General features: G+C 35.9%; 15 protein-coding genes, 1 long non-coding RNA gene and 2 pseudogenes across 29 annotated transcripts; 8 read left to right on the forward strand and 10 right to left on the reverse strand.

The window, feature by feature from the left end:
• Positions 1-6,079: 6,079 nt before the first annotated feature.
• On the reverse strand, positions 6,080-9,174 carry LOC125665219 (uncharacterized). The gene is made up of 3 exons (XR_008799397.1): positions 8,382-9,174; positions 7,382-8,241; positions 6,080-6,496 (listed from the first exon to the last, which is right to left on the reverse strand). It is a non-coding gene; the product is annotated as an uncharacterized LOC125665219 (long non-coding RNA).
• Positions 9,175-10,040: 866 nt separating this feature from the next.
• LOC130051120 (uncharacterized) lies at positions 10,041-11,998 on the reverse strand. Its single transcript, XM_056152482.1, has 4 exons — positions 11,963-11,998; positions 11,432-11,647; positions 11,294-11,358; positions 10,041-10,945 (listed from the first exon to the last, which is right to left on the reverse strand). The coding sequence occupies exons 1-4, from the start codon at positions 11,996-11,998 to the stop codon at positions 10,921-10,923; spliced, it is 342 nt and encodes a 113-aa protein (XP_056008457.1). The 3' UTR covers positions 10,041-10,920.
• Positions 11,999-23,296: 11,298 nt separating this feature from the next.
• Positions 23,297-70,461, forward strand: LOC125665215 (uncharacterized). 3 transcript variants are annotated; one of them, XM_048897845.2, is made up of 19 exons: positions 23,370-23,636; positions 24,029-24,121; positions 26,381-26,479; positions 26,761-26,859; positions 29,527-29,625; positions 29,863-29,961; positions 30,434-30,522; positions 33,243-33,579; positions 33,673-33,864; positions 34,375-34,590; positions 34,664-34,728; positions 55,453-55,576; positions 55,728-55,862; positions 56,648-56,942; positions 61,195-61,266; positions 67,539-67,610; positions 68,279-68,347; positions 68,661-68,868; positions 69,870-70,461. In XM_048897845.2, exons 2-19 carry the CDS (start codon positions 24,050-24,052, stop codon positions 69,988-69,990), a joined length of 2,463 nt encoding a protein of 820 aa, XP_048753802.2. In that variant the 5' UTR covers positions 23,370-23,636; positions 24,029-24,049; the 3' UTR covers positions 69,991-70,461. The 3 variants fall into 3 exon arrangements, with proteins under 3 accessions (XP_048753801.2, XP_048753802.2, XP_048753803.2); XM_048897846.2 differs by lacking the exon at positions 67,539-67,610; XM_048897844.2 differs by lacking the exons at positions 55,453-55,576; positions 55,728-55,862; positions 56,648-56,942; ... (3 more) ...; positions 68,661-68,868; positions 69,870-70,461 and adding exons at positions 35,664-35,928; positions 36,353-36,503; positions 36,723-36,965; positions 41,153-41,233; positions 41,378-45,048 and having other exon boundaries at positions 23,297-23,636.
• A 10,606-nt stretch (positions 70,462-81,067) lies between these two features.
• Positions 81,068-105,154, forward strand: LOC125665213 (uncharacterized). 7 transcript variants are annotated; one of them, XM_056152139.1, is made up of 13 exons: positions 81,387-81,523; positions 87,719-87,808; positions 87,963-88,367; positions 92,255-92,403; positions 95,229-95,484; positions 96,200-96,339; positions 98,699-98,933; positions 99,069-99,218; positions 100,741-100,762; positions 100,906-100,961; positions 101,750-101,783; positions 102,028-102,177; positions 102,897-105,154. In XM_056152139.1, exons 2-13 carry the CDS (start codon positions 87,763-87,765, stop codon positions 102,967-102,969), a joined length of 1,716 nt encoding a protein of 571 aa, XP_056008114.1. In that variant the 5' UTR covers positions 81,387-81,523; positions 87,719-87,762; the 3' UTR covers positions 102,970-105,154. The 7 variants fall into 7 exon arrangements, with proteins under 7 accessions (XP_056008116.1, XP_056008114.1, XP_056008118.1 ...); XM_056152140.1 differs by lacking the exon at positions 81,387-81,523 and adding an exon at positions 81,711-81,804; XM_048897840.2 differs by lacking the exon at positions 81,387-81,523 and adding an exon at positions 85,496-85,624.
• Positions 105,153-111,708, reverse strand: LOC125661037 (uncharacterized). The gene is made up of 6 exons (XM_056152483.1): positions 111,697-111,708; positions 109,275-109,349; positions 108,770-108,889; positions 107,807-107,935; positions 106,857-106,946; positions 105,153-105,243 (listed from the first exon to the last, which is right to left on the reverse strand). The coding sequence occupies exons 1-6, from the start codon at positions 111,706-111,708 to the stop codon at positions 105,163-105,165; spliced, it is 507 nt and encodes a 168-aa protein (XP_056008458.1). The 3' UTR covers positions 105,153-105,162.
• A 368-nt stretch (positions 111,709-112,076) lies between these two features.
• LOC125655481 (uncharacterized) lies at positions 112,077-124,760 on the forward strand (annotated as a pseudogene).
• A 122-nt stretch (positions 124,761-124,882) lies between these two features.
• On the forward strand, positions 124,883-131,211 carry LOC125665210 (uncharacterized). The gene is made up of 2 exons (XM_048897833.2): positions 124,883-125,079; positions 129,190-131,211. The coding sequence occupies exons 1-2, from the start codon at positions 125,076-125,078 to the stop codon at positions 131,142-131,144; spliced, it is 1,959 nt and encodes a 652-aa protein (XP_048753790.2). The 5' UTR covers positions 124,883-125,075; the 3' UTR covers positions 131,145-131,211.
• Positions 131,212-131,268: 57 nt separating this feature from the next.
• LOC130051015 (uncharacterized) lies at positions 131,269-132,999 on the forward strand. Its single transcript, XM_056152145.1, has one exon. The coding sequence runs from the start codon at positions 131,269-131,271 to the stop codon at positions 132,940-132,942; it is 1,674 nt and encodes a 557-aa protein (XP_056008120.1). The 3' UTR covers positions 132,943-132,999.
• Positions 133,000-138,543: 5,544 nt separating this feature from the next.
• Positions 138,544-170,372, reverse strand: LOC125665209 (putative sodium-coupled neutral amino acid transporter 11). Of its 6 annotated transcripts, none has more exons than XM_048897830.2 (15): positions 170,249-170,372; positions 160,311-160,453; positions 151,269-151,319; positions 149,463-149,601; positions 146,769-146,843; positions 146,344-146,402; positions 146,013-146,088; positions 145,870-145,938; positions 144,304-144,413; positions 143,369-143,448; positions 142,308-142,378; positions 141,708-141,869; positions 141,385-141,497; positions 140,771-140,908; positions 138,544-140,559 (listed from the first exon to the last, which is right to left on the reverse strand). In XM_048897830.2, exons 2-15 carry the CDS (start codon positions 160,377-160,379, stop codon positions 140,245-140,247), a joined length of 1,527 nt encoding a protein of 508 aa, XP_048753787.1. In that variant the 5' UTR covers positions 160,380-160,453; positions 170,249-170,372; the 3' UTR covers positions 138,544-140,244. The 6 variants fall into 6 exon arrangements, with proteins under 6 accessions (XP_048753787.1, XP_048753788.1, XP_048753786.1 ...); XM_048897831.2 differs by lacking the exon at positions 170,249-170,372 and adding an exon at positions 161,346-161,429; XM_048897829.2 differs by lacking the exon at positions 170,249-170,372 and adding an exon at positions 161,301-161,424.
• Positions 170,373-173,991: 3,619 nt separating this feature from the next.
• On the reverse strand, positions 173,992-181,293 carry LOC130051121 (uncharacterized). The gene is made up of 6 exons (XM_056152485.1): positions 181,234-181,293; positions 180,738-180,976; positions 180,162-180,189; positions 179,106-179,227; positions 178,586-178,785; positions 173,992-177,144 (listed from the first exon to the last, which is right to left on the reverse strand). The coding sequence occupies exons 1-6, from the start codon at positions 181,291-181,293 to the stop codon at positions 176,300-176,302; spliced, it is 1,494 nt and encodes a 497-aa protein (XP_056008460.1). The 3' UTR covers positions 173,992-176,299.
• On the forward strand, positions 173,997-176,403 carry LOC125676899 (ATP-dependent DNA helicase RecQ-like). Its single transcript, XM_048914770.2, has 2 exons — positions 173,997-174,433; positions 174,867-176,403. Exons 1-2 carry the CDS (start codon positions 173,997-173,999, stop codon positions 175,459-175,461), a joined length of 1,032 nt encoding a protein of 343 aa, XP_048770727.2. The 3' UTR covers positions 175,462-176,403.
• On the reverse strand, positions 181,234-182,723 carry LOC130051016 (uncharacterized). Its single transcript, XM_056152148.1, has 2 exons — positions 182,082-182,723; positions 181,234-181,678 (listed from the first exon to the last, which is right to left on the reverse strand). The coding sequence occupies exons 1-2, from the start codon at positions 182,574-182,576 to the stop codon at positions 181,463-181,465; spliced, it is 711 nt and encodes a 236-aa protein (XP_056008123.1). The 5' UTR covers positions 182,577-182,723; the 3' UTR covers positions 181,234-181,462.
• An 8,507-nt stretch (positions 182,724-191,230) lies between these two features.
• LOC125677645 (uncharacterized) lies at positions 191,231-196,058 on the forward strand (annotated as a pseudogene).
• Positions 196,059-210,879: 14,821 nt separating this feature from the next.
• Positions 210,880-213,723, reverse strand: LOC125666466 (uncharacterized). The gene is made up of 3 exons (XM_048899621.2): positions 213,621-213,723; positions 212,539-212,694; positions 210,880-211,074 (listed from the first exon to the last, which is right to left on the reverse strand). Exons 1-3 carry the CDS (start codon positions 213,679-213,681, stop codon positions 210,926-210,928), a joined length of 366 nt encoding a protein of 121 aa, XP_048755578.2. The 5' UTR covers positions 213,682-213,723; the 3' UTR covers positions 210,880-210,925.
• A 26,713-nt stretch (positions 213,724-240,436) lies between these two features.
• Positions 240,437-241,228, forward strand: LOC130051122 (uncharacterized). Its single transcript, XM_056152486.1, has one exon. The coding sequence runs from the start codon at positions 240,437-240,439 to the stop codon at positions 241,226-241,228; it is 792 nt and encodes a 263-aa protein (XP_056008461.1).
• Positions 241,229-244,779: 3,551 nt separating this feature from the next.
• Positions 244,780-245,160, reverse strand: LOC125664245 (uncharacterized protein F54H12.2-like). The gene has a single exon (XM_048896930.2). It carries the CDS (start codon positions 245,158-245,160, stop codon positions 244,780-244,782), a length of 381 nt encoding a protein of 126 aa, XP_048752887.2.
• A 7,539-nt stretch (positions 245,161-252,699) lies between these two features.
• LOC125664263 (uncharacterized) lies at positions 252,700-255,249 on the reverse strand. The gene has a single exon (XM_048896952.2). The coding sequence runs from the start codon at positions 255,247-255,249 to the stop codon at positions 252,700-252,702; it is 2,550 nt and encodes an 849-aa protein (XP_048752909.2).
• A 1,899-nt stretch (positions 255,250-257,148) lies between these two features.
• On the reverse strand, positions 257,149-258,865 carry LOC125666419 (uncharacterized protein KIAA1958-like). Its single transcript, XM_048899585.2, has 4 exons — positions 258,743-258,865; positions 257,952-258,619; positions 257,572-257,765; positions 257,149-257,435 (listed from the first exon to the last, which is right to left on the reverse strand). The coding sequence occupies exons 1-4, from the start codon at positions 258,863-258,865 to the stop codon at positions 257,149-257,151; spliced, it is 1,272 nt and encodes a 423-aa protein (XP_048755542.2).
• Between the last annotated feature and the right edge of the window lie 29,493 nt (positions 258,866-288,358).

The raw sequence follows: 288,358 nt of genomic DNA on the forward strand, positions 1-288,358 counted from the left end.
TGTTTACTTCGATACAGGACCTCAATTTTAAGGTTTCACCCAAAAGACCTGCTACTCTAAGTGTCAAGTGTTTGGTAAAGGAGCAGTTACTATCTACTTTTAAGTGTAATGGGGTTCTCACCCACTACATCCTGGTCACGTGGTTTTCTTTGGTAAACAGGCATATATTTCTATCAACTTTAAAAACATTCCCTATAAGAAAAAATCCCTGAAACATTAAAAATGTTTGCTAAATTAAGTGATCCGAAGTCAGTCTATAATTATCTGTATCTTGTTTGGTGAAATCTCTATCAGAGAAAGGAAATTGAAATCTCTATCAGAGAAAGAAAGATAAAATCTCTATCAAAGAAAAAAAATATCTCTATCAGAGAAAGAAAGAAAAAATCTCTATCAAAGAAAGAAAGATAAAATCTCTATCAGAGAAAGAAAGATAAAATCTCTATCAGAGAGAAAAAGATAAAATTAATATCAGGGAAAGGAAGGTGAAATCTCTATCAGAGAAATGTAGATAAAATCTATATCAAAGAAAAGACGATAAAATCTCTATCAGAGAAAGAAAGATACAATCGCTATCAGAAAAATGTAGATGAAATCTATATCAAAGAAAGGAAGGTGAAATCTCTATCAGAGAAAGAAAGATAAAATTGCTATCAGAGAATGTAAGGTGAAATCTCTATCAGAGAAATGTAGATAAAATCTCTATCAAAGAAAAGAAGATCTGTATGAGAGAAAGAAAGATAAAATCGCTATCAGAAAAATGTAGATGAAATCTCTATCAGAGAAAGAAAGATGAAATCTCTATCAGAGAAATGTAGATGAAATCGCTATCAAAGAAAAGAAGTTGAAATCTCTATCATAGAAAGAAAGATAAAATCACTATCAGAAAAATGTAGATGAAATCTCTATCAAAGAAAAGAAGATAAAATCTCTATCAGAGAAAGAAAGATAAAATCGCTATCAGAGAAATATAGATGAAATCTCTATCAAAGAAAAGAAGATAAAATCTCTATCAGAGAAAGAAATATAAAATCTTTATCAGAGAAATGTAGATGAAATCTCTATCAGAGAAATGTAGATGAAATCTCTATCCAAAAAAAAAAGATAAAGTCTCTATCAGAGAAAGAAAGATAAAATCTTTATCAGAGAAATGTAGATGATATCTTTATCGAAAAAAGGAAGGTGAAATCTCTATCAGAGAAAGAATGAAAAATTCTCTATCAGAGAAAGGATATAGAGGTTATCTATATTGCGTGTTATGATATTTGGTTTATGCAACGAGTTGATATGGAGTATTTATTTACGAGACTTGGCATATCAACCATATGAACGAGTTAGATAAACCAAAATATCAAAATACGCAATTATAGATGTTCTTTTTCATCTCACACGTTTTCTTTCGCTTTGAGATGATGGTAGAAACAGCTGATTGAATTTGTTTTGAATCCGTGGCTCAGGCGTCGTACTTCCTTACGCGGGAAAAAACAGTGCACTTATAATCGATTCATGTATTCAGGACATTTTTATAAAAGAAACTATGCATAAAAATTGTTTTAGAAGAGATTATAGTTTATAATTAATAATGGTTTTTCCACTCCAACAAAATAACAGAATAATAAAAGACACTTACCACCATCACCGATTAAGAAAATGAAGTTTGGGTAAAAAATTATGAGGCACTCATAGTGCACGAGTCTAACCAACCATACCAGCCCAACCTCGAACGATTGAGGAAAATGAAGTGGGGGACTATTGAGGCAGTCAAAGTAAAAGGCTCTTTTAACCACCACCCCTTCCCCCTTCCACGAATTAGGATTTTGGACATCGGACGAAACATCTTGGTTTGTTTGGGGTTGTTTGTTTTGTTTTATTGTTGTTGTCGTTCATCTTTTTCATCATCAATTTGATCTGGCTCAATGGATTTATGGTAACTATAGACATACTGTTGTACATCGAAATTTCAAATGTATTCGATAAGATATAGTATTCATAAATCCGTAAAGTTCGTGTTGAAGTTTTATTTTGATATGATACAGTGTTAGTATACTATTTGTACAAGGAATAAGTGGGAATTGCAAAAGGCAAGAGTATAAACATTTTATTTTTTGATTAGTAGTATAAGTATCACTATCTATTCGGTCACACTAAAAACCATATATAATTTATATCTGTATTCATATACTGATTTAGGTACATGTATCAATAAGAACAAAGCTGCTTAGTTCTGGGTTTATTCTTCTAATGAACCTAATGGTGCTAAAAAAAAATAAACCCACATTTGCATTCAATCTATATGTACTTTGAAATGAATTCATTTCTGCTATGACGGAAAGCATGTTTCAAAATTTTCGGGGACGAATTTTACATACTATCAACAGGGGACTATATACATTCGAGCTCCTTTGTTGTGGTCATTATTCTACGATATACCTTCATACGTAAAAATGATTTTGAGTAAATTGATCCACGTATATTCAATATTCTTTCAACTTGAATTGAACTTGTGTTAATGTTATATCAGGCACATATGCGGGGGTTTGGGCTGGGCAAAGGACCTGATCTGCCCTCCCCCACTTTTTTGACAATTTACTTTTTCCCGTTATTCTAACAGGGGATGCTTACTCCTCCTAGGCACCTGATCCCACCTCTGGTGTGTCCAGGGGTCCGTGTTTGCCCAACTATCTATTTTGTATTGCTTGTAGGAGTTATGAGATTGATCACTGTTCGTTATCTTCACCTTGCATACAAAGTCAGTATTTTCCAAATGCAAAAATACAAACAAATTTCTTCTATTTCTAATGATGAATTCAATTATAAGCATCACCTTCTGTAAGTTTGCAACGTACTGTGAATCACAAATTTTAAAATAGCTGGAAATTTGTAATGTTTGTAAGCGTACACTTATATCAGTGATTTTCTTTTCTTCTATAAAATGATATTGTACATCGAAGTAGGAAAGTCTCTCTCTCTCTCTCTCTCTCTCTCTCTCTCTCTCTCTCTCATCAGTTCAATCAATAAATATGTACATGCAAAATGACCTTAAATAATTATGTGATTCCCAAAGAGATAAGGAATCTCGAAAGTTGTACTGTATTTTCATTTATAGATTTTCTTTTATGTATGTTTTGGTGTAATCAACTGTTTATTTTGGATTGTGAATGCAATACCCCTATTTTCACCCAGATGTGTATTTCCGATCATAATTCCCTTATTCATATATCTATTTGCATGTGATCATCGATAAATTTTGAATTTTGCACACAATATATCAAACCAGATGCTCAGTGTATATGTACGTGCATGATCCAGTTCCTGATTTCTATAAACAGCAAAACCCCATACCAGTCAAGCATTCAATAAAGGAAAATATTCGTCTCTGATATCTTCCCTAATTGAAGATATCCTCATTGACACAGGTATGTCGCAGTCTCTATAATGGAATGACAACGTGTTGTAAAGTTATGTCGAGATACAAATGGAGTTTAACTTTTTGTTTCGTGAATTTATCAGAATAAAGAGACTCTAACATTTTCTGTAAGTGCACATCTCCGGTACCTGTTAAATAGGCATGCACCTGTAATTTGAAAGAATTGATATCAATAATAAATATGTTATGCTCTTCGCTTTTTCCATTCTATCAGTATGTAATTGGCGAATTATTTTTCTGTATTTATATAATAAGAAACTGAATACTTGCATGTATGCAAGAAAAGCTCTTTTCGCATTTTTGACTAAATCATCCCAATCTTCAAAATGTTTCACTAGTATACAATAAATATTTTGTAATTTAAAGCAAAACATGACGCTTTAACACTTGATTTTATTTATTCCCTATACATTATAATAGATGTGCACTGGTCGAGTCCACCTAGACAAATCACTCCGGTGTGACATACACGTTTGGTGTATATACGGGTAATATAAATATGGCTACATGAGAGAAATATGGCGGATAATATGAGAAATGTCTACGCAGCTATGTTAAGGCTTCCTGGAGTTGGAAAGGTGTTCAAAACAAAACATTGGATTGCGAGGTCAGTTTATGGTTTTCACTTGTAATTTATGTACTTAAGTACAGTCAATTTATATAGAAGGTTCTATATTAACATATAATAATGATTAATAATAATGATTGGTTTATATAGCGCCTTTTCCAGCCTAGGCTGCTCAAAGCGCTTTACAATAATCAATGTACATTATTACCCCGGCAGACTTTATATCAATCTAGAACTATGTTTACTAATTATTTCTTATTGAAAGTGGTAGGATTCTATCAGTAATTCTGATATATTATGGGTGTTTTACCGTCATTATCGCGAGTTAGACCAATATTTAAATCCTGGGGTAGAGTGCTATTTTCCATTTTCTATTAAGGTACATCCGTGATCTATTTGTAACAGTCATGCAATGACGTCATACGGAAGCACATGTTTGTTATTTCGTTATGATACAAAATGTTCTCATGTAAAGAACCAAAATATTTTCAAGAGTTGGTATAACATACACGCGCTGTAAGCAAACCATATATCGAACACAAATTATAATTTAGATATCACATCTACAAGTATCGCTCGCAATGTACCGTAAATATATACCTCTACCAGCAGAAAGATACTATTGTCAATATGAATATCATCACTGTCATGATCGTGTGCAGGATTGGACAAAACAAGATGGCAGACGGCATTTCCAAACAAAGGTAGGCTCTTAAAACTCTTCATTTCACCGACTTATTAGACGACGAATTTATGAATTTAAAACACTGCCTGGCCAGGGAGGCATCATTAAGTTGATTGGTTGTTGGAATTCTTACTCATGTACACGTACAACTGTAAATTTATTGATCGAAGTTGACGATGTTGCATCGATAGAATACGAAGCGGGCGAAGATGTTTCTAATCATGTTTTCATGCATTTTAAGAAAGATACTTGCGGTAAAATAGACTCTGCACATATCTTTTGATGAAAACTTGAACCAGTGTATGCGATTTGTCCCTTAAATTGCCTTGGTTAGATAGATATCTTGACTTGAACATTTGCTAATGTGCAGGATTGGACTATGGTCGTTTCCACGATAAACGTGCCGGATTGGACCTCGATTTTGGTTCAGGATTGGACCCTTTCTTAAATACATGCATTTTTTTTCTTACAGATCCAGTCAGGAGTGGACTTCCTTAAGCTTAAAAGTTGCAAGTGAATGAAGTGTGTTCTATTTTATGTCTTCTACTAAAACCATGGTTTTGACAAACCTAAAAGAGCACGTGGAGCAAGGAACTATCAGTAAGCCGGAAGAGCCAGCTCGAAAATCTTTAAGTGTTTGAGAATTTCACCGCGCACATAGAAGCATAGAAGGAGCCTTGTTCTCGAAGATCAACATGTTGAAAAGTCTTCATTTTGCAGATGCAAATACATTTATATTGTATATACACATGTAGACCATGTTCGATTCCCAATCACTTAACATTTGTGATATCTGCATGGAATTATTAAAACTGAGCATGGTTTGACGTATGATAATCTCTTCAGGCATGATGGTTTACATTTCACAAAGCTGTTCAATGACAATAAAGACTATAAGATGTTGAGATGTTCATGTTTTCAATACTTAATCATCTGTCCACATGCACTTGTGCCTTTCATATGTATGCTTCTGCTGGAACCAGTTTTGATTGTTAAAGCGGGATTTATTATCTTTTGAAAAATTTCCCTATCATTTTAATTCTAATAATCTTGAGTGCATATGTCGTGCAAGATATCGAGGCCAACTCACTTACAAGGATAATTACTTACGTAAAAGTGTTTGTTGGAATGTAGTAAATATCAGTGTTTTTGTATTTAAAAACCTTTCGTTTCTTGTAATTACATTGAATTCAACCTTAGAGTGCATATACTGATGAAAGAAAATAAAAAGGATATTTTCTCAGAAATTCGCAATATCACTCCTGTAGCTGAAATATGAACCTAAATGAAAAGCAGTTTTGTCCATGATGTTTTTTCTTCTTCAATATTTGCTGTTCAGATGAGAGGTTACTCTTTAATACAAATTTTTCACTAGCTGTTATCAGTTCAATACAAACGGAACAACATTGAAATATATTTAATAACAAGTAAAAATTAAGAACACTTCTGGTTCAATGAAATAACAAATCAACATGTGTAAAATGCAATGTAAAAGATTAGTAGTATCCCTGTAAAACAAAGCATAATGCCGTAAAAATAATCGTTTCATAATGCACATAAACGGATATATAAAACGGCTGCCATGGTATATGTATGCACTTCGTGTATTCAGAAAACAATGTAATTTTTTTTACTTCATGTTTCTTTTATAATGTGCAAAAGCCTGTGTTGCACTGGTCACAAACGAAGACAATTTCTCTGATTGATGTTTCCTTTTTACATGCCTACGAAATTCAGAATTGGTCTTGAATTCCTCACCACAAATTTCGCACATTCGAAGTGTACCCATCTCATGGAATGAAGTTCTAGGGCTTGATACCTGAAACAAAGGAGAAAATCTATATAACAGAGTTTGGAATTAGGGAATATGTAAGCGGGTTAATTGAATTCAGGAAACGTCGAATTTATATTGTTACAGAGGATTATAAAATGATGATAATTTCTCACGTGTTTTATAGGTCAAAATGGCCTTATATATCCTGGATACGAACAGTCAACGTTACATCTGGTCGAAAGCAAAGATTGGTGATTCATGTATATATCTGCTATAGTGGTTTAATTTGAAGGAGATAGCGAATGAATATTTTACAGTAGCAATTGTCGTCGTTGGGAACTTAAACGACGATGTAATTTGATAACAGTAAAAAAAATAAATTCAAAATACACCATGGTCGTGTTGGAAATGTCTGAGAATCTAATAAGCTACATTAATCAAACTAAAATATGATAAAGTGAAGTCGAGATTCGAAAATATAAAGGATTTTGAAAATAAAGATAAAAAGAGGGTCCAATCCTGAACCAAAATCGAGGTCCAATCCGGCACGTTTATCGTGGAAACGACCATAGTCCAATCCTGCACATTAGCAAATGTTCAAGTCAAGATATCTATCTAACCAAGGCAATTTAAGGGACAAATCGCATACACTGGTTCAAGTTTTCATCAAAAGATATGTGCAGAGTCTATTTTACCGCAAGTATCTTTCTTAAAATGCATGAAAACATGATTAGAAACATCTTCGCCCGCTTCGAATTCTATCGATGCAACATCGTCAACTTCGATCAATAAATTTACAGTTGTACGTGTACATGAGTAAGAATTCCAACAACCAATCAACTTAATGATGCCTCCCTGGCCAGGCAGTGTTTTAAATTCATAAATTCGTCGTCTAATAAGTCGGTGAAATGAAGAGTTTTAAGAGCCTACCTTTGTTTGGAAATGCCGTCTGCCATCTTGTTTTGTCCAATCCTGCACACGATCATGACAGTGATCATTAAAAGTAATAAGTGTAAATAACAGATGCATGGATATGCTGAAATATAATACTAATTCATTTGCATCCACACTCCTTGCTATTCAAACTTTCATTTTGTAGAGGATTCGCATTGTATTATTCTAACTTATGGATTTTTTACTATTCTTCATCGCTGGCAATCACTTCAACATTGGAATTTACGTCACTTGTGTCCATGACCGGTGTTTCAGAAGGATATTTTTCATGTTCAGTGCCGTCGTCATCCTTTGCATCATCAGGGATATAAAATCTCTCATTTGTTACCACAGCCTTGGGTACCATGTAATATTCTTTCCATCCTCTGGTGGGAATCAGATGCACAAGATCCTGACGATCAATGGCCTCTTGCACTCTTCTAATGTTGTTTTTCTGGGAGAAATGTGGGCGTTTACCGCGATATCGTCTGAGCATCCACACAGCGCCAAATGCCATACTCATGTACTTTTCAATATCTTCGTTCGGTAGACCTAGGTTCTTCCCAAAAATTCGTGCTTCCTCATCACTCAGCTGACGTGCAATGTTTGCGAGATTGATCTTCTTCATCATTCAGCTGACGTGTAATGTTTGCGAGATTGATCTTCTTCATCACTCAGCTGACGTGCAATGTTTGCGAGATTGATCTTCTTCATCACTCAGCTGACGTGCAATGTTTGCGAGATTGATCTTCTTCATCATTCAGCTGACGTGCAATGTTTGCGAGATTGATCTTCTTCATCACTCAGCTGACGTGCAATGTTTGCAAGATTGATCATATCCATTCCTGGCACAACACCTTTAGAACAAAACTGCGTGTCGACATTGAAATATAGATTTACATACAACATAACACTAAACTTCAAAGGAAAGCATATATAACAAAACAATTTTATACACAATGACACCAAACTGATATATAAACATAAAGATACACACTTGGGTTTTCTGATTCTGTTTTCTCGATGAATGCTTCTTATTCCTTCTCATCTTGAAGACTTTGCAGTTGAATATCAGTGGTTATAATATTAGAATAAAGAATAATAAAATGATAATTTGAAAGATATGAAATTATGGTTTAAAGAATCGGCACATATATTGTGGTGTATATAACATACATCATCTTTTTTTAGTTGAACATTAGATATTATTATTCTTAAGAATAATACAATCAATTTCAATGGTCGACGGCTGGTCACATGAAGGATGACAATCCGTGATGTATCCCTTATGTGCAGGACGACCGTTTTAGAAGAGAAATTCTAATGGCACAAGCGCGAAAGCTCTATAAAAACGATTGGAAATATGCAGGATTGTTAATCATTAACTTCACCATCAACATTAACGGTCACAAATAACAATTGAGATGAAAAATATTTCCATTCTAATGCAATTTTGCATTTAACTTGATTTTTACGTTTTTATTTGGAAATACAATACGAAATTTTTACGTTTGACTTGATGTTTTTGCGTCATTATACCGTGATGTCAGAATTGAAACCTTTCTCTTGTTCAACTTTCTCAAACCTCAATGATTTGCTTTTATTAACATATACCTATTCAATGTATGACATTGAGTGGAATACAAAATAGTGTATGTAGTTGTGGGTAACATTGATTTTACCCCTCGGAAACCGTTGAAAATTTATCACAATTTTCTACAGAGAAAGTTGTTGCAAATTTGTTGATGTTTTAAATAAAAAAGATGCAAGGTACAAGTCAAAAATGTGTGATAGCTTTTTTAACGTACATATTCTTCTGGATAATAAAACTATTATGGACTGTGTAGCAGGAAGACATCACACATTATGAGGTATGAGTAGGGTTATCACTCTCAGGCACATAGGCGCCCTTGGTTGATGACCCTACCGATTTAAGACCTAATATGTGATGTTTCACTGCTAAACAGTCCATAATTGTGTATCAACAAAATCCTTTAATGTATGCATTAGAAATACAATCATCCATAATCTGTGAAATATTCTGTGATCAAATACCTATTTACCGACATCTGTTTAAGATTAAAGTGCAATATATACTTTTAGTCATCATAAACAGTGATGGACATGGACTGTATTAGACGAGAGTAACGGAGAGTTTAGATATTTTACGAGGGCGAAAATAACTTTATCAAAAACTCACTTTTATTGAATGGATATCGTACAATGTATTGATATTTACGTACTAGATCTATATAAAAGTTATCAATAATGTTCAATTAAAGGGAAAGGCAACCCAAAAGATTTTTACATGATAAATGATAGGATTAATCATATGATAAAGATTTGTCATACAATTCTGTTGATATATGGCCTAGATATGCTTCAGTATTAATTTGAAAACGTCCAAAATTGAAATTCCCGTGATCTATAAAGGCTGCCATGATGTGCAACTCTTTTGTATTCAAGACCACAAAAATCAATAATTTTGACGTCCCACCGTCTGTTCCGGTTTTGATGACACTCTAAGATCATCCACAGGTGCTTGGGTTCAGCTCCCCCTCCGAATAAGCTACATGAGTTGATTTAATTATTTTTCCTTGAAAATATCTCTAATGCATATCAAAAACGTCTTGCATACCTATAAAGTCCAAAATAAGGCCTTTAAAAAATACCCTCACTGGTTATTATATTAAATTTATAATAACCAGTGGCCTAGGATATTTTTTTTTAAAGGACTCGTATACAAAAATAACCGTACAGTAAATTTGGATATATTAGATATGGATTAATACTGTTGTTCTAATTACATTCGTTCATTTATAGCTGATGATGGTCCAAAATTGTATTTTTAATGTTTCTACTTCATCTAAAATAATTATGTAACAATTTCCTTTGTTTGTGCTTAAACGGCTTTCGTTCAGATATATCGATACATATCGAATAGCAATACAGGACACTGTATCTGTAAGAACGGGCATTATCAAAATATAACGTTGTTCAAATTTACGTAAATTTACGTAATATTACTTTGCTTGCAAAAAAATCACCTGAAACAGACCCAGTTGCACAAAGGACCGTTAACTTTAAAAGACAGTTAACTTCCTATTAGGTCTTACATTCATATAGTGTTAAGGATGAATGCTACACCAGGGTAATTTGATGTGGATGAAAACTGGAGGATATGTACGACTAAAGTTTGAAATTTAAGACTTAACCTTACTTCATTTACTCAAAAATGCAGTTTTTGGTAGAAAGCAATCTGACAGAATTTAAAACTCCTATCAGATTCTAACCCGCGATGTTCAGTTCAGTAGTCCACGTACATTGTATTAACCCACTGAGCTACTTAGCTAGCCAATCCGAAAGAAAAAGATAAAATTGCCGATATCTACACTGTATATTCTTATTCATGGTTTAAAAGTAAGTCAGTAATATTATGATACTGTAGAGTATACCCTTAATTAGACGTTAACTGTCAGTTAAACTTTACTCATCTTCGTTCAACTGTAGCCAGATCGATTTCTTCTTCTTAATTATCAGGAAGCCGCATGCGAATCCGATCTATAGAAAACGAATTTAGTCATAGAATGATAATATCACTTACTTTGTCTGACGACAATCAAACTAGCTAATTTCAATACGACTAAATATATAATTTATCATTGGCTCAAAATGATGGCATTAAAAAAAACTTTCAGGAAAGCATCAATTAATCAAGGAGAGTTTCACAAGTTACACTAAACAAAATGCTTGTATTTAGGGTGATGAGGATAATGATGAAGATGTTGAATTTGATGGTGGTAATAGTGGTGGTGGTGGTAACATAACTAATGTGAAATTTATTATCACTGTGTTCATTTAGTGCTTGCATGTACCAACTTATAGTGTGATATAACTGAAATATCTTACATGGAGAAGTGTTTTATCTTGAATACGGCAGCTTTTCCTTTGGAATCTTTTTCCGCATGTATAATCTGTAAAACAAAAATCACAAGAAACATTGATGTAAGATGTCCAATCTCATTTGTTTGAATTTAGACAACAAACCTCCCAGTCATCGGGGTCATCTGGATCTTCCTCTGAAGTAGCTAGCACACACATCTCCGCCTCCTTATCATCCCCTTTATTGTGAATTGGTAGCTTCATCACGATCTCTTCTTTTGGCTGTTGTCCATCGCTCATCGACATGTCAATCACATTTGTCATCAAAAGAGGTCCGGATTCGTCGTCCTCATCCTCGTTTACATCTTTGGTGTCCTTTACCTATTAAAGATAGATAGATATCACGATAAAAAATATGGCATGGTTGTATGTTTATTTCTTGGAAAGGTAGATTTCTTCTGCAATCTATGAATTATCCTTGTGCTATATGCTTTACAAAAAATGTGGCATTATATCTAAATTAAAGTAGACAGAAATAGCGATGGACACCAAATAACAGTAAACATTAGAGACAAATAATGCAAAATTATATTTCACTTAATTTCTTTAAAGATGTTTAAAAACGTTTTTGCCTTTCTTTGCAATTTTAAAATGAGTCTCTTCATCATACATAATATTTTCGACCTACGGGGGTACGTAATGGATTTCCACATCATCGTCGGGAAAATACATCGCTATCTTTATCATAGCCACAAAAAGTGACTATTACTTCAGAAATTTCAAGTTCGCATTTAGAATTTATGACTAACATATACTAGAGACTCTTGATATGATTTTCTCTTCTAAAATACTGACTTTCATTAAGTATCATTTTTCAGGGAAACCTGCTAGTTTTAGAGTTGCTGTTAATTAGCTGTATTCATGTAATCTATCATAAATAAGATTTGAAATATACTTGCGTTTTCTCTACATTAAGAAGTTTTAGCAAGAAACATGAAAGTTAGATTGTAAATGAAACGCCTTACATTCAGTTCAACCTCTCCCGCTGTTGTGAACGTTCCCTTAGGAATGTCTATTTCAGCATCCGGTTCTGATGTCGGTTGGATCTTGACTTCCTCTTCAGATATTGCAAACGTTTCCTATTTGAAGACACTTAAGATGACGAATTGAGTGGAACCTTTGGTATTCATTTTTATCGTTTTCAAGACTTATGTTGCCTGATTACCAAAAAGAAAGAAAATTACATAATTTTTATTTTCGTCCTGGTAAAGAAATAGAAACTACCGCTTTTAAAGGTGATACGATGCTTACATTTTCATCGTCGTTCTTCACAAAGTTGTCAACTCTCCCGATGTGTCCAAGAGGTGATACAATCTTCAAATGTTCGTTACAGTTAGGTACTCCTTCGACTATCAACGACAGTGTGAGGGTTTTCCTAGTTACTCCCCAAGTTCGAATTTCAAACATATCACTGTAAGGTATCTCCTCCTCTCTTAGAAGTGATTTTAGCTCTGTAAACTCCGATTGCATTTTTCGACAAAAGAGAATGAACGGATTGCGGACATCAATGGCTTTCATTGTCAAGTTTAGCATCGTCAATGGACAATCTTCTTGGGGTTTCACCTGAACCACAGCGAATTTTATCCCCCTTTAATTGGAAAATATATTTTAACTCAATAATCCGATAAGTAAGTGTAAGAAATGTATCTCACATAAAAAAAAAGATATGATGAAACAAGATATGATTATAATCTATCGATTATAAACTCTTCGGAACTAAATATTGACTGTGTCAAAATGGGATTTTTTGAGTATTACTATTTCCCCATACAATAATAACTACCTTGCACAAAATCCATGCCAATCTTGATTTCATTTATAAAGAAACCTAGATTACAAACTCCTGGATTTTAAAAATTGTTCAGCGCAAGAAAGAAGCAGACGCATACGAATCGAACACAAAATGTCACCAAACTTCATACGGGAGACTTTTAAATTATATAGATAACGTTTTAATTTTGCTATTATCACCTCCGTAATTACATAAACACAAAATCGTTATATGCAATACGTGAATGAATCTAAACTCACTCATATCTATATCCAGGTACTAGAGGATTGTGACTGGTTATAACCTCTAAGACCTTTTTTCTTTTTCTCCCATATCCATCACCCAAGTCTAAAAAAAAATTGCCAAAATTGAGACAGTTGGATTTTAAAGATTATTCTTATTAATATGACTTGCAATTAGAGTTCTTTATATGCACTTTGATAAACGGCAATAAACCTATCGATTGATCGAATAAAGAAAACCCAGTACCAGTGCAACAAAAGAACCGCATCCTCATATGTCCATATATCCGTAGAATTACTGTATACGGTCCTTCACCGTACATTCATCATCGAGACAATGCAATTTTCGCTGTTAATTACGAGTAGAGCAGTATATGTATATATATTCAATAAATTCTTTTTTCTTGGTATCGGGGAAGAATAAAGTCAAAACATAAAATCCAATACTCAAACTTTTATCTATTGCACTTTCGCCCTGCGGGCTCGTCAGTAGATTTTTAAACAATGTAAACAAGTTCCATTATGACGTCATCCTCGTGACTTTATGTGGGCAACATTAAACATAATACAGTCATGATTGTGACGTCAGAACATTATACAATGTTAATGTAAGGCACTTTTGAATATACAGAAATATTAACAGTTCAGTCTATAAATTTTAAGCGCCTCTAAATTGAGTAATGTATTTTATGTTTTGACTTTATTCTATCCCGATAAACTTTTAGTTAAAACCTACGAATACAAAAGGATAGTATACAGGAGTACAAATGGAATGATTGATTGTTTCTTGGCTGGAGTGTACCATCAATCTAGTCTAGGACAATCTATTAATGTCAACATAACGGTCATGTTATCTAATTAATTCAATTATGTCGGTTGATATCAGTTTTAATTATTCGGGTTCATAACACCTGTATTTATATTCAAACATATTTCAGTGCATTTTGTGCTCCCTAACGAACATGGCGATTTTTCGTCAGTGTCTGTCAATGTATGAACCTCTATTTACGGAGTGTTCATCTAATGACATACGTACGGGGGCCTACGTGGCCGAGTGGTTAGAGCATAGCGCTCAAAATCTCACGGCCTCTCACCTCTGTTGGCGCGCGTTTGAATCCCGCTCGCGCCGGTAAGTGAGATAGTTTCTCAGTTTACTTTCCGAAGGTCGGTGGTCTCTTCCCAGGTACATTGTATCTGGGTTCTCTCTTCCCACCAATAAAAACTGGGCGCCACTAGATCACTGAAAAATTGTTGAGTGTGGCGGAAACATCATTCAATCAATCTAATGGCACACGTACGTGATCAAACCAGTTTACATGAGCGCCCTCTTCTAACAGCAATTTCACACTGTCCAGTAAACCCTCCTCTCCTGTGCTGCATAGTGTACACATTGGGATCCCACCTTGAAAGATATTAATTGAATGATGTTAAGTTGTTCTTGGCACACTGATTTTGACTGCGGATAACTCCGTTTACCTGATCAAGATATAGGGCTCACGGCGGGTGTGACCGGTCAACAGGGGATGCTTACTCCTCCTAGGCACCTGATCCCACCTCTGGTGTGTCCAGGGGTCCGTGTTTGCCTAACTATCTATTTTGTATTGCTTATAGGAGTTTTGAGATTGATCACTGTTCGTTATCTTCACCTTGCATTCCAACCTTAAAGCCTTACTTTGTAAATATAAAAAAGATAATATGAAATAGTATTAAATGATCAAATGGAAATTATTTCACATGGACGTATATTTTTAGATTATATTGCAAGTTTCATCTATGTAATTGAGCATTGATAATAACATTGATATTTGTCGCTATTTATCGTATACCTTGTCTTTATAGTGTATATCAGGTTTCTCCGAGAGAAGGTTTTTCGCTTCCGAGACTTTTTTCTCTCGAATGGTTCGTTGTAGACGGATTGCAAGAAGCTGAAAATAAGCCCGATATAAATTTCTATTCCACTAAAGTTTAACGGTTTCTATGTTTGGGAAATATAATCAGTTGTATTTTGTAAACACTTCGATAATTTGTTCCGTGATTTCATTGGAATTACTTGGATAGTTGAATTTTTTTTTTAAAAAACCACAATCGAATATTAACATCATAATGTATGGTAATACATGTGTAATTCTAGAATTAAGATTTTGCTTCTTTCAAGGCAGTAATAGACACGACAAAAATGTATTTTGTTGATTCATAAATAATTTCGAAACCGGACGCGGTAGCTCAGTGGTAGAGCATTCGCATCGTGACAGGTGGGTCTTGAGTTCGAATCCCGCTCGTGCCATGGCCGGATCAAACCTTAGACGTAAATTTCAGTAGTCATTGCTCCTTCGCCAAACGTTCAGTAATCAAAAGTGAAAATCACAAATCTTTCGGACATGTCCTTTATAATCGGAGGTCCCGTGCCGCGCCAGACGTTGGCACGTTAAAGATCCCTCATAAAGAGCCCGTAACGCTAAACATAGATCTAACTTCGTGGTACTTCACTTACAGATGATGGCGTCTCAGTATGAGTGAACAATTCTCAAAAGGACGTAAAGACAAACAAGAGCACCGCTAAGCGGAGCATCCCCTCGCGATAGAGAATATTATGAACATAATTTTGCATTATATAGGCATAAATGAAGAATGAGGCCAAATTCTTTTGCAGAGAATCAAGATGGATTAGTTCATGTTTTTTTATATACATATAGCTTTGATGAAAGAAAATATGAAGTATTTATCATGAAGAAAATACTTTCAATTCATAATATCTCCTTTATCCCATCCCAGCCTCTCTCTCTCTCTCTCTCTCTCTCTCTCTCTCTCTCTCTCTCTCAGCGGAAAAGGTATCTTTTTGTATCAAGGAAAGGGTCCAATATATTAATTGGACAACACTAGGTATACCAACTGAACAACAGCTAAGTGCAGATTATCTTGCCTGGGGGGGGGGGGGGGGGGGGGGGGACATAATATGCATACGTGGTTGGGATTGTACTCGGTCTGCCGAAGTCTTACAATGTTAAACAATAATGAATGCAAAATGTACAGATATGCCAGACACTTGTATAGTGTGATAAATTAAAGAAACATCAATGATATTTACAAAAAATGCTTTAACCACTTTTCCTATCAATTTGCCACCTGGCTAGGTTTTTTATTGATTAAATATTATTTAACGTCCCTCTCGAGGATATTTCACTCATATGGAGACGTCACCATTACCGGTGAAGGGCTGTAAAAATCTAGGCCTATGTTTGGCGCTTATGTCCTTTAAGTAGGGAGATATCTTTATCTTGGAACATCTGCTGTGACACGATACCTCGGTTTCTGTGGTCTCATCTGAAGGATCGCCCTGTTTAGTCGCCTCTTACGGCAAGCAAGGTGTACTGATGACCTATTCTAACCCGGATCCCCACGGGATCCTGACTAGGTGGACGCTTGGTCACTTGCCATACCGTGAACGCCTTGGTGACTTGGTACTTAGTTATTCGCCACTTGGTCACTTGTCACACAGTGCATGTCTTGGTCGCTGACTGCTTGTCTCTAGATAAGCACCGTGGTCACTTGTTCAGTATTGAACGCAGACAGTTCAGCACATTTTTCTAATATGCGAGGGTTGTACTACAAAGTCGTATCTATCAGTTTCCTTTCATGTTTTCCAAGGTTTAATTCGTCATGCCACACACTCTTTTGAGGAATTTTATGACTTAACCCAATTGATTTAGGACATTGCTGCTATTTATATAACTAAATCATAACACGTGTTACAGTGTTCAAAAGCCAAGCGGTAGCATATACAACAGAAATTTAGCGTACTCGTGCTCATATTATAGCAAATATTTTCATTTTGTTTTTAAGAGTACCAATCTTTCTTGAATAATCACTTAATCAAGAAATCCGTTAATTATAAATATTTACACTGATATCTGCTATTCATAATTTGAATAAAGCGACGTAACTCGGAACAGCTTCAGACACTTAATTCACACACAGCGTCTCAACATTTGTGCACACTAACTTTCAATAATATGACAACTTACAAACAGAAGTTAGTCCACCAACTGAATTCGTGCACGCTATTAATATCCGGAACTCTGTATTCTTAACTCGTACATAAATTTCAGATTTTTAATGATATAATCACGCGATATTTTAAAAAAATATTTCACCAAGAACAGTATATTGGCAGCATATGACCGCTAAATTTACGAGATTTTCATAATCTGTCTTCTGTTCATGAATTGTATAAATCAAGACTACTTTGATACCAGCTAAACTCCACTGCAAGAAAACATACGTAATTTTCATATATGACGTCATAAATACGTACCAAACACGCAATGGTTGGTAGAAAACATTACATTGTATCGTTTTCTAAAATTGGAACCTTTTACATACAACAACCAATTTCATATTTTGTATATATATTCATTTGTCAAAAATGTGTTCCTAAAATTAAAATGGTGTCGGTTGTCATCTGCAATCACAACGAATTTTTTTTTTTTTTTTTAAATTGAATACGGATCGGTTGGGTATTTTTCAGCGTCACTTACGAAATCTACGTTAGGAACACTGTAATCATAGAAAAGACGTTCGCTAGCAGTGTACGAGACTTATGTTATCTTGTGTGATCCTAATTGTCTAGTCCTTAATATCTAATACTTTGTTTAACATATTTCCACCCTCCTGTGACGTCATAAGATTTCACAAAGTCAATGATTTGATAAGATTTACGCATGGCAAGAACATAAAATTTTTGGAGTCTTTTTCAATAGTGATTGTAAAAAAAATTATTAACCATACAATATTTCAGAACTTATATATGAATAATTAATTATATGTTTGAAAATATTGAATCCAAAGGCAATAACTCTGTTTTCATTGAATCCTTTATCAAGTCCATTATGCGATAGATTTCCTTTATTTTTCACAAACATTTTGAATATTATTTAAAGAAAACGTTTTATGAAATTGTCATGAATACTATTATATCATTTTAACCAATTTTTATAAAATTTTGATAATGCTAGCGCTGTAGATGGAAAATTGCAATTTTCTGACGTTGATAACAGGTACATGTACATATATGTGCCAATTAATAAAAAAAAAAAATAATAATACCGCAACATGTTTATCTTATCATCTTTATTTGTTACTAAGATGCATTATTTGAAAAATTAACAATCAATATAAGATTGAACCTATAATTCTAGAAGGGCGGAATTACCTTAATAGCGAGCGAAGCTCGCGTCGCGAAGCGACGCGACGAGCTCGCTCCAATGATTACACATATGAGTCACGTGATTTGCTCTTCATCAACTGAAAAAAAGATGAGTATTACCCATAATTCTTCCGGAAAAATGTCGCCGTCACTGCGGTATACTTCATTGACAAACCCGTAATTAAGATAATTAGATTGTTTAGAAAGTACCATCAACGTTTTTAAATTTCAGACAAGCTTTCTCGTAGCTTCAAACGTTTTGTTTTTGCTTGGTTTGAGAGAAAAAGAAAAACGTTGCAGCTAATATGACGTCACAATGTAACTGTTTACATCCACCGCGTTATATTTCCCGCGTTAAATGAAGAGGCGGATAAAATGCCTATAAGTCTTGTACAAGAACTAATGGGCTTCGCTCGCCTCATCGGTCACACCGTACAACATATTAGCGAGCGAAGCTCGTGTCGCGAAGCGACGCGACGAGCTAGCTCCAATGATTACGCAATTGAGTCACGTGGTTTGCTCTTCATCAGCTGAAAAATGATGGGGGCTACCCATAATGCTTCCGGGAAAATGCTGCAGTCACTGCGGTATACTTCAATGACAATCCCGTCATCAAAATAATTAGATTGTTTAGAATGTACAATTAACGTTTTTAAATTCCAGACAAGCTTTCTCATAGCTTTAAACGTTTTGTTTTTGCTTGGTTTGAGAGAAGAAAAAAACATTGCAGCTAATATGACGTCACAATTTGTAACTGTTTACACCAAGCGCGTTATATTTCCCGCGTTAAATGAAGAGGCGAATAAAAGTCATGTTGCAAGATGTTAATGGGCTTCGCTCGTCTCAACGGTCACACCGTACAACATATTACATACTTGTAAGTGAAAATGTATACCATGGATAAATGTGAATTATTTGCAAATAACCTAAATATATATAACTTTACGGAACGCACAGTGTATATGTTAGCTATAGACCTCACACAATAGGTAGCTGTGAACTGTAGGCCTACGTGTTCTCAAAATATGTATGATACTTGTTTTAAAAAAAATCACAGTATATGGGAAGTGAAGTAGAAATTCACCGCATGAATTATACGCAGATCTATTACAATTTTATCTGAATGGTGATGCAGAAAATATGCAGATAGGCCTAGATACATCTACATCAAATAGTTTTTAAAACTGTTAATTCTCGATGGTATGCTCAATTTTCTATCGACATGAAAAAAGTACAATAAAATTTTCGTACGTGAATTATGACACATAGACTCTATACTCGTACTTATCCTCTTTTAATGGACGCTTAATTACTGAACATGTTTTCCTATAAAATTAATTCAAGTCTAGCTGCATGGACATATCTTTTTTTTTTTATTTTTTTTTTTTTTACGAATATTTGCAGTTGGTCTACGATATGTTACTGATAGTTTACGAGTTGTTTGCGGATTATTGCGAATGCCTAAGTGGTATTTACGATTTCATTCGCGTCGGGTTACAATCGCTTTACGGATTGTTAGAAGTCATTACGAGCGCTTTACGTATAGACACGATTACTTAACGAGTACATACTTAAACTTTACGATTAATACCACCTTCACACTCACGGGTTTTTCTTATGAGTCCTTACGGATCTCCAACTCGTAGTCAATTGCAAACATTCGTAAATCACTCGTCGGTATCCGTGTCTAAATCGTAACAATCCGTGTATTTTACAGATTGTGGAATACGTAAGGATCCGTAAGAAAAATCCGTGAATGTGAAGGTACCATTACCGAAGGAGAACCAAGATTTAAACAGACACGTAGCATTGCTTTTCAAAGTGGAAAAGGGGGGGGGGGAGGGGACTGGGGAAAATATTTTCTAAAATTCTTAACAAGCTAGTATACGTGTATTTCTTCTTACAAATTCCAAAATCATAAATCTTGGGTATTTTATTGGGGGGGGGGGGGGGGGGGGGCTTCAATGCATGGGTTCGATTCATAGCTTCTGTAGCTGCGACCTTACATTTTACAGTAACTATAAGCAAGTGGGGTGAAGTCACCAAATATATCTTTTTGTCAACACAGTAAAAATAATTTTACTCTGGACTTACCCAACCATTCATTGAATGCGCCAATATGCACCCTCTATGCAAAGTTGCGTAACTCAACAATCAAAATTACTTCCCCCTGCGCTACGCATGAACAGTACAAGAGAGATAACTCTAATAAGATATACAGACCTACAGTTTGCCAAAAATCAGTTTATTTCATAAACTCTAATTTTGCATATGTAAATAACAGAGAATGGATGTTGTTAGAAGAAAAGAAAAAAGTCTAAAACATCAAATCATTTCTCCGCCGTTTAAACTTGGAGCCCATACTTACACATATCTCAACGATTTATCGTAAATCAACGGATTTTGATAACAAATGTAAATAACAATATATCATAGTATTATCCAATTTATAGATTAGTAAATGATTTATCAAAGTTTATTACAATTGAGGCCCATCGAAAATTGATATCTAAATTTCATCGACATGGGACTTATCATTCTTATGACCGAGGTTATGAACTTTTTTTCCGAACTTAGAAAGGCTACAATCGCTGATAACATGTCGATATTTTACATCTGTTTACTTGATATCAATCCATACAGACACGTACATACAGAATCAGGGGTCGGGGTGTCGGGGCTATTTATTTTAGACGATGACCATCATTCATTATGTTGGAATGTACATTCATGTAAATGAGATACATTGGGTGAATGCTCCCCAATACTTTTTACTGTAGTAGTGAATGAAAAGTAAGCTTGTTTTTATTCCTCGCTTTCAAGCTGCCTGTTTAATTCGGGATAAATATGAGTGTCCGACTCAATATGAAATGTGTCCGACTTACGAACGAATTTCGATGTTGAGAGTTTGTCTCAACTGAATGTAATATGATGTAAAATACCGGGGAGATCCGAACAAAAAATAGATAATTTCGAGCTCTTTCGGGCAACACCAAATACCATAGTAATACTCTGCGTACGAAAAGGAAAGAGAAGGGTGTCCGACTCACGATCACTTTACCTAATATTTTGCACACACACAAAGATATATCTTCCAACCTACTGCTAAACTTGACAAGTGATAAATGACTTCGAACTACTTGTATTGCAGATTGAAATTCGCCTGATTTCTCATGGGGAGAAAAATTATCGATTTGAAAATTCCAAAATATCACAGGTTTGAATATCTAAACGAGACATTACGAGCTTTACCCGTCCGCTTTTTCTTTCATCATAAATTATATCATAATGTACATATATTTTCCTGACGTCAATAATGCTTACTCAATGGTGAATTCTATTAATTTCAAAATAATTAGTAAAGAAATATATGCAGTATCATATTTTATATATATTCAATTCAAATCATTTAACGAAACTAACATGTTTCAGTGTTTATAAATCTTTTATCTTAATTTTTGGACATTTTGTTGATTTCTGGGTCTGTTTGAGGTGAAACTAAATTCTTACAAGTCATTTATATTTTTAACCCCCCCCCCCCCAAAAAAAAACAATTGCTGAGATGTCACAGCTCATTTCACATAGGATTTTATTTGTATTTCATGTCAACAAGTTACATGGAATGTCACAAACATGGGGGTTCTCTTCTATGCAAACTCACATCAATATTGGCTCAATTTTATAAACAATGAAGAAGTTATTAGTTCATAGAAGTTTATTCCTTTGTGTAAATATGACACTCTGGTCCCTACCTCTTCTTCTCTTTTACCATCTTTAGATGCCTCATTCTCTTGTGGCAAAGGAACGTCTTCTGAGTTACTCATATTGTGTAATTATATGTCATTCTGAAAAGTTACCAAAAAAGCAATCATTTATTGATAGCTGCACTTCAAAACATGAAAGAAAACAACCCGTACATAAATTACAGGTACATCTTCGCTGATTTGATAAAGAAACAAACTGGACTTTAGTACTTACCTGTATATTTTTCCCGTTCTGTGTTGATAATTGCTACTTCAGTTGATGGTGTCAATTTCTCAAGAATACGATCATTAAATTGTTTATCCCATCTTATCGAATCGGATCGGTGATTTATGACAATAACAATAGAGGTAGAATTAAGATTGATCGATATCAACACTCTACATGGATCTTGGTTACATTTTGTTCCAAACGCAGTCAATTGACTGTGTAAGGGTGTCTAATTACGCATCATTCGAGAAATCCTCAGACACAATGCAATAACAATTGTTTACATGTATAAATGATTAAAGACATTAATTGCGTCTTACAATGTATATATGAGAAGGAGAATCCATACTGATGGAAATAATGATTATAAATAACTTAAGGAGGTATGCTACACCAAAGAAATTTGACGTAGATGAAAAGTAGAGGGTATGTACAACAATATTTTGAAGTTGAAATTTTTGAAATTTACTTTATTTTGTCAACAAATACAGTTTTAGTCGAAGGTAACCTGAAAAAAAAAAATTAAAACCTATGCTGGACTTGAAACTGCGACCTACAGTTTAGCAGTCGGCATGCTAACTTAATGAGCTGTTGGGCTAGGTATTTAAAGTGAAAAGGAAAAGTCAAATATTGCTGATATTGATTTTTTCCTCCATGTTTTTTAAGGAAGTCAGCCATTATGACGATGTAGAGTACCTCCTTAATTGACAAAAATGAAGCATGCATTTATAAATAATGCAATATGAATATGATATAGCCTTTTTTAAAACACCAAAATGTTTACCAGAGTCGATTGGACGAAAAGACCCAATGCAACAGTTGTTAGTCTGAATAATTGCCACCATTATCTGAACTACACCTTGCAGAATTTAAACCCAAAGCAAGTATACACAGCAGGGAATCAATACTTACCCCTATTGGTATTGTTATTAATCACCGATCCGATATATTTTGTTTTCTACAAGGAAGAAAAATTCAGTGCCACGATAAAATTCCCTGTGTAGATCAGCGGTACAACACACTTAAGTACACATCGAGTTGTGGATTTTTTCTCCAGTTACTACTTTACCGAGAAAAGTGTGATATTCAGGGATCATACTGTTGAGAATTTGACATCAACAAGTAAATTATTGTTTTCCTTCATGTTTTAAAGTGGTATATACGACAGTTATAAGTAAATTATTGTTTTCCTTCATGTTTTAAAGTGGTATATTTATTATTATTATTATTATACATTTATATAGCGCTTTATCTAATTATAAAGAAATGATTCTTTTCCTTCATGTTTTATATTAAAAAAAAACCAATTATAAGTAAATGATTCTTTTCCTCCATGTTTTAAAAGTTTTTATATATAACACAGTATTGTTTTTCGTCATGTTTTAAAGTGTTATATTAGATAATTATTAGTAAACGATTCTTTGCCTTAATGTTTTAAGACGGGTATAAATAAACGATTGTTCGTGTCTTTAAGTGCAGCTATAAATAAATGACTGCTTTTGAATACTTTTCAGAATGACATATAATTAGACAATATGAGTAATTCAGAAGACGTTCCTCTGCCACTAGAGAATGAGGCATTTAAAGATGATAAAAGAGAAAAAGAGGTAAGGACAAAAGTGTTTTATTTACACACAGAAATATACTTCCATAAACTAATGGCTTAGCTTCTTCATTGTTTATAAAACTGAGTTGGTATTGACGTGGATTTTTACAGAAAATAAACCCTCTATCTTTGTAACATTTCATGTAACTTGTTGACATAAAAAGCGAATAAAACCCAATATTACAGGTACATGATTATTAGTAGAATGTTCAAGGTGAATTGCCCTGTGAGCAGTTTTGAAAATACATTAATTAAAAGCATTTAGCTTTACCTCGAACAGGACCAGAAATCAACAATATATCACAAAATTAAGTTCAAAGATTTATAAACTCTGAAACATGACAGTTTTATCTATTGATTTAAATTGAATATAGATGAAAATGATACTGAAATAAGCATACATTTCTTCATGAATTGCCTTCCAATTAATAGCATTCGCCATTTTCTTATTATTGTGAATGTTAGAATTGATTGATTGATTGTATCTTGCTTAACGTCTCTCTCGAGAATTTTTCACTCATATGGAGACGTCACCAAGACCGGTGAAGGGCTTCAAATTTAGGCCTTTTGTTCGGCGCTTACGGCCTTCGAGCAGTGAGGGTTCTTTAGCATGCCACACCTACTTTAGTTTTTAAGGCCCGCGAGATTCACACCTGATGTCGAGCGTTTTGGCGATGGAACTGTCACTACCTGTTTTAACGACTTAGGTCTGCCGCTGCCTGGATTCAAACCCCGGCCTTTCACATGCGAGCATATGTGAATTATAATACATGTATATGATATTATAAAAAAGGATTGTCTTGAAAAACGGGTAAAGCCCCTTTCCCGCAAGTTTGTCTCATTTGGGTATTGATAAATGTGGTATTTTGAAATTTTTCAAATCGATAATCCCCACCCCCCTTGATAAGTCATGCGAACATCAATCTGCAATACAGGTAGTTCGAAGTCATTTATCGCTTGCCATGTTTCCAGATATATCTTTGTGTATATACAAATTGTTAATCTTTACGTAATGGTGACACGACGTATAATACTAAAAAAAAATCGCCATATTATATCTCTTGCACAGATAGAACGCTTGCGGAGTGTTTGTTGACGTACCTTTGAAAATATTTCGCTCATACTGAGATGTCATCTATGGTATCCTGATAGGGCCATTTGCAAAAGCGTGGCAGCACGTTAGTCACAACACACCAATAAGCAACCGCCTTCCCGCCGACAAGCAACACACCGTCACTCTAACACAACGTTACACTACTCGCGCTTGTCTGCGCGAAGGGGAGTTGTGTAGAGTCGAGTTAGCGTGAAGACGCGTTGTTTGTCGGCGCAAAGACGCGTTGGTTGTTGTCGTGACAGTGCCAAGGCGCGTTGCTTGGCGTGACGGCGCCAAGGTGCGTTTCTTGTTGGCGTGACAGCGCCAAGGCGCGTTGCTTGTTGGTGTGGCGGGGTGTTGTGACTAACGCGGTCACGCTTTTGCAAATGGCCCTATCCGGATACCATAGTCATCAGCTGTACGTGTCGAAGATGAGTTGTGTAAAGTTGTGTTAGTGTGGCGGCGCATTGCTTGTCAGCGCGGAGTTGAGTTATGTAAAGTTGTGTTAGCGTGACGGCGTGTTGTTTGTCGGCGCGAAGGCGAGTTGTGTAAAGTTATGTTAGTATTACGGTGTGTTGCTTATTGGCGTGACGGGGTGTTGTGACTAACGCGCTGTCACGCTTTTGCAAATGACCTTATCCGGACACATTACAGAACAGGGAAGGATTGTTAACGTGTCAATACCTGCCGCGACATGTGACCTCCGTTTATATGGTGGTATCTGTACGTGATTCTATCTTCTCAATACTGAACGTTTGGCGAAAGAGTAATCACTTCCCATGTACGTCTTAGGTTTGACATGGACATTGCACAAGCGGGGCTCAAATTCACAACCTCCCGGTCACGAAGCGAAATGCTCTACCACTGAGCTACCGCGACCGATTCAGAAAGTATTTATGAATCAACGCAACACATTTTATTTAGCTGTGTCTATTATTGTCTATAAAGAAGCAACATCGTAATTATCGAAATACACATGTATTACCATTTATCATCTTGTTCATATTGGTCTGTGGATTTTTTTTAAATTCGACTATCCACATAGCTCCAACGAAATCAAGTAACGGATTGTGAAGAAAAATTAACAAAATACAACTGCCATATTTCTCCAGGCATATATCGCTAAACTTTAATGGAATATAAATAAATATCGGGCATATTTTTCAGCTTCTTGCAATTCGACTTCAACGAGCAATTCGAGAGAAAAAAGTTTCGGAAGCGAAGAACCTTCTCTCGGAGAAACCTGATATACACTATAAAGACAAGGTATACGATCTATAGAGACAAATGTGAATGTTATTATCAATTTTCAATTACATTCATGAAACTTTCAATATAATCAATAAATATATATTACGTCAATGAAATGTCTTCTGTATCATAAATTGTGCAAATTTAAGTTCATGTAATATACACTCTGTAGGTCCATGTATACACTGTTCAAGTGAATTAGTTTTCATTTTATCATTTGACACGTTTTTAAATTATATCATTCATTTTTACCAATGAAGTTTTTAAGCCTCCTCATTCAATTAATATCTTTCAAGGTGGGGTCTCAATGTTTACACTATGCAGCACAGGAGGGGTTCCTGGACATTGTGAAATTGTTGTTGGAAGAGGGCGCTCATGTAAATTGCTTTGATCACGTACGTATGCATTTAAAAGGACAATATGTATATACATTTTTGCAGACACTAACGAAAAACTCGTCATGCTCTTTAAGGAGCATACAAATGCACTGAACTGTGTTTGAATATAAATACCGGGGTTATGAAACCGAATAATTGAACTAAAGAAATTAATTAAATGGACTTATCTATGAAAGCTATTACCACTAAGGATATACATCTATAATCGATAAACCGGAATGTAAACCATGGATCGGTTATCTAGTTGCATAAGATTGATTATGTTGCATTGAGTGAGTTGTCATAGTGTGGATAAATATCATGTTTTGAGCGGTCTTTAGATTGAATCGACTGCTTACAGAGTATGCTGTGAAGAAACGGACGTTAACCGTTATAATTCAATTAATTAAATACCATGACTGTTATGTTAACATTAATATATTGTACTAGAGTTGATTGATGTTAAACTTGAACCAAGAAAGAATCAACCAATCATTTTGTACAAGCGTATTTCATCCTTTAGTATTCGTCGGTTTCAACCTCTTATCATATAAATCTTACTTAAAACGGTTGACCTCAGACTCGCGAAAATACAGAGATATTACTAAAATACTGGAATACCCGGATGTGGTACGACATAATTATTTTAAAATCTTTGCTTGTTTTGTATACTGTGTAGCAGGAAATTAACTCATGGAGTTAATTTTCGCTATATTCGCTGAAACAAAATTTCCGCGAATTTAACATTCATTGAACTAATCTTTCATACTGATAAAAAATAAATTGAAGGATACTAAGATTTTATTTTCCGCGAATGAAACCGACCGCGATCTGTTGCTAAATGAAAAAAAAAATGCGATTTTTTTCCGACCGCGATATTAACCTGCTATACCGTATAAAGTTTATCACGAGATTAATAGAATCCTTCATTAGTACGAGTGTGAGATAGGGAAATTCCACCGAGGGTCAAGATTTGCAGTCTTGGACGAGGCTTTGCCGAGTCCTAGACACCGAATCTTGTTCCAGAGGTGAGATTTCCCGATCCCACACGAGTAAATAATGAAGAATTATTTTTCTCACATTTTAACTACAGTTTAGTGCATAAACTTAGGAGCTTTCAGAAAATTCTAGATTATCAAAATCCTCATTTGAACTTCGATGTAAAAACTAATTAGATAGGCAGAAAGAACATACCCGAAAATGGTTTACACTGTTGGTGTAAACTAAAAAACCCAAGGTTGTCCACCAGAAAGCTATACTACATTAAAATTTAAAGATAACAATGCGAATATTTTTACTTCACTGTGTAACGTAAATCTTCACCGTGTAACGTAAATCATAGAAAATATATGACGTCACAATCAAATGACGTCGCAGCAGTGTGAGACATATAGAATATCACACTCTAATGTTGATCTCGGACCTGGGATTGGCCCCGAGAGTTGATCTCGGCCCGAGCCCGTAGGGCGAGGGCCGAGATCACTCGAGGGGCAATCCCAGGTCCGAGATCAACATTAGAGTGTGATATTGTTTATATCATATACCTAAAACACAACAAGTTGATAAACATTTTTTTTTAAATTGGGGGGGGGGGGGGGGGGGGTCATTGACCCAAACATAAATACATGGTATACTGTACAACGATATTTGACTATTTCATTCCTTCAGAGAGTTTACTTTAATGGTTACGTTTCCAGTACTATTGACATTGTGAAACATGCTAAAGTCTGGGTTTTGTAGCTTTATTCCATTGCTGATTTTTATTTATTTTTTCGGATTTACCAAACTCGCCCGTTTTCAATATTTCATATAATTTGTAAGAGTTGTAGAACTTTGTTTACGTGGCGTCATCGTATGAACGGGAATGTTTACAGATCTGATGCTGCTATTTCTTTGCTTAAGGAATGTTACCTTATACTGAAGTAAGTTTTTTTTTACCGTTTCCCATCTGTTTAGCATCTATAAGTCGTTGAAATACGTCGGAAGATAATGGTTCTACTTTTCTCGTTTTATTGCCAAGTCCTCGGGATTTTAGATTTCAGAAATCGTTTTAAAACAGTTTTCTACATCAAAATTGCTGTAAATTAACATTTTATCTCCATTAGGACCGGGGATTTCTGAAAATGCTTCAGTATCACCCTCCATAATCCTCCTACTGTTTTCTGTCACCTAGAACGTTGATTGTTTTGAAATGAAGTTAAACGTGTTATTGTTCTAAATAAACAATTGTTACTTGGGTTACCCCCCTTTGCTTAGATACTCGCTACAATTTAGCGCTGTTTTCAAAAACGTTTTTATTTAATTTTTCTGCTTAAATTAAATTTTGTCGTGAAAGAAAGTATTATATATGAAAAAAATTGTGTCTAACATCATTTTTTCATGTAGTTATGTTAGATTTCAAAAGATTAAAGAAGAAATAGCCATTTGAAATTTGAGGGCGAGACAGCCCCTTGACAACGGGCCGAGACAGAGATATCTCGGCCCTTAGGGCGAGACAGCCCTACCTACTTGCAGCTGTCTCACCCTAGCCAAGATAGGTGTATCAGGGCTGATACACTACTAGGTATATGATATAGAAAAATCTCACATGGCTGTCTCACATGGGTAAAGTCGATCTCACACTGGTGATAATGTGAGAAAAGATTCTACTTAGAATTTTCAATATATTTACGCTGTGTGTTGTAGAATGGACGATCGCCTCTACATAACGCGGCCTCAAGAGGTCATCTGGATGTGGTCATCCACCTGGTGGCGAACGGTGCTCAAGTGGCATCCTTAGACTGGGTAAGTAGCCACAACGTTTATCAATCTGATATACATTGTTGTCTTAAGACTGTTTAAAAGTCTTTTTATAGACATTCTACTGAAATATGTATTCGTTGTGGGAAAAAGACATTTTTGGGTTTTTAAAAGAGTTTTACTGTTTTCTTTTCTGTTGTTCTTTTGATCAAGCCTTTACATTGTTGTGAAGGCTCTTTAAAAAACTTTCCAATTAATGTTATGTCTATATACTATTTCAAGGATAATCACACTCCGTTTGAAAAAGCAGTGATTTCACGCTGTGTTGACGTTGTGGAAGTTTTACTGACGTTTGGGGCAGAACCAAATTTACAGGACTGGGTAAATGCATATACTTCTTATTATCATTGTAGTAATCCTGATAATATATATCATTTCACTAAATGTATATTTTGCTTGAAATTTGCACTTAACAAAATATATCTATTGTTTCCTGTATATAACAATGGATTGAGGGCAAGATATTGATGATGACCAATGCTAAAGTGTAGTAGAAACATATAAACATGTATATATATATACATATATATATATATATATATATATATATATATATATATATATATATATATTGTAGTCTCGATGCAGTGTATCGATGATATATGTTTTAAGTGCTGTGTAAGATTGAATACAGTAGTTTTACTGAGATATGAGCTTTCTTTATTTGATCCATCGATCGGTTTATTGTCGTTTATCAAAGTGCATAGAGAGATAATTCTTATGGTAGGTTGTATGTCATTAATAGGAATAATTTCTAAATTCTAATCGTCTCATATTTGGTCAAATTTTTCAGACTTGGGTGATGGATATGAAAGAAAAAGAAAAAAAGATCCTAGAGATTATAACCAGTCATAATCCTCTAGTACCTGGATATAGATATGAGTGAGTTTAAACTCGTTTTGCTTCATTCACGTATTGCATATACCATTTCTGTTTTTCTGCAATTGCGGCGGTGATGAGAGCAGAATGAAATATTATATTTGTAAGTGAGGTAGCTCATTGCACTAAAATTTCATTTACTGTCTCGTTAAAACACCTCTTAAGAAGTAGGATTTCGCCATCGAAAGAGTGATACAAGCTATCAAGTATCTCATATGGATTTTTTGTGATTTATCCCGGAATGATAAAAAGGGTATATACATGAGTCAAAATTTCGCTATGATTTGAGGCATAATATGAATTCCATGGAATCATTTTATTTCGTAGGGGCCAATGTTCGTGGGTAAGTATAATTTTGCTAATTTATGGGGATGTAATTTCGTGGATAAGCAATACGATGTCACTAAGAGAGATAACACTGCTTGGTTTTCAAAAAAAGTGTTCGAGGACACGTAAATTAGTGGTTAAGAGTGACCCACGAAATCCACGAACATTAATCCCCCACGAACAATGACGATTCCACAGTATCTCAGAAAACATACATAAACGATCAGATAGACGTCAGATTTTTTAAATAAAAAATATTTATGAAAATTGAAAAAGTTATTTGCTAATATTTTTTTAAATCTCCCGATAAAATGTTTTAAAAAACATGTCAATTAGAAAAAAGGCATATCAGAGAAATATGTTTTTTTAACAAATGAAATGAAATGGCGAAAATTCAGAAATATAACGATTTTTCAAATTGTACCAAGTACGATCGGAATTATAAAAATGTAGTCATAAAGAACATTGTAATCAGAAAACTACATGTCCTTGATGTAAAATGGTTTAGAAATGAAATGAATTCATAAAGGAAACTAATTTCTTGATGAGCAGAACATACAATTAACAGCAATATGATTATGTTAGTAATTTCTATCAATTTTGATCGGAATCGGTACGTTTTTCTCTCGTTTGAATATAATGATAATGTCTGAAATTTGGTCATTTCGTTTCAATTTCTTTTCATATCATATTTCTTCGATATATCGCTTTTCTAAAGTTTACGTATTTAAAAGATTTTATCCATAGATTTAAAAAGATATTAACAAATAATGTTTTCAATTCTCATAAACAGTTTTTTTTTTCTGAAATAAAAATAGAACGTGTATATCTGAATTTTTTAGGAATGTTTAATCAGATATTTATATCATGCACCAAATCACAGCGAAATTTGGACTCTAGATTCTCTTATTTGCAAACAAAACGCCCTTTTTATCATACCCGGAAAAATCACAAAAAATATAGAATAATTGAGCGCTTGTATCACTTTCGATGGCGAAATCATCCTTCATAAGAGATGTATTAACGAGCCATTAGATACAATATTAGTGTAATGATCTGTCTTAAGTCTTCCAAACGATGTTTTTGATCGATTCTTCTGCTTCTTTCTCGCGCCTAATAATGTCCGAAGCCGTTTTCCGTAACCCGTTGATGTTAGTATTAGATATTCAAGGATATGATACGCAAATGTATCCATTTGTTTTCAGATTGAAGGGGGTAGGTTACATTGGGGGGGGGGGGGGGGGGAGGTCAAATGGGGTTGCGGTTCTAATATGGAAGTCTATGGCAAAATAATTCCAAGATTCAACAGATATAGCTTGATAAATATCATAGATAGTGTCCTGGGGTCTTTCAAAATGAGAACGGACTCCAATGTGCTTGACCTCTGATAATGTACATAAAAACCGGTATAACTTTAAAACCGGGACTAATAGCAAAATGAAATCTTCAGAAATAATAACATTGATTATAATTTGTTCAATATCCCTCCCGAGGAATTTTCTGAAGACGTTATTTCCGGTGAAGGGGTGTACAATTTTGGCTTTTGCTCGGCGCACACGGTCTTTGAGAAGGGAGGGATCTTTATCGCGCGACACCTGCTGTGACTCGGGGCCTAGATTTTTGCGGTCTCATCCGAAGGAACGCCCCATTTTGTCGCCACATACGACAAGCAAGGGGCACTGAGGTCCTATTCTAACCCGGATCCCCGCGGGATGAAATGATAAGACCTACAATCTAGTATCAAGTTCAAATAACTTCGGTGACCTTGACATCTGGTATAATTTAGGACTGGAATTCATGGGAAGATTGGATCTTTAGAAAGGATAAGAGGATACAAAATAATGGATGGTTCAATATACTCCTGTGACCTTGACCTTTAACATAACACATATAGCTTACAATTAAGATCAATAGAGATATCAACTCTTCAGAAAAGATAAAAGAATGCCCTGACCTACAAACTACATGAACTACCAAGGTAAAATGAGTCTAGTGACCTTGACCTTTTACCTTGTACATAAAAATTGATTTAACTTTAACATATGGAGAAATTCTTACCATGTAGGTAATTTGCATGCCGCCATCTCGGACGTGACGCAAGTTTTAGAAAATTTAACAAAGACTTTTATAAATTTTCGACATCAAGGAGTTTGTGATCTCGATTTCTTACAGTAAATTAAGATTGGCATGGATTTTGTGCAATGGAGTTATCGATACAGCGGGAAATAGTAGTACTCAGAAAAAGCCCATTTCTATACAGCCGTTATTTCGTTTGGAAGACCTTATAATCGATAGACTGTAATTATATCTTGTTTCATCATGATTTTGTTATATGAAATGTATTTCATAAACTCACTTATCGAATTATTCGGTTAGAATATATTTTCCAATTAAAGGGGGATAAAATTCGCTGTGGTTCAGGTGAAACCCAACGAAGACTGTCCATTGACGATGCTGAACTTGACAGTGAAAGCCATTGATGTCCGAAATCCGTTCATTCTCTTTTGTCGAAAAATGCAATCGGAGTTTACAGAGCTAAAATCACTTCTTAGAGAGGAGGAGATACCTTACAGTGATATGTTTGAAATTCGAACTTGGGGAGTAACTAGGAAAACTCTCACACTGTCGTTGATAGTCGAAGGAGTACCTAACTGTAACGAACATTTGAAGATTGTATCACCTCTTGGACACATCGGGAGAGTTGACAACTTTGTGAAGAACGACGATGAAAATGTAAGCATCGTATCACCTTTAAAAGCTGTAGTTTTAATTTCTTTTCTCGGACGTAATTACAAATAATATATTTTCTTTCTTTTTTGTAATCAGACAACAGAGGTCTTGATAACGATAAAAATGAATAGCAAAGGTCCCACTCAATTCGCCATCGCAAGTGTCTTCAAAAAGGAAACGTTTGCAATATCTAAAGAGGAAGTCAAGATCCAACCGATGTCAGAACCGGAAGCTGAAATAGACATTCCTAAAGGCACGTTCGCAACTGCGGGAGAGCTTCAGCTGAATGTAAGGCGTTTCTTTCATAGCTAACATTCATTTTCCTAGCTAAAAGGTAATATAAAGAAAACGCATTCATCTTCCAAGCATCGACTACATGAATACAGCTAATTAAGAGCAACTGTAAAAACTAGAAGGTTTCCTTGAGAAATAATAATTAATGAAAGTCGGTATTTCATACGAGAAAATCAAATCAAGAGTTTCTAGTATATGTTAGTCATAAATGTTGAATGCGAATTTGAAATGTTCGAAGTAATGGTCGGCTTTTGTGGTTATGATAAAGATAACGATGTATGTTAATAACGATGATGCGGAAATTCATTACGTAGATCGCAAGGTTTATACATGATAAAAAGCCTCTCGATACAATGCCACCATTTTTCATTTAACATATAGCACTGCTGGACAGTTTTATAACGATAACTCATTAATTGCAGCACAAATCTATGTGTTCAAGAATTTAACATATAATCATGACTTTTAAAAAAAAAAAATATAATATTCATTTTTCTGTAATAGGTAATGGACACTAAAGATGTAAACGAGGATGAGGAGGACGAATCCGGACCTCTTTTGATGACAAATGTGATTGACATGTCGATGAGCGATGGACAACAGCCAAAAGAAGAGATCGTGATGAAGCTACCAATTCACAATAAAGGGGATGATAAGGAGGCGGAGATGTGTGTGTTAGCTACTTCAGAGGAAGATCCAGATGACCCCGATGACTGGGAGGTTCGTTGTCTAAATTCAAACAAATGAGATTGGACATCTTATATCAATATTTCTTGTGATTTTTGATTTACAGATTATACATGCGGAAAAAGATTCCAAAGGAAAAGCTGCGGTATTCAAGATAAAACACTTCTCCATGTAAGATTTTTCAGTTATGTCGCACTTTGAGTTGGTAGACACAGGCACTGGATGATCACAGCAAAAATAACACTTATATTACTTATACTACCACCAGCACTATCACCACAATCAAAATCAATATCATCCTCCTCATCTTTTTCATCATCACCATTATCATCATCATCATCATCAACATCATCACATTCCTAAATACAAGCATCCCCTTTAGTGTAACTTATGAAATTCTCTTTCATTGATTGCCGTATTCGTATAAAGTTATCCTAATGACATTGCCTTGAGCCAATGGTGAATGATAATTTTAGTCTTTTCCAAAACTGATAACTATACAAATTTTCGTCATACGAAATAAGACATATTATCATTTTGTGATGGGGTTTATTTTCCATGGATCGGACTCGCATGTACATTATGTAGAGTCAATGAGAACGTGTACGTTTTGTATACATTATTATACCGATCCGATAATTCTGTTTCAGCTGATTAATTTGGAATCAAAGTCATATTACGAAAATTTGTTCAACGATATATTTTGATAATGCCCGTGCTGACAGATACAGTGCCATGTATTGCTATTCGATATGCATGGATAAATCTGACTATAAGTCGTTTAAGCACAGACAAATGAAATTGTTACATAATTATCTTAATTAAGTAGAAACATCAAAATAAAATTTGGACCATCATCAGCTATAAATGAAAGAATGTTATTTGAAAAATATCTAATACATCCACTTTTATTATCAATACTGTATACGACCAAACTCTAACTTTATTGATATGCAATGCCAAAAAAATGGTTTTCAGTATGGAAAAGTAATTTCATTGAAAAGATATTCACTGCTCCCTGAATTCACAGATTATTGAAAATGATGATTTGCCCCTATCAGTATTACTTTTTGTCACCTTGATAAATACATGTACAAGACTTGCAGTTATGCTGGAGCCAATAAGAAAAAGGTAGTGGAGGACAAACTGGCAGTGATAGTGGCCATTACGCGGTCAATCAACAAAGAAAGAAAGGTACAATTTCGAGTGTTTACAAGACTTGCCCAAGAGCGGGGGAAATTTCAACTTATCGTAGAGTGCTGGACCCCAAAGAAATTGCGAAAGAGCACAACAAAGTGGGAAAATGAAGGCTGTGAAATGGTAGATGGTCCAAAGGGAACTTTCATCATTGATGAAAAACAAACATTTAAGGTACATTTTGGCAGATTTATGATTATTTTACTGCTTCCCCTTGGCGTCCTCATTTCAATAAGTAAGCAAATGGCGTAGTTCTAGCAGTGACTACTTGGAAATACTTATAATGTTTCGTTACTATCCATGACAGGTTAGTTTGCTTAAACATTGAGTCTCGTCCACAGAATGCTTTAGATTTTTAACGAAGCGTCAAGTGGGACTATGTGTTTTAAAATGAAATATACTAACTCCTACTCCTGCAGTTACATAGCAGAATTGTTTTAAATGAAAACCAAGTCAATTGTAGTCGTGATATATTCCCAAACGGGTGTTTATTTTCATTATTCGATTTCAGAAAATTGATGTCATCTTTTGTTCATTAAAAATCATAGACCTTTAAAATATCTACTTAGTATTGATATTAATCCAAATACTCCATCAGTTGTCATTCAAAGGGAATTGCAGGAAGATATCTAGTGAGACGAATGGCAATGATGATGAAGCAGAGGTGGACGCGATGAATGGTGACAACGACAATGACAGAGATGATAACGGCGATGATTCAGTTGTAATGGACTTTGTGGGAAAAAAGGGTAAAAACTTTGTTTTGTTTGTTTTTCACACAAGCATACGTCATCGGTGTACTAGTGGGTCTTTGACTAGCGACCTTATATCAAAGACTATCACCTTATATCAAAGACTAAGAATGTATTGTTCAGTACCTTGTCGATGGATTTCGGAGGATTGGTTTTGTACTCATAATGAAAATCAATTATCTCATTCGTTAAGTAATATGTAGCTTGTTTGAACAGGACACACGTTCACCGTCGTTGACATGGTTGTCTTGAATACCGACAAACCCCAGGGAAAAGTCAAAATTGAGAAGGAGAAAAATACCATAGTCCAAATAAAACAAAAAGTAGCCGACACAGGGTCTTTCTGTACAGGGAAAGGAAAGACAATCGTCGTAGATAAAGTGAAGATTGAGTTCGAGGAACTGACTGAGTTTCTCTTAGGCGTCAAGCTTCCTCCACCACCAAAACCATTGAGAGAACGTAAGGATATTGCTTTTATCTCTCTTGTTTTACTCGACAATTTTTCACTCATACAGAAATATCACCAATTCTTCTATTTAAAACTGTGTTCCTCAGCAGTTTTCCCGTGAGGATCCGGGTTAGAAAATTCCCTCAATATACCTAGCTTGTCGTAAAAGGCGACTATATGGGGCAGTCCTTTGGAAGAGACAGCAACAATCGATAAAGATTTTTCCCTACTCAAATGCCGTAAGCGTTTAGCATAGGCTTTGTAGCCCTTCGCCTGCAATGTTAATATCTCGACATGAGTGAAAAATTCTTGAGAGGAACGTTAAACAAACATAGAATCATTCATTCAATCCTCAGCAGTTCATTTACCAAAAAACAAAAACAAAAAATAGAATTTTTCATGGCATTTCCAGAAGTAAAATATCATAAGATATGTCCTTCGCATAAAATTGACATGTTCAACTGTGTCATTCTACAATTGTGGAAGTTCTTTTCTCACATAATATATTGATATTGGCGGTGATATATACATCATTATACCACGGTTATTACCAAAATCTATGCCGCGGTCATTAATCTGCGATGTACCTTCCTACATAATATCTTTACTTACTAAACAGAGAACTTCGGCCTGGATGTATATCTTGTAACTGTCCATTAACTATACATCAAATTCTTTTAGAATGCAGTTATTTTAAGCCCACACAAAATGAATGGTTTAAGAATGTGCAATCAATGCAAGATTTTTTTTTAAAATATTGAGAATCCCATTATTATGCAATAGTTACAAGAATGTGATTTTTTACAGAAAATCTAAATTTAAATATTTTCATAATACAACTGGTTATATACACGAAATGACCTGTGTTTTCCCTGTTTATGAATTAGTAACTTTTATGCTAGTAGGAGGGAACGTTAAATGGTGCCCCATGTTTAGGATCACAACCCCCTTTGCACGCAAAATATAGTTTCCCTGATTTTCGAAACTGGGTAGGCTCACTGTTGGTGGTTAAGGAAACCTCAACACTTACAACCAAACACATTTCAGTTAGTTACCCACCATAAAACAGCGTAAAACCGTAATCAGTCAAAAGTATGCACTTGCACTTCATATTTTGCTTATACAACATATTTGATAGCTGATAATTCAATTTTATGATTATAAACATCGATATATGTTTAATACATATTTATATATGACTGACAAATATTTGTAATAGAATGTAAATCAGTTGCTTGTATTCTGAGATCAATATACAGTTTTAGACACATATGATATTCCAGTCAATGGGTCAGATGAATATGAGTTACCGTACCTATACTGGGTTCCTAAACTATTTAACAACCCTGACAAAGATGCAATGCTGTATTCTGTAAGTGTTCTATCAAGCCTCTGTCTTTCCTCCTCACGAAAATATCAACAGCTTCGAAAGAGAAATTTCAAACGTATTGTGCGATTGCATATGCCAGAAGTGGTGTACAAAATGTAGATCAAGTTTTAAAACGTTCTAGAGAACATTTAGTGAACTTGAAATCGCAATACTGTTTTCAAATCAACAACTTTAAAACGTATGGATTTCAACATTGTACACGACCATTTTCCCCGATAAATTAAGGAGTATACTTTTTGACATTATAGGCTGTTGCCTATTTAACAAAAATCAAAATGGAAATATTCATATCTAGTGATCAGTCATCCAAAGAATTACGTTGATAAACAACACTACGATTCCACGCACAAATACTTGGGAGTTGAAATAGAAAAATATGTTGGAGCTCCTCATTGACAATATCATCGTAGTTTTTGGTGACCACGTCTTTCAACAGTCTGTTGGAATTCCCATGGGCACGAATTGTGCTTCTGTGTTAGGTGAACTGTTTTTATTTTCTGATGAAGCAGAATTCATTCAAAAACTTCTACGCGAGAAGAAAAAATCTCTTGCTGTGGCCTTCAATTCGATATTTAGCCAGAATAACGACGTATTATCTATTAACAATAATAATTTTCATTCGAATGTCGATTAGATATATCCATATGAACTCGAAATAAAAGACGCAAAAGAAACGTCCACGTCTGCTTATACTTAGCTATTTTATTGAAAGTAGACATTAACGACAAACTAACAACTCCACTTTATGACAAACGTGATGATTTCACCTTCTCCATCGTCAACGTCCTATATTTATGTAGCAATATTCCCTTATCATCTGCATATGTTGTTTATATTTCTCAACTGATTCGATATGCAAGAGCTTGTTCTGCGTATGATCAGGTTTTAAAACGAGACATGCTACTGAGAAACAAGATGATGGTGTAGTGGTTTCAACAGTTCCATAACAATCTAGTTTGCCAATATAACTTACCATTCGGTCAAATGCTGTCTGACTTGTTTCATACCGATTGTTAGATCTCTCTTGGCACACTGATTTTGGCTACGGATTACTCCGTTTACCTGATTAAGATACAGGGCTCACAGCGGATGTGATCGGTCAACAGGGGATGTTTACGCTTCCTAGGCACCTGATCCCACCTCTGGTACATCAAGGGGTCCGTGTGTGCCCAACTTTCTATTTTGTATTGTTATAGGAGATTTGAGATTGATCACTATTGGTTATCTTCACCTTCCATACATATAAAGTTAATCCTCATCCACACATGAGTACACGTAGTTTTCTTGGATTGTGTATGCAAAGCAGTTAATATAATCCGTCAGCATCAAACTAAATACTTTTTAAAAAAAAAATGTAAAACATGATAATGTGAAGATGTTAACAGTGATCTATATCACCGAACGTATTTGTCAACAAATAAAAAAACCATGTAGTTCTAGTCTGTTTAAGAAACTGCATGACATCACAGCGACCTACTGCATAGCTGTATAGGTTAAAGGAGATCTGTCACTACCTGTATCCAAAGGGCATGGACATAATTTGAATGAAAACTTTTTACTGTTTACAATGCTTTACCAAAGTATTTCTAATGGTCAACCAAAATCTGAATACTAGTTCTTGAATTACAAGTGAGTTACAACACTCACAATTCTTTGTTATATAAACAAGGCTCTTGTCATGTTTTTGTTTACATATACGTTGCTTAATAGACAATAGCATGCTTAAAACAAAATGAGATGTGCCAAACACTAGAACTATTTAATTGTGTTCAGAATTAACTTGTAAATTGTAAAAATCTGCTTTAACCGGATATTTTACTGGTATATTTAGCCTATGTAAACAAATACATGACACAAACCTTGTTTATATAACAAAGAATTGTGAGCTCTGTATCTCCCACGTACCTTAACAGCTGACACTCACAGTTTTGTTGACCATTAGAAATACCTTAGTTAAGGATTCTAAACATTAGAAATGAAAAAACAAAATTTGAAAATTTTCAGCTCAAATCTTGTCCATGTACCTTTAAAAACCAGCTTTACATTTCCGTGCCATAATAGAACAGAAATAAAGTTCTTTTTTCGTAAGTGATGTAGTATAATCTCCTTTTCTTGAACAAATATTGTTGGATCACTTTCAGTACGTGTAAGTATGTAAATATAATTACTATATCCATGTAATAAATGCGAGTTTTCGATGATGTCATTTTTCGCCCTCGTAAAATACCTCAACTCCCCGTCCCTCCCGTCTAATACCGTCAATATCCATTGATGTTCAATGTTAGATAAAAGTACATGATGCACTTTATTCTCGAGCATACATTGATAAAAAAAAACATTTTACATTGGAGATTTTCACAGATTGTAGATGAACGTAATTCGAATACATGCAATAAAGAACTTTGTTAATACGTAATGTTCAACTAGTACGGATGGTGCATGCTTGACAGACCACGATATGTATGACCGATTCACTAAACCATCATTTCATATCTTTCAATCCTGTGGGAATCCGGGTTAGAATAGGTCCTCAGTACTCCTTGCTTGTCGTAAGAGGCGATTAAATAGAGTTAGTCCTATGGGTGGCAACGCAAAACCGAAATCCCTTGTCAGAGCTGGTGTGTCACGATAAAGACTCCATTTGCTCAAAGGCCGTAAACACCGAGCATAGGCCTAGATTTTGCATCCCTTCACCGACAATGTTGACATTTCCATATGAATGAAATCTTCCCGATCGTTCACAATATTTAATCAATCAATCATATCTTTCAAATTATCGTTTCATTATTCTTTATTCTAATCCTGTAGCCACTGATATTCAACTGCAAAGTCTTAAGGAGGAGAAGAAATTAGAAGAATTCATCGAGAAAACAGAATTAGAAAATCCAAGTGCGTATATTTATGTTTATAGATAGATTTGGTGTCATTGTGTATACAATTGCTTTTTTATATATGTATGTTTTCCTTTGAAGGTTAGTGTCACGTTGTATGCAAACTTATATATCCATGTTGACACGTATTTTGGTTTTGAAGGTTTTGTGCCAGGAATGGATATGAGAAATCTCTCAAACATTGCACGTCAGCTGAATGATGAAGAAGCAATAATTTTTGGGAAGAACTTGGGTCTGTCGAACGACGATATCGAAAAGTATATGAGTATGACATTTGGCGCTGTGTGGATGTTGAGACAATACCGAGGCAAACGTCCACATTTCTCTCAGAAAAGCCACATTAAAAGAGCACTAGAGGCCATTGATCGTCACGATCTCGTGCATTTGATTATTCCACAAGAGGATGGGCAGAATGTTACAATGATACCCAAGACTGTGGTAACGAATGAGAGATTTGATATCCCTGACAAGGCAAAGGACTACGACGTCACTGAACATGAAAAATATCCCTCTGAAACACCGTTCATGGACACAAATGACGTAAATTCCAATGTTGAGGAGGCGATTGCCAACGACGAAGAATAGACACATAAATATAGAATACATTTATACCATGCTAATCTTCTACAAAATGACAGTTTGAATAACAAAGAGTGTGGGTATTAGTATTATATTTCAACATATCCATGCGACATAAACACCTTTGATTTACCCATTTAATCTTTCATTAACACTTATTATTCTTAAAGATATTCATATTGACGCGAAAATAGTATCTTTCTGTTGATATTTACGGGTACATGTACATTGCGAACGATACTTGTATATGTGATATTTAAATCCTGTTGTAATGCTTTTTTGTTTTTTGTTTTTGTTTTTGGGGTGTTTTTTTTTTTTGGTTTTTTTTGTTTTTTTAACCAAATGTGGTGTTGTTCATAGATTTTATGATTTTAAATTGTTTTTGATATCTGTTTGCTTACAGAGTGAATGGATAAAGGTAGAGTAATGTTTGTTTCTGGCACTACACGTGGTTTTAAATATGCACCCTTTTGCTATTATTAGATTAATTGCACTTCGTTGTATTTGCAGTATTTTCCAGCACATCTGTTTGCATTTCGATACAGAGTTGAGGTTGATCTTTTGAAAATCATTTCATTCAAATGAAAAAAAGTTATTAATTTGATCGATATCGTATATGCAATATATTCATATATTCTGTATAATGACATTAGAACGTAGAAGGAAATAATCATAATCTACGTTTGTATCTTGTGAAAAAATGTTTACTGTATTTAATTTCACCCTTGAAACACATTTCATATACGATATGTTATAAAATTATACTTAAGCTTAAAGATGACGAATTTTCTTCTTTTCTTAAATAGCAATTTCATCTTTCTTTCCCTCATAGTGATTTCACCAAACAACAGATAGTGATAGACTGACAATTAAATGATCAAACAGTTATAATGTTTCAGGGATAAATTCTTACAGGGAATGTGTTAAAAGTTGATACAAATATATGCTTGTTTACCAAAGAAAACCACGTGACCACGAAGTAGTAGGTTTATGGACAAAATAAGGAAATGAAATGGAACACACAGATTAAAACCGTTTCAACGCTCTTTCTGTTTTCAAGGCCCATCATGAAATTGACTTTATAAAACAACTATAAATGAACAAAATCCGTATAATCTTTGTGCCCACAAGTACGACCAAGGAATAACAACCGCTTTAGCGTTCAGTTAATGCAAGGTTGAAATAATTTCTTTACATAAAATTATGACCTTGCGTTCCGAGATTTCCAGTCAAATTTCTGGAGTTCCAGTAAAGGTTTTGTCAAACCCCTATCTTAACGAAAACATTACCAGCTGTGAAGGAGACACTTTAAACCTATTGTGCTACAACATACGCCAGAAGTGATGTGAATCAAATGTGGTTTCTAAAACATTCTAAAAACTTTCTAGGAAATGTTTTTCATATCAGCAACATTAAAACGTATTATTTTCCACACTTTTCACGATCATTTCTCATGATAAATTCAAGACTAGATCTTTTGACATCATAGACAGTTGCCTCTTTAACAAAAATGCAAAAAATGAAATATTCATATTTAGTGATCAGTCATTTAAAACAATACTTTGTTAAACACAATTCTGATTCTGAGCACTACGAACATATCAAATCGACATATGAATGAAAATGATACATACAATTTTTAGGAGATAAAATGTCATCGATAGCAATTTTAGCCTTATCAGAAAGTGTGGACACTAAATGATAAATAAAGAAGTAAATAAATTTATAAAAACAACATTACTATTTCAATAGTGTACACAATACGCTATAATTCAATATCACATGTATGCACGATACCAGCACAATTTTATATATTATAATTATATCGGCTTCTAATTCATGCATAGTTTGTCTTTAAGCTCTGACAGTGCAAATATGATCTAAATATTTCAATTAATTAAGGAATGATATTAGTAAAGCCATTCTTTTTAGTTATCTATAGAAATTTTTCATGGAGATAAGATTTAAAGTAAAGATGGATACGGATTAATCTAATGATATCAACAGAAAAGCTATTAACATTTTTCTTGCAAAATTTATTGGCAAACATATTTTAAAAGATTCGGTACCCCTTTAAGTTAATTTTGGATTTAAAGGTTAATAGTAATAGTTCTGAATAATATATCACTAAATTTATAACCCATAATATTTAATCATCTTTCGCTACTTCATGTTTTTTTCTCACTATTCCTCACATACGTTTTATTGCCTTTCTACACGTGTTTGATGAGAATTTACTAGCGCCCTCTTTGCTGTCTTGTTGAAATGAAAACCGTGTCAAACATAAAACAGTGACAAATTAAGCGATGTAAATGTACTAGTATGCCAAGATATGTGCTATGTTGAGATTGATTTCATAAAATCTGGATTTAGAACTATCCAAATAAAGATTCATAGTATGCCAAACCTAAATTTACATTTGTATTCATTTTATCGATCATAAAACAACACAATTACATGTACTGACATTTTCTCAGTCAATACCAAGTTTTAGTTACCCTCAAATAATGCATTCAGCTCACCCTTTTGACATATTGTACTTGTTGGATATTAAAAACGAGGTATTAACCACAAAAACATGTCACAAATTGTATAAATATACACAAAAGAAGATCGCCGCCCATAGAGAGTATTTGCAATGCAACACTGTATAACTGGTTTTGTTGTGATCAGCACTTTGGTAGATTTTGGTGTTGTTTTTTGTTTTGTTTTCTCTCCCAACAGCATAGATTTTAATTGATATATAGTAAGGCAAATTCAAATGAATAAAAATGTTAGTGATCTATTTTTATTGGGACTTTCGCACTACCATTTCATAGACAGACAAGATGTAAAAATCAAACTTTAAGTGAACATTATTTTGAAATGGATTTATTTCAAATCATCGAAAACTGGAGCAGCTCCAATGTTTACGTCATTTGGCGATTCATCAGAAATTTCCTTCAAAAATGTTATGTAATACCTAATTCTTGGGTTATCGTCACTCGATTCATCGCCATTCATACTATATCAAAGGGTTTCGTCAGAAACGTTTCTCCTACTATTTGTCTATAAATTGGCATACCACCATAATTACATAAAATAAATATAAATCCGTATTAGGGTATTAAATTTCTCGAAGTACGTCCAGAGGCGTGTGATCAGTGAAACTGTTGATTATTGTAATTTGTCACCTTATATCAGATGTTATCCAATGCAGTACATGTAATATTAAAGACTTAAACAACACGCCAATTAAGTCTGCTTTGTTCTTATTGTTTCTCAGCTTTTTTCTTCAAAAGTAAAAAAAAATACGAACAGTGATCAATCTCCTTCTCACAACAAAAAATGTCCACGACAGTTCTCCATAATTGGTTCATGAGAGTATTTAATATTCAAAGATATAGTAGTTCAATGTATCTAACTTGGCATTAATTCCACTTTTGGTAATCATACTTATACTCCAACTGCCCTTTCAAAAGACGAAATTCTTCAAAACCATGCTTCAGTTTTAGACACATTTAATATTCCAGTCAATGGGTCGAATGAATATGAGTTACCGTACCTATACTGGATTCCTAAACTACATAAAAACCCTTACAAACAAAGATACATTGCTGGATCCAGTAAGTGCTCTACCAAGCCCCTATCTTTGCTCCTCACGCAAATGTTAACAGCTGTGAAGGAGAAACTTCAAACTTACTGTGCGACTGCATATGCCAGACGTGGTGTTAATCAAATGTGGATTCTAAAAAAATTCTAAAGAACTTTTAGTAAACTTGAAATCACAGAATTTTTCCCAAATCAATAGCATTAAAACCTGTGACTTTTCAACACTATTCACGACCATTCCTCACGATAAATTAAAGACTAGACTTTTTGACATCATAGACAGTTGCTTCTTCAACAAAAACGGAAAACGGAAATATTCATATCTAGTGATCAGTCATTCAAAAACTTACTTTGTTAAACACCACTCTGATTCCACCCACAAGTACAATGTATTCTGAAGTTGAAATAAAAAATATGCTAGAGTTCCTCATAGACAATATCTTCGTGGTCTTTGGTGATCAGGTCTTCCAACAGTATGTTGGAATTCCCATGGGCACGAATTGTGCTCCTTTGTTAGCTGACCTGTTTTTATATTCATATAAAGCAGAATTTATTCAAAAACTTCTACGTGAGAAGAAAAATCTCTCGCTGTAACCTTCAATTCGACTTTTAGATATATCGATGACGTTTCGTCTATTAACAATGATAGCTTTCATTCCTATGTCGATTTGATATATCCCTGTGAGCTCGAAATAACGGACACCACAGAGTCGTCCACTTCTGCTTCATACTTCGATATTTTATTGAAAATAGACATTAACGACGAACTAACAACTCAACTGTATGACAAACGGGATGATTTCAGCTTCTCCATCGTCAACTTCCCACATTTATGTAGTAATATTCCATAATCACCTGCATATGGTGTTTATATATCTCAACTGATTCGGTATGCAAGAGCTTGTTCTGGGTATAGTCAGTTTTTAAATCGAGGTAAGCTACTGACAAACAAGTTGATGGTACAGGGATTTCAACAATCTCGATTGAAGTCAGCATTTCGCAAATTCTATGGACGTTATAACGATCTAGTTCGTCAATACAACCTCGCATTGGGTCAAATGCTGTCTGACGTGTTTCATACCGATTGTTAAGCCGTTCTTGGCACACTGATTTTGACTGCGGATAACTCCGTTTACCTGATCAGGATATGGGGCTCACGGCGGGTGTGACCGGTCAACCGGGGATGCTTACTCCTCCTAGGCACCTGATCCCAATTCTGGTGTGTCCAGGGTTCCGTGTTTGCCCAACTATCTATTTTGTATTGCTTGTAGGATTTATGAAATTGATCACTGTTCGTTATCTTCACCTTGCATTAAGCGGGAATGTTTTGGTTTTCAGATTTTAAGGGGCCTTTGAAGGGATTTAATGGGGCTGGGTCTAATATAGAACTCTATGGGGAAAATAATTTCAAATCAACATGAAAGGGGAAGATAACGAACAGTGATCAATCTCATAACTCCCACAAGCAATACAAAATAGATAGTTCGGCAAACACGGACCCCTGGACACACCAGAGGTGGGATCAGGTGCCTAGGAGGAGTAAGCATATCTTGTTTACATTTACTCTTTAATCCTGTGATTTTGCCTATAAATGTAAAGACCGAATCACTAAATCTGTTAGGTGTATGAACACTGTCGAACATGTCGTATGAACCTTGTCCCACAAGAACGCTTCAACCAGTGATTTTGGAATAATAATAGTAAGGGTCTTATACTATACAACTTACTTATTAATATTATTATTACCCATTATTAGGGGATGATATGGTATAAGTCCCCTACTATTATTTTTACAGACAAGATTACAGTGCAGTCCCTGTGCTCGGCCACATGTGTGCCGAATGAAAACAAAGCTTTGTTGTGCATTCCCGTCTCATTCGATGCCAGATATGCTGATCTTACCTGTATTATGTGGCTAATATCACCGAACGAACACAAGAAATTAACCCAAGTGTAGAGTTTTTCAACAATTCTTCTTTCAGCAATTATTTGAATTTGTCGAAGTGACAAAATGGCCGACTACATGTAGCACCTATAATGACTATACCTACGCTGTTTACAATTAGATAGATCTGACCTGTTGAAACCCAGTTCAGATTGTAAACTTTGTTAATAAGTTGATTTTTATGATATTTATCAAAACTCAATTCAAAAATTGAACTATTGATTTTTTTCAGCATTGTGCACTCTTTTATGACATCACACTTTGTTTTCTACGAATGTTCCGTTAATCGCTACTTACCCAAAAAATTAGGCGGGGGATTTGAGATTGATAAGAAAAATGCACACATTAAAAACGGTGTTTAGAATGTAAATATAAGCTATGAATTATTATTTTTAAGGTGCGTTATTCAATTTGTATGCACACATCGTTGCAGTTATGAGACTACATCTTTCAAAAAATAATTCATTGCTTAAATCAATAGGATCAAGACTTATGACTTTTCAACACTTTACACGACTGATCCTCCAAACGAATTGAATACTATTTATCTTGACAATATAGACAGCTACTTCTTCAACAACAATGGAACACTGAGATATCAATATCCTGTGATCAGTCATCCAAAATCTACGCACAAGCACTCTGAAGTTGATATCATCTACGTAGTCTATGATGATCAGGTCATCCCACAGTCTGTAGGATTTTCCATGGGCACGAATTGTGCTCCAATATTAGCTGACCTGCTTTTGTAATCTTATCAGACAAAATTTGTTTAAAGTCCTCTATAAAACTCAGAAGAACAACAATTCTTGTTGTGACCTTCAACTCGACATTTAGATACATGTATATCGACGACGTTTAGTCTATCAACAAATACTCATTTTCATTCATATGTCGATCCGAGCTCAAAATAAAAGATACCTCAGAGTGCTTCATATCTGCTTTATGTTTGGATATCCAATTGTACATACATGTTAACGGCAAACTAAATGTATCAACTCAACTTTATGACAAACGGGATTACTTCATCTTCTTCATTGTCAACCTCACACATTTATGTAGCAATTTTCCATTATCACCTGCATATGTAGTGTATGACTCTAAACTTATTCGATACGTAAAAAAAACCATGTTATGTGTGTGATCAGCTTTTAAATTGAGACATTCGACTGACAAGTAAGTAGATGTTAATGTAGTATCTTCAAAGTCAGCATTTCGTAAATTCCTGATTTTTATTATGGATTGCTACGTTTACCTGATCAAGATATAAGGATCAGTGTGGATGTGTCCGGTCAGCAGGGGATTCTTACACCTCCTAGGCACCAAATACTACTTTTGGGATGTCCAGAGGTCCTTGTTTGTTCCATTTTCAATCTTGTACTTTTTGAAAAAATTGAGATTGATCACTGTTCGTTATCTTCACTTTTTCAGTTATCAACATATACAACTTAATAAATATATGTAAATCCTTAGGATGTTTAGCAATGATAAGGTGATTCTGGCATCTACAAATTTACATGAAGGTCAATTAATCCCAGTGACCTTAACCTCTGAACTTTATCAAATAAACTTGTATACCTTTCTGAACTGACAGAAGTATGGGGTCTCCATGATGGGGCTTACAAATGAGTATCAAGGTCAAATGATTCCTTGACCATAAAATGTGTGTATCTACATAATCTGTAATGTTAGACACATATCATCTTCTACGATGATATTTGAATGATGGAGGTTGTAAACTAGTAAAATGTTATAATCACTCCAATACCCAAACCAATAACAGAAGTGGTAACTTCAGAGCAGGGATATATAGAAACACGAGATCTTCAACAACGATGACTAAATGAGTGGTACTACAAACTGATTTACAGAATAACCAGTTACGTGTATTACGAAATAACTTGAATAACTTAAATTGGCTCAGTGTTTGATTTAGGAAACTATTACCTTTAATTAACTATTATCTTTGATTATAAAACAGGTGGGTTACGGGGCTACATTACTATTTGTTGTTTATATTTATACTTTTGAAACAATATAATAAGGTGTGAGAAGTGTGGATTACACGGGACTATTTGTCGTTAGAATCAAGTGCTTTTATTCATACAAGTAAAAGTTTGAAAGTACTCAACTTTGTCTCCAAAGGACAACAGGAAAGGAGTTTTGAAACTAGAGGAATAATTCTTAATTGACAAAAGTACAGGAGTATAGAAACTGTACATGCTATTAAAAACTTCGTTATCCCTCTTAAGGTCATTTTTATGCTTATTCTTTTAAAGGGAAGCCCTGAAAAAATATCTTTCTAATAAAATGTGATCATTTTATTTCTGGTGTGTCCAGGGGTCCGTGTTTGCCCAACTATCTATTTTGTATTGCTTGTAGGAGTTATGAGATTGATCACTGTTCGTTATCTTCACCTTGCATTCACAACAGTGCTATTAAAAAATTATAATGTCTTAGCACTGAGAGTATGGCAGAAATAACAATAAATGTGCCATTTGATAGAATTATCAGAGTTAATTTAGTCTACCTTAGACTTATATCTTATTAGCTGGTGCACATTTAGTACACTGTTGTTTGGCTTTGCAAAAGACATAAATATGTTTATACAAAATATCTATGGTACATAATAGGAGAAAAATGTAATGTTTGCTATAGCATACATGTGTGCGTGTATTTTCTAAGTCCTTAACTTTGACACAAAAACAAATACCATGACACCCATATTTCTGTGTCTCAAAAGAAGGTATTTATTCTATGACTAAATACAAAATATTAGATATCAATCCCTATCAAAAATATGAAAGTTCATCCACGGGTTATATTTTCTAAATTATGCATATATGTAGGTTGCATTTCGAATTTTCATCGCCTTCGCTTTTCAGTGCTTCAATAATTGTCTATAGTGTTTGAATATATGAAAGCGGGTTTGTTTTGGCTACGAAGACTTGATTTATGTCATTTGTCGACCAAGACACCTTTCACATATTTTCCACCATGTTCTGTAAACTTAATTTTCATGATCCGAGATACTTTAGAAATACTTTGGATCAATTTTGCGATTTTAATAAAAGTAACCATCTTCGATGGGACTTTCGTTCATGGTTAAGAGAGCTGTTATCTTTCACTCCAGCTTAACTGACCCAAATCCGTGGGTATGTGTCCATGCTACAAAAACCCCACCCCAGATGAAACTCCTTGATAATCGATAAATTAAATTGTCTTTTTGATGCGTATAGACCTTATACATTAAAACGCATATTTGAGAGTATCACTAACATATTGTTCTTTCTTTCAAAGACAGTAAAAGATAGAGAACAAAATATGAAAGACAAGCGACCCTTGATCTTAACAAAACACAAAATGTCAGAACGTGACGTTGCAACCAACATTTTTAGGTCAACTGAATCACTCAGGTGACCTTTTGCTTCGTCCTTCGTCATCGGTCGTGCATGGTTCGCCGTGCATTAACAATTGAACGTTTTCAACTTCTTGGTAACTGCTCTTCCAATGCTTTTCAAATTTTGTATGAAGCATCTTTAAGACAACGGGGCATATATTGTAAATTCTCCTGCAGGGCCTTAAGGGTGGGGCAAAATGTTTCAAAAAATTCAACTGATTTCAAAAATATTTTTTGTCTACAACCCCACCTCTGTAAGAAAAGCTAATTTCATAATAATGTAGAGCAGGAAATACTTTTATATTATTGATACTAAATAGCACCTAAATAGATATTAATGACAAAATAATGTCTTACGGCGTGACCGTGTTTGAGGGCGAAGCAAAAATATTGGCGTTAGTATCTAGATCCATAACAGGGCAAACATATCTCGAAATATTAGCACCTAACGTGTGAGGACAGAGCTCAATCAAAGTATTCTAACTTGAGACATTTTTGATCCGCCTATTTATTGAAAGCGGAAAACGCTATGCAACTGATGTAAACAGTACATTGTGACGTCATATTCAGTGTTGGTGTTTAGCAAATACACCAACATAGGATACATTGCATTGTACAATCACGTTTTAATCGAGGAGTAATTATATATGATTAAGAAAATAAGATTTACATGCTTTTACGGATTTCATGTAATATCTCAGAACAACGTTAACTTGGGTACACGTGATTTAAAATGGAGAAATACATGTCCACTCGCTAGTATTCGAATCGACGCCATTGGTACCAAAATTGTCAAGTTCCATCAGTATGGTGCAAGGTGAAGATAACGAACAGTGATCAATCTCATAGCTCCTACAAGCAATACAAAATAGATAGATTCTAAACATGGATATATGTGTTACCTATAGGGAGAGCTCTGCTTAATGACCCTTCGGCCGTGAGAGGGCTTCGCCCGCAAATAACTCAAGCTTAAGATAAACGGGATGATTTCAGCTTTTCCATCGTCAACTTCCCATATATATGTAGCAATATTCAATTATCACCTGCATATGGTGTTCATATCACTCAATTTATTCGATACACAAGAGCTTGTTCTGCGAATGATCAGATTTTAAATCGAGGCAGGTTACTGACAAACAAGTTGATGCTGCAGGGTTTCAACAGTCTTGTTTAAAGTCAGCATTTCGCAAATTCTAGGTTGAGCAGGTTGCCCTTTACCAAATGGTAAATTTCATGATCCCAGGGGTAGGGATTTTGGTACCATGGTGGGGCCAAAATGATCATAGAGGTTAAGTGTGTGAATTAAAAATTTGATATGGGGGGGGGGGGTATACCGGAACGTGCGATAAAAGACAATTTCTTCCTTGCAGTATCCTATAGTGCGTTGAATCCCTCCAGTGCTTTATCACAGCGTAGATGTCTAGGTTTGAATGAAGCCTCTCTCCTCATCCTACAGCTGGGACTACCCTTACCTATCATGGAGGATCTTTTAAAGTCACCAAACACGTCATAAAAGTTGAGTTATGGACTCCTACGTGTGTGGAGCGGTTCAAAGCATAACATTAACCGTGTTAGGAAGTGAGTGCTTATCATTTGTAAAGATGAATATGCATGTAATAAAATCATCGATTTTAAAAGAGATGTAAAAGTGATTCATGGTTCTAATCATTTCTTAATTTCAGGTTATTTACCGAATCTTTCAATTTAAACTGTGCTACATTGAACGCATATACCGTATTTGTACTAAATTTATAAAGCACGTTGTCAAATGTATCTAATCACCGCACATCTATCATAAAAGAGTATTAACACTCGTTTCAGATGATTAAAGGATTAAATGTTGAGTACGTATTTTGTTTTCAGAATACAGATTGTCTTCTTCATAGCAAACAGACAGGATCTTGTTGGAACATTTGGCAAAGCATTTGAAGACGATTTACCTTTCAATGCAGATAATACTTTGTAGAATACAACTGATTAATTGAATTAAGATTGTCATTCAAAGAGAACTGCTTCTTTAACATCCTTCATGGAAAGGATGAATTTTCCTAATCATTAATGCTTATTTTATTTGTCAGTTGAACAGATTTGCATGGTGTCAAATTTCAACATACATTATCGACAAATACTTTCTCTGATATGTAAGCCAACTACAAGTGTTTAATGCGACCTTATCCCTTTACTTTAGAGGAGATCAAGTATTCAATCTAACCTATCTTTGTAACAGGCCATTCTCTACTAACAAGTGAAAATGTACCTTAAAAATATCCCTGATGGAAATATACTTAATCTGTAGAAAAATGATTGTCAAAATTCTAACAAAATTTTCTGGAAAATGTTGATTTTCATATTTTGAAATCCGGTTTTAGATTTCCTGTAGAAGATAATGTTTTGGAGGAATGTTTCGGAAATATAAAAAAAACAAAATTATCTAAATTTGTACAAACTCTGTTGAAAACTATTCCTTGAAATATTCTTTCCAAAGGTAGATTTGAAAACAGTGTTGACAACGATAGTTTTGGAATTTATAGATAGTAATTTTTTTTATGAATTACATCCTCAGACTGGTTTTCCCGAAAAATGAAGGAGTGGTGAAGTTGAATGTCTTGGAACATTTTATCAAAGGCATATCACGTGAGAGGGAAAGATAGAGAAAATTTGTTTAAAATGTGCCCGACAAAGAGAAATAAAGAGATTTTCTTATAACTTAATCATTTATACGGATTTGTCAGATAGGCTAGTTTTCATTTACAGTCACATCATCTTGTTATATATATCTTTATTTGATTTGTTAGGTCTTGTATATTCATATATATATATATATATATATATATATATATATATATATATATATATATAATCCAAATAGAAAGAGTTGATATCACACAGTCAAAATAATTCAATAAAAAAAGCAGGAAAATCTACAGTTCCAAAATATATTTAAATCACTAGCGCTTTCTGGATTTTAACATCCATCCGCAGGTGAAAACAAATTTTAAATAATTATTTTAATATTATAATAATAATATAATATAATAATTATTTAAAATTTGTATTCACCTGAGGATGGATGTTAAAATCCAGAAAGCGCTTGTGATTTAAATATATTTTGGAACTGTAGATTTTCCTGCTTTTTTATTGAATTATATATATATATATATGCAAGGTGAAGATAACGAACAGTTATCAATCTCATAACTCTTATAAGCAATACAAAATAGATAGTTGGGCAAACACGGACCCCTGGACACACCAGAGGTGGGCTATATATCGGTGTAGTCTCTCGTTGGACATTAACCACATTGGTGGTCTTCGTGATTAAATGCTTTCACGTAAGTACAAATATTTAATATCACTTTTTAATTGTACGTTCAATTTATTTTAATATCTCCATATGCCTAAAACGTAAACATGACATGAAATTCTGTATAACGCTTTGCATGTGGATTCATCAATAGGAGTTATGAGATTGATCACTGTTTGTTATCTTCACCTTCCATCAATGAAATTACAAATATGAAATTCAATACTTTGCATTTATACCTTTTTATTTACATTCCCAATGTTTTTGTTTTTAATTCTATGGTTGGTCAAGACAACCTATCATTGAGTTAAATGCTGTCTGTCATGTTTCATACCGATTGTTGGACCATTCTTAACACACTAATTTTGACTACAGAGTACGCCGTTTACCTGATTGATATATAGGGATCACGGCGGGTGTGGCCGTTCGACAGGGTATACTTACTCCTCCTAGACACCAGTTAGCACCTCATGTATATCCAGGGACCGTGTTTGTCCATTTCACTATTTCGTATTCCACATCGTCATGAGATTGATCACTGTTCGTTATCTTCACCTTTCATCTTTCACAAATTGTAGTAATATTGATTTCCTAAACAATGCGCTGAAATTGTATACAATGCGTGTATGCATCTTGATAAATATAGTACATGTCTATTTTCACAGGTGGGAATTCCGAGAGGAGTAAAGAAAAATGGAATGAGAATAAATCACATCAATTTCATTTTTCAAAAAATTTGGCACTTCACATTGGCATACTTTTCATGAATAGCTGCAGTATCGCCTCAGTTCGTATCCTCATAAGTCACAACGCTTCGCGATATTTTCCGGCGTCAGTTGTAGCAGTTTTGAATTATATTTCCTCAAGCTTAGATTCCAGTTTGACTTAAAAACGTCAAAGTAAAATTTAATCTGACTTCATTCTAAACTCGATATTGACCTATAATCGTCAACTTTAAAATTTGTCATTCTGTGACGATTGGTTCTATATTATTCAACTTTCATTCATATAGAGACGTCTCATCTCATGACGAATATTGCATACCATCTGCATGAAGCACTCTCCTTCTCATCTGTTCTTCAGTCGTGCTTTGTTAATGTATAATTTGCACGCACACACAATGGAATGCACGCACTTTTCCCATATTCTATTCCTTTCCATTTTATTTCTGAAATTAAGGATTCTTCAGATTATTAAAATTTTCTATTCCTTCTGCAGGATTTTATGCCAAATGTTTTTGATATGCGATATATTCTATATACATGTAAACCATTCAGAATAATTAATGTGTTGTATTCCACTTTTCAATTGCGTTTATCTCCTCATTGATGATATAAAAACAATCCAGTTTAGTTCGTTATCCTGCATTCTATGTAAATCTACGTCATTTCAATGCAGTTACGCAGCAACAAAGAAAATGCTTGCTGAAAAACAACGCCCCAAGGTTGTTGATGCAATACTGCAGACACGGAAAGGAACACGGAAAGTCCGATTCTTTGTCATGACCAAGTGGGAGCATAATGTAAGAAAGTGTTATTGTCATCCTGATATTTCAAAACCTATCATAAGTATTTAACACGTGATTATTTACAGTTGATACAATTAACAATTTTAGTAACATGTCATGTTAGCCAGTGTGGTTATTATTTTTTTTATGTTATTTTAAAATGTAGACTAATTTTGATGTCGTGATTGAGATTTCATCTCAAAAGAAATTAGCAGAAAGACAGAGGCATTGGGAAAGTGAAGGATATGAGGCACCGGAAATCTCAACAGTATATGAAATTAGATACGGAGAAGTGTTTCAGGTAAGAAATTATGATATGCAAATGAAAATAATGACTTTGTCACAACATAGTTCTATACTGTTTCTGAGTATAAAGATCATTTAATTACTAGGCATCTTCAAAATAAACTTCCATTCTGATATTGATATTTTTTGCGTTCTTAAAGGTACATTTATACATGCTCGTACTTCAATTCTTATGGAAAATTTTAACTTAATGGAGTGGTACTCCATGAATAAAATGAAACAAAATTTCTATTAGGTATACATACAAAAAACTCTGGCTGAAGAAATATAACTACAATGATTTGAAAATGCAGCCAGTCTTTTTACATACTGTCTTTCCTAAAGGAGGCAAGTGGTGACCACGTGACAGTCTTATTAGCACATCACATACTATTCTACCATTGGTTATATCTAAGTACCCTTTGGTTTTTTATACATGCCATTCTGATACGTCTTACTCTCATATCTACAGTTGATGAACTCGGATGTCAAAACTTACCGATTTCATTATGTTATTTCCGACCTTAAGAAGACGCGAACATTGATTTGCGTATATTATATGAATAATGACAATCGAAAATGTCCGAGATTAAAATTAGTCAGAAATGAAATAAAAGTGTCTACGTATTCCTTTTATCGTGGGTGAAATTAAATAGATTGCGTTGCACAAGGTATTACATACCGGGTAGCGCCATTATAGATACATTCGTCATGTTCGTTTAGAAGCAAAAACCTAAATTAATTATTCGGACGTATGTAAGTTTAATTTATTCTATTGTCGTCTTATCAATATTTTGACAGATGTGTTTTGAGGGTACTGTTCAAAACGATGATGCAGAGACGTATATACAACTGGAATTTCTTAGGAAGCGAAACAATAACAGCATTATTTCTCGAATTATATCACTGGAAAACAATGCGCAAAATATAGCATTGCAAATAAATAGAGGAACAACCGTGACGCATCATACGGAAGTAGTGATAACAGAGAAAACTCTGGGATGTTGGAAGTCTCACCGGAAGAAGATAGAAAGCGTAGAGAGAACAGAATATAGCCATTTTGCAACGATGGACGTAAATGCGAGGATTCCGACACGTAAGTACAGGATATTCTCCATTTTGTTTTATGTAGTACGTGTAGTATTACATGTAGTATCAAGGAATCTTTCTGAAACCAATATCCCTTCCCATGGTTCTCGTTCATGTTATTTATTTTTTATTTCAAAAACATCGATCGGATGGTGGAATGCGTGGCATGATAAACGTTGCAATATCTGATATTTTCTATTTGCATTGTAATTGTTTTCATTGGTATTGTCTCCGAAGGATTATTTAATTTGATTTGTTACGAAAAATTTCTTTGTTCACTCATATGGAGACGCCACCGGCTGTAAGTGAAGTACCACAAATTTAGAAGTATGCTCAGAGCACTGGGTCGTTGCAGTGGGGGATCTTTAATGTGCTTACTCCTGTTACAACATGGGATATCTACTTTTCCCAAGGTCATATCGGAAAGACCTGTGATTCGCCTGTGTGTGGTGTTTGTGTTTCGGCTGATTCGTTGCGCGGGGCTTGTTCTGCGAGTGGTCAGTTTTTAAAGAAAGCGGGCTACTGACAAACAAATTGATGGTACAGGGGTTTTAAGAGTCTCGATTGAAGTCAATGTTTCGCAAATTCTATAGTTGTTATATCGATCTAGTTTCCCAATACAACCTACCTTTGGGTCAAATGCTGTCTGACGTGTTTCATGCCGATTGTTAGACCGTTCTTGGCACACTGATTTTGATTAGGGATAACTCCGTTTAGCTGATCAGGATATAGGGCTCACGGCGGGTGTGACCGGTACAGGGGGGTGCTTACTCCTCCAAGGCACGTGGTCCCGCCTCTGGTGTATCCAGGGGTCCATGTTTGCCCAACTATCTATTTTCTACTGCTGATAAGAGTTATGAGATTGATCGTTGTTCGTTGTCCTCGCCTTTCTAAATGTTGAGCGTTTGGCAAAGAAGCAATCACTACATGTACTTATCTTTACGTACCAAGTTTAATATCTGTCAAGGATAGCTTTTTTTCAAGATATTGAGCGGTAGTGTCTTCCTATGTCCGAAGTGGATATTGACCCTTGATCTTTTGACCTGAAAATAGGGCTCCTCCTCTACTCATAACCAACCCACATATCAAATATCATTACGATCAAGTGAATGGTTCTCAAAATATTGAGCGGATAACATGTGATATACCGACATACCAATATGTACCAAGCAGTATGTCCCTCCTCTTTTAAGGGGGCATACAAATACAATATGAATGAAATTTTCCTACAATACAAATGGAAAATTATATAATACGAATGAAAAAGATTAAATATTGCAACATTGACACGCCATAGTAATGCTAAAATATAATCTACAATTGCCATATATGTGTGTGAAAATGCATTATCTATTGCTTTTTACAGTTGTAATTAGTAAATTGTTACAAAAAGTACCCAACATTTTTATCGAACGTTTGAAACTAAAAAAATGTGTTATTTCATACTTTCATATTTTCAATCATTACCATGAAGAGAGCCGTATTTACTTGATGATTGTATTTTGGGTGAAAAATTCTTGACGGATTGTCAAATTTGACGGCATAAACATAATCGAACATTCAAAGAACGAAGCAGATTACCGACAAACAAGTTGATGTTACAGGGGTTTCAATAATCTCCTTTAAAGTCAGCATTACGCAAATTCTATCGTCGTTTTAATGATCTAATTTGTCAATACAACTCATCATTAGGTCAAATACTGTCCGACGTGTTTCATACCGATTTTAGGGCGTTCTTGTCACACTGATCTTGACTACGGATAACTCCGTTTACCTGATCAACATGTAGGACTCACAGCGGGTGTGACCGGACGAAAGGGGATGGATGCTTACTCCTCCTAGGCACCTGATCCCACTTCAGGTGTATCCAGTGTTCCGTGTTTGTTCACCTCTTTATTTTGTAATGCTTATGGAAGTTATTAGATTGATTACTGTTCGTTATCTTCACTTTTCATAATGTTCTGTACAAAACAACTGAACTTAAGATTACAAGAAACCGGCATGCCTTATGTAGTTCTTGTTCTAGTGATATGTCGACATGAAGGTGTATCTTTAGGTGGCCATAACTCTGATGGAAGCATATTCTGTATACATGTATCGCATTGTCAACAGCCCTGAATCTTGCTACTACATCACGAACGAAATAATTCTTGCACGGAACGCTGAACTGTTTACACTGAACACTGCCTTGTTGTACGAATTGGTAGCCGTAGCTTGCACGCTTTGTGAACGGTTTCCATTAAAGGGTGGGAAACGCCAGCACGCTCTGATTTTTTTCGGCATTATTCGGCTCTTTGTGGGGATGATTCAAACATGAAATGATTTCAGTACCATGATATTATCTAGAAATTAAAATAGATGGTTGAGAGAAAAATTGCTCCTTTTTGATTAGGAATGAATAAAAACTTTCAGCTTTACTATATGTACTCGTACATGTAATTAGTTTAATGACGTACGAAGGTACCGGTCGCGGTAGGTCAGTGGTAGATCGTTGGCTTCATGATCGGGTGGGCATGAGTTCGGGCCCTCCTGTGCCATGGCTGTGTCGAATGTGTAGGTAGTGATTGCTCCTTCGCCAAACGCTCCGCATTTAAAATTGAGAATAATGGTTCCTTAAAATCAGAGGTCCCGTGTCGCGGCAGGCGTTGACACGATAAAAAACCCTCACTGCTATGAGCGCTAAGCATAGGTCTAACTTTGTGACACTTCACCTACAGCTGGTGACGTCTCGTTATGTGTGAAAAATTATCGATGGGACGGGAAACAAAACACGTCAGAATAAACAAGACTTTAGAGAATGTTTTAAGCTTTGGAAAAAGAAGAAAAGGATGTATAAAAACTAACCAATCCCCAATTGTGGTAAATAAAAACCTTTGAATTTGCATAAAACGTACAAGCCAACAAACTAGTTGGTTTAATTATCATTATTATGCCTCCCTTTCCCAGAAGGGCCGGGGGGGGGGGGGGGCATATTATCATGTTATCATTATCATTATCATAACCGATTCTAGTCATTGCTCCGTTATACAATTTTGATGAAAATATATCTTTAATTGAATAAAGGAAAGTGACTAAACAAGTTTAACAGTAGACGTCAATTCTATGCATTATGAAAAAATAGAAGAAGAAAACAAACTATTGAGTTTATTGATGACGATTTGCACTACTTAGTTGGTTTTACTATCATTATTATTTCTCCCCTTCCCAGAAGGGGGACATATTTATTGTTGTTAGTGTGAATTCTTCTTCTCATACAAAGTTTGTCCGGACCAAAACTTATTTGTCTTTTGGAATGTTGGTATACAATGATAAGATAGTGTGTTGTATACCATTTTTGATTACCTTTGATCTTGACTTTTTATGTCATGGTCAATTAATAGAATTGTTTGGCATTTTTGATCCGGACCATAACTTTTTTTTGTCTTTTGACATAGGTCTTTGATATTTGTTAAGCGGGTATACCATGATAAGACAGTGTGTTGTGTGTCATTTTGGTGACTTTTGACCTTTTACATATAAAGGTCAAATAATAGAATGGTTGGACATTCTTGTTGTCCGGACCATATTTTTTTTGTTGTCTTTTAATATTTGGGATGTTGGTATATCATGATAAGACAATGTGGCATGTGCCTTTTTTTTTTTGCTGATGCTAATCTTTGACCTTGACCTTTATGTAAACGTCAAATAATAGAAATTTTTGAGCTAGTCCTTTGATATGATAAGACAGTGTGTAGCGGAATGACTTGTACGCTTTGTACGATCTGCAAGTTTTAGGAGGGGGTGATCTTGCATGGAACGATTTTGGCATGAAACGGTTTGCACGTAAAAATAATTGATTTGTGCGAACTCTTTGGAGGTGTGGTAGGACGCTTTAGTGACTGTATGCTATTCAATATAATTTTGTTCAAACCATTAAGAATTTAAGATTAGCTTAATCTGTTTTTCAAATTTAACCACAATAAAATATAACCAATAACAAACCATTTCATAGTAAGCATTCTTGGAAATATAATGTCATTAAACTTACATCTGGTGCATCAAAATTGGTACCGTATAAGTTTTACATAAAGGTGTTTTGAGCAGTGCTTTATATCTTTGCATATACATTGTAATTTATGAGGTAACCTTTAAGTTATCATGATATTATGCGATTAATCACTGTTCGTTATCTTGAACTTTTATTGTATAAACATGAACTCAAAGTAAAAATGTGGTTTTCTTATCGTAGTAATTCTTTCAATGTGTCTTTGTTTGGATAGCACCCACCCCTGAGCCAAACATGATAGAAGTTGTGATACCAGAACAAACACAGCCGGCTGAGACTTCTTCAGGTATATGTATTGTATCATCTTGAGTTCAGATTTTGTCAAAGCCTTTCTTCAAAAAGTTAGAAATATCGGGGGAACACAACTATTAAGCATTTGATTTACAAACATTCGATCTACATGTACTGACGTTTTGTACAGAGAGAGGAAAGGAATGTGTATTTTCATCTTTGATAGACGCGAGAGTCGGCATCGGAATTCGACATGTATTCATTAGAAAAGACATGAGACATATTTATCATGCATTATTGGTCCTATTTCAATGAACCGGGTATTTTTGTCGATGAAAAGACGAAATGTAGCAACGGCAATCTCCAGAGAACATGTTCTTTTCTGAAAGTCTAAACACACGTTATATAAAGGAATGTTTGACAGTTAAGGTTTGTTTGAAGACGATTTACCTTTCAGTGCAGATAATACTTTGTAGAATACAACTGATTAATTGAATTACGATTGACATTGAAAGTGAACTACTTCTGTAACATCCTTCATGGTAAGGATGAATTTTCCTAATCATTAATGATGCTTATTTTATTTGTCAGTTGAACTGATTTGCATGTTGTCAAATTTCAACATACATTATCGACAAATACTTTCTCTGATATGTAAGCCAATTACAAGTGTTTAATGCGACCTTATCCCTTTACTTTAGGGGAGATCAAGTATTCAATCTAACCTATCTTTGTAACAAGCCATTCTCTACTAACAAGTGAAAATGTACCTTAAAAACATCCCTGATGGAAATATAATTAATCTGTAGAAAAATGACTGTCAAAATTCTAACAAAATTTTCTGGAAAATGTTGATTTTCATATTTTGAACCCCCAATTATGGTAAAAAAAAAAAAGCCTTTGAATTTGCATAAAACGTACAAGCCAACAAACTAGTTTGTGTAATTACATGTATCATTATGCCTCCCCTTCCCAGAAGGGCCGGGGGGGGGACATATTAACTTGTCTAGTCATTGCTCCGATATACAATTTTGACGAAATATATCTTGAATTGAATAACGGAAAGTGACTAAACAAGTTTAACAGTAGAAGTCAATTCTATGCATTATGAAAAAAATAGAAGAAGAAAAAAACAAACTATTGAGTTTATTGATGACGATTTGCTCTACTTAGTTGGTTTTACTATCATTATTATTTCTCCCCTTCCCAGAATGGGGACATATTTATTGTTGTTAGTGTAAATTCTTCTTCTCATACAAAGTTTGTCCGAGCCAAAACTTATTTGTCTTTTGGAATGTTGGTATACAATGATAAGATAGTGTATTGCATACCATTTTTGATTACCTTTGATCTTGACTTTTTATGTCATGGTCAATCAATAGAATTGTTTGGCATTTTTTGTCCGGACCATAACTTTTTTGTCTTTTGACATAGGTCTTTTATATTTGTTAAGCGGGTATACCATGATAAGACAGTGTGTTGTGTGTCATTTTGGTGACTTTTGACATTTTACATATGAAGGTCAAATAATAGAATGGTTGGACATTCTTGTCCGGACCATATTTTTCTTGGTCTTTTGATATTTGGGATGTTGGTATATCATGATAAGACAATGTGGCATGTGTCTTTTTTTTTTTGCTGATCTTTGACCTTGACCTTTATGTAAAAGTCAAATAATAAAAAATTTTGAGCTAGTCCTTTGATCTAATAAGACAGTGTATAGCGGAATGACTTGTACGCTTTGTACGATCTGCAAGTTTTAGGGGGGGGGGGGCTTGATCTTGCATGGACCGATTCTGGCATGAAACGGTTTGCACGTAAAAGTAAATGATTTGCACGAACCTTTTGGAGGTGTGGTAGGACGCTTTAGGAACTGTATGCTATATTCAATATAATTTTGTTCAAACCATTAAGAATGTAAGATTAGCTTAATCTGTTTTTCAAATTTAACCACAATAAAATATAACCAATAACAAACCATTTCATAGTAAGCATTCTTGGAAATATAATGTCATTAAACTTACATCTGGTGCATCAAAGTTGGTACCGTATAAGTTTTACATAAAGGTGTTTTGAGCAGTGCTCTATATATTTGCATATACATTGTAATTTATGAGGTAACCTTTAAGTTATCATGATATTATGAGATTAATCACTGTTCGTTATCTTCACCTTTTATTGTATCAACATGAACTCAAAGTAAAAATGTGGGTTTTTTTTTATCGTAGCAATTATTTCAATGTGTCTTTGTTTGGATAGCACCCACCCCTGAGCCAAACATGATAGAAGTTGTATTCATTAGAAAAGACATCATGCATTATTGGTCCTATTTCAATGAACCGGGTTTTTTTGTCGATGAAAAGACGAAATGTAGCAACGGCAATCTCCAGAGAACATGTTCTTTTCTGAAAGTCTAAACACACGTTATATAAAGGAATGTTTGACAGTTAAGGTTTGTTTGAAGACGATTTACCTTTCAGTGCAGATAATACTTTGTAGAATACAACTGATTAATTGAATTACGATTGACATTGAAAGTGAACTACTTCTGTAACATCCTTCATGGTAAGGATGAATTTTCCTAATCATTAATGATGCTTATTTTATTTGTCAGTTGAACTGATTTGCATGTTGTCAAATTTCAACATACATTATCGACAAATACTTTCTCTGATATGTAAGCCAATTACAAGTGTTTAATGCGACCTTATCCCTTTACTTTAGGGGAGATCAAGTATTCAATCTAACCTATCTTTGTAACAAGCCATTCTCTACTAACAAGTGAAAATGTACCTTAAAAACATCCCTGATGGAAATATAATTAATCTGTAGAAAAATGACTGTCAAAATTCTAACAAAATTTTCTGGAAAATGTTGATTTTCATATTTTGAACCCCCAATTATGGTAAAAAAAAAGCCTTTGAATTTGCATAAAACGTACAAGCCAACAAACTAGTTTGTGTAATTACATGTATCATTATGCCTCCCCTTCCCAGAAGGGCCGGGGGGGGGGGCATATTAACTTGTCTAGTCATTGCTCCGATATACAATTTTGACGAAATATATCTTGAATTGAATAACGGAAAGTGACTAAACAAGTTTAACAGTAGAAGTCAATTCTATGCATTATGAAAAAAATAGAAGAAGAAAAAAACAAACTATTGAGTTTATTGATGACGATTTGCTCTACTTAGTTGGTTTTACTATCATTATTATTTCTCCCCTTCCCAGAATGGGGACATATTTATTGTTGTTAGTGTAAATTCTTCTTCTCATACAAAGTTTGTCCGAGCCAAAACTTATTTGTCTTTTGGAATGTTGGTATACAATGATAAGATAGTGTATTGCATACCATTTTTGATTACCTTTGATCTTGACTTTTTATGTCATGGTCAATCAATAGAATTGTTTGGCATTTTTTGTCCGGACCATAACTTTTTTGTCTTTTGACATAGGTCTTTTATATTTGTTAAGCGGGTATACCATGATAAGACAGTGTGTTGTGTGTCATTTTGGTGACTTTTGACATTTTACATATGAAGGTCAAATAATAGAATGGTTGGACATTCTTGTCCGGACCATATTTTTCTTGGTCTTTTGATATTTGGGATGTTGGTATATCATGATAAGACAATGTGGCATGTGTCTTTTTTTTTTGCTGATCTTTGACCTTGACCTTTATGTAAAAGTCAAATAATAAAAAATTTTGAGCTAGTCCTTTGATCTAATAAGACAGTGTATAGCGGAATGACTTGTACGCTTTGTACGATCTGCAAGTTTTAGGGGGGGGGGGGCTTGATCTTGCATGGACCGATTCTGGCATGAAACGGTTTGCACGTAAAAGTAAATGATTTGCACGAACCTTTTGGAGGTGTGGTAGGACGCTTTAGGAACTGTATGCTATATTCAATATAATTTTGTTCAAACCATTAAGAATGTAAGATTAGCTTAATCTGTTTTTCAAATTTAACCACAATAAAATATAACCAATAACAAACCATTTCATAGTAAGCATTCTTGGAAATATAATGTCATTAAACTTACATCTGGTGCATCAAAGTTGGTACCGTATAAGTTTTACATAAAGGTGTTTTGAGCAGTGCTCTATATATTTGCATATACATTGTAATTTATGAGGTAACCTTTAAGTTATCATGATATTATGAGATTAATCACTGTTCGTTATCTTCACCTTTTATTGTATCAACATGAACTCAAAGTAAAAATGTGGGGTTTTTTTTTATCGTAGCAATTATTTCAATGTGTCTTTGTTTGGATAGCACCCACCCCTGAGCCAAACATGATAGAAGTTGTATTCATTAGAAAAGACATCATGCATTATTGGTCCTATTTCAATGAACCGGGTTTTTTTGTCGATGAAAAGACGAAATGTAGCAACGGCAATCTCCAGAGAACATGTTCTTTTCTGAAAGTCTAAACACACGTTGTATAAAGGAATGTTTGACAGTTAAGGTTTGTTTGAAGACGATTTACCTTTCAGTGCAGATAATACTTTGTAGAATACAACTGATTAATTGAATTAAGATTGTCATTCAAAGTGAACTACTTCTGCAACATCCTTCATGGAAAGGATGAATTTTCCTAATCATTAATGCTTATTTTATTTGTCAGTTGAACAGATTTGCATGGTGTCAAATTTCAACATACATTATCGGCAAATACTTTCTCTGATATGTAAGCCAATTACAAGTGTTTAATGCGACCTTATCCCTTTACTTTAGGGGAGATCAAGTATTCAATCTAACCTATCTTTGTAACAAGCCATTCTCTACTAACAAGTGAAAATGTACCTTAAAAACATCCCTGATGGAAATATTCTTAATCTGTAGAAAAATGATTGTCAAAATTCTAACAAAATTTTCTGGAAAATGTTGATTTTCATATTTTGAACCCCCAATTATGGTAAAAAAAAAAAGCCTTTGAATTTGCATAAAACGTACAAGCCAACAAACTAGTTGGTTTAATTATCATTATGCCTCCCCTTCCCAGAAGGTCGGGGGGGGGGCATATTAACTTGTCTAGTCATTGCTCCGATATACAATTATACAATTTTGACGAAAATATATCTTTAATTGAATAACGGAAAGTGACTAAACAAGTTTAACAGTAGAAGTCAATTCTATGCATTATGAAAAAATGGAAGAAGAAAAAAACAAACTATTGAGTTTATTGATGACGATTTGCTCTACTTAGTTGGTTTTACTATCATTATTATTTCTCCCCTTCCCAGAAGGGGGACATATTTATTGTTGTTAGTGTAAATTCTTCTTCTCATACAAAGTTTGCCCGAGCCAAAACTTATTTGTCTTTTGGAATGTTGGTATACAATTATAAGATAGTGTGTTGCATTCCATTTTTGATTACCTTTGATCTTGACTTTTTATGTCATGGTCAATTAATAGAATTGTTTGGCATTTTTTGTCCGGACCATAACTTTTTTTGTCTTTTGACATAGGTCTTTGATATTTGTTAAGCGGGTATACCATGATAAGACAGTGTTGTGTGTCATTTTGGTGACTTTTGACATTTTACATATGAAGGCCAAATAATAGAATGGTTGGACATTCTTGTTGTCCGGACCATATTTTTTTTGTCTTTTAATATTTGGGATGTTGGTATATCATGATAAGACAATGTGGGATATGCCTTATTATTATTATTATTATTTTTGCTAATCTTTGACCTTGACCTTTATGTAAAAGTCAAATAATATAATTTTTTTTAGCTATTCCTTTGATATGATAAGACAGTGTATAGCGGAATGACTTGTACGTTTTGTACGATCTGCAAGTTTTAGGGGGGGGTTGATCTTGAATGGAACGATTTGGCATGAAACGGTTTGCACGTAAAAGTAAAAGATTTGCACGAACTTTTTGGAGGTGTGGTAGGACGCTTTAGGGACTGTATGTTATATTCAATATAATTTTGTTCAAACCATTAAGAATTCAAGATTAGCTGAATATGTTTTTCAAATTTAACCACAATAAGATATAACCAATAACAAACCATTTCATAGTTAGCATTCTATGCTAAGAAATATAATGATTATAGAAATATAATGTCATTAAACTTACATCTGGTGCATCAAAGTTGGTACCGTATAAGTTTTACATAAAGGTGTTTTGAGCAGTGCTCTATATATGTACATATACATTGTAATTTATGAGGTAACCTTTAAGTTATCATGATATTATGAGATTAATCACTGTTTGTTATCTTCACCTTTTATTGTATAAACATGAACTCAAAGTAAAAATGTGGTTTTCTTATCGTAGCAATTCTTTCAATGTGTCTTTGTTTGGATAGCACCCACCCCTGAGCCAAACATGATAGTAGTTGTGATACCAGAAGAAACACAGGCGGCTGAGACTTCTTCAGGTATATGTATTGTATCATCTTGAGTTCAGATTTTGTCAAAGCCTTTCTTCAAAAGGTTAGAAATATCGGGGGAACACAACTATTAAGCCTTTGATTTACAAACATTCGATCTACATGTACTGACGTTTTGTACAGAAGGAGGAAAGGAATGTGTATTTTCATCTTTGATAGACGCGAGAGTCGGCATCGGAATTCGACATGTATTCATTAGAAAAGACATGAGACATATTTATCATGCATTATTGGTCCTATTTCAATGAACCGGGTATTTTTGTCGATGAAAAGACGAAATGTAGCAACGGCAATCTCTTCTTTTCTGAAAGTTTAAACACACGTTATATAAAGGAATGTTTGACAGTTAAGGTTTGTTTGACAGTTAATTTTATTTGACACTAAAGTTTGTTTGACAGTTTGGGTTGTTTGACACTTACATTTGTTTGACAGTTAAGATTTATTTGACAGTTAAAGTCTGTTTGACAGTGACGTTTGTTTGACAGTGAAGTTTGTTTGACAGTTCTGGTTGTTTGATACTTAAGTTTGTTTGACAGTTATGTTTGTTTGACAGTTTTGATTGTTTGATACTTAAGTTTGTTTGACAGTTATGTTTGTTTGACAGTTATGTTTGTTTGACAGTTAAGTTTATCTGACAGTCTAGGTATCTTTTATAGATCCAGGGACAGAAGAAGAAGAAGAAAATGAAAAGTTCAAAAAGGTCGCTGCAACCATGAATACGGAATGTAAGACATTTCTACATAATTTTGTAAACATTACTGGACTACAAATCTTCATTCATAAATTTGTTGTTAAGATTTGTTCAAACTGATATCGTGGTGTTTGTAGGGTAGAAAATATCATATGACAAGAAAAAACTCAGATCAGTGAAATTCATTCGAACTCTGTGCAGATGATCAACAAACTGAATGATCTCAACCTTTTAGCACGGTTTGACAAATATAGAAGAATAGACCATGAACCTCACCTCCTAACTAATATCATGTACTTTCAGTACTCATTTGCTTTTATACAACTCTGTTTATTTTATTTTTCCAGTGACATATTCCGTCTTGAATCCGTCCAGTATACAGGCCCTGTGTAGCAGTTTTACCCTGGAAGAAGCGGGTTTATTTGCAGTGCAGATGGGTCTCCCAAACACTATTCACGGGGAGCTGTCTGAAGTGGAAAACCCAGTGAAAGAACTGACATTTCGATTATTTCAGTTCTGGAGGGGATCGAAACACAGCCGAGCCAGAATAAGAAAGTATGTAACTTTCTGTACTTTCAGAATTAGAAAGTAACGTAGCTTTCTGTGTTTTCAGAATTAGAAAGTAACGTGGCTTTTTGTACTTTCAGAATTAGAAAGTAACGTAGCTTTCTGTATTTTCAGAATTAAAAAGTAACGTAGCTTTCTGTACTTCAGAATTAGGAAATAACGTAGCTTTCTGTACTTCAGAATTTGAGAGTAACGTAGCTTTCTGTTCTTTCTGATTAGGAGAGTAACGTAGCTGTCTGTACTTAAGAATTAGAAAGTAACGAGGTTATCTGTACTTTCAGAATAAGAAAGTAACTTAGCTTTCTATACTTCAGAATTAGAGGGTAACGTAGCTTTCTGTGCTTTCAGAATTAGAAAGTAACGTGGTTATCTATACTTTCAGAATTAAAAGTAACGTGGCTTTCTGTACTCTCAGAATAAGAAAGTAACGTATCTTTCTGTGTTTTCTGAATTCGAAAGTAACGTAGCTTTCTGTACTTTCAGAATTAGAAAATAATGTGGATTTCTCTACTTTCAGAATTAGAAAGTAACATAGTTTTCTGTATTTTCAGAATTAGAAAGTAACGTAGCTTTCTGTACCTCAGAATTAGAGAGTATCGCAGTTTTCTGTACTTCAGAATTAGAAAGTAGATTTGTGTGCTTCAGAATTGGAAAGTAATGTAGCTTTCTGTACTTCAGAATTAGAGAGTAACGTAGCTTTCTGTACTTCAGAATTAGAAAGAATGTTATAGTAGCTTTCAACAGACTCTGGATTTAGTCTCAATATAATTTCATTCATTACATTCAACTTAATTTTCAGTAGTGTTTTAGAGTACATATGTGATTTTTAATAAGTTAAACAGGTTCAGCAGTTTCAAACAAATTTTGCCTACATATGTAATTTCAATGTAATTTTTGTACAATGTAGGTTTGGTTTGATTCAATAACTTACGATATTCTACTATAGTTTTTGTTTAAAGTTTTGACATTGAATATATATTTCTTTATAGAATTGAGAGAGGATTACAAGTTATCGACAGAAATGATCTTGCAGAAGTTTTTAGTAAGGCTTTCAAAGAAGATCTTCCATTTCCTACGTACTTGTCAGCTGTTACGAATGGAACAAATTAATGGAATGGAGGCTTTTTTATTACCGACAACTGTTGCAAATTTCAATTTAGCGCCAACTATATTCAGTTAGACAATGTATTAATGACTATTCGCTCTTAGGAAATACACAATATTTGTAAAAGATGTGCATAAATTAGGATCATGATATGTAAAATATGGTTAATACTGAGCGAAGCAAGGCTCTAAAGGTAACGCGTATGTAAAAGAAAAAGGAAAAAATCAGAAAAGGAATAGAGATAATCTCTGCATACGTTCACTGAAAATTTTGTGATCCAAATGGGCGTCGCCATTTTGTTCAGTTCATTAGTCGCTTCTACAGTTATTCGTGTTTTAATTTTGAATGACAAAATGCAACACTAGCGTGTGATTTGTAATTCAAACACTTAGTTTGTTAAAAATGAATGGGATTTTATTATTGTTAAAGTTTTTAGGCATTTATCAAATAAAAAAACAGTAATACGACTAAATAGATGAACGACTTCATGAGTTTCTTTAAATGAAAAATAATATGAGATATATATATACACTTACGTTTTTACCACTTTGAATTATTTGTATAGTTTTATTTTGTTTTGACTCTTATAAATTGCAAACAGGATGTATTGAGAGAGAAAAAGCCGAGGCTAAATGTGACGTCAAAATACACGCTTACGTCGTCTGGCGTTAATGGAATAGGCGGATCCTGTAGTTGACCTCATATGCCCCCTTTAATATTTAGATGTTACTGGGCGTTTAGCGTAAGGGGAATTTCATAAATAAAAATATTTTAAATGAATCATAATCTATCATACTTAACGAAATTATTATTATCACTTGGGACACGCCAACGACCATTTCCATGTTTCGCTCTGTCAAACAGTCACACCGTATATGCATGTAAATATTACAGGTAGTTGTTGAAACATTAGATTATACATATCAATATGTAAAGTATGTTGAACATTGGTAGTCAGATATTTAACCCATGATTGTTTTAGATATTAGCACAGGTCAAGACCAGTAAAAAAAATCAATGTTTAATCTTCATGGTGATATTCTAAAATTGATGTCATAATGCACTCGATCCATGTATGTGCTTTATAGCGAGCGAAACTCGCGACGCGACGAGCTCGCTCCAATGAGTACGCAATTGAGTCACACGATTTTCTCTTCATCAGCCGTAGTCTCGTGCAACCAGACGCTCTGCTTTCTCCGTAAATATCCGACAAGCAGAGAGTCTGGTAAAGACACGTGATAACGTTTTTAACGTCAGAACGAGGCTTGCCAAAATATCAGTATTTAATTTGATTGGTTGATTCAACACATCTCCAAAATAACGACTACTGAGGAAATATGTAATAGATTAAATCTGCCGTTTAAGCTAAAGGATTTACAACTAGAGTGTTCTTAAAAACTTTTTGTAAAAGGAAAGGATATATTTGCTGTTACCCACGGGGAATGGTAAAACCGTTTTATCAAAATTACTTTATGAGGCGAAATTGACAGTACAATTTCCAGCTGAAAAAATACCGTATTTTTTATTGTATATGTAGTAATGATTTTCCAATTAATATCACTAATGAAGGATCAAATAATTAGCATCAAATCCCGGAATTGACTGTTTATGTCAGAGAGAATCAACCCGAAACTAAATAAGCGCTCCCTAGCGGTTACAGCTATTATGGCGTGTCTTTACCAGGCTCTCTGCTCGTCGGAGATATGCGGAGAGAGCTGAGTGTCTGATTGAGATGTAAAATGATGGGACTACCCATAACGCTTCCGGGAAAATGACACAGTCAATGCGGTATACCCGCAAATAAAACAAATAGTTTGGAAAGCTCCATAACTGATTTTCAAATTCCAGACCTTTGAATGTTTTGTTGTTTATAATATCTTGGTTTGAAAGAGAGAGAAAATCGCAACAAATGATGACGTCACAATGCACTGTTAACATCAACCGCCTTAAATGATGCCCAAAGTCGTGTTGCAAGATGTTAAGGGTCTTTGCTCGTCTCAACGGTCACACCATAAAACATATTACATTTGAGCATTTTGTTACAAAAATGTTGTAATTTTAAGCAAATTCTTGTATTTCATGAAGTTTGTGGTAATATATCTCGGATACATCAGTGCAAAATTCCAAATATTTTACCACCTTCATAAACTATCATACATAGACTGTCTTTTATGCAGAAAGTAATTTGTCGAAACATCATTTTGATTTTGGTTATTTCATTGGGCCGATTTTAATCCTTCCTGGGTCTACTCCTTTTAAAGGCACCTAATAAGTCTTAGAGTAGCGATTGCAAGGCATCACATGGTTTGTTCATGTAGTATCTAAAGAGAGACTATATTCAGTTCTGATTCTGGAATACTTCGCCCCTTGATCACCAGTGATGCCAGACTATCATATCTGTAATAGGTACACTATACAAAGATTTAAAAAAAAAAAAACAATTTATTTTGCTACAAATAAATGTATTTCCATCGACTACTTCCGAGATCGTCAGCTAAGAGGAAAACGAGGGAGTCTACTATGTAACGTGAATGTTAAGAGAAATCAAAGTGTGTAATTTCAAAACAGCACTTGTTTTAGTATCTTTTTCTTCTCAATTAGTTTAGTTAATTATTTTCATATCATTATATAACTTTTAAAGTGATGACTTAACAACGATGCTGATTGGATAAAACATTCGTTTAATTTCTTAGTGTAAAAAAAGAATTCCTGCCGGAGTTCATCTGTACTAAGCACGCGGGACTACTTTTCTCTGGAATGCGTCTTCCCCGTTCTAATTTTAGCACTATTTATAGAACGATAATTTCCACACGAGGATTGTAAATTATAGGTATTTGTTTGATTTTTTCATTACTACCAAAATTAACACAACAAAGACATGAATAGAATACAATTAATTTGAAAAAAGAACACACATAGGCCTAATGATGACGTGGCAGAATATTCTACTTGATGACGTAGGACACTGACAGGTAGAAGTAGACAGATTACACGAGTTCCCGGTATGTATCGTCTGCTTTACGAGCTCGATAACATGACGGTGCAATTGGAGACTAAAGATCTGGGAGATCTTAATGAAATCGAACTGTGTTATATAGGGTTCAGACAACGAGAGCGATTTAGATGAAGAGGTGTTTAGCTTTTTACTTCATATTGAAATAGAGCTAAGTCGCATTCCACCGTTCCTACGATACAACCAGTGTTCAACGTCTCCTCGAACGCAATGCAGCATACATGCAGTCACCACTTGTTCTCTTCCTTTATATCTAATTCAGCTTTTAACCATTGCACTTTTAATTTGGCGTATAATATAATTAATTCTGCACAGTAACTCTACCTGACCAGAACACACAGCCAGTTTGTTGTTATTTTCATTGTAAAGTATATTTATTCCTACGCGCCATTTTATAATTGTTAATTCAAGCTTTTTGATGAAAGGAACTATTTGTTTTTTTTTAATTTGAAAACATAATTAAATGATAAGAAATAAAACTTATTATTATTTTTTATGCATGTATCAAACAAACAATTGGACGGAAAACTTTTTCATCCATGCGCTACGCAACCTGCATGGAAAAAAAAGAATAGCAAGTTCCATTTCTTAAGTACACTGTAAAAAATAAAAATGTTGTTGCTTATAATCGCTTGGTTTTGAAAGAAAAACAACATCGCATATGACGTCACAATGTACAGTTTACATCTGCCGCTTTTTTACATACATCCAGAGAGTATGTATTGAATAAATCTCCAAATCAACAGTATTATCAGTCTATGTGGAATAAATTAGATGAAAATCAGCAATTCATTTTTATAGATTTAATACGAGTTAAAACAACTACATGTAAGATGTATACATATCTATATTATCACCTGCAACATTTCTATAAGGAAGGGGTTAACTATAGTGCTCATAGCGCCATACTGAACCTGAAAACAAAAATTGATACTTTGAAAAAACATTCCTACTAACACATACGTAAAAATATATTGCTCATTTATTTCTCAGGGGGTGAAAATATGTTATCTGTGACGAATAATCGCCTTCTAAAAATAGCAAAACTGCTCATGAAAGTAAATGAGCACCTTAATGCAAATTATGCATTGATTAAAGCTTTAACTTTAATTTTAAGTACAATTTGTACAAATACTTCTTTCTGTATCAGTTTTAAACTCCATCTGAAACACGTGTACCATTCATTACGAAAAGTTGATAAAACGGGTTATTATGACAACCGTAGTGTCACTGTTTCCGTGAAAACCCTATCTGATACTTTCACAATGAGTTATGAATACAGTTAAATACAAAATATATAAAAATAAAAATACAGTGAAACTTCTCTAAACCGGCCGGCTCTCGGACCAATAAAGACGGCCGGTTTATAGGGATGGCCGGTTTAGCGAGAATATAGCATTTAGAGACATTTTATCTCAATATTGTCAAAGTAGGTAATGTTCACTTTGTTCTGGTGATCTATGATAAATTATCGGTAGAGATCAAATTAATCCGCTTCTACCTGCAGGTAATTATAAATTATCGCTGAAATCATCTAATTTTAAACTGAATATCTATAACAGGATACTTAAAGAAAACACAGAAATTTATTATTGGAATTCCTCTTACCTATAAACACTGTTTTCATTCATTGTTTATATCATTAACAAATTTGTTTTGACGTTTTTAAAAAGTACAGTAGTAAATATGAAATTGTAATTTGAATATTTCTTAGGAATTTTAAGTCTATGGAAACCAAGAAAATTAATTTATTATTTAATAATTATCATTAACAGTCATGGGTTTGTTCTTTATCAACTACCGCTTATATCCATGCGATAGTATGGTGCCACAATATGGCGTTTGATACGTATTCATTCAATATGTTCCTAACTGTTTTAACACTTTGTACAGAATTTAGAAGGGTCCCTTGGATTAGCCAAGTGTCACTTAATACCCATGATAGCACAAGTAAACAATAGAAATTAAAGAGGCCACTTGTGTTTTTCACACCTCTGGTAGATAATTTCACACCTGGCCTGTTGGTCAGTCAATTTGCACACCTGGCCGATTTTGATCACTCTCTGGCCAAATTTTTCTAGTTTTCAAATAGTGGCCTGTATTATAAGGGTAAATTACACATGTTTGTTAACAAATGTACTTTAAAAAGTGGCCGATGTCCGGTTTTCAGGAGTGGCCGGTTTTGTAAGACTTTCTTTGTAAGGAAATGTTAAGATTTCTACCAGAACTTTAAAAATCGGCCGATATGCAGGGAGAACCGGTTTTCTGAGGGGCCGGTTTGGAGAAGTTTCACTGTATTCATAAATTAATTAATTTTCAATGACCAGTGCAATCACTACCTTCAGTTATCACATTATTTGTCACTTTAGCTGTGCAGTTAAGGTAAGGTTTGCAACAACTAGGAGATAACTCTTGATATACCTCAGTCCACTTCGCGCTTTATAACGTCATAATGAAAAAATGCGTCACGTCATAGTTGTATCGAGGGAAAATGTCATAATATTTACTTGTTATCTACTACCGCTGTCAAGTGGCGTATGTTTAACCCTCTATGACAAAATAATAATAATGTCTCTCAAATGATCATTTATAAATTATTTTTTTGATATTATAAAAGTCTATATTTTTTTATATATATATACATATGTAGTATGCGCTACGGTTAATTTCCATTAAAATTATATTGTGACCATGTAATCCCTGCGAATCTTGCAAGGAAAAGTAAGATTTATTGTTATGCTGTTATATTCGATCATTGTTTGTGAATAGTATCCTCAAAGACAAGGTTCGACATTAACGCAGCTACATGTAGAAATTTTTATGACATTCACAAGCATTTTTAAAAATAAACCTGAGACAATGCTCTCCAATTACATGCACTTCATATTTCAATGCAATGACATCTACTTGCGCTGATAGTGCGATTTATCGCATGAACTTTGAAATGTGGAAAACGGGACTGATATGATCATGTACATGCAAGAATAAAAAGGGGTCTTCTCTAGTACATCTTAAAATAGTCTTAATTTTGTCTGAGGAACATTTGCATAATAACGTCGACATAAAACAGATTTATAAGTGTCATTTTACAAACTTTACGTTAACAATCCCCCCCCCCCCCCCCCGATCCACCACTGACCGGATTTTATATTGTCACGAAGGTTACAATTGTATGTTCAACTATGTAAACAAATATCAAGCAATGAAACAAGGGGAGCGGAATTTTTTTTAAAAGATATAGTATATAAGACAGGTTCGGGCTAATGTAACACGAAATTTATGACAAAGCAGAACCGTGGAAAACCCGCCGGGATATTGAAAACATTGTATTGTATTGAATTTTAAAAAAAAACTCAACATCTTAATTTCTAATAAATGTGATACTACAATACTTGACAAAATAAATATAAGTATCATTTTGGGGCTGGAATTGTATCTTATTCATGAAAATCCCCAATGCACTCTTCAAAAGTAGTACAATTATAAAACAAAGTGACAGATCGCATAAATGAAATAATTCTTTTTAATCTGTTACCATGGAAACAAAGCCCGGTAGGTAGTAATTTGACATGCTTTGTTGAATATTTATGGTCCAAATATTTTGTTTAAAGTAACAAACAATTCTGACGTAGACCTTGTAAAGCTGCTCAATATACATTTATTGTTGTCATGGCAACCAATTTAAATTTCATTCAAGATCTAAAAAGTGCTATTTTTTGTGTTTTAAAATAACATTTTTCTACCAATTAGTATAATCTTATAAATAATACTCTTTTTAAAAATTCTACCAGCTTTTTACCCCATAAATTTGCGTCATGTAGTTTTTATACCACTATTATTCCCTTTTGTACAAAGATCCCAAAAATGTAAAACATCACAAAAATAAGCCCATCTGGTCAAAAAACACCTTTTTCTAAAGTCAATTTTTAAAAGATAAATTCCTACAGAACATATTGTTATGCGAAATTACTTTGTTCGCTACATGTCAAAATGTCGCAAACCTTACCTTAAGTAGACAACAAAAATCATATAGGCGCATGCACGAACAATAACACAATAAATAGCACTGTACTGATAACTGCATTTTAAATTCAAACAACTTCTCTTGCATGGTGTAATGTAGCAATTCTGATGCTGAGCATGTATTTCTTCCTGTGTCTGGAGTCATCCTCTATGTGTACCCCATCACATCCCAGATTGCCGAGGTCAGAGGTCATCAAAAATGGCAGCTGACCTCACCGATAAGAATTTCATAATCACGATTTCAAACGATTGAATTTTCATTTGCATCATTTTACGATAATTATTAAATTTTTCAAGATGGTAGATAATACATTGCATAGCATCAAATGTTTTCTTGATGATTTAATCCATTTACAATGGGTTATTTTTGTTTCTTAAATCTGTAAATGTAATGAATTGAATGTTAAAACAGGTAATCAAAATGTAATGTAAAATAAATGGGGGAAAGGATAGTTGATTGATTATATTCTTTAATATCCCTCTAGAGAATTGTTCACCCACATCGAGACGTCAAATGGGGAAGGGGGGTACAACTTTTACATGAGAGGAAATTAATAATAATTTCAGTAAAATTAAACTTCATTACTGTTAAGCAGATCTACATTTAAAGCAGGTGTTCACATATATTACATTTTGCTAAGGGGAAATTCAAAAGATCAATTGACACGTATTTTCATTGTTTTCTGTTATTTTTTAGGATCAATCTTTAGGGAAAAGTAATGACAAATAAAACCGTCTCTGAAACCCCAAGTCCTGTCCAACGTAGTGCAACAAAAATAAAGAATAAGTACACAAGAGAGTACTAGTATCCTAAATCCCCATCTAAGGAGTCCAGAGCAAAGAAAGCTATTTTTAGGTTCAGTCTGGAAAAAGTATCAATAGTACTGCAAAAAGGTACAAACTCTCTTTCAGTCACCTGCAGAGGTGGGTAAGTGGTAAAGTTTCTGTAGAAAGTAGAAATGGACATACTCCTTTTTTATCAAGTGAAGAAGAAAATGCCATTGCTAATTATGTAAGTGAGATGGCGATCAGAGGGATTGGGTTGGGGCCATCTGATATTCTATACCTGGTTCAGGATTCCTTGAAAAACGACAAACGAAAAAAATCCTTTTCAGGATAGCAGGCCAAGTTATTCTTGTTACTATGAATTCATGGCCAGGCACATGGATAAATCAGAGAAAAGGAAAGAAACACTTCTTGAAGCATCTCGCTCGAAAGTCACCAAAGAAAGTGTAGATGATGGGTTTGAAAAGTACAAAGTATTTCTGTCAGCGAGGAACATGTTGCATAAGCCACACGGACTATATAATGCAGATGAAATTGGTTTCACAATGGGGAGTAAAGCTGGTGTGGTTGTAGGACCAACAAGACAGAGATATAATGATGACATTGCATACTTATCGGGAGGGTCTACAAAGCAACGGATGACTGTGATGTATTGTGCCAGTGCATAAGGAGTTACATGTATGTTACCACCATTTTTCGTATATCCTGACCCCAAACCTACTGTATTTGACCCTTTATTGGGAGCTACAAGAGGTTCAGCCATTTATAATACGCCAAAAGGATGGATGGACTCCACTGCTTTCTCCGCATTCATAGATCATTTCCATGCCAATGTGGACAAGAATGATAGACCAATTCTTCTACTGATTGACAATGTAAGTGCACGTATTAACATGGACATATTTACAAAAGCAAGTAGTAGAGGTATTGAAATTTACCGACTTGTACCTAATGTTAGCCATTTTATGCAATCATTAGACAAGGGCGATTTTGGTCCTTTAAAGAAAGAATGGTACAGTACAGTGCGCAAAAACACCAGAGCAAATCCTGGAAAGCCTATTGACAAAAAAAAACCTTGCCTCAAAGTTGCATGAAACATGTTGCATTTCATAAACCAAGCATTGTAATTGGAGCTTTCAGAGGTTCTGGAATTCATTCTGTGAAAAGATCTGCTATTTCAAATGACAGATTGAAGCCATCCCATACTTTCAATGACATGGAATATGTTTTAGAAAGAGAGGAACATGTAATCCAAGCAGATGAAAAGGAGGGGTTAGCAGCAGGTACTGAGGCGTTTCAGCTATATTGTAATACTATAAGTACACCATCCAGACTAAGGTATGAACGGCGACTTGAAGAAGGATAGGATGTTGAAGGACTATCCCCTGGCTTTACAGTATCCACGACACTGAGAGAAAAAGCCCAGTCTTGCACTCTAGGTGGGACACATAAAACAACCAGTTCACAACTATTAAGCACTACACTGCAGGAATCGGTTCAGAATGTTGAGCAATGTAGTGAGCTACCATCAATGTCAACCTCAGGATTAGATTTGTTAGCTTGTGCAGCTTTACATGCAGATGAAGAACACAAAGATTTAAGCAGTGACTTTCCTTCATCTGATACTGTGACATCTGCTCCAGACAAAGATGGATCAAGTGCATTGTCACCTGCACTAGTAGAAGTAACCAGATTACCTAAAATAACTAAGACTAGTGGAAAACCAAAAGCTAAGAAACTTTTAAGTCCTTGCCATACAGTTCGACATCAGCAGGTGCTATAAGGTAAATGGCTCTACAAAACTAAATGTAGAAAGAAAAAAGCTGAAAAAGAAAAGGCAGCAACGATACGCTATTTAAAGAAGAAAAAAGAGGATAAAGCAAATTCTTCTGTTGCATGTAAGGTAGCTCATCAGATACAATCAAAATCAAGGACCTCATCAAGAATTGCAAAGACCACTAGGAATGTAAAAACAGTTCAATAGAGAAGAGAATATACTTCAGCTGGGAACAACCTGGGTGAAATGTGATCACTATCATAGATGGTTGCACCATGACTGTATTCCATTAGGATGCTCAGTCGAGCAAGATTTAGAATCAAATCGATAAAAAGTAATTCATTGACATTAAATTTTCATATCATTTTCTTATTGAAATTTCGGCACTGCAAAACTTTTATTAACAATTTTTGCCATGAAATGACACAACCATTTATGTGATTCTTTGCATTTATAAAAAAGAATTTAAAATAAACACATATTTTTTGTTATTTCAAAAATGCATTCATGACACTGATAAAGCAGAGCTGTTGATAAAAAAAAACTCTGTCACGTTTTTATTGTTTTGTATTTTTTTTTTTTTTTTGGTTTTGTTTTGTTTTGTTTTTTGTTTTGTTTTGTTTGTTTTTTTAGCCCTGTACAGCTCCGTTTGATTTGATGGCAAAAATCTTTCCTCGAGTGACTAGCTTAAGAGTCTATAATTACATATGTCTCCTACTGGAAGATTTCCAAGAACACTCGTGTTTGACCCCGCAAAGCGACGGCTAAATCCATCCCCTTTTCGGTGAACGTCCATTTATTTAATTCCGCACAAACCTCAAAATGGGACTTAAAATCCACCGATGATGTACCCCCCTCGAATTTATCATGATATGGCTTGCCTTTCTACTGAGGTCAGCCTCTCCGTGGCAGGCCTTATAAATACCGAAATGGCTTTCCAAATTTTCTCTCTAAAGCGATGAACGAGCGATGGAATATACTTTATTTAATTTATAAAACTTACACTGTTTTCTTCGTCTTCTTCCCTCGGCTGAACGCCACCAACACTGACACTGACGACAATGGTGAAGATGTAAAGAGCAGACTGCCCAGTAGGGGCCCTGCTACACTAGGTTTGTTGCGGCGAGGCGACGATGGTGGTCGACCCTCGGATCCCCTGGAAACGGGGACGGGACTTCTTGAAGATCCGGGGATGGTTAGGTCCTCCAGAAAGTGGTGGATGGGTCCATATCCTCTCCTTAGCGTCCATCGCCCACGGATCCCCACAGTATAATCGGGGGAAGGGCTTCTTGAAGGTAGCTTGCTATTCTTCAGCTGTGGACGATTGCTGATGCGCGGTATTTATACCCTTTTATCACGTGACATTAGACATTGACTAATAAAAGAATCCATTTGAGTATACCTCAAAATTCCGGATTCGTTACAAAATCACTCAGGTGTGACAATTACATTTGATATATATACGGGTAGAGTAAATTAGGCTACCTGAGAGAAATATGGCGGATGAGATGCGAAATGTGTCCGTATTTATTAATTCATATCCGCTTTAACTCAACAGAACATTACAAAGTAGTTGTCTGAAACTCCATTTCTAAAAAATAATGGAGCACTACATATATTACAATAGAAGGAGGTCACAGCTGATTTTAACCGGCACTGTTTTCATAAACTATTGTCCCAGACAGACAGATCTGTGTTGACTAAGAGTGCGCAAAAATTGCGTGATTCGTGTTGCTTCATTTATTGTATTTGTGAAGGAAAATTTAATAGAATCTCATTCATAGTGTGCTGGTTTGGAATATTTAAAAAAAAAAACAACGTTAAGATCTCCTACGATATGATTATTCTACTGGATTTTTAAATAGACCACGTAGTTTTTCCAGAATGTTTGTCGGAAATTGGGCGCACGATAAACACAACAAAGAAAACAAAACTACAGGTAGGATGAATTATTTCTATTCATATGCATGCAGTGTTTAGGGGTGCGATTCAACATTTTAGAGTATCAAGGCTAATATGATTTATCCTCTTATCACTTTTTTGTTTCGCTTGACATGTTAGATATACATGTATCCTTTATCAGGTCCAGTCCAAAGACTATTTCTACCTACGTAGCTACTTATAGCTACCTAGGTATTTAAACATACTCCTGGTAGCTATTTTTACCTACTTTTTCCTCTACTTGCATTTCGTGGTCAAATGCAGGAACGGCGCAATATGGTATGTACCAAATTTTTTGATTCACTTACACTGACGATGAATACCACAAAAATATTGGATAAAAAATGATTGCTTTCTAACCTTTCAAACTTGCATCAATAACTACACCCAGTTCCATTTTATAGGAGCTTAGGATCAAAGCTATATGTAAGTGATAAGAAGTCTAGAATGTCTTACAAATCTGTATTAATGTTAAAGTTTACCTTTATGCAATTTTATATTAAAGGCCTTAATTATTTTATTTATATTTTAAAAACAGGTACAAATAGGTAGAACAAGCTACTTTAAGTAGGTTTAAATATCTAGGTAGCTATTAATAGCTATGTAGGTAGAAATAGTCTTTGGACTGGACCTGTTTATCATTCCGATTTTGTACATATATTTTACATCTTTGTTGACGCATTGTTGCAATCTCCTTACATCTCTGGACTCTGGACAGTTCATTAAAACGTGAATATCGATCAATGTTTGTTTGTGGGCATCAGCTATTTAAAATGTCTTCGTTAAGATACAAGAAAAATAATTGTGATGTCGATTTATTTATCTATCTTTCTATATGTATCTATAATTTCAAAACATAGAAGTCTATGTGAATCTGTACTTATGAATATTTAGAATAATGTTTTATCATGGTTTAGAAGTCTAAAGGTGATAAACTGATGATATACTAGTTTTCGAGGTCAATAAGAAAAATTCTTAACCCCCCCCCCCCTTTTTTTAAACGAATTAAAGTGTTAAAGCCGCAATTTTGAGATCAGAGTATGAGAGAGAGAGAGAGAGAGAGAGAGAGAGAGACAGAGCGAGAGATAAATCCGTATTTAGAATGATTTCTTATGATGTTTTAACATAATTTCGAAGTTGTACAGGTCAAACAATGTTCCGATCTATATGTATTTGGATTTGCCAGCGTGGCCAGTACCGTCTTATGACAATAGATATTCATTGCTATGTATAAACGATAAAAAGCTCAGATAGTCTATTGTATAAGATACGTGACTCGTCATTCGCCGCTGCTCTGCTAGTACCTGTCCCGTATCTAGATAATAAAACATTTTTATCTTTTATCCCTTACAGAACCATTTCTATCTTTTATCCCTTACAGACACTGTACAGTGTTTCTGGTCCCCAATGAACTCCAAGTATTGTGTGTTCGCTGTGCGATCAGTGCGCGTCTTCTGCAAAACACGGGCTACAGGCTTAAGATGTTAAGAAAAGTTGTCAGTAATCATGGAGAATTTTTTGGAAAGTGCCAAAAAAAAAAAGTTATTGAAGAATTCCAAAATTTCATGCAGTGTTATTGATAAAATCATTGAAAACGCATGTGTGAGTTACTTAAACTCAAATAACACAAAGTTATTGATCACTTTGTTGTTACCATGGTAACAAGGACAAAGTCCTTGAAAAAAAAAACAATGAAATATACCTCGTTGATGTCCAATAATAAGATGCATATTTTTTTAGTTTAAGGTAAATGAAAAAGGCTTATATAAAATTTAGTTGAAATAAGAAATTTAAATATCTCAGCATAATGGTTGCCATGGCAACCGACATACCTTGCATTGTATACAGTCAAAAATTTAATAAAACAATAACTTTTTTAGCTAACTTTTTTCAGAAACCTAACGCAATCTAGCAAGGTCTTTCATATAGGAAGAAATAACAAGTGTTAGATTAGACCAAAAGCACCATTCTTTTATGTTCAGCTACATTTTCGAAAATCTATCTAATTACTACGCTAATGATCTAATTTAGGTCAAGAACATTTGCCTTCTGGGTGCATCAATTACTTTTTAATGACATGCTAAATTCTATTGAAACTTGTAAATGACCTTATCCTACAATCTCAAAGGCACATACATTAACCAGTGACCTTTATATTTAATCAGTTGACCTAAACTCCATTTGGATTTAATTTACACATGTGTATATCTTTATTTACTAACCAACCTGTGTATTTTTTTTTAAATCACATAATGCTGTGGTTTATATATATATATATATTAGAGAGAGAGAGAGAGAGAGAGAGAGAGAGAGAGAGAGAGAGAGAGTGATGGATGCTTGCAGTGTATTACTATCAATTATAACTTCCATATGATCAGGAAGATGCATTGAATAAAATTGATATAGAATAAAAAAAAAATATATCAGGAAATAGATATAAATATCAGAAAAGTTAAATGAATCACAATATTATATTTTCAAAATTTTACAAATTTATTTTTTCAAACTCATGTGTAGATAAACACAATGCTACTTTATGAATAATACTCTTAAAAAGTATCAACTATGGAAATATGTACATAACAAGGTCAAACAACATAATTAAAATCACCAGGTTTGTTAAGTTTACTATTGGGAGGGGAGGGGGGTCTGCCATTTGATACATACATTCGACATGCAAGAGCTTGTTCTGCGTATAGTCAGTTTTTAAATCGAGGTAAGCTACTGACAAACAAGTTGATGGTACAGGGATTTCAACAGTCTCGATTGAAGTCAGCATTTCGCAAATTCTATGGTCGTTATAACAATCTAGTTCGTCAATACAATCTCGCATTGGGTCAAATGCTGTCTGGCGTGTTTCATACCGATTGTTAAAAGACGTTCTTGGCACACTGATTTTGACTGCGGATAACTCCGTTTACCTGATCAGGATATAGGGCTCACGGCGGGTGTGACCGGTCAACAGGGGATGCTTACTCCTCCTAGGCACCTGATCCCACCTCTGGTGTGTCCAGGGGTCTGTGTTTGCCCAACTATCTATTTTGTATTGTTTATAGGAGTTATGAGATTGATCACTGTTCGTTATCTTCACCTTGCACATGTTAGATGCTAGAATAAGTAGGCCTCAAGTATTTCTATATCGAAATCTCTATGAAGTGTATTGTTTTATTACATTTAAAATATGGATGTGGTCTAAGATATATGAATTACAGGATTTGTACTTGGAAAACGAAACGTGTGTCCTATATTCATAACCTAATGATATAGGAATGGAATATTTGTTAGAGGATATACCAACAAAATACCCCCCCCCTCTCTCTCTCTCTCTCTCCCTTCTCATTAGAACAACAATTCACATCGTTACGTATACAATATTTTGAAATACTAATTGCATTATGATAGAAATTACATTGATCATTTGATAGAAATAAAATTATTTCAGTGAGAATGAAATACTTTGAATACACAAAAGTGCGTCACAATGCATGGTGAGGTGAAAATGTGACGTCACCATTGATATTGATTGAGTGTAGAAAATGATTTAGATATTTCTGTTTGGCGGATCTTTGGGTTTTTCTTAAGAGAAACAAGTGTTCTACAATAGATACACTTTGAATCTTATTTACTGGTGTTTACTATTTAAAATTTACTATCTGTAATTGAGACAGATTGTATGAATTTGGAATGATTACATGGATTCTAACTTCACTATCAACTAACATATGAAATTTAATTTACAGAAAAATAGGCAAATCTCTACATCACCTTTCAAGTTTCCTGTTAAATGAATTCCTAAATGAGCATCCAGAATTGTTGATGATGTCTGCTAAGTGATATTCATTCATTTCTCCCTTTAATTCTAGAGAGTTCGCATCAAGGGGGATAATAATTGTGTAGAATAGTAAGCACTAGTGTAGAGTTTTGAGGGATTTTTTTTTTTTTTTTTTTTTTTTTTTTTTTTTACAAAAATGGTAAATTGTTTGACTGTTTTTATTTACTATATTGGTAGTATGCAAGGTGAAGATAACTGTCTTAAAAACGGCATGTAGAATCAAAGTCAGCCCTGCTGCGTTTCAGAGAAAATAGTGTCTGAAAAGAAGTCAGAAATTCTATTTTTACTTTAATTGATGACTTATTTTTAAGAATAAGCAAGGAAATACACATTTTTTAAATCACAAGTACAATAATCTAAGTGCTTTCTTGAATTTCCATTCACTGTACATTTTTGGAAAATTGTTTTATTAGAAATATTTGTGAAAAGATTAAAAACTCAACATCTAATGATTTAACTGTGGGTACGGTCCATTGCCATAGAAACACGATGCATGGTTTCAGTAATTTTACTATCACCATACACAAAAGTGTGAGAGTTTCGTTTAGATTTGTGAATTTTGCACTTTCCACTTTTTAAAGACAATTCTCAATGGTTACTGACAGCTTCTCTTAACATTTTAACTTTCAACTAAACAAAACCTAATAGGACATGTAATCTGTGATTCCTTACGAATTTCCACTGCCCCCGCCTGTCAGCGCACGATGGCGGCATGTAAAAAAAACCCCATAACCCCTCCTGTCAGCGCACGTAAAGCATCCACAATCCCCGTGGGTCAGTGCACCATGGCGGCACGTAACCCCCCCCCCCCCACCCACCCAACCCCTCCTGTCAGCGCATGTAAAGCATCCACAACTCCCGCACGTCAGCGCACGAATGGCGCACGTCTAAAAAAAAAAAATCAAAACCCCCGCCTGTCAGCTCACGAAGGCCGCGCGTAAAGGTAGATAAGACCACATGTATGTTGCAGGCTCTGCAGGAACATCGCAGACCAAATGCAAACTAGGCTTCAGCATTACGTTATAAATGAAACATATTCTAAAAACCGTTCTTAAGGATGGATTCTTGTCAGCAAGTAGACAAATATGAAGATATGCACCACATGTATTTTCTTCCGTTATGTACTGTGTGGATTATGGAACCATGTTACTCTTTTATTTACAGTTACAGGAAAAATAATTTGATTGTTTATTGACATTTTGACTGAAATATAAGTTACAAGTTACAATTTACACTTATGCTTGACACTCAGAACCGTAGTAGTGGAGGTTCTTGAAAGTACGTGAAATGCCTGTCACACGTACCACAGAGCCTCCGTTTTTAAGCACAGGGACTATGCCCGTTTTGGGCCCAAACATGTGGCTTTAAATGTGGCATGCAAGTAGTTAAAACAATAATCTATTCAAGGAGACCGGTAAATTACGCATATCGCACCTAGTTTCTGATTTTTTAGGCATTTGAAACTAGTGGGTAGTTTTCGATTTAGGTCAGAGTTAGACCCCTTTCTATATTTATGGTATCACAAAGTTGGGGCCCAAAACGGGCTTAGCCCCTGTACTTTTAAGGCCCTTATCCGTAAGACCCTTGATTCTCACCTCTAAATGTTCCCGTCGGGACCCGGGTTAGAATATGTCCTCTGTACCCATTGCTTGTCGTAAGAGACGACTAAATGGGGCGATCCTTCGGATGAGATCGTAAAATCCCAGGTCCCGTGTCACAGCAGGTGTGGCACGATAGAGATCCCTCCCTTCTCAAATGCCGTAAGCGCCGGGCACAGACCTCTATATAAAACACCCCTTCACCGGCAATGATGACGTCTCCATATGAGTAAAATAAATTCTCGAGAGAGGCGTTAAACAGTATACAACCAATCAATCAATCACTTCTAAATGACGAGCGTTTGACGAAGGAGCAATCCCTATCTATGATAACGCCCTTGATTTGAATCGGTCATGACATAAGCGGGGATCAGACTCACAACTTCCCAGTTACAAAGCGAATGCTCTACCATTGAACCACTACGACCTTTTTTCACATTGAGGTTGGGAAAAATGATTGTCATCAAAAACTAAATTATTTTTATTACATTTATTCGAAACTAGACGTTGCATGTTGACTATACCTTATTTGGTTAAAGTTCTTAATCAAAGATATCAAAAACCATACATACATTTACATTGTTATAGAAATAACGATCTCAGTGATCCGACCATTTGTAAAGTGAGTCGCTGTATAAACGAGAGCAATAGGAACAGAGTTGTACTATTCTGTCCTATAAGACACTGATTAAATATTTCTATGCAATAGTTTTGCAACGTAACGAAGTTCACTCGTAATTAAAGTATTATGATTTATTTTCAGTGATACAAACGGGCTTTCGTATGTAAGACTTCCTGGTCTTAAGAATGACTGTTTTGGTTTGGTTTGTTTTATGTTGGTCCCTTTGTAACGGTACGTATTCATTAACTAACATCCTTTAGTAAATCCTGATTTAGTTATGTCATCCAAGTATAACACTATTTCCATGAGAACCGAGATGACCTAGTTTTGTTTTTGGAGATTTTATGTTGTTGTTTTTAACATCTGTTCCTACAATTTATTACAGGACGGTGGTCAATATATGTGTCCCCATCCTCCATCATGGGTGAAAAGAATGTCACCTTCCAGTGCAGTATGTACGATTTTTCCAGTATACGGGATGATGTTGAAGAACATATTAACATTAAAATTCGTCAAAACAAAAGCACAGAATGGGAAGATATCGTAATAGCAAATAAAACGGGATCTTATTGGGCAAGCACGGACACGAAAAAATATGGATACTCGATTTATTTTCAAAGATGTACGGTGGGATCCTCATGGTATTTTTACGTTCGCTGCCATCTTGTTGTTTCGATTACACTGGATAGATGCACACCTGATCCAGATCTTTACAGTGTTTTCCGATGCCAAATCTCCAAAAGCACTTTTACTTCCGTAAGTCCGGAGAGAAATATATTGTTCACAAAAGGTGAGTTTGCTAGAATATGGTGGCGAGTTCGTAATTGTTTTCAAAAATCGATGTTATCAAAGTTAAAGGGATTTGTACAAGTTTTACTCTGACACCAAGAAGTACAAATATCATTAATCTGCTTTTTTGAAAGTCGAAAAAAAATATCGAAGATCTATAACTGCACTCATTGCTTTGTTCTACTTTATTATTGAATAATGACAAACATAAAAGAAGCACTACAGAAAAATCTAGTTTCAATAATGAAAGGTGAAGATAACGAATCTCATAACTACTATAAGCAATACAAAATAGAGAGTTGGGCAAACATGGGCTGCTGGACACACCAGAGGTAGGATCAGGTGCCTAGGAGGAGTAAAGATCCCCTGACGACTGGTCACAGCCACCGTGAGCCCTATATTCTGATCAGGTAAACGGAATTATCCGTACTCAAAACCAGTGTGTCAAGAACGGCTTAACAATCGGTATGAAACACGTCAAGCAGCATTTGACCTAATGGTAGGTTGCATTGACAAACTAGATCGTTATAACGACCATAGAATTTACGAAATACTGACATCAATCGAGACTGTTGAAACTCCAGTAACTTCAACTTGTTTGTCAGTAGCTTGCCTAGATTTAAAATCTGACCATACGCAGATATAAACACCATATGCAGGTGGCAATGGGATATTGCTACATAAATATGTGAAGTTGACTATGGAGAAACTGAAATCGCCCCTTTTCTCATACAGCTGAGTTGTCAGTTTGCAGTTAATGTCTACTTTTAATAAGGTATCTAGCTATGAAACAGAAGTGGACGACTCTCTGTTTCTTTTATTTCGAGCTCACAGGGATATATCGAATCGACATATGAAAGTCATTATTGTTAATAGACAAAACGTCATCGATATATCTACATGTCGAAATGAAGGCCACAGCGAGGAAATTCCCAACAGCACACTAGTCATGAGCTGCTGACGTAATTGTGAAGACCTCTCTTCCAATTTGAATTTTAACGGACCATAGCAACAGAAATGAAACACTTTTATAGAGGTTAATGTAATACTTGATGAAATAAATTATATCATACAACATGAATTATAAAACAGACAATGGGAATAACAATACTATATATATATATATATATATATATATATATATATATATAAACATCATCATACAAATAGTGTTTTTCCAAAGGGGAGTTATATGTAGTTTTAATGATGATGGTGGACGTCGGTGTAAATGTATTGTAAACTTTATCTCATAACGTATTGCTGCTTATATCCTGGTAAACCTATTTTCAACATAACATTTTTAATTGTTGCTATATTCCATGGAAAAAAAAGCTAAATGATCAATGAACGTTTTAGGTTGAATAACCACAAACACGAAAGTTAACAATATCAATTCATCAATAAGTAGGTAAAATAAACATATCTTAAATGTTTATATGCACATATAGCACCAATAAAGAATGTTCATGCTATTACGGTGGTGTTTTTTTTTATAGGGGAAACTAAAATTCTATAGAACTTTAATCATTTCAAAGTTGGTATTCAATTTAAAACGACCTTGTATCATTTTGCAAGAACTATACTTGTGAAGAGAATTTGGACAAAAAGCGTTCCGCATAGCGAGTGGATTAAATGGAACTTACGTCACAATTTGTCTAACCTTTGTGTTGATGATTTTAGATAAACACAAAAGCACAGACTGCTTGGTTTTTAAATTATGTAATAATAATGTTGATCTGATCAAGATATAGGGTTCACGGCATGTGTAACCTATCAACAGGGGTGGTTACTCTTCCTGGACACCTGATCCCACATCTGGTATGTCTATGCTCTTGGTTCTGTATGTACGTTGCAGTGAGACTTGTATCTATTTTTAAACATGCTTTATATTAGTTGCCCTAGAAACATTTACGTTACCAGGAAGAGGCGTTATCTACAGATGTGATATTATCTCTTTCTCCTTGGATTTTTATACTGGTATTCACGTAGTAAAGGTGAATAAACAACTTTAAAATTCTTACTTATGATACGTCTAACACTTTAAGGTTGCTTACTACACCCTAAAATAGTTTCTCAAATTAGTACGAATTGATTTAATCATAAAAGATATGATGATATATGATAAGTATATATACCAAAAAGGCAGATAAATATGCAAATATGGATAAATTCATGATTTTTAAAAAAATTATTTCAATCCATAATAGCAAAAGACTCTGGCGGATTTGAACTCGAGATCTGTGGTTCATGCTTTAACCACTGAGCTACGATGATAGAAAAACAAACCGATCGATACAAATAATTTCACAAACATTTAAATCGCCATCTTGTTACATAGTGTCTTAAAGACTATAAGCTTTAGTGTAGTGAGATACCTTAAACCGTAAACGGTTTTAATACGCCCATCTTTAGACAAAACATATGGTGCTACAGCGATGCCTGTACGTCCGTCTGTCATTCCTTTTCTGTTTTTATTTTCATTTTCTGTCACATAACCAGTTGAAACTTGCTGTGTAGCTTCCTTGTGGGTATTTCTAAATCGTGTTGCAATTTTGATTCTTTCGACTTCTCTTGCAGGATGTCTGTCCCTTTATTTCATATTTATTGTTATATGGAGGGTACATGATGTACCAAATTGGACGCGTTTCCATTAAATATATGAGAAAAATGGTGTGCAAATTTAAGGTAACGAACAGTGATCAATATAATAAATACTATCAAGAATACAAAATTAAGATCAGGGGTAGAACAGACCCCAGGATATACCAAAATTGGGATCAGGTGCCTAGGAGTAAGCATGCCTTGTTGACCGTTCACACCCGCCACAAGCCCAATATCTTGATCGCTAAAGGGGAGTAATCCGTAGCCAAAATATGTGTGTAAAGAACAATCTAACAATTGGTATGAAACACGTCATACAACATTCGACCTAATGGCAAGTTGTACATGTAGTTGCAAATCAGATTATTATCACTGTAATCAGCGAATTGCTGAATGTTAACGAGGCTGTAACATCAACTTATTTGTTAGTAGCCTGCGTCAATTTTGAAAATAAAACTATGCAATCATGCGCAGAACATGTTCTCGCGTATGGAATCAGCTGAAAGACATAGACAACATACGCAGTTTACAATAGAATACTGTTACATAAATATGGGGAGTTTACGATGGAGAAGGTAATTAAAATTCCGCCCGTCATACAATTTAACTTTGTTTAGTCATAACAAGGCGCTGAAGTCTGAATCCAAATGGTCCTACCACTATTTAGCATCGGCTTTGGACAACAGTAAACCAGATGTCTTTAATTTAATATATATCATTAATATTGATTTTATAAATTCTTGTGTTTTCCTTATGAAAATATCTGGGTCTCTACTAAACATGAAGTGATTCATTAATCGAAAAAGTTTTAACTTACCCTTCATGTATAGGCAAATGCTGAACTGATGTTTGCACATTTCACATATACGTGTATCATTTTTATAGAAGACTTTTGATAGGTAATTCTCTATAAAGTCATTATATCGGCCTCTAATACTAACACGGGATCTATGGTTTGCGTTCAGGTGCTTGTGTTCTCCTTCGTCAAATTGCTTTTCGCTAACGTTATACTTGAGAGCATTAAGACGTATCCCTAAATATGACTTCACACATCATCGGGTCTGAAGGCTAATATTTCAAAGACCCTACACTTTGATATAAATTACATGTATGTATCTATATTTCGCATGAAGAAGTTTTCCATACTCATATGAAACGAACTGTTGTAGTTTTTTCTTCTAATTTATATAAATAAAACTTACGTGCATCGCATATTTGTTATTTTTCAATGTGACAATTTCTGTTTTGTAAATGCTTTCTGTCTTTAGGGGAGTTTTAAAATTACAGGTCAACCACCCACTCACATGCATGTCCCGGCAATTCTTCGTGGACAAACTAAATCACAGAACAGAAATGGGGAAGCATTTAGTGTTGGAGATGTTATACAAATACAATGTATTGGGGAAATTGAAAGCATAAATGCCTTACCAAGTCAGGTAATTAAGTTTACTCACATACTGCAAGATTTTATAATTATATTCGTTGAGTTCTAGCATGTTATATAACAATAATGGTAATACATTGAATAACTGCTTTATTTATTTAGCAACAATTTGATTTTAGCTCACCTGAGCTGAAAGCTCAAGTGAGCTTTTCTGATTTCCTGTTCTCCGTGATCTGTCTGTGTGTCCTTTTGTAAACTTTCTACATTTTCGACTTCTTCTCCAGAACCACAGAACCAATTTCAACCAAACTTGACCAAACGCATCCTTGGGTAAAAGGCTTTCAAGTTTGTTAAAATGAAGGGCCATGCTCCCTTCAAAGGGGAGATAATGACAAAAATGCAAAAATAGGATGGGGTCATTAAAAAAATCTTCTTCTCAAGAACCACTAATCCAGAGGAACTGATATTTACATGAAACCTTTCTGATATAGCGGAGATTAAGGTTTGTTAAAAGTATGACCCTGGAAATAGGATGGGGCCATAATAGGGAATCAAAGTTTTACATACAAATATATAGGGAAAATCTTTAAAAATCTTCTCAAGAAACACTGGGCCAGAAAAGCTGAGATTTACATGAAATCTTCCTGCCATAGTGCAGATGCAATTTTGTAAACGTGATGGCCCCTGGGAGTAGGATGGGGCCAGAAAAGTGGATCAAAGTTTTACATACAAATATATAGGAAGAATATCTTTTAAAATCTTCTCGATAACCATTGAGACAAATAAATTTACATGAAAGCTTCCTGACATGGTGCAGATTCAAGTTTGTAAAAATCAGGCGCGTAGCTGCCTATATTCAAGTACGCAACTGGGTACACATCATTTGCGAGAGAAAAAGGGAGAATCTCTGCTGTTTAGATATGTGTGCCTCAAAGATGAATGCATTACACACTCCCGATTTATAGTTTAATCAGCATGATAATATCCATTCAATCAAATTTAAAATCTTATTTGAATCTCAAATTAATTAACATAATGTCTAATGCAAGGTGAAGATAACGAACAGTGATCAATCTCATAACTCCTACAAGCAATAAAAAAATAGATAGTTGGGCAAACACGCAGTACTTAAATGCACATCATATACTCAGTATGCAAATGTAGTAAACGGATTAGGATATATTCAGTATCAGTAAATTTTACCAATTATGTATAGACCAGTCGAAAACAACGAATAAAATCGTAAAATGAATATAAAGTTTTTCCAAGTACACATGGCATAATAAAACTTTAAAAAACAATTGAATTGTGGATTCTTTTGGGTTTGAAAATTGACAAGAAACCTTGTTTCTATGCACAATAATAGGTGATTTTATTGGTAAAACCAAGGAGCTTCCGGGGACTCTGCCCCTGGCCCCGGGTATTGTACTGGATCCTCTTGGGGTCTCAATGCGGCTACCAACCCCTTACCGTACTTGGCGTACACTTCATCTTCTTTCTGGAAAATCTTTTAATATGGGCCAACGTAACTCAGGTGCGCGATGTGGCACACGGGCCTCTTGTTAAGAAAAGAATCGCTAGATTTGTCTCTCGTTAAAACTTCCACTTATAGATTGTGTGCAATGGATCAAAATAATGTCAACGGTATTAAAAAATTTTAGTTTTAGTAAAACATTTCACATTATAGACCATACTATGACATACATGTTGCAAATTTGATACATCAGCAATGGTTGGTTTAAGTTATGGTTGCTGATAGGATGCAACGTGTGTAGAAGGGCTAAACATCCTCTTTTGCTCTAAACATTACAGTAGGAGTACTACATATACAATTATTTGGCTTGAAGTGCCTCGCTAATTTCATTGTGCATCAATCATATGAATTTTCTATGTTGTGAAGTAGTCCTTTTTGTTAATGATGGGATATTGAAAACAAATTTGTTGATTCCGATATTTGTCGGATTGAAATAAAACGTTCACAAGAGAACTCATTTCAAACCCACCAAAGATCAAATATATGCTCCTGCGCATGCGTTCACAACAGAAATGTCAACTCTACGTTACGTGTTTTAGATCTTTAAGTGTCTGATAATCGTATTAAGCTTATTAGCACCGAAAAACAATTTGGAATTCACACAGACAATGCAATCCCATCTACCTCTCTCATCCACTCAATTTGCAAATTCACACCTAGCAAACTCTAAACAAAAAATTGATTATACCAACAACAAAAAAACTTTTACAATGCTTACATATTAAGTGTTGCCTGAGGAATTAAATCATCTTCAAGAGAAAACCATAATGATGAATTCGTCATCTTCACCATTATTTGAATAACTTGGGTGACTCATTGTTTTTTAAAAGTATATCTATAAATACATCTTCACCGGTAATGGTGATGTCTCTATATGAGTGAAAAATTCTCTGGAGGGGTTTTAAACAATAATATACAATCAATCAATCAATACCTCTGGTTATTTAAAAGTTTCTACTCCATGAGCCTTAGTTATATAAAATATTCGTTTGTTTTATTATCTTCTTGGTTTACGATTTTAACCCAGTAATGATCTCAATATTCCTGTGTGTTTTAAAAAAGAAAACACTGAATACTGTACAAATTTTGAATGAATTATAGTTGTCCATTAGATAAGCTTCCTTCGATTATCAACATAGAGTGATATGATTCATTTGTGGGGGGATTTCATGCTATATGGGTTTGAGTTTATTGAATTTATTTAAGAAAAAAATAGTCCTATGCGCTGATCGAAATATTATATTCTTTAAATAAAACATCATTATTGTTATCATTATTATTATAACATCTTCATCATGATTAAGTGGCATTAGTTAATATCTATATGTAAGATGTATTTGAAGGATATACGATGGTGCAAGAAAGACTCGGGGAAATTCAAACCGATGTCATTACAAGATCAACCCCTTACTTCTTTGGTATCAAGGAGCGAAGACGGTTGTGTGCTCACACAAGAATCGAAAATATTTTATCACATTGAGCGCAATGATACAGACCTGGAAATCATGTGCGAGTCTGGTTACAAGACCTACAGGAAAGAGTGTGGGATAGAAGGTGCAAATGCAACGCTTTATATAAACACAGACATGGCTACTGGAGGTAAGTTAGGCAATACATTAAGATACTGTTATTGTTCTGTTACATGATTAATGACATTAAGTGATAATAAATGTCGTTTCCTTAAACTAATTCTTGGTTTAGATATGATAAAATTGGTTATGATAAGTTCACATTTAAATATACTAGTATATACATTTCATTTTATGAATTATTAGAGCATTCCATTGCTATACCAAAGTTTACTTCCTGAACGAAAACATTAAAAAGCTAATTTGCAAATTTTGTCATCTCACTCGTATGGTGCACTGCGCATAATTTTTCGTCACTTTCGGCAGATGACTGTGGATGTAAAGAAAGCATGTAAAGGATTAAACACGATATTATTCAATAGACAATATATCTTGTAATTTTGCATCTTAAAGAAAGTTATTAACTGAAGAAAGTATTGGATGTACATTAGCCGCCATGGAGTTCATCGCTTAGCCATCTTCGACAATCTCCAGAATGCAGGGCATGGTAAACGGCGAAAGTTAAGGAGGTCGAAGAATTGTTTTCAATCACGTATTTAAAAAGCAATTAAACAATGCGTATCGTCAGGTTTGTGCTTTAATAGGCATTACACATTTATTTTAATGTATGGGAGACGATATTATTTGTTTTGGCAGACACAGATATATGTTGGTGTGACCTATATAATTGTTTTAGTGGTGTAACGATTCATTGAAGTTTCATTAATAGTTTGATTTGATAACAGCAAACAAGTGGAAAGATCCCTCCCTTTTCTTATACGGCGACGACGGTTCTATCGATCCACAGAATATTAACATATATGAAACGGGACGAACAATTCATCTCTTGTGCATGGCGTCCATGTTGGAATCCGAACAAAGAGAGGTAATCAAAATGTTTATTGTCTTTTATTCAAATAATGATGTCTTGTATTGTATATGGCTACATTTGGCTGAAGTCAGTCTGATATATTCATATAAAATGAATATGTAAAAAAAATTTCTAAAGAACTTTAGTAAATTTGAAATCGCAAAACGTTTCTCAAATCAACAAAATTAAAAACGTATGACTTTTCAACACTTTACACGACCATTCCTAACGATAAATAAAAGACTACACTTTTTGACATCATAGACAGTTGCTTCTTCAACAAAAATAGAAAACGGAAATATTCATATCTGATGATCAGTCATCTAAAAAAAATATTTTGTCAAACACCACTCTGATACCACGTACAAGTACTCTGAAAATCAAAAACTTCTATGTGAGAAGAAAAAATCTCTTGTTGTGGCCTTCAATTCGAAATTTAGATATATCGACGACGTATTATCTATTAACAATAATAATTTCCGTTCATATGTGTGTATGTCGATTCGATGTAGCCCTGTGAACTCGAAATAAAAGACACCACAGAGTCGTCCACTTCTGCTTCATACTTAGATATTTCATTGAAAGTAGATATTAACAGCAAACTAACAACTCAACTTTATGACAAACGGGATGATTTCACCTTCTCCACCGTCAACTTCCAATATTTATGTAGCAATATTCCATTATCAACTGCACATGGTGGTTATATCTCTCAACTAATTCGATACACAAGAGCTTGTTCTGCGTATAGTCAGTTTTTATACGCCCGCATAAAAATGCAGGATATCATGTTATACCGCTTTCATCCGTCTGTCTGTCCGTCTGTTCCTTTGACTTTGTCTTCACAACTCTTCCTAAACCCATTGGAGAACTTTGACGACGCTTGGTACAGAGAAAAACCATAATGTGGAGCTGTGCATTTTGCAAGGGAAACGCTGTGCAAAGTTTATTAAAGGAGTTGTTGTCTTTGGGCATTATTTTTTTTTATTCAAAATACTTTGTCTTCGCAACACCTCCTAAACCCTTTGGGGATTTTAATGAAACTTGGTACAAAGAAAGCTCATAATGTGGAGATGTGCACAATACAAGGGGAATGCTGCACCACTGTTTTTGAAGGAGTTAGGGCCCTTGGATTTAGATTTATTTTATGCAAGTACCTTGTCTTCACAACTCCTCCTAAACCATTTGGAGGATTATGATGACACATGGCACAAAGAAAGATCACAATGTGGAGCTCTGCATATTGCAAGGGGAAAGCTGTCCAATATTTTTTAAAGGAGTTGTGGCCATTGGACTTAATTTTCTCTATTCAAAATACTTTGTCTTCACAACTTCTCCTAAACCATTTGGGGGATTTTAATGAAACTTGGTACAAAGAACGATCATTATGTGGAGTTGTGAATACTGCAGGAAGTATGCTGTCCAGTGTTTTTTAAAGGAGTTACGCCTCTTGGACTTGTTATTCTTTTCCATTCAAGATTCTCTGTTTTCGTAACACCTCTTAAACCCTTTTGGGGGATTTTGATGAAACTTGGTACAAAGAAAGATCACAATCTCGAGATGCGTATATTACAAGGGGAATGCTACGTCATTATTTTTGAAGGAGTTATAGGGCCGTTGGACTTAGATTTATTTTCATGCAAGTACATTGTCGTCACAACTCCTCTTAAACCCTTTAGGGGATTTCAATGAAACTTAGTACAACGGAAGATCATAATGCCTAAATGTGCATATTACAAGGGGAATGCTGATCCACTATTTTTGAAGGAGTTGCAACCCTTGAACTTAGATTTGTTTAATGCCAAATACATTGTTATTGCAACTCCGACAAAATCCTTGTACGGATAATCCTTTCTTACTTGTTGAAATTCTTAGGCGTATCATGTACCGGTTTAGCGGTGTCCTATTTTCAAATTGAGGCAGACTACTGACAGAGAAATTGATGGTGCAGGGCTTTCTACAGTATCGTTTAAAGTCAGTATTTTGCAAATTCTATGGTCGTTATAACGATTTAGTTTGCCAATGCAACCTACAGTGTATCATCTGATTAAATGCTGTCTGATGTGTTTCATGCCGATTGTTAGGCCGTTCTTGACACACTGATTTTGACTGCGTATGGATCCATTTACCTGATCAAGATATAGGGCTCACGGTCGGTGTGACCGGTCGATAGAGTTTGCTTACTCCTCCTAGACACCTGATCCCACCTCTAGTATATCCAGGGGTCTGTGTTTGCCCAACTTTCTATTTTGTATTGCTTGTGGTAGTTATGAAATTGATCTGTTTGTTATCTTTACCTTTTACGTACATATAAGATTTAACTATATATGCAGGTCTTCATCAGTTATTGTGTTTCTTTTGCTTAATTTGCAAGACGATCAACTGGTGTGTGAAAAAGCAAGAGAGTGCTAATTGGACCAAAATTGCTGTCCAGGAAGATGAAATAAAAGCAATTGCAAATGAAACGAGTGAAATGATTAAATTCAGCAGAATAACATATCACGTGACGGTGTACGACAATGTCGTCCACTTCCTATGTGAACTTTCTACTTCATCCATCTGTGGTTCCGGTTCAAGATTTAAGAGTGTGTTGGCTCATATGAATGGAGGTACATTTCATTTTAGTGTCTTAAAAATTATTTCTGTCAAATATCATGGTAATATGATTGATTGGCAATGGGGATAATTCAGACGGGTGCATAATTAGAAAATAGCTTAACACATTTGTTTACTGTGGCTTTCAGACCAAGTTTCTCAGCAGGCGACATTGGCTGATGAAGTCAGTTGCAGCACTTCCGGTGTTGCTGTTCTGTCGGTGTTGCTGTGTATCATTATGATTGTGGTTGTTGTTCTTGTGATAACAACATGCAGAAGAGGACAACTGATACTGTTTGGTAAGCATGCTATTAGTATGTATCAACATATAATACATATAATACCTAATATTCAACAGTCTCGATTGAAGTCAGTATTTCGCAAATTCTATGGTCGTTATGGCGATCTACTTCGTCAGTACAACCTCGCATTGGGTCGAGTGTTGTCTGACGTGTTTCATACCGATTGTTAAGCCGTTCTTGACACACTGATCTTGACTGCGGATAACTCCGTTTACCTGATCGGGATATAGGGCTCACGGCGGGTGTGACCGGTCAACGGGGGATGCTTGCTCCTACTGGGCACCTGGTCCTACCTCTGGTGTGTCCAGGGATCCGTTTTTGACCAGCTATCTATTTTGTTTTGCTTATAGGAGTTGTGAGATTGATCACTGTTCGTTGTCTTCACTTTTCATTTAAAAAGTGAAGATTAATCATAGTAATTAATTAAGATACTGTTACAAGGAACATGATAAAATGTGAGTTGAACAAAATTATCAACAACACAATGAGTGTGGTCCTTATAGTATGGGGCAATCAAAACAAAGCTTAGCCTGGATTTGTAGGTACATGTAAAACTTATATACGGTACCAATTTTGATGCACCAGATGCGCATTTCGACAAATAATATATCTTCAGTGCTCACATGTATAATGAAATGTGATAGATTTACTTTGCAAGCGAGTTAAGACTTATATATGATATTCATTAATTAGCGATACAGTAGTCATGGTATACATGTATATATATATAAGAACCAAACATATATATATATATATATATATATATATATATATATATATATGTTTGGTTCTTACTGTGGACTGTTGTTCGAATTAAGTCCCACCTCTGTTTTGGAAAAGTGTATGGCTGTGTAATTTCGCAAAAGAATTGTACATGTATCTTGTTTAACGTCCCTCTCGAGAGTTTTCGACTCACAGGGGATGCTTACTCCTCCTAGGCACCTGATCCCACCTCTTGTGTGTCCAGGGGTCCGTGTTTGCCCAACTATCTATTTTGTATTGCTTATAGGAGTTATGAGATTGATCGCTGTTCGTTATCTTCACTTTGTATGGCGACGTCACCGAGACCGGTAAAGGACTTTAAATTTAGGCCTAGGTTGTGATACGGGAAATCCGTTTTTGAGGTCATTTCCGAGGACCCGTGACATTCACACCTGATGCTGAGCGTTTGGCGATGGAACTGTCACTACCTGTTTTAACGACTTACGTCTGTGGCGACCGGGATTCAAACCCCGACCTTCAGCATGCGAGCCGAACTCTCTAACATTACAGAGAAATAATTGATTAATTATTTTTCTAATCGATTCTTCATCAAAAGTGTGTTTTATAGAACCTTTAAAAATATCAGTATGAATATAAGTTATTAAATTTCTGTCGCACTTGCATCTTGTCCTCCACAGTAATCAGATGAGTATGTTGAAAGGATCAATTAGTAATCTCTACAAAACTCAGTGTCTTGTTTATTAAAATCCGAAAAATATTTCATTCTATGTTTACTTTCGTTTTTATTCTCTTTTAGGATTTGTGTTCAAAATAGAAAGGTACGTACTGAATACGAAGTTTCCCAATTTATCTATTAGGTCAATTAACATATGCATGGGATGCTTACTCCTCCTAAGCACATCATCCACGGCTGTTATGTCCAGTGGTTCATTGTTAACAAATGTAGTATTTGTTTTAATAGACACCACGCAGAATTGGCAAAGGACGTCAACAAAATTCCCAGTCTTACAACCAGTTGTAAGTAATTAATTATTCACGTTTATTTTATATTCTAAAATGGGGAACGAACTTCAAAAACAAACATTCCAAATTTCAGATACACAAGTATGCATCAAGTTTGAGTTTAATCACGATTAATTATGTAATACGTTCACCTGAAGTGAATTGTTCTCACTGAAGTTATTTGGAGTTTGTATTTTGAAAACTTTTCACATTTTGTGATTTCTTCCCAAGATCAATTAGGTCATTTTTACCCAGACTTGAAAAATACTTCGGTAACTATGACTTCTCCAACGGAAGTTAAACCGAGTTTGTTTGAATAAAGTGTCATCTTCCTTGTGAGGGTACTTCAGAAAGAGTGGGAATAGGGTTAGTGTTTCAATCTATTTCATATCAAGGCCTATTGAACCAAAAGAAAGAAACAATACATGGAGAAATGTGTTCATGTCTTGGAACAGAATGTAAAGATTCCAGCCAGAGACATGTTTTTACAGGAGTCGTAAATAAATACCCTTAGATAGCATGAGATAAATTCTCCATATCTCCTTTCACATATTCATATATAAAATTCACTATGTATATTTAAATTTTAACAGCCAGTTACAGACCAAGATTGATTTACATTTCAACATAATTAACATATTAATATTAATGGAAATCGATGTCTGCAATTAAAGTCCCAAATACATATTGGTTATGCTCTTAAAGTGCTTGTTTTCAAATGCTGTTTGAATTAGCTAATTTTACTGTTGTATAATTTATATAACATTTCGCATGTATGTAACAATATGTCGTATTCTTTGTAGGTTCAATACCCAAAGGAAAACGACCATATGAACTGTAACGTATTCTAATTCTAGTACATCTTAATTTAAACAAAATTTACTATTCTACATTTTATCAGGGGGTTAAACTTTCTTAGCTAACTTTTACTAGAGTGTGTGTACGTGTATCTATGTGTATGTTGTATGTACGTGTATCTATATAATTTCAGTGAGCCTTGTCATAACTTCCATAAGCTTGTATAATGTAAGCCGTAACAGAACGATACTGTATTTTATAAGGCTTTTTATACATATTTCAGGAACGTTCGTAAAAAATTAGAACCAGAAAGAAAAGTTACAAATGCAGAAAAAACATCTACAACTGATAAGCATGATAGTGTTTACGAAAACGAAGTTTTGAAAAATGAAATAAAAGAAGAAAATGCGACAAAGAGACCTGATTCCGAATTGTAAGTATTACAATCGATTGTTAAATCACTGCCACTTATTTGTAGAAATTATTCTTAACTTTATTGTAAATATAGGGGACTAATAACTATATATCCCTTCATATGTTATCATCGTCCACAATGGAAATTCTTATAACTTCAGTATCAGAAATCGACAGACATAGCTGTTTATGTCGTCTAATGCATTTCCACTTCTCAAATGTTCAAGACAAGACGTGAAAATCAAACAATTATGTGGATACCGCAATATTGAATTCATACAAGCATTTCACTTCTGGTTGTAAAGAAGTTGATTACATATACATGCATGGTTATTATCGCTGACGTCAGTATATCGTATACAGACATTACCGTCCGTGATGAGCTGCAACAGCAATCCACGTAGTACGTTTTGTATAACTCACGCCTCTCACGATTCACATAATATCCACTTAGATTTGATCATACATTTAAAACAATTCCGATTTTTATATTTTTCTCAAAGACGCAATTTTGAAGTTTATTATTGCTCATATAATCATGTTGATAATAGTATATTTTATGTTACTTTACGTGGATATCATAAACATTGAAGAAACATACCCTTATCTACATCACTCTCAAGCCATTGGACATCATATATATTGTTACTTCAAGTCGATGTGGACCTTGATGTGAGAGAGGGTCTGTATCACAAGAACAACTGAATCTAATGTGTCTACATTTTTTTTCTCTTCCAGACAGCAATACGAAGACTTAAGAGTCACGGAGGAACAACAAGAATATGAAGATTTGAACTGTGCAAACGCATAATAGTTGTTGTATAGGATAATTGAGATTGATCACTGTTCGTTATCTTCACTCATCTTATTCTACTTGTGCATAATTATTTCATGCTTCCATTGTTTTTACATAATCAAGTACACACTTATACCATATATTTAGATGTTTTGAGAATATTACGTTCAAAACTTCTTATACGCAAATTGTGCTCAATATTACAATTTTATTCTTTTGAATCATCTTCTTGTGGCAATCTAAACTCATCAAAATCACTCTGTTAAGAATTAGAACATTTCTTTTCGAATGTTTGGAATTTTCCTCCACATGGATTTATAAGAAAGAGGTCATTGCAAAGAAATACGAAGATAAATGTTTAAAAATACCAATCTTCAACCCTTAACAGCTTTGAAATTGTATTTCTCTTTTTTCAAGAGGAAGAAGGGTGTAAATGGGCAAGACATTTGCTGATGACAAACTAATGCATTAGTAAGGTTACATATGTACACCCGGAACTAAAAAAATATTATAACTTGTAGTGCAGGGTGCATCAAGCATATAATAAAAGACATAAATAATGGGTTTGATATTGATTGATTTTTCTTTTCATTTTGGATTGAATCACGACACTAATTTTTGGCAGAGACATATAACACCTATATATCTATGGTAATTCTATAATCACTGCAGGATTCACTATTGTTTCCCAATTATACAGGATATGAGAAAAATACTCGTCTGCTCGCGTCTGGGGCTAGTCAAAATTTGCATTGGATGAGTAACTCTTCCACGGTTTTACTTTTATTTAAAAATATTTGAAAATCATTTTAACAGTGTTCCAATATTGAAAACTATTTTTCCTGTGACATGTGCATATATTACTGATATAAAGGCCTAGAATACCCACCTCAGTCAATATGTCTACATCCCCGGATCAACCATGTTATTAATATAAAGGCCTAGAATTACCAACCTCAGTCAATATGTCTAAATCCCCGGATCAATCATGAATCTTTTTACAAGAATGGTGTTAATTATAAACGTTTGGCTTATCAATGTTGTCAAGAAAATATTTTTTTTAGAAAAATGTTACTCACGTGAACCCGCTACCATTTACTTGCGAAGAAATCTTAAAATTCCATAGAATTATCGGTCAAATTTATATGGTAACTACATGTATATCAATAAGAGAAAGTGAACCAATTGATTGATTGATTGATTGAATATTGTTTAATGTCCCTCTTGAAAATATTTCACTCAAATGGGCACTTATGGCCTTTGAGCAGGGAGGGATTTTTATCGTGCCACACCTGCTGTGACACGGGACCTCGGATTTTACGGTCTCATCGGAAGGAACGCCCCATTTAGTCACCTTCTACAACAAGCAAGGGGTACTGAGGACCTATTCTAACCCGGATCCTCACGGGAAATTGAGTTTGTAAATCAAATACAAAACAAAATCCAAGCTTTACTAATTTGAGTATACGAGTTTAGTTATTAACATATTATTAGCTACAAGTTCCTGTTTACAATGTACATTTGTATCTATCTTTAGCTAAAACACTAGAAATAATACTTCTTTTGCGTGTGATTGTGTTCAACTATCTTGTACACAGGGAAAAGTGGCTCGCATGAAATTCATATGAAATTCGCATGAATATCATGCGAATTCTTCGCATGAAAAGGAGACGAAAAGGACCACGTATGATATTCGCATGAAAAAATCATGTGATTTTCATGTGAAATTCGCATGATTATCATATGAAAAATAATTCGCACGATATTCATGCGAATATTATTGTTACCTACTATTAAGGTTTTTCGCACGATATTCATGCGAATATTATGCGAATATCATTATATTTTCATATGAAATCCATGTAATGTATACATTTCAATGCTAGTACTTGAATTGGACTTTGAATTTTTATAAAAACTTAATGAAAAGTTTCATAAAATTCTGTGTTGCTCAGCAATTTGTTCCTCACAGATATATACAGTTTTGTCTATAATTAAATTTACAACTGATCATCAAGGTTTCACTGTTAATGATATTCATACAGAGATATAATAAGTACAATCTCAAAATCATGCAGCAAATGAATTACATCTAAATTCATTATTTAAAACTCCTTAATTTGAACCCGGATTTTGAGGAAGTACCATTATAAGTATGATTATCCAGGTATTTTTTTGATTAATAAACAACTGGACACTTTCTGTTTCTTAATCTTCTTTATTGCAAGCTTCAACTTTCTTTTTCATTCTCTGTTCAAGGGCAACCCATCTATCTGGTGTCTGTTTCATCTGCAAGAGAAAAGAAAACCAATTGTAAATAATTTAAATGAAATACATGATTGCTCAACTGCAGTTTCAAAATCAATATTTTCTAAATTTATCAAGATGAACTAGAAACTGAACAAGTACATTTATAACTAGAAATAGCAATCTCCGAAAATACCATCTCCACAAATATATCTACAGATGTCAGAATAGTTAAGGTATTCAATGTATAATGAACATATCTCATATCTAATAAATGGATGGTGGAATATTTGTAATCATGGTATCATTTTGAAGGGCTCATCAAATAAAAATAATCCACCATAGGAATTTTCAAAATTTTGTTTACTGTTTGATTTATTTCACCTATAATTTAACATTGAAGTATATGGGAAAAGCTTGTTTTATTACAATATTTTAAAAACAAATTATATTTTCATACTAATCTCTGGTAGAAAGTTACATGCACTTTCTTTTTATGAAAATATGAGATAAAATTAATCATTGACCACACACATTTTTAGAAAATTAGATTTTTCTTATTTTTACAAAGGGCAGACAACTCTTCCAAAAAGTCTTCAGTGCAAAAAGGTCAACTTCTAATCATTTACCAATCATGTGAATTTCATTTTGTTCAACTTTCATCATTTATATAACAATAAACTTTTATATTGATATAAATCCTTCAAAATTGCTCATTATCCTTTCATTATACATGGAATACCTTCATTGAAGAAATTTTCTGTTGAAATGGAAATTCAGAATTTTCCTTCCTTAAACCTTGTTTGAATGACCATTGGATAAGGCCATATCGTATTTAAAGGTTTTCTTACTATGGGTTTTCTAATTTTCAAGCCCTAGAAAAGAAATAACACTTTTTGCTGTCAGACCTAGTTATGTACTTGACCTTGACTTAGGACACTCCCAGATAATAATGGTTCCCTTCTTTGTATCAAGTCTGGGCTTGCAGTGTATGTTTCACTGTTATAAAGTCATGGAGAAGACAAGAAGTGAACAGTTTTACCAATGACCTTATATTGCCTAAATGATGTTCAATGATAATAATTACAAAACCATAGGTCATAAGCAACAATGTACATGCATCTAATGTTTCTCTCATACATAGTTATTGATAAGATTTACATTAAATTTTTCTGTCATGATCTACCTTCAAGTGGTACAAATGTATATAATTATATTTGTTTCCTTGAGCATGCAATTCGTATTTGTTACAAGAAATTTCAAGGCAGGAATTACATAATTTCCTGACAGGCTAAGACTGGCCTTGACTTAATACAAATGACCTTGACACAAGGTCATGACACAATGCCAGGTCATAAGTAATCTTTTTTAAAGCAGGAACTTCTAATGTTTCTCAGAGAGTTATGGACAGTATATGAATTATACGTAAACATTTTCTGTGACTAATAATGAACTTGCCTTAATGACCTTGGTTTAACATTATGACATATCCTCAATACAATATATAGTTGCTGTCTGGGTACACTTGCACAGACATACCGTAAAGTTGCTGCTTTTTGTAACAGTGGATACTAGAGTTGATTCATCCTATAATATGGTTTTGGAGGGAGGTGGGCAGAAACTAATAATTCTGATATTTCTTAAAGATTGCCTACCATTGTGTCAATGTTCCTTCTAAACGCACGCCAGAAGTCTATGGCTGTGGTTGGGTTCTTGAACAACCTGTGCCCATCTGCGAAAGCCCTCTGTAAAACAATGGAAAAAATATATATATCTAAATAACAAAACTGGGCATGATTTTGATATTTCATTTCTGTTCTCTGATTCTTATCATACAATTAAATAACAAGTTCAATATATTCAAACAAGAGGTATTGTGAGCATGACAATGTCAAAACCCTATAATCAATTTTGACCTTGATGTCAAAGATCAAGGTCATATGGAGGTCATGAAGGTACCCGACACATCGTCTCATGGTGATACACTCATGTGTCAAATATGGTATGCCTATGTCAAAGAACAAAGAAGTCATGGGCCTGACATGAATCCATTGTAAAAACCTTTAACTTTGACCTTGAGGTCAAGGTCATATGGAGGTCATGAAGGTAACCGACACATCGTCTCATGGTGATACACTCATGTGTCAAACATGGTATGCCTATGTCAAAGAACAAAGAAGTTATGACCCCGAGACAAATCCATTGTAAAAAAAAAACCTTTAATTTTGACCTTGAGGGTCAAGGTCATATAGAGGTCATGAAGGTACTGGACCTATCGTCTCATGGTGATCCACCTGTGTGCCAAATATGGTATGCCTATGTCAAAGAACAAAGAAGTTATGGCCCGGACACGAATCTGCACAGACAGACAGACAGAGTGATTCCTCTATATCCCCCCCCCGCAACTTCGTTCGGGGGGGGTATAAAGATATCAGAAACAATATACATGGCTTAGTCATTCCAAAGGGAAAGTTGAAAATATTCAAATGTTAAAGGATGCATTATGATGCTTTCATCACACTATGAAGGACAAAAACAAATAGCAATAGGTCAACCGAGTGATTCAAGTCACATCGTATGTAAAAAAAACAATTTCAATCCTTACCAGTGCAAGGGTCACCCTGAAATTAATCTTCACATCCGATTCAGATGGCGACACCCATAAGGCAGAGAAAAGGTACCTTTGAAGATTGTTGATGGGCATCATCTCGACCCGCTTATCTTGAGTCACTAGCTGAAATTTAATGTATACATGAACAACAGGAAAATATCGCAACAATGTTTCATATTATTTAGACTCGAGAAATGAAATGTAGGATGTTACATTAGGCTAGCTTATCTTTACATTCCATCTGCATTTTTTCTTATAAACTGTTGAATACTTTGGCATTCAAAACATTCATGCTCAAGTTGAACAATAACAGCTGTTCCCTTGATTTATCTGTATAAGTGTGGTGTGTATAATTTACATCAAATAAGCGATATTTAATCAATCTATCAAGAAAACAATAAATTAATGAAAATAGAAGTTTTACATTGTAAATTTTGAACGTTCAATGTGTCAAAACACAGACAACTGTGGAAACTGGACAAATTTTTATAACACACTAAAACCTAGGCCATCTTTAAAAAATTATTTGGTTGCCCTATCCCAACCAACTTGCAAAAAATGACCCTACTTAAAACTTTTTTAACCTCAAGGAAACAATAACTTTTTAAATTAATTCCATAATTTTCTCATCCCGTCAACAAAGATTTTAATCCTAGTTATACCTTTAATTTTATTAGATTTTGAAAGTTGAAAATTTGGTCGTGAAATTTTCTAGAATTTTTTTCCACCTACCTATCAACCCAAATTTTTTTTATCGCGAGTTCGGAGAGGGCAAAACACCCCCCCCCCCATTATCTTAAAGATGTCAGACACTTAAGATAATATGTATCACAATTATTTGCCATACTGTACGCTCCTGCAACTTCTAAAATTATTTTGCATTTCACATGTGTTATATATATATATCTATATATATATATATGTCAAAATTTTAATTTTTAGTGTAAAATTCTGTACCTTTTGACGAACCTGGTTCCTCCAGTTGATGAAAGAATGGGAGGCAAATGAGAAACATGTGATGATGACATTTTTGTCTGCCTCCCATCCACACCCCTCCAGAACTGATGTAATTTGTCTCTGAGGATAAAAAGTAAAAGGATTAACATGTACTTGTTTTCTTGATATTGGTGTGGATTAAATTCACTGTTCTAAAAGTACTGCATCTGTTTACAATTTCTATGTACCTGGTAAGTGATATTGTACTATCTGAACTAGAAATTGGGGGGAAAAAAACATGTATACAAAAAAAAATTGTCTCAGTCAGAGGGGCCCATATTAATAAGAAAGTGAAAACTGCAATATCAATATTTAAAACAAATCATTAATTATTTGTAAATAAAACATGATTTTTGCACACAAGCGTCATTGTGATTGCATTTCAGAGGATACTGATACGGAATAAGAAAACCACAGTGTGGTGATCCGCAAAACCGACAGATTGTTATTTATAAAATATGTATACCTTTAAATCCTCGTCATCTTCTCTTATCCATGGGTATGTGAAGAAGAAGCTTTTCAGAAGAGCTGTTAAAGGTTTCTGAATAAAAAAAAAAAACTACATTAGCAACTAATTTAGTAAATTTTCACTAAGTGGAGTCACCCTAAATATACATGTAATTGATCACAATAGTTTTCATTTACAGTATATCAAGGTTTACAAAATGGAACTGTAATACAAAGATAAGTTTTTTTCATAGATTTAAAAGGGATGCTTTTCAACATGTATGTATAATAAAGTATGTTAACATATTTTATTGTAATTTTATTAATTACAAAGGGATTGGGCACAAGTTCTGTTACGCCCTCTCCCTGATACTGGTTATGCTTGTACAAGCTAGCTTTTTTCAAAAACCCAGAAAGGCGAGGTGAAGTGCATGAGAAAACGTTAGGATCACAAATGTTGTAAAATTGCACTTGTACCATTACATATAATGAATCTTGATATTTTTTTCCTCTTCAATTGATACATGTATTATACTACCCTTTACATTAGAACCATCCACTTGAAAACTTTTTTTTCGGTGCACTCTTCATTTCCTTCATTTCTCTCCTCAGGTCTCTAACTTCTTGCCGCAAAGCGCAAATTTCTTCATCTATCAAATAATTGATCTAGCTACATTGTGCATGAAATATGTAAACAGCAGGGGGTTTAAAATGTTAATTACCATAGTACATTAAATTTAAAATGTTCTTTCTCCCTTCCCGGGCCTCTCTTTCTCTCTCACACACATTATTTACATATTATGCATGAAATTAATGTCCATACATAATAATCTCATGGTTGGCTGAGCCGGTCTGTTAATTACTGGAAGTTCTGTTTCTTCTGCTCGAATCTCTACATCTTCAGACTGCGAACCCTATTTTTATAATAAATAAGAATATATATTAAAAATACATTTTCATGTGGGAAGCAATCAGACCTCCTCCCCCAAAACATGCATACACACCACCACCACCACCACCCACTGGGCTCATACAGGCAATATATGATTTCATAAATTGTTCTAGTATGAAAATTACTAGGATATAAATTTCGAAGAAAATTATTTGTTAAAGGAAACATTAAATACTACTAATATATATATATATATATATATATATATATATATATATATATATATGTACACTCAAAGGTCAAAAAGTATTTCTTCACTGTTAATTTTAACTATATAATTCATTACAAACTTCAGATTTTAAAAACATTAATGTTAAAACATTTCTACTGCAGCATTAACTATAAAAATACCTGAAATAACAGATAAATTGACTTTTATCATAAATCTTTGAAGGAATTCTGTGTATCTTGTGAAAATTTCATAATGATAACAGTTCTATAAAAAATTTAAAATAGAAGGTTTGTAATGGATTATATCTAGTAATTAAAAATAAAAGTGAGGAAATACTTTTGACCCTTGAGTTTACAAATAATACATGGTACAGGAAATGTAGGCATATACTTACTCGGAAAAGATCAATTGATTGTTGACTATCCATTTCACCTTCCATTAAAAAGAATTTCTTGTCTGGCCACTGTTTTGACGTTTCTTGCCTCGAAGCAGATGCTATGTGACGGTATATGTGACGTCATACGTCAACATTGAAACCCGAAGGGATAATGTAAACACGGGGACGTTAATAGCACATATTCCTGTTACAATATGATTTTTTACAATTTAAAAAAAAATCAGTTTTAGAAATAGACAACTACCAGTTATATGTGGAACACTTTTTTAAATGCACAGATAATATACGGTTAAAAAAATATGTGTGAGGTCTTTAAAGAGTCTCATGATTTCATAAAAGAACCAATTTCCGCAAATCCCGTTCGGACTATTCCCGGTAAGCGGTAAATTTAGTACGGCCGAAACCCGAAAGCCGAAAGTCCCGGATAACGATTTTTGCATGATTTCTCTCTTAATAGTAGATAGAGTGGCATCAAACTTTTTTTGATAACTGTTTGTGACATATTAAACAAGAATCATATAACATTTTTGAGGAATTTCTTAAAGAAGGTACTGAACCAGAAACCTGAACACGGTCGCAGATCTTTTGATCCGCGTTTTAGCATTATAGACAATATTTCCCGCAATACTTCAACTTACAGACGATCATTGTGTACACACAGGTCACGTGCTACCCACATCTTGATGACGCGACTTCTAATTATAGAATGACAGACGATCTGTCACGATGGATATGCATCTCTAATAAGCGAATCGAAATGAAGAGGCGAGCAGATGATCTAATTTGCAGTCCTTGTAACTTTTCTACAAGACGGAAAAGCCACTTACTAAGACATAATGATACCGAAAAACATGTAAGAAACACCAAGATAGCTTCTATCAGCGAGAGACTGACATTTCCATGTGACAGTACCAACAAACCGTCAGCAGCATCGTCGGCACAGACTCAGGTTAGAGATCCTGCTTGTTTTCAGTACATCAGTTAAAAGTGATGAATATGCACAAAATAAATTTATTCTAAGGAATGTTTTCATAATTTCATTATGACATCAGAAAATCTCATAATTTACCCTAGGCCTAAGGATAGTACCTACTACCTAGTAAGGGTAACCGTAAACGGGATGGTTCGCCCCAAAAGACGTTTCAGTATAACGTATAAAGTAGAAAAAATCTAATCTCAAAATAATATAGTAAAAATCATAAAAAAACGGTGGTGTTAAAATTGACCTAAAGTTGCATTGAACATGTAATTATACTTAAGGATGTATGCTACACCAGAGAAATTTGACGTAGATGAAAAGTGGAGGATACTAGTATATACCAACAATATTTAGAAGTTGGAAATTTTCAAACTTACTTTATTTTGTCAAAAATTCCGGTTCTAGTGGGAGGTAATCTGAAAAAAATTTAAAACCCTGCTGGACTCAAACCTGCAACCTTCAGGTCAGCAGTCAGTATTCTAACCTACTGAGCTACTCGGCGAGGTATTCAAGTGGAAAATGAAAAGTCGAATTTTGCTGATATAGATTTTTTCATCCATATTTTTAAAGGAAGTCAGCCATTATGACAATGTAGAGTACTACCTTAATTTGAATTATGGGACAAATCTGCATTTCAAGATGCTATATTTATAAAATTGACTAATAACTTGACAAATCTAACAATAACTCTGCAATACTTTTTTCTTCAGAAAGTCAATTTTTAATAAATTATTATCCTAGAAAAAAAATGATTTTCACTTATGACCATATACTGTAAATCTGCAACATAAGTCACTATAAATCACATAACATACATCGCAGGAAATATAGTGATGATAACATAAAAATTTAACATTAATTTACTTTACAGTACCGGTACTGCATTTTAAATAAAGGAAAATATCTCTGATTTAAACTGAACACATATTCAAAGGGCTTTATATTTTTAGGTCACCTGAACCAAAGGCTCCCATGCACATGTGCATTCCCAATTTAAGTTAACGCCTTCAATTGTTCATGATTGTTAAATACAAAGTATAATTTTTAATTTTTTAAGCACTATGAAATACTCTTTCAGGATTTTTCCAATACCACTAGCTTTGAAACCAATAATGGGTTCACGGATCAGGAAAGTTCAGATGTTCCCTATGAATCATCTGACACCAGTACACGTGGTATTGAAGATGACAATTTTAATTGGTTTCCATTTTCATCAAAGCTGCAGATGTATCTTTACATCTTATTACATTCAAAAACGCATACGATCGTAAGTTAAAAAATATTCAACATCATGATTCAACCTCAAAATACATATACACCTGTAATTTAACTCTAAGGACAGTCGAAATATTTGTGATAGTCCTTTTTCTTAGTAAAGTAGGTCAAAGAGAAAAAACATATTACCATATGAAGTGAATTTGTATTCATTGTCTTAAGCAATATTTGTAAAATTATAGATCTGACATGGTAGAATAGTACAAAGTTCACTAAAAATTGTCGTGGATCTGTCAAGATATATCGTTCATGTTTATAATAACTTATGAGACACTTGCACACAATATGTGTTCACCTCAAAGAAATATTAAACACATGAATAAGTTCAAATACACATGAATTTATTTCTAGAGTGATGAAACAGCGAAGTTCATTTGGTTTATCATGAAGGAAAGTGGCATAGACATGCCTTCTTTTTCATCAGTGAAGAATTTGACAATAAGTGGTGATATGACACCAGAAAGTATGCTGTCTCACGTAAGTAGTTCAGGGCATTATAATTATTGTAATTCAATGCACAATAACAATTATACACTTTGCTAGTTAGTGATAATTTGTTTACCGGTCAGGCTTCCTTAGGTGACTGTCTTATCTATAAATATTCAAGATTTTAGATTTAATATATGGGCAATTCCATTGAATGAAATAAGATGTAATAAAATGGCTAAGGGAGCTACTCTGTGTTGTAGGAAGAAAGTCCAGATGGAAATCCTTTTTGGATAATAAAGCCATCAGCAGTGTTGAAGATGTCATTGTCACATCCTGAAACTGCTGCAAACCTGTTAAGGTACACATGCACATACAAATAAGCCAAATTCATTTTTTTCTTTTTCTTTTGTGATGCACTTTAAAAGGTTCATGTTCTCGCTATGTGCCACTGATGAGCAAGCATATGTCTTTTCTTTAATTTCCACTATCACCTGAAAAATAGTGCCTTAAGCTGTAAGAGTTCTGCTTTTGCATTGGCATTACTTATAGTTAACATGTACACATTGAAATGTCATTCTCCTTTAAGATATGGTCGAATATCATCTGATGGTCAAACATTGTTGCAAGAGCAGACTGATGGATTTAAATGGGTTCATGACATTCATACCCAGTATGCCAGAAACGAACAGGCACTTTTTTTTCAGGTAAATTTATGCAATGATATTGTAATGAGAAAGTGTATTAATATTTTTTTAACTATTTATGTTTCATATTTTAGCTCACCAGCTTAAATTCAAGAAGCTTTTTGACCATATGTGTTTGTTATTCATCTGTTTGTCTATATGTATAGCTTAGAACCTGTCTTTGAATTTTATACATTTTCAAATGTAGATCGATATTTTACATTCTGTTATTTGTAGTTTTCTAATTTTAGGGGATTTTGTTCACCTAAATGATCCAGACAACCAAGAGATTGGACAAATATCTTCATTCCTTCAAGACATTCAAGTATTAGTTTTGCATACTTAGCACTATTTTATACAATATAGATTTTTTAAAAATATATTAAATGGTTCAATTTTATTATTTTTCAATTATTCACTTAAAAAATGAATTGCAAACTGCTTAAAGCTTTGAATATCCTTCTTTAATACCATTATGATATTAACCACAGTATCTTGAACTTTGCAGTATGACATTACATATGCTAGAGTGAAAATGTTTAGGAAAAGTGCTGCTGAAAACAGGTTTGTATTAAAATAAGTTCAAATACTCCAATGAAATTTGTTAAATTAGATTAGGAGACATGAATAAAAGGGCAGAACTTGTCATTTTAATCTTCATTGAAAAATGACAATATATGTACACTTTATTTGTAGTTTGGTTTGCTTGGAAACAGAAAAGAGATGGAATATCTGTAACTTGTCTCAGATAGATGTCACTAGTTATTCATTCTACAAAACAGTCAATGACAATGTGATACTTCTTACAGAAACTGTAAGCATTTTTTAAAGACACTATTTTCTGATGAATTTTTTTTTATTGTGCTCTTACACTTCTGTTTATGATTTTCAAGAAAACATTTCACAATCCTAATTAAGTGAAAATAAATTACAGGCATTATAACCCAATGTGATGAAAATAATATTTTGATTTGTATACAGTAAAACATGCAGCAAACACGCTTATAATGATTTGATGCTTTCAGTGAAATGATTTTCATTACTCCCCATGACTTTAAAATATATTGTAAACTTAAAGAATATAACGAAGTACACTCTGATAGCAAAGTAATGTCATCCATCCCTGGCACTTAATTATAAGCATGTTTTACTGCATAATCATAGAGAGTCTTAATGGTGAACTTAAATTGTTATTAAGGTCTTCCGACATCATTTGGAAAACATTGATTTTGTTCTGTGTACTAGCTATTGTGCACATTGTTTATTACATTATGAACTGGTTATGAGAATATAAAACATACACTAGTACCTTTTTAATCATTTAGGAAAAAAACAGTATCATTGGTAAAAGAGTCCAAAACAGATCCATTCCTTCATTTCCAATTCCAATTAATTTGTTCATGGATGACACAAGTGCCAACAAATCCAAAAAAATGGAAACCTCTCCACTGTCTCCAACTACAACTTGCTGGACTTCCAAAAAATCTAAAGCAGAATCCACAGTCCATTAAATTTGTAGCAGCTTCTACTGATGTGCCCATTCTTGAAATGGCCCGTGCTGTCATTTCTGACATAAAAGAATCAGAAAGGCAAGTCCTTGTCTAAGTTTAAGAAAATTATTCTCTTTTCAAAACAATTTTAAAATTTGCTTAGATTATAATTAATGCTCAGTAAAGAAGTAGTGCATTTCTAAATATTGAACAAATTCTTTTATTTTAGTTAATAATTGATGATTGAGGTCTTAAAATGTAGCTTATTAAAATATTAGCTTGAACTTCTAATCAACTTCTAGAGGTGTGTCAACATTTGATGCCCAAAAAGGAGAGAAGGTGACTGTTATTCCCTGCATTGCAGTGTGCGTTTGTGATTTTAATATGATGGCAGAAGCCACAAACCACATGGGAGCAAACACCAAAAAATTCTGTCCTAGATGTTATGTAAGTTATGTCCCCTAGCGAATTTTTTTTATCTTAAGTCTACTTTTTAGGTCACCTGAATTCATTCAGGTGACCTATTGCTATCTGGTTTTGTCCGTCGTCGTTCGTCGTGCGTCGTGCGTTAACATTTGAACATTTTCAGCTTCTTCTCTGAAACCCCTGAACCAATTTCAACCAATTTTGGCATATAGCATCTGTGGGTGAAGGGGAACAAAAATTGTGAAATTCGTGGTCCCTGCCCCCCTGGGGCCTGAGGGGTGGGGCAAAAACCATCAAAATGAGTGTAATTTTAAAAAATCTTCTTCTTTACTCCTGGACATCAAGAAGCCAAACTGTGGGCATAATTATAATGAGCATTGAGCCCTCTACCCAAATTGTGAAATTCATGGTCCCTGGGGCAGGGGTTCTTGTGTTAGGGTGGGGCTCTATTGGTCATATAGTGAAAATGCAGAAATTCTTTGAAAATCTTCTCTGTCTCTGGGTATTAAGTAGACAAACTAATAGCATGGTAATGATGAGCAAGGATGCCTCTTTATACCCCCCGCAACAAGTTGTGGGGGGGGGGGGGTATACTGGAATCGAGTTGTCCGTCCGTCCGTCCGTCTGTAGATGCAATGGTTTCCGGGCTCTAAAGCATTATCCTTTCCACCTACCATCACCATATCATATATATGGACTACCCATGGGATGAAGATGTTCCCTATCGATTTAGGGGTCAAAAGGTCAAAGGTCAAGCACACTGGACATCGATCATATAGTGAAAATGCATTTTATTTCTTTGAAAATCTTCTCCTCTGCTGCTGGGTATTAAGTAGACAAACTAATAGTATGATAATGATGATCAAGGATGCTTCCTTCAAAACTGAAATTTATGGCCCCTGGGTCAGGGGTTCTGGTGCAAAGGAGGGGCTGACCACATAGCTATTCAATGTTTCTTCCATCCAAAAGTAAAATTCTTATATTTAAACACAAACCTAATTCAAACATTGGAAGGTTGTTACATGATACTCAGGTGACCTATAAGGCCCCTTTTTAAAGATCAGATCCAGACAATAACCTTGGAATCTTTCATTAGTAGGAATGAAAACTTTGTTTCTTTAACAATTTTCTTTAAGTGGGTATCTTTAAGGGTAATGTTGATGTACTTCCTTAATGTAGATTAAACTGTCCATATATGAATTCTATTAAACTATGATTTTTGATAGTATTAAACTCAATTATATGCTGATAAAGAAACCTGCATTTCAAAAGGAATGGTAAGACAGTCTGAAGATACCAGAAGAATACTAAACCACTTATCCGTTAACAACAACAGAGAGTTGAGACAGGCTCATGGATTAAAACCATCTGAAAATCCATTTTGGGATATTATTGATCCACACAGGTAATTTTTCTTCCTTAATTACCTCGGAGACGCTGTCTCTTGCAGATTGATATGCATGTAATTTGGAGTTGCTTTATGCAGAACATGAATTATAGGAAATGTACTGTCACGATCAATTCTAATTAATGCAATTCTCATGAGTTGTAATATAAAATAATTTTATTTATCACATAACCTGTGTTAATTGCTAACATTACAATGACCAACCCGGGTTGTACAGTTACAAAGGGTTACAATAAATCATGCCTAATTAAATAACTTGTTTGTTATTCTCTGGGTTTTTTATGCTATAGGGATATTCCAGTAGGAATTTTACATTGGTTGTACCTTGGCCTTGGTAAACACATACTGAAAGCATGTATGCTAGAACTCTCTGAACCAAAGCAGGAACAGTTGGATGTATTAATTGAAAGCAGTGATCAGAGTGGGTTTCAAACCAAACTATCAAATGATATTGTTAGATACATTGACAGCAGACAAGGGAAAGACATCAAAACTTATGTAAGAATATAGTAAATATTCTCTTTTTTATGTAGCCTTTAAGGAATAATGCTTGCCAATATTTTGTCATATAAAACATGTATGCCTACTTCTGCTATATTACATGTACACATGTATACATCATCATTGTTTCAGCTTCAAATTGCCCCATTCCATTTTTTGATGACAGGATTGGAGAGGGCTAAAGTGAAATTGCTCTGCCATCTTGCTCAGGTAGGTACCTAAGTACTTTATTCTTAATTTGTTAATGATAAATATAATAATAATAATAATAAAGCCTTTATTTATCCAGGATTACATATTTAGCGATAACGCTGGTTTTCAATATGATCCTGCATGCATATAACATACATACAAACAGATATTAGTAAAATAAACACAGATTAGACATTATTTGTCGAAATGCGCATCTGGTGCATCAAAATTGGTACCGTATAAGTTTTACATTATGACCCCTGGGTCGATGCCTCTGCTGGTGGACTGTTAATCCCCGGGGGTCTCTACTGCCCAGTAGCTAAGTACTTCGTTACTAGCTTGAAAATACGGATGTATATTTAATTGCTGTTATAAAATTTAGAAATTCATTTCAAAATTAAGGATTATCTCCCTCATACATACTCTTATACTTAGACGAATTTGACTCCACTTGTTTTGGCACGCTGTTTTTGGCTATAATAGCACTAAAACTTCATTGTTATTTCGGATTTCAAACATTTCGGTTGAACATCACTGAAGAGACATTATTTATCGAAATGCGCATCTGGTGCATCAAAATGGTACCGTATAAGTTTTACATTAAAAGAAGTAGAATACATATAAACTTAAGAAATAATTATGAATGTAAGATAAATAGAAACAGAATGAAGCTTAAAAAGTTGATCAAAATATCATATGCTGTATAGTATGCAATATCTTATAAAATTGCTTTAACTGAATTGTATACATTTTATGCATGGAGTCTCTTTCTTCAATTTCAGATTAGTAAAATTCTAACATGTTGGGATGAATACACAGAATTTAATCTGGTATGTCTGCAGGAGAAAATTGATGAGTACCTTCAGGGTGTTTTTGATATCTTTCCACACCTTTTGCGAAAAGTAAAGACACATCTTTCTGTTCATATTGTAAGTATAACAAGTTATCAGTATCTTAATTCACTTCCATTTGTCTTATGTACAGTCAAATCTCATTATCTCAAACTCAATGGTGCCAAGAAAAGAACTTCAAATATCAAATGATCTGAGATATTGAGGTTAAAATACATATAGGTATAGTGATTGAGAATCCCAACTCAATTCAACATTTTACCCATGGTATTCGAGATATCCTGTAATTATTTTAAAGTGATGCTCGAAGAAATGTTTTATTATTCTTCAAAAATGTAGTTAGGGGTATTTTAACAAAATACTGTCATTACAAGCAGGGAGTAACTGCATTGTGGTAAATGATGACGTGTAGAGTAACTCCTTCTGATACATTACAAGAGCATTTTGCATATAATGCAAGATCACAATATTAGAAGATTTTACAAAATACTGTAAATGTACTTATTTTAGCTGTAATCATTTTTCAGCCTCTTTTGAACTGTGTTTCATGTCCGGTAGTTCATGTACATGCTGATAAATCTATACATTATATTGTAAAGATTCAAGTGAGCGTTAATTGCTCTTATCAGTTAAAAGGAAGAATGTGCCAAACTTTGAGTGCTCTAATTTTTGTAACTTGAAGTAAGTGATGATTACTTTATCCATAATCACCATACCAATTTACATTTAATGATTGTTTTTTCTTTCTGAAATAATAGATGGATGACATCTACCGACATGGTCCAATGGACTGTTACAAAGAGGATGCCTTCGAAAAACTGCATGGCCGCATAAGAGATCAGCTATTCAACCAGAATCTGCATGCTAGAAGCAGGGACACAGCATATGCCTTTGCTGAAATGGAAGTCCTGCAACATGTTCTAACTGGGGAATATTTTCCCTCTGGAGATACATGGTAAAATACTACTAGTCTTAATAATACACATTTATGAATATTTCATCATTTTGAACTTGTGATGAAAAGTTATATGTAGCCCTGACATTGTCATGAGCTTAAAACTGCAGTTTTAATTATAAATTTTATTCTAAATCCCAGCTAACCTATATATATGATAAGACTTGCAACCATCATTATAAGAAAAAGTGACAAAGTTGATTGATTAAATCTTATGCTGTTAGAATTGTGAAGTTTATGTAAGCTGTTTTTACATAGCCAGAATACTGCCAGTTCATAACATGCATGTATTTGAGTTCTTTCTTTTTATGCCCCCCTTTGAAAAAGAGGGGGCATATTGTTTTGCACCTGTCGGTCGGTCGGTCGGTATGTCGGTCGGTCTGTAGACCATGTGTTGTCCGCTCAATATCTTGAGAACCATTCACTTGATGATAATGATATTTCATATGTGGGTTAGTTATGAGTAGAAGAGGATCCCTATTGTTTTTCAGGTCAAAAGGTCAAAGGTCAAGGGTCAATCTACTCTGGACATAGGAATATAATGTCCGCTCAATATCTTGAGAACCCTTTGTTTGAAAGACATCAAACTTGGCACACTGGTACATCCTAAGGAGTAGATGACCCCTATTGATTTTGAGGTCATATGGTCAAAGGTCAAGGGTCAAACTGGGCATAGGAATATACTGACCATTCAATGTCTAAAGAACCCTTTGCTTGACAGACATCAAACTTGGTACGCCAGTACATCTTCAGAAGAAGATGACCCCCATTGATTTTGAGGTCACATGGTCAAAGGTCAAGGGTCAAACTGGACATAGGAATATACTGTCCGTTAAATATCTCGAGAACCCTTTGCTTGACAGACATCAAACTTGATACACTGGTACATCTTCAGGAGTTGATGACCCCTATTGATTTTGAAGTCACATGGTCAAAGCAAAGGTCAAGGGTCAAACTTGACATGGGAATATAATGTCTGCTCAGTATCTTGAGAACCCTTTTCTTGACAGACATCAAACTTAGTACACTGATACGATTTCAGGAGAAGATGACCACTATTGATTTTGAGGTCACATGTTCAAAGGTCAAGGGTCACACTAGACAGGAATATACTGTCCGTTCAATATTTTGAGAACCCTTCGCTTGACAGACATCAAACTTGGTACACTGGTACATCTTCAGGATTAAATTACCCCTATTGATTTTCAGATCACATGGTCAAAGGTCAAGGGTCAAGCTGGACATTGGAATATACTGTCTGCTCCATATCTTGATAACCCTTTGCTTGACAGACATTAAACTTGGTACACTGGTACATCTTCAGGAGAAGATGACACCTATTGATTTTGAGGTCGCGTGGTCAAAGGTCAAGGGTTAAGCTGTACATGGGAATATACTGTCCGCTCAATATCTTGAGAACCCTTTGCTTGACAGACATCAAACTTAGTACACTGGTACATCTTCAGGAGAAGATGACTACTAATTATTTTAAGGTCACATGGTCAAAAGTCAAGGGTCAAATTGGACATTGGAATATACTGTCCGTTCAATATCTTGAGAACCCTTTGCTTGACAGACATCAAACTTGGTACACTGGTACATCTTCAGGAGTTGATGACCCCTATTGATTTTTAGGTCACATGGTCAATCCACTCTTGACATAGGAAGATATTGTCTGCTCAATATTTTGAATTGATGATACTACTCTCAATTAAATGATGTGTGTGTGTATAACCCTTTTCAATTTTGCACTATGGGGGGCATATGTGTTTTACAAACATCTCTTGTTTTTTAAAAGGTTGCAGGCATCTGATCATGTTCAGAATGCCTCCAGCAGTAAATCGGTGAAGCATTTCCTGGGCATGCCTGTAGCAAATGAACCATCCTTTGCCATCAGTAGGGATCTGAGAAAAGCAGTAGGCAGACAGAAGGGTTCCTTGTTATGGGAGTATGTGGATTCTGATTCTGTAGAATCCCTATCTGTGCTATATCAGAATGAGGTCAACTTCCTTGGGTCAAAAAGGAGCTTATTTAATGCAGTGAAGGCTCATTCAGGGGAGTTAGAATTTTGGGAATTTTGTACTTTTCACAGATAATGACAATGTGGTAAGAAAATTTATTTTGAATTTACTCTCATTCCCTGAGTTTTGAATTGTGTAGACTTTGGATTTGATCATGATTCATTTTGTCATTAAGTTTATATAAAGTATCATCTTCTAATTTTCTGTGCAGGCCATTAAACTAAATTGAAAACGAAAATAAAGTGAAGCTCAATTTTGACTAACAGATTGCTATTGATCTATTGATTTATATATTATACAATTTATATCCATGGATATTTAGGAAAGTTCAGGACATAATGTTCAATGCTCTCCTAGAACGTTGTGTTGAAGAAACACTGTACGTATATATTATAAAAGAAGAATATTTTCATAATTTTCATTGGCTGAAAAGGACATCATATAGTATTCATCCATTTTCATAATCGTGTTGTCCATCCGTCTGTCTCTGTCCATCCGTCTGTACACGCAATGGTTTCTGGGCTCTAAAGCATTATCCTTTCCACCTACCGTCACCATATCATATATATGGACTACCCATGGGATGAAGATGTTCCCTATCGATTTTGGGGTCAAAAGGTCAAAGGTCACGTGCACTGGACATCGAAATAGCAATATGGTTTGGTTTGTCATGCCATTTGTTTTTTACACTCAGAAAAGAGGTAGTTTATACCTATTACCAACACCCTTTGGGAGATTGGGGTAAGCGGGGGGTATTCTTGGTAAGCATTGCTCACAGTATCTCTTGTTTGATATTGACAAGAAAGCACGTACTCAGAATATAATATTGCATGACTCCCGTTTCTATACTGTAATGAGCAAAACATTACATAGTGCAGCGTGACGTCATAATGTATTTACAATTGTGACGTCATGACAGTCAATCAAGTCTGTTACAAGTACAGCTAAATTATTCATTTGAAGTGATCATATAATATAACTATTACGGACTTCAGTGAACGGTCAATATGTGGTAATTAATAATAATGAATTTGTTATTATTATGCTTCAGAATGATATTCAGTTTAGTTGATATATTGCAATGATGAAAATAACTGTTGTTGAATGTTATGAACAATAAAACACTTCTGCACATGTATATTACACTCTTCGAGATATTTTTAATCTTTGATAATTGTTTTAATAAATTACAGGAAAATGTTGCAATGTTTATCCAGGGATGGCTAATTTCAACTGCCTTGGGAGTGCAAGTACAAGTAGCTCAACTGCGCCAATTTGAAAAAATTCAAGATTCCAGATTATTTGGGGAAATGAGTTTTGAGAGGGTGCAATTAACTGATCAGAAGGTTCTCATTCAGTCTTCCAGAATTAAAAGTGTGATCTGCTTAGTGCATGATTGTTTGAGTGAGGGATGTAGAATGAAAGAGGGTGAAGTGAGTGTGCGTGTTGAGCAAGAGATGAGAGAGGTGAAGAAGAAGTTTTGGAAACACAAGAATAATTGTGTGTTTTTTCTGAACAGATTAAGTTTTGCCAACAAGAAAGACAAATATTTTGTTTAAATATTTCCTGTTTTTATGCCCCACCATGTATATGACCAGGACAAATATTTACATCATTCATTAAGAGTGGTTTAGATAAAGAAAACATATGCATATTTGTATTGACATTGAACTATTATGCATAAAGATTGCACAAAGATGAAGTAGTAATTAGACTTATTGTTGTATCAAAATTATTGTGAAATGGTAAAATACATATATGACCATTTTATGTACATTGTATGTGTCTTGAAAAATTCCTGCCAATTTTTAATATAGGTGTGGGAATTAGGTTTTTTTTCTTTCAATTTAATGCAATCTTTTGAAAATAGTAATTTACTTGTGTATATCGTATTGAATTTGAAAAAAACGAATCACTCATAAATTCATATAATATCTTCCTCTTCTTTTTATGAATATTGCATAATATTTATATGAATATCGCACGATTTTCACATGAATAACAGAAAAAATTGGAATTCGCACGATGTTCATGCGAAATTATAGTCGCATGAAAATCGCATGAATTTTGCATGAAAATTTTACGAACACATTCGCATGAAATTCGCATGAAGTATTTTTCGCATGATTTTAACACGATTTTCACATAAATTTCATGTGAAAAGGCAAACGCATGAAAACCATGCGAGCCACTTTTCCCTGTGTAGAGTTTGAGATTGGTACCTGAAACAAAAATAAACATTTTCTCCAAATACGTTCAAAACATAATTTTATTTGATGGATAATGGAAAATAAAAAACAAACTTTGTGAAATCGGTGTGACATGGACAGACCATCCTTTGCGTTGATTACAGAGAGAACTGCCCGCCGGATGCTGTTAATATGCGCTGTGCACGTCACAGATGGCCGTGTGGATCTAAAACAAAGCAGTCTAATTTACTTCATAATCATTCACATACATTTCATTCTGTTGGTAAAGATTATTAAAAATTCCATGCCAATTGTATGTACATGTACAAATGAAAATAAGCTTTATTTTTTAAAGGTGTTGTTTCCTCAAGCGTCTGGGCTGTTCTTAATAGTGATCGTTACTTAATGTATTTAATTATTATAGATATACATGTATTGTCTTCCCTGATGAGAAATGTTTATAAACTTCAATTACTTATTTTACCAGAGAAACGAAAACATATTTGTTCCAATGTTTGAGGAGTGTTTTATTGAAATGCAGGTCTTGCCAAGACGCAAGACTAAAAATTAAATCAGATAATCATCTTTGTGTCGTTCATTTGATCTAGAATCTATTTACGTATGTAAGAACAATAATTTATTTCATCCATGGTATACACATACAGTTCAAGGGCGCGCATTTGTGGTGGAAGTTGTGTCGTGTGAAAAGTGCAGTTTATATAAATGACAATTTAATTGATGACCACGTCACGTCGCGCTGGATTGGTATAGAGGATGGATTCATTATTCCCATCACATCAGGGTTATTGTATATAGATAATGATAGCATTATTACACATGGCGGGACCAAACGTTTGTTTGTCATTCCACGCTTACTGCTGAGGAAATCCAAAAGACGTTATGTGTAAGTAAAAAACAGTTGTTTTTAAATAGTCTATAAACTATCATATGGATTTGATGTTGTAGTGTTGTTTTAACAATAATCTTTCCCGTAGGCCTTATGGAAACATATTGATAATAATTCTACATACAGAAAAATCAATTAATGGAGGACGAAACCGTAATTTGTCATAGGGTAATACGAAAAATATCCCGTCTAATGTTAACTTTATGTTACATGATGGAACTTTCTCCACGTTCCCAGTTTCGAGACGCCTCTGTATTTGTTTTTATGACAAATTTAGACCTATAGTGAGCACATTTCCTACCCTTAATATCTCGTAACCGCTTTTTTCAAAAACTCTAGCTCATCCGCAAGACCAACTGCAATTGTATCGCTCGGGTTCGAAATTACTTTTAAAGAGTAACGGAATAGAACTATAAATATAGGGTACCTAAGTTCGCCGATGAATAAACAATAAACCAAATGGTATGAAATTATACTCTGTATTCTAATATATACATACATAATCAATCTATATTACCATCAAAGTTCATCCCGAAATATCGTATACTTTCAAGATTTGCAGAAATGAAGTAGGAAAAATGTCTATTATTTTTTGGGTCGAGTTTTTGCTGCACCCTGGCACTGTACCACTAAACAGAATGTTAGAGTATTGCAACAAGCTATTGCATAGAATGTGCAGCATTATATATTTTTTCTGTGTCATATTTCTTACCCCAAATCATAAACTGAAGTCTGTAATAGCTCCAAATGACTAAAGATTGTAAAAACGTCTGCACTTTCACTTATCACAGCCATTTTGACCGGTTTCACTAACTACCCAAATTATCATAAATTGTCAAACAGCTGTGTTAATGTGGTTTGAATAAAAAATGGACATAAGAGGTGTGTATCTTTATAAAGACTTGTTATTAGTATAATAAATGTACTATAATAATTATTATTGATAAAACTTGGTATTTAAGTCTTTAAATCGTTATGGGTCCCTTCATCCTTCTGGGGGTAATTAATGGCACCGGTCAATACTACCCGCTGAAAACAGGCGGCACACATAACATTACGGTCCTCAATTCATGGCAAGGATAGAAAATTTAATATATCTGATTGTAATTAAGTGCCAATTAAGATATTTTTTTTCTAAAAATCAAGTGTGATTACTGAAAAATAATGTAACTATATACAATAATTTTATTCACTGATTTTATTACGTACATGTATATTTGCATGCGATAAAGGATCATGATATAATAAAGTATGTCAATGTAAATACCAGTCTTCAATTCTTTAGATCAGGATGTATTTAGCACATTAAAAAATCTTTATCATGAATTTCAATCCTTCTTTTTGACGACTAAAACACAATTGGATATTTCTGAAATTTTATATGCAACCATGTATGTGCATTAGTTATGGTAATCATTTCACACTGTGGACTAAAAAACTATGTACATCAGTTGCCAATGAAGACTGTTGATTAAACCGTCTCGTATCTCTAATGTAGTCCCGTGGGGATCCGGGTTAGAATAGGTCCTCAGTACCCCCTTGCTTGTCGTAAGAGGCGACTAAATGGGGCGGTCCTTCGGATGAGACCGCACAAAACGAGGTCCCGTGTCACAACAGGTGTAGCACGATAAAGATCTCTCCCTGCTCAAAGGTCATAAGGGCAGAGCATAGGCCTAAATTTTGCAGCCCTTCACCGGCAATGGTGACGCCTCCATATGAGTGAAATATTCTCGAGAGGGACGTTAAACAATATAAAATCAATCAATCTCTAATGTAATCTGTCGAAATATGTTGTCAAACTTGTGATCTTTTGAACGGCAATCCACTCATATCGCATATCTGCATTCTAATTACCCAATTAAACACAAAAATAATTACCAGGTACTTCACAACGGGGGTGGTGGTGGTGGTGGTGGTAGTGTATCCCCACTGTTTTCGACATCGTACTTTATCTTTTATTATAACATGCAAAGTTGGTCATTTTTAAGGAGGTACTCTACATCGTCATAATGGCTGACTTTCTTTTAAAACATGGATGGAAATATCAATATCAGCAATATATGTCTATTCATTTCAAAACCCATCGCCTAGCTGAGTAGCTCAGTTGGTAAGCACGTCAACTAAAATAAAAGAGAAAAAAAGCACATCAACTATTGAATTGTAGATAGCAGGTTCGAGTCCAGGGGTTTTAATTTTTTTTATTCAGGTTGCTTTCTACCAAAACTGCAATTTTTGACAAAATAAAGCAAATTTTAGATTTCAAAACATTGTTGTACAAATCCTTCATTTTTCATCCATATCAAATTTCTCTGGTGTAGCATTCCTCTTTAAGTGGAAAGTTCGATCTACAGACTACGTCCCCATTTTAAAGATAGTCGTGCTGAATTGTAGTGGAATTGTAGTTTAACCGACGAATTGAACTAAAGGATCAACCATTGCCTCTTTAATGATTTAATTAGGATTTGTAGTTGAATTGTGTTGGTTGGTATTTTGCATGTCAGGAATTTTTAAGACAATTGCGAAGTCAACTTCTTCTCCAACCCCCCAACCCCTTTGAAAAATGATATTACGTGCCTGTTTACATTTATATCATCAGATGCTTTTCTCGTGCTATTATTTCCAGGTGTCTGATTGCTTCTGTAATTACTAGTATTAAATCATATAACTTTCCTCCTTTTTCCAACCATAAAATTTGACGAAATGTACATTTTAAAATGTGTTCCCCATTAGATCGAGGAAATTAAACCTTGTTTTTATCATAGTTATATAATATCGTGCCAGTTGTTGGGCTGTTCTTTGCACACCACTTGTTCGTTTGCCTGATCAAGATATAAGACTCACGGCGGGTATGACTGGTCGACGGGGGATGTTTACTCCTTCTGGACACCTGATCCCACCTCTGGTATGTCCAGGGGTCTGTGTTTTCCCAACTCTCAATTTTGTATTCCTTATGGGAGTCATGTAATATACTTTCTTGTAAAATACTCGAATCTGATTGGCTGAAACACGGTTGAAATAAGTATATCGCTCTTTAAGAGAATTTAGATTTTAGAAAAATGTCGTTTGAGCGTTTGAAATAGATGCAGATTGCAGTGTGTTACAGTGATATTGTGAGTAAAATCGATTAATTAAAAGAAACGAACGATAACCGGCGGATTGACAGATATATTGGTACAGCGTAACTACATGTAAATGTAACGTGAAACTGTCACAGAAGAGTAAAGTTTTGAACTTGTGTCGGTTGGAACTAATTTTACCATTTTCGACGGAACCCAGCTAAAACAAAATTCGGTTGAATTTTGTGCTTTGTGACGTATATCTAATAAATGTATGATATTCAGTATACTAAGATGAGTGGTGCATGCAGTTTAGGGTAATATTGAAATTATTCACTCCTCGAAAACCATCATCAAGCTCGGATGTGCCTCTGTTGACATTGGTTTCTCGGGGTGAAAATTTTCAATATTACCCTCAACTACATGCACTATTTCTACAATATCGAACAAATGATTTAATTGAATACACACGAGGCTAGACTCATAAGTTATTTAAATTCATTGACAGGTGTGTGGTAGCTTCCATGAATTACAACCAATACTTAAAAAAGCAAGTAATAAGTATCTCTTTACAACAATTACTCAAAAAGTAATGGTGAAAAAAGTAGATCCATAACTTATATGTAGCACTCTCTGTGTTTTCACATCCACGGTCTCTTAAGTTTATAGTATGACTGAAATATCAAGTCCATCCTTGTCATTTCATAATCAGTCTTAAAATCTCTTTTCAAAATTAATTGCAGAGGGTTCACATAATTTTATCAGGATATAGGGCTCACAATGGATGTGACTGGTCGACGGAGAATGCTTACTCCTCCTAGGCACCTGACCCCACCTCGGGTGTGTCCAGGGGTCCGTGTTTGTCCAACTATCCATTTTGTATTGCTTATAGGAGTTATGAGATTGATCATTGTTCGTTATCTTCACCATTCATCATACGTTTTGACGTGTATGATGACGTGTGCAATATGCTGCCTCTTAACAAACACTCTCCAACTTGAATGACTCTAAAACATTTGATTAATTTTTGAATTTTCTCTATTGTTTGCAGATAGAGGCCTACACACAGGTAGTTATCTTTGGTTTATTTTGTCCATCTGTTTAGCAGCATCTTTGAATGAGAGTCAATCGCCGGAAGAATGGACAGAGATCATAAAACAGTATTCCTACATCTGTGGCACTGACCATATCTGTGACAAAACTCTCCTAAACATTACTACTTTGAAAGGCAATACGTCGTGTCCAGACTGTAGCTGCAACAGCTTATGTCGCATATATGGAAACTGCTGCCCCGATACTTCATTTAACACATGTGTGCAAACGTCGTACATATCAGAAAGGAAGGATGATGCAGAGCTGTACTATATGAAAAATGATTGTCCGATACATGCAGATAAGCGACTTATTGATAAGTGCCAAACAACAAATAAAAATGAAAATATTCTAAAAAGAGTCCCGGTCACTTCGAAATCAACCAATATGACATACAGCAATGTCTATTGTGCAAGATGTAACAGCGATTCGGCAATTATTCCTTGGATTATCGAAACAAGCTGCAACATGAGAAACAGTTTTTCCACTGTAGAAGAATTGTGGGAATATATAAAGAACAAGCAATGTTCCCTCCGTTATATACCGTCAAAGGATATTCGCCAAAATTTCAAAGTTCCTACAACATGTGACTGGGACGTAAATCTAGTCAGAGAGTGTAATGTTACCGGGATCGTCCCTTCATTTCATCCTTTCACTGAAAACGCTTGCAAGGCATCATATCAACCGATTGGATTGTTCCAGAATCCATTTTGCTTGTTGTGTAATATTCAAAGTAAAGTATTTGACCCACCAATATCCGGATGCAATTTTACAGGAAGGCTGAACTATATCGAAGAGGGTGTACGGAATGCGTGTTTGAATAACAGCGTGGATATTTTGCGGTACCCTTATAAAAATGAATTCTGCGAAGAATGCAATTTGGTAAGGACAGAGAGCGGTGATATTAAACTGGAAGACGCCCTTTTGTCCATTAATTCATACAACAGACTACAGATGACCTCAGATCATCGCAACACTACAGACTACGTGTATACATCAGCATTTACAGTACGTGCCGTAAATTTCTCATATGATCCTATTGTCAATAGTTTTGTAAATAACATTACAGATAACATGATCAACATTCCCCGGAACATCTACAGCCACATTACCTCTGAAGATTTTGGCTGGTTCATAAAGAGAAAATGGTGCCGTAGAGCACTGATATATTCATATGCAGATTACGATAGATCAAAATATTTTTATAGAGGTCGTCCGTGCTCGTGTTCCTCTACCTGCAATACAACAGACAATTGCTGCAGAGACCCATCAGATGACGCTATTATGAAGCAAGTGAGGAAGTGGGCATGCACACAAACATCTTTTCCTCGATCTCCTACTTCCAATATATACCCTTTCTTTATGATAAGTAAATGCACTGAAAATTACACGAACGAAATGATAAAGAGTTTTTGTGAGTCGGACTACAACGGACATTATCTGAGTCTCATGCCAGTGACAGACAATCGTACTTCAGTGACGTACAAAAACTATTTCTGTTTCCTTTGTGTTACTCCAAATGATATCTATATTCAAGATCAAACCCAAATAGTTCCGTGGACAATTTCAATGGACTGTCCCTATATCGTGAACTTTAGGAATGAGCCTGACTTGCAATCCATCTTCCAAAAGGCTCTATCCAGACGCTGTACGTTGAATTTCTTGCCGAGTCTGTCTGAACCACCAAAGTGTATGCTTCCATTAACAAGCAGTTTGTATTGTTCCCTCTGTGACAATTGGGACACGACCGATGAGCGCTCAAATATTATATATACTGGTTTGAGTAATTACCGTACAATATTTTCCTTGTTCGACAATACAGAAGAGATGGATGCCGAAAAGAAAGAAACTGAAAGCCAACAGTGTCCAGTTGATGAAATATTTGATAACTTCCAGGTAGAAATTATTCTCTAATAGTTTTGTAATTCACTATTCTAATTTGTCTCAGATTAAAAGATTTCCTTTGGTTTTACCTAGAAAAGCAAATACGTAATAATTCATTTAAAATGCATGTTGACAAATCCAGGTCTAATCAAACATGTCATTTTTTTCTTTGCAATATTTTCAGGGAAAATGTCAAAAACTGTCCTGTTATCCTGGAAGAGTACTTCTGAAAGGCAAATGCAATGTTTTTATTTCATTTACTGGATCGAAAATTTACAACATTGCTTTTAAGGCAAATGTTCGCTTAATTGAAGGCCAGATGGAGCTGGACAAAGATCAGTTATTTCAAAATATCATTTCCTTTTTTACGATAGATCTGTTTTATGATCCGGGTTTGAAATTTCACATCCTGCAATACTATTATCAAACTGATGAAGTATGTAGAGAGGTAGTCACATTATCTGAATCGGATTCAATAATGCTCACTGTGTTCATGAAAATAATCATTTGGAATAAGAACTGGGAAAATCCTGTAAATTTAAATGAAGTTGAGGATCGTCTTTATAACGCTAGTTTGAAAAAAGGATCATTTGGAAACTTTTCGTTTGAGTATTTCGATGATGTAAAGGCTTGGTTTCTTCCAATATCAGGAAAGATGTCGCCATCGCGTCAGTTTTGTATCACACGCTTGGAGTCGATTAACCAATATAACAGTAGGCCGGGTGTTGATATTACAAAGTTACTATTTTGTCCTCAAATATCACTATCTCCCCACGAATTTACCCCCTCGAATGATGGAATGCAAATATTTGTAACTTCATTGAATCGAACGTTCTACCACAACGAGTTTTTCCAAGATGAAAACAACACCGTGCGAGTATGTGCTAGTACTTTCTTAGATGCTTACACCTCTCAAAAATCAGGTTCACAGTCTGGGAAACATACTGATCACTTCTCCCTTAAGGTACTAACAATTCTGTCAACAAGTGTCTCTCTTATTTCTTTAGTTATTACATTTTTTGTGTATTGCTTTCTCAAAAAGTTGCGTACCATACCTGGACAAAACTTGATGTGTTTCATAGGTGCGCTCTTTTTTGCGCAACTGTCTTTCCTCCTCAAAGACTTTTTTATGGAAAATAGCAATGCATGTACTGCACTTGGTATTTTGAATTATTACTTCTGGTTATCCATTTTTACGTGTTCCAGTGTGTGCTGTATTCACATGTTTCGTGTGTTTGTATGCGATTCCCGATTTTACGACAATTTTCTTTGTAACAGTACGATCATAGTGTATTCCGTGTACGCGTATATAACTCCATTGTTGCTTGTCTTCATAAGTATCGGATGTCACGTGAGTATTTCGCCTACTCACACGACTGGATTCGGAGGTAGTACTTGTTTTATCGATGATAAAGAGACACAACTTTACAGTTTTATACTTCCTATTTCCCTTCTTTGCTTTGTGAATTTCGTTTTATTTTCGGTAACATTTCATAAAATTCACAGTGCTCCAACAATGGAAAATACCCATTGCCGGAATGATCTTTCCATATATCTGAAACTGTTTCTGTTGACAGGAACAACGTGGGTATTTCAGATTATTGATGGGTTGTTCCCCATTTCCCCCTTCTCGTACTTGGTTACGGTTCTGAACGGATCACAGGGATTTTATATTATGATTTCATTCGTTTTCAATCGACGCGTCAAGTCTATGTTTGAGGATAAAGGTGTGCTGGATAAGTTGCACTTGAAAAAGTTCAAGAAATCGAGAAGCAGTGGGGGGACGCAGTTACATCAAAAAATCACGATGTCAGAAAACGTTTGTTAATGTCAATCAGCAACATGCATTATGATATGTTTCGTAATAAACTATGTACAAAGAGAACTTTTGTTTGTTCACCATACTTCTATTTGATTTTGCTCTTGATTATTTTGTTTCCTGAATATAATGACATTGTTTTCCTCTCGTGTATACAAAAGAAAAGTAACTCTGCCTCACAAATATTGTTCACAAAGCGCTCAGGTTGCAAGACCACATTGAAGAGCGTATGTATAGTTGTTCAAAGTTTCTTCTGGTTTATTTAGGTAGCCATTTTTCAAATAGGAACAACATAAATTATGTTACCGTCACATTTACGGATTTTTCTAACGGATCCTTACGTATTCCACAAATCCGTAAAAGTACACGGATTGTTACGATTTAGACACGGATACCGACGAGTAATTTACGAATGCTTGCGATTGACTACAAATCGGAGATCCATAAAGACTCGTAAGAAAAATTCGTGAGTGTGAAGATGGTATTAATCGTAAAGTTTAAGTTTGACTCGTAACGTAATCGTGTCCATACGTAAAACCCTCGTAATGACTCTGAACAATCCGTAAAGCGATTGTAACCCGACGTGAATGAAATCGTAAATATCACTTAGGCATTCGTAATAATCCGTAAACAACTCGTTAACTATCCGTAACATTTCGTAAAATAACAGCAAAGATTCGTAAAAAAAACACACAACATTTTACAAGTGTTTTACGGACTGTTACGACCAGTTTACGTGTTCTTGCGATCAGTTTACGATACTTACGGATTGTTACAAGTTATTTACGGGTTATCTATGGGAAATGAAATCCATGGACAATCGTGAATTTTTTTTGACATATGAAAAAATTAACCCCTACTTTCACGGATTCTTACGAGTGTGCGAGTTGTGACGAGTTATTAACGGATACCAACGAGTGATTTACGAATGCTTGCAATTGACTGCGAGTCGGAGATCCGTAAGGACTCGTAAGAAAAATCCGTGAGTGTGAAGGTGCTATTACTGGGTGTTTTAAAATGACAATCCTATCAATATTCAATAGCTTTGATGCTGTGTAAACGTCATCACTTAATACTGATGTGGTCAGGTACTAAAGCCTTAATGGCAGTGGGTATTTACTGAAAAAAGTCTTCCATTTGGAAAACGTGGGTGGTATTGTGACCTTGGCTTTACTTTGGAGCAAAGGGGATGCAATGAGAAGACTATTGCAGTTTATCGGTTGCAAGTTCTATTGCTTCCCTCTTGGACTTTTATTGGCACTTTGTACAGCCCAATAGACAATTCATGAACCCATCACCCATACCGTGTTTTTTTTCTACGTATAAAACGTTTTGTTTTTTAGCGCATTTGTGATAACAAATGCTATCAACTTAGATCAGGGTAATCTATTGTATGTGACATAAGCGCTGGACTTTCAGCAAGTATGTTGCATAATCTATAAAATCTGACTTTAACAAAAGGAGGAACCCACCAATTTTTAATCATTATTTTGTGTGTTTACATTTTGCATCATAACAGGGTTTCGGTATGACGTCATCACATGGCTGTTATAAATAGATCACGAATGTACCTTAATAGAACATGAAAAAGTACAAGACTACCACCAGGGTTTAAACATTGATCCTGTAGAAAATAGTTACGGTAAACACCCTAAGTTTATAGAAAGTGCTGCTAAAATCTAACAGCCTTCCTTCAGTAAAATAATTATCAAACATTTCAAAACGTAATTATCTCAGTTTTCTTAAACGATAATTCTAGCAGCAAATGTTGTATACGTTTATTTATTACCTTTCAACTTTTTAAAAGTATGCAGCATAGTGTTATACTTATGTAGTTCTATTTCAGATTACAACTGAGAATAATCGGATCGACATGCTAAATGGAATATATTTCCGTTGAACAAATGTATCAAGGAATGAAATCGATAATACATTCATAATACCGATATATTCTCAGTGTTTCACATATACGACGGTTGTTCGATATGTAATGTGTGTTGTACCACAGCACGATAACACTTTGCACGATTTCGTGGATAATGATACTCTTGTATAGCTCTATTCAATACCATTCCAACGGTATCAATACCAGCCTTCAGCTCCACATAGTTTTAAACTTATAGTCATTTCAATAGAGCCAGTCGTTGACCACTGTTGTAAAAATGGTTGAGAATATTGAAGAAATTAAAGCTTATATAAAAGTTCGCGCACAAAACTCGGTCATTCGGTAATGCAGATTTTTACTAAATTGGGGGAAGTTTATGGATCTGATAAGGAAACCTGGGTTCACTATTTCGAACCAGTAAGAAAAATTAGAAACAAAATATGGCCAACTAAACAAGGTAGAAAACCTGTAGTTGCCAAAAGAACCATAAGCACAAAGAAGGTTCTTTATTGCATATTCTTCTCATGTGATGGTATAGTCGTACAAATTCCGGTGCCGAAGGGCAAAAGTGTTACAGGTCGGTATTACCGAGATGTTGTACTAAATAAGCTCAAGAAATATGATCATAAAGGACACCCTGTGTCAGGATTTTGGAATGTTCGTCTACTTCATGATATTGCTCCATCACATACATGTACATCTGAGCTTGTGAAGCAATTTTTGAAGTCAGAGAAGGCTACCGTCTTGTCATACCTACCATACTATTCAGATTAGCCCCATGCGACTTTTCCTTTTCCAAAATGTAAACAGTTCTTATTTGGTCGTCGTTACAAGTCCCGACAGCCCTTGGATCAGCCATCAGTCAGAGCCTCAGAGGTCTACCTAAATCAGCGTATCGTGACGCATTTCAGAAATGGATTCAGAGATTGAGATTACGTATTTCAAAACGCGGAGAATACTTTGAAGGGATGTAATGTTCATTTCACTATTTGAGTCGAATACTTGTGACATATCGTACAATACACATCACATATCGAACAACCCTCGTATATTCCATGGTGTATTTATCTAATGCTCCATATTTTATCGCTATTTACATGACATAGTCAATAAAGTATTCATATATCTCATCATCACTCGATGCAGTTACAACGTCATTAGTTTACTTTCATCTGTTTTGAGTTTTCAACAGTCTCGTTTAAAGTCAGCATTTTACAAATGCTATAGTCGTTATAACGATCTAATCACAAATACAACTTGTCATTAGGTCGAATGCTGGCTGACGTGTTTCATACCAGTTGTTAGGTAGTTGTTTACCTATTAATTGCTCCGTATACGTGATGAAGATACAGGGCTCAAGGCGGGTGTGACCAGTCAACAGATGATGCTTAATCCTCCTAAACACATGATCCCACCTCTGGTGTGTGCAGGAGGCATTGTTAGTTTTGTATCCTTTATGCGTTTATGATTATCACTATCATTCTCACGAAGAGTAGGAAAAGAGACGACGTCGCCATTTTAACTGAGGCACATGTCCTTATCAAGATTCTGTCCTACCAGCTCAGGTGTTGATCTTGCTTACTGTATTGTTTTTTTTTTTTTACTTCCCTATGTATGCTTGGGCTTAAATAAGACAAGGGAACCCCTATTTGGAACCATGTACGAGCTTAATTTTTATCTGATACAACTGGGTATAATATAGATGCATTTTATAGCTATTTATCTTGATATGGGTACAGGTTAAGCTTTTGTTGATTCCACTACTGACCGAATACACAGTTTGATTGTTGGTGCGGCCCTCCACAGTTGGAGTATCAGTGCCTAAACTTGCAGGGGGTTAAAAGAACGGGAGTCTCTGTTGAAGGAAGATAACCATTGGTCAACCCTGGATTTTTGATCCTCCCTTGGGTTTTTAGGTCCATCAAAGGTGAAGATAACGAACAGTGATAAATCTCATAACTCTTATAAGCAATGCAAAATAGAGAGTTGGGCAAACATGGACCCCTGGATATACCAGAGGTGGGATCAGGTGGATAGGAGGAGTAATCATCCCCTGTCGACCAGTCACACCCGCCGTGAGCTCTAATGGTATGTTTTGTTGATTTTTTCTCTCATTGTTGACCGTATCCCTGTCGATTACTTTAGTTGAGTTGACTGGTCGGTTAGTGATCCATCTTTCTGAGTCCCCATCCCATCACGAGAATGGGTAACGTACTTTTTTCAGGAGGCATATTTGGACCACCCGGCATGACCCAAACTGTTACTGCAAGGCGAATGTTGGTCATACTGAGTTCAACATTTGGTTGAGATCAACAACATAAATAAATAATTGAAGGTAAATTGATAACGACAGTTGTCCATGTACTTTCAGCTGTCGCTTGTCGATTACGATTTGCCCATCCTTGATAACGAGCTCCCCCGGTAGCATTGTTATAAATGCGTAATTTACAAGCTTGCATTAAAAGGAGAGGGGAATTGATGTATATCCCTGCCCATATTTTAAACATTATGGCTAGAGGTTCATGAATTCCTGCGGGATCAAATATACTGAAATCAACATTTGGTTGACTAACCTGAACCTTTTCAACAAACGATAGCCCTCTGTCAAATTGGCCTCTTGGTGCTATATGATTTCCGCTAGATTGATTCGTACTATATCTCACATTTGAATCACATAGTTGATAACATTGTCACCCCATGACCCTCCTCCCCACGCGCAGAGCCAAATTACGTTTCAGATACAGCTACGATATCACAGGAAATTGGTTTGGGTGGAAGGCTGGTGCTCAAAGGAAGAGCTAATCGTCTATGTCTACACCAATGGGACATTTTTTAACTGACGTCTTTTCGTTTAATTGTTGATATCGCCGGCTCCCCCTTTCTTGGGTTATAAGCACCAGATGTTATAAAGCTCTTCAGCTATTCGCGGCAGCCCAGCGACGCTTTTTACGTGGAATAGTGTCGATGTGGAAGATATAAGACGCCTGTCATAAAATTGTACAAAATGCGGTGAACCAATACTGAACACGACCCGTTTGATTGAATGGAATAAAGTATGATTGTTCGGTCGCCAAAACGTTTGCCATTGCACAAAGTCACAGGAGTTGTCGCGCCTGCACAAGGATTAAAGATGTGTATCTAAATTCTGATAAATGACAATACGTCCTTTGTAAATACTAAATATATCGCATCATAAAATTCCAAGCCATTTTCTACCCATGGTCTTAACGCCTGCCCTTATGACCCTGGATTCCCGGCTTTTGTCCACTTAAATTCACAATTGGAGGACTGTGGATTTCAAAAACGTGCTACCAGACAAACGAACGGACATAGTGAAGATCTTCGGTGGGAGGTTTTTCCATTATTTCTGCATCGAAATGCACTATACAAGCAATAGTTGGGATATATAAAAGAAACATATTCCATGTCTACAAATATATAGACAATAGGTTTGAAAACTTTTCTTCTACATCTGCCACAAGGTAAATTTAGTACTGTGTATAATCCTTTCATTTTAGATGTTATCAACATCTACATGAATAGCATTTTCAAAACTTTTATTTAATTTGCATCTTTGTCCATGCATATTGATAAATTGTTCAGTGACTGCTCTTGATGATTAATGTGAATAGTCAAAGAATCTCGCCATAGTTCAATAATTTTCTCCATGGGATTATCATTTCCATTCTTCAAACATGTTCCGGTATCTTACAACTCACTTCATATGTATTTTATCAACATTTATTATATTGAGATTCAAAAAATAATATAAATGTCAGTTAACATAATGGACTGGAGAAAATAAAACTACCAATTGAATGAAAGCCCTGGGGTAAAAAAAAAAAGAGGAAAGGAATTTTCGTAGACGATACGCTTAATGTGTAATTATAGATATACATTATGTCCTACCATATTATTTGTATGTATGAAAATTAAAGCAATTAAACATAGATACAATAGAATTTGTAATCGAATATTCAACGCCATCGTAGTTCATAAAAATATATATACAACTACACATATATTACATATTCTTTTTTCCAAGCAATGAACGACTGCATTATCTCATACACGAGTAATTCACGTCGTACATTAAGTATATGAATCTTGCTAACATATTGATGTGCAATTTACCTAAGCGACATGTAAAATGTGTTTGTATGCGTACATGAATCGAATGACTGTATAACACACTTATTCAGCTTCACGAAATAAACTCGATATACCATCAAATGATCGTACAGTCGATTATGTACGACATGTACCTGTGACTAAACTGTATATTGAACAATACAAATATAATATGCATGACCTTAAAGACATTATATACAAACAAATTTTCCTATATCCCTTTCAAGAGTTACGGATTTTGCATTTATATGAATAACAGTTTTTGACAAACTTCAGATATGATTGAACGTTTCGTTACCGTAGAATATTTATTGATACTCCTTACCAACATGATGCACCTACCGGGTAAAGGAATTCTTAAATCAACGTATTAAGAGATCAAGCGATTACAGAGTGTCTCTATATGGGAATTCTCTGAAAACAAATACCAGTACCCAGTGAACACGAATAATGTCATAAACTTGACTTGATTCAGTTGGTATTGGTGGTATTGTTACGATGTTTTGCATACCTATTCATATTTTGTACAGAAATCTTTGAAATCAGAGAAGTTTGATTTCTTTGTAGCAAGTGTCCTTAACTCCAGATAAAGCTGACAGTCACGGTAGTAATGACTAACATTAAAATTATGACATTGCAATAACAAGCTCAATTGTTGGTAAAATTAGACGGCTTTTTTGTATGCACTCTAAATATGAGATGAGGAAAGGGAGGCTTTGTATTATGAATATATGTGTGATTGCGTTATCATAAACCGCACAAACACCAGCAAAATCAGTAAATTTTCCCAAAACATTCAATGTGATACCGTGGTAATGACCAATGACCAATGTATTACACAGTTCAAATGGAGTAAGCTTATGATTACAGAAACATATCTGGTGATTGTATAACATGTGAACATTTTCAATCCATTATGAAATTATGTAACACATTTCTGATAATCATCTTACAACACCTTTAAACTTGAAAGTGAATTTCCTCTCTGTATCTTCTGATTACCAGGAAATTCAATCACTTATAGATATAAATCATTTTGAAGAAATGAAAATCGATATTGGTATTTACTATTCATTTTATGCTTAAAGCTGCAACAATGGTATTCCTCTTATTGCTGTTGTGATTGTAATGACCATTGACCCGTGACTCAATCTGATGAGTACTGGTAGGTGTAGCAGATGTGTTCCTCTTATTGGTGTAAGATCACTGATTAGTTAGTCAATCTAAGGAGTATTGGTGTGTGGTGTCAGACGTGTTCTCGAATTAGTATCTTCATTGTTATGACCATTGACCAGTTAGCCAATTGAAGGAGTACTGGTCGGTACAAATGGCTGCTGACTTGTTGTATTGGCTGAAATTAGTGGAGAAATGGTGGTATTGGCTGAGGCCACAGAATCGGCACAATATGCCATTTCTGTACCATGGCTACATGAAAATCCTTCAGACATGTTGATGATAGCCACTATAATACCGAATGCTGTTACAAGCGTTCCAAATGTTGCAATGATGATGGGTATGATATTCCTCTTTGACAAAATGGGTTCCTCTCTCAATTTCATGACACATACCGGCGGAATAATGAAAGCCAGTGGTGACGCAACCATTACTCCCTGAAAATGTTAATGGAATTCACATAAACAGATGATTGGCTAAAGGGCCATTAAAGAGAAAAATATTTCAACGCAATAAAAGGTAGTCAAAGAATTTTGAAATCATTACATTGTTGTAGCACATGCAGTGAAGAATGTAAATAGGAATGTCTCATTTCAGCTCATTATGATTTTCAAGGAGTCCTATATAACACTATTGTCCACTACTTACATTAAATGTAAGCACAATTCCTAGACAATCGGTTGTCATGGAAATGGCTACAGTCAATAAAACGACTGCTATGGTAACGCAGAGGTGGCGCCATGCTGGTGAGGGATCTTTGGAAGGAAAGAAAGCATTTTCTATAACCTAAAACATAAATTCAAGTACATATAGTTATCACTGACACATGACAGAAATACATTTTCATCTTATCATGATGATATGATAAATCACATGCCATGTTGTAAATAGTTTATTAGCACAGTTCAAATTTACAATAAGAAATACACACTCCCAAACCTGAGTCTAAATTCCATATGATATGTACATAAACTCATAAAATGTTGTGAAGAAAAGGAATTCCTTGTTCATTTCTCTGAGGTAAATGATTGTGTACAAGAATTTAGCAACATTGTTTCATCAGGGTGACAGGAGTACTATATTGCAGATCTATATTCTACTTCGGGTAATGCTAAACGTTATCACCAATGGCGGGAAAATTTGAAATGCGCACATTGCAAGGAAACGTCCCATAATTGTTTCTCCGAATCCATAAAAGGTATAACTGTAATTTACCGTATATCTCCATGTATTAAACCTCATCATATGATTCTTTGACTCACCTCCCTGGTAACAAAGCACTCAATAGGATATGTCAGCATAATACTAAACGCGAACATGAATCTTGAAACGTTCATCAGGTCATCTTCATGGCAGTAGTTTTCTAACAAGTCACCTGTGTGAAACGAATATCAACAGATTTAAAATTTATTTATCTTCAAGCAAGTCAATAGAATTCCATTTTCATGGATTATTGTATTTGATTTTTATCTTAATCAATATCAAAAGTTATCAAAATTTCAATGTTAAAGAAAACCAGTTATAATTATCCCAATCAAAATTATTTCTACGCTGAGACATATTTTGACTTGATCTATTAGATTACCCTGGGTGTGGCCTGTGAATGAGACGTATCCCAGAATTCCCAATATCAACATCAAGGTCATGGAGAATCCGATACTGAGGTGGGTGACCAGACTCCAGCGCTGATGCGTGGGGTTTTCTAGTGAGCCGTGGATTAGGAAAGTGTTATGGTGGCACATGTAAGCTATGGGAAAAACAAATCATTAAAATACATGTAAAGTTAAACTGTCGATTAACAAGTCTTAAAGACCACAAACATTAGTTCGCCTTAAATAAGAAATTGTCTCACATAGGTTTCTATATATGTGTTCGTATCATGTAACTTTCCCTTTTGCTATAGATATACATGTATTTCGTAACACTCTGTTTTTATTTTTAGTTTTTACAAGTGTATTGTTATTTCGGATTTCCAATATTTCGGCTTGAGCATCACTGTAGAGACATTATTTGTCGAAATGCGCATCTGGTGCTGCAGCATCAAAATTGGTACCGTATAAGTTTTAAATTAATCACTCGGACATTCTTTTGTACACAGTATCTTCAAATTCTTAAAGCTAAAAATATTCAGATACACATGATTTTACATTACAATTATTTCACTACGTCACATAATGAAACTTACCAAACGCCATGATACCAATAGCTTGTGCTATGTTGTAATTAGCAAAATTCCATGCATCATCTGTAGGTGGTCTGCAAAATAAGATAAACTCATTTTACATCAAATCAGAATCGATTTTCGTCACAGACTTTGCTGTTTAATGTATACGCTATCTTTCTTGTTAACGAAAACAAGAAAATTGTTTTCATTTTACTAATACGTAAATTACATGTTAAAAAGATGCTGGAGTTTCTCATTGTCAATATTTACGTTGTTTAAGGGGGTGAGGTCTTCCAACAGTCCATTGAAATTCCCATAGGCACAATTTGTTATTATTAACTGACCTGAATATGGATTATTTCGTTTACCTAATCAAGATACGTTTAGGGCCCACGCGGGTGTGAACAGTCAACAGGGGAAACTTGCTCCTCCTAGACACCTAATCCCACCTCTGGTATCTCCAGAGGTCCGTGTTTGACCTTGTCTTATTTTGTGTTCTTTGTATGATTAATTTTGCGATATCGTTATCTTCACGTATTCATTCAGTATGTAAAGTGAATTTGAATATGATGGATGAAAAAGCTTCCTGCTATTACATTATACAAGATTTTAAGGTGTTACATGTATTGAAGTTGAGTCCGCCATGTTGATTCATGGACATATGCGCATAATGTTACTGGTGTATCTTAAAATACAATGCTTATAGCAATAATGAAAACAGTAACTGATTGGTGCCAAACTATAAATACCATATTTCGAACAAAAGCTACAGACACTATTTGGAAGACAACTTTAGTGTCGAAATAGTTTAATGAAAATCGAAAAAGATAATTGGGATTGAACATTACGGTCGAAAGATAGAGTGAAACAGATTTGCAGTACTTTAATCAATCTATTAGCAGTGTACTAATACATCAATTACACAACATAAACCTGGTCTATATGTTGAAATAAGTACCTAAATAATATGCGAAGGAGTGATCACTACTTTGTAGTGGAGAAACATCGCAATGGTGAGCAAAAATGATTTAATGACGATACAATACTATCATATAATTATTTTCGAGGTAACAATGGCTTACATTTCACGTACAAACTCTGTCGTCCGTATACAAACTGTAACCAATATAAAAAAGACCATAATGATGGACAGAAAGGCCCACTGAAAAAGAAAAACAGGAGATTAATACTTCTACCTAGTAAAGCACTGTACTACCTGCACCATCTGGAATATACTAGTACAAATGTGTATTCATTTCTAACGGTCGTGTGATATATCATTTAATGTTAATGTTCTTTATAGTCAGGAGAGAGAGAGAGAGAGAGAGAGACAGAGAGAGAGAGAGAGAGAGAGAGAGAGAGAGAGAGAGAGAGTTGTAAATGTGATTTCTAAATACATCTGAGAGTATTGCAAACTATAAACAGACAGGACATTTCTATTTATTCTACAAATCATCCCTAAACATAAAAGATGTACATACATGTATGTTTCTGAATACAGAAATATTCATAATCTATTGCATTAGAATTCGTAATACTATATATTACTTTCACTCTTGTAAACCAGTCGCTGTAAATCAGTGGAAGATCGTTCGCTTCGTACGGCTTTCCAGGCTAAAGATCTCCAACTGATAAAATCCCGAGTGCTAAGCATACGTCTAAATCTATATTCCTGAAATATTACTATTACTAACGTTTCTGAGGTGTATTATGTTCGTTACTGAGCTGGGTTATATACCGGAAGTATGCACCGATTCTACCTTATCAAACTGCGCTACATTCCTAAAGTATTACTAATCTTACTTAACTGAGCTGAGCAAAATTTCTGTACTGTGCCTAACCCCACCTAACTAAGCTGGGCTATAATTTTGTACTGTGACTTATCCTACTTACTGAGCTGGGCAATATTTCTGCACTGTGACTAACCTCGCCTAAATAAGCTGGGCAATATTTCTGTAGTATGACTTATTCTACCTTGCTAAGCTGGGCTATATTTATGCACTGTGACTAATCCTACCTTACTAAGCTGGGCAATATTCCTGTATAGAGACAATGGAAGCGTGACCATTAGCGTGGACAGACAGATGATAAACTGCCTGTTACCCAGTACAGTAGATCCTACGTTAGCTGAAAGAAAGGAACGTGATGTTAAAACAGTACGTGGTTTATACAGCAGTAGCATTACAAGATAGGTCAAGTATCTCGTTAACTGTGGAAAATTTTCGAAAATTATAACGATGTCTTCTAGAATTTAGATGGAAATGATTCAGTCCTTTATCTGTGGAATCGGCTACATTAAAGCATTAACTAAATGTCACATTTTTAAATGCATAATACATTCTGAATAACATTCTTTTTCTGAAAAAAAAATTCGATTTGTAAATACATTTACTGTATTTTGGAGTCATGGACAATTCAATGATTTTCTAGAATATCTTTTCAACATTCTTATCTATTTTATGATGTGTGGTAGTTGTAATTGGTATTTTATGTTTATAGGAATAATTCGTAGAAATGGGGCTAATTTATCTAAAAATCGGCATTATAAAACACCTAATAGCAAGCGAAGCTCGCTACAATGATTACATATTTGAGTCACGTGGGTTAATCAGCTGAAAAATTATGAATATTTCCCGTAATGCTTCTGGAAAAATGTTGCCGTCATTGCGGTATACTTCACGTACAACCCCTTAAATAAAGCAGATGCATAGTTTGGAAAGTTCCACATTTTGTTGTGCGAGGAACAAACAGCCTAGCTAATATCACGTCACAATGCACTGTCTACATTGACCGCGTTGTAGTTCCCGCTTTCAGTGACTAAGCGGAATTTTAAAATGCCTAAAGTCGTGTTGCAAGATGTTATTGGTCTTCTCTCGTCTCAACGGTCACGCCATAAAACATTTTGATAAATCCGTCAATCAGTGGAGATAATCACTATGTATACAAGCAAGTATGACCAAGTTTATAGCTGTGAACAGACTAAATCAACCCGTCATGCAATCTTATGAATTTTGGACATACCCCTCAATATATCAAACAAATCGTTCATACATCAATCTGCACTAATTAACGTAAGTCGCGGGTTTGGTTACGTCACTTTTCTGGTAAGCAAATCCTATGACTCAACGTCTTTTCATTTGTACATTTGCAATTGTGTTAATGAAGAAGTACATGGGTTGTTGACTGTAAATAAAGAACGTAATACTTTACCGATACCATATATTATTAGCAACAGTTATTAAATCGAGTTAGATCAGGTTTCATTTAATTTTGTCGAAGGCGTCATTTCGTTTCCGAAATAGAATTTTGGCTATTACTTTATGTAAGTTTGACGCATATTTGGCGGTCATTTTCAAAATTCCGAGTTTATACTTTATTCTCCATCCAAAGAACAGGAGAGATAAGTTGGTCGAAAATTAAACAATCGTAGCAGGTTTCAAGTGAATCTGCAAAATACAAACTAAAAATATTTATAGTTTTAAACCACGTTGATGTTTTCGAGGGGTCTCGCGACCTACATTAAACTGTGTTGAGCATTCTTCTTTTATTATTTCATTATAGTCTGATAGAACTGAGTTCGTACCTGCTTTGCCGATTCTGACAATAATCTTTGTGACTGTATCGCCGATGATGACGTTATAACTAATCATGGCTGAAAAGAAAACAATATGCATCACTGTTAACTTCACTTTTCCATCACAATTTGCTAACTGGATATACACTTACCTATAAGAGGATATAGGAATTGTAGTAAAGTTAATAAATAAAATCCAGGACGGCCACAGGCTACCATTATCATGTCCTACAAGATGAAAGACTCCAATCAATTTTAAGTTACATCAGCATACATTATAAATCGTTTTAGAGTTATCTCCCTGAAATCCGACTCTTTACTGCACACTACTTTACGACAGTTTGAATCTGGTTATAAATGGTAAGGTCTCATTGCTAGGAGTCACATCAATATACATGTACAACCATGTAATTACATGAATGAAGATTAAAAGATATATCTGTGATACTAGTATTTATATGCATGGATTCGGTATCATTTTACCTGGTAGCTATCAGTATTGGATAGTTTCCCCGCCTCCACCAGAAGTATGATAGAGCGATCTGAAATGCATCATATTTACTCATTTCATCTGAAAATTACGAGAAAGGTTCTCAACATTATGATGAAATATCTCGAAATATCAACAAAAGAGATATTATTTTGAAATTACGAGAAATACTTCAATCATTAAAGAAAACATCCCGTAATTGCAACTTAACTTTCTCGCAATAAATTAAAAGAATACTGAATATTTGATTAAGTTGGAACAAATTGGTAACTTCTTCAGAGACAAACGACATTCAGGAAAGGCAGCCGACATGACGGCATTGGAGAAGGAAACCATCATTATCGACACCAACGGAAAATCCCACTGGAGTTTTCAGCTCAGGTGAGCTATAATGCATGAAGTATATTCTATATCTCACCATTAAGTAATGCTGTGATAATCAACAGAAAAATTCCCATCACAAATCCAGCCTGTTTTAGGGCATATGGTACACCTGAAATCAAAATTAATAAAACACTGTACATCTATTTTTAATGAAGTCAGCATTTCGCAAATTCTATGGTCGTTATAACGATTTAATTCGTCAATACGACCTCGCATTGGGTCAAATGCTGTCTGACGTGTTTCATACCGATTGTTAAGCCGTTCTTGGCACACTGATTTTGACTGCGGATAACTCCGTTTACCTGATCAGGATATGGGGCTCACGGCGGGTGTGACCGGTCAACAGGGGATGCTTACTCCTCCTAGGCACCTGATCCCACCTCTGGTGTGTCCAGGGGTCCGTGTTTGCCCAACTATCTATTTTGTATTGCTTGTAGGAGTTATGAGATTGATCACTGTTCGTTATCTTCACCTTGCATCTAAATATTTAAACGAAATTCACGAGAATTTGTCCTTGTGTTAATCATCTATATAATATGATATAATTACTCGTGCGTGATTACATGTAAGTCACCCGTTAAAACCAAAGTGAAATTGTGGAATTGATTTTGCATTTTTGTATGATTATTTCTGTCATTCTGCGTACATTCACTCCGTGAAGTTTTCCCTTTAACCACCCTTTCTGATACGTGAACAGTTTTCCCTTTAACCACCCTTTCTGATACGTGAACAGTTTTCCCTTTAACCACCCTTTCTGATACGTGAACAGTTTTCCCTTTAACCACCCTGATACGTGAACAGTTTTCCCTTTAACCACCCTTTCTGATACGTGAACAGTTTTCCCTTTAACCACCCTTTCTGATACGTGAACAGTTTTCCCTTTAACCACCCTTTCTGATACGTGAACAGTTTTCCCTTTAACCACCCTTTCTGATACGTGAACAGTTTTCCCTTTAACCACCCTTTCTGGTGTCTTCCTTCTCTGATAAGTGCCATAGCACTGTGTGCATGATCAAATGCCTGCATTGTTAGAAAAATGTCATTCTCATAAAAAAAAATTAATGGTAGTCACATTGCTAATAATTTGCTTATTGTACCTAAATATCAATTCAAATTCTACAGCAACAGTTCATCAAGCACAGGCTGAATAAGTATGAACTGCAATACAATATTAAACACAGCTGTTTCAAATACAGATGCAAATGAAATTGGATTTTTCTTCTCGAAGCTGTGATTTTCATCTCCAGAAATCAATTCTTGAACTAAGTAGGTACTTCCTCTTAATTCATAAATCAATAGACAATGTCTTTTCCCTCAAATATTTTTCTCTGCAGTCATGATCTCCGTGTGCAATTACGTTTGTTGGGGACAGCAAATAATTTTGTTCATCTCTGCAACATTGATATTTTCATTACATTTACTAATACAGACTGTTATTGATAAGTTGTATTTGGGACATTCAGTGAATCCTGAAAGGAGTATATAATGATTTTGTAAACTCCTTAGGGGAAAGTCTGCAACACGACGTTATCATGGTGTCTGATGATTGACCAGATCTGTATAGTAAATCAGACGAACAGAGGGACGTAATACGTGAAAGCTGCTTGATATCCCGAAGTCAAGAGACTCTTATACAAGGACTGAAAGAGGCAAGTATCTCCAAGTGCATCTCAGGGAATGTGATTTTGTTAAAGTGAATAAAGCTTCGTGTTTCCTTCAATATCATACAATAAATATATAGAGTTAACGTTACATATCCAAGGTGAAGATAACGAACAGTGATCAATCTCATAATTCCTACAAGAAATACAAAATAGATAGTTGGGCAAACACGGACCCCTGGACACACCAGAGGTGGGATCAGGTGCCTAGGAGGAGTAAGCATCCCCTGTTGACCGGTCACACCCGCCGTGAGCCCTATATCCTGATCATATCAATACAAATAACAAGTATACTGACAAACACCCTTCCCACAACGTATACATATATACAATATCTGTATATCTAAATGTAATTCAGAGAAAATGACTTTATTATCAACGGTGTAAAAGTCGTCTTCAAACATTGAAAATAGGAAGTTGCATGATTTAATAAAAACAAACCATATTTCTCCATTTAACTAACTGCTCGTTAACGGTATTAGTAGCTAATCATATGCTGAAATGTTTAGAATTTCCCACATTGAATAATTATCGGTTTTTAAAAGTGCATATCACTTAATTTAAATAATCGATGAACATCCAATAATTGCCATCGCCGAGATTCAAAACTTCACTGTTGTTAATTTGACGACATACCGATTATTGCTGATCCGATGATTGAGTTGATGAAGTTAATATGACGACATACCGATTATTCCTGGTCCGAGGATTGAGTTAATGAAGTTGTTAATATGACGACATACCGATTATTGCTGATCTGATGATTGAGTTGATGAAGTTAATATGACGACATACCGATTATTGCTGATCCGATGATTGAGTTGATGAAGTTGTTAATATGACGACATACCGATTATTGCTGATCCGATGATTGAGTTAATGAAGTTGTTAATATGACGACATACCGATTATTGCTGATCTGATGATTGAGTTAATGAAGTTGTTAATATGACGACATACCGATTATTGATCCGATGATTGAGGTAATGAAGTTGTTAATATGACGACATACCGATTATTGCTGATCCGATGATTGAGTTGATGAAGTTGTTAATATGACGACATACCAATTATTCCTGATCCGATGATTGAGTTGATGAAATTGAAGCTGGTCATCGGAATGTTGCCTCGCAGAACATCGTCTTTACGTTCAAGCTCCACCAGTTGTTTGGTGTCGCTAGTGTAGCTCATCTCAGATGCTTGCGACTACAACACAAAAGACGAAACATTCGTCTCAATATAGTGCATGTACTAAGATATAGAAGCGCTTCAAATCAAAACATTGGTTTAAAATTATTTCTAAATATATGTGCGAAAGTGAATGCAATAATGTGATAGCCGTCTGTGATGCCTTTGTAATGAAAATGCTCTGAAAGTTGCATTTTGTTGCAGACCTCATTTAATCTTCCCTGAAAGTACCTAAATAATATAACTTTGCGCGGAAATATGTTCATGTAATCAAGATATGGTTGTTATGGAAATTTACTAGCATATCTTGATTATATATCTTGTTTGCTTAGTATGAATTATAGTTTTCATCATTTGAATAAGTATCCTTAAACACTTGTAACTGAAGCTTTTGCTACATGCACCCAATTCTAGTATGACCCCAAAATTAACAGCCGTCTGTTTTCGCACCTGCTTATACCTAATCAAGAATGCATACTCGGTTCTATGTCCGTAACTTTTAAGATGCATGAATTATGCATACATCCATACACGACCAAGCGCATGCATCAGCTACTGAAGTGTAGGACGATTTTACAGGGTGCCAAATCTAACCGTAACAGGGAGTTCTTCCATGCGAATAAATTGAATTTCGGAGGTTTCCCAATTTTTCATTGATAACAAAATATTATCCTAATGTTATTCGACAAAATTAGGATTCCATATGGAATTAATTGCTGTAATGATCGTAGGGAATAAGTTGGGATTCGTGGAAGCAGGTACACGTGAACTGAACACATATATATTTAGTACACAGTGTATGTATATGAAATACATACATGTACCGATTCTACAGTTAAGAGAGTCATCTACATTACATTTACAGACTTGAGAGCTAAATCCCCAGTTCCAACCAATATCATTAAACATTAATGTCTGTAAATCAATGTTTATCTAAGAGAAACATGCAGTGGCATTTATAACCCGAGATAAGAATCACCTCACGAGACAATATCAACATCGGAAGCCCACACATCGTACGTGGAATCAATAGACCACTAGCTGCCGACTCAAAAGTGCTGCACAACAGAATGCTTTAACTCCATACAAAGTGCATTATGGTATTCTTTTACACCATTTCCGATATAGAGAAAGCAAAGCAGAAAAAACATGTTTCACGTATAAATTAGTTATACGGAAATTTGAACATCAAATTAATTCTCGAAACAATATTAAATCAATCAATCAATCAAATCAATTGTTAAATTCGCGAGTATATGAAAAACGTGACATGTTCTCTATATTATTTAAATATATGTGTCTCGATGCTGTTTGCATGATGGGGTATAAAACAATGGAAGCACGTGGTAGTTTGCAGAATAAAATAAGCCAGATCCAGACGGGTATTCCATTGTAATTATATATGATTAGCAATCCGTACAGTTTTATGTCAAGTTAAAATTAACAAAGGTATTAACGAGAAATAAACTGAAAAGACACGTGTTTATTAACCAAAAAAAAACACAAGTTAATGTAGAGAATTGTTTTTTTTTTACAAACAGCAAGTAATATTTGTATAAAAAACATATCTTCAATCATATCCAAACTTTAAACCCACAGCAGTATTTATATATCATTGGTAAACTGTACACCAAGAAAAAATCAACCTCAACCCATGCATTCAATGAATATGCTTCTTCACAAACCTGCCGATTTCTTTTTGAGTCTCCCGTCGAATCCTCTGTTGCAGAATCGCCCTGTGACATTTTGATAATAGTTACAGCATGATATATACTGTGTGAAAGTAGTACAATTACTATGATTTGAAAAACAATTTTCTTGGTATTTACTGGTGATAAATACTATGTAACGATACAACATATTAGATGTTGTAGCTGTGGGAAAGAGATTGAGGTCAGGCGGGTTCGATAACAAGCCCGGATGTAATTTAATTCATTCAGGAAACGAGGCAGACTGCCCTGATGTAGACACACACTTACTGCTGATACAACAGACAGAAACAACACTATGCCGTAATTTAATTACACTGGGTGAATTTCCTGCTTTGATAAAGGGGTATTTACAATGTTTAAACTTGTACAACTGATGTCAAGTCGAAATAGAAAGTAACTCTGTAACCTGGGTAAAGTTTTAAAAAGTGTTTTACTCTTACGATCTAAACAAACTATCATCTAAAATATATGTAAAGTAGACTTTACTTATAACTACCGTCATGCATGTCCATCCTCACTCCAATTTTCATATTGTACACAGCTTTTAGTTTATTTTATAATTTATTATGTATTATGCTGATAAGCCGTACGGCTTAAAGCCAATATATATAATTATTACAATAGCTGTTTCGTTAGTGATATTCTTACATGTACACTGTAGGCGGTTACACGTGAAAGAAATGCTTATAAAGAATGTCTAGATTACATGTATTATGAGTAACATACATGTAGATATGATGGAAGCTAGCGATATAAGGTCTGCAGACCCTATGTTTCCATTGTTTTCTATGTTACATTAAAACAACCTTTAGAAATATATGCATACTGATTTTAAATGCAGATTACTCCGTTTACCTGATCCAAATATAGGGCTCCTGACGGGTGTAATCGGTCAACGAGGATGTTTACTCCTCCTAGATACCAGATCCCACCTCTGGTGTGTACAGAGGTCCGTGTGTGCCCTAATCTTAATTTTGTATTCTTTGTGGGAATCATGAGATTGATCTTCACTTTTTATACACTGGTCATTAGACGGGACATATTATGTTATGGTGCTGTCCGTGCATCTGTCTGTCTCGCTGTCCGTCAGAGGTCATATTTTTCGGACTTTGCATTTCAGCTGGATTGGTGTACCATGACCTACTTTAGAGCTGATAGGTCAAACAGCTTCCCGGAGTTTTTGGTATGGATACAGATATTGCCCTGCCCTGAAATTTAGTCACAGGCTTTCTCTCGAATGAATACAAGTTGTTTCAGCTAGATTGGTCCGTCCTTGACCTAATTTAGGGCTATAATTAGGTCAAATAGTTTCATTGACTTTTTCTTATCATAGATACAGATATAGCACTGAATTTTGTCAAAACTCTCCTCTCAGAGCAATACATCATCAGTTCACATGTCAGAGGGACTGGAGCACCATAACCTATTTTTAGGGGGGGGGGGGGTTCTATTCAGAATGTGTGCGATATCAATTCAGAGTGCATACTATGCTTACAGGTTAAATTTCACTGTTCGACAGGGGTATGTTTTACCGTTTGCCGCACTCTTGTTCATTTATGTCACGTATATGAAAACCCAGCGTCTATTGAAACTTTTTCTTCACAAAAATATACATAATGTTTGTAAAAAATACAGGAAAAATATCGTATAACATACTTGATAAAGAAATCAATTAAAACAGAGTTATTGCCGTTCGATTCAATATTTTGAAACAGATTGATTATTCATCTATAACTTAGACTTTAGTTTATTTTTAACAACTCTTTTTGCAATAACTATCGGAAAAGATTCCAAAACATTATGTTCCCATTATGCATAAATCTAAATAAATAATTGATTTCGCAAAATCTGATGACATCACGAGGGTGGGATTAGTGTTAGTGGAGAAAACATAAAATAAAATTAAGAATATGAAAAAGCATGCCATTTCTAATCTAAATTGAAGACTCTAGCATCAATAATCAAAACCTATACTGGAAATTATCCAGATATTTATCACACTACACCAACAGATGAAATACGTGTACCACCAATTCACAAGTACGGCTCACAACGAGTAATAACTTAACAGGTATGCATTTTTAAATATTGAACTCTTGAAACATTTTTTACAATCATCACAGTTCTAGATAATATAAACCATGATATATCAAACACAGTATAAGTGCAATTATTTTCCAAATATACAAAATGCATGAGCACAAGAATACATGTATCGATACCTGTAAATAAAACAAACTGAATCAGTCACAAATTGTTAAAGCCCTGTGACGCCTTTTATTAGTTGTTTTACGGATTTTCTTTTTAAATTCAGAATGCCCAGTGGGCGGTTCAAAAAGCAAGAAGAGAAAACATAGTTTAGACATTTGATACTGACCATTTGTAAACCCGGGACTTTTCACACATTTTTTTTCTATGAGCGATCAAAGGATCTGCCTTTAATCATATTGTTCCCAAATCTTAATTCACAACGAGTATACATTAGCTATATATTAAAACATTACCAACAATATAGAACAGGCAAACTGATGCCTTGTTCCTAAAATTAAAAAAAAGTCACGTGATTTACTTGTATACAATGAGGTTGATTGATTGGTTGTATCTTGTTTAACGTCTCTCGAGAGAATTTTTCACTCATGTGGAGACGTCACCCAGACCGGTGAAGGGCTTTAAATAGGCCTTTGCTCGGCGCTTTCGGTCATTGAGCAGGGTTCTTTAGCGTGCCACACCTACTGTCGACCGGTCACATCCTCTGTGAGCCCTATATCTTGATTAGGTAAACGGAGGTTACCGTAGTCAAAATCAGTGTGCCATGAACGTCCTAACAATCGGTATGAAACACGTTAGACAGCATTTGACCCAATGATAGGTTGTAATGGCAAACCAGATAGTTATAACGACCATAGAATTCGCGAAAATCTTACTTTAATCGAGATTGTTAAAAACCCTTGCACCATCAACTTGTTTGTCAGTAGCTTGCCTCGATTTAAAAACTAATGTTATTCCACTTAAGAAGAATGACCCATCTGATTTTTCAAACTATTGACTAGTATCCTTGTTGAATTGTGTTGTAAGATATTTGAAAGACTCATTTCTAAACATGTTTACAGCTACTTGCGCTCACATAATCCTTTCATAAATATCATGCAGATTTTTGCCACGTCCTGTTATAGTGTATCAGCTTTTAAAAATATATATCACTCTGTTGTTGAAAAAAGTTGACAATAGGAAATACTGCTGCCTGGTCTTTTGTGATTTATCTGAAGCCCTCGACAGGATCTGACATAAGGGATTAACGGATCAATACTAGAATTATTCGATAGTTATTTAAGTAACATAACACAAACATTAAGGCATAGAAATTGATTATCCTTTTGTTGGAAATGTCAAAGATGGAGTTCCTCAAGGCCTGCTTCTTGGACCACGTTTGTTTTATATATGTCTTTAGATCATATGCTGACGATAAGTTGCTGCATTATAAGGTTCAGAAAATATCATATCTTAATCATGCTCTTCAAATACTAGATAAATGGTCAACGAAATCGTTATTGAAGTTAAAACTAAACCTTTGCATCCAAAAATGTACAATTATCAATTTAGATATGGTACGTAAAACAAAAACTTGGGACATTTGTTGTCATTCAAAATGGAATTAGTCTGAGTGAAAGGTGAAGATAACGAACAGTGATCAATCTCATGACTCCTATATTAAAGCAAAATAAAATAGATAGTTGGACAAACACGGACTCCTGGACACACCAGAGGTGGGATCAGGTCCCTAGGAGAAGTAAGCACCCCCTGGCAACAAGTCACACCCGCCGTGAGCACTATATCTTGATCAGATAAACGAATAAATCACAAAATACATGATATCGTTGTCAAAAAGCTTGGGGAAAAATTGATTACTTTCTGTGTTAATGGGTATTACATCTCCGATATGTAAGCATTTATCAAATCAAAACTTGAATGTGCTGTTGAAGTATGGTCTCTCTAAATCTAGAAAGTCCAATTCTGTGTAGCTAGAATAGTTACTGGTCTTACATTAATTGCATCAAAAAATTCGTTGTATGAAATCTTTGGAAGGTAGAAGAGATAGAGCTAAGCTTGTAAAATGTATATCTAGTAGCGGATGAACAAGTGAAGATAAGGAAAAGCGATCAATCTCATAAATCATGTGTGCTGCAGAATTAGGAGTAGAGCTAAGATATCAGAGGCACTGTTTCTAGATACTATACCCGAATTTCTTCAAATTAATCATTTTCAAAATGCAGATTGGAATTATTGAACAAATCATTTACCCCTGATATTTTCAGAAAGTTGAACACTTAGTGTTGATACAAAAGAAGTAACTTCCATTAAAACTTCCAAGAAATATCTGCTAAATAATGTTGCAAAATCACGAAGTTATTTTCATATGGAATATTTTAATGCAGGGTTGAGACACAGCTGTGTAACAGCCAATGAATGATATAAACCACTCATGATAAAATTTACATTAAGGGATGCTTTTGCGTTCGCTAATGCAAGAATGTATCTCAATAATGATGCGCCGTCATAACCATTTTATCATTAGTGGATTTTATAGCATTAATGGCTGTTACACAGCCGTATTTATACTCTGGTTTTTATTTTCGTTGTAACTTAATAGACAAGCGACATTGTTCATTTGTACTTTTGAAAGATGCTTACCATTTGTTTTCGTAACTTTGGGGGGGGGGGCAATTATTAAAAAACATACATCATTGTTTAATTAATAAGCTACTATCAATAGTAATTTATACATTAAAAATGTGCATTAAATGATTCATTTTCTGGTGTACACAATTGAGATTGCTTGATTGGGGTTTTACGCCGTTTTGGCAATATTTTAGCCATTTTACGCCGGTTAACTTATTCAGTTATGTTTGGTTGTGAGTGTTTAAGTTTCCCTGACGGCCCCCATTGAGCCTACTCTTTTTCGAACATCAGGGAAACGATCTTTTGCGTGCCAAGGGGGTTGTGATCCTTCACACGGGACACCCTCTAACGTCCCATCCGACGGACATAATTTTCTCTCTCCAATCTTTTCCAAAATGATGTAGTCGTTTTTCAAACAAATCAATAGTAATTATTTACTTTTTGTCTGAAGTTAAAAATATGATGTTCATATAATGAAAATATATTGTGCAATGATGCAGTATTGTATTGATTGATGTTTTCCGCCACACTCAACAATTTTTCAGTTATCTGGTGGCGCCCAGTTTTTATTGGTGGAAGAGAGAACCCAGATACAATGTACCTGGAAAGAGACCACCAACCTTCCGTAAGTAAACTGGGAAACTTTCTCACTTACCGGCGCGAGCGGGATTCGAACCCGCGCCGACAGAGGTGATAGTCCGTGTGATTTTGAGCGCGATGCTCTGGCCACGGAGGCCCCTTGTAGTATTGTATGTATGTCAGTCTTTTAGATTATTGTATTGGGAGAAGGCTATCCAAGCTTTGAGCTTGTGTCTAATCCGTTCAATGTCTTGTCAATAGAATATGTTAAATTGATTTTAGTCTAGGTTTAATATGGACAAACGCTTGGTAGATGTAGATATTAAAGGATACATGTATAACTTTGTGCATAAATGAACATATTCATACGCAGTGGCGACGTCTTTATATCAGTAAAAAAGCATCTCGAGAGTCCCTTTTAAACAATATCAAACAAATCAATCTAATGCAGTAGTTTCCAGTTATTCATTTTATGAATCAATACATTTTATAGAAATTCACATACGGTCATTGCAGAAACACATATAGTAATATCATTACGCGTCTATGTAGACATACATGAAGCTATTCAAACGTATTTCAAATTGAATTCAGTTGTTCGTGATGCACCATTGTACTTGGTGTCATCATGAATAGTAACTCTTCTTCTACCATAAAGGAGAATCAGAGAATTCTATAGTTTAGCTCCAAGGTGACCCCTCTTTCAATTTTCTAACAGATGAAACAAAAGACCAGAGTAGAGGGTTCTGAAGGGGAGTCTGTGTTTAATCATTTATATATTCCCGAACCAAATCAATTCAATGATCTGCCGACCACATTTCAATTAAACTGAGCTGGAAGCGAGAGAGTGTCTTGATGCGCTTTCTGTGACAAGATGTGATGTTCAAATCAATAACCTCCATGAAGACGACCTTTCCAAAACTAATCATTTCATTAAAACATTTAACTTTCTGATCTCCGAGCTCTCTTGGTCATATAAGTCCTTAAAAGAGTTATGAGATTGATCATTGTTCGTTATCTTCACCTTTACAGGAGTTACGAGATTGATCAGTGTTCGTTATCTTCACCTTTATGGGAGTTATGAGATTGATCACTGTTCGTTATCTTCACCTTTATAGGAGTTATGAGATTGATCACTGTTCGTTATATTCACCTTTATGTGAGACCCTGGTGCATTAAAGAGCTTCATACTGATCGCTTCTTTATCATTACTAAAAAAATAAATCTCCGTCTTTTGTCGCGGTTTTGTTTAGTTGAACAGAAAAGCTCATTGATATTAAATTTTATTGTGCAGGAAAACGAAAGTGAAATTTAAGAAGGCTGAAAAACAAGTATAATTAGTTTTATATAAAAGATCTTTAAACACTTGTAGCTAAGTCTTCGGTATGTATAGATGGAAGGGGAAATTCTAAATTAATGTACGTCAATTTGTCATATGATGCAGCAGTATGTGTATGGTGTGTCCAGGAGTCCGTGTTTGCCCAACTATCTATTTTGTATTGCTTGTAGGAGTTATGAGATTGATCACTGTTCGTTATCTTCACCTTGCATATGTATATGCAAGATTTCCACGGATATGAAACTATCAAATATCTATAGTCAGACTTGATAAATGGCAATGCATGTGTTGGTTGAAAAATCTGCAATACAAAGTGTGAAGGATTCTGGATCTTATCAATATTCATATTATTCTACATTTAGTCCTCATCAGAGGAAGGCTACCATAAATCACCTGATGCATCCGCCATGAATCAATGTTTTATTATGTCTTCAGTGTCCGTGTCCACTCCAATATGTCGATAAAACCCCAACAAATATAACAAGTACCTGCTTTGTCGGTGATTTTTTTCTTCCTTAATCGAAGCTATTCATCATCATTCTTATAATTTCATTGCCGAAGGTTTAAACATCAAGAAGAAATCAATATTCCACTACATTCTTCATTATTATGGTTCGACACCTTCCAGACATACCCATTGGGATATTGTTTTATGTGGTGAAAATCTGCCAATTATTTGTAATCGCATTATTTCCTATGAAAAGACAACTAATTTCAGCGGGGGATTGGACACAGTGCTTCCCTTTTGAAAATAATTTCCTTTCGGGTAAATACATTGTAACTATGTAATTGAATGATCACTGTAATCACTGCCCACGCCTGATAATGATCGAACTGTATTTATCTAAGACGGAATTAGCGTTAAACAACCTTTAGGGCTCAATTCTTCAAAAGTACAGGTAGAAAGCTTGATGCACTGTATGTAACAAATGTCGTCCGTATCGCTTGGTTACTTAAACGATATATATATGAAAGTGACTCTTTCTCTCTTTATATATATATATATTCGATATTTGTATTCACCTGAGGATGGATGTTAAAATCCAGAAAGCGCTAGTGAATTGAATATATCCTGGAACTGCATATTATCCTGCTTTTTTAATTAATTATTTTGACTGTGAGATATCAATTTTTTCTTGATTTATTGATGCAGACTTGATTGATATAAAAAGTCATTTATTCTCGACACAGTTAGAAAATGGAACTTGCTGATCTCAGAAATAAGGGATGTATTCGAATCGATAAATTGAAAAAAAAAAACCCATTAAAATAACACCCTCAAAAGCACCTTTATACTTTTCATATGGCCAGCGATATGTTAATATTATTCATAACCAAATTAGGACATTCTTGCATTTTAAATAATGATCTTTATTGTAAAAACATAATTGCCTCTCCAAATTGTATATGTGGTCATATTAAAGATGCCCATCATTTCTTCTTTGTATGCAAAAGATACACTCAAGCAAGAAATTGTTTTGTTCAATAAACTGCTTCAGCTAAATGATATTCCTATTGTCGATACCCACCTTTTATTATAGGGAAATAAATATTTTTCAAATGATGTAAATTTTCATATTTTCAGAGCAGTTCAAAAGTTTATTAAGAACTCAAACAGAATTTAATCGGACCTATATATCATAATTTTAAAATGTTTTGCATTGTATGCCTGATTATGTACTTACATGAACCTAGACATATATTGTATATTATCATAATTGTATATTAAAACGAATATTATATTTTCTGTGGTACGAACATTTTTATTTGTACATGTATAGCATAATATATTTTGTATCCGGGAGAGGTTTTCTATGTTGCTAGAACTTATAACCAATCCCTTTGTATATTTATTCAATAAAATATGTTCAAATCAACTCTTTCTATTTGGATTATATATATATATATATATATATATATATATATATATATATATTAAGAGAGAGAGAGAGAGAGAGAGAGAGAGAGAGAGAGAGAGAGAGATTCACTTTCATGTGGATCCCGCTTTCGCCCATACCCAGGGCTGAACCCTCACACCTGCGTAACCAAATCTTATAGCAGCATGTGATCAGCGTGCTAGATCGCTAAAACATATAGGCAAGTGAAAATTTTTTGCTTTCGATGGCGATGTGATTCTCGCTTAACTGTCATACGCTACGCTGCATCACAGTCATTGAGAATGGAAATGGGACATTGTTATTTGCCGTAAATCTAAGACGATCTTACAAGACATACACTGCATTTGAACGTGTGTATGTGAATAATCGAACACTATTCAAAAGATCAATATCATTGATACTTAAAGACTATGGAATCGTATAGACACAGCGGATTAATACATTAGATATAAGGCTACAGGTACTGTCACAGATACAGACTATACCAGCACAAATGACTACCGTAAAACAAAAGAATGTTACCGGAGTTCTTCCCAGAATGAATGAATTCTCTCCCTTCTGTCCTCCCGTTGCGGAATTCTCCCCCTCCATTTTCTGTTCTCGTTTTAATAGGCTTGTCAGCGTCTTCTCACTTTATCAAGGTGACCATGCTGCATCAGGACTAACTGCAATGACAGAATTACTTATTAAACGCAAACTTCTGCAAAGGCTCTCAACTCTCATTTTACCTGCAACTATTCGCAGTTTCAAGTATTCCTGTCCACAGATAAACGCACATACATGATAAAATCCTTGCCTCAGTTAGCGACAAAGACAATCCGGAATGGAACAACCCTGTACCCGTATCACGGGTTCGTATAAAGCATTTTAAAACAGGGACAATGAATAATGGAGGATACCGACATACCCTTCAACAAGGTTTCATTGAACGTCTATGTGCATTTAGAAAGAAAAATCCTAGAAGGGTATCATACACAGTGAGTACAATATCGCAACACTGCCAAACATGCATGGATATTACATCAAAACACTTGAAAGATTTTCTTATTTGATAAGATTAACGACGTACGCCTAAGAACCAATACCCAACATTTTCTGTTGTTGACCCGGAATCGTGGTTATGGTATTATCATATAGGAGTAAATTATTCCTTAATGTACAAGTATTATAGTGCATGTATTAAGCCTTATCTGTGACAATGCATTCATAGATTACCTGTCTATTCTAAAATTATTGTATGGATGTCGATTTTAACTGTAATTAAATAACATGCATTAGAACTAAAAATACAGTTTATCATTTTAATCACCCCAAAAAAAAAATCGCTGTTCACTTCAACGTTCACTTCATGTCTGCTCATCATAATGATTGATTTATACAAATTTACAAGCAAAAAATCCATATTACACCAAGCCTAAGTCGCTTAATTGTAAATTGAATAGCGTAGAACAATTATAGCTAATCTATCAATGTTGTGAAAACATATGATGGAGAGGTTCAGATTCGTCATACCTATAGATAACAATTAATTCCAACACTAAACTGACACACACTCACCACAAGACAATGTCCTCTGCCTCTGTGGTGGTGATGGCTTTGCGTGACACTCGAGTCGACAGAGTGTTACATCGTTCTCGTACTGCTGCAGGCGCGCGCAGACATCTAACCAGAGAGGAGTTTCCGAGGACAGGAGGGAGTATTGATTTTAGGGTATTGCTGAATGCGTTGCATTCTATCGGGACTTTCTCCTTCTGAATGTCGGAGCTTGTTTGAGCAATTTGTTTATCTTACGTCGAATTACGTATTAATTGCAACGTATAGAATTATATACAGCTATACAGCGCTTTTGTGTGAAAGGCGACTAGAAGGAAATGTGGATGTTTTAACATCAGGTTTCAGTATCTAAAAACTTATCATTTGAATATTATAGTTGTTTGATCAACTGTGGTTTTTATAAATTCCAGGGATTTAATCATGCTATTTGAAAGATCAAACATGAACAGATTTTACATGTATATATCGAATACAGCCAAAATCATTCCGATAATGTTCAAAATCTCCAGATTGACATTTAATATACAGAGGGAACCATCATTTATTTTATTACCTTCATTTGAATTATATGTTCCCCCCAATTAAAATTTTTAAACATACTTTTATAATATCGTACATTCCTATATTCTTTATCTGAACAACTTGAAGCTTGCACTTGGGGTGTACCAAGTGATTGGCTATAGGCAAAATATCGTATGTTCGAGGTGCGAAACATGTACTAACGGTAAAGTTTAAGAAGGTCATACAAAGTTCTTGGCACTCAAGAAAAGTTAACCAACTCAGACTTATATATCTGTATCGCGTTAAATTTCCATTCTCAATGACCGTGTAGCGTGTGACAGCGTGGCGTGAATTCCACCGTCATCGAAAGTAAATTGTTTGACTTACATTGATGGTCGAGCGATCTAGCGCACTGGTCACACGCTGCTAGAAGATTTAGTTACGCAAGTCGTGAGTTCAACCCGGGTAGGGGCGGAAGTGGGTTTCAAAATGAAAATAAAGTGATTTTCCTGTGCTTTTTATGACATATTTCTTCACTTAGGGCAGTTCTGTTTAATGAAGAGTGCATTGCTATTTCGGTGCTTTATATGAGCTTTATATGGTATTAGTTTATCCATGTAACTATTGTAGCGCCGTCGAGCGGTAAACGGCGCAGAATTACTTATTAATTCTGTTAATCCAAAGTTGATAAAGTCATTCCTCAATTATGTAATTATAAATTAAGTCCTTCAAGGAAATACTCCTTTCAGTTCAATAAAATCACGTAGTTAAAGTTCCAAGTTTATCTACAGAAATCTAATCATTACATCTAGGTAACATCCATGGCCAAACAATCACGACAATAGTTAAGAATCTGACTCTCTCGATGGTCATCAAGTCCTAATATATATAGGTAATGTGCATTGCTCGGAAGGAGCAACGCTAAGTAAACAAACAATGATTGCTCGGGACGAGCAATCCAATGTAAACACACATTGCACAACAACATTGCTCATAAGAAGCAATCAGATATAACATTTTTACATAAATCACTACACTATTAAAGCTTTCATGGTAGTACTCTCATAAAGAGGAAGACACTCTTCATAAAGAACGACAATCTATGTATTTCCATAACAACGCCAGTGACTTACCGCCAAATTCCGCGTGACATATGACGTAGCATTAGCATAGTAAGAGCGCATTTTACACGTTGATACATGAAAACATGCTGATGTAAAACACAATAAGATAAATGTAAGGAAGTAGTTCGTGGTCTTATTGGTAGAACTGCCTGGAATGGTGTACCTCCAGATTTATCGTATTTCATCTCAGATGTACGACTTCATATAGCGTTACATGTATGAGTAGCTCTGGATTAATTATATGTTCAGTGCTTACGGTCTTTGAACAGGTGTGTGTGAGTGTGGGGGGGGGGGGGGGGGGGGGGTCTTTAAATATCGTGCTACACCTGCTTTGACACGGGACTTCGGAATTTTCGGTCTCATCCAAAGAACCGTCCCATTTAGTCGCTTCTTATAAGCATGAGGTACTGAGGACCTATTCTAACCCGGATCCCCACGGGCCTCAAATCAGTTGAGAAACATAAACACAATATACAGGTGATAATGAACAATTGCTATATAAATGTGGGAAGTTGGCGATGGAGAAACTAAAATCACCCTATATCTACGACATCCTTAAATACATGTCTGTAACTCGGTAAATGACTTTTAATTATATTTCAAGAGTATTGATTGATGTTTTCCGCCACACTCAACAATTTTTCAGTTATCTGGTAGCGCCCAGTTTTTATTGGTAGAAGAGAGAACCCAGATACAATGTATCTGGGAAGAGACCACCGACCTTCCGAAAATAAACTGGGAAACTTTCTCACTTACCGGCGCGAGCGGGATTCGAACCCGCGCCGACAGAGGAGAGAGGCCGTGTGATTTTGAGCGAGATGATCTAACCACTCGGCCACGGATCAAGCTAGATGATCAGGTAGGCTTTGCTATGATACAGGAATGCCACAGCTGTACCGAGTTAGTCTAATTATGGATAGCTTTTGATACATTAAATTGCATACATGAATGATACCATTATCTGTGAAATATCATTTTCATGTGACAAGTCGAACTGACTCTGATAACCAGTTAACTTAGCAATTTAAAAAAAATCAGATGTTGTGATTGAATTTTTCTATCTACATGTACATGAAAACGAGGAGGGTCGGGGTACATGCATTGCTTTATACACTGTAGTAATCATAAAGAGAAACAGACAAAGTTTCAAATTCTTCTTGATCTTTTTTATACGCATCTTGGGTTCCGTGATGCGGCATTCATCTTTTATTCATTTAACATATTTATCATTGATAACGCATAAAATATATTTTAAATGCAAGACCAGAAATAATGCACCTAGTCTTTCATTCATAATACAACAGGCTAGCGCAGTTCACGTGTGTCCGATCGATCGATATATAGAACAGCGGGCTATGCATGTACATAAATCATTTGTCCGATCGATCTACTGAGCGTCGACTAAAAATAACTTCTTTGCATTCGTTCTCTTCCGTGACGTTGCGTGGGGAAATTACTGTTCTCGGCAGTTTCCGTAAAGTCAGGTGGTAAAAATTCTTTTATAGTTTCACATGTACTACGTACCTCTCCAAAAATCCTCTAAGTACATGTTTATCACTTCACATCTGTACTGAATCAAAACTCGAATCACACACATTCTAAGAGTAGCGCATAGCAATACATAGTCCCCTACCAGTCGCAAAAATTATTGGACCGGAACAATATTCGAAATTATGTAGATTATGATAAAGGGGAAAATCGGGGAACCAAGATAGGAATGGTTGGAAATCAACTACTTTTCAGATATAAAGAATGGACCAGGAAAATTCTAAATTGATCTGTAACTTGTAATGGCAAAGCAATGTACTAAGTATCAAATGAATACTACAAAAAAGTCCAGAAAACTGATAATTCATGCTATAAGTCCAAGGGCATAATTTAGTGAAAATCAACGGACCGAAAATAAATACGAACTTGATCTGTAACTTGTTATGGCAAAGCAAGGTACCAAATATCAAATACAAATGCAAGCACTATAAAAAAAAAGTCCTGAAAACTGATAACTCATGCTATTTTATAATTCCAAGGGCCATAACTTATTGAAAAATCAATGGAGATTGTTTGTCATTGAGTAAATTTAAAACCACTTGGACTAATGTATACAGAGTGGAAAAATAAATTGCAAGTAAATATAATTGTACAGATCAGTTTGAAAAGAAATGGAAATTATTTGAAACATTAGCTCCAGTATAACCTAAACTATGTTAAAACAAAAATATCCTAAAGTGCTTCTTTTTTAATATTATATACATTTGTTTTAATTTTTCTTTTCTTCGTAAGAGGTGAGGTAAATGTATATTCAATCAATAGTGTGTTTAAAGTAGTTTTTTTTAAAATAACAACCTTGGTATTACATCATATATCTGATTGTTAATTATTATAGTATGATATCTATGAACTCAGCCAGAGTAAATTGTCAAATTTTTTTTTCTACTTTCTTTACTTTTAACCTTCGTTTAGTATGAATGTCTGTCCGTATGAATGTGTGAGCGAAAGGGTTAGAATTCTTAAACTCTTGTACCCCCTGGTCAGGTTGGGTTGTAAGGGTTTTGTAAAAGACTGACTATATACCTGAATAAATGTTGTTAAAATTGAACAAAAATAATAAAAATCAATGGACCGAGACGAAATTTGAACTTATATGTAACTTGTTGTGGCACAGCAATGTAACAAATATGAAATAAATATCTACAAGAGCAGAAAAAATGCGGAAAACTCATTTGCCAGCCTAACGGACAGACAGATGGACGGAGTGCAAACCCAAAATATCCTTCGACTCCGTCGGCAGGGGACTAATTAAAAATGTGCACCCCACCCCCCTTATAGCATATGTTCAATTCTTTATCGTCATTGAGTTACATGTATACCTGCACAAGTCATCGGGAATACATCTAGACTAGTACATGTATATACACAATATCTCAAATTTTATAAGGTAACAGCGGGTGAGGGGACAGGAGAAGATAGGAGGAGAAGAAATTACAAATAATTATAAGATAATTCATTCAATTAATACAACTTTGGGTAGTACAGCCCCTCAGCATTTAGATATAACAACAAGATGAATACATGGTCTAAAATGGGGATAAAACTATAATATGGTATAGTCACATCATGATCTACACATGTTAGTGGAAAAATACTATAATTGCAATCATAACTTACAACGATCAACTTCATATTTTCACAGCTTGTATTTAGAAGTTTCCTTCATGTTATTGAGTTCTTTATTATTGTCTACACTAAGAAGCTTAACTCATTTAAAGACACATGATTTTGTCCCAATAATCACGAAACACTCTAGAAAACTTGTATCCATTGTTCCACGATGCAGGGAGAGTGTGACGGACCTAATACTTGATTGATATATAAATTACTGCGTGTAACAAAATCTATATGTAAAACCTAGCCCATCAACTGGAACAGTGGTTTGAAAGTGCTGGCCTTAAAAAAAACCGCGTTTACTCCCCACGACAGTATACCCCCTTCCTATTGGTCAATATAGTGAACTGGACCATAACAACTACATGTATATATTAAAGCACGTTACTGTAACGGGAATACATCGTTTCCCTGATTAAATTATATGTACTAGCGAACTGCGGGAAAATATGCTACTTTGTATTAAATATGTACTGGTACACTCTATTCAGACTCCGTAAACTAACCATGATTTATCTATTTACCAGATATTTCATCTTCCCAATACGTGTATTGTAATTCAAAGCAACCAATACAATTTCCATTCATTAACTGCAGGAGATACAATATATGTAAAGTTCTTAAAAAACTATAAATTCTGAGTAATTTAAATACCACAGTCATGTACTGTGATATAAATTACACATTTCTTGTAACCTCTACTAAGAGACATGTAACAAATAATAGATATGATGCTATCATTCTAATCTTTTTTAAAGATAAGCTTGTCATACGTTTAAGTCAGATTGATATTTTCACCTGTAGGTATAGCTCGCTTATCTGGCACAATTAAATACTTGAACTTTATTTGGCTTTTCCAAAGTTGACGTGATTTCGCATCAAGACAGGTAACTGTGGAAACATGATTACATAACGCTGATTGGACAATTTTTATTTTATATATATAATTATGTATATGTGCGCAACAATAAAAAACAAGAGATGTTTGTAAAACACATATGCCACCCATGGTGCAAAATTGAAAAGGGTTTTACAAACACACATCATTTAATTGAGAGTAGTATCATCAATTCAAAATATTGAGCAGACAATATCTTCCTATGTCAAGAGTGGATTGACCATGTGACCTAAAAATCAATAAGGGTCATCAACTCCTGAAGATGTACCAGTGTACCAAGTTTGATGTCTGTCAAGCAAAGGGTTCTCAAGATATTGAAGGGACAGTATATTATTACAGTTAGTTAGTGACCTGATACGGAAAAATACATGGTGTGAAAAGAAAACCCGTATCGGGCGAGGCGAAGCCGAGCCCGATACGGGTTTTCTTTTCACACCATGTATTTTTCCGTATCAGGTCACTAACTGACTGTGTAACGAATTTATCACGTCGAAGACCTCTAACTGTATATGTGGGGGTCTATATCATACAACTTAGTCAAATGTCTTTCCTTTTGAAACGGCTGCAAGTCGAACCCGACGATAAATAAAATTACTCGCCCAATACGGATTTTACTCGCATGATACGGTTTTTTTCACGGCGTCATGTGACCAAGATCTGACCAAGCAGATTTCAACAATTTTGTCTGAGGCGTGATAATCCTATGTCCAGTTTGACCCTTGACCATGTGACCACAAATTCATAAGTAGTCATCTTCTCCTAATGATGTAACAGTGTACCAAGTTTGATGTCTGTCAAGCAAAGGGTTCTCAAGATATTGAGCAGACAGTATATTCCTATGTCCAGTTTGACCATTGACCTTTGACCATGTGACCTCAAATTTAATAGGGGTCATCCTTTCCTAAAGATGTACCAGTGTACCAAGTTTGAAGTCTGTCAAGCAAAGGGTTCTCAAGATATTGACCGGACAGTATATTCCTATGTCCAGTTTGACCCTTGACCTTTGACCTCAAAATCATTAGGGGTAATCTTTTCCTGAAGATGTACCAGTGTACAAAGTTCGATGTCTGTCAAGCAAAGGGTTCTCAAGATATTGAACGGACAGTATATTCCTATGTCAGTTTGACCTTTAACCATGTGACCTCAAAATCAATATGGGTCATCTTCTTCTAAAGATATACCAGTGTACCAAGTTTGATGTCTGTCAAGCAAAGAATTCTTGAGACATTCAGTGGTCAATATATTCCTATGTCCAGTTTGACCCTTGAACTCTGACCATGTGACTTCAAAATCAATAGGTGTCATTTTCTCCTGATGATGTACCAGTGTACCAAGTCTGATGCCTGTCAAGCAAAGGGTTCTCAAGATACTGAGCGGACAGTATATTCCTATGTCCAGAGTAGATTGACCCTTGACCTTTTGACCTGAAAAACAATAGGGGTCCTCTTCTTTTTATAACCAACCCACATATGAAATATCATTACAATCAAGTGAATGGTTCTCTAGATATTGAGCGCACAACTCATGGTCTACCACATGGGGTTAAGACCAGCAGTTTGACCTTGACCTTTGACCTGAAAATCCATAGGGATCATCTAATCTCTAATGAAAGCCTCTGTATCAATTTTGGCTATTATCAAGCAAAGGGGTCAAAAGATATTGAGCGGACAACACATGGGCTTAAGACCAGAGGTTTGACCTTGACCTTTGACCATGTGACTTGAAGGTCAATAGGGATCATCTACTCTCCAAGGGCAACCCTTCTACCAAGTTTGGTAGTTATCATGCATAGGGGTCAAATGTTATTGAGTGGACAACACATGGTCTACCACATGGGGTAAAGACCAGCAGTTTGACCTTGATCTTTGACCATGTCACCTGAAAATCAATAACGATCATATACTCTTCAGGGGCAACCCCTGTACCAAGTTTGGTTGTTATCAAGCAAAGTGGTCGAAAGATATTGAGCGGACAACAATATGGTCTACAGACAGACCGACCGACCGACAGTTGCAAAACAATATGCCCCCTCTTTTTCAAAGGGGGGCATAAAAACTATTTAAAGATTTTATGAAGGGGACGAAAATACTACTTTTAAGAAAGAACTAATGCATTTTTTTCCCCCGTAAATAAGATCATGCCCGCTGTATTATGAATTTCCTATAATTTGCCTCTATTGTTTACGGTCACTTGGTGCACCAAAAGTGAGGTAATTTCTCAGTTTTAATCACACTTAGTTGAAATGCTTGATTTTGCGATTATTTTTATTTTAGAAAGCGAAGAGTGCCACTTTGGACTAACATTAATATTGCTTCAGTGTTCTATATATTTAAATTCATTCCATTTATTCAATACATGAATACAATTTGTTCAAGTAGTTTTCACTCAACGTTAACTAATTAAAAAGAAATAAAAATAGTCGTTTTATGTCGAAATACCGACAATGGTCAAACGTGATTCATCCTAACATGGTGATAATCGTTACAATATTCTGACTTCTATTCTGAAGTCACTCGGGCAAAATAAAGAACGAACCCCGATTTACATTTGTTTTAAAGTCGTGTCGTCATTGTATACATGTAGTTCTTTCTCATGTCTAGGAAAAAGTTCCTGTTGTAGAAAAATTATTTTGGACTAAAATTTAAAAGAATTGATGAGCGATGCAGACATTATTTTAAGCAGTGGAAAGAAAGGGTCAAAGTATGCATGTTCAAACCATTATAAGAGGTTTCTGAAATATAATTTCTTTAGTAATGCATGTAAGACTTGGGTAACGAGTTTTGAAAATCACATTTCAATTGATGTGGATTTCCATTGTAATACTATACGGACTGTATGATTGCTTTATACATCGCCTGTTACCTGGTACATTACATGCCAGTGCTTGACTATATATTATTGTGACCATCAAGAGACATATGTTACACCGTATAAAATACAATCATGGAATGATACACAAAAATCTATACGCACGGGAAATTTAATTCTACAGCTGTTGTCAACATACGTAGAATACCGTGTATTTCTGAACACTATATATATATATATATATATATATATATTCATATACTCACTATTGTTATAATACTTTAGAAAAGTATAACTTCATACTACTACTGAACCATATCAAATTCACCGCTGATATAACATCTTCAGTAACTATAAAGCATGCTTTCTTACAAGATTGCTTCACATATACTTTATAATATATATACACACACCTCAAGACCAGGCTAAATCCTGTAACAGTATCCTTGAACATGTATACAACTCGGAACACCATTTAAATCTCCACCAAAGAGCGCTAGTTTCACAAGATCACAAAGCGGAAACATTGATCAGCTGAGCCATTGAGAATCAATCATCCAAATCGATCACTGTCCACCGAGAAAAGATCTGCTCAAATGATTCTTACCTGAAGAAAATAAAAACTAACAATGGAGAGTGATTAAGATCGACTGCAGGTAAATCTTCTCAAACGCCAATATAGAAAATTGTCTCCGAATTATCTACAGTAAGTGTCCTTGAACATGACAAGCGGTCTCCATGCAGGTCTTATGACTGATAGAAGTTAAAACCCCAGTTCTATAGTACAAGGTACTATAAGCATACTTTTCATTCGTACATTTAAGGTGTGTGTGTAAATTATACTAGCGCTGCATCTAATATCTACTATTAAGGTTGAGGTTATAAGAAATGTTTGATTAATTATCAAATTTCTATCATAATAATTTATAACGTATATACACTACCCACCACAAATAAGTATACACATAAGCTTTTTACACATTTTGGCATGAACTATATTTAATATAAAGAAAAAGAGCTGAATTCAATGTGTATAACTTTCAATTTGGTGAATATTGAAGTTAATGATATGATTTATACTCTTATAAGTATATATGCTCCTAATAATGCAAATTCACGCTCAGATTGTTTTTAAAAGACTACAAAAGTGGTTATGTCAATATACGCTAAATTCTCAAAATATAATTCTAGCAAGATACTTTAACAATGTAATCGATTAAGAAGATAGACACTGGACACAACAAAACATTAATGATAAAAGTTCTAAACATTTGACAGATCTACTGACATACTTAAATTTAATCGACATGTGGAGAATATGTAAACCAAATAATCAAGGCTTCACCTGGTGTGATGGACAAGAAATCCCCAGGAGCCGTATTGACTTTGTTTTTCTATCAAAACACTTTGAACTAGAAACAGCTAACACTCTTGCAAAAAAAAACACCAAAAAAACAAAAAAAAACCTAAAGTAAAAAACAGTAGTCTTTCAGATCATTTGGCAATAAGATTTGATTTTATACTTATAGGATAAAAGAGAGGTAAAGGGTATCGGAAATTAAATACATCCTTATTAACTGATGCTAAGTATGTAACACAACTTAGAGAATTGATATGTGAAAATGAAGAAATAATAGTATTTTAGATGAACAAATGAAGTGGGGAAAAACAAGAGGTACTGTGAGCAATGCTCACTAAGAATGCCCCCCGCTTACCCCAATCTCCCAAAGGGTGTTGGTAATAGGTATAAACTACCTCTTTTCTGAGTGTAAAAAACAAATGGCATGACAAACCTTGGGTATTCTCATTTGTAGGGAGAAATGGATTATCTTGCAACACAGCATCTCCATGCGGTGAAAAAAGCCGTTAAAGAATTTAAATGGAAACCATATTGCTACTTCGATGTCCAGTGCGCTTGACCTTTGACCCCAAAATCGATAGGGAACATCTTCATCCCATGGGTAGTCCATATATATGATATGGTGACGGTAGGTGGAAAGTATAATGCTTTAGAGCCCGGAAACCATTGCGTCTACAGACGGACGGACGGACGGACAGACAGACAGACAGACGGACAACCCGATTCCAGTATACCCCCCCCCCTCACAACTTGTTGCGGGGGTATAATTAAACGATAGTTAAAACTTTTTAAAAGCAATTTTCGCAACATAAGTCTTAAAACAAAACAACGTATTGTATTGATAGAAGGAGAAATTGAAAATCTAGTATCAAAAGATTCAAATCTAATCGATATGAAAAGAAAAAACATTTAGAGGCGCAGAGAGAGAGAGAGAGAGAGAGAGAGAGAGAGAGAGAGAGAGCTTTGATATATACAGGAATATTGCAAAAGGCGCATATGTACGGTCGAAGTCAAATTGGATTGATAAAGGCAAACAGAATGCACCTTATTTCTTAAGATTAGAACGACAAACACAATCATCAAACATAATACACGAAATAAAAACAGGAAATAATAAAATAATTAATAAAACTGGTAATATAATGAATAAATTGTGTGAATTCTACGAAGCGCTTTATGCAAGTAATAATAATAATAATGAAAATCTTATCGATGCGTACTTAAACGATGTGAAATGCATAGAGCTATCAAGTCAAGAAAGACAACTCTGTGATGAATTCCCAACGCTTACTGAAGGTGAACAAGCTATTGAACAAACGTAAAATAACAAGTACCCTGGATCAGATGGATTACCTGTTAAATTTTACAAATTATTTTGGAATGAAATAAAAGATTACAATTCGCTTAAACAAACTTTTGAAAACAACGAAATGACTTTTACACAGAGATTATCAATAACATCATTGATCCACAAAAAACGCGAAAAAACTGACCTCCGTAATTATAGACCTATTAGCTTGACTAATTGCAATTATAAGATACTCGCCTTTATCTTCGCAAAAAGGTGGGTTCTTTATCGTACCACACCTGCTGCGACACGGGAACTCGGTTTTTGCGGTCTCATCCGAAGGACCGCCCCATTTAGTCGCCTCTTACGACAAGTAAGGGGGTAAAGAGGGCCTATTCTAACCCGGATCCCCACGGGAATGTAAACCATTTTGCTATTATTGTACGTAGATGTATATTCTTTAAAAAAAAAAACACCTTTCAATTTATTTCAATGAATTCGCAGTTAAGGGTACAAGTTCAATGTATGTGAAACAATTCATTAACATTCAATATTGTCATTATAGTTTCTTAAATTATGATATTGATTTATTTGAGGTGAAAAATAAAAGGATCGTATAAAACTGCATATCAAATACACTCTTTAAATGTGCTGGTAATAAATTTGAAACGGTTTCAAATTAAGGTTTGCATAATATTTCTTTTTATAGAATGCAGAAAATCAATTATTTTAACAATAAATAATTATATGATAAGTTAAAAGCCTACACAAATCTATTTATATGTAAGAGTTGTGTATTTTGCATCGAAAAATCTATAGCTATGATGTAACTCTTTTTTTTTTTTTTTTTTTTTTTCTTTCATGAGAAAGAAACTTATAATTTGGTAAGTGTATACTTATCTATGGTGGGCTTGAAAGTGACGATATTTGAAATATTTACAACGATGTGCCTGTAAGTGAGATCAGCTCACTGTAGTTCACTATGATACTCTACTTTCTACATCAATGTACCCTAAAAAAAAACCTTGCATCTGATTTGTTTTGACACTACATGTACTACCAATTTAATGATGCCTTTCTATATATGCAACCCTTTTCCATTTTGCACCGGGGGGCATATGTTTCTCAAACATTTCTTGTTAGAAGAGAATGTTAAATCTATTGCAATGCAATATTGTATTTAAAAAATTCATTTAATTCAAGTATAAATTTAATTAGTCTAACTCTATAGATTTTTACTAGATTGATTAATATTAATTAATTCTATCAAACTATTTTAATTAATAACAAAAAACAGGTTTTCTTGACTTGAAAACTAATTTAGTGACAGTCTCAGATTAACATCTTCGCAAGCCAAGTGTCCGATTCGCTTACTCTCATCTACCCCTTGGCAGATTTAGTCGCGACTGAACTGCCATCTAATGGATCGAGCGAGTTATCGTTCTTGAGGGAACCAAATACTAACCAATCAGATAACGCGTTATAAATTCTGGTACATGTGTATGTTTACAAAATGGAGTTGACGGATGAAAAGAGAAAACAGATTGAAGAGAGGTTTAGCATAGAGTGTTTGAGGGGAAATCAAGTAAATGGGATCAAAGCGGTTTGTAATGGAAAGGATGTATTCGTAGGATTGAAGACGGGTAGCGGGAAATCTATGATTTACGAAAGCATTCCCGTCATTTGTTATGACGCTTGTGTCATAGTTGTGACAGCCCTTGTTTCCATAATGAAAGAACAAACGGAAAGACTCTGCAAGCTAGGTTTCACTTGTACATATATTGGAAAGGACCCAGACGACGATGATGTGTTACAGGAAGGGGGATTTCAGTTTATTTTTGGCAGTCCGGAGGCACTGGTTGGCGAGAAGAAGTGGAGGGATATGGTATCCAAATTAAGAGAGAAAATTAAAGTCATCGTCGTGGACGAGGCCCACACAGTTGTTCAATGGTAATCAAGCTTGTTTATGACACCCCTCCCCACCAACATGATAGTAAATGTTTTGTTAAAACACAGGTGTAACTATATTTACAAAATTTCACCCTTAAATGAGTCATTGTTTACTATTCCAATCTACCTGCATCATATATACCAGGCCTCAAGTCAAGACCATAAACGGAGAATATATTCTTAAGTCTAAATTTCAAATCCAGCTACCTTTTGAAATAATTTTCATAAACAAATAATATTTTCAGTATATGTTTGCATTTGATCCCCCTATAAACCTGCAGTTTTACAAACATTTGTGCAAGATAAATCTTGAAATATAATGAAAATTTTGATTCAAGTTTATGGTCTTGGGGCTTGATAATCTGAGAGAGTTAAGTGAGACATAGCAAGGACACATTTTAAATATACTTAACTGTATTTTTTTTTAATTTAGGGGTGAAGGAAATGATCACCATAAGGCCTTTAGGGAACATTTCAGTCAAATAGGAGAGTTGAGAGCAATTTGCCCAGACGTCCCTATAGCTGCCTTAACCGCAACATCAGGTCCTGCACAGCGTTGCAAAATCACGAAAAGTCTTTGCTTCAGGACATCTGAAACTGTGATCATATCAGAGTCTCCCGATAGGAAAAACATTAAAATATCCTCAATGTGTGTCCCTAACAACAGTGAAATTGAAGATGTAATGGGTTGGTTGTTGAATGAATTTGAAAAGAAAAAGGAAACACTTCCAAGACATATAATATTTTCAGAATCAATAAGTGATGTGTCTAAAATTTATGCAATATTTAGAAAAAGGATAGGAAAAAGTGAACATTATGAAATGTTTCATAGCAAAACAGTAGAAGGCAGAAAAGAATACATTAGGTCAGATATGACAAAAGATGGAAAAATTAGAATTTTGATATGTACCAATTCGGCAGGCATGGGTGTAAATTTCTACAAAGTACATAATATTATTCATTATGGCCTCCCAAGAGAAATGGACACTTTTGTTCAACAGATGGGTAGGGCAGGCAGGGATGGATAATTTGCGCATGAACTTATTATTTACAAATTCCACAAGGGACAATTAAAACGAGTTGAAGAGGAACTTGTTCAATTGGCTAAAGATTCAAAGTGTAGACGAGAAATTTTGTGTTCGTCTTATGGATGTAAACTTGAGAAGGTGATTCCAATGCATATGTGTTGTGATGTCTGTGAAAAAAGTTGCAAATGTGAACTTAACTGTACGGACACCCATCCAGCACTATTGTTTGAATTGCAAGAAGAAAATACGAATCATATGAGCCGAGATGTCAATTCAGCTGACAGGGTACTATTAAAGCAGAAACTAGATGCATTACAATTTAAACTGTCAAATTTTTCAACACTGATGAAATCAGAATTAATTCACGGTTTGTCTAATGATGTTATACACTATGTTGTACAGCATGTTGATCAAATTTTTACACCTGAAGATATTTTGAAAAACTGTGCTGTATGGTCATATGATGTTGCTAACCAAATCTCAAATGTTATCAATGAAATATTCGGAGATGATGTTATGTACAGTGTTTTAGATACTGAAGACGAAGATGAAGGTAACTATAATGAATGACATGTAAGTACATGTATGTACACGAATCAATCTAATTAAAATTAGATCCTATGGTCCGCTCATCTACCCATGTGTAGCGATAGTAGATGAGCGGATCATAGGATCTAATTTTAATTAGATTGGTACACAAATTGTTATTTAGCACTGTCAGAAAACATTTTGTTAATATGTTAATGCAATAAATTGAGAACAACTGCTCTTTTTTTTCCATTTCATTATGGTTGCTTTGACTTACATCAATCTATACTGCATATACAATGTACAGTATTTAAATGGCTTCATAAGACAGTCTCTCCTTTTGTTTACTTAACCATTTGTGTAATTCTGGGATATTAATTCTGGAAAACAGATCATTAAAGTTTTTGAAATTGTCATATTTTCTACCAGGAATGTAATCAAACACACTGGCAGCAGAGAGTTCAGTCACCATAAGTACAATGTCTTTGTCCTTTGAAGTGCTTGAACGAGTGGTCCCCGATTTCTTCATGCCAGACTTCTCAATTAAATTTTCCTTGATCTCATCTTGTATTTGAAGAGTCAAAGCTGCCTTCCGCGCACTTGAAAATGTCACATTTGCTCCCTGCGATTGCAACTTTGATTTAAGTCGATGGACTAGAATCTCTACCAAATTATCATTCGGAATGTTATGCCCACATCCACCTTTCATATTTGTTGTGCAGTTCCATTTGTACTCAAATGCTTCCCTTGGACTTAGCAAGCAGTGATAGTTTGCTAGAAATCTGAATAGCCATAGTTGGTATTTTGTATGATGTGCAATCCCTGAGAGAAGCATTTGAAATTTGGAATTGTCCATAATTCTATTTCCATCACCCAATTTATAAGCGTCACTTGTGTCTCTAAGTAGAAGAGCACATTTCATAAATGATGCTCTGTAAAGGGCCACTCGATCATGATCTTCACCAGCTTCTTGATCTTGATGATGAAATTCCCAATCATGTTCTTTTTTAAGATGATTTTTAAGGTGTCCCTGCTTCTTGTATGGGCGCCGACAATCAACACAGTGGTATAATCCCTCAGTGGCATCAAACATATCTTTGATTTGTTGCTCTTGCATATCCAGTTTCTCAGAAGCATGTTCCAAGGTGTGCAAATCTATAAAACAGCTTAAAATCTTAGTTACCATGGTTACATATGAACAAAGTTTCTAGAAAAATAAAGAAATTAAAGAAGCCCATAGTTACATGGACTTGTGTTTGACAACATGAGACTGTTCAGTATTTACTATTTAAACTGTTTCTATGCTCAAATAACTTTTAGTTTTGTAGAAAACTAAGTATGCAATTAGAATTTAAATTGACATCAAAATTTGTTAAACAAAATGATTTGATTCCTATAAGACCTGTGCAGTTAACAATGGCTCTTCGGGTTCATAATCACTTTATTAACTTGTCAATGAGTTTAAGGAATTTTTCTTTAAATTCTGATATAAATCACCTTCACACTTCTCAATTTGATACCAGAAGATTTGAATATAGTAATGTAGCTGAAATAGAGTGATCTCTTTTCAGAGTAACTAAAATGAAATAGATGCAAATTTAAATCACCTTTGTCACCCAGAACATTTTTAGGTCACCTGAGTGGCCGAGTCACATATTGCAATTGGTCTGCATCTGTCATTGTGTGTTAATAATCTTAACATTTTCAACTTCTTGATAACTACTAATCCAATTTTTTTCAAATTTGGTATGAAGCATTTTTGGTACAAGGTGGACATAAATTGTAAATTTCAGGAGGGGGGGGGGGTTAACAAACACGATTCTGCACTATCTCAAGACACTTTCATATAAACTTTTCTGGCCCAGTGGTTCTTTTTAAATATTTTCCCTATATATTTGCATGTAAAACTTCTATCCCCTATCGTGGTCCCAACCTACCCCCAGGGGCCATGATTTTAACAAACTTGAATTTGCACTATGTCGGGAAGCTTTCATGTAAGTTACTGTTTAAGCTCTTCTGGCCCAATGGTTCTTGAGAAGATTTTTCAAATGACCCCACCCTATTTTTGTGATTATCTTTCCTTTGGAGGGAGCATGACCCTTCATTTCAACAAACTTGAAAGCCCTTGATCCAAGGATGCTTTTTGCCAAGTTTGGTTGAAATTGGCCCAGTGGTTCTTGAGAAGAAGTCGAGAATGTAAAAAGCTTATAGGACAACGGGTGATCAGAAAAGCTCACTTGAGTTATCAGGTCAGGTGAGCTAACAAAAACTAAATGCATATTCATGTAGAGCAGGGAGGCCTCTACCAAAGTTGTAAATTTCATAATCCCTGGGGTAGAGGTAGATGGTTCGAAATCAGTCATATTGTGTTAATGTTACCTATTTTATATTATGTAAATGTAGTCTTTCATAAGTTTAGGCACTTTCAGGGGCATTTAAGTTTAAAGAATATATCTTGTTTTATACTGTTCTTGAATAAGAGTATCCAGAACTAGAATTTTTTCCAGATTTTATAGTCCTGTGATACTTTTAACAAATATTCAGATGATAAACAAGGCCTGTGGACCTTGTTTGTAGATTAAAATGAGCAGCATACCGTTTTCCAGATTGATGTACTTTTTCTGTATTTCTGATGCGATGTTAGCAATGAACTGCATCTTATCCTCTGATGAGATGGCCTCAAAGAGAATCTGTTTGGACTGTGGTTCACATTCAATGCTCTCCATTTTCAAGTGATGCATACAGGCACCAACAATGAAAGCATCTAAGCAATCATCAATGAAAGCAGAGTGTGCTCTAAAACATACACAGGGTACATAGTTATTATTTTGTAAATAGTTTGAAACAGCAATCAAGGAAATACACAGCATAGGTTAAGCCATAATATATCAAATCCATAATATATCAAATCAGAAACCCCTCAAAAACCAGCACTCTTACAAAATTTTTAAATACTGTTGTAGTATAAATACTATAAATTTATACTATTATATATTATTAAATACTATAAATACTTGAAATATTTGACCAGAAAGGGCATCTTCACAAGCCAAGTGTCTGATTGGTTTGTGAAAATGCAGAAAGGGATGAATGCCTCAACATAGATTTTTTCATACCTGTAACTTTCGATAACTCTTTCTGCTCCTTTAACATCAACTCGATGAACAATGTTTCTCAGCTGGGAAAGAGTTCCCCGGTCATTGGTAGATGAAGCCTTGTAAAACTGCTGGTAGAGAATCTGCATTAAACAATTGAAAATGTTGGTTATTCATAAAAAAACATTTCATTGTCTTCATTCGAATACATGTATAATTCTTAATTTTACAATCGATAATCTAAATATCCAAAAATACATAATTATCAATATCATTTAAATGGCATAATTTAAAAATTAATGCTGTTGGTCATTAACAGTACATCTGAGAAGAGAACATGCAGCATTTTATTCAATGCATGTTATTCTAGTAAACAACCTAACTATATTAAAACTAAAATCAAATGTAATACAACATGCAATAAAAACAATAAAATTGAACATCTACAATCTAATTAAAATCTAAATAGCTGCTTAGAATCTGCTACCAAAGCAGTAGCAGATTTAAAATTCAAATCAGCTAATTCTAATTAGATTGTAACATCTACATCATGCAATAAAATTATATAAGTGAATTCAAACTGAAATATTAGTTTATGCGCTGAGAAGTAAGCATGTCCCACAGCAAACAATAAAACCATTTGTCCTCTGTAGCTATACTGTATTAATGGACAAGGGGCCACATCACTCACTTGAGTGACCTTGGCCCTGTCGTTGGCAAGCAGTTGTAATTTTAAAAGAATTTTAATCAATATTTCTTCCCATAAAATTTTTTAACCTCTTATTTTTGGCCCCAACCTAGTCCCAAAGGATCACGAAATAACTGAAAATGAATTCACATAATACAGATGTGCCTCAAAACCAATATGACCTTACTGACTGTTCTGGTTAAGATAAGGGTCACATGGCCATAATTGAATCATTCAGAACCAAGCAATATACAAAATACCACCCCCACCCAAATGCTGAGAAAAATCTCCTATTTAGTTTATTAAAAAAAAACAATAAATTTTTAAGGACTAAAAGCTCCAGAAGACACTATACAATGGTAAAACAAAACTTGTAAAAAAATGTCTACCTGACATATTTGAAACCTTGAACTGTAACTTCAAATTGAACGTCAACAGGGAGTTAATTTGTTACCAGACATAGATTCATCATTCTATGCAGTCCTTCTGGCCTATGTATGACACCTGCTATCTGCTCAAAATCTGTAGCTCCATTTAACATAGCTAACTGTGCAGAATATGCTCTTTCATTTGTAAGAACATCCCCCCCAAATACTTTCTTTCGGATGACATGTGAGTGTGGGACATAATTCTCATGAATATGCTCCAAGATACTGATCATATCTTCATTTTTATTTTCACTTTTGTCATGTAGATCTATTATCACAAAGTCAGATTTCTTGGATAATTCTTGCATGTGAGAATGTTCAATACACTTGGGAATATATGCACCATATTTTTGAAAGCAGGGAAAATATTTCGCCAACACCTTCATAATATGGTGAACAAAATTATTTTCTAGGGACCTACAATCTTCAATACTTGGAATGAATATGCTGTTCTCAGCTTCTGATATGGATGTAACAGGGGCATCTGTACTTAAGTTAGGGTTTAAAACCCTTCTCTGCAAACCAACCATTAAAAACCAATGCCAACTTTGTCGCTGCTTCTCTTTGCTCATATGAGATGGACTTTTCATAATGTCGAAATTATCTCCAATGATTTCAGACGGCACGCAATCCTCACCTGTATTTTCTTCGAGGGCTTTCTTTTCTGAAATCATCAGTCGTTGTATGTGGTCAGTTTGCCTTGCTATCAAATCATACTTCTTTGCCGCAGCAGATGGTGACAAACAAAGACCCAACTTGTTGAAAAGATTTATGCACTACAAAACAAAATTAATTTATGTTCTTCACATAATAGAGCAATGTTTTATTCAAGACCAAACAACACCATGAATGCATTATATTGATATATATGTAATAGTTTTCTAAATGCAATGAAGTGAACAATTACAATTTTCTTTAGTTTCAGTTAAATGGCTTAATAATCTTCACCATTGTACCTCTAAATTATTCACAAGCACACACAGGTTTGTGTACGTCACGTGTGACAATGATGTATTAAATTTTGCATAATTACCTCATCCGTTGCTCCACCATTATCCAAAACTTGAGTTACTGCATGATGAAAGGCAGACATGTGCATAACTCGATTCTTTTGGATAACAGCAGCGATCACTGCCACTGCAACATGATTATGGGGATTGAAGAAACCAGATATTATCTTATACAATAATGGGGAATGTAACTGTAGCTCCAAATCCCATGACTCGAAGTTAATCGTGGCTAACTTGTCACTTGATGTCTTTCTAAGACATGACATAGTCTTGGTAGATGAAAGCTTGTTCCTTTCTGAGATCTTTGATCACACAGTTATGGATATTGTCTTGTAAAGTGGAATTGTAGATTACTTTGGATGTTTTCTGGTGGGATTCACCCCTTGAAATACATCTAATGATGTTCTGTGAATCTCCAGCAGGGATAACTTTGGATTTCAGCTTTTCTTTTGGACCTCTGTATACAACCTGTTAGTGAATCATTAATAATCCTCATTACTTAAGCGACTATAACTAGAATCAGCATATATATTTTCACAAGAAATTTGATTTGTATCCGATGAAATTCTGAGACTTTTGAATACATAACCATACCGCCCCAACCATACATATATATTTTTTTAATTGTATGTTGGATAAAAGGTTATATCCACTACTTCCATACAATATTGAAAAGATATAGTTCTTTAAAACCAAATCTATTGGCTTAGCATTTCTTAAAAATCATGACAACTGTCAAAAGCTGCAGTGAAATGCAAATAAGACTATAAAAAATATGAAATTTAGTGTCAGGTTTCAAAATCTGTTTTGTCCTGTGTACATGTTTACACAAAATATCAATCTATTTATGACAATGTATAATAAATCATACCTTGATTTTACTGGGAGAGAAAAGCTGAATGTTCACTTTCTTCCTGTATTTGTCGTCGGTCACAGGATTCGATGATGATGTTGGAGTATCCGTCAGCTGAGTGGACTTGGATTCAGTGAACAGCTGTTTTACTTTCCTCGGTGTTGGCGAGTGAACAATTAAATGTTTTTTGGATTTAGGTGTACATACTTGCTGTACGCTTATATCGCCCTTGTGCTTCAAGCGTAAATCGCGTATCAAGTCATGCCTTTCAGATTTTAACTTTTCTAACTTTGTTTTTATGTCGTATTCGATTTTACCCAATCTGTTTAGTTTATTCCAACACATACCGCAGATGTAATTCCCTTTTTCGTCATTTGGGTGAGGAATCTGATCTATTATTTCTAGCAGTTGATCATACACGCCAAAGCTTTCTCCAAAGATCGTTCGTCTTTGTTTTTTGGGCAAAATTCCATGGCAGAGGCGACAACACGGGCTAGATATGGAGGTCGCCATTACTCAAACCGAAAGTGTATGTATGGCGCGATCTGATTGGATGCCCTGGAAAGTCAAAGCGCGATATTTTGAAAGCTTAGAAACTTGACTAAATCTGCCAAGGGGTAGATGAGAGTAAGCGAATCGGACACTTGGCTTGCGAAGATGCAGATTAAAAGCTACATGTTTTGTTTTTATCAGAGTTATGATTTTATAATCATTTGTTGGTAATTTTGTTATTTACAGGGGACAAAAACAATATTTAATATCAGTTACATAGTCCCGTGGGGATCCGGGTTAGAATAGGTACTCATTACCCACTTGCTTGTCGTAAGAGGCGACTAAATGGGGGCAGTCCTTCCGATGAGACCATAAAAACCGAGTTCCCGAAAATCATTCACAAGATGTGCACATGATGATATTGAACGAGATTGCTGAATGCAAAAGACGGCTTACAAAAAATTCGAAAGCTCATAATGCATTGAAGGAAGTGATTCTGGATAAACGAATGAGCAAAGATATTCGACAATTAAGTCAATTTTGCCACACTGGTAGCCTTGAAGTTTTTCACAGCCTTCTTTTAAAATACGTTCCAAAACGACAAAGAGTTTGATTCAGACCAAATGTATACAAGAACTGTTCTGGCTGTCATAGATCATAACCTGAATCAGAATCATGGACAAAAGGTAAACAGTAGTGAGTACTGGTGAAAAGGTTTACAAAATTGTGTTTCCCAAAGCAACAGCTCACTGGGTTGCAAAACCAGTTTACACTGATAAATCCTATGGATGGGTCTCGGTTATTATGCAGCTTGTGTTATTGCAGATCAATCCAGTGCTTCCTATCAAAGAAAGATTGCACTGATACCAGCTCCACCCAGTATGGAATTGATCCAGAATTTATTTTCAAGATTTGAGAAATGTTAACATGGTTACAAGACGACTGAATATTCCTATGTCAGATCGTTGAGTGTAAAGTGTACTTTAATTTGGATGTACAAGTTGATTTGTTTCACATGAAATATTTTCAACTTTCCTACTATGTATAAATATGGCATTTATGATTGGTATTAATCCCATTGTTTACCTACATGTTTAGCTATGCTTACTGTTTAATAATACATTAGCAGATTGTTAGTTGTAAATTTACATTGCAAATGTTCTATGTAAAATGAGCATACATGGTGTAAAAATGTCCGATATTACTTACATGTGCATCAGTAGAACTCTAGTGTGGACTATATGGACTGAAAATGTTTTAGGGGTCTGAAAATTATATGTGTTTGTCTTTGATTTTGAGAAAAAATGCTAACATTGTTGTAGCTGCAGAACTGTAGCTCTCTGACAAAATATTGTGACGGATAGAGAGCTACAGATCCACCCCTATAAAAACCTTCGATTTACGGCGCTCAAAAAGCTGCGCACGATTGAGGCCTGCTATCGTTGTATTCTTGTGTTGCTGTCACATAAATTTAATATCAAAATATTCTTAACACATTTTCCTACTATACTTGTGTCCAAACATACCTTCAAATATTCATTAAAGCCCCATACGAACCGAAAACTCACAGCTTCAAATGATTTCGTTTGTTGACGTAGCCATGTTAGATAGCCAGTTCACGACGACGATGACGGACGAAAACCCAATTGCAATAGGTCACCTGAGTGAAAAATTGGAAATAAACTCGTCTTGTCCGTTTCCGAAGCGATGAAAATCCAACACCCCGGCCGTCGCAGTCAACAATCCAAATGTTCCGTTGGACGGGGTGTAACAGGTCATGGTAGCTTCGAGATAGAACGTTGGCTTCGTAACCGGGTGGTTGTGAGTTTGAGCCCCGCTCTTGCCGTGGCCGCGTCACACAGAAGTTGTGATTGTTCCTTCGCGGATCCCTCGGTATTTACAAAAGGTGAAGATAACGAACAACTCCTGCAAGGTTGATTGATTGAATATTGTTTAACTCTGGAATATTTCACTCATATGGAGACGTCACCACTGCCGGTGAAGGGTTGCAAAATTTAGGCCTGTGCTCGGCACTTAATTTTGCAGCCCTTCACCGGCAGTGGTGACGTCTCCATATGAGTGAAATATTCTCGGGAGGGATGTAAAATAATATTCAATCAATCGGCGCTTACGGCCTTTGAGCAGGGAGGGATCTTTATCGTGCCACACCTCCTCTGACATGGGACTTCGGTTTTTGAGGTCTCATCCGAAAGACAGCCCCATTTAGTCACTTCTTACGACAAGCAAGGGGGTACTGAGGATCCCCATGGGACTCCAATTGAGAATCGTGGGTCTTTCGGATATGACCTCAAATCAGAGGTCACAGATGGCATTGGCACGTTAAAGAACCCTCACTGCTACAACCGTAAGCTCTAAACATGTGGTACTTTTCCTACAACTGGTTACGTCTCAATATCATTGACAAATTCTCGATATGACTTGACGAAATTTTTTTTTTTTTTACTAAATTCACACAACCAACCATTAAACACCTATATGCAGTGAAAGTACATCAACTAGCAGAATATTTTCAAATGAGCAAAAATTACAGCAACAATTTTCTAACACTAATTTGAATTATTAAAGGGGTAAGTATCTTAAGAGCAATTCATAACAATGACATTTGGTGTTTGATAGGCTCCGTGGTCAACCCACTGGGTGTAACGACATCTCATTGTTGGATGCTTCGTGTCCAGAAAAAACCCCAGTAGTTGGCAGCTTATTGATGTTGGGAGAGGTAGGAGATTTCGTACAATAGGTGACAATATACTTCAGGTGCCTGTGCGCATAACCTGACGTACAGTTTCAAGCTTTTGATGTTTCCATAGTAACATGAACTAAAAGAGGAAACTGTTTTATGGGCCCCTGGAGAATTTAAAGATACATATATTTTGAATGCGGCAAAGGCTAACCTGAAAACAACAATCCAGACACTATCAAACGATCAACATTCACATTGTGCTTCCGAATGGTTCAACATTCCAATGAAATGTACCACATTCAAATTCTAGCCTTCAACACAAAACAGGGACAGTGTGTTCTGCTATGAGAAAACTCTCTTTAAAGCAATACAAGCTGTAACTGGCGGTATTTTTTCAATTATGTAAAACTTATACGGTACCAATTTTGATGCACCAGATGCGCATTTCGACAAATAATGTCTCTTCAGTGATGCTCAACCGAAATGTTTCAAATCCGAAATAACTATGAAGTTTTAGATCTAAATAGAGCCAAAAACAGCGTGCCAAACAAGTGGAGCCAAATTCGTCCAAGGATAAGAGCTATGCATGAGGGAGATAATCCTTAATTTTGAAATGAATTTCTAAATTTTATAACAGCAATTAAATATACATCCGTATTTTCAAGCTAGTAACGAAGTATTTAGCTACTGGGCTGTGGAGACCCCCGGGGACTAACAGTCCACCAGCAGAGGCCTCGACCCAGGGGTCATAATGTAAAACTTATACGGTACCAATCTTGATGCACCAGATGCGCATTTCGACAAATAATATATTTCAGGTGCCTGTGCGCATAACCTGACGTACAGTTTTAAGCTTTTGATGTTTCCATAGTAAAAGATGAACTAAAAGAGGAAACTGTTTTATGGGCCTCTGGAGAATTTAAAGATACATATATTTTGAATGCGGCAAAGGCTAACCTGAAAACAACAATCCAGACACTATCAAACGATCAACATTCACATTGTGCTTCCGAATGGTTCAATATTCCAATGAAATGTACCACATTCAAATTCTAGCCTTCAACACAAAACAGGGACAGTGTCTTCTGCTATGAGAAAACTCTCTTTAAAGCAATATAAGCTCTAACTGACGGTATTTTTTCAATTATCCAATGCACCAAATAACACCTACCGGTATAACTAATATAATCCCAAAGATCTGAAGAAAAATTCGGCTAAATAAACAAGGGAATATTGTTTGAGAGCACACCTTCAATGAGTGTTTCGTATAAACCGCCATTGTGTTGTATACGCGGACATGGGAACGACGATTGTCGAACATAATCGGGCTGCTGAGACCAAGGTTATATACAAAGACGGAAACTGACGCGAGTAACTACACGTGTTGTTTGTTTTAAAATATTACGTTGTTTCATGAATGACTAGAAATACTATGTAAGTGTACAAAGGTAATAATTACGCAAATGTGCCACTCAAATGAAAATTTTATTGTGAATTTTCTATAAAATTGGCATGTTAAACTGTTTACAAATCTAACATGTGCTCAGTGCCTCTCTTTCGCTTTTTCCGAACTGGTGACCTCCGAGGTCAATGCACATCGGAGATTACGAGCATGAATTATTGATTCATGAATTCACATTTTTTGCAAATTTGACGGGTTTATTGCTTCAGATTCACTCTGATTCTATTAAGTGACGTACAAAAATGTATATTCAATCACAAATATGTTGACTATTTGTTCTTTTATTTTTCAATTTATTTACCGTCAGTTACAGCTTGTATTGCTTTAAGGAGGTACTCTACATCGTCATAATGGCTGACTTCCTTGATGAAAATAAAAATATCAGCAATAGTTGTCTATTCATTTTAAAATTTATTGTCTAGCTGAGTACAGAGGTGTGACTGAATTCCTCAGAAATCAGAGGAAAACTGGTCAAAAAGAGAGGAAAACATCTCACTTTACCTGGAAAAATATCATTTCTTGCCACTTTAGATCAAATCCAGAGTTTCATTTTTTGCAAATTGAGCAAATCAGAGGATTTCCTCTGAAAAGAGGAAAAATCACACCCCTGTGAGTAGCTCAAGAGGTTAGCACGTCGACTGCTGAACCGTAAATAGTGAGTTCGATTCCAGCAGGGGTTTTAAATTTGTATCATATTGCTTTTTACTAAAACTGCATTTTAGACTAAATAAAGTGAATTTGAAAGTTTTCAATTTCCAAAATATTGTTGTACGTATCCTCCACTTTTCAATCCATATAACATTTCTCTGGTGTAGCATACTCCTTAAAATAGGCTTAATGAATAGGTGTGTGGATGCCAAACAGAGATTGATTGTATCTTGTATAACGTCTCTCAAGAACTTTTCTCTCATATAGAGACGTCACCAAGACCGCTTACGGCCATTGAGCAGTAAGGGCTCTTTAGCGTGCCACATCTACTGTGACACGGGGCATCCATTTTTAAGGTCATCTCCGAGGACCCGTGACATTCCCACCTGATGCCGAGCGTTTGGCAATGGACCGGTCACTACCTGATTAACCGACTTAAAGTAGCTCCATCCTCATGTGACTTATCAATATTAATGGTTAAAAGTGGAAAAACTTTATTAATTTCCACTCAATATAGTTTAATTCAATTGATAACCAAAGAAAATGTATATATATTGCCACCTTTTTAAAGATGTCAGACATACAAAAACAGAAGTATATATCAACATCAGAAAATCACACATTTTCGTGAAACAGAATAATAAAAATAGATAAAAACTTGTTGAAATGATAAAATTTCAATATCAACAGTTTTAAAAAACTGCTAATTCATAAATATGTATAGATTAATCATGGATATTAGGTAAACCAATGTATAATAGACATCCTGTTGAGGAAATTCCAGCACAGGAGTTATTGCCCTTGACAACATTTTAAAAATCATAAATAATTGATTATCTATGGAAAATATAAACTTTTTCAGTATTATTAGTTTACCAGATTTTTTATTATATCCAGTGAATAATATTCCTCAGAAAGATATATTTCTATCATGCACAAAGTTTATTTTATCAAGATTTTTGCAAAAACCTATGACGTCACATGAGGATCGATCAATCCTTAAGTCTTTCGCGGCCGGGATTCGAAGCCCGGCCTTCCACATACGGGGCGGGGCCGACGTTCTAACCTCTAGGCCACCGCAGCGGTACCAAACAGAGAAGTCATAATCTAGTGATGAAATTATTGAAAGGACATAAAACCAGTCTAATTAATGTTAAAGTGATCATCTGGCAAAAAATCCGATCACTTTAAAAGACAACGAATATATATTGGAAAATAAACGGCGAATACTGACAAAATTTTCTGGAAAATCCCTGAGCTTGCGTCTTACATTTGTCAAATGTCTGCACCAGACGTTAAGACTGCATGCGAAACTGTCTATAGACTGTTTGTAAACAAGAGAGGGAAGATTAAACTCTAATATTCCAACATATCTCCATATAGATTGGTTGCTTGCTTATTTGTTTCATGTCCCGTTGAGAATTTTTATTCATATCGAGACGTCACCAGTTTAAGTGAAGTACCAGAAGTATAGGCTTACACTGAGCACTCAGGGTCACAATGAGGGTTCTTTATCGTGCCAACACCTGTCGCGATACAGGACCTCCGTTTTAAGCAATCTTCAATTTTTGGGTTGGACGAGCGGGACTTGAACTCACGACCTCCTGGTTACAAAGCGAACGCTCTACCACTACCTCCACCGGTCTGGAACACATAGTGTCAATCAGCACCTTAAATATCTACATTTCGACAAATACGAGTTGTTATTACGAGTTCGATATGCTGCTATAAAGATGTCCAAGAGATATGCGAACGAACTGAGCATCCTTCACAGGCTATCGTGTGTAAATTACTTAACTACTTTAAAGAAATTACTGGGCAATATCTAGACGCTTCCAGGTCCAGTAAGTCAATTAAATTTGAATGGATCAGAAATGTCAAGTGACCTAGGAAAGTAATTCAGTGAATCTGATGTATAGTCTTAATTGCTGAATCTTTGAACAATTAATGCGATTGACAATTATTTTTCATTGTTCATATTTACTAAACTTTAAAGCATCTTTATGCATTTAGCTATATTAGAACTCACCATGCAGTTAGAGTGATTTATATCCAAATGAAGCCATTTTTTTTATTGGTGGTGGAAACAGCACATGGTATTAGGTAACTTAGAACCAGCAAATTTATTTGATGTTGGTTGGTTGTTTAGTGTTTAACTTTCCGCTCAAGAATGTTTTAATCATAGGGAGACGTCACCATTGCCGATAAAGGACTATGCTCAGTGCTTACGGCTCTTGAGCAAGGACCTGCGATTATTGCGAGGGGTACTGAGGACCTATACTGACCCGATCCTGAGGGGATCCGGGTAAGTATAGGTCCTCAGTACCCCTTGCTTGTCGTAAAAGGCGACTTAATAGGGTGGGCCTTCGGATAAGACCGTAATAACCAAGCTCACGATGAAGATCCCTCCCTGCTTAAAGCCATAAGCGCCGAGCATAGGCTTAAATCTTGGGAGCCCTTCACTGGTCTCCATATGAATGAAAAATTCTCAAGAGGGGCGTTAAACAATACAATCACCATCCCACTCGCGCCGGTAAGTGAGAAAGTTTCCCAGTTTACGTTCGGAAGGTCGGTGGTCTCTTCCCAGGTACCTTGTAACTGGGCGCCACCAGATAATTGAAAAATTGTTGAGTGGCGGAAAACATCAATGTAAGGTTAAGGATCATAGTAACCTTGACCTTTCCCGATATGACCTTGTCTCAAGAAATACTTGTGATCAATCATGAACAATTTCTGATAAAAGGTTTTTTAGATATGAGCTCGAACGGACATACATGACATCGAAAATCATTTCATTATTTCCATCCTTCGTTATTTCCATTCTGTGGGGATTCGGGTTAAATGGAGCGGTCTTTCGGATGAGACCGCAAAAACCGGGGTCCCGTGTCACAATAACGATCCCTCCCTGCTCGATGGCCATAAGCGCTTAAGCATAGGCCTAAATTTTCTCGAGCGGGACGTTAAACAATATTCAGTTAATCATTATTAGTCCCCTACCAACGAAGTCGAAGGGGACTTTAGGTTTGCGCTCTGTCCGTCCGTCAGTCCAGTTTTCCGCACTTTTTTTCTCTGTTCTTGCAGATATTTATTTTATATTTGGTATGTCGGTTTGCCATAACAAGTTACAGATCAAGTTCGAATTTCGTCTCGGGTCTCTTGATTTTTCATTTAGTTATGGTCCTTGGACTTTAAAAAATAGCACGAATGATCAGTTTTCCGGACTTTTTTGGTTGTGCTTGCTTTGTCATGACAAGTTACAGATCAAGTCCGAATTTCATCTTGGTCCGTTGATTTTCCATTAAGTTATGGCCCTTGGACGTAGAAAAATAGCATTAATTGTTAGTTTACACCCAAGTTTCTTATCTCTGTAGATAAGAATACTCCACTCATTAAAACTTCTAGCATAGTAATGCAACAATATAGCTAAATTATTCATTGACATGATCATCTACATGTCATAGTTTATTGACTTGGTTCAAGAACTAAACCTAATCATAGATTTGTCTTTTTTCTTGGTCTAGTCTCTACTCGAATAGTAGTTGATTTCCAACCATTCCTATCCTGGTTCCCCAATTTTCCCTTTTACCATAACCTTCATAATGAGCTTTGAATATTGCTGTGGTACAATAATTTTTGGCGGTCTGCAATAACCGAGGTCCCGTGTCACAGCAGATGTGGCACATAAAGACCCCCCCCCCCCCCCCCCCCCCCCCCCCCCCGCTCAAAGGCCGTAAGCACCGGACATAGGATTACATTGCAGCCCTATACCGGCAATGGTGACGTCTCCATGTGAGTGAAATATTCTCAAGAGGGACGCTAAATCGTACAATCAATCATACTACGTCATACTCCTTTCTTAATGAGATGCTCATAAATATGCATACCGCATCGAAAACGAAGCTACCGTCGGTATCGACGCACAACAAACATGTCGGATTTAGCGGAATGTACGAAGTCGGTTGGTTGCGCAACGCGAGATCTCAGTATTGTCCCCCTCATTACCTTCGGTTTTGTTGAAGAAACAATAAAAACTTTAAACAAGAGTGAAGGATGCAAAGAAGTTTCCAAGGGATACAAATATTTCAGCGAGAAATACATCTCGGATATCAGAGGTAGGTCAAATCGTCTATCAGCTGATCAGTTTGACAGATACTATCAACTGATCGATCTTGAATCGTTTTGTGGCTGTAACTTACACCATATCAGCATGTAACAAAGATGTCTACTGAAGAGATGATCTTACATAATAATTAGTTATATGAATTAAATACGATGATTGTTGATAAAACTGATTGATCGTATACATGTCCAAGTAACCCCCCCCCCTCCCTCAGAAAAAAAAGGTTTAGGCCTATAGCATCCCAGCCTGCTGAAAAACCATATATTTTTGTTGAATGATAAATAATCTAGTAGTTTCAATGAGTTAATTTATGACAAACTAGCATCATTTTATCAATTTATAGCCCCTGCATATATATATCATATGATTTATTTATTCCAAATTAGGGCCCTCCTGGGCATACATCACTATTATTAATACATATATATTCTAAATAAGATATGTTTAAATCATAATGCATTTGACAGATTTCAGTATGTAATGTTTATGAGAAGAAGAAAAAAAGTGCATTGTAATTTAGTATTATGAGCTACAAACAATGTTCATAACATGAGACATTTTGAACATGGTATTTTAAAATACTTAACGTATTACATGCAATTAACTTGTGCCGTAAAGTTTCAACTTTGCATTTGATGTGTGATTTCACCGCAACACCTACAGATAACATTATATTGAAATCACATGAAGAAACTACAAACAATTCTGTATGTTTTGATATTATATCCAGAAAAATGAGCTACATATGAACGCTGGAATAAGTTGGGTTTTTTTCAAATGAAATGAAATATATAGTGAAAAATGGAATGATGACTCACTAATGGCCATGTACTGTATATGATTAATACTCCACTGTATTAAATGCAACAGATAGCACGGGATGGTGCATTGGTACCAAGTCAACATGTCATGTTTATAATGAGTGCATATGTGCAAACATGGTTTCTCATGGTTCATACATAATACACTGTATTACTAGTAGTATGTGCTTAGACAATGTAAATCACATGCGACATTACATCATACATGTAACCATAACATGCATATATCATGGTATACATGTGTATATTGTATCATGTAGTTATAATGTTCAATTGTTAAAATTGTATACTATAGATAAGCTGTCTCGAATACTTAGGGTACAAGACTAGTAGACATGACACATGCAGGCACTGTCCCTTGGTACCCCCTGTGTTCAAAACAACAACTCCCCATATATCATCCTTCTTATACAGTGCATTTTCAATAAGTATTGTTACATTGTATGAGCCAACTCTAGACCAATGTCAATATAGAAAATCTTAACATGTGTATTTAAGGTATACATGTGTATCATTATCATGTAGTCATAATGTAATTGTTAAAATTGTTAAATATATATATATATATATATACACTTGTAATAAAATTTTAATCAAACATTTCTTATTGTAGTGTATAAATTGGATGATGGTTGTGTTGTTAAAGCTAGATCCTACCGATCACAGCAGAAAAATGAGTCTCCACACACAATGGAGGTAATATTCAATTTGATTGTTTATGATGTTTTATCAGTCATATGTATCATAATGACTAATTATTCTATTTACATTTTTGAGATACCATCTAATATGTACTACTTAACCTGTAAGTTACAGTCACAAATACCAGTATACAAAAATTATTGGTTAAAGCATATGCTTGCTTAGAACTCGGGTTTCCCCTCTGAAATTTGGGATTGAGTCCAACTTGATAGGGTGGTCACTCACCCATACATGCATGTGGGGGGTTCCTCCCTCCAGATGAACCCATTCATATCAACATCTGTACCAATGTATTGATCACTGCATTGAAGTTGTATAATTCATTTTTAGCTCACCTGAGCTGAAAGCTTAAATGAGCTTTTCTGATTGTCCTTTGTCTGTCGTCTGTCTGTAAAATTTTCATACTAACGACTGCTTCTCCAGAACCAATGGGCCAATTTCAACCAAACTTTAAACAAATCATCATTGGGTGAAAGAGATTCAAGTTTGTTCAAATGAAAGGCCATGCCCCTTTCAAAGGGGAGATAATCACAAAAATGCAAAACTAGGGTAAGGTCTTCTCAAGAACCACTGAGCCAGCATAAAGCAGAAATTTACATGAAAGCTTCCTGACATAGTGGAAATTCAAATTTGTTAAAATCATGACCCCTGGGGGTAGGGTGGGGTCACAATTGGGGATCAAATTTTTCCTGTTGGGATATTGGGAAAATCTTTAAAAGTCTTCTTCTCAAGAACCACTGGGCCAGAAAAGTTAACATTTACATAAAAGCTTCCTGACATAGTGTAGATTCAAGTTTATTAACATACGGCACCCAGAGTTAGGGTGGGGGCACAATAGGGAAACAAAGATTTACATACAAATTTATAGGGAAAATCTTTAAATATGGGCCAAGGTGAGCAATGTGGCCCATGGACCACTTGTTGTTAAACACTGTACAATAAATGAATTGACTATTAAATTATTACCTAAATCCAACTATACTTGTTTTAAAATGTTTAAATTTACATTACTTTACTTAATGTTTTTGAATTTGTCTTTACAGATACATCTAAAATCAGGACCAATATTTGAGAGAGATGACAGCAGTTGCTCCTGTCCAATTGGAACCTCTGGTGCATGTGGTCACATTACAGGTCTTTTGTATACCCTTGCTCATATGAAAACAACTGGAATGCTGGTTATTCCAACAGATGTAGCAAAAACCTCACTTCCACAAACATGGCATGTACCAAGAGGGGAAAAGGTAGCAGGGAGCTCCATTGACAACGTTCGAGTGTTAGGTTTTGATATGAGGAACCCATATGTGCCACCTAGAGGAATTCGAACAACATTATACAACCCTATTGAAAATGTGTCCGAACTACCTTTACAGGAATTGTGTGATAACCTTGAAGAAGTTGACGACACCTGTATGCTTTTGAGCGTGGTAAATTTAGAACGTCAGGAGAAAGTTGTAGACACGAAGTTTGGCAAATTCCCCAAAGGGACTCCACTTGCAGTGCAGCAAAAAATGAACAGTAATTTAATTCTGAATATATTGGATGCTGATGACTTTCCTAAATTACCATCTCAAAATGTGATGATTAACAATATATCTACTGTGTTATCTGAAACAAAACACTTGAAAACTGACTCATTAAGTGTCACTACTGATGAGGCTTCAGAGATAGAATCTCTGACTCAGTTACAGTCCCAGGATCCCAAATGGCACAGGATTAGGCTTGATAGGATAACGGCATCTATTGCTGGTTCCATTGTCAAAAGGAGAAAAGGTAATTATGTGAAAAATGTATCGGCTTGATACATGTATAAATGAACATTACTACATTTCAAATAAGATTCTGCATTTTTAATTTGATATGTACACTTAAAATACAACATGTTTAATTCAACGAAATAGACAAGATCATGAATTATTATTCTAGAGAACAATTGTATATATAGTACAATGTAAAGTTCAATTTTTCTTGTATGTCTTAAATTTGTAGCCCTCAGTGGTGCCTTAGCTTAGCTTGTTTAGCTAATTGACCAATAGCTACAAATTAAAGACATTGAACAACTTCTTTTCAAAAACAAATTTTCAAACAATGCTGTTTTTGGTATAGACTATGACCCCTTGGTGGAGCGACTAAGGACTTCCAGATCTGTGGTGACAGCCAGTATGAGACATGGGATAGCATGTGAGCCTACAGCAGCTGAAGCATTTGTAGCAGTAAGAACTCTTACAATATATGTTTTCATGTATTTGATAATAAATGCAGGCACAAATATTTGTTAGAATAACTAGTCCACTTATTATATGTCCAGGCATTTAACCCAAAGAAAACTAAATGCATAGGTCTATACATGTATATCAATTTGATAAATACATGTACATAAATTATAAATAAATACACAAAATTTACAAGATCTTTTGAATATAAATAATATTGTCATAATTTGAGGTCTTTGGATTGGTGTTTTGAATAAAGCACCAATGTATTGATGAAAGATTTCATGTAAAAAAAATCATACAAATAAATAAAACATATATAAGAGTCAGCAATATTTTTAAACTATGTTCTACTACTTTCTGTATTTTCAGAGGATGAATGACAATGTCAACATTTATCCCTGTGGAATATGTGTCAGTCCATGGTCACCTTGGTTGGCAGCAAGCCCAGACAGAAAGGTGTATTGCCCTTCCCTTACTCCATGTTATGGTTTACTGGAAATCAAGTGTCCTGTCAACCCCCTATCACAATGTGTTTACCTCAACAAGGATGAAAATGGGTTTAAACTGAAGAGGACACATAACTATTTTCATCAGATTATGATGCAGCTTGCGGTAACAGCACTAGAGTGGTGTTACTTGTTTGTTTGGACTTCAGATGAATCTCATCTTGAGCTTATAACATTTGACTCAAGTAGATGGCAAGAAATGAAAGACAAGCTTGATATGTTTTATTTTGACCATTACTTGAAAGGCTGATCAATATTTGATATAGATCATTTTCATTTGAAGGAATGTTTTCATTACTTAAAGTAGCATTTTCTATATCTATTCAAGATTTGCTAGTTATTTCCATTCAGTTTCAACATGTTTATGCCAAAGTAACCAGGTTAACGGTCATGTTATTAAATGCAAAGTCTTGCCATAAGAAATCTATATACAAAATATGAAAGCATGCCTTAAATAATTCGGGAGATATTTTCTTAAAAGTAGTTCAATCTTCAAGGTCATGAGGTCAGAAACTTTGGTACCAAATCAAATTTTCTCACATATGAAGACTGAGAGCTTTATCACTTACCATTTAAAATTATGTGCCAGGTAAATTTTTTGGATAGACAGGACAAATTTAATATTCCTCCAACATTAGTTGCAGGGGGAGGGGGGGGGGCTTAAAAACTTTCCTAATGAAAGTTACTTCTAAATATGGTTGTGTAATTAACTAGAGTTATTGTTATTAATTATAAAACAACCAACACACAGGTAATATGTGTCGTGAATTACATGTCATGAAATTTATAGATCTTGTAATATGTTACTTTAATTTCTGGTACAATTTTTATATTCTGATAATTGTATATATTTATCTCATTTTCTTGATTGATTTCATCTTCAATTTACTTCCATTCCTTGACAAGAGGACCCTTGAATAAAGTTAGCATGTTTGCCACTGTCCATAATTGATTTATTGTTCCTACCATACTTAAGGGAATGACACCATCAAAAAGGTGGTACTCCTTGACTCTGCGGATATGCCTCTCAATATGTATCCTTAGTTTTGCTATCACCTGGGTTTGCTCCACTTCTTGCCTTGAAAATTGACCTTGACTTTGGAGGAATGGGGGCGTGTTAACTGAAATACCTGTCCCCTCTAATACCTTGTTCAGAACAAATCCTTTGTCTGCCATTATTGAATCACCCCTATCCAGGAGATCAATCAGGCCAGAAAGCTTGGTAATTTCTACACCTGACATATTTCCTGTGTACAAACTTGATACAAAGGTCAGAGCTCCATGTGGAGCAATCCCAACAAGTCCTTTCCATGTGTGAGAGCTTTTGTATGACGAATAACACTTGGAACTGAGAACAAGAGATGAAGGTCTCTCTGTCTTTAACTCTGTACAATCAATGATTACCCGTGTAGAGGGATACATACCTTTGAATTGGTTAGGCATGTTCTCATTTATTTGCTCTCTACTTGGCCAGATATTTATGCTACCAAGAGCAAAGTATAAAAGATTTGCCCATGTAATAATTTTCCTACTTACAGTAGACAAATGACATTTAAATCTTACAGCTAAATCCTGCTCCATAAGACCACATTTTAAACGACATAAAAACATGAACAATTCGTCAATGAGCAACATGTTCCTGGGATTGCCCACCAGTACGTGCTGGTTGATTCTGTCAGAAGATCTGTAATAATAACTGGTCATTCTATTAGCACCAGGTTTGATAAATTCATAAAAAGTTGTAAACATGATCATGGATGCAAAACCTGTATAAAATGAAATTAATGCATTGTCATTTGAAAATCTTTGAATGCCAAATCTTTCTATCTCAAGTCGTTGCTGTAATTTTTTAATTTCCTCTTCCTTCTTCTTCAGCATATCCTCTAACTCATTCACCCTATTTGTCTCAGGCTGCACTTCTTCATACATACTGCTGCAATATATAATGCACATCCATACTGTATAAATAATTGGAAAGTTAGTCAAACAATTTCATAGCCAGTTACAGACTGATCACCCCCCCCCCCCCCCCCCCCATCTTTTATAAAGGATCTCTGTGTTGTGTCAGTAATAAGTATTTGTGTACTTCGATGTATTCATTTATTTATATATTACAAAATTATGCATATCTCTGATGAATGTGAAATTTATAGGAGGACGCTCTATACCTTTTCGAAGTTGGTAGATATTTTAAACTACATGCAAATTAAATCATTACATAAGAATATCATTTTCTCAAAATTAACATGGTGGTGTAAAGAACAGCATTCATACTATGAATTAAGAGAAGAAGAAATATACATAAGCACAGGTGATTTTCAAAGTTATATAGAGCATGTTACTTTAACAAAGTGCAAAACATACAGTATTTTTTATTATTATAGACCATCATTATAGTCAGTTTTGTTGTTGTTTTTTAAATATATATATACAACACATATAAATATCACAGAAGTTCTAAATAGGATCTCTGGGCTTCATGACTGTGTCTCATAGCAGGTCAAGAAATGAATGTGAGAGGGAAATTGTGGCAATTCTTAAAACAAGTTTTGTTGAAGCAATATGATAGGGGGAGTGTTTTCTATTTCTGTTCAAATTCCTTAGTTTAACATGAACTACCTATTGCTTCAATTCTTCATTTTAACTGTTGAATAAACTTTAACTTTTGAGGGGATGGGTTGGTGATGTTTTCATAACAATAACATGTACATTGGTCACCTCTGGTCCCAAAATGACAATAAAAATGTTATGGTCCACAAGAAAAAATAATGATGGTTGGGAAACCAAAAACACAAATATTATTTTGTTTGGCCTAATGAAAATAACCCTAACTTGAGCATATATATAATATATGGGCATTATTTAATGTAATCTTGTTATATAAAATAGTGTCCCATATATATTATTACTACAGTAACTTGATCCAAAGAGTTGGATCACGTCGAGTTGACAGACGTAGATCATCAGATGACATGATCCTCATCTGTCAACGAGACATGATCCCACTCTTCGGATCAAGTTACTGTAGTAATGATAAATTTATTATATAATCCCTTATGCATTTTAAATCCACATTTTTAAGAAAATAAATGTAATCCAAATTAACAAAAACACATACATGCAGTGAAATTACATTATGTGTACGCAGTTTTGTTTGTAACACGGTCAATATTTTCCACAAAAAACGTTGCAGTGATGCATTGTGACGTTATCAGTTTCAGAGGATATTGATACAGAATCAGAAAACCAGTGTGGTGATCCGGAAAACCAGATCACACTGTGAAATCCACAGTATCAAAGAACGATACATTGATGAGTATATAATAAAATGAAATAGTGTCCACTCTAACAGAGAACTTTCATGTAAAAGCCACTGTGACAATGAAACACAACAGAGACAAAAAAATATTATATGAACATGTTATATTGAAAAATTACCTTATGAAAATTACATTGGACATAATTTGATATAATATTAAGACTTACCATTTATCTATTATGTGACATTCATCAACTACAACAGCTACAACTTTGTTGCAGAAAAGCTCGTTGTCTAATAATTTTCTCCCCTGTGCTGTATTCAGCAATGCCTCTGAGTGGCAGAAAACTATATTATACTTCCCAAGGGCGACATCTTCGAGATTATCAGTTGATTTTACACTGAACACCTCTCCATCTTCTGTAACTTTACTAAGTGTGGCTTCAATATTTAGTCTACATGATGTGATACCATGCTCCGATAAAGAACTCAGTTGGTCTTTCTGTATTATATTTAAAGGGGAAATCACGATGACAACTGGATATGGCTGTTCGTCAGATTTTAACAATACTGGCAAAACATGATACAACAAACTTTTGCCATAACTAACAGGCAAATTAACTATAACATTCTCGCCGTTTAAAACATGACACAGAGCCTCTATCTGCTTGGGTTTAACGATTAATGTTTTGTCGTATTGAAAAATTGCCTGCTTTATTCGGTCCTCCATTTTGTTTGTCATGTGACCATAGTAGTATTTAGCTCCGCAAAATAGTTCTCAAATAGACGTTTAAAAAAATAAGTTATAAACCAAATATCATAAAAAAGTTATTTGTTATCTTTTAAAATATTTTACAAAGTATGAAACACTCACGAGTATTTTTTTTTCACTTTTTAACAGTTTTACAAGAATTCTGTAAAACAGGAGTTGACAGAGGTATAAGGGAGAGAAAGGACCGATAACTCTGTGGAAGAGAATGGCGTGGTTTATGAATATTCTGCGAAAAGGGAGTATACCGAGATGACGCACCAATATTCATGATTTATGAAAACGTAAAGAATTCTAAATATTATAGAATTTTTTTCTTCTCTCCATGATTATATGTATCGGCACATGAAATACTGTAAACAATGTACATAAGAAATTTGCTTTTGTTTGTGTATGATCACTGCGTGCATTGATATGAAATTTACGATCATTTCATGACAAATGTTCATTTAGTATTTGTACAAAAATGAACAAACAGATGTATTCATATATATATTCCCTACAAGATTGTACAATCCAAGGGGGGGAATCTGAAATATTCCGAATGAATAGACCATTGTGCGTTCACCAAATTGCGTTAAGCGTTCGCTCTGCGTGCGTTCTTACGACAAGCAAGGGGTACTGAGGACCTATTCTAATCAGGATCCCCACGATATAGGCCAATCCGAAAACATGAGTTATCTTTCCTTGATCCGGGACGTAGTGCGCTTGCGTAACAGTAGTTTAAGACTTCCGGGTAGTATATTCGAGAAGCGTCATTATCAACAGTGCAGAAGGCCGCAAAGATATTGCTGTATAATTTTACAGTAATCACGCCAACAAATATTTTAACATTAATAAAAAAAATCCCAATGCATATGCTTACTTCATACACGTGAAAATAACCAACTTTGCATGTAGAAATAATAGAAAATTAATGTTGTAAGTAGATGAGGACCCCCCCCCCCCCCGATAGAATGTTACATCGTTAAAGTGAAGGGCCTGTCCCAAGACGCAGTTAGATTATTTTAACTATCCCCCCCCCCCGCATTTTCCAGGATTGTACGTGTTTTAAGACTGAAATTAGTATATATCATACATTTCCTCAGAATCTTTAGCCCGTGTTTTAATACAGTCAGATTTATAATAAAATATCAGAAGTTACTTGTTCAATATCAATGTAGTACATTCAGCGATAAAAGTTCTGCCACGATGTACGCCTAGGTATGTCGGACTGACTTAAACACGTGATCAGAGCCAGGTAGTCATGTTTTTCTGAGCTCCAACATTTTGACCAAATAATGTGAGTTTTCTGTGTGTGGGATTACATATATTTGAGCCAGACCGTTCAGAAGTTAATTTGGATACCTGGAAAGTGATTTTACTTGTGAAATTGAAAATATAGTGATTTTGTTCGAAATTTCTTAAAATGAGCCTGAGTAGAAGTCGTGAGAAGTCGTCAGTCACAAACAGTGCTAGCAGTCACGGCCCAGTGAATGTCACATACCCGGGTATATCCACCGCACCTACGCTAACGCAGGAGATAATAAGCACGATGCAAGCAATACCTAATATACAAACAACATTGGGGGAATTATCGGAATCTCTCAGAGTGATCAAAGAACTAACTCAAGATATAAAGAACATTAAGAATGACCTGTGGGAGGAAGATGGTTTCGACTTCCGTATCTCTCATATTGCTGAACAACAAGAAGTGGACTCAGGAAACATTCAGGTGCTGAAGCAAGAGAACAAAATGTTGAAACAAGATATAGATATGTTAAAATCTGTAGTTATTATCTTAGACAGAACCGTCAGAAAACAGCAAAGCGAGATCACAGATTTAAAGTCAAGATCAATGAAGCAGAACTTACTTCATTCACAATTTACCCGAAGAAGAGAATGAAAATCTTTTCAAGAAAATCCCACAATTGATTAAAGAATACCTGGGAGTCGAAACAACTTTTGCAAACATACATCGAAACGGGCCTAAAAATCCGGGTAGACCAAGAACTATTACGGGTCGACTAGAGAAATTTACTGATAAGGAGAAAGTCCTCCAAGCACAGAAAGACAAAAGAAATAGCGAAGGGTCTGGCTCTACAGAACAATCAAATACACCTTTCTACATTACCCCACAAAGACCAGTAGAGGTAGCTGAAAATCGGAAAAAACTCCAAGAAATAAGTAACCGGTATTGGAAAGAGAATGTGAAAACACGTTTCGTAGGAGACAAGTTAGTTTTTCCTAACGGAAACACATACAAAGAAAAAGTGTTAAAACCAAAGCCTGAAAACATTTTGCTAGTGGATCAAGCAGAAAAAGAGGCACTTCAACAGATCCAGATGTCGACACTAGAAACCTCCACAGAAGGGAACGATTTTAAAATCGCGGCATCTACCACAGTGACCTTTAACCAGGTCAGAAACTTCTATAAAAAAGTTGTTATGAACTCAAATTACTCAAACGCGGATCACAATATATTGGTATATCGATTCACAGACAAAAACGGTTTGATCCACGAGGGGTATAACGACGATGGTGAGCACGGGGCTGGGAGAAGACTTCTTAAAGATCTCCAATCTCTCCATGTTACAGACATGACATGTATCATCTCTAGATTCTTCGGAAAATATCTTGGCTATCGTAGATTCCAAATTATGGAAAACCTCACGGCAGACATTGTTCTCGCGCACCGAGGTGAAACGTTGGGGTAAACATCGACAGTGTATTGATAAAATTCGCATAGACATTGTTTAGATATATGTGACAAAGATATTGACAACTTAGAAATACTCACTTATCGATTCCATACACCTCCCAGCGGTGAAAGAAATTACATTATTTATATTGTTTATTTTTGCACATATACCAGTTTTAATTATTTTGATTAATGCCAACTGATATTAAACCCAACCCCCCCCCCCCCTTTCAGCTTTTTGTTACCATCCCTGGCCTTCATATTAGTTGATGAAATATTGATGAAATGTCAAATTTATGTTTATACATGTGTAACTCTATTTAGTAGTTCCACGCAAATACGTCATGCATAGAATGTACATAGCATGTAATATTTTGTATTTTCCACGAAGTGTATTATTCCGGATATTTAATTTCCATGAATTATAACATACTGGTTCTTATATTTAGCTTTCATTTAAAGCTTCCAGTATATAAACATGCAGATGTGAAAACTTCACAAGGTTGGTCAAGTATGTTCTGTTTAGTCAGTTATACATTTGATTACGTACAGTATATTCATCTGTACATATGTGTTTTTTCTTTTTGATTTCTTTTGTTCGGGGTCCCCCACTGTTATTTACTTGGCTCCAAGCAAGTTCAATCTATCGAATACATGTGCATGCAACCCATTTTATCACGAATTTACTCTGAATTACTGTGTGTGCCTTAAACATTTCAACGCAAATCGTAATGTCTTTTAACTTATCCTGCATATCGTTAAATGTAAGAGGCCTAAACTCACCAAGTAAAAGAAAAACATTGTTTACATTTTTTAAAGAGAATTTTCAAGGCCACTTTGTTTATTTACAAGAAACACACTCAACTGCACAAGATGAATCAAAATGGATAAACGAATGGAACTCGGATATCATATTTAATCATGGAGAATCAAATAGTAAAGGTGTAGCAATTTTATTTCCACATAATGTTGAGTATAAGATATTAAAACATACATGTGTCAATGCTGGTAGATTTCTACAAGTTTTTGTACAATTAGATAAAACAGAATTTATTTTATCAAATGTGTATGCACCAACTAAGGATAACCCATCAGAACAGAATGAATTTTTAAACAACATCTTAAATCACTTAGAAGAAGAGAGTTCTCAGAATCTGATTCTAGGTGGCGACTTCAATATTACATTGAACCCAAATTTGGATAAGAAAGGGGGGTGTATTGAAGGAAAATCTAAATATAGAGACAATCTTATATCTTCAATAAAAGATTTAAACCTTGTAGATATATGGCGAGAACAAAATCCAAATGGTATGCTATTTACGTTTAGTCGGAAAAATCCTATAATATTATCAAGATTAGATTTTTTCTTAATTCCTGCTTTTCTTGCACCACTTTGCAAAACAAGTATTAAACCATCCATAAAAACTGATCATAGTATAATTACTTTGAATATAAAGGGTAAAGGTTTCGAAGATAGAGGCCCCGGTTTTTGGAAATTTAATTCATCCCTATTAGAAGATGAAGAGTTTGTGTTGAAAACAAAACAAAACATTTTACAGCTAAAAGAGAAATATTTTTTTATGAATGATAAACAACTAAAATGGGACACCATAAAATGTGAACTCAGAGGGTTTATAGTAAAATTTTCAAAACTTAAAGCTCGCAAACTAAGAAAAGATGAAGAAAACATAGCTAAGGAACTTGATGATCAAAAACGAAAAATGTCGGAAGATCCTACGGAAGAAAATGTAAATAAATATAATGAAATTAAAGAAAAGTTGGAATTGATAAATGAAAATAAAACAAGAGGTATTATTCTTCGATCAAAAGCAAAGTGGTGTGAAGAAGGAGAAAAGTGTACTAAATATTTTCTCTCCTTAGAAAAAAGAAACTATAAAAATAAATACATATCTACAATAACGTCAAATAAAGGGGTTTTGGAAGGAAGAGAGAAAATATTAAAAGAAGAACAATCATTTTTTGAAAAGTTATACACATCAGATTTAGATTATTGTGACTATAAGAATTATATTGATCAATTTACTTACAATATGAATATTCAAAAACTTGAAAAAGAGGATTCCTTGTCTTGTGAAGGACCTATTACAGTTCATGAATGTGTAGATATATGGCGAGAACAAAATCCAAATGGTATGCTATTTACGTTTAGTCGGAAAAATCCTATAATATTATCAAGATTAGATTTTTTCTTAATTCCTGCTTTTCTTGCACCACTTTGCAAAACAAGTATTAAACCATCCATAAAAACTGATCATAGTATAATTACTTTGAATATAAAGGGTAAAGGTTTCGAAGATAGAGGCCCCGGTTTTTGGAAATTTAATTCATCCCTATTAGAAGATGAAGAGTTTGTGTTGAAAACAAAACAAAACATTTTACAGCTAAAAGAGAAATATTTTTTTATGAATGATAAACAACTAAAATGGGACACCATAAAATGTGAACTCAGAGGGTTTATAGTAAAATTTTCAAAACTTAAAGCTCGCAAACTAAGAAAAGATGAAGAAAACATAGCTAAGGAACTTGATGATCAAAAACGAAAAATGTCGGAAGATCCTACGGAAGAAAATGTAAATAAATATAATGAAATTAAAGAAAAGTTGGAATTGATAAATGAAAATAAAACAAGAGGTATTATTCTTCGATCAAAAGCAAAGTGGTGTGAAGAAGGAGAAAAGTGTACTAAATATTTTCTCTCCTTAGAAAAAAGAAACTATAAAAATAAATACATATCTACAATAACGTCAAATAAAGGGGTTTTGGAAGGAAGAGAGAAAATATTAAAAGAAGAACAATCATTTTTTGAAAAGTTATACACATCAGATTTAGATTATTGTGACTATAAGAATTATATTGATCAATTTACTTACAATATGAATATTCAAAAACTTGAAAAAGAGGATTCCTTGTCTTGTGAAGGACCTATTACAGTTCATGAATGTGAAGCTATACTAAACACTTTTAAATGCAATAAATCGCCTGGCACTGATGGTTTCCAAATGGAATTTTATAAGTATTTTTGGAAAGAAATTTCAGAATTAATAATTGATAGCCTGAATGAAAGTATCCAAAAACAAACTTTCCATAGATCAAAGAAAAAGCATCATAACTCTTGTACCTAAAAAAGATAAAGATAGGACTGTACTTAAAAACTGGAGACCAATATCACTTCTTAACTTTGACTACAAAATTTTATCAAAAGTACTTGCTAGAAGAATTAAAAAGTTTTTACCTCAAATTGTAGACACTGATCAAACTGGATATATAGAGAACATATTTATTGGAGAAAACATTAGAACTATTTCTGATCTTATACACTATACAAGTCTAAAACACATTCCTGGTTTAAATCTTTTAGTTGATTTTGAGAAGGCATTCGACACTGTAGAATGGAATTTCTTGTATAAAGTATTAGATACATTTGGGTTTGGAGAAAGTTTTAGACTCTGGGTTAAGATACTATACACAGATATCTCAAACTGTGTTATAAACAACGGATTCTCAACCCCTTTTTTCAAAATAAGTAGAGGAGTCAGGCAAGGTTGTCCCCTTTCTCCATATCTTTTCATTCTTTGTGTTGAGTTGCTTGCAATAAGAATAAGAGAAAACAAAAATGTTCATGGAATCAGAATTGGTGAAACAGAATTTAAGATAAGTCAACTAGCAGATGACACTACCTGCTTTTTAAGTGATGAGAAATCTGGAATTGAATTACTAAACATCATTCAAAATTTTAAACATTGTTCTGGACTCAAAATTAATTTAGATAAAACAGAAGCAGTTTGGATTGGAAGTTGTAAAAATTTCAGACCAGGAATCTTACCTGTTAAGTGGTCAAAAGGTCAATTTTTTACATTAGGAATATGGTTTAGTTCAAAAGGTGAAGAAGAAATGTTAAGAAAGAATTTTAATACAAAACTAGAAGAATTGAAATTAACATTAAATTTATGGAAAATGAGGAATCTAACTCTTATTGGTAAAATCCTAATAACAAAAACACTGGCAATCCCTAAACTCATTTATCAAGCGCAAGTTCTCCCTTTCTCGTCAGAATTAATTAAAGAAGTAGAAAAAGAAATAAATGCCTTTATTTGGAATAATGAAAAGCCAAAAGTAAAAAGTACAGTAAGCAGTCAAAAAATTAGTAAAGGGGGTTTGAAAGTACCTAAATTTGATATACAGGTCAAATCATTAAGATTAGGCTGGGTAAAAAGAATTTTCACTAATATAAAATCAAAATTAAGAAGCATAATTCAATTTTACTTGCAAGATATTGAATTAAATGACTTTATTATCTCTAGAGGATGCATGAATCATTTAGACATTGATACTTTTTTGCCAAAGTTTTACAGTGATATTTTTAGTACATGGAGAGAATTCAGACATATTGTAAATGTTGAACCAGTCGTTTTTAAAGAAAGTTTATGGTTTAATGACAATATTAAAATTGACAATAAAGAAGTTTTTTGGAAGAAGTGGTATGAAAGGGGTATTTTATATATTGGAGATATTGTAGATAGAGATAAAGACTTCCTTAGCCATGAAAAATTAAGTGAAACACATAATTTAAACATATCTTTTTTTGAATACTATTGTTTAAGAAATGCAATACCCTACAGTTGGAGAAAGCATATTCGACAAAATGATAATTCTTTTATAAATAGAAATACGCTTATACTGAGTTTCAATGGTAATAGGAGTCCCATATCAAACATGACTTGCAAAGATTTTTACTGGATTTTGATGGAAAGTATAGCAAAATTACCAACATGTATACCAAAATGGGAAAATATTTTTGATTCAAAATTAACACAGCAAGAGTTAGAGAGTATTTACAAGTTACCTTTCACAATATCAATGGAAACATCATTACAATCTTTTCAATATAAATTAATTCACAGATTTTTAGCACACAACAAATTGCTGTATGCAATGAAAATTAAAACATCACCTTCTTGTATATTATGTGGAAATTTAGATACAATAGAGCACAGGTTTTACTTTTGTGAATATGTTGGTACTTATTGGAAGCATTTCCAAACTTGGTGGAATAGATTAAACATTACTTATATAAATGATATCTCTTATCAAGACATAATATTTGGATTTTATGAAGAAAAGTGTGAAAGTCTGAATTATTGTATACTGCTTTCTAAATATTATATACAGTTTGTGTTTAATTCAGATACAGGGCACAGTGGTCCTTCTTTATATATTTTTTTGCAATTTTTGAGAAGAAAACTGTTTGTTAAAAAATCAATTTATTGTGGCAGAAGAAATCTTGATTATTATAACCAAGTATGGAAAAAGATAGAAGACAAAATAATTTCAATGTAAGATGTATCTTCCTTAAATGAATTAGTTATGCATATTTCATATACTAGTCTCTCTTTATCTTCAAAGTAATTGTACAATATTGCTATTAATTTTCACACAGTGTTTAACATGTTTGTTGAAATATTGAAGTTGCATGTAACATCCTGTTTATATGATAATATATGTCCAAAAAGAGCCAATAAAAAAAAAAAAAAATGTCGGACTGACACCTCTGGATTCTGAAAATGTCCATCTCTTCGATTGGCGAGTAAAATTTATCCCAGCCTGTACTTGTGAGAGGCCACTGACAGATTTCCAGCTGTCTGCCCACAAACGTTATACAGTTTCAAATACAAGTATAACCATACAGAAATTCATCGTCATAAACCATCTTTAAACTGACATTTTTGAAAATGACATGACTTATAATTGAACGCCCTGAATTTATAGTCGGCAAGAGTGTGTACCTGTAAATACAGCCATTTGGGGTAAAATATTTGGAGTTTTACTCAAATTATTTTGTAAATTTGTGGCGAAAAGGGGGGGGGGTCTAAATCTGTCATTGAAATTTCTGTTATGACGCGATACGTGTCTATACATAATCAAGTACATTTCAAGGGGGCTAAAACAAATAAAAGAGGGAAGATACAGAGATGTCAAAAGCATTCTATTGGGGGTTAAACTTTACCTTTCCCCAGAGAATACATTTGAGAATATGGCAGCCCCCTGGGATCACACAGATCTATGAAAATAATTTATATCAATCGAGCAATATTGAACAAAATTAATTTAAGTTAATTACCTATTTTTCTGCATTTAAAACATATCAGTTGATATTAACAATTCCAGCTTATGCTGCAGTGTACAAATGATTTGCACACAGAATGAACACGTCCAGGTACTTTGGAGAAAGTTACCCAAACATTGCAGTCTGATTTATTTTTGAAAGAGTCGATTGGTAGTGGTGGAATAATTTTAGCCCTGATAAAACAATGAGAGCGTTGATTTCCTAATTTAATTGATTTTTATTTTACTATTTTGGAAGGGGGGGGGGTGTTATGCAATATGTTTGCACGTGTCGATCCTTGTAAAAACCCGAGCTTTGAGTTGATGAGATGCCATCATCTCTTGAGAATCAGAAGTACTGTTCTGATTTTATACAAAATAATTATGTCAGTCGTTATTGGAGACGTATGTAAACAAATGAATGTCTGCGTGATGCGTGATTTCCAATTTCATTTTTAACCCCCCACCCCACCCCACCCCCCCCCCCCCCTCGACTCGATCAATAAATTCGTTTTTGTTTCCATTAACATTTTCTTACTCTCTCGTACAAATGATTTCAACTGTTTTCGATTTTGAACAGCACCCATACTAATATAACTCTTATAATATATGCGAAGTATGATTGTGTTACTACCCGGAAGTTGTCATATTCACACTAAATGTAAGAATACAAAGAGAGATAACTCACGTTTTCGGAAAGGCCTATAAGAGAGCGCACGGAGAGCAAACGGATTAATTTTAAAGGAGAACGTTTCAGTAACTGTAGATATACCGTTCTGATCTGTGATTATATGATTTCTTGCCTTCAAATGTTGATATTTTTACTGCAACCTATTCCATTTTTATTTTTTATTTTTTTTTTTGCAAACTTTAATTGCTTCATTGCATTCTTCTGTAAACCATGGTTTATTGATTTTAGAGAATTGGTCGACGCTTTAGGGATGCATTTATTTGCTATCTGTAATAAAGTTTGCAATCAAATTTACAATATAGTTTAAGATCTCGCGAGGACCCGGATAGAATAGGTCCTCAGTACGTCTCACTTGTCGTATACTATAAGAGGCGACTAAATGGGGCGGTCCTACAAATGACACCGCAAAAACCGAGGCCGCGTGTCACAGCAGATGTGACACGAGAAAGATCCCCCCTGCTCAAAGGCCGTAAGTGCCGAGTATAGGCGTACATTTTGCAGCCATTCATCGGCAGTGGTCAGTGACGTCTCCGTGTGAGTGAAATATTATCGAGCAGGACGTTAAACAATATCCAACCAACCAACTTGTTTTCTTTTTTGGTGTAAATTCTCAGATTTCAAAAACCCTAGATTTTAAAAGGAAAATCAGTTTGTCGCCTTGTTTAGTGTACATGTACTTCTATTTGTCCGAACATTTGTCATGTAGGTCGTGAAGAACAAATCAGTTATATGTTTAATAAATTATGTTGATTGTTTGTTTCACGTCCCGTCAAGAATTTTTCTTTTGTATCGAGACGTCAACAGCTGTAGTTGAAGTACCGAAAATTTAAAATTTATGTTTAGTGCTCAGGGCTGTAGCAGTGCTAGCTGCAGCTCTCTGAGAAAATATTGGGACAGATCAGAGATCCACCCCTTATAAAAACCTTCGATTCGTGGCGCACAAAAAGCTGCGCACGCTTGAGGCCTGATATTGTTGTATTATTGTGTTGCTGTCTCATAAATTAAAAACATTTTCCTACTATATTTGTATCCAAACTAGACGTTCTTTTGCAAGTATGGAATTGATCCGGAATTCGAATTGATTGCCTACTTAACATGGCTACGTCAACGAAGGTAATCATGGAAAGCTGTGAGTTTTCGGGTTGTGAAGGGGCTTTAGCGAGTATTTGAAGGTATGTTTGGACACAAGTATAGTAGGAAAATATCTTTGGAATTTTTAGATATTAACTTTATGATACAGCAAATACAATATCTGGCCTCAACCGTGCGCAGATTTTTGTGCCGTAAATCGAAGGGTTTTATAAGGAGTGGATCTTTATCTCTCTGATCTGTCCCAATTTTTTATCAGAGAGCTACAGTTCGGTTGCTATAGCAGTGCATGAGAGTTCTTTATCGTGCCTACGCCTGCCACGACATGGGACCTCTGTTTTTAAGGTCATATCCGAAAGACTCGTTATTCTCACTTTTAAATGCCGAGCATTTGGCGAAGGAGCAATCGCTACCTATGTTAGCGTCATAGGTTTGATGCGACCATGACACAAGCGGGGCTTGAACTCATGACCTCACGGTTACGAAGCGAACGCTCCACCACGAAGCCACCGCGACCGATACAAATGATGTAAACTGTTTTAAATATGCTGGCAATTTTAATTACTTGTAATGTACATCAAGACTAACATTCTAATTTGCAGCGTTGAAAACAGCCAAAGGTGGCGTTAGGTTCCACATGATAATGGGCCACTGCTTGACATGTCGAGTTTCCCATGAAACACGTTCGTATCTCGGGGCTGCGGCAGACGTTACACAACTTAGGGTTCAAATCTGAAACCAATTTGTATTCAATTTAATATATTATGATCCAGCGAAAAGCAAATTTCCTAAAAATATGTTATATATGTTCAGGGGAATGCATTCCAAAGTGAAAATGGTTTTCTAATAGAGGAAAATTTTAACAAGTTTCCTTGATGCTGTATGGTCCGATGTTCATTTTATTTTTTCAAAGTGTACAGAATTACTTTAAAGCAGGTGAATTAGTTTTAAAAATTATTAAATTTCACTTCATCACATGCTTGCAAACATTTGCATGGAAGAGAGATTAATTAGAATGTAGATAATTATAGTGGAAACATATAAATATATTTTCAGCTGATGGTGGAATGCGTATCACATGCGATTTAAATAGTGCTATCTCAACCTTTCCTCCCTTCGTTATTCAAACAAATGGTTTGTTTTCGAACTGTTGTCATTTCTCGCCGATTTAAAACCATATCTGGATATGTGTCTATAAATAGTCCAACGCACATGAAGGGAATCCCAACATGACGTACAAAATCCGTCTAACTTTAGGTTTGAAAGAGCGTAAAACAATGAAGATATTTAAGAATTACTTCGAAATATACATTTTTATTTTCTCTAAACAAAAACGTGAAACACTTATAGCACGGCAAAATATACAAATAAGACCACCTGGAAGTCTGAATTGGACACGTGACTGGATTTCGCATTAGAAATGACCGAGTAACCGTTGTTTGTAAAACACCGATTTTTAAAACCAAATAATTTTAGTTAAAACTGGTGAAATTATGTATAACACGTCGTACAGCCTCACGAGTACGCACGTGCGATGATTTAACAGTGTTTTACAAGGCGGACAAAATTTGTCGAAATGCGAACCATACAACTTTAGGGTTTCCAATAAAATCCCATAGACTTTTTAATTTTTTCCTGTAAGATTTTATTCAATTTTCCCTAAGGAATCATTTCTACGAAGGAAATATATCTATAAAAAAGTTCATGTAGGAATTGTATACCCGTGGACACAAGCCCTAACAGAGTAGTTGGTGTCCCTCGGTTATGAGATTGATCACTATTCATTATCTTACCTTTCATTTAACCATTGATCATGTATCTCAGCTGGGGGACACTCTGTCCCCGAGGATACTTGAAGATCGATATAAGTGCATTCATGAATAGAAACTCGTCATTCAATATAAAAAGATGCCACTCTGTGGAATGTATAAAGGTACAGGCTCTAATAAACAGTGTCTCTCAGTTATGAGATTATCGTCACCTTTTCATGTGTTAAAACTTGTAGGAAAATTATTTTTGCCTTAGGAAATTCATTTTCCACGCAAGATACTTTTACCAATATATTTTTCATCGGTCAGGACTGCATATTATCGATCACTTCGGACTAGTTTGCAGTACATGCAAGAAAATATCTCAGCAGTTCGGAATGCAGTCAATCCACCGTGAAAGAGTCCATACCGCAATGAAATAACTCACCCGTGAAACAGTTGGTGGTACACCCAAGGAAACAACCGTCCCAGTCAAACATAGGCGACGTGTAACAACAGGGCATTCTGGTGATTATGCATCGGTCTACAGCCGTCCGTACGTGTACAAGCAATGGACAGCCACGGTGCCTGGTGGAGACGCTGTCTGTGGTGCATATCACAGTTTTAATGGTGAAGACAAACATTGACGTATTATGACAAACTATTTTTTTTAAAATGCATTATTCAATCCGCTCCACTTGTATCTTTAGAAGCCTTGACTGCGTTAGCACGACTTTCATATCAACAATTTCTTGCATACGATTGGATGCAGGCCAAGTCTCCTGCATCTAATTAAATAGCTTGTAACGTTACATCACTTGCATGGCGATGGAATGTGTAAACAATTAGGCATTGTCTTCAAAACACTTCCATTTACTCAGATTTTCATAGTTTCCATACAACATGGCAGTGTGTAGACTGCCATGAGGCTTTGCCTGGGGAAAAAAGTTTTAAATGATTTGCATATAACATCGAGAGACGCACTGGGCGCCGCCATTTTTATTTAAACAACATAAAGTGTAGTTGAAAAACGCATTTTCATTAGTTGAACATGATGTAATCCAAAGAGAGTTGAATTTTCTCCATCCGCTAGAGAGGGTCTCCATGGCCGAGTGGTTAGAGCATCGCGCTCAAAATCACATGGCCTCTCACCTCTGTCGACGCGGGTTCGAATCCCGCTCGCGTCGGTAAGTGAGAAAGTTTCCCAGTATACTTTCGGAAGGTCGGTGGTGTCTTCTCAGGTATATTGTATCTGGGTTCTCTCTTCCACCAATAAAAACTGGGCGCCACCAGATAACTGAAAATTGTTGAGTGTGGCGGAAAACATCAACCAACCAACCATCCGCTAGAGGGCGCCACTTAAAGCTACGAAAATTGTGCTAACGCAGCCAAGAGTTGTAGAGAAGCGGAGCGGATTGTAAACCCTTGTCTAGCAAGATGTATCCATCCGTAACTTCGAAATCTTAAAAACCACTGCACAAATACATATAATGTAAATTTCAATGACTGCTAAATATCCGGAAAACTTACCTGCCACATGGATAAACGTGGAACAAAGATACAGAAAGATGGGCAGGAAAATTACAGGCATGTATCGTGTCGGCCCTACAGAAAGGATAATCTGAGAAAATCGTCCAATGTGAAACACGTAGTTAAAACATATGTCGCCAATCAAATTAATTAGAATCCCTAGAACACATTAGATTTAAAACTGGCGAAACAAAACACATCATATTCCCGGGGGGTTACCTGGTGACACATTGTCTAATTTTGAAAAACAAGATGAAGCATGTCATGGTGAAACAAAATACTCTAAATTTATTTAGACTAACTTCAATACACCTGTGTTACTGTACATGTAATAGTTTGATAAAATATATCAACGGTGAACAGAAGGGGGAGGGGGGGGGGGCAGGGTGCAGGGAACACTTGAAATAATAGACCGGATCAAATACCAAATTTCCTTAGATAGTTGTTTTTTTTCAAATGATGATGGTACCGCCGTGGTGGCCGAGAGGTTAGAGCGTTCGCACCGCATGCGGAAGTCCCCGCATACCTAAGTCGTTAAAATACGTAGTGACAGTTCCATCGCCAAACGCTCGGCATCCAGGTGTGAATGTCACGGGTCCTCGGAGATGACTTTAAAAACGGATGCCCCTTCACCGGTCTTAATGACGTATCCATATGAGTGAAAAATTCTCGAGCGAGACGTTAAGCAAGATACAATCAATCAAATGATGATGTAAAATTTACGTTTATTTTATATACCTTCTAGAGTCCCGCGGGGATCCGGGTTAGAATAGGTTCTCAGTATCCCATTGCTTGTCGTAAGAGGCAACTAAATGGAGCGGTCCTTCGGAGAAGGTACATGAATCATTCGCTGCGGACAACATCCGTCAATATTCTGGACACTGATGGAAAACACCCGAATCAACTTACAGGGCGACTTCAGTTCGTAACGGAGTTGCAAACGAAGGGATAAAGTTTTTGACGTGATGTTATTTAACCTTGCCTTCCACGAGGGTTAGCTAGTGTGGTAGCAATATGTCGGTCTTGTAATGACACTGCGCAGTCTTCGACGTTAACCGGTGGCCCGAGGCCAGTAGAATCGGGATTGGGCTTCTAAAAATATTTATCCCGTGGGGATCCGGGTTAGAATAGGTCCTCAGTACCCCTTGCTTGTCGTAATAGGCGACTGTGACGTCTCAATATGAGTGAAATGTTCTCGAGAGGGACGTAAAACAATAATCAATCTAAAAATATTTAACCCAGGAGTCCGGTGGGCCTGTAAATTTTTTATTGTATGTGTTGTATATATTACAAAGAAAGAGTGAAATTGACTCAGACTTTTGCATCGAAAAACGATCAACCATGCTGCCTTTTCTGAAGGGATGCACGGGGACTGGCAGTTTTTTTATTTTTATTTTTTTTATTTATGAAACAAGACAAAACATATACAAATATACAAAACAAATGAAATACATGTATAAGATACAATGTGTATATTTAACCATGAAATCAAAATATGTCAAACAATTGGTAGTTATTAATCTACATCAACATAATTTCAAGTGACGGAATATGCGTAAGAAACATATTTGGCAGTGTGTGTATAATGAAGATAAGTTTTTATGCCCCCGAGATAGAAGATCGGGGGGCATATTGTTTTGTCCTCTGTCATTCCGTCTGAAACTTTAACCTTGCTAATAACTTTTGAACAGTGAGTGATAGAGCTTTGATATTTCACCTGAGTATTCCTTGTGACAAGACCTTTCCGTGGGTACCAACATTTTTTATGTGACCTTGACCTTAGAGTTTGACCTACTTTTTGAAAACTTTAACCTTGCTAATAACTTTTGAACAGTAAGTGATATAGCTTTGATGTTTCACATGAGTATTCCTTGTGACAAGACCTTTCTGTGGGTACCAACATTTTTTACCCTGTACCCTTGACCTTGGATTTTGACCTACTTTTTGAAAACGTTAACCTTGCTAATAACTTTTGAACAGTAAGTGATAGAGCTTTGATGTTTCACATGAGTATTCCTTGTGACAAGACCTTTCTGTGGGTACCAACATTTTTTACCCTGTACCCTTGACCTTGGATTTTGACCTACTTTTTGAAAACGTTAACCTTGCTAATAACATTTGAACAGGAAGTGATAGAGCTTTGATGTTTCACATGAGTATTCCTTGTGACAAGACCTTTCTGTGGGTACCAACATTTTTTACCCTGTACCCTTGACCTTGGATTTTGACCTACTTTTTGAAAACGTTAACCTTGCTAATAACATTTGAACAGTAAGTGATAGAGCTTTGATATTTCACGTCATTATTCCTTTTGACTATACCTTTCCGTGGATACCAACATTTTTTTACCCTTGACCTTGGAGTTTGACCTACATTTTGAATATTTTAACCTTATAACTTTTGAACAGTAAGTGATCAACGAGTACAACCTACGTCATCGGAAGTGTTAGCGGCGGCATTTTTCTAATGGAAAAACGTGCACTTCGAGGTATGTTTACTGCGTTTTCTCACAAATTACTGCATTGATGAAAAAATTATATGTCTCATCGAATGACCAAAGTTGTAGGGAGTCATATTATACTCACAGTGCCTTGTGATTATCGGTACTTTTTGCAAACAATGAAAATCGTCTGTTAACAGCCACACATTAATCTGTAATTACAAATTATGACCGATAATTTCGTTAAACAAAAGAATATTGAACTTTTACCCCTAAAATTAATGAAGATATACTTTACATGGAATATGCTTGCTTATGTATGCTCCAATGATTATTTGTTACATGATAATTGATGTGATCATTGTAATGATATCGGCCACACATGTATAGCAGGTTGATGTCGGCCACACATTTTAAGGGGGGGGGGGTGTTTTGGGATGCTCAGATACTTTAAGTTGCATTTAATTCAATTTGTTTTGTGCAGAAATGTCTTCAACGTTTATATGCCGATACTGCTGAAAATTTCTGGCATCAAAATCCTCCATTCGCCAGCATGAGGAAAGACACGAAGGCTCTGGGAAGTATGAGTGTGTTGACTGTAACCTCGTATTTTTTTTTAGTAAAAGTAATTACAACAGACACTGCGCTATACACACACAAGACAAAAACTTCATATGTGTTAAGTGTGGAGAAGCGTTCGCAAGTAAAAGGGATTTAAGTAGGCATGAAAAACGTGAACGATCAGAAAAGGGATTTGTATGTGATACCTGTCAGGCTTCCAAAACTGAAAGATCACATGGGTATCCACACAGGTGAGAAACGACATCCATGCAATGATTGTGGCAAAACATTCAGGTTTTCCTCGAGCCTGAGCAGGCACAAGAAGACACGTGCAGAATTGAAGAAATTATAGACACATGACCATGTTTGTTAGTTGAGAGATAATGCTCATTAATTTTAGGCAGCTCTTAATTGTAGAGAAAATGATTGTAATATTGTGTCTTTTTTATTGAACTATAGCACAGGTAATGCTACGTGTAATACCATTTTTGTTAGATCGGTTAGTCGGTTACTAGTATCTGGTTACTACCATCTAACTTTACCGATCTATTTTTGTTGATGATGTTTTAAAATTTTACGATTTTTTTGTTTCACAGTAAAAGTATTTAATTTTCATGTCTGAATCCTTTTTATTAAGATCTTATTAATATTTTGAATGGTTTATGGTACGGTTTTATTTGAAATAAAGAAATTCACGTGAAAACTGACATTTTAAAGAGAAAACATCATAATTATGTAGTAGTCATCAACTAGCATAAATTTTCATCATACTTATATGTCTCAGTCAACAAAATGTGTTCTAGAGCATAAATAATACTAAGTTCATTTTTGTCTAACTTCCTACCGCAATTGCTAATTCAAATGTATATTATACGCATGCACGCGCGCGTGTGTTTGTGTATGTATGTGTGATATTTGAACTGCTATGATTCCACAACATCTTACTCATGATATTGTATCTAATATGCAGTTCGTAAAAAGAGGAGACCTGCTGAATAGTTCATCTTTCAAATTGCATGCAACATAAATAAACGACAATGAAGGTACAATTGCATTTTAATAATCGTATTCTTAATAGATACATTGAAATACGAATCGAATTATATTTTAATGCCCATTCTGTCCGTTACAAGAAGCTTCGATTGGTCTACTCTCGCTCTTTCCCATTTTACACCTAGTGTTCCTTTGTCGACAGCATTTCTTTCCCTTGATACTGTGCTCTCCTTTGGTTTGCTTTCTACACTCTGAATCAAATGGATGGCTTCTAAGGAATAAAATATGTGATAGTAATGTGTGTAAGGAAATTCCAATTTTCCTGAAATATCCGTAATTAGTTTCAAAAATTTACCTTGGAGAAATCTCAGAAATCCGTCTTTGCTGTTCACGGTGTAAACACTGGTCCTCAGTATAAGTAAGGACTGTAAATATCCTCCTTGTCAATAGTATCATAAACTGTTTTCTTGAATGTTCTGTATGCAAAACACCTGAATACACAAAACATGTATTTATTTATTCTATTATTATCATTATTTGGGTATTTATGTAAATATATAGTATGTGCATGTATAAAAAAAAAAAACCACATCCACAACAATGTACACTGAGACCAACAAAAAAAAAAAACCCAGAAAGAAGCAAAGATACATCTGGCATGAATGCATGGCAGCAACTTCAAAAAGGCACATACATTTTATTGGATTTTAGTCATTAAAGAAACAAACACACCTCTTTTTTGTGGAAATTATGAAAATAAACACTCAACTTAAAATGAGTACACTTCGTTCTAAGGAATCTTATTTCTGTCATTCATTTCTCAAAGTTTTATGCTACTATAATTTTTCTGTCAATTAATTTTCATACAGAACAATATCATTAAGATAAAATACATCGCAATCCTATTTTTTGTGATAATTAACTTTAATTCTGGTAATTTATACAATTTTCATTTCTGTAGGCAAGGTTCTGAACAGAAAAGCATGAAAACCTCAATCTTTTGAATGCAACTTGACAGTTAATGTCATTATCTATACTATTAATGTATGAAAGGTGAAGATAACGAACAGTGATCAATCTCACAACTCGTACAAGCAATACAAAATAGATCGTTGGGCGAACACGGACCCCTGGACACATCAGATGTAGGATCAGGTGTATGCAAGGTGAAGATAACGAACAGTGATCAATCTCATAATTCCTATAAGCAATACAAAATAGATAGTTGGGCAAACACGGACCCCTGGAGAGACCAGAGGTGGGATCAGGTGCCTAGTAGGAGTAAGCATCCCCTGTTGACCGGTCACACCCGCCGTGAACCCTATATCCTGATCAGGTAAACGGAGTTATCCGCAGTCAAAATCAGTGTGCCAAGAACGGCTTAACAGTCGTGGTCTTTGGTGATCAGGTCTTCCCATGGGCACGAATTGTGCTCCTTTGTTAGCTGACCTGTTTTTATATTCATATGAAGCAGAATTTATTCAAAAACTTCTACGTGAGAAGAAAAAATATCTCGCTGTGACCTTCAATTCGACTTTTAGATATATCGATGACGTTTTGTCTATTAACAATGATAGCTTTCATTCATATGTCGATTTGATATATCCCTGTGAGCTCGAAATAAAGGACACCACAGAGTCGTCCACTTCTGCTTCATACTTAGATATTTTATTGAAAGTAGACATTAACGGCAAACTGACAACTCAACTGTATGACAAACGGGATGATTTCAGCTTCTCCATCGTCAACTTCCCACATTTATGTAGCAATATTCCATTATCACCTGCATATGGTGTTTATATATCTCAACTGATTCGATATGCAAGAGCTTGTTCTGGGTATAGTCGGTTTTTAAATCGAGGTAAGCTACTGACAAACAAGTTGATGGTACAGGGATTTCAACAGTCTCGATTGAAGTCAGCATTTCGCAAATTCTATGGTCGTTATAACGATCTAGTTCGTCAATACAACCTCTCATTGGGTCAACTACTGTCTGACGTGGTTCATACCGATTGTTAAACCGTTCTTGGCACACTAATTTTGACTGCGGATAACTCCGTTTACCTGATCAGGATATGGGGCTCACGGCGGGTGTGACCGGTCAACAGGGGATGCTTACTCCTCCTAGACACCTGATCCCACCTCTGGTGTGTCCAGGGGTCCGTGTTTGCCCAACTATCTATTTTGTATTGCTTGTAGGAGTTATGAGATTGATCACTGTTCGTTATCTTCACCTTGCATTATAGTAGATGCTTTTCTACACTGTCATCTATGTATGCACCCTTTGGTTCTTAATTGCTCTCTGCTTAGTGCTAGTTGGCTTTGTAACACATAACTATGGTGAGTGGTATGATGCATGTCCATATGAACCATTAACCAGGTACTGCTAGCATCAAATAACCTGGGGGTTCCTTCTAGCATAGGAAAAATGCATCTGATATTTTTGTGACGTACAATTGACAATACCTAAAAACTTGAGTAGTATCTTTGATCCTACCATCTCTACATCTGGAATGATGAGAACTTTTATTACATCTGATGGTAAGACAGAATACTTTATTGAATTGTTTAATGCTCAATGTCCCTTAGTCTTTTTTCCAGGAAAAACACATGTGGCCCCTCATCAACCTGTAGATTATATAAAGCATTTTATGAACGTTAATTAAAATAATAATCTAAAGCCATTCTTTGAATTTTGCAGAATAAATTTATATGTCAAACTTTTCAAAAATCTAGTTATATAATTATTTCTGGATTTATGAAAAGTTTACATGAATCGGTTAATATAGTAAAAAAAACTAACTATAATTTTGGATTGCATTTTGATTTACCAGGTTCCAAAGTAATGCTAGACAATTACTATTTTGGTCTTATAATATTTCATAAATTTCATATTCATATATTATATAATATTATATATTAAATTAAGGAGTATCTCCCCACGCATAGCTCTTATCCTTAGACGAATTTGACTCCACGATTTTGGCACACTGTTTTTCCCTATAATAGCTCTCAAACTTCATTGTTATTTCGGATTTCAAACATTTCGGTTGAGCATCACTGAAGAGACATTATTTGTTGAATTGTGCATCTGGTGCATCAAACTTGGTACCGTATAAGTTTTACATACATTTCCTTAATGGTAAACTTAAACGTGATGAGATGTTGATAGGCATATTCAGATTAACTTTGAACATCAATAAACAACTTCACAAAATAAATGAAAACAAGTAGAATAAATATTACAACTTGTTAAAACATTTATTTGAACAAGCTTAAAAAGTGTTGTTTCTTTACTTACTACAGCAGGAAAATGAGATGAACCATGGACAATGAGTAAATATTGCCCAGTATGATACATGTAGCTACATTATGAAATGTTGACCATTAAGTATTCTCAACAATGGAAATTCCAAATCATATATTTATACATTGAGCAACATATTTGTGTTTATATAACGAGAGAGAGGTGAATACTAATTAACACCAAAATGAGGACTGATTCAGTGTAAATCTTACTTTGGGTTTGTCTGTGGCTCTTGTTTACTAGGTGTGGTGGGTAACTGTACTCCGTGTAATTGTTAAATTTGAACTTGTTATATGATAAATGCGACACATATTACTTCACTTGTAATGTTCAATCATAATCTGATTACTCTTGTCATTTTGAATTAATCAAAGTATACTTTATTTTAATGATTTACCTAGCATCAGAAGTGATGTGGTTTTCAGTATTGATGGACTCTTCACTGACCATGGGCTCTTCACTATCGACGAGTTTAGTGATGGGCTCCTCAGTATCGACGAGTTTAGTGATGGGCTTTTCAGTACCGACGAGTTTAGTGATGGGCTCTTTAGTATCGACGAGTTTAGTGATGAGCTCCTCAGTATAATAATGTCCTTTATTTAATAATAATAATGTCCTTTATTTAAACAGGATAGCACAATTACTTTAAAAGTAGTTTACATTGTGGTCCTGAAAACATATGTCCAGGGGTCCGTGTTTGCCCAACTATCTATTTTGTATTGCTTGTAGGAGTTCTGAGATTGATCACTGTTCGTTATCTTCACCTTGCATACAGACAGCAGTATTATACAGATACAATATAAAATAGTATATGAAGGTATGTTGTATACATACATGTATGTTATTTACATATTTCAAACTGAAAATAAAACAAAATAAATAAATAAACAAATAAAAATAAAACTGAAAATAATCAAAAATAAATCTATATGGTTTTAATTTCCCGAATGAAAAAAAATTCTAAGATAAGCGGAGTATCGACGAGTTTAGTGATGGGCTCTTCAGTAGCGATGAGTTTAGTGATGGGCTCCTCAGTATCGACGAGTTTAGTGATGGGCTCTTCACTATCGACGAGTTTAGTGATGGGCTCCTCAGTACCGACGAGTTTAGTGATGGGGTCTTCACTATCGATGAGTTTAGTGATATGCTCTTTAGTATCGATGAGTTTAGTGATGGGCTCTTCAGTATTGATGAGTTTAGTGATGGGCTCTTCAGTAGCGATGAGTTTAGTGATGGGCTCCTCAGTATCGACGAGTTTAGTGATGGGCTCCTCAGTATTGATGAGTTTAGTGATGGGCTACTCAGTGACATACTGGTTGAAGATGTATGGATAAACTTCATCCTCCTTAAAGATTAAATGATGTGGAGGTGTTGCATTATGAATGCCATGAATTATACATTCAATTACCTCTTCTAGAGCAGCAATTATTGCTGACAATCCCGAAATGTCATTCAGATTTTCTTCACCAGCGACTGAGTCATCTTCAAAGTCACCGAGAAATAGAAGATAAATTAGTGGTGTTAAAAAATGAAATTTGATTCTCATAACTGTAGTTCATAATCTCTGATATATGTATTTACCCTTGATAAAGAATGCCCTCACAACATGTATTATCACCAGAGGGAATACCATCATTAGACCTAGCACCACTATCATGAGTCAAAACTGGTTCAGTGCCATATGTGATTGATTGATTGTATCTTGCTTAACGTCTCGCTCGAGAATTTTTCACTCATATGCACTGGTATTAAACTGATGTACGTAACTGCAGTTACGTACATCCTAAAATGGCGGAAGAAAAAAACGAGTAATTTTTCAATTTAGATTATATCTTATCCTATCAACTATTCAGTGATATTAATTAGTCAAGTTTGTGTATTTCTTTACGCTTTATCGTTCAAAATGGTAAAATCCGTTTGTTTCTCTTGAATGGACGAGTTAAACTCCTGTGCAAAAACACACGTGATGTACGTTACTCATTAAAATATTTTTGGTTGATGTACGTAATTTTCTTTTATGCTATACGTAACTGTGCAATTCACTCGTAGTTCGACAAACCCTAATACATGTCCCCATGGTGCAAAATTGAAAAAAAATTATACACATGCATCATTTAATTGATAGCAGTGCCAAACCAATTCAGGTTATTGAGTAGACAATATATTCTTATATCCAAAGTGGATTGATCCTTGGCCTTTGACCTCAAAATCATTAGCGGTCATCTACTCTTTACGATGTACCAGTGTACCAAATTTGATGTCTGTCAAGCAGAGGGTTCTCAAAATATTGAACGGACAGTATTCCTATGTCCAGTTTGACCCTTGACCTTTAACCATGTGACTTCAAAATCAATTGGGGTCATCTTCTGAAGATGTACTGGTGTACCAAGTTTGATGTCTGTCAAGCAAAGGGTTCTCTAGACTTCGTCGGTAGGGGACTAATAATTTAATTTAATTTTCATTTCTAAACAAATCATATCATGTTTATACTAAATTATGAATATCTGTAGGCCGACGACCATCATGATACAGTCAACTTTGTGCAGGATTTTCTCTTTTTCGCCGTGCTTGCAGTTGGTCTGTAGTCGAAAATAGTTAGAACTGTATCTGGCCGAAGATTAAATTTCATAAACCCATTAGTTTTTGCCAAAGTAGAGTGTATACGATAACGAAACTGATCCTCATCAACCCTGTAATCGCGTAAACTGATTGTCAAACAACTTCGATTTCTGTGTTCTCGGTGTAGATCTTTCTGAACAATGGATCATTTAGACAAAAGTATATTGAAATACCTGACTTGCTACATTACAGTTAAATGTAAGCACATTGAACATTATGATGGCTAAACCCCACAGTTGTTAGTATAAACGCACATTTGTGTCAGGCTGGTCTCTTTTGACGTCATCAAGCAAGGGAGATAAGTCATCTTACTATTATGATACTTCACACCACAGCAGCATTTGACGATCTATGGGTCTGTTACCTTACGATTTATTCTGACTGACTTATTTACATATGTTAAGTAATTGAAGAACACATTTTCGTGCAAACACTATTTTTTTTTAAATCGTCACCTATGACCTTTAACCAAATCAATAAACTGTGAAATGTAGGTGATCATGAATTAATTAGCTATATTGTTGTATTACTGTGGTACAAAGTGATTTGAATGTAAATAAATTTGTGTTTTAAAATGATTGCGTTACTTTTGCGGTACCCTGTATGTGTCCCGTGTAGGTATGATTGGTGTGTAATTGATTGTGTGGTTGTACATTTGTTAGCCCCTGTAGATCTTTAAATATTATTAAGAGTGAGCTCACTGGCCAGTAAAATTCTAGTCACTCCATCAAGTGCATGTTTACGGCACTTTTATCAATTTTATACCCCCCGCAACAAGTTGGGGGGGGGGGGGGTATACTGGAATCGGGTCTGTCTGTCCGTCCGTCCGTCTGTAGACGCAATGGTTTCCGGGCTCTAAAGTGTTATCCTTTTCACCTACCGTCACCATATCATACATATGGACTACCCATGGGATGAAGATGTTCCCTATCGACTTTGGGGTCAAAAGGTAAAAAGGTTAAGCGCACTGGACATCGAAGTAGCAATATGGTTTCCGGGCTCTAAAGTGTTATCCTTTCCACCTACAGTCACCATATCATACATATGGACTACCCATGGGATGAAGATGTTCCCTATCAATTTTGGGGTCCAAAGGTCAAGCGCACTGGACATTGAAGTAGCAATATGGTTTCCGGGCTCTAAAGCGTTATCCTTTCCACCTACAGTCACCATATCATACATATGGACTACCCATGGGATGAAGATGTTCCCTATCAATTTTGGGGTCAAAAGGTCACGTGCACTGGACATCGAAGTAGCAATATGGTTCGGTTTGTCATGCCATTTGTTTTTTACACTCAGAAAAGAGGTAGTTTATACCTACTACCAACATCCTTTGGGAGATTGGGGTAAGCGGGGGGTATTCTTAGTGAGCATTGCTCACAGTACCTCTTGTCCTATCTGTGTCCCTACCAGTGTTGAGTCAGGTTAGTTTAATTACTTATTTTATTACTTTACTAATTTGTTCTAGTACACTTTTGACCGAGACATTGAAATGACAGATAATTAAAAGTAAAGTTTATAAAATATATTTACTGACAAACAAGTTGATGATACAGGGGTTTCAACATATTCTCGATTGAAGTCAGCATTTCGCAAATTCTATGGTCGTTATAACGATCTAGTTCGTCAATACAACCTCGCATTGGGTCAAATGCTGTCTGACGTGTTTCATACCGATTGTTAAGCCGTTCTTAGCATACTGATTTTGACTGCGGATAACTCCGTTTACCTGATCAGGATATGGGGCTCACGGAGGGTGTGACCGGTCAACAGGGGATGCTTACTCCTCCTAGGCACCTGATCCCACCTCTGGTGTGTCCAGGGGTCCGTGTTTGCCCAACTATCTATTTTGTAATGCTTGTAGGAGTTATGAGATTGATCACTGTTCGTTATCTTCACCTTGCATGAGAAAAACCACAAAAATGTTTTGAATAGTTTATATGTATTCACAGGGCTATGTAGTAGGACATCAAATATCACAAGCTTACCAGAAGAATACACAGAGAAGACATCATCAAATTTCTTAGCTTGGCATCTTCTTGCTTTGTCAAGTGTATTGAAGTGTTCTTTATTTGCAATATACTCAACGAAAAGAAACCATTTGAAAAGAGTTATCTGCCTACGAGACGTCTCCGTATCAGTAAGAAATTCTCGTGATGAATGTTAAACAAAATGCAACCAACCAAGAGGAATGGTGTCAACAGATATGCTGTACTTGATGTGGTCAATTTCAAGATCAGATGAAGTTCCCGAGGAAAAACACCGAAAACGTAGCCACTGTAATATATTTCTTTAGTCGACAGGTGGAATTAGTCTTAGATTCATCCAAATTCTATCGCATACACAGGTTTGGGCGCATTTGTACCGGAAAGCCGAGACCCATAGTGGCCAAATTTGTTCTCTACAATGACAAGGAGAGTACAGAAATCGCAAAAGAAGCTTAGAGTGGTTCACCACATCAAGACTTATACATCTTCTGACTCCACATCACAGATGTCGATTCAATTGTTTTCCGAAATTACTTACTTGTATTAATTGTTCTCCTTATCTATCATCGTGGCTCAATAGATAAGTTAGTGAACCGCAGATCCTGAATTGAAATCTGCCAATGTCGTTTGTGTTATTCATTGAAATGAAATTTTGAATGTTTTTTTCTCTCTCCAAAATTACATATCTTATTGACATGTACTTATTAAATAACTTTCATGAATAAATCATTTCGTGCTGATTTGATGTCACTCTAAACACACATCCTATGAAATCTGTGATATGTACCCTCGTGAGATCAATGAAAAGCGCAAGGAGTTATACCCACATTACAAGTGTGGTGGACAACAAGGGATGAAAGCTGTGATAAATGATGATAGACTTTACATCAACAATATGCACGAAAACAACAACCCCATGGATACTTGACCGACAATTTTAGATTCATTGATTGTATCATGTTGAAGGTCCCTCTCGAAAAGGTTTGACTCATATGGAAATGTCACCAACACCGGTGAAAGGTTTCAAATGTAGGCCTATGTTCGGCGCTTACAGCCATTGAGTAGTGAGGATTCTTTAGCGTGCCACACCTACCACATGTACTAGCCATGACACAAGACATCCGGTTTTAAGGTCATATCCGAGGACCCGTGACATTCACACCTGATGCCGAGCATTCAGCGATGGAATTGTCACTGTTTTAACGACTTAGGTCTGTCGCGGCCGGGATTCGAATCCCAACCTTCCGCATGCGGTGCGAACGCTCTAAATCTATACCACCGCGTCGGTTAGAAAAATAGGAAATTATCTGCTCGATCGAATTAACAAGAGTACCGCAAACCATATAACATACGCCCATCAAACCTTCAACGCAAGATCTGTATCTATGATATTAAAAAAGAAGTTCAGTAAACTATTGCACCTACTTTAAGCCCAAGAGTAGGTCACGGTGCATCAAAAAGTTGAAATGTGAACTGATTAATAGGTATTTCCCTGAGGAAGGTTGTGTTAACATTTCAAGGCAATACCTCTACTCATAGCAGGGAAAAAAGCTGGATGACTGTTTGACCTACTTTTACCCCTAAAGTAGGTCATGGTGTATCAATCCAGCTGAAATGCAAACTGAACTCATATTCCTCCGCGAAGAAGCTTGTGACTACATTTCAGGGCAATATCTGCATTCGTAATGAAACACGGTTTTTATACGTCCGTCTTAAGACGGGACGTATTATGGTATGGCGTTCATGTCCGTCCGTCTGTCTGTCTGTCCGTCCGCCTGTTAGCTTTTTTTATGTCCGACCCGTAACTTAAATACTACAAGGCCTAGAATCATCAAACTTTGTCTGTAGATACATCTTGGGTAGAAGGTGTGTCGCACATTAAAACCAGGTCACTGTGACTTTTCATTAAGAAGATATGTCCATATATGGCAAAAACTTGTCCGGCTCATAACTTGAAAACTATTAGACCTAGAATCACCAAAATTGGTCAACTAATGCATCTTAGGTAGAAGGTGTGTCTCATCCTACTTTAAGGTCACTGTGACATTTAATTAAGGTGATATAAAAATATTTTTAATGGGTACAATCTATACTGTTAACAATATGTGACGGGCGTATCATGTGCCGTGGTGCACTTTATTCTATTACGCGATAGTACGACCTATGCATCCTCTGCTAGGCATAAGGTGTATGTGTATCACATTTAACGGTATTCGCCCCAACAGTTCGGTCTATATCCTGCCTACGAGGTTTTCCTACTAAGTGATACTTCGACTTTGAAGAACAAAATGCGTCCTCCACTTGACATGAGAAGTATGTGTACTAAGGTTGAGGGTCCTACATGTTGCCTTGTACTTTGCCTGAGGGTTTTCCTTAGTAACTGATATTTTGACCTTTGATCTTGAAAAACATAGGCTTCTTCCTCTCATCATGGTCAAATGTACCAAGCTGCTTACGGTTTGGTCTGTATCCTGCCTACAAGGTTTTAATACGCCCGTCGTATGGCGTCGTCCGTCTGTCAGGACCTTGTGGGCAGGATACAGACAGAACCGTAAGCTCCAGGATTTTACAAATTGGTACATTTGATCACAATGATGAGAGAAAGATGCTTATTATTTTTCAAGGTCACGGTCGTTGTGTCACTTCGTAGGAAAGCTTTGTGGGCAGGATACAAACCAAACCGTAAGATCCAGGATATTACAACTTGGTTCATTTGATAACCATGATGAGAGAAAGATGCCTATTGTTTTTCTAGGTCAGAAGTCAAAGGCCAAGGTGGTAGTATTACTTAGTACGAAACATTGTAGGCAGGATAAAAACCGAAACATAAGCTCCAAAATATTGCAACTTAGGACATTCGGTCACCATGATGAAAGAAAGATGTCGTTTGCTTTTCAAGGTTAAAGGTCAAGGTCGCAGTATCACTTAGTTTGTAAACCTTGCAGGCAGGATACAAGCCAAACCGTAAGCTCCAGGATATCGAAATTTGGTACATTTGATCACCATGATGAGAGGAAGATGCTTTTTACTTTTTAAAGGGTTTTTACCATGATTTTTAATCTAATTAAAATCAGAAGGAGTAACCTTAATAAAGCACGTTTCTGCTGTTGTATTGTTTCATTACTCCCAATAATTAATACAAACATGCATTTTATCTGCACAAATTCAAAGCTTCCGCTTTACAAATCGTCACCAATGAATTATCTAGTCACGTAATACGTCATGACGTCATATGTGTCAATATGTATGTGTGTGTGTGTGAATAGATTCTATTGAAAGTAATAGATTCAGCCATACAAGTTTGAGACCTGCCGCTGTGCCAAATCTAAAAGAAATTGTATTTCCTCAGCAAACATTGACGGACTCGGACGGAGATCCCTCTCACAAAAAGGGTGGAACGTTTTGGTAAATATCTGAATGACACATTTCGTTTGCAAACATTTTTGTACCGTATAAGTTTTACATCATGGTATTTTTAAAGCATTAGAGGTATGTACAATGCATGTAGAGTGTTTACAACATGCATTAGCCAATCTATGCTAATTAAAATTAGTTCCTCTCAAACCGTTACACTCATGACTGGAGAAGGTAGAGAAGATCTGCTTTTAATTAAATTGATGCATTAACCTACAAGGTGTCGAAGGAAACAGCCGATATCGATTTAATTTATGATTTTATTTTTCAAGGGGGGGGGGGGGGCTACCGGATTTTAAACTTATCCATTCTGCTGGAAATGTATCGACTTCTTAAATCGTATAATGTGTTTTTAAGAGGGAGAGAGAGGGGGAGGACTTGTCATATAATACATGGAGCCAATAGTCAAAACCTCTACCTTATAATCGTCCCAGTCACTACTTTAAAAAAAAAATAGGGGAGGGGAGTGTCATTCATTATATTGTTGCAATATTTTCACTACGTTGGCACGCACCGTCATTTTTTTTTTAAAGATAAAGCCGCCGTATTTCAACATTTTTGACGATTAGTAACTAGGATTTTTTCGACTTATTCATATATTTTTTTATTACTATTTTAATCGGAAGGGTGGGGGGTTGTAGTCATTTCGTACATGTATCATAGTGTGTCAATACTCAAAACCTCAAGCAGAGGTGGGGGGGGGGGGGGGAACCAATATATCGTTGCATATGAAATCAAAGGTGCATAAAGCACAGAAAATTTCACTTTATTTGGATACCCACTTCCGCCCTTACCCGGGGTTGAACTCACGACCTGTGGAATCAAATCTCCTAGCAGCATGCGACCAGCGCGCTAGACCGCTCGACCATCTAGGCAAGCCAAAAAACTTGCTTTTGATGACGATGTCACACGCTACACGGTCATTGAGAATGGAAATGGGATACAGTTATTTAACGTACATTTAAGAGGATCATACATGATACACATTGCATTCGAAATAATTCATATATATATATATATATATATATATATATATACATGTATGTAAAGTGTATGCTACACCGAAATTTCATTGATTGCCAGACCCGCGGCGACTTTGATTTCCTCAATACCTAGTAGACTATAAGAGTTCTCGAACTGAAGGCAGTCTCTGATTATGTCCAGTCTGAAGGACAACGAGCCTATTAATTTGTAAACAGGAATGTTGATATCATGAATTAAGGCCAGACGATATAAACAAAATTTTCTACCTTTAGCATTGAAGACTTCTCATGGTAAAAAAAATATTTTGGTTGGTTTTGGTTTTCTCATTTATAGTTGTTTGGAACTCTTCTGTGTTTTAAGAGCAGGAAAGGGGTCAGTAAACAATTATGGCACCAGAATCATTCAGGAGGAAAAATCAGGAATATTTATTAGTAAAAAACGTCATCAAAGGTTACAGAATGCTAAGAAAGGTTATGCATTATCCATTGGACGTAAGATAGTGAATGTTGATGCCAATAACAACGTGGTGATCGAGAAGTTGGATGAATCAAGAAAAATTGTTCGTCTGGTAATAATTCACAAGAATGCGTAGGAAATGAAGACAGGTATCCATCTGATGCATCAGAGAGTGAGGAATCGGAAGGAGAGCATGAGGAGGTGATTTGTGGGAGATGAGTTGTGGAACTTGGAATTCTAGTGGACAATTTGGGAAAAGGTTGTGTTTCGTGTGGTAGACCACTATATTTAAGACATTGCGAGGACGAAAAATGGTATGGACTTGGATCATTGTTATATTATAGAAGATGTCAGCAGGAAGCTTGCATTCATCTTTCTCCTGTTTCTACTTGGAAACGTCGTAATGCAGAAACTAACGTAAAATGGCACATCAACCAAGAGTGACAAAAACAGTAAAATCATAAATGCCATTGTAAATTATTTTCAGAAATTGTAAAATTTTATTCTTATATTATGGGAGATAACTCTTCTTTGTCTTGAGAAAATCAGCCAATGTCATTCTTACAATTTTGATTCTCCTCAGAAAATTCACCTCGTATGGTATATGTTCTTTAAGTTTATATTACACTTTAAACATTAAGTCAACATATTATGAAGTTTATTTCAATTTGTAAACCTTTACTAGGGTGCAATGTCCATATATGTAATTTTATTGAAGCAGCAACTAATATTTTCCGAGTGTAAAATTTATAATGAATTAATAGTTTACATGTTATGTTGTAAATCTAATATCAGTACACTCTGTTCTCCTTGAAAGTCATTTTTTGAGGGATAAAAAAGGTAAACAAATGAAGAATAAACTAATTTACCATGCTAACTATTGTTTTGTACTTTTTTGGAAATACAGAAAATATTTCTCTCTGCAAGTCAAAGGGGAAAAGAATTCAAGGAATTATCCACTTTTATAAAAGACTGACATCATATAAAGCCTCTTCGAAAGAAAAAAATTGTTTGTATCATCTGTCCTTAAATGAGTTAGAATGCAATATGTAGGTTCGTCATTGAAGATGGTTTTCCGTTGGTTTGAAGTATTTCTAAATTTAGTTTTAAGTGCACAAAATTTCTCCGACTTGCTGGTAAAAGTAAAGAATTTTTTTTTTTTTTTTTTTGGTGCTGATTTAATATTACAGCTATAAACTTTACAGCACAATGCAAGGTGAAGATAACGAACAGTGATCAATCTCATAACTCCCACAAGCAATACAAAATAGATAGTTGGGCAAACATGGACCCCTGGACACACCAGAGGTGGGATCAGGTGCCTAGGAGGAGTAAGCATCTCCTGTTGACCGGTCACACCCGCCGTGAGCCCCATATCCTGATCAGGTAAACGGAGTTACCCGCAGTCAAAATTAGTGTGCCAAGAACGGCTTAACAATCCGTATGAAACACGTCAGACAGCATTTGACCCAATGCGAGGTTGTATTGACGAACTAGATCGTTATAACGACCATAGAATTTGTGAAATGCTGACTTCAATCGAGACTGTTGAAATCCCTGTACCATCAACTTGTTTGTCAGTAGCTTACCTCGATTTAAATGAAACTTGTAACTGTTGAATCTCTCCAGTTTGTATCAATAGCCTGCTGTATGTGCTGTTTACAACTTATTTAAATGTTTTCATGCTTTCTCGCTTCATCACGATTGACATTTATGACGTCACATACTACTGGTGCGAAAATCTCTAGCGAGGATATGCATATCTGGCTTTGTGCACTTTCGATACAAAATAATCACTAAAGCACGCTTTGTATGGAAGAAATAATACTAGCACAAATCAAAACACCACATTTTCATATAAATTTACAAGCAATAAAAATCGTGATAAAAATCCTTTAAAGAGACTGGTTCACGATTTTTGAGAAAAATGTTTTTCATTTTTGATGTTAAACATTAAAAATATCATTCATTTAATGTTGACAGCCAACATTTTTACTTTCTGAATGAAAGAATAAAAGCAATATTTCAGCCTTAAATCTGTGTTATGTAAACAAAGATTCGAGTTTTTTAATGTATACAAACAAACCAGTGAAACAATAATTTTGTAATATAAAGCATCTTAATTCTGCAGAGTCACAAATTTTATCTTTTAGATGACACATTTTACCAAAAGAATGGTTGAAATGTGAAAGATATGATAAACTTTGATCAATATCCATTTCTTTTGAAAATTTCGTAAACAATAACGTACCACAATCTTTGTTTACAAAACAAATAATAAACTTCCTAAACTGAGCTTCTGTGATAGTGTATAACCTTAATTTTTATGTGAAATCTTTTAAACATACTAGACAGTAGATTTTTATCATTAAAAGTGAAAAACAAAATTTTGGGGGAAATCGTGAATCAGTCCCTTTAAGGTCAAAGGTCAGGGTTACGGTATCACTTATTACGAAAAGTTTGTACGCAGTATACAAACGGAATTGTTGTCGCAAGGATCGTCAAACTTTGTACACATACATTTTATGCGAAGTGGAAGATTCCTATTGTTTTTTAAGTTCAAGGTCATTGTAGCAGGATGCAACCTATTCCCTGACCCCACTTATGATACGTGCTTTGTAGGAAGCATTACCAACCACTTTTGTATTATATTTTAACATTAAAATGCCACCCAAACGACATTAGTGTGCATTTGCCAAAGACATGAAAAATTTTGCAGTGACTTCCAAGGAAGCAACAACGTTTGTAGAACAGACGGGAAAAAGATTAAGAAATCTGTTGTTACCAGCTTGGTAAATGAGGGAGCATTGTCGGAGAGAGTCCTTTATATCTGCGAGGGTTGCGCACATTATGCTGGGGAAAATTCCATGCCCTTTAAAAAACAGAAAACAAACGGTAGGAAAAAATTTCAATTACTATAAATTTCTATCTTTATGTATATTAGATTTATTGAATATTGGACGCATATCACCTGCATAAACACATTTAAAATAATTTATTTCAATTTGGGAATAAATCCACAGGTACATCTGGTAATGATACCGTGCAGACAATAGAAAACGACATGTTCAATGAGGATGAGATGATTAAGATCTTAGCAGATATGCAAACAAATGCTCCACTCCTTACAATAATGAAAAAAGTATCGAAGACTTCGTACTTTCTGGTACATGTATCTATAGTTATACCTTCCTCTTTATATCTACCTAATGTTTTCCTCCCTAAACATCTCCATGAGTCTACTCTGCTATGTTTTTTGCTAAGTTTTACTAAATAAGTACTAAGTCAGATTGTGTTGAAATTAGCATTTATTACAAATGCCAAACAAAATCACAATATTCAAAATATAAATGTCACACTTGTTGGAATTAAAGTAACATTTATCTTATCTAGACTAGCAAATCACACAATTATGGATATGAAAACATAAACAATATAATAATGGAGTACAAATGGCAAAAAAGATGGGGCTATTCTGCATAAAACAGGCCAAAAAGTATATAATACTAAATTAAATGACTAGAAAATATTTGTACCAGACAAGTCAAAGCATAATGTTAACAAAAAGTTATTAACTAGCTAGAAGGTGGATGTTTGGGGAGGAGGTGGGTTAAAAGTTTCGGTCTATAAATTACTGACGTGCATATACAAAACAAAGATGGCGAAAGTGAACAAAGAAAGTGGGGTTGAATTACACATAAAACCCAAAAGCTCAACACGTCAAATTCCGGAAAAATTGTTAATATCATACCGGGTAGTTGTACAATAATTAATCGAGAAGGTATAAATTACTTTATGTTGCACATAAATACAATTAATAAAACTTAGAAATATATTTAAATCATATTAATTGTGAAACATACATTCTCTCTTCTTTCTCTCCTAAAATAACAACAACAAAAAATGTATATCACTAGAATGGAGCACACAAAGAAACAACGTTCTCTTGTCCTTCTTGGAAGGCGTACGTGACGGGAGTCTTTACAGAGAGCTTGAAGTAGCTAAAGCTGTGGATGCAGTATATTACCTGGCCATTAGAAAATATCCAAAACTGTGGATGCAGTGTATTACCTGGCCATTAGAAGATATCCAAAGCTGTGGATGCAGTATATTACTTGGCCATTAGAAGATACCCAAAGCTGTGGATGCAGTATATTACTTGGCCATTAGAAGATATCCAAAGCTGTGGATGCAGTATATTACTTGGCCATTAGAAGATACCCAAAGCTGTGGATGCAGTATATTACCTGGCCATTAGAAGATATCCAAAGCTGTGGATGCAGTATATTACTTGGCCATTAGAAGATACCCAAAGCTGTGGATGCAGTATATTACTTGGCCATTAGAAGATATCCAAAGCTGTGGATGCAGTATATTACTTGGCCATTAGAAGATACCCAAAGCTGTGGATGCAGTATATTACTTGGCCATTAGAAGATATCCAAAGCTGTGGATGCAGTATATTACTTGGCCATTAGAAGATATCCAAAGCTGTGGATGCAGTATATTACTTGGCCATTAGAAGATATCCAAAGCTGTGGATGCAGTATATTACTTGGCCATTAGAAGATATCCAAAGCTGTGGATGCAGTGTATTACCTGGCCATTAGAAGATATCCAAAGCTGTGGATGCAGTGTATTACCTGGCCATTAGAAGATATCCAAAGCTGTGGATGCAGTATATTACTTGGCCATTAGAAGATATCCAAAGCTGTGGATGCAGTGTATTACTTGGCCATTAGAAGATATCCAAAGCTGTGGATGCAGTATATTACTTGGCCATTAGAAGATATCCAGAGCTGTGGATGCAGTGTATTACTTGGCCATTAGAAGATATCCAAAGCTGTGGATGCAGTGTATTACTTGGCCATTAGAAGATATCCAAAGCTGTGGATGCAGTATATTACTTGGCCATTAGAAGATATCCAAAACTGTGGATGCAGTGTATTACCTGGCCATTAGAAGATATCCAAAGCTGTGGATGCAGTATATTACTTGGCCATTAGAAGATATCCAAAGCTGTGGATGCAGTATATTACTTGGCCATTAGAAGATATCCAAAGCTGTGGATGCAGTATATTACTTGGCCATTAGAAGATATGTAGCACCGATAGTAAGAGTAGCGTTAAAATTAATTCAGGTAACAATATCCAACATACATTTACACCACAAAATATACAATGCATTATATATTTACAAGTATACAAGCAATTCTGATTAAAAACAGCATACAACAATAGCATTACTAAGAAAACAGGGTAAACATGTCATTTATGTAAAGGTGATAATTGAAATGTTAAATTTTATTTTAGGTTCTCCTGGTCCTTGCACAACTGTAATAAATTATTTGAAAAGAACAGAACCCCTACACGCACCTTCACATCGAGACTTTGTGACATTCATCGACAATAATCAAGTTTGACAAGTTGCGCTCAACTTTACTGATATTAGTTGAATTTCAATAAACTAGTCCAAATTAATTGTGTCATTACGAGAACCAGTTTACATAACTTTCACTAAATAACGCACAAATTGGCGCAAGTTTACTGTTGGACCTGAAGCAATATTTTATACTTATAGGTTATAGACTTTGTATGGGAAAATAGGTTATAGACTTTGTATGGGAAAATATGACGACCGAGTTTTTTGGCGCGTAGACGGACCGAGCTTGCGAGGTCCGTCCGCGCGCCAAAAAACGAGGTCGTCATATTTTCCCATACAAAGTCTATAACCTTTTTATTATATACTTTCAATTTCATTTAGAAACTAACAATAATTTTATTGTTAACAATTTCTTTATTGGTTTAACTGAGTAACAGATGAAAAACACAAAAAAATTGAAAGTTAACGGCGTAGTAATTTGTGGGCGTGATAAAAGCAACGCACAATTTCAGAACTGTGAGCGGCAGCGAAGAGGACGGATGGGTGAGTAGTATAACGCGGCTCGATGGGTGGTTCAACTGAGTGCACTTTTGAGGTCAAAAGGTCAAGTTTTAGAACGCACTGGAGAGCGGCCGAGGTAGCGCGTGCTAAGGCGGGGCGTGCCTAGCGCGTGCTGTGCAGGGCTAGGCTGGTATGAACTAGAGCGGAGATAGGAGCGGGTGCTATGACGCAACAATGGGTCGATAGTGCTATGACGCAACAATGGGGTAGAATCGATAACACTAACGAAAGTCGAGATCGCTATGACGACGAGGCCTGAGCCGTGTGTGTGAATCCTTTAAAATCCACAATGAATAATAAACGCATGATGTGAAGTTTACACATTTATTAAATAAACAATTTGAATAACAATTGAACACAATTTTATACAGTTAAACATTAAAATTGTCAGAATAAAGTCCACACCAGTTTTATCACACACGTTCATTCTTTATTCTTGCGGCTCAGCTTTCTCTTCTTTTTAGGGGGTTCTCCTTCACTCATCTCTTTGCTCGTTTTCTTAGGGGGTGGTGGGTTCCACTTCTCCGATGGGGTGTACTCTCTTATGACCGGAGGTTTTGTGCCGGGTACCTCGCCAATCATAGCCATCAATTCGTCTTCATCTCTCGGGCAGTCGCTGATCCAGTGGCCTAATTTCCCACACTTGTAACAAGGGTCCTTTTCTACAGTTTTCTTGACTTTCTGAGGACAATCTGGTGACCAATGTCCCGTTTCTCCACATGTGAAACAGGGGTTAGTGGCTGGGTCCTTCCTTCTTCTGCTGGTGATGTCCTTACGGGTTGCTGCTAATTCCTCTCTGGTTGATGCTAATTCCTCGATTTTTTTCACCAGCACCGCGGTGTGATTGTTGATTTCATCAGCCATCACGTTGATCCGGTTGACAATACCGTCCAGTGTGGTCGTAATGATGGCGAAATCGGCCCTGCTCATGCGGGAATCTTCTCCACCGAAGGGCGGTTTATTGTATAAGCCCATCTCCAGTCCCGTAGCATCCTGTGAATCGGGAAAATAGAAGCCTAATCCCGGGTCTGTCGGATTCTGACTAGGGAGGTAATCCGAGGTCTGGGCCATCTTCTCTTGTTGAGCAATGTAGTCTGAAGGCGTGAGATTGAAGCTCGTGGTCTGGTTCGGCGGCGAGAGATTGAAGCTCGAGGTCTGGGGCATCTTCACTTGTTGACCAACGTAGTCTGGAGACGTGAGATAGAAGTTCGAGGTCTTCCCCATTTCAGGCTTCTGATCGTCAGTCTTAGCTTTCTTCAGTTCAATGTAGTCTTTCTGTGGCGCTATCTGCTTCTGTACCAGCTGATCTATTTTCTTCTGAGCTTTGTCCACAAATTCTAGTTGTTTCTGAGCCATGTCTTCTGGAAGGTGATTGAAGATCGAACGAGGACTGACACTTGGGCTCCGCTTTTATAGCCAGCAAAATGTCTAGACTATTCTGTCTCGTGGGGAGCACGTGGTTGCAGCATCTTTTCTGGAAAAACCGGTTTCATTTAGAACATCTCGCGACCAGCGCGTGCTAGTGCACTAATTGAACTTGAAAAACCGGTTTCATCTAGAACATCTCGCGACCAGCGCGTGCTAGTGCACATTGCTACACATTGACTTTAGTGCAATGGAACTTATATTGGTGTTTAAAATAGCCCTGAAAAGGGCTGTTTTGTGTGTGTGTGTTTTTAATAATCTCTTAAGCCAAATTCGTAGGGATAATCTACATCATAAAAGTTATAACTGTGATCTGCTGAGGTAATGGCGTTTTCTATTTTTTGAGCTCTGCTACCTCGGAAATTCATCACGTTGATTGTTTCCAGCCAATAAATGTTTGCACAAAAAAGCTGCCGCCATGCACCGCCTCTGTTACGACGTTTTTTCAAACGCATGAATCCCGACACTTTTCTGGTTCCGTTAGACAGCGTGTAAAACTGGGCAATCATAAACTGTATTACAGTATTGTCGCGGTAGCAATCTTCCAAATCTATCAGAATGGCATGTTCCGTTTCCCTCTCTTGTAAGACATATTCAAAACACCAATTTTTAGATCTTCTCCTACGATTTCTCATTCGACGCATCTCTTTCAATTCTTCCCATACGTTGTCGTCCATGACTAACAGTGTAATGGTCGAGAATGTTAGCGCGTGCTACTGTACAACAGGCTATTGCATCATCGGAAAAACCGGTTTCATCTAGAACATCTCGCGACCGGCGCGTGCTAGTGCACTAATTGAACTTGAAAAACTCTATTGTATCAAATCTAGAATATTCTCTGCACTCCACGACCTTTTCCCTATAAATACGAATGTTTTCTTAACTTATTTATTCACTATGGGTGGAACTTCCAACACTAGGTTAGACGGTCATACTTGTATTATAGATTTTGTCAAGATTGTTGAAAATTCGTCTTGGTATAAATCTGCTAAAGCCTATGTACAATCGGCGATACACGAGGTGGGAAATCTTGACAGTTTTCAGAGGATTGGTAGATCGTTAGTTAAAGACACGAATCCCGGCCCATTGATCATGATCTATTTGTATGCTGAGGAACTGAAGAAAATCATCCCCGATCAAATCCGAGACATCGAAATCATTCTACGAGAATGTTTACAAGAAGGATTCATGGAAATAATCCGTTTTAACTAGTTTTCCTTCATTATCGAATCATGGTTGGAAGTGACAACATCGTAGAAAAAGCGGATACTTGTATTCATTTTAGTCATTTACAAATCATGGCTGAAAGTGACAACATCGCAGAAAAAGCGCATAACCATGCATTAGAATGGGTCGAGAAAATGCAAGACGATGTGGTGTTTCAATTCGCTAAAAATTTTCTCATAGCGGGAGTGTTTCCATTGACTCTGGACCAATATACAGATCTACGGAACCAAGTGTACATCAATCTCTATAACGATGCGGGATTGATGTTAATTTATGTCGTGGGGGAAGAATTCAAGAAACGCATGCCTGAAAAAACCGCCGAGATTGAAAGTATCACCAAGGACTGGCTTCGAGAAGTATACATAAAGTGTGAAGAACTTAATTCATTTCATTTATGAAATCATGACTGCCAGGGATAACATCGAAAAAACATTTGTCCTACAGTGTATTGAGGAAATAGAAAACTTGCCAGATTTTCAAAAATTGAAATCCTATCTTCGTGCGGTATTATTTCCAATCACTTTAGACGAATATTGGTGGATATGCAGACATTTGCTCGAGAACCGTATCAACACCGAGTCATTGGTGTTGATTCATTTAGTAGCCGAGGAGTTAAAGAGAACAAAGCCGCACATCAGTGGCGTGATCGAGACCCTTCGAGTGCGGTATCTTCATCACATGTACAACAAAATACAAGAAAATGTGTAACTTTTAATCTGGACAATAATGAAGTGTATCTGTTACCCGAAGAAGACCGGAAAAGTATCTGGATGACTGTAGCCGCTGATCGATATCGATTTCAACGCAGGATTCGAGAAATGGAAAAAATGTTGGACCCTATTTTAAAAAGACATGTGTATTGGTGTTGTGTGTGGGAGTTATGTATTTGAAATATGTGACATGAATAAAATTGTTTACACGAAAGCTGTGTTTAGTTGAGTCTCTCAGAGAAGCGTTTATTTGTTGAGGAATCCAGAAAATCCTAAAGGTAGAGTGAAAATCGAATCAAATAAGGTGTTTTCTATCGAATAGACCTTATGAGATGTTTTTATGGATGTACGTGGTCGAGAAATAAATTTTTAAAGAGGCGGTGAAGAAACATTGAACCTCGACTCGACCTCTTTGACCTTTGATTATTTCTATATCCTGCGACGTAGCAAAATAAAAGTAAGTTTAACGAATTCGCCGTCTCAGAATCTATCAGATTAAATCTACCATGCACAGACATCGAATGTCTAGAAAAAGACAATGAGAAAAAACTCTCTGCTCGAAAGCACAAATCCGCCATTTTGATGGCCGCCATCTTGGCTTCGTCTCCGAAGCGAGGGATGTTTTCGAGGAGGTCCGCGCTTTCCTGATATATACCGGCGCGCTCGCCAGTTCGCTTCACTGGTGATCCAGCAAGCGAATTGAGGATTTTAAAGAAGAATTTGAAGAAAGAAGAATTGTTTGAAGAATGGCTGAAGGAAGAAGAGACCCTATTTGCAACTTCCAGACCTTGCCTGGATTCCGGTACCGGCTGGTAGTGGTGGCTGAGGAACGGGTAGGGGAGAATTGGGTCGTCCGTTCTCAGAACGACCTGAGTACCTTCTCCCCTTTCGACCGCAGTGGGGCCCGTGAGATCGTGAACCGAGTGCGGCAAGAGTATGAAGGGAGGAGTCACCGCCGCACCGCTCGGATGTCTACGGCTACGAGACCACGCCGACGGGCCCCACAGCCACCCTCACCACCACCACCTTACTCCCCGGCGACGCCTACAGCACCACCAGCGATCCCATCGGCACCGGAGGAATACAGCCCGGTGCCGATGAGCGAGTCGCCAGCGTCACCGGTGGAGTATTCACCGAGGTCACCGTCCCCCGCGCCACCTCCAAGCCCAGCCCAGAGTCCGTCGCTGTTGGTCGCAGACACGCCACCACCATCACCACCGAGACCAGCAGCCCCGGCAAGACCCCCACCACCTACCATCCGGTCTGCAGGGAGGACTCCGCCACCGAGGCCAGCCCACGCACCTGTGGCAAGTCATCCCCCGAGGAACCACCCTATGACTGTCCCTGACTGGGCAGATAGGGCGGTTCCTATCTGGTTTAAGTGCCCTGTCTGCTGGCAAGACAGGGTACACTCCGGTATTACGTGCAGGGGATGTGGGCAGCGCCCAGCTTGCTGCCTGTGTGTGGAGCGGATAGAGGAGCGGCGACACACCCGGGGACGGTGCCCGTTATGCCGGTTTACCGGAACCAGGCATTAAAAGTCGGTCCTTAGGACCAAACGGCCCTTTTTAGGGCCACCCACATGTTACGAAAAGATGCTTTTATGGCAATGATTGAGAAACAAATTAACACCAGTTGCACTTTATTAACAAATACATGATTTAATGACAATATACACTTGTTGATCATACCTATAAGCAAAATCATGAATACATTGTCTGTAATGAGTCCAATTTCCTCCCGCTAACCCACACCCAATCTTATAAGGGAAGGCTAAAGTCTTGTACGATAATGTGGCCAATTCACGTAAACATTGTTGAAACCATAGTTCTCGCTGTTCGGGTGTATCTCGATAGCGGGGAATACGCTGAGTTCCTTTTCCGTAATCCCACTGGGCTAAGAAACAAATCACATCAGGGTCTGTAGCATTTGATAAGATGCGTAACGTGTCGGGTATTCCTCGATCGGGTTCTATAGCTAGATTTCTACGGCCTAAGGGTCTCCGTGTAGCATACAAGTTGCCCCATGGATATTTGTCAGCAATACTTTGACTTAATCCATGAGGTTTCACCGTTAAACAATTACATTGTTGTACAATACCATCGACTTTCATAGTGAGTAAATCTCCCTGCACATAAGTCACACTCATGCTGTGTTTTTGTTGAGTGTCGAGGCTACAGCTTTCGTTTTTATAAGTCACATTCACCCGATGTGTTTGTTGAGTGTCAATCATGGGGTTTCTTTGATAAGGGTTCACTACCCCATTCAAAGTGGCATTAAAATAGGATGAAATAGGTTTTTCTCTATCGATCTAACTATCATTGAGGTTTCTACTGCCTCACAGACGTGAGAAATGAAGTTTTAAAGAGGCGGTGAAGAAACATTGAACCTCGACTCGACCTCTTTGACCTTTGATTATTTCTATATCCTGCGACGTAGCAAAATAAAAGTAAGTTTAACGAATTCCACGCCCTAGAATCTATCAGATTAAATCTACCATGCACAGACATCGAATGTCTAGAAAAAGACAATGAGAAAAAACTCTCTGCTCGAAAGCACAAATCCGCCATTTTGACGGCCGCCATCTTGGCTTCGTCTCCGAAGCGAGGGATGTTTTCGAGGAGGTCCGCGCTTTCCTGATATATACCGGCGCGCTCGCCAGTTCGCTTCACTGGTGATCCAGCACTGCTTTTAAGAAGAAAGAAGATTTTTGAAGAAGATTTGAAGATGAGCCAAGTACCGAGTCCACCCATCACGAACCATAACGTGGTCCCGGAGGATCAACGTGAGGACTGGGATGCCGAGCTGGAACTGGTACAGCGGCCCCCGGGGCGCATTGTGTTCCAACCCGACGACTCATTTGAGTGGCACTTCTTCTATGAAGGAGTGCCAGATGCCCCCAAGAAGCCGCTCAAGAGACGCCGCCGCCGCCAGCGAAACAAGGCCAGACAGTAATGAGGTAATCAACCTCTAGACAGTGTGGGGGGGGGGCTTTCATAGTCCCCCCGGCCCTTTTCAGGGCCACCCACATCTTATGAAAAGAGACTGTATATGACAATGGTTGAGAGAAACAAAAACTAACACCAGATGCACTTTTATTATTAAGAAACTCGATAAAGTTACACAGTGTTGATAGTTAATAACTTGCCGTGTTCTTCATAGTCTCCCGTCATGTAACGTAGTCTTTCGGATGCGAGACTATACTCATATGCTTTCCAACAACATAGGGGATGAACGAAATACCTCATGTTACGCTTCGTTCTCCAGTGTTTCATTTGAATTAGTCCTCTTAACGTTTGTTGATCTCGGGTCATGATCAAATACTGGTATTCACTCTGAACGATTTTAACGATATCCTCCGGTCCTGCATTGTCTAAGATAAAAGTCCATGCCATACTTTGAGGAGTTTCTCTCACTCCTTTGACTCTTCTATAAACTGGCACGTAATCCATGTCTAAGTAGACTGATTTTTTTTATTGTGGCAAACCTGTCTTATATAGGTACACACAACACAGATTTTTTTTAAATTTTTTTATTTTGTAAACAATTAAACATTTGAACAATTACATCAGTGACAAGTTAATATCATGACATTGACAACTTTGTCCTTTATGGGTTCTAGGTTTACGAAATGTCTCTTTAAACCATTGGGCTACATAACGATCTCGTTGTAACGCCGTGCCTTTCCAAGGAAGTAACCAATCTTGAACCGTTTTTCTTTTACGATGGCGTTGATGTAGATAATACACACAATATTGGCCACAGACATCTGTGTTCAACGCTTGATAACAATTTGTGTTATGAATCCAAGTGTCGCCGTGGCGTCGCATAAACGCTTTGATTTCTTGATGCATCGGGGGTAATCCGTAAGAATCAAAATATTCTATGATGGGGCTGTTCAAATACAAACACACCCAGTGGGCTCCGGGGCGATGATGAGGGTCTGTATTGATCACGATCGCTTTTTGGTGGGGTAAGATCTCCGGTAATACATCTCTAGGATACACATCTCCAAACGCAGGGCCTAAATCTCGAGATAAGACGTCTCTCAATTGATACGTGTCCATCAGTAATCGATGCTGACTTCTCGTTGTTTGTTGATTTCTAGCAAATTGTCAAAGACGGCATACACCACGCAGTTTAAGGTCGTCGCTATGCTGTCGGCAAATTGTACTTCTACTCTCAGGTTCCCCGTCTGTATGAGATGAAATTTATCCGTCTGAGCTTCTTGATCTTTGGTGAAATCCATACACCATAGGGTGTAACCGTTTTTATACTCTTCCAGAGTAATGTCCGGAGCCCAATCTTGCCCTAATTTTCCCAATCCTTTGTACAGACTTAAATACGATCTCAGATACTGATCGGCCGTGAAATTCGGTTCCAGGGGACGAGTTTCCATCATGTCTCCATTGATACTGACTTCTAATTTTTTGATTTTCTGATTTTGGAAATTAAACGGATTTTTAGCATCATCCCCGTTAAAGGCGGCGTTTTCCACAAACCCCAAGAGGATGAGTTTGGGCATCTGGCCTTGGAATAGGTGATCGGTGATTTTCGATTGGGTCCCGGTGGGGATCGTGAACGTTTTCACTTCCACTCTTCTCAATGGGAATTTAGCTGTTTGAGTACTCAGCTGTTGATTGATCAGATTGATGATCGTTGGAGTCGGTTTGACTTTTCTCACCCACAACACCATACTTTGAATGGCTACTTTCCCACTACTTCCGGCATCGGTCATCATGTGGAATTGAGGTCTGGCACGATTGAATCGAAGACGGACGTCTACTCCGTTCGGCAGACATTTCTCTTGCTGAAACAAATCCAGATGTAAACGGTCCATCAAGACAATTTCCTTACTGTTATTTATTTTGTGGTGACGTTTTCTCAACCCCACATTCTGAGAATCGTTGGGATATATTGGGGTCGGTAACATTGCATTGATGTTGACTTTTTCATTAGCTACGGGAAATTCCTTTGGAGGTTGAACCAGACCAGAATACTCTCGATCTTCCATTTGACCGGCGGTATCTTTTTCCCACAAGGTACAGGCTCTCATCTGAGTTTTCAGAGTTTTGGGGGCATAAGACAGTCATTTTTCCAAGTAGGCTTTGTACGGATAAGTATCCGTTCCGGGGGTAATGACTTTGCCATTGAGACTCACATCGATTTCACTGAATAAGGAATGTAAGATGTTATTGACCGGGGTGGAAGTAGAACCCGCTCCCGTGAGAGCCGTCCCGTCTGCTTTGGTGAATTTACAGACCATCTGGAGATACGATTGAGATAAATCCAAATATTCATCTCCTTGACCTTTGATTTCAAATTCAATGGGAGCCGTATCCGAATTTAACGTACTGGAAATCGGATAATATTCCATCCATTTAGTGTCTTCTAAAGTGACGTTTGTCGGGGGAACTTTAAACAGTTCCAAACTGTCGGTCCCACACGCACAGGATTCTCTGTGCATCATTTTTGAACGATGTGTTACTGATCGTTGTTAGGAATCAAATGGGTTCACCCCTCCCTCACATCTCCTTTTTATAGGTTCAGTCGAAAATGTCGAGAGATCGTTTCTTCTTACCCCGGACCGGTGCCTGGGGTTTTCTTTTACGCGGTCCTCCTAAGAGACGTTGTTGAGAGGGGGTCTTGGACTGTCTCTTACGATGTCCTCGTGCACCGGCCTGTCTTTTACGGGGTCCCCTCTTGCTAAGAGACGATGTTTGGCCATACCGGCTGTATTCTTAGCGGCTCGTATACCATGTGTCTTAAGAGCGTCTTTGAGAGATCTCTTATTTTCTAAAACATCTAACCCCGTCTTTGCGGCGGCCGTCAAAGCTTGTTTAGCTCCCGTTTTGAGTAAATCGGTAAAAAAGCCTTTTCCTTTCTGTTTTCTTTTCTTTCTCCTCATAGTGGTTGCTAACGCCTGCCTTCCGTGAGTTCTGAGCGCTTGTTTGAGAGATCGTTTATTTTCTAAGACATCTAACCCTGTCCGGTACCCGGCTTTCATGGATTGTCGTGCTCCTCGTTTCACCATCCCCGCTAAAACACTGTCCCCTTGACGGGATCTTAATTTTTGTTGAATTCTCGGCATGGCCATACGACCCGTATTTTTGATGGCTTGTATTCCGTGTGTCTTGATGGCATCTTTGAGAGACCGTTTATTTTCTAAGACATCTAATCCCGTTTTAGCGACTGCTGATAAAGCACTTTCAGCTCTCGATTTGAGTAAATCGGTGAATAAACCTTTTCCCCATTGCGTGGGGTTAACCTTTTTGAGGAAATCGATGTAACCTTTCCCCCCTTGTGGTGGCGGTACTATATTGGGCAAGTGAAATCCTCCGATGACTTTAGCGGCCGTGTTAACAAGCCCACGAGCCAAACTCTTGGACCAATCTCCAAAATATCCATCGCCTGTTTGTGGTGCGGGGCTCCCTCCCAGTAACCCTCCAACGACCTGACCGATCACGGGAGCCGCTAGTTTACCGACTGTTTTTAAGAGACTACCCCACCCATGACCCCGCTGGTGTAATAAACCTCGTTGATACTGCATCTTTGTCGAGACTGACCCCTTTCAGAGCCTTACCCGCTTTTCATACTTTTTGCGACCCCTCTTTTTTCTTTTCATGCCTTTGCCTCCTTGAACGGCGCCGGCTATGGCCGTAACTAGCATGGGAAGGAGAATGGAAAATAATCCGTGTCCTTTCTGTCGTCTGACTCCGCGATGATACTTCATCGTCACACGACTTTTCTCTTCAATACACTTTTCGGAAATGAAGTTTCACGATCGTTCTGCCATTTAAAAAGGGCATGGGGGTCCCCAGAGAGGTCATGATGTGAATATCGATGGTATCGAAATGTTTTTTACTCAGTTTCAAATATTCTGCTCGGATAGGTTCCCATTTGGCTTGTTGTCGATCATCTTGATGAAAGGTACAAGGAACCACTCTTAATAATTTCAATTCGTTGGACCCCACCACCTGTGGATCCACCACATCGCAATACACGTACATGGATTTCAGATTTTCGTACAAATCCATGGTATGGTTGGCTAAGTAAGTCACGTTCAACCACGTAGTCATGGGTTCATTGGGAATGATGAGTTTCTCACTCCCTATTCCGAGTTTGTAAGCTAAGCCAGTGGGAAAACGGATGGCTAAGGCTGTTTTTTTAAGTATACTACCATGAAACTGATACATGACTCGATCATATTTCTCGAAGTACACTAATTTCATAGAATTCTCTTCTCGCGGATCGCCGGCTGTTTTCCATATCTTTGCGAATGTTCTGTGCAAGGCTTCATTGATTTCATCGATTAAAGCCGTGGAATGAATGTAAGCCCCTGTTCTAAAGTGAATTCGGTAAATAGTCATCATAGCATTGAGTGGAATGACATCCCCCCAATCCGTATGGGTCCTATCAACCACTACAGCACAACGATTTAAAGGGATCGAGTTTTTTTTGGTCAGTGTAAATCGCCCCCATTTAAACGTATCTGGATTTTTAACCTGTTGGGCGTAAGCTGTAGGGATAAGGATGTCAAAATAAGCCTCTTCCTTTGTAATGTTTTTCAAGGCATTGGTATACATCATTTCGGTTAGCCCTACTTCCCATTCTCCGTCCGTTAAATCCAGGGTTTGTGGTAATAAGGTTTTAAATTGAGCAGTCGTATTATTTGAAAAAGCGTCCATAGACCCATCACTGAGGAGAGTCATGTAAAACCCTTCTCGGTGAGCCATGATGATTCAAATGATGACCATGTTTCCGTTCCTTCTCTATTTATACTCATAACACAATGAACATTTTCATATTTTATTGAACATACAACATAATGTTAATACACAATTTTACATGTCATTCTTCTTGATCGCGACCACCACCGCAAGTCAACGATTGTAGAAAGGAGTCTTCCAATTCTAGTGTTCCTCTCTCGACTAAACGGCGGCGCATCATCAGATAGTGTCGGGTTCCCCAGCAATCGGCCACATCATACCCCTCCTGTAATCTGTCTTTGAAATGTCGGAGACAGTCCTTGGAATTGTCAAACCAAGGACTCTCAATCAATGTCCATTCCGATTCGTGTTGTCGTCCGAAACATCCCCAATGGGCTTTCACTTTCCAACGAAAATCTTGATACTTGGTCTTCATGATAAAGGCTGACCATCCGTGAGGTATCAGTATACGTTTGTACAAGTACACCGGTTGATCTAACACTTTGTGTTGTTTACAATGTCTCAAACACATCTTCTTATCCGCAAACCATGCCGTTTTCTTTCCCTCTTGTTTCCATGCGTACTGTGTGTTAGCCATGGTGAACTGGTGAATCTGAAGAAGATCGTTCCTGTTTTATACTCGGGCTCGCTAACGTCATTTGTGGACTAGGCATGACGTAGCCTACGAGAGAACTTAATGTGACCATCCAAAAATCACGATTGGAATCGCCTAAGGCTAACATTACGACCGACGTAATAATGATTGTTAAACACAGGAATAATTGTGCAAAATACACAATTTCTGCTCGAGGGACTTTTTCACCCAAGAATTTCCATTGGACGGTCATGGCAGAATGAGATCCGCTTGAGGAATCCATGAGTCAAAACTAGGGGGATATCCTTTCCAACGCACTTTGACTTCTGAAATGACTTTTTTCCCCACGCGGCGCTTTTTATACCCTAAGATCTCCTCCACTTCGTAGACATCGTCTTTTTTAATTACTGCTTGCAATTCTTATCGTAAAACGTTCCTTCTAATTCTTCTCCATGGTCGTCTTTAATTCGATATACGTTGTGTCCTGGAACTTTTCTGGAAATGGTAAACAATTCTGTCGTCCAATTCGGTAAATAGCCTTTTTCAAATGTACGTTTCGCTTTACTGATCCGTACACGATCTCCCGCTTGTAATGAAGAGGTCGATGATAGTCTCTGTTTTCCGTACAAGGTTTTCCATACTTTCAAGACGTTCTTGGCATTGACTTGAGCAGGAGCTCTCTGAATACTGCGATGATACGTGTGATTGTAACCGTGTACCAGATCGGGTAAGACATCCACATACCGTCGTGTTTTATGACGTGTAAAATATCGCCACATACGTGCTTTCAGGGTGCGTTGAAAACGCTCCACGATACTGGCTTTGGTTTCGGCATTACGCGTCGTAAAGAAATGAATGGATTTGAAGGCTTGTAGAAATTCTTTATTTGTGAATTCTCTCCCTTGATCCGATTGAATGCGAACGGGGCGACGTCCGTCTCGAAATATCCATTTGAGGCCTCGTATCATTTATTTTCCCGTTTTCTGTTTTAAAGGCACCACCCACGCATATTTCGACAACACGTCAATCGCACACAATAAAAACGTATACCCATCATTGTATTTCTTCAAGTTCGAGACGTCGGCTAAATCTAACTGCCATTGTTCATCTATATCCGTCACTCGCGTCTGTTGTCTTTTAAATTTCCGACGTATGGGCTTATGTAGGGTATACGTATCCTGTTCTTTGAACCATTCTCGAATTTGAGCAAGAGTAATCTTATGACCTAATTTACGCACTTGACGGTATAAAGCCTGTACTCCTCCATACCCTGTCTTAGGGTCGTAATAAAGTCGCTGTAAGATCTGATTCCTAGATTTTTTCATGGTAGCGTTAACCATTTTCCAATTTCACGTGATGTCTTTTTACCAGCCTCCCTGATATTTTTAGGGGTCATCATTCGTCTAGGAGTTTCATAGAAAGATTGGTCAAAACCCGAGATTTCTTGAAATCCGCTCTCATCTTCATCTATAGGTTTAGGAGTACTGATTTTTCCGGGCTTGTCCATCGCTTTTATAACATCACGATTGGTCACATATCCTTTAGGGGCATTCGTTTCTTTTAAAGCTTGGGCAAATTGCTGTAACTCTGCAGGGGGTTCACGATGTTTTAAAGGTTTTTGTCTCTGGGACTCGGTGATTAAATCCACGATATTGGAATCGGGAACCTTATGTCCTCTATAACTGATCATGTGCGTTGTTTTCATTGCACATTGTCTCTATATCTCCTTCTTTACTCCAAGTTAAGACTTTGGATTTCTTGAGATGATCGAGTAATAAACCCGCTTTCTTTTGACCCGGTTTACTGACACTTTTGATAATCTGATCTTCTAATGCATTGGTATCTGTGGCTGTGGCACCCCCAGGCGGTGTCGGTGGTAAAGGTTTAGACGGAGTCTGTTGTCGTGCTTGTTGTAAATATTGTCGATATCGATGAAGTTGATGGCCATACAAAGCTACTTTTTCCCCCTCGGTTAAATCATCTCGATGTTCGATGTCATCTAATTCACTGCGTAACCCCACGGTCGATTGAAATTCGGGAGGCTTGGGTAATTTTCCCTTCAACTCATTCAGCATGGCTTCGGGTACTAATACCATTTTACGACTCATCTTCTATTGGGATATTTGCAAATTTTGTTAATTCCACAAGCGAATGAAGCCAAGCCTCCTTTCTGATTGAGTAACGCTCGTCGTTTTTTCACGGGTTGCGGCTGCACCATGCGTCTTAAGATGTGCTTCTTCGGACCAAGTTGTCGCTTCTTAGCGGGAGTGAGAGGAATCACCCCTTTTAATATATTGTACACGATCTCACAAATCTTTAGAATGCAGTCATTGGAACAATATTTGATGACCTCTCTCTTTAATTTGGAGGAATAATGAGGAGCCGCTAAGGTTTGCAAGAGGGGTAAATGAGGTCTTAATCGGGATTCACACTTCTTCGTATCAGCCATAGTGTAATAATGAAGGTCTGTGCACATTCCCCCTGCTTTTTATAGTGTTACGCGCTCGGGTGCTGGGGATTGAAACGTCCGTGATGAACGGTCTCCTCGTGACGATCGCGGCTACTTTTCAAATTGTATTGCAGAGGACAATATCGACATTTGTATTTCTGCTTAGGGGTCGATGTGCTTAAGGGAGTAAAATGTGTCATACCCCCAAAGGTTTGACCAAAACTGGGTAAGGCTGTATCAGTGGTTCTGGAAGTTCCTATGGGTCCCCGCATGGCTCGTTCCATTTTCTTTTCAGCTAATCCTTGTTTCAGTTCTGCTAAAGTCTTCGTTTTCCTGGGTGGGGTTATTTGAGGTGTCATATATTTCGAAAAAGGGATTTTCACGATGAGTTTAGGGGTCTTCTTCTTCTTAGGAAATTTAGCCATGCGTAAGAGATAAGGAGCCAGGACACTGGTTTTAGGATCGGGGGTCTTCCGGTGAATGATGAGTTTCGGAACTTTCTTAGGAACTTTAGGAACTTTCTTTTTTCTTTTCTTAGCTAAGGCTAAGAGGGAAGGGGGTAACACACGTGTTTTCTTTTGCTTCACGACTCTCGCCACACTACGGGGACGTCTTTTACGTTTTTGCCCCGTTTCCCATTTGAACAAATGACGAATGATGGTCCCTCCTAAGAATCCGGCTCCACCCCGTTTCAAAATGGCTTTTTTACGATCTTCTTCATTCGCATTCTTAATGGCAATGACATTCAAGTCGTGACGATGTGCTTGAATGAAATGCCCCGTGAGTTTATTCACGGGTAAGACTCATCGTAATAAATTTTTAACGCCCATGGCAAACCAGTTGAGTAAGGCTTTACGTCCTAATTCAATGAGATGGGCTCGTTGAACGGGATCCCGTTCCCGCTGTAAACGTCGTAACGTTTTCACTAATATACTCTTGGCTGTAGGTCTACCCATGATGAAAGTTGTTTGTGAAATGAAATGAATAGTCATTCATAATGATATTTATACTCTCGGTGGCATGTGCACCGCTAAGGTAGAAAAGAGTTGACTTCTTAATCTTAAATCCTCGGGTGTCTGAGGACTTAAATCGACTAGTAAATACCCGTGAGGAATACTGGTGGCTTCATCATACGCGGGTAATAAATGAGGCATTTGTAATTGGCGACTTAATACCCCAATCTGAGATTTATCTCTAGGATTTTTAAACAACACGAGATAGTGGGCATTCAGACTGATAGTACGATGTTGCACGGCCCGATCAAATAGATTTTGCGTGATATATATAACACTGGTATTACGATGATGCGCTTTGCGCGTAAACCAATCTACAATAGATTCTATGGCTTTACCGCCCATCATATCATCAAAAATGAGTAAATGGCGAGTAGTGAGATCGGCGACTAATTTCTCATCGTCTTGAGGAATGTTGTGAACGAATGTTACAGCTTTTTGTAATGATTCGTAAGCCGGTTGCCATTCTCGATAACACCATACTATTTTTTCTGGTGGTGGTGATATCCACTGCGTATTTTGTACCAGTTGCTTCACAAATTCCGTTTTACCCGATTTAGAGGGACCCGCCACCACCATAGTAAATTCATGTTTCAATTGAAACGGGGCCAGTGTCTCGTAGGCATACATCTTGATAAATGACACAAGTTCATGGGATCATACATATTTATTAACAAGTAAAAATACGAACCGTTTCTACAAAAGAATCTCTACAAATAGGACATGTTCTAAGTCCTGAAGCACACATAGCACAAGTACATAAATGACCACAAGGTAAAAAAGCAATTATCAAGTCTCGTTCTAAACAAATGTGACATTTCTGGGTACACATTGGATTCCCTGCCGCGTCTAAGGGTAAGTCTCCCCAATCGCGATCACTGTCTTTAGCGCGGGCATAGGCATTGAAGGCTTGTCGTACCCATTTGACACTTTTATTGCACAACACGTAAGCACAATGAGGGCTCCAATAGGCATGTTCTATCCAAGGATCGTCCCCGGGTTCCCAATGTTTGAGAGACAATGTGCAATGAAAACAACGCACATGATCATCCATTCCTTTGTAAAAGAATCCGGCTCCTGCAATGTTAGGTAATAAGTTCAATAGAATATCGGGGGTTGTATGAAATGACGCTAGACGAGCCGATAATTCACCATAGGAAGGCACTGAAGGATTCTGTAGTGATCCGTATTTACTCATTTTGCAGACTGATGTTTTTCTCAAGACGCGTTTCCTTTTTTATACCTAATATCCATAAGGAAGCGTGTTGTAATGGTGAACCCGCTGTCGCTTGTCGTACACTACGCGGTATTTTTTCACTAAGGGGATGGTGCGAACACCGTGCTGGCGCGTTCTCTGAATGTAGTGAGGATAACGCACGTGGACTTCTTCTTCTTCTTCTCCTTTTAACATTTTTTCTAAGGTGGTGAGGGAAACGATCCTAGAAGCGCGATAATTGAGCGTCAGTCCTTTAACTTTGCACATTGATTTTTCCCCCTGGGTCTCGTATGCATAATTTTTAGGGCCTCCCGACATGTACTTGACGATACGATCTCCACTCAATTCATCGGTCCAGTCGCCTAAACTGTTGACAATGGTAGGGTTAAATTGGTTCTCGTCATGTTGATAGATAATACTATCCGTATCAAAATAGAGGACGCGTTCCCCCAAAGGCTCTAACGTCTCGTAGAGATGTAAACGAGCATGCGCTGTGGTAAAACAAGCCAGCACTACGTTTCCAAAAGGACAGTCTTCTAGGAATTCTTCTTTCTCTTGATAATTGATTAGCATCATGTCAGATTCCGGATGATCTCGATTTTCCAGCAGCTCGACTCCTTTGATTTCTAGAGTGGCATCTTGTAATTTTTTCTGTAATTCTTCTTCTTCGGTTAAATACTGTGTTTGTGGTAGTTGTAATCGTTGTGCAAATTTTCCCCAGAGACAATTTAAAAAGAGTTTGGCAATGGTTCTACGGACGGGGTTTTTCTCGATGTCTATTAGATTCATGAAGATGCCTTCCCGGCGCCGGATCTCACTAATGTAGTCTTGTTTCTGTTCGGGCGTCTGACATTCATCGGGGAATCCGGAAGCTTCTTGTTTAATTTTTAAAAAAGTATCGATGTAAGATCGAAATAAGTCCTGACTGGTCTTTTCAAAATGCCAGACTTCATAGATGCGGTCGAGCCGATAACCAAGATCTAGAGCTTTGTGTACTTCTACGGTCACCCAGGTGCCAGTCAGACTGCGTTCTGAATCGCTGTGACTGCATCGATCGTCGGGTCCTAAATTGCGATGTTCGGCGCAGGTTCGGCATAAGGGGAAAAGTAATTTTCCGCCCGTCTTATAGGGTAAGACGGGGTGATACAGACCTCGGGGTGGGAGGACGCGGCAACGAATGAGTCCAAAGTACTCTCTCACATTCTTGAAATCGCTGGTGATGATTTGAGGATGATCGATGGGAAACGTTCTGTATTTCAACACGTAAGGATACAGAGAACACACATCGACGTATCGCATGTCTCCCTCCTCGCAATACAGGCGAGTAGCATTGGTACGACCTCCGTATAAGGCATCGCGGGGATTTAAGGGGTCCTGAATATCGAGGTCTCGTAGTAATGTTTGTAACTCTGGATTGTTTTTCACTTGTCGATCAAACTCGTGTTCCCAGATGCTCACGACTGTATATCCTTGTTGCTCTAAGGCGGCGGCGCGTTTCAAGGTTTGCTCGTACAGGGTTTGATACGTCTGCTGGACTCGATGGGGGTGGGTTTCTGTCAACAGATTCGGATAACAGGTGGGGCACCCGTGCCAGTAGCAGCCGTAAAATTCGTACACGGTGCGGGATTCCTCCTCGTAGCCGTCCACCGTATAGGGTCCTATGGTAATTTCGCCCCCGTTCTTAGCATGACGTATGTTGCGGTCTAGGGAGGTGAGCCAGCGACAGGCCTTGGCCGAGTAGCGGCGCGACGGTTGATATCCCATATTGGGGATGATGGCTATGGTGTCCTGTGTCATGAATCCTCGGCGATACGCTAAATTAGCCGTGCTAGCAAAAGTGATGGATTCCTGAAACGGGTCGACGCGGACGAGTCCGTAGAGCGTCGCCTTAAATTGCGCACAACAACGGCGTAAAATATCCACATCCGAGATACAGTAAGCCAGGAATTCCTTCTGGAAATCGAACACTTTCCCGGCTTGTTGAGTGTACCAGGTATAGAAGGCTGCACGATTAGCGATCGACATGTCGTCAGGATTGTAGTAGTGAGCATCGGGATAAGCCCCCACGTAATTCTGGTTTTGTTCCGTGTTAAAAAAGTGGGGGAAATAACCTTTTTTCAATTCTGTTAATCCAAACGCAGAGGGCATCTTGGCGAGGGCAAAGGGGAGGAAATTGTACGAATCGATGAATCTCAAGCCGAACACTCCCATGCACAAGATTTTACTGCCGTTGAGGATGACTGCGGGTTTGATACAGGCCGTGTGCACCAGGTAGTTCAAGATGAACTGCCCATCGTATCCCTTGAAATTGTGCGCAATGGCGGTCGTTTCATCGTGTTTGAAGCTCACTTTACCCTTCTCGTCCGTCTGGGATTGTAACAGCCAGTCCATAAACTGCTTTAAGGTGTCGGGGCCTTGAAATACGAAGCGGCGTTGCGAGCCAAACGCATGACAGTGATCACACCGCATGTCGATGTCTAAACTGTCGCAATGTTGACACACGCGTTCGGCCACACAGAGATTAGGGGTGTGAATTCCGTTTTCCTGCGTACATTCAAAATCGAAATAAATGTACATTTTCAAATCCTTGTTGCGTTTGGGCTTGGGTTTCTGTTGAACGAAGCAGAAATGTGGGGTGGTGACGAGTTTCTTGCAGATGCGGCATTGTGTTTTTCCCCGCACGCGTGTCCCTTTAATAATTGCTTAGACATCCATTTCTGGCACTGGTCGCAACGTCCCATTAAATTACACACGGTTGTCGCGGTATTGCTACTGTTAGGTTTCAAGTGGGTCTGGTAACACGCAGCATTTCTAAAAAATCCCTTACAATGAGCACATTCCGTGCGGGTGCCGTCCGGGGAACAGGGGGTGTCGGCTAAACAAAACGAACAGCGGTGAGGGCAGACGGTACGGTGGTCTTCGATGTGGCTATATCCAACATCACAGTAATCACAATAATATGTGTTTTCCGTCACTCCCGGCATTGATGTTTGGTATCGTAATGTTCGTTATCCAGCAGGATGTTCAAACATTTTCCGCTCCCCTGACCTCTGTAGATGGGGTCTAATCGTAATCGCTGCGTGTTTGTCTTAAAATGGAATATTTTCAAGCGATACTCGGGAGCCAAGACCTGATGTAATTTCTCCCATTCCTGAGCCCCACACGGTTGGTCGTTTGCACACCCGGCGAGTTCCATGAGCGCTAAGGCCTGTCGTTTCTGGTCGAGAGCTTGTGTATCCCCTTTTCTCATCTTTAACCATTTTTTCTCCCATTCGGGGTCGGAATGCTCGGGTTTTTGACTGTGTAACTGTGCCACGGCAATAGCTCGAGGGAGACATAATGAATCGTCGGGGTTGTTAATACGAACGATGGCTCTCTTGGAGATCTTAAATTTCTTTTTATCGACTTGTAGATGCTTTTTCTTCATGCCGCCGCCACTCCCTTGAGGATATTTGACATGAAAAAAAATCTAACTGTGTAGCTCCGTCTGTCATCAGGAACTCTTTTTTAGATTGCTGTACGGCTTCTATTTTGTTTAAAATTTTATCCTCGTTGAGGTTTTTAGACTGGGTAAATTCGACCCAAATCTCGGAATCCAAAGACGGGTGTCGAATGTTGAGCCGTACATAATCATTGGGGTTGCACTGCATTTCCCGTTTCACATTTTTGAGCATATCTTTGAATAATCGCCGAATAAAGGAAGAATCTGGAAGCTCTTTGAAAGTAACGTTGTACACATTTTGTTTCACTTTAAATTTCCTGGAATGCCGGCCTCTGTCGAGCTTGATTCGATAATATTCCGACACTAACTGGCGTTTTTCTCTGGCTATCCCCCCTCCCCGCTGTAAAAATCTCACTCGTTGCCAGTTTTCTCTGCGGAGTTCTAATTCACGCTCTCGCTGTATGTGTAGTTGTTTCTCTAAAAATCTTAATCGCTGTTCAATATAATTGGTTGGGAGCCCATTTCTGCTATTCCGTAAGTCGTTGGGTATTCGTTCAGACATGGTGATGAAAGTGACAACGCGAATTGTGTATTGCATTTATATACTTATTGTGACGTCATAGAAAAGCAGGTTTTTCCCACAACGTCAGCTATAATGTTCCAGTCCTAGCTCGGCCACAGCGTCATATAGAATGTTCCACAACGTCAATAACACTCTAAATTAATTAAATTGTTTATTTAATAAATGTGTAAACTTCACATCATGCGTTTATTATTCATTGTGGATTTTAAAGGATTCACACACGGCTCAGGCCTCGTCGTCATACCAACTTTGTTATCGATTTTTCCTACACCTGCACAGCACGCGCTAGGCACGCGCCGCCTTAGCGCTACCTCGACACGCGCTAGGCACGCCCCGCCTTAGCAACGCCCTACCTCGGCCGCTCTCCAGTGCGTTCTAAAACTTGACCTTTTGACCTCAAAAGTGCACTCAGTTGAACCACCCATCGAGCCGCGTTATACTACTTGGGTGCTCACTTGTGAAAGTTAATCGTGAGATTAGTAATAACTGCGCCACGAAACATATCACTGAAGTTATCAGAAGCATTTAAAGTGTTTCTTTGTTCATTTTGTGTATTTGTGATATAATTAGTGGATGATTCTCGAAGGATTTCTGGATTTGGCACAATGGCGGTTTCGCTTTCAGCCTCGGATCGAGATGCTGTGGCACATGCACGTTTTTTGGAACATTTCCCATTTTCATTGGACAGGATTGAACACATTTGTTTCTGTTCTTGGATTGTTAACTTGGAATCATACACTGAAAGGTAAGCAAACAGAAAGTTTCAGACAACCAAATTAATGTGGACAATTATAATAGACCTAGATCTACAAAGATTATCGATTTTATTTTCGTGAAATCAATGGGGGAAAAAATCGGAAACCCGTATCATTACCAGCAATGGACTGTAGACTTTTGTGTCCGGTAATTTGCTGAATTTTGTGAGGTGCGACACCCGCTTTAGATAGCGTTGTTACTGTTGATTTTCGGAGAGAGTGATTTGTCAATTTCCCCTCCAAACCGGCTTTAATTGCAGCATTCTTAACTAGAGTTCCCAGTGTGTTCTTTCCCATGGGTCTCGGATAATACCTTCAAATAATAATCAAAACGAATAGATAGGGTGGTTTGTTAAGGTTACAATATAAGTAAGTGACTCCGTTCAAGGTTGGTTAGCTCAAGGTAGAGCGACCCTATTTTTAATAGGGGAGGTTCTAGGTTCAAGTCCTAGACCAACGTCGGATGTTACTTTTCTTGTATGTAACAGTAGTTTCTTACCATATTAGTGAACTGTCTAGAAGTCTTTTCATTGGGATGGGTGTAAGATACATCGGACTTTCCTCACTTTTTGCTTCCTCAGGACGACGTCTAACAAATTCGCGATAGAGAGCAATGGGGTCCTTCTCAGGGGGTCCGGAATTGGGAGAAAATATTCTGGGGGTGGTCATTCTGTAGTCTTTTTTCCCGGTTCCATCCATTGTTTTTGAACTTCTTTCATGAAATTCTTGATAGTTATTTCCAGAACCGTCTTTTTTTTCTTGAACATCACCAAATTTAAGCTTTCTTTGTTCATCTCGGCCTCTTAATGCAAAGTATTTCCCGAAATAATAGAACACTCCAAATTGTAGGGAAGAGGGGTTCTCAAAACTTATTTCCCCAGATGTTAGAAGGGCATTTTCGTCATCCTCTGTCAAAGCTTCGCTAGCGTACCTGTTTCTACCTTTCCCGATGGACTTCAGTTGCTGTTTCTTTGCTGCTAAAGCTTTGTTAGATTTATGAAAAAGTCTGCCTCGCAAAGATACAGGATATGCATGATCTTTCAAGTGCCGCTCAATGCTGTTTTTCATTGCCTCTAGCGATGAAGGCTCGTAATTGCTTCCGTCACTTTTACGTATACTGATATACATTTCTGATAAATACTCGTTAAGGACTGGGACTTCAACATCCTGAATTAATATGTGCTCGTTTTTGTGTTCTATCAACCATCTTTGAAAGTTTCTTACATCTCGCTCCGTTGATATTTTAGTGTTTTTCTTCTTCTGACCCTCAATGAAATTTTCAACATTTACATTTTCCTCATCACGTTTGGGCTCTATTTCAAAGTTGTTTTCTTTTAAATCCTGAAGCAATTTTTCCAAATCCAGGTCTTCACAAATTATGTTAAAATTAGCAGACGGATCAAAGGAGGCCATGATCAAAGAAAAGTAGTTCCGGTTTGTGTATTGATTGTGACGGAATGTTTGCGGGCATATATCGTGTGATGGGTACCTGTAAAGTGCGAAACGAAACGAAATCTACCGAAACGAAATCTACCGAAACGAAACCTACCGAAACGAAATCTACCGAAACGAAACGAAACCTACCGAAACGAAACGAAAACCATCGAAACGAAACGAAACCTACCGAAACGAAACAGATTGTATAACGAACTCTTTTAATTATATTAATTAAAAATGGTATCTTAGGCCCCTGTGAAAGTTACCACATATAAATAAAATTCGCCTCCCCTTTGATGTAGGCTTTCTGCTTGACTGTTACAAAGTTTTAAAAGCTGGAAAGGGGGGAGTAAGCACAAAGTACATATCCGTAGTTGATTAAATGCCATGTACAATTAGTTTCGGATCCATAAATTTCAGAACCGAGGGTTACGGTCTCAGAGATCTGGGGAAACACACTATACGAGGGGTGGGGTCGCCGACGTTGGATCCGCCTTTGGGCATAGATACATTGTTTGAAGAAGCTGGTGTCTGAGAAAATTGAAAGCAGGAAGAGCTTTTAACCTCTTATTTTATCTCTAACTGCTGAGGTGCGAGTACTTTCAATAATGGAAAAAACTCTATACATTTTGGGTGTTGCTAAGACGGGGAATTGAAAACGGGATGGAAAACGGAATTTTTTCAAAGCAATAATATTAGGAGGAGGTCGGCATTTTGTAAACTGAAAAGGCTTATGAACAAGGGAATTTTAAGCAGAAATCACAAAGAGAACGGGAGGACATATTCAGAATCCATCGTTTGATATACTACATACAAATACACAATATCCACATGTATACATATATTTGTCTTTAGAGCAAAAAATACTGAAACATGTATAATTAATGCCCAAAGGCGGACCCAACGCCGACGACCCCACCTCTTGTTTAGTTTGTTTCCCCAGACCTCTGACCTGCGAGACTGTAACCCTCCATTCTGAAATTTATGGATCCGAAGCTAATTGCACATGGTATCTATGTACTTTGTGCTTACCCCCCCCCTTCCAACTTTTAAAACTTTGTATCAGTCAAGTCGAACGCCTACATCAAAGGGGAGGCGAATTTTATTTATATGTGTAAACTTTAACAGGGGCCTAAGATACCATTTTTAATTATTATAATTAAAAGAGTTCGATTATACAATCTGTTTCGTTTCGGTGGGTTTCGTTTCGTTTCGGCAGATTTCGTTTCGTTTCGGTAGATTTCGTTTCGCACTTTACAGGTACCCATCGTGTGATATATGCCCGCAAACTTTTAAAGAAAAAAGAAGAGATGAAATTGAAAGTATATAATAAATGATTATATAGGTTATTCAGAGAAAATGGCATGTCCAAAGCAACTACAAGTCCAAATGTAGTGTAGTGACAACGGTTGTCCATATAGTGAAGATATCAACTATCAGAAAGAGGAGTATGTTTTCCCTGCCAAATGGGGGACCCCAACTATCACCAAAGATGAAGTTGGAGGAATCTTGAAGAAAGTGGAGAAAAATCAAGTCATTTTCAAGCAATACAGGTATAATTCATGATACATGTTCTGTTTTCCCTGATTTCAACATTGTTTGATTTTGCTTAAATTGGTTTTTGTGTGTGTGTGTGTGTGTGTTTTAATTTATTATATCGAAGATAATAAAGGCTGATTTTGATATGGTTTTGGGGTAATAAATCTTGAAATTATTGATAAAATTTAAGGGAGAAATTTGTTGACAATCTCATGAAGACTATTGGATGGAGATTTGTTCGAGCCAGAAAATTCGGGGGAGAGGTAATATACTAACAATGATTTAATTCCTGTAAATGTATAATAATACGTATTCATAAGCTACGGTAAATTCTTTTAGCACATCATTTTACTGGTACACTTTTGTACCGAGTTTTCATCTAGATATGAAACCCGCAGTAGCCGGGGAGGGGGGGGGGTATTATGGAGAACCCCTGCTCTTATTAATCCGTGGGAAAAGTAAAATACCTTGAATTGTCATTAGTATTACCATGAGATGTTTCATTTATCTATTTTATAAAGCTGATTTTGTTATATCAAAACAGGTCTTTGATGGGTTTTTGAAAACCACTGTTAGAAATTGCGACAGAGTTTGGACAATTGTGGGTTGTGACGCCCTTCCATTTACTCTCGGAAATCGAGTTTTGGAGAATAACCACAGTTGTCCAAAATGTTGTAAAGAATTTCTGTCCTCAGAAGACACTCTGGACCACTCAAAGAAAATTGGGACACCACTGTGATCCTGTCTATTGTAGGAAATACAAGAACCTAATGCTCGTATCTTGTATGGCTTTCGTTGCGATAAAATGAAATGATTTTAATATTTGTTGTAACGGAAAAAAATGATACGGTATTTTTTAACTACAGGATTGGGACACTATGAAATAAACATGGTTAAGGCTTGGGGACGTGAGGCTTTCCATCTCTCTCTCTCTCGCAATCTGCAAATGGTACATGGTTTTATACACAGTCTAAATTGAAACGTATTTGATGTTATTGTAAACATATATATGCGCATTATATATAATATAAAATATTCATATAGATCATCACAAGAGCTGGCAGATTATCCAGATCTTTATGTATTACATGGCGTGTGAGCTTCTGCGACACAACATTGATCATGGCCACCTTCAGCAAGAGATACCATCAGCTAAGGGGTACTTTAGCTGGGTACCTAGGAGGAGTATGTTTCTATTTTTATCAGAGCCTTCTTCACGTGCTGCCTGTCACTCAATTTTTTCAGGGATAGTGTACGTAGGAACAAAACGGAGGCAATAAACGCCAGCTAAGCACAGTTTATCCCACTTTTTTATGGACTGAGTATGTCATTCAATAAGGAGACTTTTTTTAGGGATGTGGTCTCGAGATACAAATGCCCACCGGAGTTGTTGCACATGTTGCAAAGACAGGAGTCTTACAGTGTGTCTGGCAATGACTGCAAGGAAGTGGAAAGCGATTTTGTGCTAGAAGCCAACAACAAAATGGTAAATTTACTATTATCATCGGGTTTGCCAGACGACGAAGATTGGGTTCGGGTATGTAGGAACGCAGGTTGAATTGCAGGGTGCATATTTAATAACGTTCTATTTTTGAATGTAACAGAAATTTAAAATTTTGTTTATCACTTTCACATTTCTTTATTCAAGCTTTCACTCATGACATTTAAAAATAACTAGCTATGATAACGGGGACCATTACAGATGTTCCCCAAACGCCCCTCCCCCCTAAGAGGTGACATAAAGCTAAGGCTACTTTCGAAATTAGTATTCCAAACATCCAATGCACGTGCATGCATTTTCATAGAAAATTACATTCGTTCTTCCCATCTACAAATGATATACTATATAATCTAAAGAGGTTTCATATTCATATCAAAATGTTTTCAATATTGAGTAGTTTCTGAGAATACCCCCAAACAAAGTACCGGAGACAAAAATGATTATAAGAAACAAAGTAAAAACAATATGCTACCAGACTTCATTAAGGGAACATAAATATGAATAGATCAGGTCACTGCCATGCCTCTGACCGATGGGAGGGGCAGAACCATTGTAGCTTGGGTAGGGCTGCTTGGGTTTTGACTTTAAACCCAAAGCAATGACAATGGCACCAATACTCGAATGGTTTCTTGCTGCCATTGCCATCACAACCTATCCACTTCACTGACTTCTCTAACCCCCCCCCCTCCCCACACATCAGGGATTTGTTGGGGTCGTCCAGTTGTCTGTGTTGCGGCGTTGCTTGTCTCTGGCTCAGTGCCAGGTATATCACACTGCAACATAAATGTTAATTCGATGACAGAAATAATCCAAACAGAAAAAAACCCACACACATTAAAAAGATACGTTGGGTGTTCCGAAGACAAATTAAACAAAAGGTTTAAAAATGAAAATATTTCAATTGAAATAAAACATATACCTGTCCATATAAAAACCTGGATCCTGAAGGTCCTCTAACCTCCAAGTTGACCTTTGCACCTGTGGCAACTTTTAAGTTTCTTGCCTATTGATGAATAAATGATGTATATTTTTAGATTCATGAACACATGATGAAGACACTGGGTATTACAGAATCGTCCGATCAAGACTACAGCTATGCCTACGGAATAAAGAAGGAAGTTACTGAGTTCAGGTACATACACTAGTATTTCATTCCATTTTTTGTCTGTATCAACTATTAACTAGTTATAAAAGTTTGGGGGGTTTTTTGTTGAAAAAATATTAATTTATTTATTTTGTTATATAGATCCATCATAAGAGATCATGGCATCCTATGCAGCGAGAAATTAAATGGCCTGTGTGGAGAACATCTGGAGGAGGGCATTGGGAAAATTACAGAGGTATGCAACGAAAAATTTTATGCATATGTTCAACATGTATCGGGAACCAACTCCCTGGAGAACCGCCTATGACCTAAGCCTATTATTATTTGCAAAAATAGCAAGAAAAGTCAGAGGATTTTAACTTCATGACGGAGAAATAGCTTCAGGAAAAGATTGCAGTTTGACCTCGACGAAAAAATGAGCATTGATTGGAGGGGGAAAAAGAAGGATATGTCAAGATTTTGACAAATCTTGAGAGACTGTAGTGTTGACGGTACATATACTTTGTGTACTCTATAAGATTAAATTAACTTATAAAGAACTCTGATATTTACTCACTAGATATTACTCCAATTAACCAAATATTTACTTAAAATTAATTGATTATCATGTATCCGATCATTTTGTAATTCATTATATATACAAAAATATTCCGATTTCCCATAACTAATGTTTGCACCTTTTCGATGAGTGTGTCTTTTCTTCTACAAAAAGACTTTGTCACGTTTGAGGCCTTCTGGTTCATCTTGGCCGGCCTCTTGCGTTCCTTTTCTCTCTCTCTTGTTACTATTGACTCCTTCCCACTCTTTGTTACTTTTTTCTATATGAATAGTTAAAATTCATTTTTATGTACATAAATCATTCAACTCAAGTCACATATTTTTGTTACATTATTTAATCATGATGTTTTTAAAATCATGTATATCTTCGTGGTCTTTGGTGATCAGGTCTTCCAACAGTCTGTTGGAATTCCCATGGGCACGAATTGTGCTCCTTTGTTAGCTGGCCTGTTTTTATATTCATATGAAGCAGAATTTATTCAAAAACGTCTACGTGAGAAGAAACAATCTCTCGCTGTGGCCTTCAATTCGACTTTTAGATATATAGATGACGTTTAGTCTATTAACAATGATAGCTTTCATTCATATGTCGATTTGATATATCCCTGTGAGCTCGAAATAAAGGACACCACAGAGTCGTCCACTTCTGCTTCATACTTAGATATTTTAATGAAAGTAGACATTAACGGCAAACTGACAACTCAACTGTATGACAAACGGGATGATTTCAGCTTCTCCATCGTCAACTTCCCATATTTATATAGCAATATTCCATTATCACCTGCATATGGTGTTTATATATCTCAACTGATTCGATATGTAAGAGCTTGTTCTGCGTATACTCAGTTTTTAAATCGAGGTAAGTTACTGACAAACAAGTTGATGGTACAGGGATTTTAACAGTCTTGATTGAAGTCAGCATTTCGCAAATTCTATGGTCGTTATAACGATCTACTTCGTTAGTACAACCTCGCATTGGGTCAAATGCTGTCTGACGTGTTTCATACCGATTGTTAAGCCGTTCTTGGCACACTGATTTTGACTACGGATAACTCCGTTTGCCTGGTCAGGATATGGGGCTCACGGCGGGTGTGACCGGTCAACAGGGGATGCTTACTCCTCCTAGGCACCTGATCCCACCTCTGGTGTGTCAAGGGATCCGTTTTTTGCCCAACTATCTATTTTGTATTGCTTATAGGAGTTATGAGATTGATCACTGTTCGTTATCTTCACCTTGCAGAAATGAGAAAGAGATATTTGTTATTCATTTGTGAATTCATTTTTCATCAGCTCCAATATATGCATATACATGTATATATAAATGTTTTCTGAACAGTGGCCATGTCTTCTCTTTTAACTGTGGTGGTGGCCGAGAGGTTAGAGCGTTCGCCCCACATGCGGGAGGCTGGGGTTCAAATCCCGGCCGCGACACACACAAGTCGTTATAACAGGTAGTGACAGTTCCATCGCCAAACGCTCGGCATCAGGTGTGAATGTCACGGGTCCTCGGAGATGACCTTTAAAATGGATGATCCGTGTCACAGTAGGTGTGGCACGATAAAGAACCCTCACTGATCAATGGCAGTAAGCTCCGAATATAGGCCTAAATTTGAAGCCCCTCACCGCTCTTGGTGACGTCTCCATTTGAGTGAAAAATTCTCGAGCGAGACGTTAAGAAAGATACAATCAGTCAATCTTCTCTTTTATTCCAGTATAAAAGGATACGAATATAGTGTGTACGACTTCACAAAACAATACAAGGCATGAACATAGAGATTTTTAACAATAATGGGCCTCCGTAAATAATATGATTTCATACATGATCTTTCGAGCTGTATGATTGGTCAGGCTTGTTTACAATGTAAAAGTTTATTGCAAATGGCCGTCATGGAATACATCTTGCGAATGCAGGAGGTAATTTTTCTTTCATACGATAAAAAATCTCCATTTGACCTATAAATCTTATATGAATATCGATGAAATGACTACCCCTCGTTCAAAAACCCACATTTTTACTCAAATGTAGCTACGAAGATACCATTTTAGAGTATATAAAATACGGTGAAACAAAAAATAATTACCACATGGCTTGACATCTTTGCACCTTTTCTTCCTTTCCGCTTAAACACAAATAAACGTTTGTCTCGACTGTTTTTTGCGATTACCCGGGATATATTTACTCTCACTAAAAGAGGGATAATCGCGTTTTAGCGAGAACATCTCGCTACAGTGGAAGTGTTCCCAAACCTGTTGAAGTTGATAATCAATTACTAATGAATTCTATAAAACTCGTTAACAAATTCACAAAGTTTTTTTTAAAATATGCCTGTTGAAAATGTAGGCGGAAATCCAGTTATCATGCCTAGTTCTTCGGAATGGTGAACGGCTGATAGAAATTTTTTACTTTTACATGGGTAGATCAGTTTCTAATAACTTTATGCATACACCACCTTCCAAGGTATCACACCGGTAATTATTCTCAATGTGTATAACTATAAATCTTAAAGGGGCATGAACACGATTTGAGCTGAAAATTTTCAAATTTTATTTTTCCATTTTTAATGTTTAGAATGCTTAACTAAGGTATTTCTAATGGTCAGCAAAAATTTGAATGTCAGTTGTTGAATTACACCGCTCAAAATCCTTTGTTGTGTAAACAAGGCTCGTGTCATGTTTTTGTTTACATAGGTTAAATCTACTAGTACAAGTTACCTTTAAAGCAATTTTTTCCAATTTACAAGTTAATTCTGAACACAATAAAATAATTTCTAGTGTTTGGCACATTTCATTTTGTTTTAAACATGCTATTCTCTATTAAGCAATTTATATGTAAACAAAAACATGGCACGAGCCTTGCTTACTTAACTACAAATTGTGAACGATGGAACTCACTTACAACTCAACAACTAATATTCAAATTTTGGTTAACTATTAAAAATATTTTAATTAAGCATTGCAAACAATAAAAAAGGAAAAATAAAATTTGACTTGTTGCAAAATTACTCAGTCGGAAATGTTACCTGTGAAAAGGTGAAGAAAACAGTGATCAGCTCATAACTCCCACGAGAAATACGAAAAGCACAGGCCTCTGGACATACCAGAGGTGGCATCAGGTGCCTAGGAGGAGTAAGCATCCTCAATCAACCGGTCACACCGCCGTGAGCCCTAAATCTCGATCAGGTAAACGGAGTAATCCGTAGTCAAAATCAGTTTACAAGTATAGAACGGCCTAACAATTGGTATGAAACACGTCAGACAGCATTCCACCCAATGAGAACAGGTTGAATTGGCAAACTCGATGTTTTTAACGACCATAGAATTTGCAAAATAGCTGATTTTAAACGAGACTTGAAACCTCTGTAAAGGCAACTCGTGTCATGGTGCGGTATGTTTTCCTTTGATCTGAGCCATTCTTTAAATCAGTCAGAAAACATTTGGCAGAAATCAACGTACAGTAGTTTCCTGGGGGCGGAGCTTAGCTGTACAATAACTTTCACAGAACCGTACAACTTTCAAACTATGAACATAAAAAACAATTTTGTAACATTAATCAATGATAAAATGCAGAAAATAAATAAATCAAGCATATTTGGTCAGTTAACACACAGTGGCTGATCCAGGACTTCCGAAAGGTGGGGGGGGGATATTAGCCAAAATATTCTGCCATTTTGGGTGATAAATCTGGAATTTAACTCGCATTATTTCTGATTTCAAAATGTTCTGTGCAATTAATGTTTGAATGATTTCAAACATCTATATATGCCATGCCTTGTAATCAGTGGCGAAAAGGGGGGTTGTCTCAATCTGTGACTCGCACATCAATAGACTACTACAACGGTAATGATTCTCAACTGCAAAACGCACGTGTTGTATGTAGCTAAAGTATGAGAAACACTCTTTGTGCCCAATTCCTCATCTGCACATTTTAATTTTCCATTATCATGCATATATAACCAATGTCATCCAAATAATAAAAAGTCAGTGTCACTGATCTCCATGTCAAATCTTTAGTCAACCCCAGACTTATAACGTCGCATCGCGTGTAATTTTGCATTGATGTTGTGAATATTCATGGCACAAGACATTTACAGTAGTTTTGTTCGTATGAAATTTATTTTACTGAGGAACGTGACAGTCGCTGCGCCCCTCTGTACAATGAATTCTATACAAATGAAAGTACTGTAAATATATAACTTATTTGTCAGTATCCTGCCTCGATTTAAAACTAATCATACGCAGAACAAGCTTTTGCGTATCATATACAGGTGATATTGGATTCATTGTATATTGCTAACGTACCTCTCGAGAATATTTCACTCATATAGAGACGGGTTGATAATGGAATATTGCTACATAAATATGTCTCTGCCTTTGTGGAACAAGTACCGAAAACAGTACATAATGCGTCCATGAAAAGCTTATATAGGGTGTTTTTCGTATGCCTATGTAATGAAGTTCTTTTGGATTTTGTGTAGGCAATAGAGAAAATGATAAATCGTAGATTAAATAAAAAGAAAATTTATTTAGCAATAAGATAAGAAATATAAGGATGTTTGAAAAACAAAGAAATCACACTTTCACATACACACACCCATACTCTCTCACCGAGAAAGAAAATATAAATTGGTATAAATAAACCTGGCAATATTGACAATCAATATCACGTATAACTGTCAAGACAATCAATAGTAAATACAACAAATATGTCATTCTAGGCTGAAAATGTAACTCATAATAAATGTATTACAAAATGGTTCAAATAGTAGCAAATTCCACTAACTACAGAAAAAGTTAAACAGTAGTAAATTACGTTTTGTAAATACAAAACTTCTCAAATTCCTTTTTGATAAAATGTTAATTTACTGAAACTCAATATGAAAGTTTGGCTACTCAGCACAATTCAATTTAACGCCACGTCACACTTGGCACCACCAGGCCTCCATACTGCGCGAACAGCCCCTCCGTTTCCAGTCCCGGACTCACAGGTCTCTCACTGAACAACGATACTGGGTAACGCCGACTTCAAACCAATGGCAACACTAGGCCCACAAAATAATTGCCAAGTCCACCACGTGGAACACCCATGTACAGTGCGGTCTCACGTGTTTTGATTCCCACGCCGAGCACCTACTGAAACGCTGAGAGTACTGCCTGATATGGCCCAGATAGCTTCTTAAATCCCCATTGCACGGCTGGAGAAAACCTATGCCCACACAGTAAAATGTTTGTCTCTCTGGCTACCCATTACCCAGACTAACTTCTGGAATTCGCCAAGAAAAGACCCCTGCTGGAAAGCATGAAAACGTGGCCGCACGCTTGACAAACAGCCGCTACTCTGACTGACCAAACCGGTATGCTAAAAATAGCCTTATCGACCAACACTCACACTACGGAATCACCTTACAAGCATAAACAACTATTTACAGACAATACCACAAAAACTAACTAAAATGAAAATTAACTTCATCACAGCCATGATTTGTAGAACTTTATTTCGGGTAATGTCAGCCATCCTAATGCCGAGACTTACACTGTACTTTCTTTGCATCGTATGAAAGGTGGAGATAACGAACAGTGATCAATCTCATAACTCCAATAAGCAATACAAAATAGATTGTTGGGCAAAGACGGACCTCTGGATATACCAGAGGTGGGATCAGGTGCCTGGTAGGAGTAAGCATCCCCTGTCGACCGGTCATATCCGCCGTGAGCCCTATATCTTTATCAGGTAAACGGAGTTATCCGTAGTCAAAATCAATGTACCAAGAACGGCCTAACAATCGATATAAAACACGTCAGACAGCAATTTGACCATAGAATTTACGAAATGAATAAAAGGTTCTAGCTTAAAAACTGGTAGGAGGTAAATAGACAAACTACGAGTTATTTGACCAAGTTCAACAACCTTTACAAATAATTGTAAACATCAAATAAAATTTTGAGAAATTCTTACATTATACATGTATTTACAAATGCCCTAGTTCCAAAACTGTGCGAGGACTTAAAAGGACAAACCATGTGTTTTAATTAATATATTTCCTCAAATCTATAATCAATACATATACTAAGTACTTCGCTACTAGTAGCAACAACCACGCTCGCTAGGTGGCGCGTCATGTTCTATTTTTATTTCTACAGGAAAAGTGGGACGAGGTTCCACCCTATTTTTTACGGGCTAGTATGGATAAACCTAGAGCCTACGAATGATGCGAAGTTGATCGTTCCGATCTAAAAAAGCTATATTTAGCGTATCTCACGTGATTAGGCACATTCCAGAAAATCCCTTTGAGATTGAAGCGATTAAGCAGAGCGAGTATATGTAAACATATACTTAACGGTGAAATACGCAACAAAGAGTGACATATTAATACATTTTATGCATGAATAAATTATACTGAGGTCAAACATGGACGATAATTGCCCGTGTTCATATAGTATTTGATTGATTTAGATATCCAAGGAAAGATAACTCCCATTATTAACGTACTCACAACGTACCGGTGGTATACAATAATACAATGTTTATACATTTCTGCATGATGAGTGAATCTTTATTTTCATCAGAATCTTTTCCATCACACTCACAGACCAGGTCCCCATACCCCTACCAGTGTCAATCTGTGACTGATAGCAGTGAGGTATTTAATTTGATATAGTCTAGAGGAAATTCGAAATATGGTAGTGACATTTCTTCCTCACTGAATTAGCTGGATTTTTAACGTTTAAAGAAAAGTGGGGTATGGACTGGGGGGTTAAAAATGCTATTTGCCACATTTTCAACAATATTAATTACAAGGCAAGGCAAAAGGGGTTATAAGCTACAGATGATGCAATTTTCACTTGCAAGTTGCACTGCCACTAGTTACACTTAATTAGTGACTTAGATATTTATCTATCATTTCATTTCATTGGTTTGTACTTGAAGAGTCATCGCAATAAAGGGACATTAATTATTAGTGTTACAAAAAAATAAGATCATGCAGTTTTTAAATTTCTGAATTTTATAAAAATAAATAAATAATAGATTCTGATACCACTCAGCCCCCCAACTGGCCAGAGAGTTATGCTTCTGTCAGTTCTGATGCAACTAGCTCAGCCCCCAGACTGGCCAGAGAGTCCACTGTTTCGGTAAATTCTGATAATGATGCAACTCAGCCCCCCTCCCCCCACAGCTCAACCAGAAATCCTCGGAAAAGACTTGCTGATGTTTAATAAATCAGTTTTCCTATTAATTTTACTTTTGCTCCTGTTCATCAGTTCATTAGGCGATGGCCCAATCTGATTAGATTTAAGATCTTTGAAATGCTCCGTGTTCCTCTTCCTTTCCTGTATCTGTGAAGTCCAGAGGTGAGATATATTCTTTCCAAAACAACTAAGAATGTTCATGGAACAATTTAGTATTAATTGTTTTCCTTTTCTTTTGTATGCCTTATTTCAAGAAATAACTTTCAGGTCACTTTTTAATGTGAAATGGAACATTTTCAATTTTTGACAACCCGACGGTAGGGGTGTTTAAGACACTAAACCTCATTTTCTGTAAGGAAGTGGAGTAAAAGGAATTCAGAATTGGATTCAGCATACTCAAAATTGGTAATTACGCCTGGTTTTTATTGTTTTGGGTAATGGTGTTTCAAGAAATAAAGTTGGGTCACTTTTTGATGCGAAATGAAACATTTTCCGTTTTTGGCAACCTGACGGTGGGGGTGTTTAAGACACTATACCTCATTTTTTATAAGAAATTGGAGTAAAAGGAATCCAGATTTGAAATCAGCATACTCAAAATTGGTAATTACACCTGATTTTTATTGTTTTGGGTAATTTTTAAAACATGGGTAGTGGTTGCTACTAATAGCTTGAAAATACGGATGTATATTTAATTGCTGTTATAAAATTTAGAAATTCATTTCAAAATTAAGGATTATCTCCCTCATCCATAGCTCTTCTCCTTAGACGAATTTCACTCCACTTTCTTTGGCACGCTGTTTTTGGCTATAATAGCTCTAAAACTTCATTGTTATTTCGGATTTCAAACATTTCGGTTGAGCATCACTGAAGAGACATTATTTGTCGAAATGCGCATCTGGTGCATCAAAATTGGTACCGTATAAGTTTTACATACTCTACATTTGATTGATGTTTTCCGCTTCACTCAACACTTTCAGTTATCTGGTGGCGCCCAACGAAAACCAGAGGGGTATTTGTCCAGGCGGTGTTACAACCCAATTACCCTTTTTGGTTGAACATCTTTAACAAAAGCAGTCTTTTTAATAATTTACCATTTAGGGTCCTTCAATTGATTTCGCGTGAATATACTGTGAAACTTTTCTTCACATGAAATTCGTGTTAGAACTTAGAGTGAATTTCACCGTATTTTCACGTTAATTGCTGTTGTGAAATTTTTAAGGTGAATCGCTTTTCACGTGAAATTCATGTGGGATTCCTTTATGTGATTGTCACATGAATCACATTATGTGAATCTCTTGATGTAAACTTTTCACATGATTTTCATGTTAATGTTTTAACGTAAGTTTCATGCGAGTCACTTTTTATGTAAAATTCACAGAACAATTAACGACACTTGAATTTCACGTGAAATATTTGCGTGAACAGCAATTCACATGAAATTAACGTGATGCACATTTGCCCGTGTCATGCTTACACGGAGTATACAAAAATACACAGTTCGAAGACAGAAAACATCATTTAATGCATAATTACAAAACAAATGAACAGATAGCAAAACAACAAGAAAACAGAGATTTTCCATCAATTGTCGCCTGGGTCAACTTTTTGTGAATAGAAATATGGTGGAATTCATTTTTACATTCTTTGTCGTGTTTCATTGAACATGTCCCTATAGACAAGTATTCTACCCCTTCCCCACCCCTGTATTTTTTAGTTATCATAAAGGTAACCTAATATGACATCCTTGTGTGATATGTTCGGTTCAATAAAATAACAAGAGACCCAGGGACTACATCGCTCACCTGAGTCGTATTGACACAGCACTTGTTTTGATTTTTAGATTTGCTTTCGATGTTCATTCCCGTGAATTTATTTACTCCACCCCGTCCAAAAGGGTCATGACATAAACGAACTTGAATTTACACCAGATGGGAATGCCTCATTACAAATATGAATAACATAACCTCCTCCTGTTCTGGAGAAAGTTCTTCCTGTATAGTCCTGTGGGAATCCAGGTTAGAATAGGTCTTCAGTACCCACTGCTTGTCGTAAGAGGCGAGTACATTTGTAAATGGGGTGGTCCTTCGAATGAGACCGCAAATATCGAGGTCCCGTGTCACAACAAAGATCCCTCCCTACTCAAAGGCCATAGGCGCCGAGCATCTGCTTAAATTTTACAGCACTTCAACGGCAACGGTTATGTCTCCATATGACTGTGAAAGATTCTCGAGAAGGACGTTAAAAATTACACAATCAATCTTCCCTGTATGCATGCATTATGTTAATTTTGATCCACTTTAATCCCTGGGTTAGAAACTTAAATTTGAAAAAATCGAATTCACACAACATGGGACATCTACATTTTCTATTATTTAGTTTTGTCCACCTACTTTGAAACATAAACCGTTTTTAAATAAATCAATTTCTGTATGTTGCCATAAATTGCTCCTATTGTGGCCCCAACCTGCCCATGGAACCTTAATTTGACAATAATTGAATTTGAACTGCCTTTAAAGATGTCTAAATACTTATCCATGTATAACTAATAATGGTCCTGCTGTTGTTTAAGTGCCGAATTTTAAAAGATATTTCCTTATAGAAGTGAAGATAATGAACAGTGATCATTCTCATAAATCCCATAAAGAATACAATAGAAGAATATCAGTAAAACTGATGGATGCTCCCAAAATTCTTCTAGCCAATGAAGCACTTTAGATGACGAATGACTCGCACAATAACCAATAACTTGAAATAAAGGTTTTTCTTTGATATATAAGGTATATCTTAGGTGACGTTGACCTTTACAAAATGACCTTGGGTGTCCTTTGTCTGAAATCATAATCTCTATTACTTATTTGTGTGATAAATGATCAATACTTTCTTAATAACAGCTAAAATAAAGACCTCTTTACTTGTATAAGGTATATGTTCTGAGTGACCTTGACCTTTACAAAATGACTTTAGTCTGAAGGAACATATAAATTTCTTATCATGAAATGTTGAGGACAGATGAACTCGGAAGGACGGCCAGACATACCCCCCCCCCCCCCCCCCCTCCGAAATTATTTGAGGAGCATAACCAAGAATAGGGCAAACACGGATATCTAGACACATCAGAGGTAGGATCAGGTGCCTATGTGGAGTAAGCAACCAACCCCCCCCCCCCTTCCGTTAAATTTTATTGTTTTTCTTAGCAATACTTTGTCGCCAAATACCTTCAGAAACTGTCCGTGCAAAAGGGTTCCGAGAAATAATATTTAAAAGATATGATTTAAACAAAACGAAAATCAAAATATAGCAAATAGCTACATGTTTATTATTTCGTGTCAAAAATGTACTATGGAATAGATTGGTACGTTCAACTCAGCTTAATCAATTGCAACAAATAGTACGTTAAAGTGATAAATGATCGCAACATGTATATACTCGTTCGTATTTCGCAATATATATGAGTTCCTCAAATGGGTCATATCATTATGCTCGACTTATGATATACATGTATTTATATAAATTATATTCATTTTCTGATCACGAAACATTCTATTTTTAGGAATAGGTTGAATACTCAATTATGACATCATACTCATGATAACTTTTCCCGTCGAATTCCTCATCACTATCTCGCAAACTCATATATCTGAGCAGTCTGGCCTTCCGGGCTGCAATATTTACATTGGACATGTGCGCTCGGGCGTATTTATGGCGTTCTTGTCACTTGTTTTCACATAAAATGTTCCATATAGGCGATGAAAATGTGAAAATATTGTAATCTTATATTTTTGCGATTTTAAAATTCTTCACAAACGAAAGAAGTTTGACAACATCAAACGACAAGAAATGTTCTTTTAAAAAACATAGATTTTTTTTTAATTTACGTATTACTACTTTTCAATCCATTCTCTGATAATGTCATTACATTCTCCGCCATTTTCTTTAGCTCTTGTCTGAATTCGTTATCAGTGAATAGGTAGACGAACGGATTCAGAATTCCGTTGAGTGCTACGATATCTGGAAAATATTCCTCCACCACATCCTCCAGTTTGGAAATTCTCTGTCTTGGGAAGAAGTATCTATTTGTGACGGTAATGAACTGGAACACTGTCTGGGAAACAAAGCTGACTATCAAAAACATGGATATAATGGCGAATCTAATCGCAACACGTCTGTTCCTTTCCGAATCCTTCTTATTTCTCCCTTTGGCCCGGTTACTCTCTCTTTGAGGTGTTCCACTAGCCGACGTTTCTTGTTGAGATTCTGAACCGATGGTACTAACTCCGTATTTCATTTTCTGTTTTGATCTTGCTTTCTTGACCAAAGCTGTTCGTATTCTTATTTGTAATACAATAGTTACTACAATAACAATTATAGCCACAGCGAAGACAAACCCTAAATGTAGAATTGGTAACAAGTCTCCGTCATATTTGTTTTCGATAGCACACCTGGTAGCATTAATATTTTCGACTGGCACATACCTTCTACCATGAATTAAATAAATCGGGACATCTACAAGAAAACTTAGCAAGACTGTGCTTCCGCAGATAATCTTTGAGTGGGTGACAATGATCTGTGGCTTAAAAGGTGTACATATTTTCTTGTATCTCTCAAATGCAATAAAACCAATAATCAAAACAGAGGCGTATCCGACAGAATTCCCTATATAGTGAGATATTTTACATATAAACATGATATATCCCTGATTGTAGACAAATATCATTCTGCTCACCTCTTTGACAAGATGTGCAATACAGGTAAACATGTCGACAATTGATAGAAATATCACGAACACTCTGTAATTGGATGATGTATTAATACGTGTACCGAACACGTGTAGAACTAGAATGTTCCCAATGATTCCTATCAGATTGAAGAGATAGCTTGCAGCGCCCAGTGGAGCCCTCTCCTTCCTTCCTTCTATGTTGTGTTCCAGCAAAAGTGCATTCCCCATACCGACGACCTTCTTTGATACAGGCTAAAACACCTGGGAGGAAACAAATAAATTGTAAGACACCTTGAAATACCTTAGTACAAACCGGTTGAGGTAGCTCAGAGATAGAGCAGAAGTTTGTGAGTTTGGACCCGCTCGTGCCATGGCCGTGTCAAACCTAAGACGTAAACATAGCTAGTGATTAGCTCCTCTGCATTTATAATGAGAATAATATTTAGGACTTTCGGGTGTCTCTTAAAAACGGAGGTCGCGACAGACGTTGGTATATTAAAGAACTCTCAATTATACGGCCTTAAGAGCTACGTTTCTGGTACATCACCTATATATAGCTAGTGTTGTCTCAAAATGAGTGAAACGTTCTTAACGGGACGTAAAACAAACAACAATCTAACTTTGGTATGATATACCAGTCTATAACATGAACGATACATCAGATGAGGGGGGATCCGGGTTAGAATAGGTCCTCAGTACCCCTTGCTTGTCGTAAGAGGCGACAAAATGGGGCGGTCCTTCGAATGAGAACACAAAACCGAGGCCCCGTGTCACAGCAGGTGTGTCACGATAAAGATCCTTCCCTGCTCAAAGGCCGCAAGCTCCGAGCCTGGGCCTTAATTTTGCAGCCCTTCACCCGCAATGGTGGCGTCTCCACAAGTGAACAATTCTCGAGAGGGACGTTAAACAATATAAAATTAATCAAAAAAGGGACTAACTATCGTAGTACAACAGACCGATCACGGTAGCCTAAAGTTTAGGGAGCTCACCTTGTAACCTGCAAACTGGGTTCCATTTTCGACCGCGCCGTTGCATCAGATGATTAATGAGTAGTGTACTTTTGCCAAGAATCCGGGATAAGAAGTGATTGATTAATTGATTTTATATTGTTTAACAGGGACTGTAGAGAATTTTTCATTCATATGGCGACATGCATAAGAAGTGAAAGTCACGGGTCTTTCAGATATAACCTTTGAAATGAAGGTCCCGTGTCACCGTAGACGTTTAATACGACCGAAAGCATCATGCAGGAGTTAAAAACTGTAGCACATCACATAAACCTGACAACGTTTGTACATTAGTGAAAACATTCTCAAATGGGACGTGATACCACATTTTAAAACAAAGGTAAAAAAAATTCTTAGTACCGGTACATGTACAATGAAGAAATACTGCATGTAGTTAAAATTCTCAATACCGTCTACTTACAGATAAGATCCGTCTATTGTTTCAACTGTATAAGAAATAGAGACGTGTGGTCAGCCAGGTTCGTTTTCTCTTTCTGATTTGCTCTCGGTTCACGTAGAATCTATTTAGACCAGCCAGTCAGTTAATCTGGAAAATGAGAATGTGAAACATTAACTTCATTATATTTATAGAGAAAGAGACGACTATCGCTCACCCAGATACGATTGATTGACTGTATATTGTTTCACGTCCCTCTCGAGAATCTACCACTCATGTGGAGACGTCACCATTGCCGGTGAAGGGCTACAAAATGTAGACCTATCCTCGGCGCTTAGGCCTTTGAGCAGGGAGGGATCTTTATCGTGACACACCTGCTGTGACACGGGGCCTCAGTTTTTGCGGTCTCATCCGAAGGACCGTCCCTATTTCGTCGCCTCCTTTGACATGCAAGGGGTACGGAGGACCTATTCTAACCTGGATCCCCACGGGACCTAGATACGAAAAGTAATCAAATACAATTGTTTTGTCCTTAACGTAGTCAGTTCTCTAACGCCAATCTCCCTCATCTATGTAGCAATGTTCCATTATCAACTGCATATTGTGTTTATTCGATACACAAAAGCTTGTTCTGCATATGACCAATTTATAACCCCATCAAAGTCTTATGGTATTGTGTCGTCTGTCTGTCTGTCCGGACCTTGTAGGCAGGATGCAGACCGAACTGTAACCTCCAGGATTTTACAACTTGGCACTTTTGATGGGAGGAAGATGCCTGTTGTTTTTCAAAATCAAAGGTCAAGGCCGTAGTATCACTTAGTAGGAAAACCTTATAGGCAGGTTATAAACCAAACCATAAGCTCCAGGATACTACAACTTGGTATATTTGACCACCATGATGAGGGAAAGATGCCTATTGTTTTTCAAGGTTAGAGGTCAAAGTTGCAGGATCATTTAGTAGGAAATTATTGTAGGCAGGATACAAACCGAACCGTAATTTCCAAGATATTGCAACTTGGTACATTTAATCACCATGATGAGAAAAAGTTGCCTATTATTTTTCAAAGTCTAGGTCGCAGTATCACTAAGTAGGAAAACCTTGTAGGCAGTATACAGATCGAACTGTTGGGGTTATGACCGTCAAACTTGGTACACATACACTTTATGCCGAGTGGAGGATTCCTTATTGTTTCTCAAGGTCATTGTTGTAGTAGCAGGATACAGACCGAACCGTTGGGGTTAGGACCACCAAACTGTGTACACACATTTTATGCCATGTGAAAATATTAATGTACATAGAGAGTGCATGATTTGCCTGGTTTTACGATGCAAAGGAAGTATGTCACACCCTGATGATTGCTGATACTACTTGTAGCCAAGTTCTACAAATTATGGTGTAAGAAAACAAGAGGCCCACAGGCCTTATCGCTCACCTGACCACTAGTGAATAAGTATCACTACTTCCATGGCCTATGAAATCTAGAAAAAAATTCCTGTTCTGAATATCTAAGCTAAATTCTAATGTTCAGCAACAGTATAAAACAAGATGTGTTCTTAAAACTTTACTGTCCTCAAAAGTGCATACACTGATGAAAGGCTTTAAATAATAGGTGTATTAACATTAAAACATCAAAGTATATTTACAATTTTGGTAAAAGACTACCTGCTCTATCCATTTACTTTCAATTTAGTATCAATAGCACTAAAGAAGATGTTATTTAAGTGTTTAACACATAAACTCTATATAACAAGTTTGGCCCCGCCCTGGGGTCAGAACCCCTACCCTGGGGATCATGAAATTTACAGTTTTTGGTAGAGGCCTTCCTGCTCTACATCACCATGCATTTAGTTTTTCTTGCACGTGTATGGTTCTTAAGAAGATTTTTGAAAATTGTTCAATTTTGGGGAGTTTTTGCCCCGCCCCTAGGGCCCCAGGAGTGCTGGAGTCCTGAAATTTACAATTTATGTCCCCCTTGCCCCAATGATGCTTCATACCAAATTAGAAAAGAATTGGATTGGTAGTTATCAAGAAGAAGTTAAAAATGTTCAATTGTTAACGCACGACGGACGAAAACCAATTGCAATAGGTCACCTGAGTTTACTCAGGTGACCTAAAAATCTGTTTATTACAATGTGCCGAGTTTGAAATAAGCTTCCAAACTGGACACTGTTTAGTTATTCGCTGTAAACACGTCGAATACAGCATGCAATACCTGTGTTTTAATAGTCAAGGTTGCTAACGAGAACTTGTATGTTATTCTGAGTGAAAGGTGTTGACAAAGGCATAATATGGTGTCTTTCACGAAAAACCGTTGTGAACTTTGCAAAGCCCTGAAAGAAAAACTTTAAGGCCAAACAAGGTAAATAAGCGTTAAACAGTTTGAGTGGAAAAGATGTTATGTATTCCAGTAGCATATTGCTATGGTGAATTAATGTTTTCAGGTGCATGTACATATAATTTTATTGAACTGTATTAATGCGTATTAAACTTCCCATATTTTGTTTGTGGTCAGAGTCATGTACAGTTGCTAACTGTTGGTTGTAGAAATAATACATAAAAGTATAAGACTGTAGTGGTATAGAATATTAAATATTTGATACACTCGTAACATGTAATCGTATACATTGTTTCTGATACTCAGAAGAGAAAAAAACCACAATTTAATTTTCACGATTTTAAAACTATTTATGTTTATATTACATGTATAATGTATTGACAAATAAAATGTATTAGGCTTGCCCTTAGTACTGGGGAATCCTACAAGTATTTTAAATGGCAAATACGCAATAAGAGTATGAATATGGATGAAGGTCAGTTCTACGTCACGAGTGCTAGCACCGAACTCCGATTTGGGAAAATTCCCGCATCGGTGCAACAACGTTAGTATTCAACAACAGTATAAGAAGTGCATATATACTGATGAAAGACTTCACATAATATATGTAACATTCCGAGGGGGTCCGGGTTGAACAGGTCCTTAGTACTCCTAGTTTATCGTAAGTGGCGACTAAATGGGGCGGTCCTTCGGATGAGACGGCACGTGTCATAGCAGGTGTGGCAAGATCCCTCCCTGCTCAAAGACCATAAGCGCCATGTATAAGCCGAAATTTTGCAGCCCTTCACCGGCAATGGTGACGTCTCCATGTGAGTGAAAAATTATCTAGTGGGACGTTAAACATTCAAACAAACAACCAAAATAATTGTATCTTCCCCAAGCAAATTTCGCAGATGCATGTTTCCTTTCTAGATTATACTTAAAGTATCAACATAGGAATGAGAGTACCTAATCCTCAGAAGTTTAGACAGGATATTTTACCCGAGAAAGAACCGTAAAAATGATATGATGCAGAAAAATATATCGGACTCTTCAACTTTATTATGTTCTATCTACTTACGGAGAGCGAGCTTCGTTGATATGTTTTGAAGGATACCTTCTGTATTGAACTTCTATAAGGATATCCGTCTACACAGGTTGATAGTACAGGGTCCTAGCGCAATATCTACGTACACTGAGCTACTTTCAACCGACTACAAAGATATCAAACCGAAATACCCGAAGGAGTAGTAGCATATCTAATAATAATAAATGAAAAAGTAGACCTTTTCACATCATAGACAGCTGCGTTTTTAATTCAAATGGAACACAAAAATATTCACTTTTTTAATTCAAATGGTACACAAAAATATTCATATCTTGTGATCAGTTACCGGGGTATTCAAAAATTGACTTTAGTAAACACCAGACTAAAACGATGCTGGGGTTCCTCATTGACAATACGTACTTGGTATTACAGGTGTTCTAACCGTCTGTTAGAATTCCAATGGAAACGAACTGTGCCCCTTTATCAGCTGACCTGATTTTATATTCCTATGATGCAAAGGAACTAAGTTCGTTTGGTATCATATTTGGCCCCCTGAATTATTCAAAAATGAAGTACATGTTGAATCAAACCTCTACATTGCAAAATACAGACGGAGATACACTTGTCTCAAAAATAAAACGAAACTTTGAAAATATGTCACATTTCTACTACATTGACGTTGCCAAAATACGTACGGAACACAAATTTCCGAAAATTTCATAAAATTTAACCACTTTTAAAGATATTTGAATAGGTCCGCATAATAGCACCACTTTAGAATTTTCACACATTCAATTGCGTAAATACCAATGCATTGAAAGATGTGTTGTATATAAAGAAGTATTTATGATATATTTTTTAAATAGATACACGTGCATATGCTAAAATCTTGAATCTTAAAATCCCGCAAGATTATTTTTAGTTATATTCTTTTCATTGTGATAGTGTTGAATACGTGTGATGTACATTCTCGATCCCAATGTCATGTGTGGTTTTTTTTAATTCCAAAACATTTTGATATTTCTTTTCACATTACAATTTAATCCAAATGTAAAGACACAAACATGTGCTGAATGATAAAATTAATTGAATATGGGTTACTCTACAGTTACTAAATACCGTTACACAAATCGTCATTCAAATCGTAGCACCCGTCACATTGAATCATTTACAATTCATGAAAACTTTCGGAGTGAGTCAATTAAACTTTTCAAATAATAATCACAGTACACTGATACGGCACGCTATGTAATAACGAGACGGTCCCGGAATCGGCCTTAAAAGGTACAGTCACCGCACGCGGTTGCAAAGCGTTGCACGAATGACGACGCTATGTACCAAAAATTATTGTTACACTGTGCATACCTTCGCCATTTATGCCACTGTATGTAACATACCCTCTCTTTATTACATACCGTACCGTACCAGTGCATTTTTACTTTTGCCAAAATAATAAGACATGTAGCCTTCTTGTTCATGACGTCGCATAACGTAACGTCAAAATGGCACAACTGTACTGTATTAACGTATGTATTATATGAAAATAAAGCTTCTTACGGACATATGATAGTCATTTTATAAAAACATATACCTTATTAGAGAACTTTGAGGGATATCTTTTAATTTGAACACGGGGCCGAATTTGGTCCTAAACGCATCGAGTCCTTTATTCAAATGCTTCTACATGAGAAAAAATGTTGTGGCCTCCAGTTTATTGAAGTTGTTTTATTTATTAACAGCTACTGTTCATTTTCATCCATATTTCGATTCGGTATATCCCAATGAACTCGATATAAGACACTCATAGAGTCTTTCGTGTCCGCTTTATATTTGTTTATTTTATTGAACATTTAATATTCTTAACGACAAACTACATTGTAACAACTCAACTTTATGACAAACGAGATGATTTCAGCTTCTCCATCGTCAGCTTCCCATATTTATGGAGCAATATTTCCGTATTCTATGCATATGGTGTTCATGTCTCAACTGATTCGATACATGAGAGCATGGTCAGCAAGGAATCTCATTGGGTTATTTAAATTTAGCTTATTACGTCATCCTCTGTCACACACTCATGTTCTGAATGGTGACTGGTGTCAGTGTTAGTGCAAGGTAACGAATAAATAACCCTTGACTTGTGAAGATGTCCCTTGTATTGATATGATACTATGTGCAGAGGGTGTAATTTAAACGATGTATTAATTACCGAAACGTGTCGGGAAAAGTGTTTATGTTCACCAATTCATCTGTCTCTCCGTGGCCGAGTGGTTAGAGCATCGCGCTCAAAATCACACGGCCTCTCACCTCTGTCGGTGTGGGTTCGAATCCTTCTCGCACCGGTTAGTGTGAAAGTTTCCCAGTTTACTTTCGGAAGGTCGGTGGTCTCTTCCCAGGTAAAGTATCTGGGTTCTCTCTTCCACCAATAAAAACTGGGCGCCATCAAATAACTGAAAAATTGAGTGTGGCGGAAAACATCGATCAACCTAAACGCTACAAATTTTACTTCTACAGAACTAATGGGTCAATTTCAACCAAACTTGTCATAAAGCATCCTTTGACAAAGGGAGTTTAAAATTTGTCACGCATTTTTCTAAGGGGATATTATTTTAAAAATTACAGTGGCATCTATCAAAAATCTCAAGAACCACTAGGTCAGAGAATGTGACAGCTTAGATTTACATACAAAGACATTGTGTGGAAAGAGGGGAATTCCTTGCTTAAAAACGTAGATTCAAAAATGTTCAACTCATCGCATCCTTGCGTTTGCATGGCTGGTTGGTTGGTTTTACGTCCATTCGATATTTTTTACTCATATTGAGACGCCACCATCTGCAGCTAAAGTACCACAAATCTCCGCTTACCGCTCAGGACCATAGCAGTAAGGGTTCTTTAACGTGCCAACGCCTGCCGCGACACGGGACCTCTGTTTTGCAGATCATATCCGAAAGACCTGTGATTCTCACTTCTAAATGCTGAGCGTTTGGCGAAGGTCCAATCACTACCTAAAGATGGTATGCGTGGGCTTGAACTCACGAGCTCACGGTCATGTAGCAAACACTCTACAACTGAGCTACCGCGACTGGTATGAACATGATTCAAAATAATACTAAAAACATTTTATTTTTCTTCTTAATATTTCAGTAAATTGTACTTAATGCCGCCATTTACTTTAAAGCTTTAGAATATTAAAGTAAAATTGATGCAAAAAAGGTTACCTCTTCAACGCCTCCCCTTGCCTCCTCTGTTTTGGTTCCTTTTAATGCTTTGTAGAAATATGTCCCTTTATATGTTTCTCTGGTGAAATGGGGAACCATGCAGGTGTGGTTCATTAATATCTTATTATTGACAAGTCCATTTCGAAATTGTCATTTCCTTAATTACTATACTACATGCTAAACACGAAAACCTGTTGTGTTTTCATAATTGACTATTCAGCATCTTTAGAACTCTATTCTACCAATATATCAAGTAATTCCCAACATATATACTTAGATGAGACATGAAAGGCTGTATAATATATATAGCAATTTCCATCAAAAATAAAGAATAAAAAGCTATCCATTTACAATCAGAACTCCTTGATCATGTTGTCATATTTGTCTGATAACACCAGATTAAAGCTGTAGTGTTATTGGAAAAAGTAATTTCCCTCCGCAGTGTGATGAAAGGTAAAGGACCGAGTGAAATGATTTCATAAATATCTCAGATTTCTTTTAAAACTTGGGTTGGGGTTAATGTTTTACTCGCATGCGCATTTGGGGTAATGGCAGACTGTGCTACTTAGACCACAGCCATTTAGTTTATTCATCTATTAGCGCCCTTCTCCCTAGAAAAGGTTCTTCCAATCTGCAAAAACCATCAAATGCAAAAACGATTTCGGTTCACATGGATGGAACAAAGCGACCTACAGACCTTATAGCGTACTACTATACCAGTGGAGCTGAACTGTTTGGGAACAAATGCTGAATGGTTTGAACGAAACGGTTCTTTGCGAGAACGGAACGGCACTTATCAAGAAAATTATATTACACACTTCAAAATTCCCTACACTGATTTGAAATATTTCATAAAACTATATGTAAATTCTCTTTGGCAAATCTATTGTGATTTCTGTAACACAAGTAAACTTTACTCTATTCAAAACGATTGATTGATTAAATATTGTTTAACGTCCCGCTCGAGAATATTTCACCCATATGGAGACGTCATTAAGACCGGTGAAGGGCTTCAAATTTAGGCCTATGCTCGGCGCTTACGGCCTTTGAGCAGGGAGGGATCTTTATCGTGCCACACCTGCTGTAACACGGGACCTCAGTTTTTACGGTCTCATCCGAAGGACCGTCCCATTTGGTCGCCTCTTACGACAAGTAAGGGGTACTGAGGACCTATTCTAACCCGGGTCCCCACGGGATCTATTCAAAACGAAGTAAACAAACCGTGTAACATCGAATTAAACGCCAAGACGAAAAGATTATTTCAAGAATACGCATCGGACATTCATAATTGATCAATTCTTACTTACTAAACAGAGAACTTCAGTCTGAATGAAGATCTTGTGACTGTCCATTTACTATACATCACATTCTTTTACAATGTAGTGAGTTCACGCCCCTACGAAATAGACTTTAATAATATGCGGTCAATGAAAGAAGTTTTTACAAATATTTACAATCATTATATTATACAATATTTACAAGAATACAATTATTACAGGAAAATTTGAAAAGTTTTATAATACAACTCTTTAAATACACGAAATGACCTTTTTGTTTTACCTATTTATGTATTTTTAAAGCTGTATGACCCGATGTTCATGTATCATTTTTGTACATAATTACTTTAAAGCAGATTAATTGCTTTACAAAGTTATGAACTTTCCCTTAATTGGATGCTTGAAAACATCTGCATGTAAAAGAAAACAGTGAGAATATCATTTAGAAAGTAAATATAGTGTGGTACATATATGAATCATTCGGAAAACCTCGGACCTTTCACCCAAAGCACGGTGTATTCGGTGAAAGGCCCGAGGTGTTCCAGATTGCGCATAAATTATACAGTGTTAGACGTCTATAAATAGCCCCACGCGCGTCAGGGGAATCCCAACATGATGTATTAACTCAGACGCAACTGTCTAGTTTTAAGGCTGAAAGAGCGTTAAACAACAAATTACTAAGAGGTATTTGATATTTTTATTTCTATTAAACTTATGGCACGGTACTGTTGTAATAAAATACAGTTTTCCACAGATAAGACCACCGATGATCTGAAGGTTTGAACTGGTCACGTGACTGTCACTTGAACTGACAGAGTGACGCGGTTGTTTGTAAACACCGATATAGAATTAAATAATTTTGGTTAAAACAATTGAAATAATGTATGACATGTCATACAGCCTCATAACTACATACGTGCGATGATTTTATAGCGTTTTTACGAAATGGAAAAAAAAATTGTAATTCGGACCATACAGCTTTAACTTTTATGTCCGTCGGATTGGACGTTAAACGGTGTCCCGTGTCAAGGATCACAACCTCCTTGGTAATGTGATTTTCCTATAAACGAAAACACAGGAAAAACACTTAGAAACACATATATTAACAAATAGCCAGAACAACTTACAAAAACTCGACAAATACAACGGCTACAATGCTGCGCATTTCAATACACGTCCGCTTGCCTAGAGTTCGCGGGAAGAGAGATAATTGCACGTGCAGGCTCAGAGGACTCCGAGCTCGACAAGAAATTCCAAAAATCCACCCTCCAAAATCAGTACATTGCCAAGCAAAAGATCGTTTCTCGATTTTCGAAAAAGGGTAGACTCACTGGGGCCGTTCAGGGAAACTGAAATACCCACAAGCAAACACATTTCAATTAGATAACCGCCGTAAAATGGCTGCAATATTGCCAAAACGGCGTAAAAACATAATCGATCAATCCATCAAGAAGGGAAAACTTTGAGAGGGAACGATCGGTTCTCATTAAGAATGTCAACGAGTAGTTAATTACTCGATTCTCGCTTGGTCACACCGATCATCGACTACTGAAATATTTCATAGTCGAGTATTCTTTTAAAATATCTTTTAGTAATGTTCATGAATTCTAAACCCTTTGGTATTTTTTGTCCCCAACCACAACGCGGAAGGGGACATAACAATACCGGTGTCCGTCCCACTTCACATTGTGGTCGCAACTCCTCAGAAACCGCTCAATGGGTTTTCTTCAAATTTCGTAGGATTGTTTGTCACTATATGTAGTTTATCATATTTTGCCGTCATGTTGATTCGACAAATTTTAATGGAGTTATGGGACTTTTGTGCTTCATTTGTTTTTGTTTTTTTGCGGTGCTGAGGGACATGGCTATGTGTAGCAATCTTGATATGACAAAAATCAGGTAAGGGTAGAGTCTGACCGGTTTAATTCGTTCATGTGTAAATAATATCAATTTGGATGAAGGTCTGTGAACATGCCTTTGAAATCCACCGTTTGGACATACATAAAAATATCTCGTAATGAAAATAGGGTGAAGTGGGAAACTGAACTTCCATGCTAAAGAGGGACAACAAACATATTGCACATCGTAAATTATGTACACACTATTTGTTTGTTTCAAGTTTAAAAGTGCATTTTAGTTGCTTGTAAACATTTCATTATCAAATTAAAAATTACCGTTTCTTTGCTTCTTTGTCATAAGTCATGGATTCAATCCGACCTAAGCCCTAGGTGATAGGTTCATTATGGTTCTAGTGTATAACGCGCCCTCTCAAAGTTAGGCTAATTTCCTTGGAAAAAATGCACGGCGCACCCCTGTATTTTCTCTTTTGAAAAAGCATGCCCTATGTTTATTTCGCATTTAACTATAATGAAATGAAATAAAAATTAATATACACAAATAATAAATCCAAAAAAAATTCTGTTTTATCTTGCATGTTGGTGTACTTGAATATAAATAAACCCAAGCCTGTCTGTCGAAAATTTAATTCAATTATACTTATGGATACTTTAAAATGGAAGGAAGGGTGATGAAAGTAAATACATATTTATACCTGCCGTGGGGATCTGCGTTAGAATAGGTCCTCAGTACCCCTTGCTTGTCGTAAGAGACGACTAAATAGGGCGAACCTTCGAATGAGATCGCAAAAATCAAGGCCCCATGCCACAGCAGATGTGGCACGATAAAGATCCCTTTCTGCTCAAAGGCCGTAAGCGCCGAGCATAGGCCTATTTTTTTGTTTTTTGGGGGTTTTTTTTGCAGCCCTATACTGGCAACGATGACGTCTCCATATGAGTGGAAAATTCTCGAGTGGGACGTTAAACAGCATACACACAACCAAATGTACGTGAATTTATTGTGCGAGAGCTGTTCGATATTTAATGTGTATTGTACGATATCTCAAAAGCACTCGAATCAAATAGTGAAATGAACATTACATCTATGATCTTTCAAAGTATTTTCCGCGGTTTGAAAAACATAATGTAAAACTTATACGGTACCAATTTTGATGCACCAGATGCGCATTTCGACAAATAATGTCTCTTCAGTGATGCTCAACCGAAATGTTTGAAATCCGAAATAGCAATCAACTTGTAAGAGCTATTTAAGGAAAAACAGAGGGCCAAAAAAATTGGAGTCAAATTCGTCTAAGGATAAGAGCTATGCCTGAGGGAGATAATCCTTAATTTTGCAATGAATTTCTAAATTTTACCACAGCAATTAAATATACAATCGTATTTTCAAGCTAGTAACAAAGTACTTTGCTACTGGGCTGTAGAGAACCTCGGGGACTAATAGTCCACAACCAGAGGCCTCGACCCAAGGGTCATAATGTAAAACTTATACGTTACCAATTTTGATGCACCAGATGCGCATTTCGACAAATAATGTCATTCATTCTCTGAATCCATTTCTGAAATGCGTCACGGTACGCTGATTTAGGTAGACCTCTGAGGCACTGACTGATGGCTGAGCAAAGGGCTTGTCGGGACTTGTAACGACGACCAGATAAGAACTTTTTAAGTTTTGGAAAAAGTCGCATTGGGCTAGATTTGGAGAGTATGGTAAGTGTGGCAAGACGGTAACCTTCTCCGACTTTAAAA

The sequence above is a fragment of the Ostrea edulis genome, chromosome 10 (genome assembly GCF_947568905.1).
Source record: "Ostrea edulis chromosome 10, xbOstEdul1.1, whole genome shotgun sequence".
Classification (NCBI taxonomy): Eukaryota; Metazoa; Mollusca; class Bivalvia; order Ostreida; family Ostreidae; genus Ostrea; species Ostrea edulis.

Excerpts from the sequence above, each read along its gene's own strand:
- LOC125661037 (XM_056152483.1), bottom strand. Across the intron at positions 106,947-107,806 it reads TCAGGGTGACCCTTGCACTG|AGGGCTTTCGCAGATGGGCA; the intron begins GTAAGGATTGAA and ends ATTGTTTTACAG. Across the intron at positions 105,244-106,856 it reads GAAGGAACATTGACACAATG|ATGAAACAGACACCAGATAG; the intron begins GTAGGCAATCTT and ends TTTCTCTTGCAG.
- LOC130051122 (XM_056152486.1), top strand. The coding sequence starts at position 240,437 with ATGGCTGAAGGAAGAAGAGACCCTATTTGCAACTTCCAGACCTTGCCT.
- LOC125665213 (XM_056152139.1), top strand. The coding sequence starts at position 87,763 with ATGACTGTTTTGGTTTGGTTTGTTTTATGTTGGTCCCTTTGTAACG. Across the intron at positions 98,934-99,068 it reads GTTGGCTCATATGAATGGAG|ACCAAGTTTCTCAGCAGGCG; the intron begins GTACATTTCATT and ends TGTGGCTTTCAG. Across the intron at positions 99,219-100,740 it reads AGGACAACTGATACTGTTTG|GATTTGTGTTCAAAATAGAA; the intron begins GTAAGCATGCTA and ends ATTCTCTTTTAG.
- LOC130051120 (XM_056152482.1), bottom strand. The coding sequence starts at position 11,998 with ATGTATTTTCCCGACGATGATGTGGAAATCCATTAC. Across the intron at positions 11,648-11,962 it reads ATGATGTGGAAATCCATTAC|GTAAAGGACACCAAAGATGT; the intron begins GTACCCCCGTAG and ends TATCTTTAATAG. Across the intron at positions 11,359-11,431 it reads ATGACCCCGATGACTGGGAG|ATTATACATGCGGAAAAAGA; the intron begins GTTTGTTGTCTA and ends TTTGTTTTACAG.
- LOC125665215 (XM_048897844.2), top strand. The coding sequence starts at position 24,050 with ATGAGTAATTCAGAAGACGTTCCTCTGCCACTAGAGAATGAGGCATTT. Across the intron at positions 24,122-26,380 it reads ATGATAAAAGAGAAAAAGAG|CTTCTTGCAATTCGACTTCA; the intron begins GTAAGGACAAAA and ends CATATTTTTCAG. Across the intron at positions 36,504-36,722 it reads GGACTTTGTGGGAAAAAAGG|GACACACGTTCACCGTCGTT; the intron begins GTAAAAACTTTG and ends TTGTTTGAACAG.
- LOC125666466 (XM_048899621.2), bottom strand. The coding sequence starts at position 213,681 with ATGCCTGTAATTTTCCTGCCCATCTTTCTGTATCTTTGTTCCACGTTT. Across the intron at positions 212,695-213,620 it reads CACGTTTATCCATGTGGCAG|ACAGCGTCTCCACCAGGCAC; the intron begins GTAAGTTTTCCG and ends TATGCACCACAG. Across the intron at positions 211,075-212,538 it reads TACCACCAACTGTTTCACGG|ATTTGAACCCTAAGTTGTGT; the intron begins GTGAGTTATTTC and ends AATTGGTTTCAG.
- LOC130051121 (XM_056152485.1), bottom strand. The coding sequence starts at position 181,293 with ATGTCTGCCTTTCATCATGCAGTAACTCAAGTTTTGGATAATGGTGGA. Across the intron at positions 180,190-180,737 it reads CAGCGACAAAGTTGGCATTG|TTACAGTTCAAGGTTTCAAA; the intron begins GTTTTTAATGGT and ends TTCAATTTGAAG. Across the intron at positions 179,228-180,161 it reads CAAGGTTTCAAATATGTCAG|ATTCTCTACCAGCAGTTTTA; the intron begins GTAGACATTTTT and ends TGTTTAATGCAG.
- LOC125676899 (XM_048914770.2), top strand. The coding sequence starts at position 173,997 with ATGGAGTTGACGGATGAAAAGAGAAAACAGATTGAAGAGAGGTTTAGC. Across the intron at positions 174,434-174,866 it reads GCCCACACAGTTGTTCAATG|GGGTGAAGGAAATGATCACC; the intron begins GTAATCAAGCTT and ends TTTTTAATTTAG.
- LOC130051015 (XM_056152145.1), top strand. The coding sequence starts at position 131,269 with ATGTCATTTTTTTCTTTGCAATATTTTCAGGGAAAATGTCAAAAACTG.
- LOC130051016 (XM_056152148.1), bottom strand. The coding sequence starts at position 182,576 with ATGGCGACCTCCATATCTAGCCCGTGTTGTCGCCTCTGCCATGGAATT. Across the intron at positions 181,679-182,081 it reads TCTCTCCCAGTAAAATCAAG|GTTGTATACAGAGGTCCAAA; the intron begins GTATGATTTATT and ends ATTCACTAACAG.
- LOC125665209 (XM_048897830.2), bottom strand. The coding sequence starts at position 160,379 with ATGGAGGGGGAGAATTCCGCAACGGGAGGACAGAAGGGAGAGAATTCA. Across the intron at positions 142,379-143,368 it reads ACAGAGTTTGTACGTGAAAT|ACCACCTACAGATGATGCAT; the intron begins GTAAGCCATTGT and ends CTTATTTTGCAG. Across the intron at positions 141,498-141,707 it reads ATTCACAGGCCACACCCAGG|GTGACTTGTTAGAAAACTAC; the intron begins GTAATCTAATAG and ends CGTTTCACACAG.
- LOC125664263 (XM_048896952.2), bottom strand. The coding sequence starts at position 255,249 with ATGTACATTTATTTCGATTTTGAATGTACGCAGGAAAACGGAATTCAC.
- LOC125664245 (XM_048896930.2), bottom strand. The coding sequence starts at position 245,160 with ATGATGCACAGAGAATCCTGTGCGTGTGGGACCGACAGTTTGGAACTG.
- LOC125666419 (XM_048899585.2), bottom strand. The coding sequence starts at position 258,865 with ATGGCCTCCTTTGATCCGTCTGCTAATTTTAACATAATTTGTGAAGAC. Across the intron at positions 257,766-257,951 it reads CTAGACAGTTCACTAATATG|GTATTATCCGAGACCCATGG; the intron begins GTAAGAAACTAC and ends TATTATTTGAAG. Across the intron at positions 257,436-257,571 it reads AAGTCTACAGTCCATTGCTG|TGTATGATTCCAAGTTAACA; the intron begins GTAATGATACGG and ends CTTACCTTTCAG.